The sequence below is a fragment of the Anser cygnoides genome, chromosome 6 (genome assembly GCF_040182565.1).
Source record: "Anser cygnoides isolate HZ-2024a breed goose chromosome 6, Taihu_goose_T2T_genome, whole genome shotgun sequence".
NCBI lineage: Eukaryota > Metazoa > Chordata > Aves > Anseriformes > Anatidae > Anser > Anser cygnoides.
This window is the reverse complement of record NC_089878.1, coordinates 41,824,707-42,046,260: the sequence shown is the minus strand read 5'-3', so window position 1 is coordinate 42,046,260 and position 221,554 is coordinate 41,824,707. Positions and strand designations below refer to the sequence as shown.

General features: G+C 40.2%; 4 protein-coding genes and 1 long non-coding RNA gene across 30 annotated transcripts; 2 read left to right on the top strand and 3 right to left on the bottom strand.

Annotated features, from left to right (window-relative positions):
• Positions 1–11,389: 11,389 nt before the first annotated feature.
• DAPL1 (death associated protein like 1) lies at positions 11,390–20,911 on the bottom strand. Its single transcript, XM_048054049.2, has 4 exons — positions 20,755–20,911; positions 17,275–17,359; positions 13,527–13,590; positions 11,390–11,662 (listed from the first exon to the last, which is right to left on the bottom strand). The coding sequence occupies exons 1-4, from the start codon at positions 20,810–20,812 to the stop codon at positions 11,543–11,545; spliced, it is 327 nt and encodes a 108-aa protein (XP_047910006.1). The 5' UTR covers positions 20,813–20,911; the 3' UTR covers positions 11,390–11,542.
• Positions 20,912–20,923: 12 nt separating this feature from the next.
• Positions 20,924–44,944, top strand: LOC106043889 (uncharacterized). 5 transcript variants are annotated; one of them, XR_007159960.2, is made up of 9 exons: positions 20,924–21,033; positions 23,217–23,410; positions 24,750–24,881; positions 32,424–32,514; positions 34,889–34,994; positions 36,299–36,375; positions 40,996–41,104; positions 41,963–42,203; positions 43,515–44,944. It is a non-coding gene; the product is annotated as an uncharacterized lncRNA (long non-coding RNA). The 5 variants fall into 5 exon arrangements; XR_010832186.1 differs by lacking the exon at positions 24,750–24,881; XR_010832185.1 differs by lacking the exon at positions 32,424–32,514.
• On the bottom strand, positions 44,295–139,004 carry PKP4 (plakophilin 4). 8 transcript variants are annotated; one of them, XM_066999077.1, is made up of 23 exons: positions 138,867–138,996; positions 118,986–119,207; positions 115,435–115,568; positions 102,610–102,722; positions 90,221–90,255; positions 85,746–85,877; positions 85,397–85,587; positions 84,112–84,670; positions 81,845–82,036; positions 80,054–80,274; positions 77,073–77,201; positions 72,700–72,913; positions 58,316–58,499; positions 56,770–56,887; positions 56,093–56,284; positions 55,777–55,950; positions 54,720–54,870; positions 52,371–52,566; positions 50,077–50,161; positions 49,858–49,975; positions 46,802–46,933; positions 45,903–45,976; positions 44,295–45,307 (listed from the first exon to the last, which is right to left on the bottom strand). In XM_066999077.1, the coding sequence occupies exons 2-23, from the start codon at positions 119,065–119,067 to the stop codon at positions 45,059–45,061; spliced, it is 3,675 nt and encodes a 1,224-aa protein (XP_066855178.1). In that variant the 5' UTR covers positions 119,068–119,207; positions 138,867–138,996; the 3' UTR covers positions 44,295–45,058. The 8 variants fall into 8 exon arrangements, with proteins under 8 accessions (XP_066855178.1, XP_066855181.1, XP_066855182.1 ...); XM_066999080.1 differs by lacking the exon at positions 118,986–119,207 and having other exon boundaries at positions 138,867–139,004; XM_066999081.1 differs by lacking the exons at positions 118,986–119,207; positions 138,867–138,996 and adding an exon at positions 116,458–116,553.
• Positions 139,005–139,060: 56 nt separating this feature from the next.
• CCDC148 (coiled-coil domain containing 148) lies at positions 139,061–207,377 on the top strand. 14 transcript variants are annotated; one of them, XM_066999084.1, is made up of 18 exons: positions 139,180–139,272; positions 140,743–140,900; positions 141,960–154,729; positions 155,128–155,205; positions 156,171–156,292; positions 160,495–160,598; positions 161,560–161,681; positions 161,847–162,010; positions 162,254–162,349; positions 162,434–162,615; positions 169,236–169,374; positions 171,460–171,666; positions 189,005–189,145; positions 195,496–195,614; positions 200,105–200,222; positions 202,476–202,616; positions 204,465–204,607; positions 207,241–207,377. In XM_066999084.1, the coding sequence occupies exons 3-18, from the start codon at positions 154,681–154,683 to the stop codon at positions 207,281–207,283; spliced, it is 1,968 nt and encodes a 655-aa protein (XP_066855185.1). In that variant the 5' UTR covers positions 139,180–139,272; positions 140,743–140,900; positions 141,960–154,680; the 3' UTR covers positions 207,284–207,377. The 14 variants fall into 14 exon arrangements, with proteins under 14 accessions (XP_066855195.1, XP_066855185.1, XP_066855186.1 ...); XM_066999085.1 differs by lacking the exon at positions 140,743–140,900; XM_066999086.1 differs by lacking the exon at positions 140,743–140,900 and having other exon boundaries at positions 139,185–139,272; positions 142,505–154,729.
• UPP2 (uridine phosphorylase 2) lies at positions 197,509–214,379 on the bottom strand. Of its 2 annotated transcripts, none has more exons than XM_048054040.2 (7): positions 213,276–214,379; positions 212,651–212,768; positions 211,480–211,638; positions 209,628–209,742; positions 208,905–209,114; positions 207,321–207,467; positions 197,509–197,909 (listed from the first exon to the last, which is right to left on the bottom strand). In XM_048054040.2, the coding sequence occupies exons 1-7, from the start codon at positions 213,299–213,301 to the stop codon at positions 197,845–197,847; spliced, it is 840 nt and encodes a 279-aa protein (XP_047909997.1). In that variant the 5' UTR covers positions 213,302–214,379; the 3' UTR covers positions 197,509–197,844. The 2 variants fall into 2 exon arrangements, with proteins under 2 accessions (XP_047909997.1, XP_013049082.2); XM_013193628.3 differs by lacking the exon at positions 197,509–197,909 and adding an exon at positions 206,627–206,895.
• Between the last annotated feature and the right edge of the window lie 7,175 nt (positions 214,380–221,554).

Genomic DNA, 221,554 nt, shown 5'->3' with positions numbered 1-221,554 from the left:
ATCTCTTAGTTCCCCGTTGCAGAACTCTACTTGAAAATCTTTATGCTCACTTCATGATTTTTAAAATATGAGATTTAAAATCAAACATCAAATGGATGAGCAGAATATAACTGGTGACAAAGATCTCAGCATTACTCAAAGAATTTGTTAAAACATTATCTGAGTAGCACAATAGTCATTCTAACTTGCTTTTAATGTTGACACTTAAGATTTTTGCAGAAGCAGGGAGGATTTGTTATATCACAAGAGGTAAATTGAAACAGTTCTGTTGGCATAAAATTCTATTTGAAATGAAGTACAGATATTTTTACTTTGGTGTAGCTAACTGAGGTTATTGCTACCTGTGGTAACCCTGATGAGCTGTATCAAAGTAACCACTACAGAGCATTATCTCTAGGTGGTTTTTACATCTAGATAACCATCTCATGTCAATGGTTTTAGAGTTAGGTTTGTTTGTTTGTTTGTTTTAGTAGGTAAAGACACATATAGCAGTGGTGGTCTGAATGCCATCATTATGAGCACAGCAGTTGATAATGTTAGTAGAAACATTCATATGATGTATTTTTCTCTCCCAGTCTTGAATGGCTTGCCTTTTCCATCCCAAACGTCCAATACTCCAGCTGTTCCCTGCATTTGGGCCAAGCTGATTGGCTTCCCTACATATAATTTCTACATCACAGTTTCATATAATTAACAAAAAGACCAATCTTCCTCACACCAAAAAAGGAAAATGTAGGGACAGTATGAAATACATCTATAAATAACAGTAAGGATTTGCTGAGCGAACTACGATTTATCTTCATGTTTAATTCATCACGAACAACTAAATATGAATTTAACAGCAAAATAACTACTACAGATTCAGAGTACTGCAGGACATTTTCTATGCTATGCATGCATTTCACGCAGCATCTTTCAGTGGGTCTCTGAGGGGTACAGAAGAGAATCCATATATGCGTTCAAAAACAAGTTGCAGTCTTACACAGAAGAGCATCCTCAAAAGAACACTTGACATGATTGCCTTGTATGGTGTTGGAGGAGCAGAGCAACATGGAGACAAATGCTCTCAGGGGTACAACAGCAGAAAGTCAGTTATCTCACACTTCTTTCATTTTGACTTCAGCAGCTCAGTAGCTGGAGACTAGTCCCAAAACAAGGGCAGAACACTGTGTGCAGCTCAGCCACCAGCTTTTCCCTCCTCCTGCAGAGAATCACATTCTCTTCCCTCCATTCTGCATGTGTGATGAGGCCTCTGTCTGGAAGAGAGGAGTTTTCTCTGTCTCAGAGGAAATGTCTTAGCTCTGGCAGCCTTTTATGATTTTGTCTCTGAAATCTGAGACAAAAAAAAAAAAAAAAACAGAGCTATGATGCTGCTGTTGTGGGATCTATTCCTAGTCACGCTCAGTGCTAGCTCTCTCTTCCTCTGTATATGAACTTAGAAGCTTTGAAAGACAGTTTGCTGTTAGTTGGAGTTAGGACCTGCTATTCCACAGGAAAGCTCAGAATCAGGATATTTTTAACTGGGGCTTGATTTTAACACGTCCCTATTTGCCTCATCAGAGCAATACTGTTGCATAAGGATTTTTGCTCTCCAGTACTTTTGGGAACAATTCAGCCCACAGCTGTTTATCTGCCTCTACTGTTCTGCCCTCTGCACCTTCCACTCATCTGTTCAGATGATTTATTTACTCTCAGCCACTGACATTCTTCGGCTCTTCTTTTCTCCTTCCCACAGAGGTTATGTCTCTGTGGTGGTTTCTATCATTCTGCCTTACTTTCAGAAATAGAACTAACTAATACTGGGGAATCTTTTAAGTGAGCGTAACAGCATTTTAAGAAGTACTCTTCACTACAGGAAACAACAACAGCAAAAAGCAATGCAATTTAGCAAAAAATATAGGGTAAAAATTTCAGTACACTTTACGTAGCCTCCTGCTTGAAATTCAAGAAACCACAAGACAAACCCCTACACGTATGAGAACTCTTGCTCATTCAGAATGTCCCATGTAGCCCTCTTTTAACTTCAGCAGTTCTAAAGGCAGTCTTTGAAAATGAGTGAGTAGTTACTCATTCCCTGAGCACAAAAATATTCAGATGCTAAAAAGTTAGAAATAATGATTTGAAACATTTAAAGGTCAGAACTATAGATTCCTTTACGTGATTGATACACGTGGATTTTTAATTACAGTTCAAGCAGTAAGTCATGATTTGTCTAGACTGCCTATGGGCTTACTGAGTGTGCCAAAATTAGCTTTTATATAGATAGATATAAAACAGATAAGTGAAAACTTTATACACTTATCTGAAAGAAGAATTTGGATCAATGATTAAGGCCTTTTATCTCCTTACAATTTCCCATCTGTCTCTCCGATCCTGCTATGACAATTCGTCTATCGTTACTGGCACCCAAATGTTCCAATTTCTTTATGGAGTCATCTGAATAATAAAAAAAAAAAACAACGAAAAAAAAACACATGAGGACAGCATATAATGGTGGAAGCAAAATTGCTACAAAAGACAGCAGTAGGAAGTAGGAAGAAGGCACTAGTAATATGTCTTGGAGACCAATTTAAGAAAAGCTAGAATTTCTTCTTTGCTCTTTAGGCTCCCTCCCTTTCCTTCCATCCTTTTGTTCCATGTCAAAATAACTAACGTAGACTGGTGCAGAGGGTAGGGTTTATTGGTGTGTTTAGTCTTTGTTGTTGTTGTTGTTTTTACTTTAGTGTATTTAGCACAGCACATCAGTTCAGAAAAAGCACTAAAGAAAATAGAAGAAGGTTTGCATATCATAAAGTTTAGAAGAAGCTTGTTGTATATGAATTATTTGCTCCAAACTATAATAATATCATAGAATGAGGGACACGAGTGTTTTATATTTGAAATAATGCTAGTAGTATTTATCTGGAAATGAATCCCTATGTGGAGACTAGTACTGCATTCCCTATCGTCAAGGGAAAAAATTACTTTGATACGTAAGAAATGATGCCTAATACTTCAGAAATCCCCAGGATGTAACAAAAAATCCATGAATGTCTTGAAAAGCTGGAAGCACTAGAAACATCTATCTCATGAAAACAGTCATGAAAGTAAGGAGATCTGTGCTTATGGCTGGTAATTTGTTCTGTTTCACTAGTATACTTTTTATTCATACTTCTAGGGCAATAGGGCTAGCATACAGTATTAATTTATGTTTCTGAAGATTCTGTTGGGAAAGACTGTCTCAAAAGAGACTTAATGGAATTTCTTCTCTGTAAACAGATGACGATCTGTTCTTAGGTTATAGTTCACTCTGTCAGAAAACTGTCAAGAACACCGGTGCTACTGAGGTCCTTCTCAGGAACAGGGATTGTATTCCTCCCCCTGCCCTTCAGCTGGAACCAAACCACAGTCAAAACTGGTCCTTCACATTTTCGTTACAAATATGACAAACTGTTCTTTAAAATGAGAATTTGTTTTTAATCATGTGGTGAGCCATAACAGCAGAAGAACACTTTGTGTCTCAGTGGAAGTGTTTAAAGGTACAATGCATATGCCAGGCTATCGAAAGGTTTTCTGTAAACTGGGAAAAAGCCAAAGGTTCGTAGTCCGTGTTCCATTTGAAAGGAACAGTATCGTTGGTTAAAGACAAATATTTCTGAGCTCATTATCATTCTACTATACCAACCAGCTTCAAACTTAAATTTTTCCAATTTGTGAAGCATGATCTTATTCGTGTAAAACAATATATGCATTCCAATTTTGCCAGCCAAATTTGTAAATGCCTTATAGCCACAGCCTGCAGAGTTTTGGGACATTCCACTCACTACCCCTCACCTCCTTTTTTTTCTGTGCACGCGCTAATAAATGCATTCTGAACAAAGCTATCCTTCAGTTAAGTTCTTGAAGACAGTCAGAGTTATAAATGTATCATGACAAATACATCTATAACATTTTTAAATGCCTTTGTTTATTTACTTTTTGTGAGTTGAATTCAGTTAGAAAAAAATAAAATTCAAGATAGTAGCAGCCTAAAATCGGCCTTGCTAAAGGGTTAGAGGCTAGAGTTAAACATAATTGGAGGGTTATCCACAATATTTTAAAGTACTGTCTTTAGAAACCTCAAAAAACTTTTGCATAGCAGAGCTCAAATATATGTGCACTGTAGAGAAAATTATATGTCTATCCATCGTTGCCTGGCATTTTTGAACAGCTCCAACAAAATTATCTCAGTCTGAATGTAGCTTTTTGACTTGTTTTCGCTTTTTAAGGCTGAGGTCCACAGAACAAACCAAGTTAAAAGCTTTCAATTTCAGCTATTTTTTTAATAGCTATTCTTGTTTTTCATTGTTTTTGATGTTTTTTGACAGTAACATATAGGGAACAAATATTTCAGGCTTGTGCAGCTTAAATTAAGCTCAGAATTTTTGCTAACTCTTGAGCTTCAAAAAAAAAAAAAAAGATACCAAATATGGAAAAATTAAACTAGAAGGAATTGCAGAAAGTTATGAGCAACAAAAGTAGGATGGAATTAAAGTTTAAAGTCACTATTCATTTTAGTGACTGTTCTATTTCAGTATGCATTTACTGTATATTTTGCAACTAAAATGATGGCTATTATATAAAAACTAACGCTTTACGATAGCTTTATTATTCATTTACATAAAAATAACTTCTGAAATAATTAAATGAAATCAGTTTCAGAAACTTCATACCTTTTTACATAACAGTTGAATATGAAATGCTGTATCCAATTTTCCAATGTTGCCTGGTTCACGGACGAATGAATTGTTTCTAAATTAACAAGTTTAAATACATAGTATGAAAGCACCTATAAAATCAGCAAATACTGATTATCTATGCAAGTGTGGCTAATACAAATATAGTATGCGCTTTCCTGTATTCCCTGTTTGATGTTTCAGTTTAATTGACCACAGCCATGAACATCAAGAATGTAAGAAGGAAAAGGAACTGTTTTGTAACCGTTATGCTCTGTGTATCTCTACAATTGCTAGAGTCCCCTGTGAAATACCAAATGATTTCAGAAATTAATCTATTATTTTTCTTTGAAACTACTTCAGCATTTGTTTTTCAGATTAAGTATACCTCCTTCTAAGAAAATAGCTGCATTTTCAGAGGCTAGCTTAGCTGGCAGAACCTGAGTAAGCTGTAGACGTACAGCTACCTCTTGTGGCAAAAGTAGTATACTCATAATACTGAACTATTGAGGTTTCTTACATTATGCTTGATGTGATTGATAAACCTGTATAGCAACTTAGCAAACTAGGAAAGCTGGAGGGTAAGAAATACTCAGGTTTCATAATTTTAATAAACTCTTCATCTGAAGAGCGAACTAGAAATTGGTAATTTGTTACAACTGAAATGCCAGAAATTCATGTTAATAATAGAATTATCTAAAAGTTTTCCATTAAAATCCAGTAAGAGTGGAATAATGGCCAGGACTGGAGTCTATGGCCAGGTTTGACAAGAAGAATAAAGCTTCTCACTATCAGGTTGAATCGTTGTTCTCTGCATGGTTTCACTGAATAAAGTGAAAACGATAACTAGTGAAAAGGGAAGGCAAAGTGCCTTACAGTTTACAGTAGCTGAGAAAGACTGAAAACAGTTACCAGGTACAAGCCTGGTTCAATAATGTATTCTGCAGAACAGCAGCAGCCATTCGGCTAACAGTGGGGAAGACAAGAAGCAGTCAAAGCTTTAGGTCTGGAAGCTCTAAGGTCTCAAGACAAAAGGAATGCAATCTTGGGTATCTGCAAAGAATCCCATCACATCTACTCTCTTTAAAAAGATTTAATGCACAAATGGCTCAAAAGCATGAAAAAAGTATGCATTCCTCCTAAATCGATCAGCTAAACCGATCAGCTGCAAGCATCTGCCCTGCTCGTGCTAAGGAAGAAAGGATAGCCTATGAGATGCAGAAAGGGAACACAAGGAACAGCAGCATGTTGAAACCATGGTCATCAAGGACAGCGAGGGTTTCAAAACAGGATTGCTTACTGTGAACCTGTTTTGGGAGTTATGCTCAACAGTGTCACAGATGACACTGATTAGGCCAAGGAATTTTTACATTCCAGAAACACATTCCTCCACCACTGCAGCTGAAGAGGAATTCAGTAGATGTACATGTTTGTGTGTATACCAGCTGGATTTTGTGTAGCAGGGAGAGGTTACTGTGCTAGAAATGATTTACAAATCTGTGCATACTGCTTGGAGAGGGACAGACTGAATGAGTACATCTCAGAAGGAAGAAAGGATTTAAACATTTATTTTATTTTTTTAAGCCTTTCATTATGGTTCCCTTTTATTGTAGATTTCCAGATTAGCCACATGTATTTCCTTTGTCATTTAACCTGCTTCATGGCTTCACACAGAAGTCAGAAGTCACGTACTCTCAATTCAGACTTAAGTCTATACACTAAATAACAACACATACCATAATTCATTCCACAACAGCTAAAGTTACACATTGCCAAATTCCCAAACAGCTTTGTCAAGCACCACCCAAAATGTGAGAGTCAGGTGCTAAGAGGTAGACACTCACCCTCACTCAAGAAATTCATCCCTGCAGAGAAGTCCAGAAAAACATGGGCCTTATTTAAGCCTTCAAACAGAAGGTGTGACATTATCAAATTTAAGAATATGTTGAAGGCCTTGTAACCACCAGCATTTACTGAGATCTGTTTTCCTTGCCAGTTGTCTTCAGCCACTCCCACTTCTGTAAGGTGTTTTAAAGTCTACAGACAAGAAACAACTCCATATTAAGCAATGTTATTTCCATCAAGAAGTTCAACAGAAGAAATAGTTTCCTGAAACCATGCCATTCTTGTTAAATGCTTCCATCATTTGCAAAAACAGGCTTCCTGCAAGGCTTTGATCTTTTCCAGCAAACCAACTGTATTTGTTCCTTATGTTCTGAACTTAGCTGTAGTTCATATTTAAATATAGGCAAAGTAACAAATTAAGACTAGAACTAGATAAAACTCCCTAAAACAGAAGGTAAAACTGATTCATCGTAGCATCACCAATGATGCAAACACAAACGAAAAGGATGCCAAAGAGTTGATGGCACATACAGGATGAAAAACTGTCATGTCTATTCTTTAAAAGTTTAAAATACAATTTTTGTTTTCTGTTTAGTTCTTGTTATTAAGAATACTGTCATAAGCAGGACACCTTAATAAATATATATAAATTTGAGAAAATAGAGCACCTGACAATGCATTTGTCAGAATACAACAGTTAAGTAAAAGATTGACTTGGCTGAAAAGGAAGTGTTCTTAATTATAAAACACTTCAGCAGAAGAGTTTATTCTGTATACGCTTTTGTATTGGGTTTACATGGCAAGGTTTTGGTAGCGGGGGCTGCAGGAGTGGCCTCTGTGAGACGTGTCCAGCAGCTGCCCCGTGTCAGATAAGGGCCATTTTCAGCCAGCTCCACAGGGACCCGCTGCTGGCCAGAGCCAGGCCAATAAGTAATGTTCTTTGCGTCTCTGTGAGAGCAGATTTGATAAAAGAGAAAAAAAAAAGAAAAAAAATAAACTGCTGTGGAACAGCATCTAGGGGAGTGAGAAGTGAGAAGCAGCCCTACAACCACCAAGGTCAGTGCAGCAGGAGGGCAGGAGGTGCTCCAGGCTCACAGCAGCAGTTCCCCTGCGGCCTGTGGAGAGGCCCCTGGTGGAGCAGGCTGTCCCCCTGCACCCACGGGTCCCACACGGAGCAGATCTCCACGCTGCAGCCCGTGGAGGAGCCCCCGGTGGAGCAGGTGGATGTGGCCTGGAGGAGGCCGCGGCCTGTGGAGAGCCCCCGCAGGAGCAGGCCCCGGGCCGGAGCTGCAGCCCATGGACAGGAGCCCCCGCAGGAGCAGGGGTCTGGGGGGAGCTGCCGCCCGTGGGGGACCCGTGCTGGAGCAGTTTGCTCCTGGGGGATGGATGGACCCCGTGGTACGGAGCCGTGCGGGAGCAGTTCCTGAAGAGCTGCTGCCTGCGGGCAGCCCCCGCAGGCTCAGTTTGGGAAGGACGGCATCCCGCGGGAGGGACCCCGCACGGAGCAGGGGCACAGAGTGACTGTGAAGGAGCGGCAGAGATGAAGCATTACAGACTGACTGCAGACCCCATTCCCCTGTGCTGCTCAGGGTGAGGGCATAGAAGAGGGTGGAGGAGGGGAAGGTGGTTGTAGTTTTTTGTTTTGTTTGTTTTTGGTTTTTGTTTGTTTCTCACTGTTCTAGCTTGTTAGTAACAGGTAATGAAATTCTCTAATCTCCCTATGCCAAGTCTACTTTGTCCATAATAATAATTAGTGAGTGATCTCCCGGTCCTCATCTCAACCCTTGAGCTCTTTCCATCATATTTTTCCCCCTTTCCCTTTGAGGGGGGGAGTGAAAAAGCAGTTATGGTGGAGCTCAGCTGCCCAGCTGAGTAAAACCAACTTTCAGGTTCTCTCCCAAGCATAGCAAGTGCTATTGACACAGAAAGCAAACATTAAATGCTACATGTAATAATGCCACAGGGGAATGCAGGAAATGAAGTAGATCAGTTGCCAGGATTTCTTCCTCTGCAGGATGCATATTACAGCAAAAGAGGGACTTGCACCTGCTTGACATTTAGTAAAACCAATAAACTGAGCTTATCAAACTTAAGCCTCCTGGCTTCTTGTTAGGTCCCCTTTCTCTACATTAAAATTTTATATAGGTAGAATATGGGAGATATTTTACATTAAAGCAGGCTTTGTGATAGTGCGGTTGAAACTACCATACCATAACTCCAAATATGCACTGTACACTTACAGATCCTAGGCACTGCTGCAACACGTGCAGGTGCATTTTTCCAGGATGACTGATGCTTCTAGAAGCGTAGACTGAGCCTATGCTGCACAGCTCCCAGTGCAGATAGAGTAGTCACTATACTGGAGAAAACTGAGTTACTGAATATTTTTAATTCAACTATATAGTATTGAAGCTGCTAAAGGTGCACTGTATGAGGACCTATTAAAACTGGATTAGGTCCATAAGCAACGATTGTATGACCACTTGATTTATGTCAATAAAAACATTCCCTATAGTTACTTTCTGTATTGAGCATGCCATCCCTAACCTGAACATATTGTTTTAAACTGTTTAGATAATATTCATTAGAGAACAGACTGCAAAAATTCAATATGGAACAAGTAGAAGGGTAGTCAGATTCTTCTGTTTACTCACTGTCACAGCAATGTTAATATTGATCACAACATAGGAGTTTATGCAGCTGCAACAATGAAGTACTGCAATAAGTGACTGGATTCCCACAGTAATTTGCACACAGCTAGAACAGTAGTGTTTTCAGCCACTCTAGGGGTGCAGGATAGAAACAAGGATCCCGTATCTCTCTGCTCCCAAGCTATTTGAATAGCTTCTTGCAGCAGGGTGCAATTTACCAGTCACCCATTTCTGTAGCGTGCCATCCCTTCAAGTTATTAGGAAAAGATGCTTGAATTGATTCTTCACTCAAGTATATATTAAGCACAGGCCAGAATAATCATAGCATCCAGGGGAAGGTTGATGGGTGTAATCCAAAAGAAGATAATCCTTTTTACTAACACAACCTCATCTGGCGTAACATCCTTGGCAAGAATATGCATAGGTTTTCCAAAGCAGATTACTTCAGAGAAAGAAATATTCATACAGGCCATCAGAATCAGGCCCCATTATTTTCACTAGCTATTAGTTTTCTTCAGGAAAAAAAAAAAAGGTAAAAATCAGAATTATAAATTTTTTTCTGGCATTCATTCTGTAGTGAACATGTATTAGCAGAGGTATTTTAATTTTTCTTATTTGTTCAGGGTGTAACCAAGTTATTTATTGCATATACTACTAATCACCACCTCCCGTGATCATAATTTAATCTTTAATCAACATATAAAGTTATTTACATTTCACAGATGAATAAAGTGAAGCAGACATTCATGTTAAGTGGTAACACTAATTCTGAGTAACCCACCTGGGGTTCTCCTCTAAGGAGAGGGCTTCATATGTTTAATGAATTTCCACTGTAGTCATGTGCAGCACACTACGAAAAGAAACCTCACAGATGATATAAATGTATTTCTGAGCATCACTTTTCATATTGAGCAAGTCTGCTTCAAGTGCTTGACTGCAATTTTAGTGGCACATTCATCTGCAATTACTACCTCAAAAAAAAAAAAAAAGTCCCAGCAAAATTAGATTCAGAGCAAGAAAAAAAGCTGAGCTACCCAACCAACCAGCAGCAGGACATAATTATTCTCTGGCAGGACTTTGACTATTTTTATTGTCTTTCCTGACAGTATAAGCATTCAAGGCTCAAGGATACTTCCTGTACTTTTATTTACAATTGCTCCTCCCCATTTTCAAGCTTGATCCCTCAGGCCCTACTACTTCCCATCTGTACTGAGTCTAATCGCTTTTCAGGCTCATCTGCCATTCTAGCATCCCAACCTTAGACTCCATATGCAAATCACTGTGTTCCTTGCAACCTGACTCCGCTTTCATGTCTTCCCTCTCATCCCCGAGGTTCAAGTCCAAGTCATGTATTTCCTTAATTCCTACTCCCCAACCCTAAATGGGTTAACATAGACTGTTCTCACTTGGCTCTTCCTACTGTCTGGATCCCAGCGGAGGAGTCATTAAGGACAAAGGAAAGAGGGGCTTCTTGCTGTTAAATTCTTGAGACATCTTTCTTCAAGGAAAAAGTGTTTGGAAAATTTTGCTTACGTATCACTGGAATCAAACATATTCAGCATTAACAAGTTAAATCAGATAATTTAGCTGTCGTACAAATTTCTACTAAACCTCCATTAGCTGAGGGCCTTAAAAGTTCCTAACCTGCCCAACTTTCCAATGTCAGTTTCAACCATCATTTTCCCTTCCTCCTCACCTTAGGAAATGCTCCAGTGCACAAGAAGCTGGACTTCCTTACAGAAACAAATGCCAGAAAAATCTGTAAGTCTTTCCCAGGACCTTCTGAAGTTGCCATGTCAAGCAATCAGCCTGAGACAGGCATTGGTATGGAACACCTCAGCCTAAATCATAAGAGAAAAAAAAAAAAAAGAGATCCAAAGGAACACTGAGGTCAAAGTGTTAGGCATCTCTGGATTTTAAGAAGCACTTCAATCCATTTACAATTGACATACCAACTCTCTCAGAAAACATGCCTTTCAGTTGTGACCTTTCTTAGGATCACATTCACTTCACCTTTGCTATCACTAAGTTTAAAAAAAACATTATGGAAAAGAAGATGGACAATTCCAGTACTTCAGTCAAAACTCGCACAGGAAGTGAAGCTGTTAGGCTTCTTGGCATTGAGTTATTATTGGACACTAGTAAAAACAGATTAGACAGAAGCTATATATTTTAATAAAACCCAAGTAACTGAGTAACTCTTTTTATAAAGTATTTTATTGTCACTAACAGAAACACAGTAAGATACATGGCAACTATTTCCACAGTTTTTGATCCTTTACCACAGTGTGCTAAGTGCTATTTAGAATAGAAATTTGCTTCTATGTAAACATGAGTTTTTAAATGCATATTTTAACATTTCCGTGGCTGTTGAATAATGTAAATTCTTTTAGGCAGCATGAACTTCTCCAAGGCAGGCTGTGGCTTTTGGTGAGCAACTTGTAATGCTGCTGCAGGAATTTTGTGGCTCATCTGTAACATTAAAATGAGGGAAGAAAGTTGTAATAGAATACAACTTTTCTGTTGTTCTCCTCCTAAATTCCATCACATGAAAGTAGTTAAACCTAACTCTACAAAGAGTTCAAGTGATCACCAGAGAACTCAGTGATTCTGTACATTTAATAATTTCTGGTTTAAAGTTTTGAAATTAGTCTGACTACCTTCTGTGAATTATTGACTTTCTCAGTAGTTCATAGAATGAACTGACAAGATAAGGAAAGCAGAACAAATAAATTGTAACCGAGTTAACAGTAAGTGGTTACAAATTCTTACCTTTCCTGATTCAAACCACCATCATTGTAATATTTAATTATCACTTTCTAAAGAAGGTTTATGTATGAGATTCTGGAAACCAGCTGTAGAAGAAAATGGTAGATCAGAGCAGAGGAGATGGGAAGTAGAGGAAAAACAAGATGATATCTCTGTTTCACCTTAACAAATAAGTCTAAGCCAAATTTCAAGATCTACATAGTAAAGCTTTGATCCCATCTGTTGATGAAAGGCTTATGTTGAAATGTGACTGATGTTTTACAAAGCTCTATGGATGAGGAACTCTTCGTATGCTTCAGAATCTAAAGATTGCATGAGTATGAAAAACAGATGAGAACAGTCAGATCTGATTAGCATGCAAATTAAAAAGCTGCTTGTTAAATCAGCTTTTGCAATATTTAAGTGTAAGACTCTGCATCAACAACCTAGCAAGAGATACTAGACCTGTAAGCATAATGATGAATAAAAGGGTCTATCAGCAGCTTTGTGACATAAAATTTTAAGTAATCTTGTATTTCCAAGAGAGAAATCAGTCAGATGTCTGACTATCTTGTATCAGTCCTCAGGTGAAATAACTGTATATGGAGCAACAATGGAATATGTTGTACCTGTTGTCTCAAGGATCACTTAAAACAGTTTGACATTAGCTTACCACCTGTGCACTTGTCAGCAACACTACCCACTTCCTTTTTAAGTTATCTTTTTTCTTCTCTGAGCGGGATCCTTAGAGAAGTTAAAGCCATTTCCATAGGTGGATAGTACTGAAGACTATGTTTTGTTCTGGGTTGCAAACCCAGCTCTGCCAAAAAATTACTATGTCACTGATAGCTTTTCTCCACATTTCAGTAAAATTTCTAGTACCAAAGGGGCCTAAAGGAAAGCCAGGGAAGGGACTCTTTGTCAGGGGGTGTAGTGACAGGACAAGGAGTAATGGCTTTACATTAAAAGAGGGTAGATTTAGATTAGAGATGAGGAAAAAATTCTTTACTGAGGGCGGTGAGGCACTGGGACAGGTTGCCCAGAGAAGCTGTGGATGCCCCATCCCTGGAAGTGTTCAAGACCAGGTTGGATGGGGCTTTGGGCAACCTGGTCTAGTGGGAGCTGTCCCTGCCCATGGAATGGGTTGGAATTACATGGACTTTAAGGTCCCTTCCAACCCAAACCATTCTATCTTCCGTGAATTTGAAATCAACATACCACTAAAACAAAAAAAAAAATACACTTTAATATCTAATAGTACTTTTCTATAACACATATACACATAACCACTTTGTGGCTACTTATTTAATGCTAAATAGGAGTAGAAATGCACAGAACAATTAAAAAATAAAAAATAGCAGAATAAGAGACTGCTGGTTACATTTTAGCCATCTAGCATTTCACCCACATACGATCTGTTTCTTTAGAGACTATCATCAGGAATGTTTAGTAGTGGATGACAAGCCTACAAATGTCAGATGACAGCAATTTAAGGAAAATTCACTGTTTTTTTTTGTTTGTTTGTTCTTGTTTAGTTTTATGGAGAGGCCTTGACAAATACATATCTTGTTCTTCCACATGTACTTACTTTGTCCAGTGCTTCTGCCAGTATGACACTCATCTTCTGAATTTTTGAAATACTGACGACAGCACTGTAAAGCATGAGAAAGAGAAGTATTTAGCATCTCCATCTTGCAAAAACGCTGCCACTTATTTTTCAAACTTGTTAATAAAAAACATTCTAAAATGGAAATTTAAGTTTTGGAGCTAACTATATGATATAAAAAGGAAAGTATGCTGCCTCAGAATAGAGCAATGGAAAATCTGTGTTGTGGCTTTTCTTTTTTATTTATACATAGTTTTATAGAAAATACTATATTTTATAATTTTTTACACTGTGGAGTAGCTTCACCGAAGTCTAGCATGGAAAGACAGAAGTAAAAAATTTGACTTTGTTATTTTCTTGGTTCTAATCTAGGCCTATGAAAAACATTCATCCTCTGGCAGGGGAATATTTTCTTTGACATCAGCAAATTGTCAAGCAAGAACTTTTTGTACAAGATTATCCCATTAACTTCCTTGTAGTTCAATGCGAATTAGCCACATCACCAACATTCCAAATAAACAAGCTGTGGGTATGAAATACTTCAGATAAGCATTAGAAGATTACACATTCTTCTGATGATATTATTATTTGCAGTGACACCTCTATAGCTTAAAATGCAGTCAAGGAAAGTCAGTATCAGCCATATACATGGTACCAAACACCTTAACCGTGACTCTTGAAAAAGCAGATACTGCTTGAGTGAAGCTAATGATTCGGAAGATGAGACAAGATAAACTTTCTATTGAAATTTCAATTTAGGAATTGATAGTTTGCCAAAATGACAAATGTAAGATATTAAATATATGTTTATGCCATTGGATAACCATATTCTGGAAAAAGACAGCAGCAAGATTGGACCCAGACAACTAACAATTGGTGAAAAAACCTTCTAAACTAAAATCCTCCAGAAAAAAAAAGGGTTATTAAAGAAATAAAAACCCCCAAACAGAAGCCATTTCTCTTACATAACGAGCTATAACCAATTTTTATGTATTATCTATAAACTCATGCAGGCATCTAATTAGTCATTAAGATGATGAATTATGTTCTATCATGCAATATATTACACAGCACCTCTAGAGTAAGTACACTTTTTTAGAACTAAATCTCAAAGTTCAGCTCCTGCCAAGACTGAACTCAGCTCAGACCAGCCACTTAGAGCTGTAACAGTGACTTGTTTGAGACTATCAAATAATCTCATCTGAATCACAAACACAGGGACAGGGAATCTGTATGATTACTACTTAACAATTTTCCTGTGACTTGTATGACTGCAACCTGGCAAAATCCATCATTCCAACAAGGTATGTATACTATATTGAGTAACCATTGATCCCAGAGCAGTGAACAAGTAAACAGGAAAGAAGTCAGTGTTACTGCCTCAGCTTTGTTACAAAAAAAATTATTTTAGATCAGTGTCCTCCAAGCCACTGAGAAAAAGAAAAACAAACATAAACCCACAGTGGTGATTTCTGTAGGCCTGCCAAAACACTGTCACTATGCCAGTGTTAAATAAAATTAAACAAAGCTAATTTTAATATTAAAAGCTATCCAGAAAAAAAAAATAGAGGTAAAAATAAAATCACATTCATCCAAAACCTGAGTTCAGCCGTCATTCCAGTCACAAGCTTCCCTTTTAAATCCTGGTAAAATAATCTATTTCACAAGGATTCTACTAGATTACAGTACTTTGTGTTGGCTGTCAGACACTGATACTATGACTCAATGTAGACACAGATATTCAACTAAAAAGGAAGACTTCTTGATAGCAGCAAAAGATATTCAGAAATGCCAGATGCAAATCTGTTTATCTGTTTAAGTAATACAGGCAACTTAAATCCCAGTGGGGGTAAAAACGCACAAGCAAAAGCAGGAATCAGACCAAAGCCTGCCAGACTGTTTAGCAATCCTACCTATTTCAGGCTTTTTGAATTGTTACCTAGGTACTATAGACACATCACAGTATAGGTGGCACCTGTCTCATAGGTTAAAAGTAACTGAAGTCTCTAAATCCCTAGTGGTGGAAGGGCTAACTCACAGCTTTCAGGATAATTCCAAGGCATGCTGTAAGAAGACAGGATTCTAGAGCTGCTCCAAGTTTGGGCAGGTCTCTTCAGTAAGCCCAGAACAAGCTACCATGAGGGCCATAGAAAGATTGCTCAAAATGCTTTCTTTTCTTCTTGTGAGATGCAACACAATATTTAACCCATTTCAGTCTATTTTTATGCATAAAACCAGCCTCACATCGACACAACGTGGGAGGCGTCTATATCCAGACAGAAATCAGAGCCCACTCCCACAGGTGGAAAATGCTCTTTGAGAACAAGATGATATATTCACTTAAAGCAACAACAGATGTTTTTTGTCTACCCATACCCTAATGATGTTTGAAACAGTTTCCAATGGAAGTACCAGCTCCAGGCTGTCCTCATTCTAAAGGAAACGAAACCCACGTCTCTTCCCAAGAGTCTACAAGATCAACTGTACTCTCCTCAGTGGAGCTGGGCCATTCACTGTGCAGCAATAAATTTAAAGTTTTAGAGGGCTCGAAAAAGAGCAAGCATATGCCAGGACCAGGAGCACTCAATAGAGAGAGGGATTTCCAAGTTCCACTCTCACCTTACACATTACGTATTTTGAAAGCTGACAAAAAGGATAAAAGCATTAAATGCATTCCAGTTACAGGGAGTGGAAGTTTAGATCCATCCCCCCAAACTCAGCACTTTAACCACTACATTTTGTCTTATACTCACAAATTTCTAGTCTTTTTCTATGAATTAGCTCAGCTTCAACAGGAAGCATCTAGCTCACTGGTGAAGGCAAAGGATACGATTAGGTACGTACCCTTTCTAGCTGACAGTGGGCTACAACTCATGTCTTCCACTCCTTCACAAATATCCTAATCATTATATGGAGGAGGGCATGTACACCACTTCCTTGCACAGCAAGGTTCTATCAGGACACAGTAGATGTATTCCAAGAGCAAATCACTGGATACAACACCTTAGCGTCACACCGTCTAGTTTCTGAACATCATAGCAATGAGAAGGGAGCGAGGTACCCTGCAATGACTCTGCAATTCCAGATATGCCCAAGCAGAATCACAGGACCTTCGAGGGAACTTTTGTGCAAAAACAAAGGTATGTGGTAAAGTAAGGAATAGCTAGTCTTCATTTGAAAAAGCCGTAGGAGAAAACACTTGTTTTCACTGACTGCTTCTTATCCAGAAGGAGAAGCATGCCTTCATTTTGGGGCAAAATAGCCTGATCAACCTTAGGAAGTGGAAAATAGAAAAAGACAAATAAGATTTATGATTGAAATAGGAGATAAGGCCTATACAGGAGATATAAAAGATTCTTTATGGAGGGTGGGACACATTCCTTTCATTCCCTTAAGAATATGGACTGCCTAAAATAAATTTTATTTAATTGGAAACTGACTGAACATTACTAATGAAAGGTAGGCAAGACATTGTTTTCATTTCTGTTCCACAGCATAAAAACAGAGAAGATATTCAGCCTTTGTGTTTCATTGCAAGGCATCTTCCTTAGGTTTTGAAGCCTTTTTTAATAGTAGATTACCTCAAAGTTGCATTTTATTTATTAATTGCACAAGTTATTTTAAGAATTAAACTCTTCAGAGTTGAATAGTTGTCTTTATTTACAACCTTTGGCCTGTTGCCTATGAACTTTAACTATGGGGCAGGGAAACCAGCCCTGCAGTGCAATACCTCGTCTTGTCTTTTCCTGGAGGTTTACCATTTTTCTTAAGTCCATTTTCTTGCTTTTTAGACACTCTCATACCTCCAGCTTTGACTGCAAGAAGAAAACACAATTTAAGTACATACAGGATTGCATGCTAGACAAAAAAGAAAAAATACTTGTACCCCAGATTAATTGTTATCACAAAATTATCTTTTGGCATTTAACTCTATTTTTACTTCACTTGTATACATGCACATACACAGAAGTAAGCCAAAGAGTTCCAAGAAAGACTTTAAACTTCTGTGTCATAGTATATTCAAGTCAACTTCCAAATGCTGTAATCAAGAAGTCAATGGGTTTTCAGTCACTTGAATTTATATTAAATCTTAACACCTTAATATGTTAGTATGAATTCTTCCCCCATAAATCTCAGATGCAATAAATCCCACTTTAAATTCAACCAACAAACAAACAAACACACACCACGACTCTAAACACTTAGTTTTCAAACAACATCACTAACAGCAATAAAGGTTTCAGGATTTGTTCAAGGTATTCTAGGATAAAGCTAATAATGCAGATGCATGTTTATCTTTCACTTGTGTTCTAACAAGTTTAATTATATTTTATTAAGATATCTGCCAATCACAAAACCAATTAGCACTAATTAAGCTACAGAAGACCTAACAATAACAATTTAAGTTCTGAGGCATGTCAGAAAATTCAATTCTGAACAAAGAACATGTGAAGTTATCTAAAACATCTTGTTGAAACAAGTACCTTCTTCCCATTCACAAAGGTGTTTTAAAACTGCCAGCATAAGAAGGAACAAACTCAGTACGCATTCTGATTATTTTGAACAAGTTGTTTCCTCTTACAACAAGGTTCCTATTCTTCTTATTAATAATCAGGACCAGAGTTTCCAAACTTAAATACTGGGGGGGCAGGGACGACAGGGAATTGAGGAAAACTTCAAAAATTACTTGGCTAAATAGCATGAGAAATAGGTCTTTTTCCTCCTTTTTTTCTGAGCACATGCATTTGTCTATCTGACAACTGTTTTCTATCAATTCTGGCTTATCCCCTTGTATTTTCTGGTTGCAGGTTTAGTTTTAGAATTAACAATTGTCCTTTAGTCATGTTTGAAGCAGTGTTAGAGTGCTGTAGTTCTGTGGTATCTAGGCTTGTCTTTTCTTTTCAGCATTGCCTACATACAGATAATTATGCTACTGTTTAAGCAGCAAATAAATCGCCTAGCAATCTTACAGCTTCAAATACAGGTGAGACCTAGAATAAAATTCTGTTGGCAATCTAGCTGCAAAATGATAAGTCTCTGAAATAAAAATGCCAACCATTTCCAGTTGTCTTCTAATAAAGAGCATCGGAATTCCAAACACCCTCAAGCTCACAAGGTGTGAAACTCTTCTCTGGAAAGGGAGTTAACATAAGAAGCATCTTTAAACAAGAACAACAAATGATTAAAAAAAAGAAAAAGCCAGGATATTTCAAGATCTTAGCTGGAGGTCTGTTCTTCCACAGCTTGTTAGGTATGCAGATGTATTCACTTTTTAGGAATGTGTCAAACCCCAAAAGGGAATCATTCATTTAGTGGGATCTTCACTTAAGCACACATTTGCAGGATTGGCAATTTGTAAATACAAGTGCTTTTGATGGTTTTAATTTAACAGGGGGAAGAGATCAGACACACATGGCCAAGGAAACATTTTTAACACTATGAAGCGTTACAAAAACCACAAGGGTGGGAGAAGAAGAGGGAGATATCCAAAAATGGGAAAAAATATTTAAACACTAAGTGACCAATCAAGAGTCTTGCCTACTACAACAAGCCCACTGGGAAAAGAGTTGCTTATGATTGGAAGTCACATGAGACTTATTTCAATCTTTTCACTAACTTGAAAATAGTTGCTACTAGCAGCTATTCCGTGGTTGTGGGAGAGTGTAATATAGATGCTTCTGTAATGTGCCAGAAAGCTGGTTCATTATTTTTTTTGAAAGCAATTAAAAGAGATGTCTGAAAGTTTTAATATGGAGCTCAATTTTCATATTTTAAGTACCCTATAATCCATTTAACTTAACAGTTCAGTATTAAGTGCCAAAATCCTTACCAATTTCCATATTAAAACAAACCACAGCTTTCAAAGATGTAAGGTGGGAAAACAACAGTGACAAAAATGAATACAAAACAAAGGCACAGCACCTCTGAGATCCCAAGGTTACTATGGATGCTGTGGCCAGAATAAAGGGTGCCTTTACCCTGGTATCCACTTGCACTGCCTTCGCTCGCTAGGTGCCGAGCTGAAACTCGCTTCCTGGCATTCCTTTGCAGGAGTCACTGCATGGCAGCGACCGCAGGTGAAGCCTCCTGAAAATGGTCTCTGCAACCTCTGCAGCTTACTGTAATCTACGTTAAGAAATACCAGAACAAGCACTAGGGCACTACTGCAGTGGTTTTAAGGCCATTTCAGGTGCAATGCAACTGCCCCTGTCACTGAGAGGGAAAAAAAATAATAATCCAGAAAAGGACTAGCGAAGTCAGCTAGCGAAGCTGAAAAAAAGTTACTTCACAAACATGTAAAAGCATGCTTGAAAATTAAGCTTTTGAGAACACAGAAGACGTTTCGGGGGTAAGATGAGACCGATGAGTCACGCCTCGCTCCCCAGGCACCGAGGGCTCCCAGCACGCCAGGCGGCGATCCCAGCCGCCGCCCTCGCAGGAGCTCCCGCGCAGCACGGCGGCACGCGCAGCTGGCGCTCGCGGGGAGCAGCCCGGCCGGGCCGCGGGCCGAGCTACTCCCCCGCACGGCCGGCGGGCCGCCTGCCGCCGGAGCGCGCTTACGGAGCGGGCTCGCACGGGGAGCCGCAGGTGGCCGCGGCCTGCGCCCCTCCGGCCGCCGGGGGAGGCCGTCCTGCTGCGGCGGCGGGGCCGCGCCCTCGGCGGGCACCCGGCTGCTCCCCGCTGCTCCGTGACGCGCGCCCGGCCAGGAGGGCAGCGCGGCCCCGCGCCAGCCTGCTCCGGCTGATTCGGAGCGAGTTCGAGTGCAACCGAGCGGCGCAGCCGACGCCTCAGGCGCTGAGGCGCGGTGGCCGGCCGAAGGGGGGAAGGCGGAGGAAAACGGGCGAGTCCTGCGCCAAACGCCAGGGCGCGTCCAGCCCGGCGGGAGCGGCCGGGACGGCAGGGCAGGGCTGCCCCGGCCCCGGGCACCCACCGGCTCCGCGCTGCCGGTGCCGCCCCGCAGCCCCTCAGGCCCCGCGCGCCCCAGGGGCCGCAGACCACCGGTTGCGACTGGGCCCGCCCGGGAGGCTGGCGCCCGCGGCCGGACCGACGGAGACCCCGCTGAGACGCTGCTGAGACCCCACCGCGCCGCCCGCGGGGCCGCCGCCACAGGGCAGGCGCGGGGCGGGCTTCCCGCAGCTGCCGGCCCGCGGGGGCGGCGGCGGCAGGGACAGAGGAGGGGGAGTCTCGCGCAGGCGGCCCCGGCCCCTACCTGCAGGAGCCCGTCGGGCCGCCGTCGGGCAGGGCGAGACGCGCCCTGTGCGCACCATCGCCGGGCGAGAGGGCGGCGGGGGGACCGGCTTCGCGCGGGCCCGTGAGGCGGCTCGGGGCTGGGCCGGCAGGGGGCGGGGCGGGGCGGGGCGGGGCGGGGCGGGGGCGGCCGCCCAGTTCTGTCAGCGTAACGCCCCGCAGGGCGCCGCGCGGCCCGTGGCGGGGGAAGCCGCGACGGAAAAAGCAGACAGAGTGCGAGGCTGCAGCCTGGGGACATCCCGTAAGTCGGGCGGAACGGAGGAAGGGAGCGACTAAAGGAAGAAAGTCGGGTATAGAAGGGGCGTTAGGCTGGCTGGTGTCCCGGCTCTCTGCGGTGTCAGCCACACCTGGGTCGCGCCCTGCAGGCTTGTCTTGTTCTGTGGCGGTTGTTCCCCGGTGCTTTTTATCGCTGCTTTTGAAACCCGACAGAGGGCAAGAGGCTAATTCTCTGCTCCGAATTTAGACAGCGAAGCCTGTCAACAGGTTTTCCAAATCCTTTGGAGAAAGAAGGTTGAAATTTGCGAGCTTAAACAAGACATTTGAAAGATTCAACGTATTAATTATAAAATCAGGGCACCCAGTTAACCTGGAAAAAAGTTAATAGCAGAGCAGTCGTTCACTGCTCGCACCTGGCAGCGATCTCCAAAGCGGGGTGTGCAGGGTGGATCCCTTGGGGTGACTGAAGAAACACTTAGAGCGTCTTTACTTTTTATTTACGAAATAAGAAAAGAAGTCACTGATACGAATATTTGACATATGGCTTGGCATCGGTGCTCTTGCTTGTTCCATATGTCAGAGGGTCCCACGTCACACACGGTACCGGTGTCCTGGGGGAAGCGTGGGTGCTCACAACAGAGGGGCTCTCCATGGTTCCCTCGCTTGTTGGCGCACTTTCAGCACACTGCGATGTACTGCAGTTAGTGCGTGCCTAGGTAAGTGGCTCAATGGATTGTATTACCAAGTTTTAACTAAACTAACCCTCGCAAAATGGACAAGTGGCTTAAAAAGATTCCTGCAGAGACCAAAGATTGAAGATATTGCCGCTAATGCAATTGCAAGAGAACAAGGAAATGGCAAAGCTGACTCTTCCCCAGCTTCTATCACAATCTCTTCATCAAACACATTATGAGGGAAAGCAATGACAATCTAATGAGATCTGACAAGAAGTCAGCCAAAAAGAGCTTAAATTATCATTAAATATGGATTTACATCTGCTATCATTAACAATAAACCTCACCCTGAATGTGCGTTGTGCCATGCAATATTAGCTAATGGTAGTATGAAGCCATCATGATAGGCCAGGCTTCTAAAAATGAAGCATCTGGAATGAGAAGACAAGCCTCTCAGTGTTTTTTTTAAAGTCATGTGATACTCAATCCAATACTTTACAAAATTTCACTAAACAATAAATCTTTAGAAGCCTCTTTTAAGATTTCTTACTTAATAACAAAAATAAAATAAAGTAAAATAAAATAAAATATCACATACCACTGGGGAAACACTTCCTGCCATGGTAAAAATGGCTGAAATAATACATGGAAAACAATTCAACAACAAACCAAAATGCATTTCTTTGTCAGCAAATACTGACAGAAATTGAAAGATATATAGGAAACATTGCTGAAGATTTGAAGAAACACATTGTGAATTGTCGTAGGTTTACTATGCAGTTAGCTGAAAGTACAGATATTTCTAACGTGTTTGAGCTGATGGTATTTGCTGGATTCTGTTTCAGTAATGACATGCACGAAGAACTACTTTTTAGTGAACCACTAAGGGCAAGATATCCTGGAGAAGTTATATTGTCAACAGCAAATTACTTCTTTAATAAAAACAATGTTTTATAGGAAAAACAAACAAACAAACAAAAAAAAATAAGTGTAACAACTGATAGAGAAGCTGCTTTGAGTGGATTAATAATAATAAAAAAAGATTCCTGGGGTAAGGTTACCAAGATAGCACCACACATGAATTTCATTTGCTGCATAATTCATAGTAAACTATTGCAGCAACAAAGTTGGAGCCAGAAGTGCACAAAAGGCTAGAGGATGTCATTGATGTAGTTAATTTTATAAAATCAAGACCTTTAAACAGTGGAATCGTTATAATACTTTGTAATGTAGAAATAGCATTGTTCAAAAAGATGTCTTCTGTAGAAATAACATCACCCAAGATAGATGTCCAATTATAATAATCTTTCAATGAAATATAAGAGCTGGAAGTAGACATGCCCAAATCTGCAACTATCTATATGGGATATATTTATTCATGGTTTCATTTTCAGTATTTAAAATTAAAAACTCCATTAAGGAATTATTTTCTGATGTTTGCCATTTATGGTGTAAACTGTTGTGGATGAAGACATCTTCATTGCGTTTTGTCATTTTTTTGAATCCATTAGTGATGGTAATCTTTTGTATTAAGATAATGGGACCTTCAGGCCTCTGGGCATTAGACAAGGTGGCAGGCAGCTGAAGTAGAAGGCGAGTCCTACTCCACTCGGTGTGCCTCTGTGTGCTGGCGAAGGACAATATGAAGCAATGCTAGAGTACTACCAACCCTTCCTGTTTTATCGGGCTGCAATATTCCATGGCTTTAAAAAACAGTTCTTGAACCATGTAAGTATAACCCCTGCCTGAGTCAGAGCAAAATCTGCGTATCTTGTGAGGAGAGTGTGTTAATTTTATCTGCATGCAGTTGCTGAAACCATAATATGTGATGCCAGAGATTTTTCTCATGCTCTGTAAACATGTTCTGCTCTGCTGTGCCAAAATATTTTGTCACAAAAACTAGGTCTTTTAGAGATTCTAAAAACAAACAAGAAAAAAATTTTAATTTTGTGATTTATTGGAGATTGTCTTGTTCTTGGATTTTAAGAATTAAAAACAAGAGGAAGGTGAGAATGTAAAAAAAAGAAAGATGTAAGTGGAATCAGGAGGGAAAAATTAAGTAGAAAAGAAAGTAGAAGAGAACATGGAATAAGAAAACAGTAGGGATTTACAGCATGACAGCAACCCTGATGGATGACTACTGTTGTCTGGGATTCTTAGAGCTGAAAAAGTTAAAGGACATCCTGTCTAAAACAGATCTATTTGATATTTCAGTTCTGTACGTATTCGTTTCTGTATGAGGCAGGAAATAGCTTTGGTATGCAGCCATTTCCTCCCTAGAAAAGCATCCTACCTTGCAAATATTGAAGCCAATAGTACTGCATGTCTCTGCCAATAAATATTTACCTTAAAGTGGATGATGACATTTTTGGTTGGAAAATTGACTTATTTCAGATGATCTGAAGGAGAGATAACAAAAGAAACTTTCCCAGAAGTATTTGTTCAGTAATTAAGGATTTTCATAGTAATGTTACTCTGCCTCAGCAGAACCATATTGATTTTTCAGTGTATTTGTATGTGCTTGGGTATGGTACCCTCCTTGTATCTGAGCTGAATCAGATGTTTTGGGAACTGTTCCTTAAGATAATACGGCATTTCTTTTTTCTGCATTCTGCTAATAGCAATGACAAATGAAGCTAAGTCAGTATCTCTTTACTCTGGTTAATTATCAGAAGTTTCTTTTTTCTATTTGCATGCTCATCACTATTAGATATTGTCAATAAGTTTCAGTCCTAGAAGCTGACACATGCAATAGCAAATGTAATAAATCCTTATGTCATTCCTCCTCCCAACAGCAGCATCGTTCTTAGGCAGGCATTGTAAAAGAGCTGTGAACTTGGGTATTTCACTGTTGGCATATTTTGGAAAGTTGTGTTAGTCATTCCTGTCCATGGTGCTTTCATTTCAAATTTAAGGTCTCATTAGAGCTTATCTACTCAGATCAGACATATCCCCCACTGGTGGATACTTTTTGTAAATAGCTGTTATTTTGATGTGCTGAGGCAGCCTACTTTTACTTTTGGGGGAGTGAGCCCAGAATTCACATAGGAAAATGAATTTCTCCAAGGTGCTGCTGAACCTGCTAGCAATATAAAGAAGAAAATCAACCATGAGAAAATTGAAATAAATAACGTGAGGAGAGCAGAAGAATCTGGAAGACCCATGTGCACCCGCTTACCTTGCTGCAGCTTGCATGCAGGTCAGCGTCAAACTCTTTTCTCCATTATAGTGTTCCCTCAGTCCCTGCAATTCAGACTTGGATTTTGACAGTTGAATCGTTTGGATTCTTTGGATGCCATGACACCTAATAATGATATACTTTGGCTTCATGCTTCTGCTTAAAATGGTAGATAGCGGTGTTACTGAGGTAACCATCTCCATCCCTTGTCTACCAGCACAGTTCAATACAAAAAACAAGTCCTTCTCGGCTTGAGTTAAAGGCAAAACAATATTTCTAATAAGGCATAAGAGCCTCACAGTTCTCATCCATGCTTCCTGAAATATCTTCCTCAAATGCTATAAAACTGATTAAAAGAAGGCAATTCTGAAGAGGTTTAGGTTTGGGGCTGTTGGTTTGGATATTTAAACTTGGCTTTTCAGAGGGCTGTCTCTTAGACAACCCCTTCAGTGCCCTTAACATCCAGACTGTGGGTCGTCTGGCATGAGTCTATGCTTTTAGTGTTAAACCCATAGGGGCAAATTGAACCATTGACCCAGGCTGTATTAGTCACATAATGGGGAATTGTGAATGCAAAAACGAAAGCCATGTTGTACAATCTGCTAATGAGGGTTAATCAGAGGATATATCCAACATAAAAGAAAATGTTTTTTACCATATAGTTTGGAGAGGAGCTGGTGCATAACTTATCAGATAGGGCAATCATGTAATACGGAGTTGGTGTGTTGCCTAAAGCACTAATACTACAAAAGTTTAGTGCCATTGTACATCATTCCAGATTTTTTTTTTTTGTGTGAAAATCTTTGGAACTTGGTTTAAACAAGAAATAATAAGTTGATGTCATAGACTTCTTATGATACTAGGTATGATTCACCATTTTTTTTCTGTTTTTCTTCCACTCACTTTCTTTTTATTTATCTCCAATGTTTACAGTGTCTCCATCTCTTGTTATATGTTTAAACCAGAAGCTGCTGTGAATGGGAATCATACCTGCATAATACTTATCAGAATACTTTGTTCTTGAAAAGTAACACTTGGCACTATTAAAAAACTGCAACATCAGCATGGATACGTAAATTTGGTTTTATTTAACACTTTCCTTTATTTAGATATTTTGTTGGAGATCATTAGACTTGTTTGTCTATGTGGGAGGAATGAATGTGACCACAGGATAGTGCAGCCGAAATCTCTTTCTGCCATTCTCAGTCCTATTTCCACTGAAGTCCTGATCGCAAAGATATGAGGCTTCACAGATATTCAGCTGATGCTGAGGATAGATTATTTTAGTGGTAGTAATTAGGAATGGAATTTATGTTGTAGTGGTTATACACATTTTTGGAAAGTTTTTAGTTGTTGTTGTTACGTTGGTATTTTTTTTTTGGTGTTTGTTTGTTTGTTTTTTAGTTCAGAATGGAGGCATGCCTGAGGGAAGACACAGAATTGAAATTGTGGTAAAGGGTCAAGAGTTATAGGAATTGTCTTTGAGCAGTGCTCTCAGTGCTTTGGAGCTCTTTCATGTTTCATGACAATTCCTCTTTCAGAATCTGCACTCCACAGGCAAGTTACTACTTGATTGCTAAGTCTGACAAAATTACTTGGCAGAATTAAGAATCAACGTCTTTCCAAGCAGGCAGTCTGATTACTTGATCTAATCTAGCTAATAGATACTAGCAAAATTGTACATCGGGCATAGAGCAGGTCTAAAACAGACACTTCAGCATATAGGCATATGGAATATCTTCCTGATATATCATGGTTTTTATTCATACCTCTGTGTTCTTAAATTTATTCCTCATGACTCTGCAGTATTTTTCCTTATCCACCTTTTCTCCAGTATTGCTTCTTTTCAAATGTCAGAATTACTAACTTGTGACTACTGATATAAATTAATCCTGTTTGCACATCTGTTAACTGAGTGATGAAGTATTATTTCAGTTTTCTTAAGCTCAGTCACAGATAGGTAGTACATTTTTCAGTTGAGTCAGTGTAGCTATTTTAGATGCTGCAAGAACATGACAGAAACAAAAATGATTCTGCTGCAGGTGTATGATTCATTTTTTATTAATACATGCTTTAAATAATTTTTTTCTCTGTCCTGTGTTTGTATTGTCTCTTTGTATTAGTTTGGAGTAAAGGTGAATAGCTTTGTAAAGAACATTATTGTTAAGTGTCTGAAGTGTAGAGGAGACCAATTACTGAAGGCAGCCATATATTCAGTGATTTTTATATTGCTGTAATTGTTCACATGTGCATATGTTATGCCTTCTACAAAATCTGTGGGAAGTCTGGCTTCATGTCTGTACAGCTTACCTGTTTCTTCCCAGTGGGTCTAGGAAATCTGAGAAGGTCAGGTCCTGATTCTGATCTGGATACCAAGATTTTCATAGACTACAGGGGAAAAAGAAGCGTCCAGTCATTGAATAATAGTGCTGGAAGGGGGAGGGTAATATCATTAAGGAGAAGGTATGCCTTTCTGGCTAGTTTTTGGTTATAAAATAACTTTGTTGGCAGAATGACTAGAAAGATTAAACTTTGTCGTCATGTGATTTATCCACCTAAATATCCTTGTTTATATATATATATAGACATACATATGTATACATATATATATATCATTGGGTGGTGGAAAAAGTGAATCAATTCTAATAATTCAATTGCAACACACTGAGCTGTATGAGATCCCTTGCACAGACTTCGCTATTTCTGACATATCATATTAGTAACTCTTCTTTCCTTAGATACTGGCATGGTTCTTAAAGGCTAAACATGAGAATTCCCTGTATTTTGTTGCCCTTGATCATGGCTTTGGGCCTTTGCCCTTGAAAACAGAGCTTAATGGTAGGTAATGAAAGCAAAGCAAAATATTTTAATATCGTTATTGGTGTATGCACCAAGTGACACTGAGCTCCTTGGAGCTAGGCAGCTGCAAATGACTTGTCTTCGTATCTACTTTGAGTAAGTGCACAAAAGCAACTCGAGTGTTAGCGTGACCAGCCACTAGAGGGCACGTTATATTCAGCAATTGGATGGTAATCCTTTACCAGATGTGACTTCATACCCAACCCAGCCTAAACAACAAACGTACCTTTTTCACAGGGGGCAAAAACGGATTCAAATTCTCCAGTAATTGCTGCTGGAAGAGCAACTTTCTGAAACAGTAGTGATTATGTGATAATCCTTGGAAGTACATTAATAAGTTGGAAAATGGAGGAAGGGAATTGTGAATTGCCCCTGCTCAGGTTTGGCTGGTTGTAGTTTATAGCAGGGGTAACATTGTAGTAGTATGGCATTGAGATGTGATTGCTGTACATACACAGAGGAATAAAAATAGAAGTTTAACAAAAAGAAAATGTTATGATTGATAGTCTTCACAGAATGTCATAAAAGTTATTCAACAGTGCTAAAGTTGAAGAATCAGAATTAGTTTTGGTATAACCATTGTTAGTATGATAATTATGGGGATGTTCACCTTGTGAGCTAGATTACAGTCTTGCCTCATTTGAGTGAACGGGTCAAGGCTGAGGACAAGTAAATTTCAAGTCTCTCTCTAGTTGCTACCCCATTAGCTTTTTCAAAGGCACTGTTGTACAGAGTGGCTTGTTGTGTATATCTACTGAGGTGCCAGTCACTCGGAAGGCAAGGAGGAGGAAGCAGAGATGCAGGGACCCCTCTCTTTTTCCCATCGGACTGTAGAATTGGATCAGCATGTATGCAGCAGTAATGCGTATAGGCCTAGTCATGTGGAATCCGTAAATAGTTTGGGTTGCAGGCTGTGGAAGTCTTGGGAAAGCACATTTTCCTTGTGATCTTGTTTACATTTTGCTTGGAAAGTGCAGGAAAGGATTTTTTTGTACTATATTGGTGGGGAAACAAAAGTATGTCATAAGCTCGTAGATGTAACTATGTATAGACAAGCTGCCGCTAGGTGGTGGTCAAGAAGTTGAGGATTTTAGCGTTTGTAGGACCAATAGAGCTGGCAAGCTGAAAAGAGCTTTCCCAGCTCTTCGTACCTTGTAACAGACAGGCTTTCCAAAGTACACAGCTTAGAACCCTGTGCATCACTAGGTAAGTTTCATGCTGCTTGCTTACAGAGAAATCTTCATCTTAATATGTTTGTCCCTGTTGCTCCTTGCACAACAGCTTCTGAAACATTGGTCCAAACAGCTTTTGTGGTCATGATCATTAGCTGACACTGTATCCTGAACATTAGTTTAAAACCACTTAGATTAGGAAGGTAATCACTGAAGCAAAGAAAAATGCGTGGCAGCCTAGTCTGCAAAATAATAGATGGAGACACGGCGTTTTCAGAGTGACATACATTTTTGAGCAATTAGTTACGTCAGTAGGCTCTGCTGAACTACCTTCCTAGGTTTAAGGTATGTTCTCAAATGTGTGTCATTTTCAATCTTGTTCAAGCAAATGGTCTCAGAAGTTTACTTGTTATGTGGGAAAAGTTTGAAAAAGAACATCTGAGAGTGGCTTTTCTTAGTCTTTTTTACAAGCTTCATTGTCAAACTTCATAACTGGTGAACAACAGAACAGGATGGATATTGCAGTTGGGTTATAATGGAATTTCCTTTGTAGGCCTTCCTATGTCAGGCATGAGCAGAGGACTCTACAGGTTAGCATACCAATGAAATGTAAAAGATTTTCTTTCTTAGTTACTGTTGTCTGAATGTATAACGATGTCAGCAAGCTAGACAGGTTCACAATAAATGCCTTTTTGACAGTCAGTGAATGGCCTTATCCCTGTTTCACTGTTTGGGATTATAATTGTGTACAATATTTGGAATTAGATAAATCTCTTCCACAACATCTTAGTAACCTCTCTGGATGAGTAGCAGCTTTAAACAGGATCTGGATCAATAGGAGTGCTAGGGAATTTACAGCCAGGCTGGAGCAATATATATTTTGTTCCCATATTATGTACTCATATATTAGGACTGATTTTTATGCAGAGGGAAAATTGTCAACAGTCAGCATTTCAGGTGCTATGATGATCTCAGTTTCCTGTACCTCTCTGGTCAATCTGGGGAAGCACCAGCTGGTTGTGGATATACCTAACTATTTGAATAATTTTAGGACATAGTCAATGAGCTGTGATTCAGTGCTGTGACTTGATTATGAGTCTTTGTAATTAGCGGGAGGTCTTTTGCATTTAGTCCTAATGCAGATCAATGTCTTCTCATAACGTGTAATTGCTTTGTGCTGATGCACTTGGATATAATTCATTTCATACTCCTCCTAGTCAAGAAAAAGGAATCTACGTATACCTTAAAGAATTAGCTAGAAATTATCTCACTAAGTATCCTGCTGCTTGAACTATTATTTTTCATGTAATTCATATAAAGTAGAACAGACCACAAGGAGACATTTAATATGAAAAAGAAATGGTATGTGTAAAGATGTTTACCGGTATTTAGGGTACCCTGAAGTAGTAAGGCGATGGAGTGCCTGTGATTATTGGCCTGCCCTTGGACACTTTCATGGAGTGGTCGCCTTCATGGCTAAGACCAGGGCACTGGCTGACTTGACACACTTGTCCTGCCTTTGGGATGTCTGTGGAAGCATTACTGCCCTACTCTCTCAAGGGCAGTGCCTGCTTTGCTTTTTACAGCACTGTTGATGTCTTCTGCCATGAGAAGTTAAACTTTGTTTCTTCCTGTGGTGGGTAAGTGCTCCTTGTGCAAACTGCCTACAGGCAGCTGTACCAGACAGCTTTGCAACCCTGCTTGTTATTAGCTACTGCCACACCGGCTGCATTCTTTTATAACTACTTTTATTCCCTAGACTAACCACAGCAGCAAGAGCTTTCTTTCTATTTTTGTAATTTAATAGCATACCTTCCCAGTAAATGCTGCCTTAGTGTGCACTTTTCCTGGCCACTGTTCAGAAGAGGAGTGAGTGATCAGCACCTGAAATTCCATCTGTCCGTGTTAGCCCGCCTGCCCCGGCCCCGTGGCAGCACTTCCCAGATCTTCAAATAATGCGTAGGAGACATGTTAACTCTTTATGCAGTTTGAGCAAAAAGAAATGCTTTGAACTTATAAAGAGAACCAAAACCTTAGCATTGTGTATGAATGCCCCTGTTCAGCAATGGCGTGGGCAGTTACATATGATGGTATCCTAAAGAAGCCATTGCATTCTCTTTATCAAACTCCACAAAGCACTGCTGTTCTGATAGTATTTCTTGTCCTCACAGCCCCTTCTAGAGCTTGCTTAGATGTGACAAAATCCTCAACTTTCTCTTTCAACTTTGCTCTAGGTCTTTTTTTTTTTTAAATTATTTATTTTTAACTGGAGAGTTCCACATACAAGGGAAACTGTTGTCTTAATTGTTTGGCTGCATGAGCCAGCGTGTCACTTGAGATATAATGTGCAGCTTCTTGCTATTCTTACTGGCAATGTGTTTTAGAACAGATAATCATCACCGTTCTTAGAATTACTAAATCCCTTTGCTATAGGGAAAGAGCCTATTTTAAAATACTTAGAGCCACAAACTTCACAGTGGATGAGTAAATGTTTGGTTTTCTGCTCTGTGCATATGCTTAACCCTCTTCCTAGTAGTTCCACTGATGGAGCTATGAACTTCGGCCATTTAATTTCCTAGGGTAGCGTTGCTACTGGTTACTGGAAGGCTCTGTTGTGCTTCACTAGGCCTTCTGCTAACACACGGATAGATATCTGAGTCCAAAAAAATCACCATGTTAGTGATCAGATTGGATGAACTGATGAAAGCCCACCCTAGAAATTTCAGATAGCCTGCACATTAGCTATGACACGTAAAACTTTCATATGGCATGCTCTTTTCCCAATCTTCAGTAACTAATGAAAAAAAAAATCACTTGTGTGAAAGTACTCAATTTCAGTAGAAATGGGAATAAAAATGTTGATCTTCTTTTCCACAATAATACTTTTTTATTGTTTCCTAACTTCCCTACAAAGTTTTTGTATAGATGCATGTTACAGTCAGGACATGCATGTGCTGTCTGGGGTATACAGAAGTTGCACTGCTAGCAGTAGCAAGAAGCTCAGTTAACAACTTGGGTATTTACCCAGTTTCTTGGACAGAGCTTGCAGCCTGCACTGAGTTCCATACTATAAAAGCTACATATTTAACAAGAATCAAAGTGGGTTAAAGGTATAGTTCCCAAACTGGGGTCCCTGAATTCATAGTCGGTGTTTTATAAAAGCGTTTTGTCATTACAGCATTTCCAGTTGCACATATGAGGAGACAGATTGATGTGCAATACAAATTACCAACACAACTGTAACCTGTTTTGCCCGTCCTTCCTTTAGTGTAAGACACATACTACAATCCAGTGTAAGCGTGTCAGTCTGTTTTTAAATCTCCTTTGTATTCTGTAATCTCCTCCAGCCAGATAATTACTTTCCTGAGCGAAAGTTGCAACATACTAATATCATGAGATAAATGAAATCAATGTAAATTAAGGACTAGTCTGAACTGAATGCAGTTGTCCAAAATGTTTTTTCCTTCTCTCATGAACTGTAATTATTCTAGCATGATGGTGCTGATCTGATCTGAAATTCCACATTTTGCAGCTCGCCACTGACCTTTGTGACCCTTTTTTGACCAATAAACAAGGCAACTTCTCCACACACACCTACCACTGTGGCGGGTGTTTTTGTACAGGTAGGTGACAAGGTGAGATGACAAGGGCCTGAAGGATGCATCTAAGTAACAGTCTTTTGACTTGCTCACGTGAGAAGAGTGCTTTTTTCAGGCTCAGATCCTCAATCTTGCACGTTATCTTTCTGACTCTTGCTTATTTTCCAGTGTTTATGCTTTGGCTATTTTCATTTTGAAAATGAATGTCCTAGTGATAGGACAAGGGGAACAGTTTTAAACTAAGAGGTGAGATTTAGATTAGATGTTGAAGAAATTCTTCACTCAGAGAGTGGAGGCACTGGCCCAGGCTGCCCAGAGAAGTTGAGGCTGCTCCATCCCTGGCAGTGCCCAAGGCCAGGCTGGGTGGTGCTTTGGGCTGAGTGGGCTGGTGGGAGGGATCCCTGCCCATGGCAGTGGTGGGCTGGGTGGGTTTGAGGTCCCTTCTGACCCCGACCACTTTGTGATTCTATGATTTTACCTTTCTGCCCTTGAAGGATAATTATGGCTAGTACAAATGAGACCCAATTTCGACCAACGTAGTAATAGGAAGACAAATTCTGAAAGGTTGTGTTAGGTTGGATTATGTAACACGTAATGTTTTTTCATAGGTTTGATTTTATGGCTTCCTTCATTTGAATTTAGTTTTATATAAATTTGATTCAGCAGAGCCTGCTGTTCTCTGATCTAGAGGGATACCTGACATGCATTTGTATACAGAGGAGTGATGGTATATTATCATGAATAGGCCTTTACTAACCTTCATTTCAATAGCAAAACAATTACTATCAAAACTTGATTTAAGCAGCACATGAAGCTTATTTACTGCAATAAGCTCTATTGTAGAATTTGCATTTAAGTGGAGGGTATAGTACAGAAATAACATGTCAAATGCCACACTGTTACTTACATATGAGACTGATTGATATCATTCAATGCAATGCATTCTAGTTGAGTTTGCTGATATAGTAGAGTTTTCTGATTTCATACGCCCAGTATCTTTTTAGAAAGTGCTGTATCCATATTGGAACTCTGAATTTGGTCTCAGCCCAGATGTGAGTCATTGCATGGGAAAACGTGAGCCTTGAGAGTGCTTTAAGCCACTGAAGAATGAAAGCATGTCGTTTTTCAGCTTTTTTTTTTTTTCTTCTTACCAGAAAGTTATACAGAGTATGTAACTGTTCAGTAAGAGGGGGTAAAATAATCATATTGAATTATGCTAAAACCTCACAAAGCATTGAGTTACTTTTTGAATAAACTTACTAAACATATGCAGAAGTTAGAAAAATTGAATGAATTCTTTTCCTTCAAGCACCTTCCTTGACAACATACAAGGTTAAGGGAAAAATAAAGTATGACTGTGTTTCAGTTTCTTGTGTTTCAGCACTTAATATGTAGGTGGTTTACAGGTTTTATAAAGACTTAAATGTCTGATTTTCATTGGGAAAATATATGCTATTGCTTTTCACCTACCCTATATGCTCTAGCTGCTGAAATAGCAGATAGAAAGTCTTAGAGATGCAGCACTGCGAGTGCTTTGTTTTGGCACTAACTATTTTAAAATGCTTAAATAAATGAAATCATGCTTACGGCAGATTGAAATTAAAGTAGACAAGTCTCAGAGGTCTCCCTGTTTTATTCTCAAAATTGAGGAGACAGGCTTTTGAAAGTCACATTTACCCTGGGCAATAATTTATTCTGGATATTTTACTGAAACTTGTACCAGGTTTGTGCAGACACACAGTCCCACACAGACTTGAGGAGGGGCTTAATGGATCAAGCTGTCTGTACAGTACCTGACCTATCTCTGTGTATTACTGTATTACGTCTGTCAGTTTTGTTCATTATTTTGCAAATCTGCTTTTTTTTTTTTTTCTTTCAGTATGCTTTCAGAATAGATGTCTGGTGTGGGAAGCTATATAACTGATGATGGACTTGATTGTCCTACATCATATTCACAAAAGCTGATCAGAATTGTTTTTCTGGGTTAATCTGAACGTCCTCTAGAATGTTCCAGTTTTAAACACTTCTGATTAGGTTTTATGAAAATAGCATAGCTAGGATGATTGCATGAGCAAGTCTAATTATGGTATAATTATCAACCCTCCTGTTAATTAAAATGCCATAAAGAAAGCTAAGTAAACATATTTATTTATTTATTTATTTTGATACCCTGGAACACCTAATAAGAGCAAAAAGTAAACTTCATATTTTTGAAACTATGTACATTTAAAACTGATGAATGCTCTGTAGGTTGTATTCATCTAAATATAAGGTATTTCAAATCTCTAATAACATAATGGCATCCTTGGATGAAGGAACAAATTGTAAAAAATACCTCTGTGATGGTAATTGTAAGCAAATGACGAATCTTGCTGCTGATTTCCATTTTTCTTTGCAGACTATGACTCCTCCCACCTCCACGATGTGTTTGAAGAGATGTTTCTCCATATCCCCTGCAGGAATGCTCTGAACATTGTCTTACTCCTAATCTAGTCTTGCCTGAGGTAAAAGCTCAAGGTCTTCTCCCTAACAGGAAGTAGTATCATACTGCAAACAGTGTTTTATGTACTCCAGCCTTATACTACACTTCCATATTTTAGGGGCTTGGCTGGGAAAGAAATTGAACCTCTGGACGTTTTTCTGTCTTGCATTTCCTAGATTCAGTGACTGACAAATCAATTTCAAATCTGCCTTGATGATCAGAAGTGCGGATCTTTTAAAAACTTGAGTTTTGGATCCAGGCTCTGACACTATTCAAATCCTCAGCTAACAGCAGGATGCTCAGAGAATTCAGCCAGCAGCATCCTCCAGTTTAGAATTTCCTGCAAGTTCATGGCTGAGTTTCGTGAAGACTGCTCTGCCACTGACATCTTCTCCTGGCAATGTGACAGAAAATTGAATAATTTTACGGTCAGGTGTTACAGGCTCCATAATGCCATACATAAGGTAGTCACATTGTGTTCTAGCTTTGGAAAATGCTATTACCTGCTTCACAGAAAATGGTTGTGAACGTTGCTCAGTACTCAGAGCAGGGCTGAGGCCTCTGCAACTGATTCCTTTGAAAAAGTTGGCCTACAAGGCATCAGACCTCTTGCTGTAGGTCTAGGCTCACAAAACCCAGCCATTTCAAGTCTCCCTTTCTGCAGTCTGCTTGGCAAAATGGGAGGAGTTTATCCCATGCGAACTGAAGAAATTTTGGCAGTCTCACCTTCTGGTGACCAGTACAGCTGTGAGGGCTGCCCCGTCATTTCCTGCCGGGCTGCCCCAACTTGGTGAAGGTGCATGAGGGTGCACAGCATCAGCAGCTGGGACATGGCTCTGGCTGTGCTCGCTGGGTACTGGGAACTACTGCCACGAGAGCAACAAGCTCAGCTGAACAAACTTTGCATCGTGAGTGGGCTTGGCCAGCCAGCACCTGGGGATGTGGTGCTGTGGCTATCTCATTTGGCTTAGTTTGTTAGAGAAAAATACAGCATAGTGACTTTGCTAGCAAGTCACTTTGAAAACATTCTTTCCTGAAGCAGCATGTCATTGGTTTTGAGCTCACTGAAGCCCTTTCTTCTTAGACAACACCATGGATGTCTGTAAAGAATTGCATATGGACAAGAGCAAGCGTTTGTATGAGTCATACTAATTGAGTTGCTTGAGGTGCTGCTGGTTATACAAATACATGCAAACATCAACCTTACAAAACTCATCATGACTTGCCTGCCAGTTGTAGGGCATGCAAGAATGTTGGAATCCCGCTGAGCATGGTCGCTTTTCTTTGGAGTGGTTGTGCTTTGGATGGTTTGTCTTTTCTCAACAGGAGACCAGGAGTCTACTGATTCACTGTTCCTTTTAGCTAGAGGAAAAGGATGCTGCCTGAGAAGAGCTGGGAAGAATGTAAGTTAATCATAAAAAGTATTTGCACTTTAAAAACAAGAAAGCAGGTATCTCAGCTTTAGTGAAAAAGAAAGCTGGCATGGTTTATCATTTACAAGCTCAGGTATGAATCAGTATCGAGACCAATTTACAACCCGTTGGCTATAAATCCTATTTAATTATCTGATGACTGTTTTGGGGTGTAAATACAAGACAGTTGATGGATCGAGAAGAAATTTTAGACCAGACAAGTCCTTTCATTAACTTGGAATATGGACATTTTTAAAGTGGGAAAATCATAGTTATCCTGAAATTAAATCTATGCTGTGACCTTGCTTCTTTTGTGCCAAAATGGGTAATGGAAAGAGCATACATTTTCTGATATTCTGAGTGTAGAAAAAGGGGCATACATTGAAAGGTTTAGTCTCCAGGTGCTTTGGTTAACGAGTTCTTTTAAGAGGGACTTACTGCATGAGGAAAATAGTTGTTTGTGTTGTTTCTTAACACTTCTTCAATCCTGCATGTAAAATCGTAATCATAGCTGTATGGGTGGAGTGGAGCACACAGAAGCTGGCTATGCTTAGTATTTTATGCGCTATTTATTTGTCATGAGATGTTTTTTGTTTTCTTTTGGTTTTAAGTGTGATATATTAGGAATATATAAGCACAACGGTAGGGAAAATGTGGGGTAGGAAGACAGTCAAAAAATAGGAAATGAAGAACATACGGTTTTGGACTGATGAGGGAATTCCTGGCTTCAAGGACTGATACGTGGATGCTAAAAAGTCATGACTTCTGACTGGTGAGAGCTGATTCTGTCTCAATGAGAAAACAGAAATGGGAAAAGCAGTGAGCTGTCTGTGTTTGTGTATTCTTTGTTTGCTGCCTGTGTTTAGAAAGGTCCTTTTAAAATGAAAATTGGCAGTTTGAATGAATCAGCCTTGATTTGAAGCCTGCAGTTGTTGCTCAAAACCGACACAACTAGGCTGGTTCCAATGGAAAGAGTTTTCTAGAAATATGTGAATGCTATCTATATGCAGTAGTCCCTGAACACTAGCCTCAGTGTTATACTGGAACAAATACTACTTTAAGGCTTATGCACGATCTCTCTTCCTCTTTTTATCTGCTTGAAAATGAGGTATTTGCTGGTCCTTATGCAGAAACAGGAAGCTGTATTCCAATGCTCTTTACAGCTGCTGTGGAGATAAGCTTTTTCTGTCTGAAAAGGTGAAAAACCACTATGTTTTCCATGCAGTTCAAAAGAACCCACATTTTGTTTTGCCATATACTCCTCAAACGGCATCTCCCTTTCCTCCTCCTTAGATTGTAACTGGCACATTGAGTTAGTGAAGATGCATGTTTATCAATCAGGCTGTGCTAACAATATCGTTTTCCATAATATTTCAGCCCCTATGGGGAAAGGCATGGCCAAATTTTAATTTAGCTTAAAACAAATAATCACTGCTGCATGTTTTTGTCGTGTTAAAAACAGGTTATTAATTGTACCTGTAAAAATATTCAGAACACACAGACTACTTTGCTTTTAAAAAACAAACAAACAAACCAACCAAACAAAAAACAACAAAGCCAAAATAAAATTTTTGACAGTCTTTTTATATACACCAATACAGAAACAGTAGATTTAGTTCGGTTTCTTCCCTTAATTTGACCTTGTCCCACAGGAGATAATTTTATGTAACCAAGTCTAGAAGTTCACAGCCCATTTGACACAGCCCTTTGTTTTCAGTCCTTGTGCTATTTATTAATCAGAGGAAAATGAAAATATAGTCTGATGATCAAATTAAAATAAGAAGAGGAGAAAAATGCATTGATAAAATAAATATCCCAACATAAAATGTGTAAAACACACATGGCTCAGAAGCTAGACAGATCTCCTTCTATAGAGGTATTTGGGTTGTGCTTATATTACATTTTTTCATAAAGATGATAAATATGATTGCTGTTCTGATATTTTCTTAAAAAAAACCAAAGAGCTTCGCGAATGGTAATGATGAAAATAAAGCAAGAAAATGAGAAAGTGATTTACATCAAAGTTACAGTTTCTTATCATAATGGCCACTACATACTGGGAATTTCAATAATTATTCTTAATCTGCTTAATGAGTAAACTTAATGTGTCCTACATAAAAAAGATAAATCTCAGTAAGAATCTCAAAAGATTTGTTTTTATTCTCTTGATGTTTTTAAGCTTTCATGATCTGTAGTAACTCTGTATTTCACGTTAGGTCATTAACCTAAGCACTAGCAAACTCAGTTTCTTTATCATCTTCCCTCCTGAAGGTTAATGACAGAATGCACAAAGGTGTTGATGAGACAGGCAGACTTAACTACATAGTCTTCAGACAAAAGAGGCCTATTTTAATGGACTTTTTTAATGTAATGTAGTAGCACATGATAAAAAAAGACGTAAAAATGTTTAACCCGTATGATTAAAGCAGTACATCTCAGGACCTAGAGTAACAATCCGGGAAGAATATATAAAAGAGGAACTCCTGTTAATTTGCACTAAGCTGCTGCTTTGGATGACCACAAATCAAAGCCCAGCTGTGAGCTTCTTTTTTTTTTTTTTTAAACTGCCACTATGAGTCCAGGTAAAACATGAGTGGCTGTCGCATTACAGTAACAACCTGGGAATGTCACTAATGAGCTTGCTAATAGTCATAATCAATAAAGGCTACTATAATCATGCTCACCATGCAAGCATGTGATGTAATTGCAACTGTGCTGGCAACAGTCCCCTCTGCAGACAAGTGCTTTAAGATGTTTGTGTATCCTTGGTGCTGTTTTTAGAACTCTGCTAAACTGTTGTGGGTTTTGTTGTTGTTTAATGGTTGAAGGGACAAGTTGCATGGCTCTCTTCTACATTCCTGTAGCATGGCAGTAAATAATTTCCCAAGCAGAGATGAAGAGAGGTTGTCCTGTGGACCAGTCTGAGGAGTATGTCAAATATGCTCAGGCCCTGCTTGCTGCTGTCTTTTTGGCAGCAGCTGGAAGGAGCCTGGGGAAGGAATGTGCCTTTTGTCTGGAGCAAGGCACTGGGCATTAGTAGTAGCAGTAATGCCTGCAGAAAGGGTGCTCAGCTTCACTCGGTCTCTGTTTAAGTGTGAGTTGAAGAAATATTAGGTCTAGGGAGTCTAAATTCTTTGGTGGGGAAATACCTATGTCTATATTACCTTTGAGGAGCTGTTCAGGAGCTAGAGGAATGGAAATCTCATGGCTGATGTTAAACTTGTGCACCTTACGTGGTAATACAACACAACTGTACTCGTGTTCATACTTCCTATAATTCCAGTTTTCCTGAAGCATAAATGATTAGCTGCTGCTGATTTAAACCTATAAATAACTAAAGCAAAAAAGGAGATTACCGGGGACTGAACTCAGAACCAATGATTTAATTTGTAACAAAAGACAAACTTTTTTTTTTTTTTTTAAGAATTTGAAGAATTAAAAAAATCAGATCACTTCAGGGACAAAAGGGAGATGGATTTAGTTTAGAAAAAAGGATTTCCGTGGCCATCAGCTGAAATCGGCAAGGTTCAAATTGCAAACAGTATCACACAGGAATATAACTTTTTACTTGAACTCTCTAATCTCCAAATTATGCATAATAATAATATAACCTGGTTTGACTCAGTGAAACATCAATTTCTTTTAAATGTACATTGGGCAGTCTAATGTAGAAATATGGTTGATTCTGGATGACTTGTTAAATTCACCCAGCCACCATCAACTCTTTCACAAGGTTATGAACATTTAATCAGGAAGTACACTGAATAAACAGACAAGAAGACTGCTAGAAATGAAAATGTACAATGAACTATCCAAACAGCAGAAGGCTTAGTGAATGAGGCATTGTACACTTAAAACAAACAAAAAATCTTAAAACTTCTTAGAAATTAGCTTTTGTAGCTAACATATTTTTCAAGACATCATGATTGCTGACCATGAATGCCACACTTGCCAAAAGAAAAAAAGAAAAAAAAATAGCTTTATTCTATGCATAAACAGCAGCCAGTTTTTCCATTCTCAAATCCCAGCAACCTTAAGCTACTTGTGTCTGAAAAAAAGGCACAGAAAAAAATATTGCTATTCCTGTCAGCAATCTCCATGAACCTCAAAAGGTGTAATACCTTCTCCTAGCTTACCTCAGATCATCTTTAAAATTACTTGCTTTACCTTTTTTTTTTCCCATGATCTCTGTAATAGGGACCACATTACAATGTAAAAGTTTCTGAGTACCTAATTTTAGTACAGTTAGCCTAACCAAGTTTTAATTCCTAATTTGTTGAATTAATGCTACAGGGTATAACACGGCACACCTGCATATTTTAAGTGTATGAATAATTTTGTTGCTCCTTCCAGTTTATAGGAGGAACATAGCAGTTTCTCCTCTTAGCGTGTTTATAGTCCTGTATACGTTAGACTTTTGGAAGTCTGCCCATGCCTAATGCCACTGTGTTTGTGCTGGCATTCAGCTTGATCACAGCCTGCAGAGGACAAGGTTTGCTCGGAAGGCAGGCAGGCGCAGCATCGGCTCAATGCTAGTTATTCTCAAGCTCTGCTTTGCCAGAAAGGGCCATTTACTTGTTGATGAAGACTAGTGTCTTTTTAAATCTGCAGGATGGAAAGGCGCCTCCCCGGGTGCTGATGAGTTAGAAGTAACATTGCGCACAGCAGCAGTGCAGCCACACTTCAGTAATCATCCAGTTCCAAGGACTGATGGAGTAAAGTAAGTGGTGAAGCCAGAAATGAAGCCTTTCCTCATAGAAGATACAAATTAACAGCTATCATATATCTATATATAAATGATTTTGTGACAAAACTTTATAAGGGTTACATGTTTCTTGTCGTGGTCTTTGTGCGCCGGGAGATGCACGCCTCTCCCAGAAACCACGGGCTGGGTGTTGGTAAAGAGCATTTCCTGCTGGCCCTGGCCAGCCCCTCCCGTCACCAGCCTCGTGTTGCTTTGTGCCGTGGTGTGAAGCTTCCTCCATGTTCTCTGCCTCGTGCTACCTATGAGAGATGTCGGGTCTCCAGTGTTCTCAGAATGACAGCTTTCTTTCTAATCCCTTTATTATTGTTCACAGCTGCCCTAATTTACCCATGGCCACAAACCCAGGTTTTTGCCTTTTTTTTTTTTTTTAATTGATGTTCACATTGTTACCTTTTATTAGTCTTATGAAAACTCAAACACAGAATGTACAAATGACTAGTGTCATTGGATGTCTTCTCTTCAACTAAACAAGTGTCTGTCAGCACTGATAGTCTGAAGACCAATTTTTTTTTTTTCTAGAATGATTATGGTCCTCCTTTTAGGCAAGCTTTTATTTTGCATAGCTCATCTTGCTCCTATCAGGCTCATCCATGTCTCTCTTCTTTGGCTACCCCATAAAGTAATGTGGGTATGGCAAATAAATGTTCCATTTCATTTGGCAATTCACATGTACTCATCAGGTTGTTCTGATGTTGTCAGGCCACAGCTAGGTGTTCTTGCAATAGCTGTACGCATATTACTTGAATTAATGTTTTAGGAGATATCCTAAAGCTGTGTGCTATGGTAAGTGGAGTTGCTCTGTTTTTCTCTCAGGATATGTTGCCAAAACATGCATCTGTCTGAGCATGCAGGAGAAATTTTAGAAGGCACTGCAAGACTGCAGCACTTACATGCAAGCTCATCTGCAGGGGACTCTGTGCAGCAGTGACACCCCGGTCAGGCAGAAGTGGCTCACCAGCCAAGATCCCCAGCTGACCAGAGCAAACGCCTGTGGTCAAAACATCGGATGCAGCCTCCGAGGAAAGGGGACCATATTGATTCACTAAAACTTCAGGTATGGTAGCTGAGCATTCTGAACTCACGTATAACTTAAGTTTCCTACATTGTTCACAGAGGACACTTCTTAATCAGGCAGGAGTAAAGGCCAGGATCTGGATTTTTTTTTTTTGAGGCCACTTAAACGATAATCCTAATTGCATTAGGATTAATCTCCTTTTAATGCATATTTTGTGACACTTCTCCCCTCTTCCCCCATCCAAGATAGGGAATTACAGAGATGTTAATTTAAGCCATTGTTTCCTATTGTTCTCCAGCATTTAGTGAGTATAACTGTCTCACTGAGGTCAGTGCTGCTTTTCATTGTCCCTTTGGGAGTTATTTACATAAAAGGACAAGTATAAGGCTGCTGTTGAGTCTCACTGTACATCTTCTCAATCTGTTCTAATATTAAACTATTTAACTCCCCGATTTTGATACAGTTTAGTTCTTCTTTCAGTCCATTTGCAGATTAAGTATGGAAATAGAGAAGTACATTCTCCAGGGTGCTATGACTATTTAACTTCCAAATCAGCATTACCCTGTCTTAAGACATGGACTTTTAAAAAGTTAAACAATCTTTTATCTTCCTCACTGGCTTATCAATCTGAATGCAAAATTGTGAATACAGTGGATTTTAAAAACATTTGCCTTATATTTATGCTCCTGACATTTTGAAATAGGCCCAAATCCAGACTGCACTGTGAAAATGAACAATGAAATTAAATTGTGCCCTATTTTTCTCCGCTTTCACACATTGTCTGAAACTGCATGTAAAGAGAAATTAACCAACGTAATAATTTTAATGAGTATAGCACCAAGATGCAATGTGTAAAAATATATAAACAAGTAAGACTAGTAAAAACAAAAGAAAATGTAATGAAACAGAAGATGGGGTGATGTCCCAAGTCTTGTTGCTTTTGATCTTAAATTAAACAGCCTCAAAAATCATTCCTTCATACAGCTGTTTGCTATATTGCATTGATTACCTGCTTTTTTGAGAGGTATTAGCAGATTCAAAGACGACAATACAGGCTATGTATTTTCTATGTATAGAACAGACTATGATCCTGTCAGTCTACTGTTGTGTCGTCTACAGCTAATTTAAATCTTCCTGGGACAATGAAATACCAACTAAGTATACTTGGCTCACCTTTAGTAGGTAATAGGCATACCAGATAATCAACAGTGATCTGCATTAATCTGTGTAGCAAAGCTTGTACATGACTCTGAAGCTAGTTAAAAGTTGATGCAAGATCAGTGTTTCTTGTAGGAGTAATTTGGCCAAACTCAAGCTGAAGTAAATAGAAACTATTTTCTCCCTTAACAGGAAAAGAAATGTCTTCTAGGAAAGAAAGGGCACAATCTGCACAGCACCAACCCTCAACAACACATCACACTGCAATCATTGGGCAATGTCATAGCTGTGTAAAAAGTTAAGCTATAACTTGTTACTTTTACTGGGCTGTTTACCCCTTAATTTCTTACCCGTTGTACAATCAGGAGGCAGAGGTAGCCCAACCAAGTACAGAAAAATTGCCTTGTTATCTAAACTTGGAGCAGTTCTGCTTACCTTTTATCATTTCACTGATGCAATCAGGCTATTTGCAAATATTGGAAACTGAAGAAAATTGCAACGATGGGGAACAATAATTATGAACGCTATGAAGTTAAGAGATTCTGCAGAATGAGGAACGTACATGATGTAGTTACTTAAAATAATCAATGATTTGAATTATAAATAAATTCAAGGAGAATTTAGCCAATGTGGAGACTACACTTTCTCTGAAAGCAAGAAGATATTAATTTTTTGGGGGGTAGGAAGGGGAGGAATAGAGAAGTGGTGGAAAGAAAACATGATAAAGTTCTGAAATATCTTGATTACCTGCATCTAAAGTAAAAATACTAGTCTAGGGACTAAAGGGAGGCAAGTACATAGTTTCACACCTTGGTATGCCAGCCTGACAAATTTGGAATATATGCACTGTTGAATGGCCGAAGTGGTTTTGATATATTTAACCTGCTTAAAACATATGATCAGACTTCACATTCATGGTATTTGTTTTTGAATACCACACAGAAAATAATAATAAAAAGAACAGGGAACAACTTTTCCATGGATGAGACTTCCATATTTATTATTCTTCCATGTGCATAGAAAATGGCAGTGAAGTTTTTTTATGAAATAGGCAAGGAATGGGAGAGGTGTAGATATACTGAACTAGACTTTGTGCTTCAAAATTACACTATTAATTTTAAAAAGTTTTTTTTTAATTTATAACATTTTCTTGGATTTTTTTTTGTGCATGATGTTTCAAATTCCTTTTAAAATGACACACTGCATTACAAATGGATGGCACTTTGAACCAACATGGCATTTTTCATATTTACACCAATGAAAGAAATTTACACAACATAATAGCATACAATCTTGACATTTAGTAATAGCAATAAAACAAGGGCATCCGTTTTATTTTTTCTGTACAAACTATCAGAACAAGACTTTTATTCACATAAAAAAATCAGCTTTAATTTGCTCTGACCTACACACTTTCCAAATTCATTTTACTCAATTCTCAAACCTCTCATCACATCGCCCACACCCTCACCAGACTACAGGAACTACAAGTAATTATACCTAACATCTAAACAGAGCAAAAAATCCATCCCTTCCAGTTTTTCTTCCTGACAATTCCTCACTCAAAAAAACAAAAACAAAACAAAAAAACAAAACAAAACCAAACCTCCAAAACCAAAACACTTCCTTGTTCCTTCTTTTATTTCACTTTCACATTTCATAACCAAAGCAACAAATGAGGCAATTCCATTTCTTCTCAAGCAAAATGAGAAATATACTGTTTTCTTCCTTTGATGCTACACCCAGGAGTCAGGTGAACCTGGGTACTGTTCTGCTCTATAAGAAGATCGTCTGGTGGAATAAAAGTCTACATAATTTGTGGTTGATTTCAGTCCATATTGTGTTGTATAATCTGAAGCAGGAGGAAAGTGAACTCGATCATCAAAGTATGGGTCTTCATAGCTATGTGGGGACTGCAAATATAACCTGTATGCATCGTAGTTTTTTCTGTTGGTATCTTCTTGACTGTAATACAATTGCTGATGCTGTTGACAAAGTGGAAGAAAAATAATTTTTAAAAATTTACTTAACAGAGAAAATACTTGTTTTCAAACATTTCATGCATTATACACAACCTTTCCCTAAAAAGTTTAGTGTAGCGCTACCAGCGATGACAATAACAAATGTTTCAAACCTCCGCGGAATGTAGCTAAGGTTTAAACGAATCTAATGCAGGAAAAACTTCTAAGTCCACCTGCATGTCTCCTCCTGCATTCACTAGGAAGCTAGTAGCTCTCCAAAAGTAGTATTTTTAGAGCATCCATAAAAAATACAGAACCTGACCATAGCTACCAAACATATCTGTCAAGTCAGAGGAGTGGTCTCAGACCCAACCATAACAAAACACGGTTAGTCACTAAAATATGTGACTATAAAAAGAAAACAAAATAATAAACTGGCAATAGCTTATGTACTTTTAAGTACAGTAATGCCCAATAACAGATTAAAAATGGTGTAGATACGCTCTACCCAAAACACTCTGATATTACAAAATATACTCAAACTCTTTTAAGTTCCATTAAAACACCATAGGCTGAGTCTTTTTAGCAGTATCATTTCAAAATAAAATTTCAGAGTTACCTGTAGCCGTCTATTTTGTTCTCTTGCTGGTGAGGAGTAGGAACTGATGTAAATTGGTGAAGGTTTGCTGGAACCTGTGAGAAAATAGTTTAATGACATAAACTTCCACCTTTATTCTTTTGTCTATTTACTCTTATATTACCTAGAAAAAAATATGTAGCACCCAAACAATCAAGTCTTCAGATTTTAGAGTCTACTAATAATATAATAATAAAATACAAGTGAATTTTATCTCTCAGCAGTAGCTAAATTAAAACTGAGGAATTTTTTGTGCTGCTGTTTTTACTTATCAGACTAATTTTAATTCAAAAAATTTCTTTCTCCCTATTTACTGTCATCTCTTATTTTGTGACTTGTATCAAATAGTAAGAAGGGGAAGGTAAAATCAGGGAAAATATGAAATCTTGGTATGGTTTTATAATACAATAACATTATACACACACACATATATAATGTATGGTTATAATAATATAATGTGCATAATAAAACAATTTTCTGTAATAGATTTTTAAACTAAAATGAGATTTCCAAACACCTCATCTTCCAGTATATAAACTGGATCTCCTCTTATTCTGGTAATGTGTGCAATTTTAAAGAAAATAGCAGAGAGATGAAAAACCTCTTCTGTTCTTCATGCAGTGAATATAAATGAATAAAAATGGAAAACAACATTAAGTAGTAACAGGCCTGCTAATGCAACTGTCCATATTATGGTTGTATAAACTCCTTATATAAGGAAGAGAATCATAGAATCATTAAGGTTGGAAAAGCCCGTCAAGATCATCTGGTCCAACTATCACACTACTACCGATGTCACCCACTAAACCATGTCCCTAAGCACCACGTCCAACCTTTCCTTGAACACCCCGAGGGAAGAGTTCACCTAACAAGTATCTTACCAGTATATATGTCTTTATGTGCAATGACGTCGCCTTGGTTATTATAATACTGCATAGAAGGTTGTGTTCTATCATATTCAGAGCGGGGTTCTCTAATTCCTAATAAAGCCGGTGATGAAGATGTGCTGCCAACTGATGAAAAAATAAAAATTACCAGTATGTGCAATAAAAGCCTTTCTCAGACCTAACCTTCTCTCTTCTCTCCTCATCCCTTCCTTCCCCAAGGATTAGCAAATGAAGTGTGTAAACTTGTGTGTAAAGGACAAAACTAGTTACACAGCGTTTCCTGTATGGAGAACACCAATTATGAAAGCTATCAACAACATATCATTAAATTATCATTTAAACTTTGTATTACAGTGAGTCATTACTCCATAACGCTTACAACTAAAGCAAGAAACTTTACCCATTTCATTTTGCATATGAAATTGTGAGAATTTTCTTTAGCACAGCTACTCAAATACAAATGTAATTGTTCATTTGTTTGCTAAAGTTTATGATTTTATGTAAGCTGTACTTAAATAAAATCTCCAAGTCTACCATATCACCTGAGACAGGAACAGAAAACTTTACAGTATGCCTGGCTGAAGTGATCCACATGCAGACTTGTATTATTGCTCTTACATTAGCATGCAGAAGTGAATCTTGGCCATTCGGTCAGCTCCAGTTGGCTGACAACCATTGTAAGATAAAAACAACGGATTACTTTGTGGTGTTACAGTGAACAACTGAATCTCTACTTCAGGTGTAAACAGTTTGTTCTGCTAAGTCTTTTCTCTTTCACAGACAACTGTTTTGTTGACTTACGTACTTAAAAACAAATTCTAGAAATTTTGCTTCAAAATATTAATATCTTCTTCCACTAGCCATGTCCATTAGATCATATCTCACAGTTTTGTGCTATTATGGATAGTTTAATTACTGATATTTTTCCTAGTGTATTCATAGCTTTAAAGGTTAATTTTTGAGGCGTTATTAAAATTCTGAAACTGTTCAATATAATGTATGTATTAATAATGGTACACGTACAATCAAGTGACTGTAACAAAGAACAATGGCTACAGACCAAGTGTAACTGTTCTACCACGCATCTACTGTGTACGCTGTAATCTGCAAGGCTGCTGCCACAGTGCTCATTGTGTATATGTTTTATGCACCAAACTTCCACCATAATAATTTAAGCTTGTTCATACTCTGGAACAGAAAAACAGGCACCTCCTATTAGGATTTAAAAAACAAAAAAAACCCTAAGTTCTCTTTGAAGCCTCTGAATATTATGTTAGAACTTCTCCTCTGACTTCCTACTTGTAGTTCACAGAACTGGAGCAACAGAGTCATTCTATTAGCATATCTTAGGGGGATAAAGCTCTGAGATGATGATTTGGAATACCCTTTTACACTTAGGCTGAGGGAACCGTCTAGATTTTACTGAAGCAGTATTTGCTTCATTGTCATTGCTTATTTTGAGAAGATATTTTTGGCTCTGTCTGTAGATACATAGCTTAAACAGTCCTCCAAGTTCAAGATGTTATTTTGATGCCAGTACGTGCAACTTGGTGACTAGGTGTAAAGGTAAACACTGCCTTTGGTATCGCATTGTTCAAGAATGACAAAGGGGTATTTGTTTGGGACAATTTCTTGGAATCCCAAAGGGCTGGGAGAAAACTGAATGAGGAACACAGTAAGATCAGAATTACAAAATCCCCTGGAACTGTTAACTCTAGTCTGCTGTTGTATGATATTAGACAAAGAAATCAGTCCTGCACATTGGTGGTTGAGGGGAACTATGCTCATGAAAGATGTTTTCTTTCCCTTAGTCACTATAGGTGTGCTGCTTATAGCAAAATAAATTCCTGTCTGAGTCTATTTTTCATTCACCCATGTCATGAAGGAGCATGTGAGGACTGTTCCTTTTATAAAAAGTAGTAATTAAACAACTGTATTATAGGAGCTGGTCTGTGGTAGCAGTCATGGTAAATACGTATTTCTCAGTATTAAGAGAGATCTATTCACACAAAAATAGAAAGGAAAATTGGATAAAATAAAATGCTAAATGAAGAGTATACAAAACCTACTTGAAGCCTTGTACATCAGCCCTGTCCAACATCTAAATCCTACTCCTGGAAAAGTTAAAGGAACAAAGGGGAGATTACTACGATAAATGAGAAGAAGTCAGAAAAGAAAGATATTTTTTATTTTGTCTTGCTCATCCTAATGGAACATTACAGGGAACAAAAATAGGTTCCTTGCTGATGTATTTTCTTTACATGCTTTTAAGTACGCCTGTTCTGTGAGGCTACATCTACCCTGCCATGTTATGCAGCACAAAAGGAGTGGCTTTGTAGAAGGCAAAGGTGGCAAAATCCAGATGTCTACACTGTACACTCTGAGGATTTTACTTAGGCCTAAACCTAATCTTGTCCTGCAGACTGGATGTCTGTCATCAGACAGAGTACATCGTTGCTCTGGAAGCACACCATCTGATTTAGTTTCTTCCAAAAGGAACACAATTCACACATCCTGAGACTGTCTGCACTTTGAATGGCATTAAGGAGTAAACGGGGAGATTGGCTGCAAAGTGCTTCTTATCCAAACTAAAATGCTGTTGTAGAGACACCTCACAAACTGTGGGGGATATGGAACCTGACAATAATATCAGCTAAGGTAACATTCAGAGAACACGAAATATTTGTGCGGTGTTGTTTATGTGTTTAAATACAGAGGAGAGACAGCATGGCCTCCATGTTTTAGACAGGATGACAAATAAACCAAAAGAATCATAGAATCACAGAATTGAAGGGGTTGGAAGGGACCTCGAGAGATTGTTGGGTCCAACCCCCCTGCCAAAGCAGGTTCCCTAGAGCAGGCTGCCCAGATGGGCCTTGAATATCTCCAGAGAAGGAGACTCCACAACCTCCCTGGGCAGCCTGTCCCAGTGCTCCGTCACCCTCACCGTGAAGAACTTCTTTCGCATGTTGGTGCGGAAGGGCTATTGGAGTTTGAAAATGAGACACAAGGTACCCCTTTGGCAAATCTCTTTTCGTGTCTTGACTGACCTGACTGTATGACAGGTGACATCTGCTGATTTGTTGTTGATAAAGAAGGATGCGATTTGAATCTCTCTCGCTCTAGTGTTGATACTGGTGTAATAAAATGACTCTGATTCCATCCATCCTGTGGAGTGGTAAAAAGAAGAGAACAAAATAAATTGCTTTGCATTAAATTAACAGTTTTTGTAGAACTGTTTTCCAGTGGAGGCTATTTTTGTAATCTACCTTTTTATAAATGCTACGGAGATCTCGGTATTGCCATAACGTATTCAGTACCTGGGCAGCTGCCTTGACAACTTTCAGTGAAGATCTAAGGAAATAAGGAATATTACATTAGTAGAAAGCATAAACTCCACTTCAACAGAATATTTGTGAGCTAGGGAACAGCCTAAACCTTGCAGCTGTGAAGCAAGTCAGGTCATCTCTCCGGGTCTCAGTAATGCATGCCTGCATTACAGCAGCGTGAGCACAGCTGTGTCAGCAGTCTAAACAAACAGGCTGGTGCAGAGACAGATAAAGCATGACAATTATTTCCCTCTCTAGCCTAGAAATTCTCTCTTCAGGTCACCCACGTGAAAAATACAGATTGTCATCATCTACAAAAATAAAAAACCACGATAAGAAACATTGTTTAGTACATTTCATAAAAACTGAGATTGTATACTTGAAATCTTTACACAAGGTTCGTAACTGTAGGATAACAATGAATTAAAGGGAGCTAGTATTGAAAGTGTCCAGACAACCTCATACTGAGACTTGGTTTCTAGTTCTGTGTTGCACTACTGAAAACATACTGAAAACATACTGAAACACCTTTCCATTCTCAAAAGCAAGGCTAGGAAAATTGCTCTAGCTATTATTAAAAATAAAATCACATCATCTTTTTAAAGAGAAATGGTAGTAGTACCAAAGCAGTGATTTGAAATTAAATGCCACAGCATGACACCTATGTGAAACATACGCCTTTTTCCATCAGTGTAAAGATTCATCCAAATACACTTTCTGAAAGAAAAGCCTGACTGAAAAATGCTGAAAAAACTGCAGTTTATAGTGTCAGTCATTGAGTAGACAGTTCTGCTTGAAAAATTTTCATAGAATCATTTAGCTTGGAAAAGACCCATAAGATCATCAAGTCCAACCGTCACCTAACACTACCAAGTCCACCACTAAACATCCACACCTTTCTTAAATACCTCCAGGAAATGGCAACTCCACCACTTCCCTGGGCAGCCTGTCCCAATGCCTAACCATCCCTTCTGTGAAGGAATTCTTCCTGACATCTAATCTAAACCTCCCCTGGTACAACCTGAGGCTGTTTTCCCCGTGTTTTAAATTTGTTCAGCGTACCCCGTTCCCTTGTAGTTGTAAGTGCTACTTTACACGTCATCTCCACAACAACAGTCATATAAAGGACCACTGTAGTCACAGCTGCAGTTGAATCTGTGCTTTGAAAACATGAAGCATCATAAATTGTGGATACTGAAAATGCAGTCCACACTCTCTTTTTGAGGCAGATTTTGTTAAAAATGCAGTACGTTTAATTCACACAGACCAACTTCTCCATAGCTGGAGATCCTTTCCTCCTCCTTGCCATCTGATGAAACACTGGGAATAGTACACAGGGCTGAACACATAATCAGTTTTCTGCTATCCATAAAAAGGAGATCTGAGATATTCTGGTTTACACAAGAGTCCTGCTAATCTGAGTTCCATCAGGTATGCCAAGGAATTCAAATCAGAGATGCTGACCAGAGCCAGATGGGGTCCCCTGAGGCTGCACTAACTGTGCTGTGCTGATGGTGCACAACTCAGGAGCCATTTATGCTCCTGTTCCTTGATCCTCAGCTATCCAGTTTTGAAAGTTTTTAGTACAATTACATAAACACAATGTCTGATAAAGCCCTATGCTGAGCTCAGCTAACAAAATCCCGAGCACACCAGGCTCCATGACACAGCTATACCTGAATCAGTCTGCAGAGAGACAGATCTGATCAATCAACACTTGCCTTGCAATCCTATTCCAGAAAATCCCACTGGCTAGGGAAACTGCTCGGTAGGGCAAGCTTTCCTCACAACTTAACAACTGGCCATGCTACATATAATTAGGAGTTACTGTGATGCATCCTGACAAAGGTGTCAAAATACTCTGACTATGAAAGGCTCCAAATATTCCATTAATGATGTAGATGTTTAAAAGAAGAAAAGTTTTTTAATACCATTCTACCTGAATAGTCGCCATTAACGTGATTGCTGTCTGCAACTGTAAAAGTCTCCAAAAGCTTTAAAGAATAGACTGTAAAAGAATGGCAGGTACCATACCAACTGCCTCTCCTGTCCCAGTGTGCTTCAGACTCTGATAGCTACTCAGATCAGGACTGCAAAAACAGATCTCTCCCCCTTTTTTTTGTGAGTTAAAAAAAGACAAAACAAACAAACAAACCCAAACCATTTCCTGCATTCTTAAACATTCGAAGTGGAATAGAGAAAGCATTTAGGTATGAAGTGTGTTGCCTACTTGCCTGTCACCTCTTCCTTTTGTTATGTTCACCAGTTTTTCTATTCCTCCAGTATCAGCAAGGGCTTTGGCATTTTCCATGTTTTTACTAGTGACCTCGTGCAAAGCACAGCAGATTGCTGCTACAGTCTCATCAGACAATATGGTTGGACCATTGCCTCCTGGAAGTCGATTCACCAGATCTCGCATAGCATATTTACCTATAAAAACCCATCAACAGAATCAAGTAAGAAAATACATTTTGGTACTTAAGAGTTGAAATTCTAGGACTCATTAATAAATTGCATCTGAAAGGAATAAAATGGAACATAGGATCAAAAACAGAAAAATTCCAAGAACTTGCACTTTACATGGTCAAGTGAGACTAAAGATCAATTTTTGATTTTTTCCCCCCTCTGGCTTAAGAACATGAGAAACAAGCTGCATTTTTATTAAAACTGAAGCGTTTGGAAATGGTGATTATTTGGAGAAAACAGAGTCATTCAAAGAAAACATTACATTATTTTGTATGATTCAAGGAGTGGTGTTTATGCCTAAGCTTCATTTATGGGAGGGTTAACGAAATCCTTACAGCAATTGCTTACAGCAAAGCTTACAGCTTTCCTTTCAGACATTCCGTTCACCTTATTTGTTACCTCCAAGAGATCAGATCTCAGCTCTTTCAATTTCAATTACTGACTGATGCACAGGAATAATCACACTGCAAACAAAGGAAATTAACTAAAGCTAACGTAAATATTTTTCTTATTTAGGCTATGCTGATAATTAAATGATTATTAATTCAATAAATGATTTTATTGAATAAATGTATTTGTACATAATGGTGCTCAATGGATAAGCTTTACTCAAAGCCATTAGCTATCTATTTGCATAACATGCCTGAGGAAAAAAATCCCCAAAGAAATTAACAAATTCTGCAAACAAAAGCAATTCCATTTCAAACATACTGGAATACTAGCACCAACTACGTTGTATACAGTAGTATTCTGTCACAGCCAATCTTTTGGCAAGCTCACAAACACACACTTGCATATACCAATTTATATTTTACTTGCTGCAGTACCCACTTTTTAAAATAACATTATTTTTTTCCCCAGAGTTTAGACCATGTAAAACCATTAGCCCTGCACCTACCAATGGTGATAAAGTTGCAAAAAATAGGGTACCAGCGTGGGGTAACTTATGATTCACTTCATGTCTCAAAATATTTTACATGTGGAAAGCCATTAATTCTTTGATAGGTAAAGCTTTGACAGGGAGAGAAGACAGGTGAAGGAGAAAACAGGTGGCTCCTGAACTGAAAAGTTCTGCCAGAAGGGGAAGAAAGTCCTGAAAAAAGTATATCACCTGAGTATTACCTCTATATGGCCGATGCAACAAAAGACCCGATTTATTTTTCCACCAATTTTTAATGGATATAATACCTACTCTGCAAGAAAACATGTCCTAAACGTCCTAGATGGTGAAGCTCCAGAAATGTATAAATGCAGCTGAAAGAGTTTTACTATCTTTTTGAGAGCAACTCTCTCTTATCTGTATAAATAGCTCTTATGTACTTACTCTGGTAGCCTAAAACATAGAAAATTCTTCTGTAGCAAAAATCAAACATCTTTATACCTTGACATGTGTTAGTAGGGTTAACTTAGGGTATAGGAGTCTGAAGCTGAGTGAGGCATGTTCAACACTTGCCTTAATAGACAGATTCCTGACCAAGTCAGGAAAAATATTTGCCTTTTTTTTTTTTTTTTTAAAATGCTAGATGAGAAAGGCATAGACAAGTGTTTAAAGTATTAAATATTAAAGCTGACAAATAGGAAACTAAGTTTTTCTAGGAAGCACCCTTGTTGATTACTTAATTCAGCATAGGCACATATATACTGCTCTATATCCGTGACTTGGTAGAAATACTTCACCAGGAGAGGAATTTTTCCCCCTCTCTCCCTATCCAATACTGTTAAATCAAGTATTTACTGATGTAACGACAGTGGGGCTGCCCTATTCTCTTAGAACACGTAAGGGACCTTGAAGCCCTCTGAGAAAGTTACTATTTAGCTCCAAGGAAGTAGAGCTGTGTTTCCAGCCATACTTTGTACTGCCAGTTTCCTGTCCAGTTTAGTTTGGCTGAAGTGACTTCAATCTGTTGTAAAGAGATCACCATGCAAGATGGCTAAAGACAAACTGAAATGACAATGCTACTCTGAAAAGCTACTGTTGTCAAAAAGATTTATTTCTGTGAGACAAGTAACACGACGTAGTATGCTATTTCTATTGGTAGAACCTCATCCTAGTATTCTTTCAATAAAGGTCTGACGTATTGGTAACCGTGCTTTATTCAGTACAGTTCTGTACTTACCAATAAGTTCCTTATTGCGAACATCTAATGCCATGTTCCTTAAGGCAGTTGCCACAGATGAAACAACTCTGTCGTTATCCATTCTCAGCAGTTCCACAAGGATTGGCAGACCTTTTTCTTTTCTTACAGCAGCTCGAATGTATGCTGCAAACTGTAATCAAACTCCAGTTACTCTCATATCTAGTAGAACATTCTAACTGAAATGATCTCTTATTAAATTGTAATTCTTAAGTATTTTAGGGAAAGTCTTCGAATGAAAAACAATGTAACGATATGTTAAATGCATATCTTTTTTATTAGTAAAAAGTGTTGATTCTCTGCTATTTTTTCACTCATTCCTGGTACGGAGCAATGTTTAAAGAAAGGGATCTAACAGAAAAAATAACTTAATAGATGACAAATTATTAAAGAGGGAACAGTATTTATTTCTTTTTAGGACCAACTTTAAAACAGGCATAAAATGAAAAAGTTTTATCTGTTTATCTACAGCAAAGAAAGCAATTAACATTTTTTTAATCTCTGTGACAAATACAATATGTTACAACAGCACTACATGAGAACACTATTAATGTTATGTACATGAAGGTCATAAGCAAGAATGTATGGAAAAAAAACAGAAAAAAACTTATTTATGCTCAGAACCAATTAATATAGAGTACCATAGTCCTGATCTTGTGAAGTGTTATTACTGTATAGTATACATATTTATTTGGCACTGGTCTTATTTTGACAGTACCTTCCCACCAGAACTCACAGCAGTAAGGTTTTTTTTGGCTCTAACATGCACCAGAATAAAGATTCTTCTGTTTATTTAAAATAAGTGGTACCAATTTCAAGGCCAGTTTCCAGATTGCTCTTCCTGCCTACCATCTTTGACATTGCTTTTCACTGTGGAAATTACATTTCCATAGTGCATAAGCACTAATGACACGTTAGACAGAAACACTGATATGCATGTACTAGAAAATTACCTGGTTCTCCCTAAACCCATTCAATACCTTATTAAAACAGAACAGTGAAAATTTAACTATAGGAAGAAGAGTAGGAATTCAGATACCTTCCAATTGCCTGCAGAAAGATTCTGGAGAGATCCTGCAGAGCCCTCAAGAGTAGCTGGATTGGAGCTTTCTGCTAGAAGCGTTAGGTATGGTTTTACCACAGATGGGTGCCATAGCATTTCTACCCCTTTAGGAGACTTGGAAAATCCTGGTATAGGGCCAACTCCATCCCACTGAGAAGTGAACACAAATTTGTAAGTACAAGAAACCTCTATATTTTCATTCAACTTATGGTAGTTTTTCTTCAAGCTATGTACTTTCCCCCAGCATTAGCTAAGTAGGTGATATATTTGTAATACAAAGAAAAGGCCATACCTGATCCTCCTGTGTAGTTTTTTTTTTCTTCTTCTTCTTTTTCCCCCAGCAACTTGGCTCTGAATCTTTGCTAGGTGATTCTTTTCCTAACAAGTCATCCAATTCATTGATACCTAGCAGACGTGCCTGAGGCACCTCCAGTTCCAAACGGTAAGAAAGGTTTCTCAAGGTACACACACAGTTTTCCACTGTCTGAAACCAAACCATAAAGATGTTAAGTAACCTGTTGCTTTCTGATATATGATAAAGCAAACTAAATTAAGTACAGGTGAACAGGCATTTGAAACACAAGCACCAAATTCTAATTCTGGGCCTTGGGCATTGCCACATCTGCTTCTTTGGGAAAACTGCAATTTATCTCCTGATATTCTCGAAAATGAAAACTGTAACAGTCATCTCTACAATGGTGGCTTATTTTAAGTATCCTGAAAATACAAAGCACAAGAGCTTATTATTAAAGAATGAATATGTCAACACTGAGAAAAATGAAAAGTGCAGAACAAATTAAACCGCATTATACAACAAAATTTGATAGTGCATCATTAAATTAGGGTTGGGAGAGAAGACTAGCTGTATGAAACACATCACAGTGAGGAATTACAGTACAAAAACCTCAAAAGATCAAATCAGACATACGGTTCAGCACTAAAAATCACTTAGATGAAACGTGCACACACCTTGCTGTCATAGTCTGATGTGTTCACACAAGTGTGGATCACATACAGCAGTGAATCAACCAGCCCTTCACACGACCTCATCTGTTTCCGGGCTTCTTCACCTGCAGAACTTAGATTCCTAAAGGGTTGAAATGACAAATGAACACAGTATATTCACAGATAGACATACATGCAATAATTTTACCAGATACTTTGCAGAAGCTTGCGTTTGTTTTTTTTAAACATAAAATAATAATAAATATATGTTTGCTTTTAACTTCTGTAGTGGGTGCAGCAACCCCCCCCACCTGAATGTTTATAAAAGATGAAAATGATTCAAACCTGTAATTTCGAGACAGAATTGACTCATTGACAAAACAAGCCATGCATAGAAACCCTTTCTCACAGACACTTCCATTCCAAGCCCTCTCTATCATACTAACACAAACTTGTGGCTTTTATGCTGTGGTATAGGTGGTTGAGCTTGTCTTTGTTAAAAATACCCTTTGCTACTACTTCTTAGAATTGCATCCATTCACTGATCTGCTGTTCCATGGCGCAGTGTCATTTAACATTTGTAATACCGATACATAGACAGAAGCATAAAGTAGAGTATAGGGAAGGAAAAGAATGCACTGTGCTTTAGAATAAGTAGCAAAAGGGTGTGTAGACAATTATTTGCCTGCAAAGCAACCACATTGTAAAACCTGAACTTTATGTGCTGATTAGATGCACGCTGAAACTGGTACTACTGCTAAGAAAAAGTCACTGTGCCTGTCTGTAGAGGTGTGTATTCTCCAGACATTGTGCTGGTATTGTATTCTCTAGACATCATACTATCACTGTATGTTCAAAAGCAGTGTGAAACTTGTGGTCTTGAAAAATAACCCAACAAATAAAAAAGTAGCTTATAAAAATATTCAGGAGTATAGAATGGTTACAAGAAAATAAAAACTATTTTAGTGCTTCCATTTAAACATAATGGCCTTAATGTGCTGTTTAATGGAAGACAGTTTGAAATGTAATATATTGAAATGATAAGCAAACCTACAAACGAACAGAAACAGCTCATATACTACCCTTGGTCTTTGAATTCTCTTTTCATATGTTTTAGTTTCATATTTTATTATTCTTATTGCTGTTTAAGAAATCCACAAAGGGATTAGTCAAACATTTCTTTACTCGCACATATACATATACTATTTTTAGATGTATACAGTATTAAAGAATCACCAAATTCACACTGTTTTTCCTGAATAAAATTCATGAGGCGTACACACAATGCAAAAATTGCAGTAACGGGGGAAAAGTGCAATGATTGTTTGCAATGTGTACAGAAAACAGCCAAAAATTTGACTACTAGTCATTATAATTAACATTTTTCAGTGACTAACTTTGTACTTTTCATATTCTTCTAACAGAGAAAAATACAAATATGACAGCTGCCTGAATGGAATTTATAGAATGCAACAGCTATTTTGTCTTAAAATTTAAAATATAAAATGACCTGCTGGATAACACAATTACTCTGTAAAAAGAGCAATACTCTTCTATAACAGCAAATTACCTCAGGCATCCTGTAGTATTGCGTAGAACTAGGGAAGTCTGAAATTTAATTTTATGATCATCATCAAATGAAGAACTGTTCCATCCAGAATGTGGCACTATCACAGCGTTTGTTAGTGTTGACAAAGCATCTCTAATGATTGTCATCTTTACGGCATCACATGAAGACAAGTTCCAGAGAACCCCTTCAGAAAAGATTTCCATTGTTGTCAAGTTAGAAAAGACTTGGTAAACAAATATAAAGCAACATTAACGACTTACAAGACTTTGCTTTTAACAGGTGAAAGATTATTTACCTATGCATTTAGTCTGCAATGCAATTTTAATGTTATTCTACCAGTAACAGTCAATAAGGGGTCAGCAAAGCTGCCATTAAAAGATTCACTTCACAGTCGGAAATAAAATTTCCTCATATTCAGGTTATTATGTATTCAGCAACCTTTATTCCAGCTGTCTGGCAAGCGTGTAAACTCTTCAGTGAAAGAGTTGGAATGTGAGATGCTAATCAGAATAACCCTAATAGACCAACAGCTGGGTCTCCCACTATACTGAGAAGGAAAACATGCATATTAATGAATAAATACTCTCCTTTTTCTTAAGGAAAAATACCCAACAGAAACATACACTGATTGACAGGAGATGTTCCCTTCTTCCTTCCTTTCCTTAGGTACAGTTCATTCTGCTACCTGACAGGAGAGGGTAAGTCCTCAATGCACTACAGAAATCTAGAGGAATATTCCCTACAAGCATACAAACTCATTTCACTTGCAAAACACCTTTCCATCTTCCTGAAACATATGTGCCTTGAGCTTATCTCTTTCTAATGCTAGTATCTTTCTTAGTTATCTAAAGAGGAGTCCTATACTGACTATCTGCAATAGGAAGAGAAATTTGTCTTTATGTAGTTGGCCAGGCAAAATGCCAAATCAGTACAAGTTTGTGTAAAAAAGGCATGAACATCTGATTTCCAAAGGGTGAGTCTTCAATCAGCCTTTAAGAATGAGGTTTGGGAGGGAGAAGAAACAGATCATTGTCCTCATTTATAAGAAACTGGGAGATTGAAGTTAAAAAGGAATATAGGAGAGATTTGGCAATATTCTTAAGAGAGAGTGTTTAAGACTGAAATCTCTTCAGATTCCTATGCAGAAGTAACGACTAAAAGAAAGGTCATAGGAATACAAGAGCAAAAATGAAGTGAGAAGAAACCAAATCTATGGACATCATGGCTGAAAGCTCATTACTGTCTTGCAAACATAAGATCTTGTGAAAAAAATTCTCAGAAAATGATAGAGAAGGTAGATTGGCAGATGGGTGGTTGCCAGTAAAGTTTCAAGACAAGGTCCCAAGTGTGTGACATAACATTATTCTATATTAGGTGGAACCTGGAAAGATAGTATCCAGAAAGGATTGCAAGATGAACAGTGGAAGGGGGAAAATGGTTTTGCTGACCTGCAATGAATTACTGCTTTCTTGCATTGTACGTCTGGGCTATTAGATACTTGACGTGGAGCTGAACTTCCAAAGCCTAATATAAAAATCCTACAGAAAGTTTCTTCTTGGAAACTATAGCAAGAGGTCTCTAGTGTTACACATTCAACTAACCAAATGAATTGAATACTATCAATCTTTTACCCTCAGACAGAATTCTATAGTTTCCTACCTTTTTACACAGTCTTCTTATAAGACATTCAGATACAAAAGTATTAGATCTGACATGCATATACATTTCTGATAATTTAATCTTCATTGTCATCATGAAACACAACTTAAAATTCATCTAAATTCTCACCAGGTACAGGTGGTATCTTTCATGATAAACTCTCAGTATTTTCCTCACATACAATATTTTTCTAATTGTAAAGTAGCATAGCTGTGTACACTCAGCAGAAACATTAAATAGCATTTTCTCAATAGCCCGCTAAAATTGCTACTATAAACCATATGGTTAATTTTCAGTTTGACTAGATCTCGAACATTTAGTTTCCTCTGAAATAAATTATGGGAGGAAAAAACAGTAAAAATTATAAAAGTTTACAAAAACAAAAGTCTGCAAAACAGCAAAAGCTTTTAATACAGCCACACAAAATAAATAAAAGTATTTCTGTAAAACAGCCTGCCTTTTTCTCTTCAGAAAAACATGTAAGGGGGGTGGATATATTCATGAGGAGATTTATGACTGTCTTTTGGTATCTAGTTGTGACATAGGCAGTCAAAATACATAATTCCTAGAGATCCCTATCTTTGTGGTTTAGCCAACATACAAAGATAACTTGAATGTTTGAAAAATATGGAAGCTAACTTTGCTGTTCCTGCATAACGTAACTTTCTTCAACAACTCAACCTACCTAGGAGAAAGACATTTTGGCAGTTAGGCTAGGATTGGTTCTTGTGAGAGTTTATCATACAAAGCATCTTCAAAAACCTCCCAGCTGCCTTTTCTAAAACCAAGACATATTTATTTGACTGCTGTTGCTTCAATGGAAAGCAGAATGTGCGTTTGAAATGGGTCTGTTGTGATCAGCTCCCCTCGGAGCTGGAATTTGTTGTGTGGTATTTTATGAAAGGTTCTTTTTTTGTAGTAATTTTGTTGTCTTTTGAGCGACCCTCATCGACGTTTGTGCTGCATCACATTTGCATACTCAAAATAGGCTTAGGTTATTTAAGTTTACTTCAGTTATTGCTTATCCTTCAGTTTCAACTTTACATAAAGCAAGCTATTTCTATACACATCAAATTTCATTTCATAAAGCTGTGACTGTATATCCTCACTAAAGAACTTAATTGATAACTAACAGTGAGCAACCTAAATGCTTCACTGGCTTATAGCTTTAAGTTTTTGAGGCCATACTTCATGCAGTTCTTGATTCAAACTAGAAATTAAATCTCAGATAAACCCCTCACTAGCCCCAGTTTTGGTTTCCCCAAAAGATTTGCTCTTAAAGAAAATTATGTAAGATAAAAAGTTTATTTTGAGTCTCAGACTACTATTAGTTACCTAACACATATGGGAAAACATCATACTTGATTTTATGTCACCGAGTTTTGAAAATATTAATCGTAGAATGGCCTGGGTTGAAAAGGACCTTAAAGATCATCTAGTTTCAGCCCCCTGCTCTGGGCAGCGTTGCCAACCACTAGAGCGGGCTGCCCAGAGCTGCATCCAGCCTGGCCTTGAATGCCTCCAGGGATGGGGCATCCACAACCTCTCTGGGCAACCCGTTCCAGTGCCTCACCACCCTCTGAGTGAAAAACTTCCTCCTAATTTCCAACCTAAATCTCCCCTGTCTTAGTTTGAAACCATTCCCCCTTGTCCTATCACTACCAACACATGTAAACAGGCATGTTTATATGTTTATATGCCCTCCTGTTTATATGCTCCCTTCGAGTACTGGAAGGCCGCAATGAGGTCTCCCCAGAGCCTTCTCTTCTCCAAGCTAAACAAGCCCAGTTCCCTCAACCTTTCCGCACAGGAGAAGTGCTCCAGCCCTCTGATCATCTTAGTGGCCCTCCTCAAGGGCCACTAAGTGTCCTTACTTACAAATCATTACTTACTTACAAATAAGTACTTTTTAAAAATTATTATTACTTAAGTTATTATTACTATTACTTACTTACAAGTCATTACTTACTTACAAGTCATCCTTACTGTATGGTTATTCAAATAAGATGTAAATCTCTCAGCCTTGCCAAGTGTAAGGCACTTGCCTTACTTACTGGCTAACACACAGATTGTGAAAAAGCTGGAACAGCTGAGTACTGTTTGAAATACCAAGGAAACAGAAGATGATATACTACGTATCCAGTGATCATTGGACCACTGCAGTCAGCTGCAGCAGACTCGTAAGGGACACGGCATATCCACCCTGCTTTGCCTTTGGAGGAACAGTACAACTCAGATGCTTGCTAAGAAATTGGAAGGGAATTGCCAACCTCATCTTTTCTTCATGTGTACACACTGGCACAGACTTTAAAGACCAAGTAAAGGACCCTCCTAAACTCTATCCATCCAAGAAGACTGTTAGACTTTGGCAAATATTAACTTTTCCATGAGAATTATCCTGGGATTGATCAAAGAGCAAATCACTAGAGCACCACTGAGTAACTAAGTTAAAACTTGCCCAGAAGCTAACTCTTAAGGAGGTAGATTGATCAGATGATTAATAATTTATTATCCCTACGTTCATTATCTGAAGGCAAGAGCTCTCATCAGGGCATTCCATTTGATAATTTGGGAGCAGTTTTCAGCTATTTATTTTACAAACTAAAAATGTGTCTTATATAGGCTTTGAGTCTTCATTTTAATAACGGGAACAGTCTGATTATAGAATGTTTGTTTTTAAGAGATTTGGGACCAAATTTAGGTCTTATTAGAAATAAAACCTGAAAGGAAAGGCAGTTATAATTTGGGAAGTTTCCATTCAAACACAAGAAAGATGGTGGTGGGAGCTGGTACAATGCTGTATTAAGGCAAGGTATAAGATACTTCTAGTGTTTCAGTAAAATTCTGTACGTCATTTAAATACAGTGCCTTTTTATTTGTCATTGTTATGAAGGTACATGGAAAAATATTTAACTGTTTTGATTGATTTTTCAACAGCTATTAGCTGCAAGTTTCATTATTCTGGGACACTGGTGAACATCCCATTCACAAATGATCCTGCGTAGCGAAAGGAGTGCTAAGTCTACTTACCTACCTAAACGGATCTCTACTGTCCCTAGCATCTCTGGGGTTGGAAGGAGAGGGACTTGTGCCGCTACTTATGTTACACTTTAGATTGTAATTCAACTGATTGCTTCAGGAGGCCTCGTGTTTCTTGCTTAGTCTGTGAACATACTACAAAACACAGAAGAAAAATCACAAGCCACTATTTGTGCTTGACATTCTCTTGATGTGAGGAAAACCTGAGAAAACTGGGCTTAAGTTCATGAGATCAGCACCACTAAGTATTGGGTAATTCTTAATGGAGGAAGGAAATCAGCAGTAACAGTACCAGGAAAAAAAATCAGAAAGCTTTGCAGGAGAGTTTAAAATGCCGTATGAAAAAGCTTCTGTAGTTCTAATGAAATGGGGGGCTTTTTGTTTTCCCTTTTTGAAAAGGGATTGTCTGCTCTATTTTTGCAGCCTGTAATTCTGATCCTTGCAGCTCTCAGTGATGACTGTGCTAAATTTACATTTCTTGAACATCATCCAAAATAATCCTACTCAGGAAATGAAAATATGTAGTCTGATAAAGTTGAGAACCTTATCTACGTGAAAATCAAATCCTGTTGCATGTACAGATCACAGAAATACTGAAAAAAATCCCGAATTTTCATGAATTTCCACAAGATACTTTCAACTGGGGAGAAATTATTTTTGAAGAACCGTTCTTTCAACACACCAAATATTAACAGTGTGTCTCTATATGCTGCTTGCTGCACATAATGCTCTTGGGTGGAATGCATGTAAGCAAAGTATGTGTAGAAGGATGGACCTGTGATTAGCAGAAGACTACTAAACTGGGCTCAAGAGAATATTACTGACACTCATGACCTAGCAACAGCTGTGAAATGGCTCACTTGGTGCTGTAATGTATGGGAGAGAGTGTACTAATTTAGACCTTCAAGGGTCAAGATTTGGCCTATAACCAGCTGTAGTAACAGAAGGAAAAAGAACAGATCTGTGTTCTTATAGCACATACCTTTGGTAATCTGAGTTTGGAAAGGTTGCATGCCCAAAGCTGTTGTTCTTTGCAAATATTAGCAATCTATTAATTTCTATTTCAGTGCAAATTAGATCAACACTAACATTCACTTTTCCACTATGCTGACATAAAAGAAGCATATCTTACGTTACTGTTAAAAGATATGCCTCTATGTCATACGCCTTTCAATAAAATTATACGGACAATTATTTCTGATACCTTGAGTATTCCTTCAGAAAAAAAATTAAAAAGAATCATTACTTCAGTCAATTTCATGTTCTCAATTGCAATTATGAATCCTGGCACAAGACGTTATGCGACTACCCAGTATAAACTGATGGAAGCTCCCAGAGATTCAATATATGCTTATCAGTAATGAATCTAAGCCATCTCAGATGTGAAATTAATAATGCTACTGTTACATCACACATCAAGTAAGACTGAAACTGAGACTCAAAATATCTATGAAATATTATATATATGAAATATTATAAATATATATGAAAAAAGAAACATTTTTCTATCTGAACTTTACAAATACAACAATGAAAGCACTAGAAGTAGTGTACATATTGGAGCAACACATTCCAGCATTCAAACTGATGGCCATCCATATAATTAAATCATATTTGAAACACCACTCTCAGATTAATACATGCATTAATCCATCTCCTGCACTAGGGTATGGAAAAAGACTGGCACTGCAACAGCACAAGTGTAGGGCTTTTTCATTTACTTTCTCTACAAATGACTGTTAGCTGAAAGCATTCCCTTGGATGACATGGTAGCAATGCTTCTTAGCTAAGAGAACTCTATACATCGGAAATATCTCCCACCATCCCCTTGCCTTTTATATTTCCTTCTAAGGGAAAAATATTAAGACAATTGTATATGGACAGTTCTGATGTACAAAATCATAGAATCACAGAATGGTTTGTGTTAGAGGGGACCTTAAAGATCATTTAATTCAAACCCCAATCTTTTGATATTTATTCACAATCCTTCTGGACTTGGACCTGTGGCAGTATTTTCAGGTGACAAACCTGTCTTTTGCAATAGACAGCAATGAAGTTTTCAGCATAACTAAGCCCAACTTTCTCTCTGATTCAGTATCTACAGGTCACAGGTTCAGCGTTGAATTGGTTATATTACTGATGTCACTTCAGCAACTGTAATAGCATTTTAAAATAATTGCTCTGTCCAGAAAATTCCCTATGCAGTAGCTCTTCAAAGCTTATTTTGTTACCTAATTCAGAGAATATGTGAAAGGCTTGTGTTAAAGCTGCTATTTCAATAGGACTAGAGGACATCAATGCATAATGATGCCTGTGTCTCTAGTCTAGCATTAGCTGTTTAAAGTCAAGCTTGAGTCGTGGTTAAGAAAAAAAAAGCTGCAGATGAAATTTCTGAATTGGAGACAGAAAACTGGTTTGGTCGTTCCTATTTGAACAGCTTTGGCTTTTGAAGTGTTGGGTGGGGGGCAACCTCAACTATTTGTGGGGCCCTGGAAATACCAGAGGCAAAGACTTCTGTTTTGACTCTGCAACCAGCCACATCTTTTTCACGTTTTATTTTGATTTTGAATCTTGGTGTTTTAATCCAGACTTTTAAGACCCCAGAAGAGTTTACTGCTATGAATTCCACTGCAGCTGCTCACACCAGGTAGTGTTAACCAAACAGGTAACAGAGTTCTTCAGCAGCTGCACTGGCTTCAAGGTCCACTGCTGAACATGGATGATCATATTCTTCTACCTCTGCAGTTTTTACACAGTTGATCACCAAGTACTTTTGATGGTATACAGAATAGAACAGAGGTAAATATTACAGTAACATGGAAGTTGTGAAAGTCAACAATATCCATTTCACAGAGTGCTTAGTCTGCAAACTTGTGCGGGACTTCAGCTATTTCTGTACCTCCTGGAAAGTTACCTCAGGCTGCCTGGACTGCAGAACCTGAGGTCCCTTTTCCAAAGATACGCAAGCTACAATGCACAGTTGTCAGCTATTGCAGGAATGCAATCTCTCAGAAGGATGACGCTGAATACCAAAGACCATGTTGCTGGACATAAAACAGCATTTCTAAACTGAACTGGCTGATGCAGCACTAATTTGATGAAATATACACCATGAAGAATTGCCAGGACCATCAACAACAACCTCTTTCCCCTTTACGGACAGGCCATATAGACAGACCTTTACCATACAGCTAAGCTAGTGATCAGCTAATGCTGGAGTTCATGGTCATTCTTCCTTACTTCCAGCTATGAAATCCTACTGCTCCCCCAGGGTCAGTGCTGGTGCTTGCTTGACCTTTCAGGGTGAAAGCCTGACAGAAAACTAGCCACTGCGAAGAGTGGATCAGAAGTCTTTGGGGAGGGAATGGTTTACAGCACATCTCTGCTGGTGAAGATCTGATGAAAATCAAAAAACTACTAGTAAGATAGGCATTTGACTCACTTTCTTTGGAAAACTTGCACTAAAGGAGAGCACCAATGTTTCTCAGATTTTAACAAATTAAAGGTCTGCGTCCTAGGGTCTCCTGATTGTAGACTCAATTATGAGAAATTGCACCTGGGTCCAAAGCATGTATATTTTGATTTTCTATCTCTTACACAGTTTTCTGCTGTTAACTTTTGCAAGACATGAGTTCCTGAGAGTCACAGATTAATTCCAGGCTGCACTGGCCTACTGCAAAGTAAAAACATACCCAGACAGAATAAATCAGTGCACATCCTTCATGTCACTTTCTAGGGAATGGAGCTCTTGCACACAATCAAGAAGGCCCCAACAATACTTCTGCTGCCTACTGCTGAAGTTGTGCTGGAACAAGAGAAATAGTAGCCTTGAGAAAGAGCTGGTGCTGAATATCTAATGAAATATGAGGCAATTAGCAAAAAGGAGTTGTTTCCCTTCTAAGGGCTCTCTGACAGCAGAGCACAGGAGAGCAAGGCTCCCATGCACCAGCAGCAATGGAAACTGCATGCAAATAGAGCAAGCTCAGTAAAGAGTTAATATGATCCAAAGCATTTCAAAGTCCAACTTAAAAAAAAAAAAGTATTTTTAAAAGTATTACTTCATTTTTGTGACTATGAAAAGTGATTTTGCACATTTTATTTTCAAAATAATCTATAGCCATTAAGAAGATAACTAGCCTTCCTTTTAAAATTCTCGTGTTTTTGCAATTATACTTCCTATATTTTTCATACGTTTTTCTATTCAGCTTCCACTTCTTTCTCTCTATGTATAATTTCAATCTTGTCATTTCAGTTACTGTTAATTAAATACAGGCCCTGGTATTCCTACTGTTTTCTAACCCCTCAAAACATGCTTATACACTTACCACCTCCCCCCTCTCTTACCCCTCTTTCTCAGCTTTTCAAAATTCAGATAGTTAATCTTCAGGATAAGTTCCCAAATAATTTTAGGTTAAAACTTAATTTTGTCAAACAGCTTCTCAGAAATCTTATATAAATGCATTAATGTGAAAAATATCTATATCGATTGTAAGGAATTTGTCATTCTAATTTCACTTATCTACAATAATAAGTTTCATCGATCTAACTTCATATTAAACTAAACTGAATGAAACTAAACTGATGAAGTAGCAACAAGAAGTCCGAAGGCGATCAAAAGAGACTTTAGAGATTTGGGGCGACTACTTAGAGGATCAGGGGCGCAGGTTGTGTTTGCCTCTGTCCTTCCAATAGGGGGGATCGAAGCTGAAAGGCGTGCTGTTCACATAAACTCGTGGCTTCGAGACTGGTGTGACCGGCAGAACTTTGGGTTCTTTGATCACGGGAAGGTCTATGCTACACAGGGCCTGATGGCACCGGATGGGATGGGCCTCTCTCGGAGAGGGGTAAGGATCTTTGGTCAGGAGTTGGCAGGGCTGATAGATAGGGCTTTAAACTAGAGTCGAAGGGGGAAGGGGCTAAAACCAGGCACGCCGGTGAAGACCTAAGGGAAGGTACGCTAGAATCAGAGGGGCTGGGTGCCAGTGAGGTCCTTCGGGCAGATCCACAAGGTGCTGAGTGTAAGGAGACGCACCTGAAGTGCTTCTACACGAACGCATGCAGTATGAGGAATAAAATGGATGAGCTAGAAGTCCTGGCCCAGTCCTGCAACTACGATATCATCGGCATAAGCGAAACCTGGTGGGATGAGTCCTGTGACTGGGGTGTTGCGATAGATGGTTACAGGCTCTTCAGGAGGGACAGGCAGGGTAGGCGAGGTGGTGGGGTGGCGATATATGTGAAGCAGGGGCTGGACTGTGTGGAACTTCAGGTCGGCGATGGCAAAGTTGAGAGCCTCTGGGTAAGGATCAAGGGACGAACGAATAAAGGGGATGTCGTTGTGGGAGTCTATTACAGACTGCCTGGCCAGGACGATAGCGCCGATAAATTATTCTTTACAGAACTAAGAGAGGCCTCGAGATTAACTCCCCTTGTCCTTATGGGGGACTTCAATTTGGCAGACGTTAACTGGGAGTGCCACACAGCTGACACGAGCAAGTCCAGGAGGTTCATGAAGCACCTAGATGATAACTTCTTGGTGCAGGTGCTAACGGAGCCAACTAGGAAAGGTGCCCTCCTAGACCTGTTGCTAGAAAACAGAGAGGGTCTGGTGGGAGATGTGGTGATTGGTGGCCGCCTTGGTCAAAGCGACCATGAAGTGGTTGAGTTCAAAATTTACGGTGACAGAAGGAAAAGTGCCACCAAAACCTCATCCCTAGATATGGGGAAAGCGGACTTCAGGCTGCTCAGGGAACTAGTCAGCAAGGTCCCCTGGGAAACTGCTCTTGAAGGCCTCGATGTCCACCAGTGCTGGTCATTCTTTAAACGATGCCTCCTAGAAGCACAAGATCAGGCAATTCCTAAATATCGCAAGTCAGGCAGGCGGGGCAGGAGGCCGGCGTGGCTGACCAGGAACATTCTAATGGAGATTAGGCGGAAACAGAGAGTGTTTCGCTACTGGAAGGAGGGCCAGGTGTCATGGAAAGAATACAGGGATGCTGTTCGTGTTTGTAGGCAGAAAATTCGTGTGGCCAAAGCACACCTAGAGTTGAAGCTGGCTGTGTCTGTGAGAGAAAATAAAAAGGGCTTTTTCAGATATGTGAATGGAAAAAGGAGAACTAAAGAATACATAGGGCCGCTCCTTGATAGGGAAGGTCTCCTCACAGACAATGACATAGGCAAAGCAGAGACGCTTAACGCCTTCTTTGCCTCTGTCTTCAATGCCGATGATGGGCTTCGGGACCCAGGGTGCCCTGAGCTGGAGGACTGGGACGGTGGGGATGACAAACTCCCAACCGACCCTGAACGTGTGCGGGATTTGCTACTCCACCTGGATCCCTACAAGTCCATGGGTCCGGATGGGATTCATCCCCGGGTGCTGAAAGAGCTGGCGGACGTCATCGCGGAACCTCTCTCAATTATTTTTCAACGATCCTGGGAATTTGGAGAGGTCCCGGTAGACTGGAAGCTGGCAAATGTTGTGCCGATTTACAAGAAGGGTCAGAAAGAAGACCCTAGCAATTACAGGCCTGTCGGTCTCACGTCAGTGCCTGGTAAAATCATGGAGAAGATGGTTCTCGAACTTATTGAGGCTCACCTGGGGGACAAAGCAGTCATTGGTCCCAGCCAGCATGGGTTTGTGAAGGGCAGGTCCTGCCTAACTAACCTGATTTCCTTTTATGATAAGATCACCCGTATGATGGACCAAGGGAAACCAGCTGATGTGATTTTTTTGGACTTCAGCAAGGCTTTTGACACGGTTTCCCATAGGATCCTACTGGACAAAATGTCCACCATACAGCTAAATAAAAACATCATACGATGGGTGAGCAATTGGCTAACGGGCAGGGCCCAAAGGGTTATGGTAAATGGGGCTGCGTCAGGCTGGCGGGCGGTCACCAGTGGGGTCCCTCAAGGCTCCATTTTAGGGCCGGTACTTTTCAATATTTTTATAAACGATCTGGATGTAGGAATAGAAGGTATTTTGAGCAAGTTTGCTGATGACACCAAACTTGGAGGAGTTGTGGACTCGAATGAGGGTGGAAAGGCCTTGCAGAGGGATCTGGATAGGTTGGAGAGCTGGGCGATCACCAACCGCATGAAGTTCAATAAGAGCAAGTGCCGGGTCCTGCACCTGGGACGGGGAAACCCTGGCTGCACGTACAGACTGGGCGATGAGACGCTAGAGAGCAGCCTAGAAGAGAGGGATCTGGGGGTCGTGGTAGACAGCAAGTTGAATATGAGCCAGCAGTGTGCCCTGGCGGCCAGGAGGGCCAACCGTGTCCTGGGGTGCATCAAGCACAGCATCGCTAGTAGGTCAAGGGAGGTGATTGTCCCGCTCTACTCTGCGCTGGTGCGGCCTCACCTCGAGTACTGTGTGCAGTTCTGGGCACCACAGTATAAAAAGGACATGAAACTGTTGGAGAGTGTACAGGGGAGGGCTACGAAGATGGTGAAAGGCCTGGAGGGGAAGACGTACGAGGAACGGCTGAGGTCACTGGGCCTGTTCAGCCTGGAGAAGAGGAGGCTGAGGGGAGACCTCATCACAGTCTACAACTTCCTCGTAAGGGGGTGTCGAGAGGCAGGAGACCTTTTCTCCATTAACACCAGTGACAGGACCCGCGGGAACGGGGTTAAGCTGAGGCAGGGGAAATTTAGGCTCGACATCAGGAGGGGGTTCTTCACAGAGAGGGTGGTTGCACACTGGAACAGGCTCCCCAGGGAAGTGGTCACTGCACCGAGCCTGTCTGAATTTAAGAAGAGATTGGACTGTGCACTTAGTCACATGGTCTGAACTTTTGGGTAGACCTGTGCGGTATCAAGAGTTGGACTTGATGATCCTTAAGGGTCCCTTCCAACTCAGGATATTCTATGATTCTATGATTCTATAAACTGGATGGATTTCACATGCAACGAGACCAGATTCTTCTGTTATGTTTAAAAGACAATGGTTGTCTACTAATTGGTTCTTGTAATAATGAAGATACAATTAATTTGCTAAGAAAGAAAGACCACCCTCAGTAGAAAGAAAAGCATTTTCCTTCAGAAAGAAATACTACAATGGAAAATCCATTTTTGATGAAAGTGTTGGAAAAGCTACAGCTGTAATGAATAATGCTAAATTTAAACTAGAAATCAGACGTACAATGTTTCTAGTGCTGTAGACTGATATTCATTTATCTGTATTTACATTATCTTAAACTGGGAACACAGTAACTGGGGTGTGGTTTGCTAGTTTGGTTCTGCCACAGGTGGAGGTGCGTGTATTTTTTTTTCTAATTATTATTAAGCAAATAGTCATTGAATCTGTTATAATTCTTTATATTGCTATTTACAAAAAAGTCTGTTGTAGCTTTTTATAAAGCAATCAGCATTGGTATACCTCTAACAGAAGTCAATGCCACCAACGTAAGCAGAAAACAATTTGGTCAAAACTTAAAATTTTACTGTAGTGGGATAAAAAAATAAAAATCTGTGCATCAAAAATTAAGTCAATTTCTAAAAAAGTCACCTTTAAATATCATTCACATTTGAAATTTCTTTTTACTAAGAGATGATGTGCTTTTCTTTTTGAAAGGTAACAGTAGTGTTTGTTTTTTGTTTTGAGATATTAACTAAATACCCTCTATAATTAAGAATTTTACAATTTTACTTTGTCTTTATCTGCAGAACCATCCCTAACAACTTACAAGCACATGTAATTTAGATGCATAAAGCATAAATTCTGTAGAGCAGACAAAGCAGCTAATGTATACTTTTACTTTTAAATATTGCATTTACATAATTTTTCTTAAAGAAGAGACTTTACCCTGCTACAGAGAATAGAAAAGCTGCAGGTTATCTTAATATTTGTTTTTATTTTTTCATTTAAGGAAAAAAGGCTGCATATGAATGATTTGGATACAGAGACCTTTTGCTACTTGATAGCTTTCCTAAGCAAGAAAACAACTTGGACAAGTTCCCAGAATAAGATCTCTCTTACTTTTAACTTGAAAACTCTCGTGCAGCTTTGCTTAGTATTTAAGTAAGTAGTTAAGCACAGTAGCTTTGCAAAATCAAATGAGGGATCATTCAAGTCATTTATTATTTCTGTACTTTTTGCCTGCACTAAGTGCCAAGCAGGTTCATTGCATATAATCTAAATTTGCTACCTCACAATCAAGAGATGAGGGTGTACACACAGTCACTTGCATGACTCTACTAACAACCTGGGCACTGAAAGGCTTACAAAATTTATGTATTTCCACTTGTCTGTTTGCACTTTAAACACACACAAACAGTTTGGGTCCATCTTTTGAGTTCTACAAGATCTTATTTAAAATTGTTCTCAGCATCTGATAAAAAAAAAGGCCTGTAATAAAATTAAGGTTAGGAGTAAATAAAGAAATATCGATTCAAAACATAGCTATGTATTTGGGAGAATCATACTGAGGAAAAATTTACCCTACGTGGAACTTTGGTGCAATAACCTCTGGATTCACTTCTCCCAGTAAACTTACATTTCTGTGCTACGATTTTAACTGTCAGTAACCAAATAAGTGATTTCGCATTGACAAAATACTAATGCACAAAGAAAAATCCAGACAATAGGCACAATTCCAATCACTTACCAATTATTTCAAAGTCTCGCGCACTTCAGAAACATAGTCTGTATTACAGTTCTGCACTGGCCTATATTAAAAACTTACCTGTTACAAGCTCTTTTATTTCTGCATCAACAGATTTTCTTAGCAGTCGTAAAAGTGCAGGTATCCCACCAACATTCTTCATTGCTATTTTGTTTTCATCAGTAGACTTTCCATAAACAAGATTTCTCAGTGCACCACAAGCATTCTTCTGAACTTCCAGGACTCTGTGATCCAGGAGATCAACCAGGTGCTTGATTCCTCCTAGCCTACATACCTAAAAAATGGAACGATGGAAACATCAGCACCTGTTGATTTCATGCATTTCACTCTGCAGATTTAGAAGACTTTTATTTTTATAAGAACAGTATATTCTATTCTACATCAAAATGAAATATTACTGGTAAATCTTAACAACTTATCTGTGATGCTGTAATGAAAATCTGTGAATCACTCACATCCTTGTAGAAAAAGTTGACAGACATTTTCAATCATTTGTTGTGTTCAGAGGATTGTTGCTGTTAAATTTCTGTTTCCCAGTAATCGAGTTTTTAAAGTAATTTCCTATAACTCAAAATATCTTTTTAGGGGATAGCATATATGAAGAGTTGCAAAGATTTAAATGCCAATTCTTACACTTAGTCACACAATAAATAAATTCAGTTTAAAATTAGCATATGTGAAGTCCTATGGGCATACCTGAAGTTCTTTGTAAAAGTCTACACTACAGTAGAAAAAACACTCTTAAAACAAACAAAAATATTTATATTGTTTGCTTTAAACAGCTTAGTTGTATTTATTCTTTATTTTAAAAATAAATTCTAACAGTCTTTTGAGATCTTATTTCTATGTAGTGTTTTTCTTTGTTCAAAATCAATTCCAGAAGTGATAAAAGATTGAAATATTCCAGAATTCTGTAACATTTACTAAATTAAAAACCTTTTTAAAAGAGATAGCTAAGTAGCACTACTTTTAAGATTAACATTATTTTAAAAATCAACATCAAAGGGCTACTAAAATATTTTAACTGTTCTAAAAATACGAGTTATTTTGCAATTATCTGAGCTATTGGATTGATCTATCATAACCTGGTATTATTTTTGCACAGCACAGTAACTTCTATGCCATACTATCCACAGAATACACCTAATGAAGTTGGCACACAATCTCTTAATAAAACACATACCTGCAGCAGGTAAACTGCTGCTGCCTTAGAAGGAAGTCACAGGCAGAAAAGAAATAGGCCATCATGCCTAATGCTTTGCTAATCCAGGATGTGGTTCTGGGCTGAACAATTACAAGAGGTGTAAAACAACAGTCCAGGGAATTCTCTAGATCAGCATAAAAGTACTTTTAAAATGCTCATTTTCTGTTCTAACCTATATACTAATTAGTTTGGCAAGCCACAAGGCCATTTGAAATATATTAATGTGTACCAGCTTTCAAGGATTTTTGGCTTTAAAAGTTCAATCTTACTGGCCATAACACAAGGCAAATAAAGTAACTCTCAGTGAAAAGAGATTTAGCCAAATCTCGCTAATTTGATGCTATCAAAAATAGCACCATCTCTCTGTTACATTCTTAGAAAATGGCATTGGATATCAAAATGCTTAATATCTTTATCTACACTCCTAAAAGCAAACATATTGAAGAGGCTTAAAACAAAACAACAACAACAAACAAACCAACAACTGAAATGCAAGTTGAATTGAAATACAACAGTGTATGTGGTTTTTACCTGTCAAATCACATAATAGAATAAAAGAACAAAAATGAAAGACTAGTAACTTGTAAATTTTTTAGATCTCTGTTCAAAAAACGACTATTTTTCAAAAGCAAACATGTATTTACACACCTGTGTATCTACTGCACACATTAAAAAACCCAGACATACAAATCTTGGCATTCATCAATCATGCCAAGCCGCTATTGTAACCTGTACTGAAGGGCATACGGTGGGCTTAACACTTGAAGTTATTCATCTGGCAAGACTTCTGTAGGTAGGAAGTCTGCAGTACCATGAACATTATCTTACAGTTTATTTATCTGATACAGACTACATGCGATATACTATAAAGTATTTTTACAGTGTCATTCCCTTTTAAGGCAAATAATTCCTATTTCTATGTTACTAAGTAATTTAAGTAAGAATTAACTATAATTTTCCGTTCAATTTTTCTCATTTGCCAACACAGCAGCACATCAAACACTACCTTTACACTACACGTCCATAATACAGACACAGGTTATGAATGACACAATAGGTGTATTATTTTTCCAATCTGTACTCAAAATTTGATGAGATACAGTTTTTATGTGCATAATCCAAAAATAAAGCTGTAGCTGGAAAACCATTCTTAAGATTTTTATTTTACTGAGTCATTAACTATCTTGAAATGTAGCAGCTGTTGCTTGTTTAAACAGTGATTTCCATTTATAAATTAAAAACCTAGACAAACAACAAAAACAGAACTCACAAAAAAGTTACATTCATGAACTAACAAACCAGTACTGAATATATTTATGGAAAAACAAATTCAGACAGATATGCATTACATAGAAGTGTAATTTATTCGTTCTATGTAGTTTCATAGTTAATTTAAATGGTAAATTTTTTTTTTTCCCTGATAAACAGTATTTTATGCTTACCTTCAGGTTTTAGCAATGCAAGCGTTTTAATTCATTTTGCCAGGCTTTTAATACTCTTAGTTGTCTAGCAAATTAGTCTGGTCTTTACCACAGCAATGAAGTAATAAATTTAAATAATTAACAAAAACACAAGGTTAATGCAGTCTTCAAATAAGGCTTTACTGAACTTTGCATTAAAGAAATTATAATTCTTTCCTACTGCAAATACTCTCCTGCTGGCCTCTGCTTTGAAAGGGAACATTCTCCTCGGCAACTGCAGCTTCCCTATTGCCGCAGATACCATCGTGCTTTTAAAACATGCCATCCACCATCCGAACCCAGGATACAGCTTCTTAAGAGACTGAGAGCCAACTCATCAGGAAACGCTAACAAAAGCCTCATTTTCCCAAAAGCACACAAATATTCTTCCGTCCTATCATAGCCAGACAATTGTCCTATCATAGAATCATTCTGTCACAGAATTGTAAGAATTTCTAACAGCTGATTACTTCAAAGGAAATAACAGTGACAATAAAGAAACCCTCTCTATTTGAAAAAGGGAAATTTTCTTTTTCAAAATTCTACATGCTAAATGGAAGGCAGGCAACACTTACAGCTGTCTCTCTGACTAATGTAATACCTTGTCTTTTCTAAATCAGAAGAATAATGTTTTCTTTGGATAAGGTTTTATGAGCTTGAATGTATGGTACCACACATCTATAATACCTGATATCTCAAATATTTCCAGTGCTGAGGAGGACAAACAATTGAGACACTATTTCATACATAATATACAAGTTAACATCACACTATGTTTAAAATTTGGCATATTGCTTTTGTTTTGTTCACTTTTGGAAAGAAATATTAAGCCAGACATTTCATATTTTTTCATAATTCAATTTCATAACAAAATCGATTTTTCATAATGCAAAATGAAAAGAAAAAGTGAAGAAACACAAGATCTCATATAGATGAACATACACAGATAAATAATAACCCAAGAATTCTGAAATGAGCAGTCCTATCTCCTAAAAATAGCAAGACTACCTATAAATCTGCCTGCATCTGCTGATCATTGTGATCTTCACCAGAAGATCAAAACCACCATCTTTTAATCTACCCTTTAGTAACTGAGTAACGCTAAGTTAGCTTCTTGTAAAAGTTGCACCAACATTTTATGAACATAAATAGTATTTATAATTAAAATAGCAGATAACACCCACATATGATATGAATGAAAAAGCAAACTCCTTCAGATAAATAGCTCATAGCTGCTCTGCAAAAAAAGCAGCTCGTGAAATGCAAACGGTTTCTGGAAATTTCAACAATAAGCTGCATTTTCACTCAGGTGTGTCCTTCCTTCACACCACATCGACATAAATACTATCCTCTGCATATTTCTAGGGTCGGATTTCTTTTCTTTGCTTGACAGTTCACTCATTCTCTGTGATGCCTTAAGTTGTCTTGATCAAAAACAGTGGAAAGCCTTCAAGACTTCTTTTTCTTCAATCTCCAGTCATCAACAGGTTACATGTACGCAGGCTTCAAGAAACATACTATGCACTTCTGCGAGACTATACAACTTGAATGTTAAATAATTTCACATAACCTCCATCACACACAGGGAAGGTGTGTGTGTAATTATACACATCTATGCACTTCGATATAAACATACATCTAGTATAAACAGAAACACAAAAAATCCAGAATACCATGGTATGACGAAAAGACAAAAACAGAGATGAGAGGTTTCGTTGCTCTTCTAGCTTATAGTTTCCCCAGAAACAGAAACACACTCAGTACAGTACCTCTGTTTTTACTTTGTTATCTCCGAAGCACAGGTGCTGAAGGTAGGCGGCTGCATTTGCCTGAACCGATGGGAACTGGTGTTGAAGCATGTGAATGACTTCAGGCAGTTCTGGGTCTCGCCAAGCAAACTCCCTTCATTAGGTGAACACATTCAAGGGAAGACATTTGTTGTAAATGTATGCTTATTTACTAAGCGGAATTACTAGAGCATCATAAGTGTTTTACAATTTGTTTTTGTTCTGGAGTATTGGGGACAGGAAGAAAAACAGGTATATTGGAATAGCTATGTCAGATCAACTTTTAATCTTCTTATTGGAAAAGGACACTTTATATTCTATGTTCTTCAATTAGTTTGTTTGTTGACAAAACAAATACACACACCAAAATTATACTAACTCAAACACTGCAACCTATATGAATCTCCCAAAACTTAAATATGTAGTGCAACAGATACACATTTAACAATGCTGCTCAAGGGCATTTCTTCCACGCAGCATTTTTTCCCTGAATGTTCAGTGTTCTTCCTAGTCTCAAGCCAATTATACTTGAACGAAAGCTATGCAGTGTCAAAAATTCATCGGGTACAAAAAACTTGAAAAATTCTCAAACAATTTTCATCAAACCTCCTTCCTTAAACACCGTGATTTTGTGTACTCATATTCTGGAAAAGCCATTAAACATATCCATGCCCAATTCTCAGATTTAGAAAAACAGCCATTAATATTTGTTGTGCCGTTTTCTTTCTGTAAAGGAAGGTTAAAAAAAAAAAAAAGTAGTATTTAGCTTTTCCTGTTCTCAAAAACCTAAGCACATGAAATAACTGATGTTCCAGAAAGGGTATTCAGATAGCTATTCAAAGGCTAAAGTTAGCCTGGCATGTTAGGTCTCCCCAGAATTCAATCACCAGTAAAGAAAAGTTCAATTAGGGGTTTCCTTCAAACTGCTCAACAACTTACAGGTTTATTTCTCCCTACTAATGATAGAATAGAATAATTCAGTTGAAAGGGACCTATAAAGACCATCCAGTCTATCTGCCTGACCACTTCAGGGTTAGCAAAAATAAAAGCACGTTACTGAAGGCATCATCTAAATGTCTCTTGAACACTGGCAGGCATGGGGCATCAGCCATCGAACACTAGGAAGCCTGTTCCCTCTCAGTAATGACTGGAAGACCTTGGGGAAAACTGCCTTTCTCAAAAAAACAGTAGCTTTCTGAATGCTCTCTGACTCCTATTCTAGAGCAATGCTTTCCAAAGCCTGGTCTCAGGATATAACACAGTAACTTAACTTCTGCAATGGTATGACATGCAAATTAGAGACTGAAACAGATTAAAATGTAAGGTACATCTATTCCACTGTGAAATCAAAAGATAAAGTGTATTAACAGTAAAAACTGAGTCAGAATTTCTTAAAAGTTCCTTCTTATGAATAGGAACCATCTCTATTGTAAAGTCACTTTTAGAGTAGCTTTTTGTAAGCCATGCCAGAAGAAGTCTGGCATGCAGCAGCATGCAGCTAGCAGATGTAACTTAGAGGTAAGATCATAGAATCATAGAATGGCTCGGGTTGGAAGGGACCTTAAAGATCATCCAGTTCCAACCACTCTATCATGGGCAGGGATGCCACCCACTAGATCAGGTTGCCCAGGGCCTCATCTGGTCTTGAACACCTCCAGGGATGGGGCATCCACAACCTCTCCAGGCGACCTGTGCCAGTGCCTCACCACCCTCCGAGTGAAGAATGTCCTCCTAAACTCCAATCTAAATCTCCCCTCTTTTAGTTTAAAACCATTCCCCCTTCTCCTGTCGTTATCTGATTGAGTAAGAGTCGCTCTCCATCTTTTTTTTTTTTTAAAAGTCCCCTTTAAGTACTGAAAGGTTGCAATGAAGTCACCCCAGAGCCTTCTCTTCTCCAGGCTGAACAACCCCAGCTCTCTCAGCTTTTCCTCAAACTGAACTAGAAAAAAACTGAACTATGTTATAAGCTTTCTGTAACCCAGCAGGACAAAAGATTTCAGTGCAAGATTCTAGTCTGACTATAGGTATTAGCTATCTCTTCAATATCTACTCTGCAAAGTAGATCCGTTGTCCTACTGTTTCTGTCTGAAAGACTCCTGAGAGATCACTGTAGTCCGTACCCATGTAGTCAATGTATGAGGTGTTCTGTGTTCAGTTGTTTCTAAACCACCAGAATGCATAACGCACTTTCACGACTAGGGAGGGTATAGTAACTGCCTCAGTGAACTGGCAATCTGAGGACAGACTGGAATTTCTAGCAATCACTTACCCATACTGAAGACAAACATAGTACCATAAATCCCTCCAGGTTTGCATGGACTAGGTTTTGATATTCCCATGTTAAAACACAAGATTTCAATGAATGGAGTATCTAATGAATTGTAATGATAATATTACATTTGTCACATGCCCATGCTGTGTATATACATTTACAATTTCAAACCAGTAACTACATTAAAAAATATGAATGTGTATTCGCTTTGCAAAGCGGTACATTTATATAACGTTTTTAAACTTACATTAGTTTGAAATGTAAGCAGGCTGCTCTCGAAAAGTCATTTAAATAAATTAGGTACTTACTTTCTAATTTTCACAACCTGGCATTTTCCCATTCCCACAAAAAGAAAGCTTATTACAATATTACAAGTGGCTCTGTAAAGTTACTGAAAATATTTGGAATAATGCAGTCAATTTTCATCAAATTTGTAAGTACTTTTTATAAGAACTCTTAAATGAAAATAAACATGGAAGAAAACTGCACAAAAGTCACTCTTCTTGCTGTAACAAAGTAGAATGATTTATTACTTTGGCTATTCAACAAAATCTTTATATCTAAATAAGTCATGACCATTTAAACAATGTAAAACTGAAATATGGACAATAAAGGTCCCGTATTTACTTAAGGAATGTATTAAACATCTTATTATGGCAAATACATATGATTCTTGAAAGCACAAATGGACTTGCCTGGGGTCTTTCTGAATGCTGTCTATGGATGGAGATCGTGTGGTCCCATCATCAGCGGGCGTTGCATGCTGCAGCCTGTTATAACTGGACTCTGACAGTCGATACTGCATTGACCTGTAGGGTTCCGCATAGGTAGCTGTTGTGTTCAGAGCATAATTATTTCTTTGGTATGTGAGTGTGCTACGCTGACTGGATGATCTTTGCAGATTTCCAACTCCTAGTATAAAATCAGTATTAAAACAAACTAGGTAACAAATGTCTGTTGAAGAGAAGAGACAATATGTGTTTAAAAGTGTAAGCAAAAAAAATCAGTCTAAAAAAGGTGTACAGTGCTCAGTGTTAAAAGCTGCCACCAGATGTAAGGGAATAATTACTCAACGTCCCAGGGAAGACAGAGAGGCTGGTTGCAGAAATAAAGGTTTGGTGAAATCAGGCTTATGCCCCAGCTTGCCTGAGTACTCAAAGAAAGAAACACATCTTGTGTCATTAAGGAGAAATTAGGATGCAAAATGCTTTCAAGGTGCATAATAAAATTTAATTACCAACAGTAACTTCAACTTGCCAACAGTACTAAAAATAAAAAGGAAAAACAATTAAACAAAAAATTATGTAGTTTGTATTATATCTTACTTTTCCCAACTACGCGTACACTTTCCCTGAAAAAAGCTAGTAAGTGATGATTTCAAAGTATTAAGATGATGGTTTCAAAAACAGGAACATGTAGCTTCCTGACTTAACAGAGCTGTTGTGGTAGCTTCTGTTCTTCCAAAGTAACCGGTATTAGGTAGACAAGTAAACAGAGGATTCAAGTTTCTAGTTATATTTCCTTATTGGCACAGACTGACAAACTTAATTTTTCCACTGTAGGTTGTAGAAGAGAAAGTAGGATAATTGCAAAAGCTGTTCATTTTCTTCGTAGCCCTCTGTTGGATGCTCTCTGATAGTTTTATGTCTTTCTTACATTGTGGTACCCAAAACAGCACACAGCACTCAAGGTGAGGCCACAAAAATGCAGAGCTGAGTGAAACAATCGCTTCCCTCAACCGGCTATGAATGCTGTACTTGATGCACCCCACTTCTCTAAATATTTCCAGAGAGCTGCTTAGTTTAATCACTCTATTATTTCCAGAATTTTTAGAAATTACTCCAGTACACAAATCGTTAATCAACGATTTCTCTTTACAGAAAATCAGTTCTAATACTAATCTAATGCCTATACACTCCATAATATATCAGTAGGAATTCTACCAAACGTTATAGAAATACTTCAGTTTCACTTATATTTTCAAATGCAGTATTTTAACATTATCCTCTGCTAGGAAGTAGGGCAAGAACGGTATTTTTACTGTGAAAGATGCAGTAGGTAGTTCAGGTGTGCAAGCTATCATGCTGTACTGATGAATTAAATAACAAAGCATAAGCTCAACTGGTAAGAGAACTGATGCATAGAGAATGCAAGAGGAATCAAAAACAATTTGTCATGAAATACTCTTTGCTTGGATGTACCTGCGTGCATGATATCAAACAAAATATTTTGAACCTGACCTTACATTGACATGTACCCCAAGTATTTCTTGAAAACATCACAAAAGCTTTTTAATTCCTACTGGTTATTTTAAGTCCTTCAAACTTAATTTCTATCTCTATTGATTTATAGTATAGTTTTTCATTTTCAATTGGAACTACATATCTCCTATATGCCACAGGTCCCAGAGAAGCTCCACTAAGAAATCAAGCACGACTTTGGTACACAGCCCATGGAAGAGCTTTCTAAGCCCTTTACCTACCTGACCCTGTCCGATATAATGCTGACTGGGATCCCTGGTGGAGCTCAATTGTTCCATGATTTGGACTACGGTACACAGGACTGTAGTAAGTTCTGCCTTCATATATAGGGGTGATGTGCAAATCAGGAGATATAGCTGATCGTAATTCTTGTCCTAGTTGACTGTGTTGACTAGCATATGAACTCCTCAGGCCTGAAACCAAGAAGAGGTAAATATGTACATGGCCCATACCATTAAAAATAATAAACCGGCAATGGTTGTATCTTTCTTATTTTAGCCAAGAAAAAGCGTATAATAGTTACAGTTACAAAGATTTCTTCCTCAAACTTCTTTCCATTGTTAAATGATCCATACTGAAAGGTTCACTAACAAAGCTGCATTCCCTCGATAAATAGTTTTCGCCATAATATGACAACTTTAAGTTTTCCAACTCGTTCTTTTTGGTAGCATTTACGGTTAAAAGTCCAAAACATACTGAGTAAAAGCTAAGTCAGCACATGCAGTTCACAGAATTAGCACTGACCAGGTAAATTGTGAATCTGACAGAAATCTAGTTGTGAAAGTGGGTACAAGTGGGGTCATAATCTTGAAAATGAAATAATATATAGCAGTAAGAACAAAAGCGTTCTTGGTAGTGGCAGCAGAGATTTAAGCAGGTGGAGAATTTTTTTTTATAAAAGTTTAAATAGATCATGATATATATCATCTATGTATATGTGTACATATACACACAGACAGTTCTGCGGCAACTATATGAAACTCTCTTTTTTTTCCACCTTGTTTTTTAGTTGTCCATCTTGAGTTCTGTTTGTCTTACCTCTGCTGCATTTAACTTAATTTCCTCAGCAGTGGACTTCCTGCTACAGCTTTTGCAGTGCTAGATCCATCCTCTCCTCCAGCTTATGCAGCAGGGAAGAGTTTTGGATAAACTAAAGGCTGCAACAGTAATAACCTTTCCCCTGGATCCCAATTTCCTCTCAGAAAAGAGTTCAAATATAAATTTAAGATTTCAGATGTTGTCTTAAACTGTTCCCCTAAAGAAACATGAGAAGTAATTTATACCAGGAAAAAAAAGTTTTTTTATAACAATAAGGGATGCTTACTTGGTTTGTAACATACAGCACACTAAAGTCATACCACTGCAACTTTCCTGTAGCAAATAGCTACAAAATAAGATGCTCTCTAAGCTTGACTACCACAGTTACTAATTACTTTCCTAATACTAAAGATACATTAAACTTAAAACATCTGTTTCTGAATCACTGATTTGCCCCAGTAACTTTTTTTTTCCTAAACTATATCAGTTCACTTGTTTAGACAAAATGATATTCTCAAACCCTGACATTTGTAAAGTACCTTAAAAATATTTTAAGAGTACAGGTTTGCTGTTACATCACAAATTATGCAGTCCACTGGACTGAATCAATATTAACTACTAAATTGCCTTTCATGGCAAACTGATTTTTTTCCCCTTTAGTAAACTGGTAGATTATTAAGCCTTGCAAATGAAAGTTGGGGAGAATACACTTTATTTCCTTTGCTGGGAAATAATATTTTGGGTTTGCGTGAAGTGTAATAGTTTAGAAGAAAAAACAGACATTGCAGTCTCTGCTCAAGAGAACATGCAGTCCTAACCGCAAGATCACCTTTGTGCTTCTTTAGGTGAAGGTCAGAACAAAAACAGCAACACACACAGAGCTTAAAACATGTAGTAACTGCATCTGATTAAGAACTGCCTCTCAGATGAATATATTCTACCTTTTAGGACTTCATTTTAAGAGAATATTACAATGGTTACCCTATATTGTTACCCTCAAAGTTAATGTACTTTGAGATAACTTAGAATTATTAGGTAAAAAGACTAAAATTCAATGGTACTAAATTACCTATTTTAACAAACTCATAGACATAAAACTAGTCCCAGCCTAGTATCTTTTACTGTGTGTACAATCTGCACATACATGTAAATATACTTTATCTTCAAAAATACTGTTTGGAAGACTCAGAATTTCACTTAGCCACATAAATCTTAAAACATACAATTTAGTTTAATGCATGGCTAGCAATCTAGTAATTAGAGAGAAAGGTGATATTCACTGTGAACTTATGGTATTGATACATAGCGTTTGACATTAGTATTTACAAAATCCACCACAATTATGTTCTACTGCTACAACATTTCATCCTTAGAACTACTACCACATTACTGGCTTTCTACAGTTTTAGGTTTGTAACAAGTTTTAAACTGTCTTTACCTTTTTACTAACCTGTAAGGCTATCTGGACGTGGAGGGACCATTCTCTCATATATATCATACTGCTGTCCAAACTGTTCAACGTCATGAATCGTTCTTTGCAGTGTTGTTCCCAAATGCTGTGGAACTGCAGTCATGCCAGAACGCTTTGGGGAAGAAGATCCCAGCTGGGTTTGTGATGGAGAAGCGACTCTGGTTTGTACATCAGCGAGTGCAAGAGGAGAACCAACTCTCGCTGATGTTTGGTATTGAGAAGTCCCGCCATTGGGATTTGCCGTCTGTCTAGATGTCATAGAACCAATCCGTCGCACTGCTACTGGGGAAGCAGGTCTCTGTGCAGCATATGGGGATGCCGCCCGCTGTACTGGCAGAGTAGTGGATGAATATGCATGAGAAGTAAGGGATCTTTGCTCAACAACTGATGGAGAACCATACCCACTACCCAGAGATGTTCGCAGTGACCCCCTTGAAGGGGAAACACCTGTGCTGACCACATAAGAGGGAGACTGTGCTCTGGATGGGACTGAACTGACACGTCTCATGGCTCGGTTGGTAGCAATATTTACTGAAGGCTGTTGAAAAACAAAACCAAAACATTCTTCAGTTTTATCACATAGTAGATAATTTTCTCCTGTAAGACAGGGAATTCAATAAGAAATATACACAATTTAACAATATATACAAGCAGCTGAAGAATCGCTTTTATCCTTAAAGTCATTCCTTCAAGTTCCCCTGCACATAACTTTTTTTTCTAGACAGAATTTCTTCATATACGAAAGAAATTCCTCATTTCTATTTGTCTTTCTATGTTAATATGTACTAATGCTTCCTTTCCTCACCATTCTAATAAAGGAGTTACTACTTTGAAAATTCAGAAACAGTATTAAATTCTAGCATAAGCTAACAAAGCTTATTCAATAACTGTCTTAATATCATTCTGATTAATGAAAAAGGAGGGGGAAAAAGGCTAGAAACAGTACAAGGTACAGGAACACAAACACCATCTTTCTTTAAACACCATGTTTGCATATTGGCAAAATTTATAAGATTTTCACAAGCACCACAACTGAAACAATTATGAGTGATGCTTTGCTGATACTATACATCAGCAGTATACTCTGCACTCCGAAGTCTTCAGAAGTTTTTTTTTTTTAACCTCAGCTGTAAGCCATTTCCACTTTCTAATCAGTGAAGGTGTTAAGGCAAAAAAGGCTAGGTCCATATATTTATTGTCTTTAAAACTGTGTTATATACACAGGCAAAACAGACAAAAATAAGGCGTAGTATTTTGAGTGTACCTGAACTGAAGTCTGCCCTTCAGCTCGTGAGCTTCTCACCAAATGGTTATTAGTGGTTCCGATAAGGGAATGCTGTTGTCTGTTTTCTGATTTGTTCAAGTTTTGGCTGTTATGGAAACTGCTTACTTCCTGGTAACCACTGTCAGAATAAGAATTCATTTGTGTTGAACTTCTCGAGTTACCTACAGACCCTGTAGATATGAAGCCAACATAAGAATAAAAGTACTGCATAAAAGTATGAAAATAAAACAGTACAGAACATTACTATTTGTTGCATTCATAACTATATTACATTTTAATACAGTCAATATAGAAATATATTCTAATATTTAAAACGCATACAACAGACCCTCACTTTCATGGAGAGATGTCTGTTCTGGTGAGTAAAGGTTCCCTTGTACTGGCTCTGTCGTAACGTGATAGGCATTGGTATGAACGCTCTCTGACACTGGGGGTTTGTTTACACTGGTGGTCGGAGGATCTGAAAGAACAAATTAGGATGATAAACGCACTACTTCATATGCAATTCTCCTGCAAACTCAATAATTCTCACACATACTACCAAAGAGGTTACTTCCAATGCAAATACAGTCTACTGGTAGACTGTAGGTCCCATCTACCAAACTAAAAGAACTTTCATATTCATGTCTGAGAATCTTGTTTCATGACGTTTTGATATAGCTCTACAATTCTCAGTGTTTAGATATGCTTTCCAACTTATTTTAATTAAAATGTAATTGGCTACCTAGTAAATATACTTTGCAGAGTAGAAACATTATGGAACAGAGAATATTTGTCACTTGTCACCTACTATCTTGAGAACTTTGTTAAGTAAAAGTTCGAGTTAAATTCCATCCTCACTTTTGTATCAGCAAAAGAAGTTGCTGCAAATGTTATGAATTCTTTATTTCATGTGTTACTATCCGAATGCTTACTTTTTTAACCACTCTTATGCTAACATCAGTTCTAAGAATATTAGCTGAAATTTACAGATAGCAAAGAAAAGCCTCGTAAGAGAAAGCAAAGGAGACATCACAACAGTATTATGAAGAAAGGAAAAAGTTGTACAGTCTGGAATACTGTGGTGGTACAAATACAGATCCAGTACAAATATAAGGGCAAAGCTGAGGACACCAAAGAGCAAACTGAATCAAAGTTATATTGACAGAAATATTCAATTGTTATTCAACTGTCATGATACACTTACACTGATGAAGAAGAGATGCAGTAGGAAATATGGATTACATCTGGAACACCAAATACGTAAATTCTTACTGAAGAAATACATGAATGCAACTAGATGAGAAACCAAAAATAATATGCAAAGAAGCAATGGTCTAGTAAAAACTTCTGCAAATGTTTCATGTCAAAAGTTGTGAGCTGCAGACAGTGAATCCTGCTAAGTGCTCTTTGAAAATGAATATAACAGCATGTTACAAAACCAGGAGTGTGCAGACTTGATGCTAGTGATAGAGGAGGAAAATGGGAAAGTGGGCTGAAAAATTCTATAAAATCGCTAATGAAAACTCTCTACCTGATATAAAATCTAGTTGCACTCATGAAAGAAAAAAAAAAACAAACAAACAAAAAAAAAAACACAGATAAGCTATTAGAAATTCTTTATTACTACTGTTATACAGTATGCTTCAAAATGGAATTCCAAAATATAGACAGAGTATTCCTACCTAAGAAGCCAAAAAAGAAATACTCTGATTTTTACCAATAGCTGGTAACAATAGCCGTACACAAAATGCTGGTGTCTCAATATTTGTGCAGTAATTGAACTTCCATACTAAAAATGTTACTTGTTGGTATTATGAAGAATGCTTGAACACTGTTCAAATATCAAATTTAAAAAATAAAATGAAATCAATGCATCTTACAATTACAGGCAGCCAGCATACTTAATTGGGACTAGCACATTCTTAGGTCAAAACCATCTAGTTTAATTTGACACTAAATCAATTAACTGCAATAGGAGTATTATGACCAAATTTAATTACGATTTAATAAGAAGTGTTATTACAGTTCATTAATTTCATCAAAAGTGTCCCTAGAAATGATATGGAGAACCAACACTGACATAACTCTTCACAGCTCTTGTTACAGTAACTCGGTAACAGATCGTGACGGACATCAGTGGGTATTACATGTTCTTTAGACTTATAGGGACTGGAAGTAATTTAAATTACTTTATAATTATCTTCAACTTCAATATTTTAATCTTCAGTCTTTGTCATTTAAGTAACACAAGGCTCTGTTATTTTGCTTACTGGCTATTACATAATATAAAATCAATTTCAAACTGACAAATAACCCATGTGGGGAGAAACACAAAGGAAGAATAAAGTTCAATTGTTCAATGCCACACAGATGTTTCTAAGACAGAGATCTAAACTGAAATCTCACTTCCATCATACATTTGCCACCAAGCAAATGCTCATAGTGCTAAAAAAATAAAGATTGTTTAGGCTCTCTAACAAAAGCAAGAAAGCACAATAAAATGACTTGTTTTTCTCTCTCTCTGCTACTATAAATCATGAGGAGAATGCCCCGAATAAAATAATAGCCTTTTTATAAATGGCTGCTGATCTAATATTCTATTTTTAAGCATCTGCGAAACAACATCATGTTACATTTCTGTTAAAAATTCTGTATACTTCTATTGATGCACTTTCAAGCTAAAGTCACATCACAACACGCGCTGACGTCTTTTGACAACTGATGTCTCCAAGTCAGGAAAATACCCTGGTGATTTTAAAAAAGTGTTTTCGTTCATCTTTAACTTCAGTATTTTTGAGATCACAGTTGGTAAAGCATCACCTAGGCACAGATTCACTTTTGAGCTTTGTTAAAGAAATGTAAGTAAAACCATCATCCTACAATCACAACATAAATGTGAACATTAAATGAAATGTGTATCACTTTAAATTAAAATCAAAAAAAATACTTCTAACATGTCCACTTCTGAGCAATTACTCTAGAAAAGCCTTACTTTAAATACACACAGATGTAATATACATCTCAATTAGTATTAATGCACACACTATTTAAACTGAAATTTGATATAAGTATATTCGTAACTTATGATACTTTGACTATGAATCCTGTTCTAAAATAAGTGCATTCCCAGACTTCTTGGACCTTTTCTCTCTCAAGTACTGCCATTGTGCCAAATGTTAAGTGACTTCATAGCAGGGATGTGTGCAGGAGATTTTTAAGGAAAAGAAACATAGAAATGGGAGGAGATAAAGGATAAGATAAAAATGAGAACTGGATAGATGAAAGAAAGAAAAAGACAAATTAATAGAAAGTCAAGGAGAAAAAACAATAGATTAAGAATAAGCTACAGGAAAAACTGTGGAGGAAATAAAAAAATGGAATGTAATTGGCTTAGAAAAATCAGTAATGTAGACTGAGATCTGTTAGAAGATCTCTTTACCAGTTGTGAACTGGAACATTAGAGAACCAAGGGAAATAATATAAGAAAAAGGACACAAAAATAATTTTCAGAATGAAAGAAAAATTAATAAAGAAATAGTAATTTCTCAATTACATGAAAAAACAAGCTTAAAAGAAAGGAAAAAAAGCTAATACAACTGCCTCACATCAACAGAGATGATAACGTAACAGCAATTGAAACCATGCAAATACAATTACATGGGGTTTAAGAGTTTAATCTCTAAATAAAACCAAAAAACATACAGGGTAAAGGAAAGGAGATAATGTGAGAGATGGATTTATCTAAAGTAGTCATAATTATCATAATTATAAATACATTTTAGAGAACAAGCATATCATTATGATGTGTTATTCTTTGTAAGGCAAAATATTGGATAGTTCTTAAAACTGCATACATACTTACAGAAAGATATATTAACACTGTGCAGAGCTTAGCTGATAAACTTTTAATAAGCTACCTAAAATTCTAACTGCGTTTTTATTACATTCAACTCGTTTTGATTAACATGGCATTCTTTCAAAAGTATACGACTGAATTAAAAAACCACAATCTAGTGCAAAGTAGTTGAAAGAGTTGAGGTCCTATTTCTAGCTCTGCTGTGTGGTGTGGACTTCTGCATATACACTTCATCACTCTGAAAAGAATACCAACTGTTCAGTGATTGACTCTTCAATCATTAAATATTTTAACTGATGCAAGAAACCTCACTGGTTAAATGCTCTGATCTGTCAAGATCACATCGGATTGTTCTAACTGATCCTTCTGGCTTATAGAGTTGAATGCCACGTGAAAGATACAGTCCTATCCCCTTTCATCTAATATACTCAAGAGTAGATGTAGAAGTACTACAAGACTAATTTTTCTTATTTTGGAAAGAAAGTTCAGGATATCCTGAGATACAAAAAGAGAAGCAAAGTTTTTTTTGAGAGTATTTTTTATTGGAGCATCTCTCAGTTACATAATATCTGTAAAAAGGAAAAAAGTCTTCAAGCTTAAAATGAACAGTATTTTTTCCATGATCCTCACCTGCCAAGAGGAAGACTCAAAATTAATTTTTAATTAATTGTAAATATACAAGGCTTTTGTTGTTCACAAAATCACACAAAAATTCAAAAGGCACAAAAAGATGTAAGGAAAATACCTGCAACTATCGGTATTTAAGCCAAAATAACCTTTTACAGTAACAGAGGAACACATAAGTCTGCATGTAAGGAAGTACATTAATATTACTTTAGAAAAGATATTTGAAAAAGATACATAGTGCTGCTGCTAATGTTCAGTTCACATCAAAACAAGCAATAAATGCCAAGAAAATACAGGTTTGCGGGTTTAAAGCAAAATGTACACATAAAAGATAATACCTGGTGATCTCCAAGGAAATGACTTCTCAGTAGAGCTGCAGAAAGAAAAAAAGTTATCACAAAAAAGAACCACGTATCTAGTTTGAATTTCTTCTTTATTTTTACATATTTTTTAAACCAAAGCATATAAAATTGTACAAAAAAAAAAAAACAAAAAACAAAAAACAGCAGACAAAGTTTCAATAGCCCCTGTAAATAATACTCTGTAGCTCTTTATACCTGACAATTTAACCTTTGGCTATTGATTTTTACTTTGTATTTATCATGGGAAATTCCCTGTAACTTACTGTATTGTAAATTATCAGTGAGCGTGACCTCTCTGCAACAGGACAGGTAAGAGCATGTCTTATGATATGCACTTCTTATTTAAGGTGTGATGATATAAATAAAATAGTATAAAGTAGAATTTCACAGTCATGTGCATATGATTAGCAGTAAGCGAACAACTTCAAAAACAGGAGCATTCACGGCTCATGGTAGGGTCTAGCAAAAAAGTTTGGGAACTACAACTCTAGAGCATTTTGAATTTCCGTGTAATGCAATTTGAATAACTGAACAGAAATGGAACCTGCAGATATTACTATTGTTTCACTTCCCAGTTTTCCAGAGGGAATTTTGATCCTTTGTATATGATAAGAAGTGAACACATTTGACATACCAGAACATGTCGACCTCTAAGCGCAAACAGGTATTTCCATTATCAAGGTTAAACAGATGCCTTAAGAAACAACTATTTTACAAGATTGTCTTTTTCAAATTGTTATTTTACATTTATTAACATTATTTAACTATCTTAACCATTTTGTTTCTGCTACAAGACATTCTTTCACATGTTGATACACTACTAATGCATGACTATCTTTGCAGACAGAAAATTCATCCATATATTACATTTTTTCAAAGTTAAAAACACTCTTTCCTTGCTCTACATATCAATTATCAAACTTGGAGTATTAAATCATTTTGCAATGATTATAAGCTAGTATTTTCCAAACAAAAATCTATTCAGAAGAAAATATGGGCAACTCCATCAGATTTTGTCTATATATCAGCATGCAACTGTGATGTTGGATAAGATGCATCTATTACTGAATTAGTATTATTTATTTTGCCTTTCTACCACAGCTACCAATTACAAAAAATATTTTAGCACAGCAACATCAACAATACTAGATATTTATTTTGTAAAATAGTAAACATAAAATAATCATCAAGGAACTTTTCTGAGAGACAACATAGTTGCGTAGAGAAGTGTTAAGCATGCATACGAGCACAAACTAAACTGAAATTTAAAGAAATGAAGAATTCAAATTCAAGCTTCAAGCACCTGATAGCCAGCTTCAGAGCTAGGTAGTATCAAAATTTTTACTATATATCATAGATGGTGGAAGAGAATGGCCAATATTAGAGTTTTTTGGGATGCTACGCTTGTTCTCTCTTTACAAAGCACATAAAGCAGGATAGTTTACTAGGCTGAAACTTGGTGTGTAAAGTTACAGCTGAAGAACTCCAGATTGAGGTTCTCCTGGCTCATCTCACATCATCTCTTTACTCAGCACTGGTGAGGCTGCACCTGGAGTGCTGTGGCCAGATCTGGGACCCCAGTACAAGAGAGACCTGGAAAGACTTGAAGAGTATCCAACGTAGAGTCAGGACCTCTCTGCAAGGCTTCTCTACCCTCAAGGAAGAGTAGAGAAGCACAGATATCTTAAGTTTAGATAAAGATGACACGTATATTACTGAAGATGGAAGATGCATACACATCTTCCTGAAATCAATAGATTCCAACCCCTGGTGTTCCTTAGGGGTCGGCACTGATACCAGTATTACTTAACATCTTTATTGGTGACAGGGACAGAGAGATTGAGTGCACCCTCAGCAAGTCTGTGGATGACATGAAGCTGTGCGGTACAGTTGAAACACTGGAGGGAAGGGATGCCATCCAGAGGGGCCTGGACAGGCTTGAGAGATTGGCCTGTGCAAACTTCACGACATTCAACAAGGCCAAGCGCAAGGTCCTGCACTGGGCTGGGGCAGTCCCAAGCACAAAACCAGGCTGGGTGGAGAATGGATTGAGAGCAGCCCTGAGAAGGACTTGGGGGTGTTGGTTGACAGGAAGCTCGACACGAGGCAGCAATGTGCGCTTGCAGCCCAGAAAGCCAGCCATATCCTGGGCTGCATCAAAAACAGCACGGGCAGCAGATCGAGGGAGGTGATTGTCCCCTTCTGCTCTGCCCTCGTGTGACCCTGCTTGCAGGGCTGCGTTCAGCTCCGGAGCCCCCAGCACAAGAAGGACATGTTAGAGCAGGTCCAGAGGAGGGCCACAGAGCTAAGAGGGGTGGAGCACCCCTCCTGGGAGGAGAAAGGTGGGGTTGTTCAGCCTGGAGAAGAAAGGGTTCCAGGGAGACCTTATAGCAGCAAGCCTTATAGACCTTCCAGTACCTAAACGGCGCCTAGAGGAAAGCTGGGGACAAACTCTTTATCAAGGCATGTAACAATAGGACAAGGGATAATGGTTTTAAACTAAAGGAGGATAGATTTAGGTTAGACATTAGGAAGAAATTCTTTACTCTGAGGGTAAGTGAGGTTGCCCAGAGAAGTTGCGGATGCCCAATCCCCCTAGAAGTGTTCAAGGCCATGCTGGATGCAGCTTTGGGCAACCTGGTCTAGTGGAAGATGTCCCCACCCATGATAGTTAAGATCACTTCCAACCCAAACCAGTCTATGATTCCATGATTCATTTTTAGGATCCTTTGCTTTCTTGGTGTTGTTCTTACTGCTATTTCCTATGTATGTGCATTTCTTTTTAACCCCTTTCTTAATTTCAGATCATTTCTTTGACACCTTACAGTTTTATTTCAAAGCTTATTATGTCGTAGACACAAAACTGAACTAGCTGCTAGTCTGGAAAAAAAATCCGATAAAGGGAAAAGGTTTCATATGAAGCCATTGTGAAACAAAACATACAAAGTATCACTACCACCATTTTACATTCTTCAAGCAATAACTCTCAGAGAAACACTTTCCAGCTTTGGATTTCAAAGTTAGATAAGGTGATGAACATTCATCTCAAACAGCTGTGGCAGTTTAACAACTTGGCCACACTTTAAAGGCAGAACTGGCTGGTCCAGCCACATCTCTTACAGTACTCATCCATGGGATGAAAATGGTACAAATGAAATACAAAACTTTAAGAAAGTTGTAGATTTCTAATTTTTGTTAAGCATTATACTATGGGGGGGGGGGGGGGGGCGGGGGGGAAGGGAGATGGTTTATTCACAGGGATGTGTGCTTGTTGCTTAGCCAGAGCTACCAGTCCAAATTTAAGCATCTGTTAAGACAGAACGTGTTGTTTTACCTGTTTTTTATCTTCCATTTTAAGTATCTACATCAAGAATACATTCACAGTTATAAGCAGTATGAAGGCTTAAAGATGTAGATAACTGTAAATTCTTGGCAGAGGCAGATTTGAAGAATAAAAAGGGGGGCATATATTAAAATCCATAGACTGTAACACACATTACTAGTAACTAGCAACCACCAAAATCAGTATAATGTGATTCTATATTTTTGATGACACAGGTTAGCATAAGTTTTCACAAATATTATAACTAAAGATAAATTTTCAAACTAATTTCCAGTCCTCAGCTTTTCTGATAGGCATCTTCTTGCTTTCCACAGTACGCCTAACTCCTGCACCCGCTCTGCCAGTCACCGTACAGAGTACTATAGGCATCGTACATCCCACACACAAGAACCGAACAGCTCTGCTACCAAAGTGCAAGAAGAGCAAGCGGTCCTATGACTCACAGGGAGAGGTCTTCAGCTGATTAAGGCAAGCACTAGGGCTCTGAGTAGGAATTTGGGAAGCTGCCCCTTGGGCGCTACACCCAGATTTGGCCACCTATCCCAGGACGCTGTTCCAGGCTGAATCCCGCTGCAGAGGGGCGACACGGCCCGGCCAGCCCTGCAGCTGCTGGGGCGGGCAGGGGAACGGCCCCGCAGCGGGGCACTGCCTGTGCTGGGCACCACTCGTTCAAGACGCAGAGATCTCACATGTTTGACTGTCCTTCAAGCACTGCTTTAGGTGAACAACACACTGTAGTAACTACCACAGCACACAGCGCCCTTCCAGTGCTTCAGCTGTAAAAAGTTTTCAGTGGCTGACTGGATAATACGTCCTACTGACTCATCACCACTGCCCACCAGAGCTCAGGTCAGTGTGCACGAGCACTTGCACGAGCAGTTCCCACGACTCAGCTGGCAGACAGTCACTTACTGTGTCTCAGTCTGTGGTAGATGAGCGTTCGCAAGAAAACTAACAATCCTACTTCAAAGCCCAGTCAATCACTGGATAAAAATGTAAATATTCGCATATGCAGCTCACTCTTCAATTTATCAGCAGAGCACCTCACCAGTAAACTGCATTTCTTTTTTAATATTTGAAAACCAGCAATCAAAATGCATAAAAAGCAAAATTACTCAGTTCTACTGGCATTCAAAAGCTTTGACAGAACTTCAGAAATGCTGACAGTCTGCATACACAGAAAACAAACCGAAATATGAACACCAGAGGTGTAACAAGAAACTTCACAATTTTCATTTATTTTCAGTGTAGACATGCAAAAATCAACCTTCTTAAATTTCTGTGGATTCAAGACAAGTGATAGCATACTCTGCACTTTTAAATGAGCAGCTGATGCTGCCTGAGTGCCACTGCTGAAGTGCCAAAGGAAAGACATAGTATTCAGCATTCCAGGCCTGAAGTGATGCCTTCTGTATCTCAAGTTACTTGCTTTGTGCTCACCCACTCGCTAAGCTAAGCATCTTAAAAAGACTTATTAAATGATGGATTGACTGGTAATATAGTGACTCTTCAGGTCCTAGACATTAGAGTAGGGAACTCTATAATGCTTCCTGAAGTCATTTGGTAAACTACAACTTATAAAATATCTAATATATTGCATTGTCCAAAATTTTAATAGCTTTTGATGACCTAGAAATGCTGCGGAAGACTCTACACTTCAGAAAGAACAGCTAGAGAATGTGATGACTTCCAAAATTCCTGGGCATGGAATACTTGGATATTGTGTGCCAATACTTGGCACAAAAAAACTTGTACGAGAGTGAAAGTAGGGAGATGTAGGCTGCTGTTACCTCTGCTCCTAAGTATAATGCAACATTATTTACAAGTTGAGTAAAAAGTAAAAGAATGTAAAATAAATTTTAAAAACTTTTAATACATAAATCTCAGTTATCTCTTTCTACTTTTTTTGTTGTTTGCTTGGGTAAACAGAGTATCTAAGCAAAGCGCCATGAGAAAGAAGAGAAAGAGTTCCTTATTTGCTCTGGTTATCAGATAAAAAAACATAGAAAATCCATATTCGTTCACAATGAACTAAAAGCATACATATAAGCGAAACAGAGAACACCACAGAAGATCCAAGTGAATACTTAAAAACAATCATCCTCAGAGGTTGATGGAAAAATCTCCAAACCACTCCAAGTGGTTCCTCACTAGGGACCAACTGTTAAAAATGTAGTGCTAAAACTAAATATAGACTCCTAGAGGAAAGAATTCTCAAAGAACTTAAGGAGGTGTTTCAGTTGCTACCAGTAAAACACATCAGTCCCTCATTGTAAACAATTATTTTTCTGGTGCTACCTTTAGAAGGTGCAGAAGGTGATACTGAACATATTAAATATTTGAGTTTTCAATTAGTTACTTGAAATCAATTAAAAACATGCCAGCTTCCATGACAGCAGCAAGCCAAGACAACTTTTGGAAAAGACAAGCCTACATCTTTAATCTACTTCAACTGTTTGGCTAAAAACAGAACAGAAAAGAAAGAAAAGCAACAAGCCTATCTATTTACTTACATCTTTAAAAATTTCTTGCAAAGCCTATGACAAACTCATTTAGATAACTGACTAGCCATGATAAATTCAAAAAACAACAAAACTAAAAAAAAAACAAAACACCCGTAGGATTAGAAAATTGCTCATACCAAAAAAAAACCCCGAACACTTATTTTTAATGTCAAAAAATATTTGTAGAGTAGTCCCAGAATTTCTTCTAGCAGCAGTGTTTAAGAACCTTTGCATACACTACTGAAATCTGGAAGTGAGATTAGTTTATTAAAAACCTGAGAATAATTCACCTGGATGACTGAATGGGAAGCATTATGAGAAGAAATGTAATGGTTACAGGCAAAGATGGGAATATTTGGACCAGCTCATATACAACAGAGGTTTTATGTCCAACTTAACCACTAATGAAAGTGCCTATGAACATGATTTTTGCTATATTTACATTCTCAGGACAGCCTGAAGACCTGAAAACCTAAAATCTTGTGTAGCAAGTAAGAAAACGTACAAGCAGGAGATATCAGTGGATGTGGGTACAGTAAAAAAGTAACTAGAATGTAGGTTTTGAAGAAAACATGAAAAATATAGAAAAAATTGTTAATGTTGTTACACAAACTAATGGTTCTGGTCTTGTTATTCTTTCTACAAGGGAAATAGCTGAAATGGAAGATAAGAAAAATGAGTTCATTTCCTGAGACAATTCTAAAGTAAGGACATTTCAGAGTATAATTAAATAATACCGACAGAGGAAGAGACATACAATATTTTTTTTTAACCGACAAGAGAACAAAGAAGACTAACACAATCCATTCTTACGTTCTGAAATCAGAATCACAAGATATCATTATAGTCTGAAGAGTATTAAAATAAAAACCATACCTTTATATGAAATTATTGTAATAAAGAGAATAGAAACCTTACAAGTAGATAAAAGGATTGATAATACACTGAATAAGAATGTGAAGTCTAAAACAATCATGACACGGACCAACTTCTAATAAAAGGACATTCCTTCATTCTGCAGAGACAGTTACTCCCTCCGAAATGTTTAACATCAGCAACCATGAGGGGACCTGATAACTGGTTGTTTTACCTAACACAAGTAGTTCCTCGCTAAATACTACTGATGTAATTTATCATCATCTTTTCTGAAGTGTTATGATAAATGCAATATTACTATATGTGCCTCAAATTTTCTTTCAACAGCTCTACAATGATCAACTAGGACATCATGATTTGAAATTATTCACTACCTAGCTAAATACTATTGGATATGTTTAATCCTGACCAAGGGGCTGGACTGACCTCTCCTATGAAAAAAGGCTGAGAGCTGGGATTGTTCAGCCTGGAGAAGAGAAGGCTCTGGGGTGACCTCACTGCAGCCTTTCAGTACTTAAAGGGGACTTATAAAAAAGATGGAGAGCGACTCTTAATCAGATAACGACAGGAGAAGGGGGAATGGTTTTAAACTAAAAGAGGGGAGATTTAAAGGCCCTGGGCAACCTGACCTAGTGGGTGGCATCCCTGCCTATGGCAGGAGGTTGGAACTGGATGATCTGTAAGGTCCCTTCCAACCCGAGCCCTTCTGTGATTCCTATGATTCTATGATTATTGTGCACTGATGCTCTGCAACAAAGAAAATTAAAGTATATCTTTTATTTCTTTTAAACTTAATGTAGGCCTTCAATTGATTTATTTTCGAATTCCAGTAAGTGTAAAATTAGTGTATATAAATAAATAACTGAAATTCCTACCTAACACCCCCGTCCCCATACCCCCTTGAAGCACATACTGATTATAAAAGTAAACTTTATGGTGCTTAAAACGTGCCATGAAAGTTTGGTGACATCATGTACGCAAGCAATTTCAAATACACCTTTTGCAAAGTCTGAAATACTTGATGTGTCATATGAACAAATGAACATGAATATGAACAAACTGGTTTTTTTAAGAATAATGAGTGAGCAGAGGTCAGTGCTGTTGGGACAAACTTGCTGCTGCATGCCCTGGAACGCCCCGAGCACGGGGGTGGTGCACCATTTGGAAGTGTCTCACCCATTACTGCTCCTCAAGTGGAGTAAAAGTTACCCAGTGTAACACAATGATGCGCTGACTTTCAAGCAAAACCACTTGCCCTATTTACAATCTTTATAAGCATTCTCCCACTTGTAGAAAAAAAAAAAAGAACATATGAGCATGAAATGCAATACATGTTCATCTCAAAGAAAACGATCAGTGCTCAATTAGAAAGTGCGCTATTTTACAGAATCACTGTGGAATATTTTACAGTACCGCAGAAAGTGCACATAGTATTTTAACCCCTTTTTTCCAATACCAATTATCTGCTACATAAAGCAGAGAAAATAAACCACCCTAGTAGCTACAACATTAATTTCATTTTACAAAACGCAAAAGAGTTCAGGTAGGCGCATTACAACTCAAATTTGATCAATTCAGTATATTCAGTACTTGAAGTGTTAATTTTTGACTGTTTACCACACTGTCAAAAGGACCTGTATTCTTTAAATGATCATGTCTAGTGTGCCTTTTATGCCACTTTTTTTTGGTGCTATTATGAGTGTAGTATTTTGCAATTAAAATAATAAATATGAACCTTTTGGTTCCCAAAAACATTCAGTTTTCAAGAGCTGCACACAGTGACTCATGAAAAGAGTAAGATGAACCGACTCTGTGCGAGTCATTTGGCCAACTCCCACCTGAGAGGTTAGGCAATGCGTTTTTGTAAAGCAAGTCTGACTGCTGACCCCTGACACATACTGTTATCTACCTGCATCAGCATGCACTCCAACACACCTGGCAGCTCAGAACTGAATCCGACTGAGTAACACTGCAGATGGCAAGTTAGCTGCAATGCTGTCTGTATCTGTGCTTGTATGGGAGGCTGAACAGCCTGGTGGCTTCCTCATAGAAACTTGTGCATGTTATAACACAACACAAGAAGTAAAAAGATAAAACTGAAACTTTGCGTTGTTTTTCCCAGCCTCCCATCTCCAATCTTGGAGTGTGTAACGCATAAAAATATTTAATACTCACATGCAATGGGATGGCATGAAAGATCTTAGAAAAGCTTGAGGACAATACCCATTTATAAATATTATGAGAAGAAAGCATTTTAACAGGCAATAACCTACACGTACACAAAAATAAAAACATTTTGGAATCCAGGGCAGTTGAACTAATGCTTCCTTCTCCACCCACATTACAGTTCCTTCGTACCTGCAGATCTGCCGCTGTTGTCAACTTTCATACTCCTTTAGAGAGTAAAACAGCCAACTACTACTCCTATGTGTTGCTTGCATTTAGAATATAGGTGTAATACAGGCTTGCAACAGCCTAACAAATATAAACTGCAAGTACCATCAGTTTGTTTTGCTTTGTTCATGTGTACAAAGCAACAAACACATTTCTTAAGGACTAGCAGTAGCAGAATGAACCGTTCCTCAGCAACACGAGTCCTTCTCAGGCGAGCTCACGGTCAGCTGCAGTCTCATCATCGGTGCGGTGCCTACCTCCAGATGGATTTATCCAGGTGCACAGTTGCAGACCATTCCTACATCAGCATGGAGTGTGCTCCATCTTGTGTGAGCGTCTAGGCTCACAGCCACAAAGACCACATGAGAGGCCACAGGTACTAGCTGTGTACTAGCTGCAGAGATTTAACTTGGTTTAAGCCACTGATGTTGCATTTCCCCATTCTCTCACCAGCTATTAGGAGACTTCTCTTGAGCTGGCACTTGTGCAACTGGGTGATGAGCTGGCTCAAGGGATGATTTGACTGAAGCGCAGACCAGCTTAAAGCCCAAGCGGCAACAACCTAGATGGACGCATACTGCCACAGATGTACCTGTGACTTGGGGTCAGCGTCTGTTTTGCAAGCAGCACTACCTCTGGGCCAGTGCTGCCTTGCCAGAAACCAGTTTAGAAGTGGTAAGTTAGAGGCATTGCCACATCACTGAAGTCAAAAAAGCCTTCAGCTGGACTTCCAACATCAAATGCTCCCAAACGTTTTAACCGCATTAAAAGGAGATTAAAGCATTATCTTTGAAACAAAGCATTGTTGATTTGCTCAGGGGCAGAAAACCTGAAAAAAGGGTAAAAATAAAGAAGTGTGTGCAGTATAAGACGCATTTTTGTCCCGCCCCCCCTCCCAAATAAGGCCGTATTAGAAAACTCCTGTATCTGTCTGGGAGAAACATTATCTTGCTGCCTAGATGCTTAACTTTTCTGTGTGTCTTTGAGCAGGCTGTTCACCATCCCCAAAGCATTCAGTTTCCAAGCTTTTCTATGCCTCAGATGCCCTCTTCACGTTTATTTAATCCCTTGTCAGCCTTAGCAAGACATTCACATCACCCAGTTTGGGGAACCACACATTTGTATTTATTTATTTATTTTTATGCAGGTTTAAGTGTTGCAGTTGCATTTGTGTCTGCCATGGCACTCCTCTAAGCTACTGTTTTACTTTGATTCTTTCAACACCCCTAACTACACTGGAAGCCATGCTTTGTGCAGAAATGGAAGCATCTGATTCTAATATGGAATTTTTCTTTCAGCTTCTCACACATCTCTTAAAAAGCACAGCCACATTAAAGAATAAGCCAAAATATTAACTAAAGACACACGCATCTCAAAGTTTTGAGCAAATCAAGTTGTAATTCAGTGTCCCTCAGTAAAAAAAAAAAAAAAAAAGCGTAGCATTGCATTCTTATCTTTATGAGACTAGATTCAGCTGGGATAAGAAAAAATTAGAGAAAGTAGAACAGCGGTGAGAAGGTAAGGGTGTCTGTAAAAATTAAGATTATAATTAATTTTTATTTTAAAATGTTTCATTTTTCCATAGTTATTAATAAAATTTTTATGGCCCTGAAAACAAGTGCTTGAAGAGTTTACCTAGAGTCACAGATGTTCTCATACCAAAATATATAACAAACCAACTTATGTGCTAATGTTTTCTCCCCCTACACTTTCATCAGCTTTTTCATACAAACGTTGCTTAGCCATAAAGAGCAAATAAAAGACCAAATGACTCTGAGAAGCTATAAATTACGTTTTTCATCTTGGTAAATGATAAAAGTATAGTATGTAACTCATTGTGTAGATGCTGGTAATTGTACATTATTTCAAAAACTACACAATTTTATTTGTGGGATAAGCTAATTCTAGTGCTCTTTGCTCTCTACATCCCTATACAGCAAATTTAGAAAACATTTTTCCTTCTATACTGCTCAGGCAAATTCTCTGAAATTGGATATTAGGAGATTCAAGACTGAATGAGAGGTATCTGTAGGCATAAATTATAATAATAGGGGCTTTCTACTTATTCTTCCATAAGAACTTATTTTTTTTTAAGCTTTCAAAGCCAAAATCTGAACTGTAACTGCAGAAATATTTGGATCTGGAGGAAGGATGGGCAAACAGGAAAGGTATAAAATAGTCATCTTGTCCAAGGAATATTTCTGAATATTTCAAAGTTTCTCAAACAGACGTTCTCATGCTAGGAACAACATTGTCAAATGACACCTTAAGCCAAGGTAATAAGATGTATTAAAACAACTGTGTTAGCTGCTACACAGGATTTTTTAAAATTATTTATTTATTGCAAATAATCATGTCCCATTTCTTAAGGTTTTGTAGGATCAACTTTCTATTTAATTTGCAGAAATGTGCATCATGACCTCAGAAGGAAATACTTCAAAATGACACCTAAGTTTACTGCTGAAAGTATACAAAAACAACAGTAATCAAGGAAAAAAAGATATATAATGCTCAGAGCACGTTCTCTCTATACACGTCAACATGAAGTATGCTGCAACCTGAAATGCAGGTGTAAGTGTTTCATAAGAGAATGCACTGTTATCAGCCCTTTCAGAATCAAGAGCTACCGATCACTTAACGTATTTCAAATGAATAAACACCCAAATACATTTAAGAGTTTAAAAGTTTTCTAAGGAATTGAAAAAAAACATACTTATTATAAAAATGTTAATGAAACTTAAATGAAATGCTTTGCTACAGTTATTATCATTATACATTAAATATATCAGGTATGTTTCACAGTGCTTAAAATATGCTAACAGTAAAATTACAGCAAGATATTCCCTGAAAACAAATGTAATGGGGAAGTATTTCAGAAGAGGTAGATGAAACTAGGCAGCTAATTCAGGAAAAACGAAATTATAAGGATTACTGCATTTAACTAGCACTGTTAGTTTGATACAAATATTTATAAGTCTACTGCATTTCTCTTTGGCTGAATCTTAAAAGCAAACTTCAACATACTTAAAGTGCAATTAAAGCTTTACACACCCTATACTGAGAATGTAATCGATGATTAAAGAGGTCTTTTAAAACTGTCTCACAACTCTTCATAGCAAATCTACATTTTTTTATACTTAAGATATTAATGGAAGGTGAACAACTATCAGTGGAAACATATGTATATAGGACATAAGAAGCCCTTTAACTCATGGGACACATGAAAGTAAAGTCATCAGGACTTGTACCTTGTGCTGGCGATACTTGGTGATTCTGCTCCAAGCCTACATCTTTCTAGCTGATTAGCCACAATTTGCCTTTCCACTTCCAGTTCTCTGGTAAGTCTTTGAAATTGGAGCTCCTGAAATTTCAAAATAAAAAAGAAAAGCATTCTTGATGTTAAAAAATTGGTGTGGATTAATTCTGAAAAAAGTCAGTTTCATCACAATCATGTTTCTTGTTTTGACTTTTCCTTAGTGGAATAAATTATTAGATGAATTAGATGAAAGGGGGAATTTAATGGTTCTTTAAATCAGTGGTTCACACAAATTTAATCACCTGTTACAAAAAGAAAAGCGTATTTAAGCATTTGTGGATTTTATTCCTCCCACAATTAAGATTTTTGGTATCTTCTTATGTTGTCACAATCTAACAAAATTGGTGCCTATAAAGTTGGTCCTCAATTTCACTTATAACAGAGGTATACTATAAAATATTGTAGTCTACCCTTTCCAATTGCAAAACTTCAAATCCTAAGCTATGCTACGTTCTGACTTCTATATTCAAAAACTCAGAAATTGTTATTTGAAACTGGCTGCGGACGGAGATATGTTATTTCACCATTTCATATTTCAGCTTCTGTTATATTTCTCAGTCATAAGTACCAAACCTCAGCCTGCATAAAATCTGGAACAGCTTTTGGAACATAATACTTCCAGAAAGACATGGGAAATACATGGAGCTACACAGAATCTTTGTGTATTATGAAGATCTAGAAATCTATTTTTTTATGAATATAATACTCTGAAACCCGTACTGTCATCAGGGGATATTTGTGAAGTTTTACTCCACGGTTAGGTTTTGTTAATGACAGAAAAGTATTCTATCAGAGCAACCGTATTATTTTTCAATTTGATATTCTCCATTCCCATCATGTTAAATAAACTATTCAATATTATTTAAAATAGATGCACATCACTATTTAATAATTCGATCGATTTTGAGGGAAGTCAAATACAACACAAGCATTCCTTTAATTTCAAAAAGTAAATGACTAATAAGCTTTCCCCCACCCCAAATGTATCTGATGTAATTGTATTACACATCAGTTGCAAGCCTTGCCATATCACAAAAGTCACTTTCACTCACAGACTGTAGTTAATGCAAACAATTTTTTCATACCTTAGGTTACATGGAACAAGGCTTAAATACTTTATTTTCCTTAACGGCTCCTGAAAGAGATCTCTACTTCTTGCAGCTTGTGCAGCTGTTCAGCAAGAGCAAGCGCAGCTCAGCAATGCACCTGTGGCTCCCAGCAGTCTGCAAGGACCTCTCTGCACCTCTCAGCTCCAGCCAGGGGGAGAAGTCCGAGTAACTGTGCCTAAACACTACTCTAAAACCAAGATTCACCTTACAGAAGCAGGGATAAAGTTTCTTCTCTTGACTCCTGCAATGAGATTGCCTCCAAATAGGAGGCTAATTAGCACTGATTTCGTCAGGAAACCAACTAAAGACTATTGCAAACAGCAGCTGCCATGCTGCTGAAACTGCTCCATAATTAAATAATAATAATAGAACAAAAATAAAAAGCTACTTCTGAAGGTGTGATTTGAGCTCCATACAACAAACTGGCCAGTTAAAGATGTGTCGCAGAAGTTACTGTCCCTCCCACAAGGCTCAAGTGATCGTAGACACTTTCAAATACTTCTCACTGCTCAATAACCAAACTGAATACTTCTATATACCCTAAATGTTGTCCAGCAAGGCTTTTTCCCTCCAGCATGATGAACTTACCCACTACTGCCATGGGACAGAGGCACAGAATGGGATCAGGTTGGATGGGAGATTAAAGATCGCCTAGTTCCAATGCCTGCCATGGGCAGGGATGCCACCCTGCATCGTCCAGCCTGGCCTTGAACACCTCCAGGGATGGGGCATCCACAGCCTCTCCAGGCAACCTGTGCCAGTGCCTCACCGCCCTCCGAGTGAGGAACTTCCTCCTGACCTCCAATCTAAATCTCCCCTCTCTTAGTTTAAAACCATTCCCTCTCATCCCGTCATTATCTGATTGAGCAGGGTCATTCTCCATCTTTTTTGTAAGTTCCCTTTAAGTACTGAAAAGCCTTTCTTCATAGGAGAGGTGCTCCAGCCCTCTGAGCAACTTCATGGCCCATCCATATTACAAGACTGCATTTTTCTTCTATTGCTCTACTAAGAAAATTTCACTAGAACAATATATTCTGTAGTTCTGTACATCTTCATGCACTTGATGCTGCCCCCCCACAATCAAGTATCAGCAAAGTAATACTTGGAAGTCTGAACATGCATAATATATATATATAAATTTATTTTTTTTAAGAATGTTACACTTGAAAACACTAAGATGGATTTCAGGGTGCCCAAGAAACAGCAGTCCTGAAATGTAACATACCACCATGCTGAAAGCAGAGAAGGTGTAACTGGACAGCAATGATCAAGCTCGATTTCAGGCTTCTCTATCAAGCAAAATTTTAAGATTGATCATCTATTAGGGTAAAATTTTATAACCTTAAAATGGTTTCTGATTGTTTTGGGCTCAGATAAGCAAAAGAAACCTAAAAACAGACAGACATCTAGCTTTCCCTAAATGCCAGCATACGATCTTTCCTCTTGGCACAAAGCTTTTTCATTTTGAAATAGTTGCATATTTACAGTAAAGCCCCTCTCAGAAAATAACTATGCAGACCATGGAGGCCAGGGGAAGTAAATGTGGTTTTCAGCTCTTTCCAGGCCACCCAGATCTTCAGTTGATGGAGGCAATTCAGTGCTCATTTATAGCGTAAGAGAAAGCAACTCTTTCCACTAGGCTGGCACTTACTGTCAAGCTTCAACGTTAGAAACACTTAGCACAGTCAATGCTCAGACATGAAAAAGCATTTTAGGACATATGTGCTAAACTTGGATGTTATTCAAATCCTCCTCTGAACAGAATTTGAAAATTAACACTCCTTTTAATCCTGTGACCTGATACAAAAAGCATCATGAATGTGATAACCTTTGGACCACAGCACATCTTATGGGCCTGTATTTGGACTAGAAAATATGGATAATATAGAAAGGTTTGTACAAAACGGAACCGCATCGAATAGCACAGACCCAGCCTGAGAAACCAGGTCTTAGCATGAGGTAACTTCATGTTATACAAAAGAGGTACACGTGCATTCTGTTCTTTTGGACAGTTTGTGTTTTGGAGAGGAAAAAAAAATATATAAAGTTTATTAAGCAAAAAAGCAAATAAATTTACAAATGAGAATTTATTTTCCAGTTAATATAGATGAGCCACGTAGCCAAAAAACGATTCACCAGCCAGCCATTAACATGATTAGTGGGGAATGCAGAGATTTTCAAAAAAACGTTCAGATGCTGAAGTTCTGTAACTTTTGAAGAAAGTGTAGGCAAGGCAAGCTTTTTCCCAAGTAAAATATGATGTGTTATATAGCATGTCACAAGCTTAAAATAAACAGTATTGCATTCCTCACTTGCTGAGATAATATAAAAAGTGTACCCTACGGCTAAGACTCTTTCCCATTCCTTGCTGTTTAAATAGTTTTAAAAGTAACGTCATTGATTTAAACTATGAAATTGAACACAAGACTCAGGTTGCAGTTTTATTATTTACTGATCTTTTAATTAGATGAATAAAAATAAAACATACGCTAGCTATTATTTGCTTCCACTCAACCAATCTCTACTGCTTTGCCTTTTCATTACAGGCAGAAGCATTAATAATAACATTAGTCTAGAAAGCTTAATACATGCTACATATACACATTTACTTGAGTACTCACCCGCTTTGCTGCCTCCTACAGGCCGGAGCGCAGCGGGCCAGAAGTGGGTGGCATCCCTGCTCCTGGCACTGGGGTTGGAACTAGACGGACATTAAGGTCCCTTCCAGCCCAAGACAATCTACGATTCTATGATCTACACCAGTTCATATGTATTTCTGCAGCAAAATACTTTATAAAGAAAATGTTATCACCGGGCAACTTTTTACTTTGACATTTTGCATTCCAGAAGGAAAAAAAATACAGTGACTTAGCAAATCAAACAGGCTGACATATTCTAAAAGCCTACATAAAGTAAATCAATTAAAAAGGAATATGCACAAAGGAAAGTAGGACAAAGCTACAGGTGCAACAGTTACAATGGTAGGAATCAGACTCATGGGAGGGAAAATAAGTTCTGGGGTTGTCAACTGACCTTGCATCTACAGGATGGCATTTTGTAAACTAATTCGTCACACGATTCTGTCCTAAAGGTGTTTAAGAGAGGAACCAGATAACTAAGATCAGATAAATCGGTGATCTCTTATTTCACAGTGTGCTTGCTTTTTTACAGTTTTAATAGGCATCCTTCCCCTACCCTTCCTGATAACTTCTCAAAGCATACTCAAATTCTTCATCTGGAGAACAGAGCTCCACCCAATACCAATAATCACCTGAGGCTTTTGAGGATTTCGGGTGATTAAAAAGATCAGGATTGGTGAGGTTTAACTGAAAGCACTGAGGTAACTCTTTTCTTTTTCTGCTGAAAATCAGCTGTCTAACTTCACATCACATCTCAGTGAGAGTGTAACCCCTGTCTAGAAAATCATATGATTTGGTTTTGACTGGCAGAACACAGAAAACTTTTCTCTTGAAAGAACACTGTGATATAGAATCAGTACAGGAAGCTGCACAATACCCAAATTAACAAACTGTCTATTTAAATAAAAGATAATAATTTAAATAAACAACAACAAAAAAGCAAAGCTATTTTTTCCCCATGCTGCAAAAAAAAATCAAAAGCTAGTTAAAACATAAAGAACCATATTTCTATTTTTCTTGGGTGTGGAAAACATGAATGTAACAAACTGACAATGTAGGAAGAAATTTTACTTCATTAATTTATGCTATGTTTAAAAAGCAAAACTCGCTAGCATTCTAAATCAGAAAAACTGTGCAAAGTAGACATGACAGAAAAAGACAAGAAATCATGTTTGGCCATTTCACCTGAGGTATTCAGCACTGTTGATTTTGTACCAACACCCTCAGTTGTCCATTTACAATATTATTCACGACCTGTGTATCTGCTGCTAAGAAAAAACATCACAGTGTACTAAACTGCAAAGGCTTATAGAATCAAAGAACACCCTTATTTGGGAGGGACTCACAGGATCATCAAGGCCAACCCCTGGCTCCATACAGTACCACCCAAACATCAGACCATGCATCTGAGAGCGCTCCTTGAACTCCGGCGGGCTCAGTGCCGTGACCACGTTCCTGGGGAGCCTGTTCCAGTGTCCGCCTACCTTCTCGGTGAAGAACCTTTTCCTGATATCCAGCCTGAATCTCCCTTTATGATTAATTTGCCATTTTAAAATCATTCTGACACTTATGAGGACCTAATTTATTTTTGCAAGTGAAAGCAACATTAATTTACTCTGTGAAAGCAGAAAAAAAAAATCAGCTTCAGTTTTTAATTTGAATAACGTTCTTAGCATTCAGACTGTGATTCCAGTGAAGTAACAAAGCTAACATACTTTTTGAAGCAATGGATGCTGACTTACATATGTCTCTTCTTAAATTTGGTATCTGTAACAGTAATTGCAGGTCTTAAATACCTGCATAAATACCTAAGAGATGGATGATTTTAGAGGTGCTACCTTCTTTATAGCTGGAATACCTGATGTTTTAAGCCTTTTTTGTTTTAGTTTAAATCAGACAGTTATAGGAAACTAAGTCCTAATCAGTTTTCAGTAACTGCATTGCATTGATCATTTTCATAGTTTATAGTCCCTTAAAGAAATTCGGTACTTCCTTCATACTATTTGCATTGCTCAATAAACCAGCATTTATCCTTTGTTTCAGACCCCACAGTCAGTTCCATAAAAATGAACAAACAAAATGAGCACCCAAAACCAAAAAGCTTTTTTTTAAAAAAAAATATTTAAAAAAACACATCAAATGCTAAGAGTAAACTTGGGAGAAGGGGGAGGGATACCACTCTGAATGGACACCTACCACCAATATGTTTATCTATCATATAACATACTATTTGTTGCAGGAAGCTATTTGAATTTGTTTCTCTGAAAGGAGCGGGAGCCGTCCCCCTCACACAGGATGCTCCCACACAATGCTGGCAACACAGGAAGCTGCTAGCCTAAGCAAAAAAACACAATTAACTATTTTTTTTATAGCACTGGCTTGTGACAATATGACAGGAGTCAAACAAAATAATTAGTACGTTTGTTTTCACTTGCAGAACATCATCTATGTGGGCAGGGCATAGTAAAGTTATACACGTAGATTACCGAATACACTGCCATACTAACCAAAGATTTGGTACTAACCAAATCTTCTGAAACACATACACTACAATGCTTCGGCCAGAGCTATTTTTTTTCCAAGATTACTCAATACGTAGAGGAAAAAAAATGTAATTCTACTCACCTGTTTAGCAGTAACTACTTAATCACCTCACAAAACGACAATTTTGTACTCATAAGCTAAATTTCATTGCAAAACCACAGGCCATATTTCTTAACACGAAGCTATAAAAAATACTAGCTTTTCATTATTTTCAGGGAGAAGCAGCGTATACACGGTTCAAGAAAGAAGAAAACTTGCTTTGGAAAGGCAAACATACAGACTGCGGGCAGACAAGCTTCCGTGATTAAAAGCCAAAACTCAAATTTCAGAGCTCTGTAACCGTGGAGGCTCTTGGAGGCTGAAGGTTCTGGAGCAGAGAAAAGCCCTGCACGGGGTGTCAATGTTGTAGTGTATACCACAACTGACCAAACAGAGCTAGAAGCTCTGAATGCCCGGCAGTAATTTTTCTGCAATGATGTTGAGACCTCACTCACGAAGATACTTCAAGGTCTTCACTACCAGGAGACACAGATGAGGCAAGTTATACCAATCACGAAATCACGCTGCTCTCTTCTTTCGAGAGCTGAGCACCTCTTATAGGCTTGTGGCTCTCTAACAAGTGGGAAAAAAAAGTTGCGAACGTACTACGCTTGGCAGTTAAAACAAATACTTGAAAACAGTTAAGTAATTGGAACATAATTTGTATGACAGACCATAATGACTATTATTCCCTTATTGAAGTCTTTGGATAGCATAAGAAAATTTAGAAGCAATTGCGTGCTGTCTGTGCATCCCATTATAGCACTATGTCACAGAGATCCAACATTTTCATTTTTGTTAACCAAGAACTTTTCTACCTCAGTAATATGGAGGAGAATAAGCACTCAAGATTTACAATGTTGAAAAATAAAAATTTTGTTCTTCTTGCTCTATTGTAATTTGAAACCTGGCAAAATACAGGTAATTTAAAACTCTAAATACAGGGTAGAAGGTCCAATTGATTAACTGAAGGCTTTCTAGTGACAATTGTCCAAGAATCAGCAGTGATGTCACAAGTAGCAAAAACAACTCTTGAACTCTTTTTGAATGGCATGTGCCTGTCTTGCCACACCAGGATCAGGCAGCTGGGACACCTGGGAGAGATGATGCCATTGATGCCACAGAAAGGGAAGCATCTTGCAGCAGCGTCAGCTTCTACCAGTTCTGAATGGCTGCTGAAGCAGGCTGGGGCAGAATACAGGGCTGTGATGCTATGTAGTAGCACTGGGATACGCTAAGTTGCTTAAATCACCAAACGTCACTCTTTGCGAAAAATCAAGTAGTAATTGTAAGTTAACTTTGAAATGTTTTCCTAATCATAAAAATTTTGAGCATTGAACAATTCAGCTAAGCCTCTTCCAGTAGTCCGAGTTGATAAAAATGTCTGGCAAGCATTTGAGAGGAATACTTTTACCTGTCAGCTACTGCTTCTCATTCAACTGCAACATACAGTGCAGAGACGCACAGCTCTCATTGCCTATGAAAGGGTTCATTGTGCTAAAGAAAGGCAGTTATATTTTGGACATTTCTATGATACAAAGGTGCAAAACAAGAGGAAAAAATTAAGTTAATTTATACCTTCTTCACATTACAAATGCCAGCCCCCACACTAATCCATGCACAGTCCTACATGCTTCCACTTGCTTTAATTCTGAAACAAATTAAGGAACTGACTAAAACACATCAAATATATTTTCTCAACCTGAATACTGTACTTTAGTGACCCAATATTTGAATTCTCTACTGTAGTCTATTGAAAGAAAACGAAATTTTTAACTAACCATATTAGATCAACCTCAAAGTTTTCTGTAAAAATAAAGTTTACTCACACAACTGCATTTTCATGCTTTCAGTATCTCAGTATCTTCCAAAACAGAAGACAAAAGATAAAAAATTGGACAGGGTAAAGAGAATCACAGATTACAGATTGTGAAACCACACAGCTACAATTATTGGCTGATCACACTTACTCTGCATTCAACAGCAGTAGACCATTAAAGCCCTTAATACTTTTATGCCTGCATTGTTCACTGGTCTGGTAAAACAGTTTAGTGCTGCTCTAGCAGATGAGGGATCAAAATTTCAGCAATTAATAGAAAAGTACTCTCATACAATGACAGAAAGGAGGAATGCAACTTGAGGTATTCACTGACTTCAGCTGAGTAGCATCCTCTTTAAAAACTGTTTGTTACAATGATGGGTTATTTTAAATTGCTAAGTGTACTGTTTTGCCAGCTGCTGATTAGAGTTGAGTTGTTGCAGAGTAGAGCCTGGTAAGCTACCAGTGTTACAAGAGGTATAAATACTCCAATATATTTTGTAGATGCCCACAGTTTTAGGCAGGCTCTTCTTCAAAGGGATTTTCCCCTTAGAAGCTTAACAATACAATGCTAGAAGGAAAAACTAATTTCTAATTCTAATTTCTAATCTAATTTTCAAATGAAAAACAGAGTATAAAGAATTTTGATTCTGGAAATGAGTTAGCAGTTTCATCTGAGAGAGGAATTCCAAAAATTTTGTCTTAAAATTAAAGCCTTGGGAAGCAGACTTCTCAGACTTGATTCACCAAATCTGGAAATATTTGTGAACAAGAGAGGTAGCAAACTTCAAAGTTCTGTACTTAAAGGGGTAAGAATGATCTATACAGTTGAAATCAACATTAAGAGAGTTGAAAAAAGATCTCCCAATCATTTAGCAAAGATTTTGTTTCACTTACACAAAGCTTGGAAAGCCATTTACTAAAAAGTACCAACCATTTAATAAAGTTCATCTCAGAATAGATATACATATATCCATCTAACCCATCACTAATCCAAATCAGAATTTCAAACTAAGACTGTTCAATTGTTGTGCCCAATTACCAGAATTGCATTTATTACATCTTTTTTCAGGTATTTTGTTGAAGCCACATGCCTATGCGGTTGGATTATGTAGTGCTTTATATCAAAGTTATATCTGAATTGGTAGAAAAATCTCTCAAACTTAATATCAAAATACAGTAATTTGAGCAAAAATGTTTTAAAGGCGCAATAAAAAACTCTTTGCTGTATGAAGAACACATTCTTTCCGTCAATTCCATATGAAAGCTGTTTTTTTGTAGTTTTCATTTTTCCCCCCCCACGAGCCCCATAAAGAAAAATTCCTCAACTTCCATCAAAATAATTTTGTACTTAAACAACAAAGAAGGAAAAAAAGCAAAGTGCACATTTTCTAAGTACATGGTTCAATACTGTTATGGAAAATTTAGAAGTTTTGCTGAAGTGTTGAAATAAAGGGAACACTTCTAGAAAAGCACATAGGAAACCACAAGAGATTTATGATTATTAACCCAAAAGCATATCCAATCATTCTCAGTCTATTATCACCTGTTTACAAAGGAAAAAGTGAAAAGTTGGCCATCTTTGAACTAGTTGACACTTAAAGAACAAAGAAATTGAAATAAATAAAACTACCACTGCTGCAACTGCTTCTCTCTTGGCAAACGAATCAGAAGCAGTATATTCACGTTACTTTTCAAAGCTGGAGCAATGGAAGTTTCTTCCTGTGAGACCTTTTTCTCCCTCAGCCCAATCACTGAAAAGGAAAGGCAACACCAAGCAGGAAATTCAATTTTCAATGATCTGGTCACCCACTTCAATCTTGCCAATTCAGCAACAATTAATTCTAAATTCAGTAGTGTAAGGCCTGTGCTTGTGAAACAGCAGTGATTCACAATAACCTAGAATTTCACCTAGAGTAGTTGACAACTCGCTGCCTTTATATTTCTCCAAAAAGTAACTGCTATGATGTTGCCCTTCCAAAACAAAACACCATCGTATACATGCAACTATTAGAAGAAAAAAGGCTAAAATACATTTCAGCTTTAGTACAGTTAGTCTTCGGATTTCCCTGCATTCAAAAAGGAAATCCAATACTAGAAATGTAACTTAAGTTGTGTTAAGAGTCAGTCCTTCCCTTGATTTTCATCCAAAAGTACGTCCACTAGTGAGGCAAACCGAATAGCTTATCCTGGTAAAAGAACTATCCTCCCTACCCTCATTTAAGACAGCAGAGGTGGCAGTGGCGTAGATTATCCTAATTAGGGATTTGTTTTCATGTTTAAAAACTAAGCTTTGTCAGAAGAGCACAGGTGAAGCAGTAGTAATCAAATTTTCTTTGCACTTCTCAATCACTTTTGGTGAAAATGATACATTTCCCTAGAATGTAATCAAGAGATTTACACAGCTGTCTGACAGTTTTGTCTCAATGAGGGGAGTGTTCAGAGTTCAAGGGACATGCTCTATTTTGATAACAAGGTTGCCTTATACTGATTTGTGATCTCAAGAAAAAGAAACAAATGGAGAGGTTACTTAAATATCTTGTAAAGTTAATAGGCTTATTAATTACTGAAACTTTATATATCACAGAATCACAGAATTGTAGGGGTTGGAAGGGACCTCAAGAGATCATCGGGTCCAACCCCCCTGCCAAAGCAGGTTCAAAATATCTATGCCATATGATACGTCATAGATATGCCTCTATCTATGCCACTATGGTAGACATTGCTTAACAAAGTCATTCAATAAATTTATGTACTTATGTCAGAACTACTGCAGTAACTTTAATAGTTTTTATTAGGTTAAAATCTTGTATAGTTGCACAAGTAATGATCATTTTTTTTCTCAACTTTGGTTCCACTCTAAGCGTGTCTAAAGTAATGAATTTAAGGTGTGGCAGCTCTATTGTACAAATACAGATCCACTGCAAATAAAGAGAGATTTCTGAATAAAACAAAGTTAAGCCATAGTAAACAGCATATTAGTTTCCATTCAAACTTAATAAAGTAAATAACTGCACTGGAAAATATTCTGTTCTGGGATTTGTGCCATACAGGAAGGGCGTTGAATATGTCAGTGTCTGTCCATAATTAATATCAACAGAAAGAATACCAGAAAGCTACAGTTTGGTTCTTTCAAGTTATTATTCTCAAGAGCGAAGCATGATTTTTATCTTCCTCCCCATTCCACTCATTCTAACTTGTGTACACATTTTACAGAGCTAATCTACAGTTTAAGTTTGTGTTTCAGCAACTATTAAAACACAATTTTAGTTGTATTTTTTCCTTTGATCGGAATGGAGTTGCTTAATATCCATAAATTTGAGAGTCTTTTTTTGAATGAAGAGTGGAAGAGGTTTTAACCTCCTTTTTAAAATGAGGAAATATTCCATTATCCATTTTTTCCTGTAAGAACAAGATAAAATGTTTCCTGGGTAGGAAAGGGTATGTTAACGAATGCCTTTTTTATATAATTTTTTTTAATCAATCCAATGTAGATAATGCTGTCATAATTGTATGTTCGGTTTAAGCAATCACTATTGCATTAAATTTCACAAAAGCATTTCTGGACAGCAATCGCAATGGTAAGATTATTGGCTGGTGAAAATATTCCTTATTTCACTAGGAATTATAGCAGTGTCATTTATTACAGTGCTGCTCATCATTTGAGCTACCATTACAAGCATGTTCTTTGTCAACTGCAAAATAATATGGACTAACGTAAAATCACCACAAATGTACTTTAAACAAATGAGTTCTAATTGACATTTGTGATAAGCTAAGGCAGTGCAAGACCAAGTGCTGCTTTCAGATGATGAGGTAGCTCAAGCTCTTTATAACCAAGTTGACTGTGCTTACTCATATCTTGATAGCCTCCAGCCTTAATAACCTTAACATTGGAAGCTCAGTTTTAAAATCACTGAGAAATCATTAGTCTATTACCAGCTCAAAAACTTTTCAAACTAGTATTTAGTCATGAAATTAAGATCCAAATTTAATTGCCTTGCAGTAATTTTTCATTTAAGACTAAGGGTTCCGTGGGTATGAAACTTGTTTATATTCAGACCATATGATGCAATCATGTTCCCCCTTCCCCCCTCCGTATAGAGATAATCGCTAAGATACATTTCAGAAATGTTTTGCAGATTTAAAATATATTGTTACCTGGACATTAATACCTAACCCCAAACCCAAATATTAAGACCTATTCTTAAACAAAACATTAACTTACCATACAAACTCTTTATGAGCATATTTCTGTAACACTGCATACAAGTTTGCAGAATGGACAAAAAGGTCTGATTCTCAAAGTTGCATTAGTTCTACACTACTGATTTTTATATTTTGTTTGAACAACAAACCCACATCTCAAATCTGATTTACATGGTGGCATACATTACATTTGATACAGAATACCATAATGATGCTTCTGTTTGTTGCAGTCAAGTGAACCCTTTCCGATACCCACATTTTGACATACAAAATACACTATACTAACAGTAGAAAACAAATTTCAGAAACAATGTTTCTTTCCAGCAATGCAATCAAAGACAATGATTAATTCTGAAATGCATGCTGGATTTCTGAATTGCTAAAAGCACGGCATATACCTGTTCCTTTACAGAAGCTAAAATGGTAGTGGCAGTAGTCTCTGGTTCCATGCCTGGGACTGTGGAAGTTTCCTGTGCTGTCTGTGGCAGCCCATCTTCCACCACTGGGGTCTGCTCAGGGGCTGGCATTTTGCCTGCAATAAACAATATTTTTAAATAGTTTACATTTTCAGTCAGGGACATTTAAGTAAATACAAATCTTCAGGATTATAAATTTTCATCTTCCTTCTAACACCTTTCCAAACTTAACCAAAATAGCAGAGAGCTTCATACTACACATATCAGCATATGTTCCTATTATTGTGCTTCACCTTCACAAACTGAAATCGGAATGTAAAGAGCAGGCAGACGTTACCAAGCAGCATGATGTTTAAAGATTATTTTTAAATACTATCTTGTGGAAATTACTAAAAGTAGCAAAGTCCAAGATGCATAAAGAATACTAGTATTAAACATCAAGAAGACATAGAATCAATAGAGGTTTACATCATGCATAGAGGAATGACATCTAACAGCAGAGTGTTTTGCTGTTGGGAGCAAACCAAAGAGATTAATTATGGTTAATGGTAATAATGCTTCTAGTGCTCTTTTTCTGAAAAAAAAAAGAAAAAGAAATTAAAGCAGTAAAGTTACAGCCATTGTCCTAGGCTATGGATAGCACAGAATGGATAGACAGGATGAACGTTTGAGAATCCCAACCTTCATTATTGTGGAGGCAGCACACACTAACAACCCCAGTACATGTAAAAAATAAAAATACAATAAATAAATAAGAAGTTGCTATTAATTAATATTACAGATTGTTATGATGTGTTTAATACTTTGAAAATAGCACAGAGGCGGTATTGATGCATCTCCTGCACACATACCAAACTCTAACTTCCTTCAGCAAAGAAAAAATTCACAAGATTTAACATTACAGTAATAAAAATTTAGATTTTCAAAAGAAGCTCAATATTCTTAGAGAAGGCATACAATATGAACAGTAGCTTCCTTCTCTTCATTTGACGAAGAGTAGCTTACTCTGCAAACAGTCCACAGGCTATCTTCTGGGACAGAGAAGGAAAAATCGCTGCAGATACCACACGGCTGTATATCAAAGCATGCGAGCTTAGCTCCTTTTCTTTCTTCCCTCACATTACCACCTTCCAAAAGGATCAAACCACGAACAAGGCAATATAAAGATGATTATGCCAGGCACTGTCCTCCTCCCAGACCAAAACAGGCAAGCCCAGGCTAAGTATTTCTTCTTCCCCCAGCACGACCCCAGCACCCTCAACGCCCCAGCCAAGCCTTGCCGACCGAGCCCAGCCCCACCGCCTCCCACTCCAGTCTGTGAGGGAGAGGAGGCCCCAGGCCAGCGCCATGCTGCCGGCCTGCCCGGGGCCTCACAGCGGCGTGCAGCCCAGCTCCCGGCCTTCCCGCCAGGCCCCGAGGCCTGGGAGGCGGCAGCCCACGGCTGCGGGCAGCTCCTGGCAGCGGGCCCCGCCGGGCTGCTCTCCGCCACAGCGAGGATAACAGCCACTGCTTCCACCTCATCACGCTCAGCTGAACTCAGCCGGTGCCGAAATGCCTGTGGCCACGTCTGGGGAGATCGAGCCGGCTTTCTCTCAAACAGCGCAAAACTTACGCTTGGAGAATACTTGTAGAATACATACAGAGTGATAGCACATGGTTTGCATGCCGTATGTTTTGTGTGATATTGCGTACTGCTTGACTTGCAAAGTATCACCAAATGAGTGTCCAGTGATACCTATTTTTGAAACAACATTTTCATTCATCTTAAGCTTACAATACGATGGCAGCCAAACTAAGATTTCCTAAGCTAATCTTAAATCTGGCATACATCTAGAGCTTCAGAGACCCCTGCTTCTAGAAGAAAAAGTTAAACAGCATTAAAGAAAGCAGAATAAAAAACTTCTCCAATAGTTATGTAAGTTTGAAGAATTGAAGCGGCAGACTCAACTTGAAGGCTTTGGAAAAGAAAATAGTAATCTTTAAAGGCTTTTCTTGTAAAAAATCAACTCTTTCATCAAGCCGTAATGAGCAAAAGAATCATAGAATATGTTTCAATTCCCTGGGTCATACCTGGATTTTTAAATCACTTTCCACCACTCTTTTATGACAACAACTCAGTGTTTCAGGTTTCTAAACAGACTGTTAAATTTGGTAGCATATCATTAAGTAATAAAACTACACATTCAAGCTTTCCCTTCACTTGGTAAAATTTGTTAAGAGATCAAAATGTCAAATCTCAAACGCCCTCACAAGTTACAACTGAGGGATGAATCCCATTGTGTCCTGACCTGCAAAGGAACCAGCGGAGTGTCCATTATGTTCAGAACTTCCAGGTGCGAAACAAAACAATTAAATCATAGAATCATGGAACAGTTTGGTCTTGAAAATTACTCTTTATTCCAAAACAAAACAAAACAAAAAAAAGGAAATTCATGATTCGCTAGAAGAGCTGCAGTGGGGCAGATTTCATAGAATCATAGAATGGTTTGGGTTGGAAGTGACCTTAAAGGCCATCTAATTCCAAGCCCCTGTCATGGGCAGGGACGCCTCCCACCACCTACACCAGGTTGCTGGTGTACAACTACGCCCCCTCCAGCCCCTACAACTTATCTGTAGTAAATTTCTGTAGAACCCAGTCAAGGAAATGCATAACTGGACTAGTCGAAAAGTATCGTCATTTCTCTGAACAGAAAATATACCCAATATTGAGTCTCTAATAACAACACTCAAAGGAAAACCAATCAAATTAGTTACTAATGAAGACGTCAATGTTAAATGTACATCTGTCTCAGTGTTAAGAGGCGTACTTAGAGAGCTACACCTTCCCAGACAGGCAGTTGTTTTAACTGCTGTTCTTTCAATTAACACATTTCTTGGCAAAGTTACTGATTTTCTAATCTTGGTATCAAGATTAGACAGCTGTTGGCTTTGATCCTACAGACACTTGGGTAAGCACTGAACCTAACTCCGAGGCGTATGCTCATTCACTCTGGCTGCCTGCTGAGCTCGGGTGATGCAGTGCACAAACGGGATGATGCTCCCCGCAGCCCAGCCCACAGTGCCTGCCACCACGCCTCCCTCAGGCATACTACTTGAAGAAAGCAATCACCTAAATTCCCAACTCCTATTCCAAATTTTGAAATTCTCCACTTAACAGTAAAAGACAGAAGAACAAAAGTGGTGACACTAGCTCTAGGCTGGATTGGCTGCATTTACGTTTTCCTTCTAGAAGCAAGCATGCAAGAAGAATAAACCTGTTCAGTTTGAAGTCTGTAGTCTGAAATAACCTACACCAATTCTGAGAAGAGCAGCACTTCCCTCCTCTTTACTGTGAAAGCTCACTCAAATGGTTTAAGGAAACCACAAAGTGAGTTGGATCAATGTAAACCAAGCCACCAAAAACATTCCAATCAGTTTGTGACAGAGACCATCTCTTCAGGCAACTGCAAGGATTTGCTAGAGTAAATCTTTAACTACCTCTTCACAGAACACCTATTGCCTTCACCATGCACGCTTAGCTTATCAACCCCTACCATGCAGAAGCACTAACTCCTGAACACCTCCGAGATGTTGTTCTTTTGTACAAATGCAGCAGACTTGTTGGCACTCCAGCATAGACGATGGCGCAGATTCACCAGTTTTCTTTAGTAATTTGCCAGTCTTGGTATTCCCACTTGTCCTCCAATCATGCACTGAAGTCGTAGTTGCCAAAATGGGTAATCCTTTCTCTTGTGTCTGATTGAATGGTCAAACAGCTGCAAAGCAAATAGGTCCAGTGAGTTGAACTGACACAAAGCTATGCTTGTTTCCTCCCGTGTGTGTGTGTGTGTGTGGAGGGAGTTGGATGGTATTTTTCTGAACCAGCTGATCTTGTAGCCATGTGTAATCACTGATTAAATGAAGGAACCAGAATACACAGTTGAAGAGAAAGAAGAAATATAAGAAATCACTAAATTGAGGGGAGGAAACCACATTTTAATTCTTCATTCTCGCTAGTCTCTACTCCCCACCTTTCATTGCTCCTCCTGTCACTTTCACAGTGATAGCCAATGCATTTGCCAGCATTGAGTAACCCCTGTCCAGGCAGGAGACAGGGGCAGGAAACCACAGACCTTTCCAGTTTCCCTGCAAGACATCAAGTGTGGTACTTTTTCACAGTTTCCTTCTCACTTCATTTCATATTCCTCTTGCCTTCCTTATGCAGATGATTTTCCCAATTTTTCCCCTTGCTTATGTTCTGAGCCTCCCAATACTGACCTGAAGCCAGTAATAAAAGCCACTGAAGTAATTTCTGCTGAAGAGGTAATATAATTCTCATGAACACTGTTGACTAGGGTAGGATAGTCTGACAGTATACATCATGTGACAGAAACATGAGGAAAAAAAACCAAGCAACGTCTTATTAAAAATCCTTATGTGTCTAGCTAAAAGTTTAAATCAAGCAACAGGAGTAGAGGAGGACATCAGAGCTACTTCATTGGTACAGAAGAAAAAAGCTCCAATAAACCAAAGTCAGCTTGCTGGGACATGGACATGTTATTTATTATACAATTAAGTTATTCATATAAATCTGCACTTAAGTGACAAGGCACATTTCAGCCTCAAAGACTCTTCTCTTTTGATCCTTTGCAGTATATGTAAAAATTGAAAACAAAACTAGGCTTACTACATTTCCACAGTTTTTAGATGAAGACCCAATTAAATTTTATCTGATTTTATGAGTTACTTCACAGACATGTCAGTACATTTCTAGTTACGAGTGGTTCACGTTAGCTCCATCCTGCTACAAGGATGGAGCGCTGCTCGCCTGTAAAGTAGGCGGTGATTTACATTCTCAAGCTTGGTGCAACCAAGTGACTGAACTAAAATAAACTGTGTTATGTCTACCAGCCAGTAGTTATTTGTTTGGATGAAAAGGCAGCAGATGACAACTTATCCACTTGCAAAGATGACACAAGCAATGAAAAAATGGATTATATGGATCTAACACAAAAAAAAATAGTTTTAAAATTTCCAAACACAGGAAGAGTCAAGATACTTCAAATATCACACTATAGGCTAAACATTCTGTTAAGACGTGACCTTTCTATATGGACATGGGTAGTGCAGAAGCTTTGTACACATGGACTTAATTATTTGATGAAAACAGGGAAGTAAATATACTATCTGATGAAAATGTGGAAGACATTGACTTCTAAAATGACAGCACAAAAAAATACCTGCACAAATTGCACAAACTGAGTTCCTTGGTAATAAAAGAAATCTACGTGCAACTGACACACTGCCTGAGAAATGTGGGAGATGGGTTTAACTATCTTATTGTGAAAGTTGGTCTCTTCATCATCCACTTTTCTTTTCAAAGTATGTTTTTCCCTCCTTCCTTCCCTCTCCAAGTGCAAAAGGCAGCTGGAGCTATATCCTTTTAAAAATGTTTAAAAGGATTACCCTCGTTTTTGGCTAAATGTATTTTTGTTACAGCTCCTAGTAAAAGACAGCCCTTTTTTTGGCCGATGGCAACATACTTTCACTTCGTTCTAGTGAACAGGCAGGATTCTACATCCACAAATATCCAGTTGTAACATGCTCGCAAGATTAGTATTTTTATAGTTTTCAAACTAACCATTCAAAAGAAGAGATCAAACAGGTATAGCAAGACAACCATTTTGAATAAGTGTATATTTACGACCACAGCCTTCAAGGCCTGAGGCACCATTTGTAGCTCACCTTAAAAAAAAGGAAGAATCTTTGTCATCTAAAGGATGTCTGGAGAGCATTCATATTTCACACATGTAACACAGAAGAAGCCATTTGGCAATAAGACGACCTTTCAATAGTTAAGTCTACAAGGCTCCAGTGCCTTAAAGAACACACAAATGACAGACCCCAAATCTGAATTTTTCTTTTGGACCATCCCAAATCTGTATTGCCCTGATCTACCAATGTATTTGAATCCACTGCCATTTAGAACATCAAGCGGTAAGAAATAATGTGAATTCGTCAAGAGAAAATTATATCAAATCTATCAAATTTTGTTTTTTGACAAGAGCACTAGAAGAAATACATCTGGGATATAAAGCTTTTGACGCTGTCACGTGGCCTTCTCACAAGCAGTCTAGATAGCTTAGATGAACATACCATGGGGGAAAACAGGCAAACAGAGTAACTTGTTAAAAGCTGTAGTCAGAGCAGCAGTTAGTAGTTCAACTGCATTGAAAGGCATGAAATGTCATTCCGTCACAGGTCTGGTACCGCCTACACGTGGTTACCTAGGGTAATAAACGAGAGCCAGCACCATTATTAACACTTTATAGATGATGGCTGCAGTCCAGGGAAAGGAGGATATCTGTCATTAAATGGTAGGGTCAGCATTCAGAGATCATGAACAACAGAATCATAGAATGGTTTGGGTTGGAAGTGACCTTAAAGGCCATCTAATTCCAACCCCCTGCCGTGGGCAGGGACACCTCCCACCACTAGACCAGGTTGGCCAAAGCCACACCCAGCCTGGCCTTCAACACCTCCAGGGATGGGGCATCCACAACTTCTCTGGGCAACCTGTCCCAGTGCCTCACCGCCCTCTGAGTAGAGAATTTCCTCCTGATATCTAACCTAAACCTACCCTCTTTTAAATGGGACCGTTACTCCTTGTCCTATCCCTACACCCCCTGACAAAGAGTCCCTTCCCCGGCTTTCCTGTAGGCCACGTTTAGGTATTGAAAGGCCACTGTAAGGATGCCTGTAACCAAAGCATATTTTTCTGTGACAAAGTAAAAAAGGAAAAAAAGATTCATTTAACACTCCTGCTTATTTTTACATTTCCTGATGCATTGAAATGCTTTGCAGTCTGCTTAGCTAAAGAAGCATATCCAGTTTTGTGCACCAAATTTCCAGTTAAATCGATTGAAAAGTCAGAAGAGCCCAACTGAAGCCATGCAAAAATTTGTGGGAGCTGCCTGTGTTTAGATATAAAGCAGAGACTAAGGGAAAAAAAGTGATAAAAGCTGAAATGTTGAAGTTACTGCAGGAAAAGCAAAACAACCATCAAGGATAATAATTAAAAGCTACCACTATTTTCTGACCAGGTATCATACCATATCCAATGATATTAATAATTGTGTTACTCTCTCTTCTAAATAGGATGCTGGGATGCCTCTTTCTCCTTTCCAGAATGAGACAAACTTTATTTTTACACTTCTTCATAACTACAGGTAACACAACAATTAAATGCTCATGCTTATGATTTAGATAAGCCTGATAATTAATACTGATATATTTCAATTAGCAAATCTATTTACCTCCAGAAAAGCTAGACTTAATCAGTTAGTTACACTGTGCTTTAACATGAAGCTCAAAATGAGAGTTTTAAAACACAGCTATCAAAAACAAATCCTCTCAATAACAAACTAGTTGGAAAATTACACAATTTTAAGTCTTGAAATTCAACAACTAATTCCTGGTGAAGGGGATTTCCATTTTCAAAACAGAAAAAGCCTGCTCTTGCTTGCACTCCGCAAGTCCAGGAAAACATCAATATAATAGCTCAGGAAATGCACTCAGGGATGACAACAGCAGAAAAGAATGTACTTCCAGACTTGCAAGATTGCTATTTCATATAATGCTAAAGCAGTAATTGTAGTTAGAGGCATATCTTTCCATTTTTAGAATGACTTACTTTTGCTTTATAAAAAATATATACAACTTCTGATAGCTGAAACTTGAACTGAGCTTTCTGAACACTGCAAAGAAGGGAACAGCAAGCGGCTGACAGGAAAGCACCCCAACCCAAACCAACTCTGAATACTCTTCAGCAGAGAAAAGTGCTAAACCCACTCCTACTTGAAAGGGAAATAAACAAGAAACACCCATGTTACTATACCGCAGGAGCTGAAAGTGTTACACTTATCATTTATGCTAGGCAAAAAAGGAAACATTTCATCCAGGTGTCAGTTACCAGTTATCTTTTCAATATCACAGGCAGCAGGGGAAATTACAGATGTTAACAGCATCTACCTAATTGCATTTTGTGCTTTGCTGTTTGTGAGAGAGATCATTTCAAATCCAAAGTTTTTAAAATGAAGCACCCAGCAAAGGCATAGAAGAGGTTCGACAAAGGGTTTAACCTCTTTCCTTTTTCTTTTAATGCTCACCTAATTCACTCTCTCTCAGTTAAGTTCGCATAGGACCAGACAGGTAAAGCTGCAAACGACAGAGCAAATGTTGTCTCAACATGCCCAGCAAAGCAGGGGCACAAGCAGGGGCTCAGAAACCTGCTTTACACTTCTCTTGTTTTACAGGAGTATACATAGTTCCACTGTTTTTTTGTGTGTGTGGTTTTTTTTTTGTCAAACAGAAACACAATAAAAACGAAATTGTTTGCACTATATACTCTGCATGTGTCTGCATATAAAAGACATTATTTGAAGAAATAATTAAGAAGTTTCTCACTCACAATGGCAAATACACTTTATAACATTTTTCTCTACAGTAACACTGCTAGTTAACTCCAAGTAGCTCTCAACACACCTTCTGATGAATGCTGTTATAATCTTTTTTTATACATTTTAAAAATAGATTTCAGCAAGGCTATAAATGCAAACTTCAGAAGAACATAACCAAATACGGAGAGGTAAACATAGGCACGCTCACACCGCCTCGTCCCACTCTTACCCGGTTTTAATACTGATGCTGCTGCTGCTTGCCAACATCCTCCTGCTAAGGCACAGGAAGGATTTGCGCCAACAGGTTTGTCAGATACATGGAAAAAGCCAGACGTCCCTTAACTTGCAATTTACAGTCAGCTCGGGATAGCGTTTGCTCGCAGCTGAACTGATGGGATAATGCGCCTGTACTTTACTGCGTCGCTTGTTCAGTTTTGGGCCCCTCGCTACAAGGACATGGAGGTGCTCGAGAGAGTCCAGAGAAGGGCGACCAAGCTGGTGAGGGGTCTGGAGAACAAGGCTTACGAGGAGCGGCTGAGGGAGCTGGGCTTGTTCAGCCTGGAGAAGAGGAGGCTCAGGGGCGACCTTATCGCTCTCTACAGGTACCTTAAAGGAGGCTGTAGCGAGGTGGGGGTTGGTCTGTTCTCCCACGTGCCCGCTGACAGGACGAGGGGCAATGGGCTAAAGTTGCGCCAGGGGAGGTTTAGGTTGGATGTTAGGAAGAACTTCTTTACCGAAAGGGTTGTTAGGCATTGGGACGGGCTGCTCAGGGAAATGGTTGAGTGACCATCCCTGGAGGTCTTTAAGAGACCTTTAGATGTAGAGCTCAGTGATACGGTTTAGTGGAGGACTTGTTAGCGTTAGGTCAGAGGTTGGACTAGATGATCTTGGAAGTCTCTTCCAACCTAGACGATTCTGTGACTCGGTCCTTGGCCCAGCGGAGCGACGCCGGGTCTGAGCTACGCCAGCACTCAGCACCCGAAGGAAGGGCACGTGCCCGCCCTGCCCTGGGCACGGCTGGCTGGGGAGCCCCGGGGTGGGAGACCCCTCACAGGCAGGCCGGTGCCGCCAGAGGCCTGGCCCAGCCCAGGGGCAGGATCAGGGCGAGGGGGAAGACGGCACGAGGTTTTCAAATGCGAGGTCATCGCCATCGCTACCCCTATCCTCAACAGGCATGGGGAGCATAAAGCATTAATATTAAAGAAAACCTAGTGGTACTGCTACACGCCAAAACTGCCAGACCAGGTCAGTCACTCGCTGCATACTCACTGTCACCAGTTAACACCTCATTAGACCTTGCTATCCCCCAGTAAATAGGAAGGCTCAGCATCCACATCTAATACGCTTCACAGATACACCACGGGGATTTGCGCAGGGCATATTAAATCTCACAGCCAGGAACGGACGTGTCTGGCCTCAAGGTGCAGCACAGGGAACAGGGTGTCCTCACGCCCTGGCCAGCTCTGGCTCCCCGAGTCCCACCTCAGGCCGCCGGGAAAGCTGCTCCAGGCGGAACGGCCCGGCCGCCCCGCCATGCTCTCGCCGATGCCGCTTCCCAGTGCCACGAGGGCACTGACGGAGGACTTCCCGAGTCCTGGCCAAGGCATCCCACAGGCAAGCCACCTCCTACAAATAAACAGCTCTATACTAAAGATAAATTCAAACGGCCAGATTAAACAAGGTACTATGTGGTAGGCAACAAAATCAAATGCAGAGGTCCCTTCCAACCTCAGGCATTCTATGAAAACTTAAAAAACAACAACAACCAACCCCCCCAAACACTGAAATGCTATTTCAACTTCTAATGAAAGTAACTTTGTATGCTGCTGAGACACTCAAATACTTCAAGTGAAATGGGTAAGTACAATTTACATTCACCACATGCTGCTGCTTTGATTCACCAAAGCTGAAGCTTAGAACTACAAATTCTTAATCCAGATTTTGTTTACAAATGAAACAAAAACAAATCAGAAAAATTAAGACCAACAGATGTGTACTAGTCACCGTGCTACAGACCTCAAGCTTTCTCTTACCACAGCCTTAAAGCACCAACACTTAGTGCTTAGTCATTAAAAGATACATACCAGTAAACAGGGAGATACTTCAGAAGCAATGTAATTTCCTTATTTCTTAACTTATTGGCCAGAAACCTAAGAGGAAATCTGCTGTAGAACATCATACTTTATTTACAAGAAATGCCATACATTTCGCAGATTTGTACAATAGTAAGTCTTCAAGAAAGTGAAAATTTTTATTTACTTGGGCAGCAGTATGACCTTCAGGTTTCCCTCTGAATTCTGACGAACTGATGACCTAACTTCACCGATGGCCTATTTGCAAAGTATGGAAAGACTTGGGTCCATGCCAAGTATAACACGCTCAAAATGAAAAGAAAAAAAAACGGAAAAGTTTTGTTTAATAAGCTACTGACTCAGTGTCTCCACAAAAGACATTTTCGTGATATTTCCAATTTACTAGGTATAAATTTAATCCAGCAGTGAATTTTAAGACACACTAGCCAAAGAAAAATTCCAAAGATAGGAATAGCCTTGTTATCAGCTTTCAACTTCACAGAGAAGTCATCTCTCTGGAGACTTATTATCTGTAACTGGTCATACAAATGCATTCCTTTAATTGTGAAAGGGCAAACCTCACAGCGTAACCATTAATGCATTTTAGTGAATCTCCAACAGCAGAGAAGAAAAAGCTGCTTGCGGCTTGCAGCCACTCTAAAACTTTGGGGTGGAAGCTATAGCAGAAACAAACACCACTGGAAACTTTGGTAAGATCCAGCTTTTCTAGACTGATTTATGCATGAATAATCATCATAATGGTGGAGCGCAGGTATTTATTTCATAGATATGGTAACTAAAGAGCAGCTAAACCTACAGAAAGGTTACTTACTCAACAAAGTTGAGACTAAAAGATGTAAGAAAAAACTCAGTTGCAGAAATAGCCATGGACCAGATTGTTAACGACTGATTTAACATGAAAGGATAATAGAAGCAGGCAAACCTGTAACTGAAATTACTTGACTTGAGAAGAACAAAACTTATTAAATAAGAAACAACACGGTTTCCAGCTGAGCTGAGGGGAACGGTCTGATGCTAGTGAAACAGACTTTTTCAACAGCTGTCCACACTAGTGGAAGGGATGACATTCACACAAGCATCTGATGCACACATAAGGCAACAAAGAATTAGCTATCTGGGGTGTATAACTATTTTAAAACAGATAAAGGTGAAAAAAGTAGAGCACTCTAAGGGGAGAGAAGAAACCTGCAAGTCCATGAAGCTTGAGACTTGTTGTTTTACAAGTCAAATAATAACATAATGATGTGAAAGTTATAGACAAATAAGTGAAAGACTTGCTAAAGCAACACAAATTCCGTCAGTAACAAAAACATTTGTCTGTCCAGAAAACATGCCCAGGTGATACCCTAGCAGGTACTGTTATGATCTTGAGAGCGGACTCTTAAAATAGAATGATAGAAACCCTGAGTTGGACGTGACCCACGAGGATCATCGAGTCCAACTCCTGGCTCCACACAGGGCCACACAAAAGTCAAACCCTGTGTCTGACAGCGTTGTCCAAATGCTTCTTGAACTCCGACAGGCTCAGGGCCACGGGGAGCCTGTCCCAGTGCCCGACCACCCTCTGGGTGCAGAACCTTTCCCTAACCCCCAGCCTGACCCTCCCCTGTCCCAGCTCCATGCCGTTCCCTCGGGTCCTGTCGCTGTCCCCAGAGAGCAGAGCTCAGCGCCTGCCCCTCCGCTCCCCTCGTGAGGGAGCTGCAGGCTGCCATGAGGCCTCCCCCAGTCTCCTCCAGGCTATCCCATTGGTATACCCAATTTACTTTTTCTTATGGCAAAAGGATACCTTGGTATACAAATAAAATAACTACCACCATAAAGGAAATCAAACTACTTGAATCACACCAGCTAAAATAGCAGAAAGTATCCAGCTCCTCTGGGATGTGTTTACAGTCAGTATCACTTAGATTCATTTCCTGCTGGAAAATGTTAAGGTCAAAACATGGTGATTTGCTAGCTTTCATTCCGTGGCAAGTGGTAGGGCCATTTCAGTTAGGGAGCTTGAATAAAATACAAGCAAACAGCTTCACACAGTAGCTGAACTTATTAACGACCAGAGTTATGCCTGCACTTAGCATCCATCCATAGCATTAAAACAACGCCACATACATCCAGACACCCACAGGACTTTTTAGACCCACACACTGAGGTTCCACACACAGGCTGAGCATTTTCGCTGACTCTTCTGGAGACAGTGATGCACCCATGTCATTCATGCACCATCCAGATAGATGGACCAAGGCACAGATCAGCTGCTGGTAGCTTACAGGGTCCTGCTGGCAAGCTACATCAGCCAGAAACAAACACCAAACCTTCATATTCGGCAGGATCCAGGCCTGTCACAATATTAGCTAAATAGTTTGAAGCTAACCTGCCTAACTTGGCACCTGGCCCCAGACCTCGCAAGAGATTTAAAAAAATCTGCAAAGTTAGCAGTAAAACAGACAATCCGGGTTTCTTTCACTTATGACTTTCAGTTGACTTACAAACAGTGCACTAATACTCCGGGTTTAAAGGTACAAGTTGACATCTGACAACAATTAAGTAGTTCAAGCCACTGTGTCTCTCTCCACTAGTCTTACGGTAAGACTTCACGTTTTAATTTCACCTGGGATAAAATGGGGATCTCATTCTGTCTGCTCTGTGCCCAGTCAAGGTGGCTGAGGCCATAACAGTTCTAAGCAACCCAAAATAAGTAGCACACAAGAAAACCACACAGCTGTAGTTTTGTCGTGATAAAGGATTACTTACTTGGGGAGACACTGAATGCCCCCTACCAAGTAAATTTGCACATGTAAATCACCTTTCTATTTGAAGATAAAATCTACACATAAATCCTACACTGTGAAATGTCTGACACCCATGTGTTCCTTGATCTAGATGAAGAAGTGATCTCGACGTTAGCCAGGTGAAAGGCACAGTCGCTGAATCTCCTAGTACACACTGCTAGATAAAACAGGCAACACAGAAATAAAGTCAGCTGTTAGTGCTACATCATTCAGTGCTACGAGGTCCACTTCCAGTATACTAGACAAGACTAATTATATTGAGAACTAGCTCTGCTTGCAAGGAAAAGAAGAGCGGAAAGTTAATGTACACTTAAAACCAAAAAAAAACAGTTTGTGTTTCTACATGAAGTTGTAACTCTTACAAATTTAACACATTACATCATGAGATACCACCACACCGAACTGTTTAACATCACAGAAAAACAAGAAAACCCACAGCACTAGGCAGGGAGTCTGAAATTTGAAGCATGCTAGCCTGTCCATCAGCAAGGTCCTTTGAAAGGCAAACTTAGCCACCCGTGCTACTGCAAATGCACCTGCTTATAAGAGATTGTTCAATTCATTAAAAATAAGAAAGCATTATATTTCAAACAGTGCTTATATCTGAGGGTATGCCATTGCTCCAGCTTGCATTATCTTGTTTCAAACAGAGCCTGAAAAAGTCCAAAAATCAAAGGCATGCGGAAAACCCAGCTACCTACAATAACATAAGGAAAGCGACATTGCGTCAGGCTAGAGGTTCATCTAGCACAATAATCCTGACTGAAAATGGCCTGCAGCAGAAAAAGGAACCAGAGAAGTAGCAGTTCCGTATCCCCAGGTTTCTCTCCCAGCCACCAACAATTATAAGATTCAGCTTAATTATGTGAACTTAATGGTAAAGCAGATAAAAAGTTCTGACTTGCAGTGCCTTTTTAAAAGCTGAGTTAAATGAAGGAAAATATTCCAAACGCACACAGACTATTAGCTGTTTCCGAGCTTTTTGTTTTCCATATTCTGAAGAATCTTCTTTTAAAACCTTTAAACAAACAAGTGCCAGATTCTTGCAATAAAAGATGCTGAAGAACAGCAGTTATTCATCTGTTGTCTGTGACCAAAACTTGACTCCGAAATACAGGCCAAGCAAGCTCAAGTGTTTTGAGCTTCAATAGACTATACTATTCCATACAGATCTTCACCTGCTGCCTTATTTTCAGGAATTGAGAAGCCTGTTGACAAGTGGCAATATAAAAAGAGTGCATTAATAGAAGTGTTAATGAAATAAAAGTTGTAAAAAATAGAAAATTCAAGAAGATTATTTACTACATCTTTGCTCTCATTCTGTTCTAGGCTGTATAAATTGCCAGTGCAGAGGCTTCAGAGTTGGTAATTGATTGTTAATGATCGTTAGTAGAATGACATCGCACAGGTATCACAGCATTTATTCTTACTGGGGGAAAAAGCACATGCTACACTTTAATTTAGAATCACAGAATCATTAAGGCTGGAAAAGCCCTCCAAGATCGTCTGGTCCAACCATCCCCTTACCACCAATGTCACCCACTAAACCACGTCCCCAAGCACCACATCCAACCTTTCCTTAAACACCCTCAGGGATGGTGACGCCACCACCTCCCTGGGCAAGTTCTAGTATTAACAGACATTTTGCTGCCAAGATAAAAATCTCTAGCCTGGATACAATTCTGTGCAACAAGCAAATCATTTTGGTCAGCTACAGCCCATTTTTAAGTTAGGAGGAAGAACCTACGACAGCCTAGATGAGCTCCTGGGCAAGGAGCACAGAGCAGACAGAAGGTTCACGAAGTAGCGTATCACTCCTGCCTCCCTCCAGCACGTTTAAGGTTGCCCATCTAAAGACTTGGAAGGGAGACTGACACGTCAAGAATTCTGAAAGAAAATCCTGAACAGGCAGGAGGCTGTTTGCTACACAGACAACAATAATATGCTTTCAGCAAAATGCCTGCTTATTTCAGCGAACCTGGGGGGAAAAGCTTGTTTAGGATCATACAGAACCAATTATTAGCTCTAAGAAATGCAAGAAATACTGAAGAAATTACCCACCTAGCGTTAGTAGTTCTTGATTTGATAAGAAAATTCTGTACAAGTAAAAGAAAGTGTTCAGCTGCTGGATCCTAAGATGAAGTATTTCTGAACTGCTATTGTGATGACAAAATGCAGCTGAAAGAGCTGCTGTCATAAGTTTTCATATAGTGACATTTTTCCTAGAACGCGATCAATCTCAGCACATGCAAACTGCCATTCACAAGGAACAGATAACTTTTATTCCTCTAAAGGCACAGCGTCTGCATGGCAAGATACTTTGTTATCACAACACAACCATAACATAAGCTGGAGAACAATCAATACAGAAAGACGTTATTCAGTAAATACTGGGGAGGGACGGGACGGGATACACAACGCTGAGATGCTGAGGACTTGCAGGCATTCGTAAAAGCAACCAAAACAGCAATCTAAAAACAACCTTCTACCCGACTACTGCAGAAATGCTTCCGGTGGTGACAGTATTTATTTGTATTGATGTATTCTGACATTAAAGCTGCACGTAAGTTAACTTGTCTACCAACCCGATCTTTTTCCATCAACCATTTTAATTTGTGAAGTACTAAGTAACCAACAAATGAGCTTTTATACAGATGATCTTATTTATTGGAACTGTTAAAATTTTAACACGTTAAAATAACATTATACCGATGCTATACATAAAACCTTACTGTCATTTTTTTTGTAACAAAAATTAGCTGGAGTATTAGCAGAGTGAAGTATTGTTTGCTGCTGTAATTTGATGTTTGTGCTGCTTTGAGATAAAGGGAAGACACGGGAAAAGTCTGGAAAAATGGCACTTTGGTCATCTTTGCTACCTAAAAACAGTTTTTAAAAATACTACATCTTCCTTCTCTATTTCAAATTTCACTCCTTCTGATATATATTAATAAATATTTACATTATAGGATATATCAGTGTACTTGTAATACAAGATAATAATATAGCGTAATTAACTATATTACTAAAACAGCTCAAATTTAAGTCAAGGATTTCTAAACCTAGTGAATTCTGCCTTTCCTAAAAGCAAGCAAGTTGCACTTTAAGACATCTTGTTTTACACCTATTACAATAAAGCAGAAATCAAAAATCTAGTCATGAATAGCAACAAATAAGTTTAATAAAAAGTGTTAACCTCCTACGTTGCACGAATACGTTTCCAGACATCATCAGTGCAGGAAAAACTGACTGACGGACAGCATTTTTCCTGTTCCATTCTAAGCACACTGGATGGGCCAAAAATAAAACTCAGGAGCTCATGAGACAAATTGAAGTCCTCTATTCAGTCTGCCTTGCTAATTCGACACGTTAAGGTACTGGATACCTACTGGATTACTTTGACATGGTGAATTTTGTGTGTTCCTTAAAAATAACCTGTATGTTCCAGAACTACGTGAAAAAACTCTCTTAATACCAGAAGACTGATTATACCCGCCTGATCCAAAGAGCATCCCACAACAGGCAGTGTTCTCTACCAGAACTTTGGAACCTGTTTTAAAATTTCAAGTTTTTGAACCACAGTTAGTCCCCGTGGCACCGCTTACTGTTCCGGGGAGAATTCTAAACAATGACTTTTTTTTTTTTTTTAGTACCTTCTGGAAAAGAAGGTATTTAATTACAGTGAAATCTCACAAGTCTCAAGGTATGCTGTCGCCTTGATTTATACTAAGAAACAACAGCAAAACCCATGGAAACTTAATTTTGTTTCTTTGCTGGGTAGTCAAAACAGCATGGGGAAAATGGACACATCTCAGGTCTGAGCGCCAGCCTGAAATTTCTGGGTGCGAGGTTTCTCATCTTGTTTGAAGTATGAACATGCTCCCAAAGACAAGTGAATGTATTACACCAACCACCTCATGCGTCATTATTTTCTATTTCAGCTAAAATGTAGCAATGATTATTTTCATTACATTAGTTATCAGGGCAAAGCTTGATATGAAGGATATACAGCAGAAACAGACGGAAGCGTCTGCAAATTCTGCTAGTGTACCTTAGACTAAGGTTGTATCAAATAATACAGACCAACATCTGAGCATTATTACTGGAACACAAGCACCCTGGATGAAGGCATTTATTACAAAAAGACATGTTCTTGATATCTTCTCCTCCACTTATGACATTTATCTAACTTTGTGTTTTGGTTTGTAAACTCCGAGGAGCACGGAGTTCCTTCCAGCCCCTATAAGGGGGCATCCGTTTGGAGTTTATGCACTATGACAGTACAAGCGCAGTTTCCTTTTACAATACGCTATCATATTGAAACTGTTACCTTATTTCTTAATTAAAAACAAAATTGTCAGACTTTAAGAAAAACAAAGCAAAACTATTAAATCGTTAAGATCTGCCTCCATATTTATCTTTAGACTCGAATACAAGACTTGAGTAGGTATCTGCAAAAGATGATCAGTGAACAGCATCACGTGTATGTAATAAGTTTGCACACAGAGCTTGTTCAAAAGCGCTCAAAAATCACCTGGCATTACATACAGCATCTTGCTCTTATTCTTATGAATGATATGAAATACTTTCATTTTTAAGCATGCCACAATGACACTAAAGTCATTTACTTTAAATTATTTCAGAGACTGGTGATTTTTATTTTTTTTTTTAAACTGGAGCTACTAAAAACCTGCCATTACAAAGAGATTTAATTCTAGGGGAATATATTGTGCCGAATTTCAGCATACTAGGTAGCATATACCAGCATTACCCTTGGAGGCACAGGAATAGATCCAGGAAGAATTATCTGGGAATTTATACCCTGCACTCACGCTGTAAGAGCAGCTGAAAGTTTCCGAAGGATAGATGGAAGAAAGCGTGGTGCCCGCCTGCTGACCCAGCTGTGCACACGCTGCGTCTCCACACTCAGCGCCATACACGAGCAGGCGTTGGTATGCTCTGCTCCACAGGAACAGGCTAACGGAAAGGATTACAAGCTTATTAGTTTTCACCAATCAGGTCTACCTTCATGACACACAAATACACGACTATTCGATTCGTGTTATACAATAACAAAACATACTGCCAATACAAGATGACGTAGACCATGTTTTCGGAATTGAAAAGATTTCCTTTAGGAATGCTAAGGAAGCACTCTCTGCTGCAACCTATTTTTTTTGGCAGGAAGAGGACAAATCAACAACAAACTGGAAAGTCTCCTGCTCCCATTATATTTCTAGCAGAGATGGCACAAGCAAACCACGTAAACAAATTCAGATGTGGATTAGATAATTTCTATTTGAATGCACGTAACGCAAATGCTTTTGAGTACATTTATATATACACTTTAAAAAGCAAATAAACTTTATATATACTTTAAGAAGTATAGCATAGGTGGTAGCCTAAGGCTTTCCAGACCACTCATGTCCCATAATGAAGCTTGGTTAAGACTGTACAGAGAGAAAAAGTTTTTTGCACTCAGAAGCAAACAGAAATGCAGAATTTTTCCAACAGCTCCTTCCCCGTTTCTTTACAGCTGATCATCACCCGAGAGAACAGCAATGTCTGGCACCACGCAATGCAGCTCCTCCCTTTCCTTGCTTGTTTCTCCAGATCTCTGCTACTTCTTACCTGCCGTACCTGGCACTGAAGGAGTTGTTCCTACCTTCCTGCCTTCAACCCCTTCATTGCCCTCCGGGACACTCTCCCCCTTGCTCCTACTGCCTCTGGAGACGGCTCCAGCTAAGCTCCGGACTCTTTTGGACCTGACGGATGCTCTGCTGAGCCACCCAAGGTGAATTCTGTCCTGCTGCCAGCTGACACGAGTGCTCTCGGGACAAGTGAATCCCACCAGAGCTTTCCCACTCAGAGCTGTGATGCATCTCACTCTTAAGGGAAGAGGGACCTGGTGCTCTGAACTCCTATTTACAAATTCAACAAGCATTAAAGGCTGGCCAATTATACAACCTACACAGTATCTATGAAGCTTTTGCTTTGCAGATCCAATAGCTACAGGGCAAATTTTGTTCACTGCCCATAATTACTACCCCATGGTTGCATAAACAGTAAATACATTAAAAATCCCCCCATTGAGCTGTGATGCAGAGAACAAGTTTCAGCTTGTACTTCTTCAAAGGATTTACAACAGATTTCTTTCTTCCTTTAATAATGAATTAATCACAACCCTGATCAGAACGTTAGATTAGCTGTAATTTTGATGTAGGGTTCACGCAAAAAGAACAACCACACTAGCTCTCAGTTACGACACTTAGAGAACATGTCTTTTACAAGCACAGGAACCTGCTAAATGGGGGAAGGAGAAAGGAAGATTTAATTTCAGTTATTCCATGAAGAACAGATCAATCATTCTCAAAAAGTAATAACTCACGGTTTTATTCTTTGCGCTAAAATAACGTTACACCAATTTAAAAAGCCAATATACAGAAAGTTGGCTGGTCTTCACTTTCTAGTGCTATGCGAGTTTAAAAAAAATGGGGAGGAGGGAGGAAGATCCATGAGAGATGACCACGGAGACATTCTGGAGAAAAACGGCGATTTCTTTTCCTTTTGTAACTATAGTACTTTGAAATTTGAGTTGATAGGAAAGAGTATTTAGCTCTTCTGTTTGGAGGAAAGAAAGCAATAACAGGGAGAAAACACACGTATATCAAAAGTGTGCCCAATTTAAAAAAAAAAAAATGTTAAAAAGCCTCCTTGTTCAAAAGTACTGAAGCGGTAAGAACAGATCTTCCCTCACATTTTAACTTTTCCCAAAGCAGTATTGTCTTCATTTGCCTGTAAGAATGGGATGCAATGAAAAGGACTGGAAAGTTAAAGACAGCCGACAAATTCCCCACAGCCCGCTTCACCCAAAGCGCCTGTATTTACCGTTCCCTGCTAACTGCGGCAGGAGGGAAAGGCAAAGGCAGGCGGCGAACTGGCTGAACTGGTTCGGAGGTACAATCCTGCCTCCGCGAGAGGAGGCGCAGACAGGGCTCTCCAGGAAGCCGGGGCTGACTCAGGAGGCTGATCCCGCAGGGACGACAAGCCCGAGCCGCACGTCACCTGCCTGAACCCATGGCACACGCCCGAGGAGCGTCCTCCTGCGCTTCGGCGGCTTGGGAAGCTACCGAAACGCCGCGAGATGCCACGGAAAGAACTTTCACCTTAAGCCTCCCCTTGTAATGATCGTTCTGGGGCCTTCACTATTAAAGAAAAAACATCAATGGGCCGTGAAACCAAAGCGGTCCTTCCTTCTTCCTGCAACGCGCCTCTTGTCTTCCTTGGAGGGAAGGCGAGCGAGGTGCTAAGGCCAAGGACAGAAAGGGGCAGTGAGCAGGAAAGGAGCAAAGGTCTGGAAACTGAAGCCAGCTACAGAGATTTTAACTGACGAGAAGCTGCTATTTTCTTCTGTGCAGGCAGAAGCCCTGGGAAGGTCACCAGAGGCAGTTCTTGGCTGTCCTCACCCACCTCCTCCCTCCCTCTGCAAACTCGGTGTGAACAAGAATAAGCGGGTATTCTGCTGGAATAAAGGGGACACCGCAAGTTACCCAGTGAGCTACGCTGCACGTCGGGCCTCAGGACAGGCAGCTGGGAGCCAGGAGAGCTACCCGAGCCCAGAGAGCCGCCGACGGCCAGCGGCCACACTATGCTCAGCTGCGGTCACAGAGCTGCTCCGTCTCTGCCGGTACCTGGACTGCTTGCTGTCAGCAATATTTGGGATCAGGTCAGGAACTGCAGCAAGCAATATCTGCAAGCCATGCCTGCAAAACCTCCAATTCCAAGTCTGACTTCTTATTCCCATATAAGTAAAGCTGTGCTACCGCAATCCCCCTCCAGTTAGTAAACCTTAAATTGGGTCAGATAACTTTTGGAGGGACAGCGCATGTCAAATTCATAATGAGTTGCTACCTTACTTTCACCAGAGGAAAAATACCAGCCCAGAAACCAGACCAAAAATTCATGAAACTTCCAGAAGCTTGAGCCGTACCAGCACGAGTTACTTGCGGAGATGTGCGTGCGCTTTTTATACAAGGCACCAGAACAACTTTTCTGCAGTAACTCTTACAAGCTGCTTCCCATCAAGCGCCAGCAAATGAAGCTACTGTTCCCAGCTCACCAGTTAGCAGCCTGTCACCCCACGTTTCTGCACGTTCGTAGCACGTGGACACAACAACAGGCAGCCCTCGAGGAATGGGAGCGAACACACAGCCAGGCAAAGCAGGGTCCCGCCTCACGACAGCTACCTTGGCGCACTGCTCGCGGGGACTGCTCCGGCCAGCTGCTTCGCAAGGAACTACAGCAGCGCAGCTTCGCATACAGAGAAATTTCAACATAGTCACTGACTGGATTAAAAGCACTTAGAAAGTAAACGAGAGATGAAAGAAAGGCAAAATATGGCCAACAGCAGGTTCACAAGTATTTTTTTCCAAACCAGAATCAATAGCTGCGCTTGATTTTTAGGGGACTCTTCTACATCACATTACAATAACTGCATTCTGGTAATAAACCCAATCTTCGCCGTTTATGCTTACAACAACTCTGTTCTGCTCATTGAGATCTTTGAGCCAGTCAGTGCTTTCCTGCAGACAATAAAGAAAGAAAAAAATAACCAGAGAAACGCTTGCGGACATCGCTCATTTTCAGCACAGTTTCAACAGCCAAACTCAAACCAACCCAAGATTTGGACAGTACTCCCAGAGTACCATCTTTTGAAATTGCTTTAGCCTCCCACCTGTTATACATGTTAATAATCTACATGAAGCGAAGCAGAATTACATAAAGTTCTTCTTTATGCTTCCTGTTCTGTTAGTATGCAGAGTGTTTCTTCCACTGAGGTTTCCTCCACAATACATGCAGACCTCCTCTACCAAATACCTCACACAGCTTACTAATTACGGTTACTATTATTTTTGCAAAGCGCATGCTAGCATTCATTATCAAAGATAGCTTAAAGGGTGTTCTACATGATATTTTGCTAGCAAATGAAGCTGCTCGGAACAAAGTAATTTATCACTACACTTTCCTTGTTTATATCGTGTGACTGAATTCACCCATTCATTGTACAAGGACCCCGCACTGGTATTGTTAAAGGAAACACCGAGAAGTATGTTGTATCGTACATAACACAACCAGATTCTAACAGGAATTAGAATCATAGAGCATCGTGAGTTGGAACGGACCCACGAGGATCCCAGGTAGCATCGAGGTAGAATTACAGCGAATTTTACCAACGTGTGGCAGAACGCCCTCTGACAGAACTTGCTCCAGGCGCGTTTCATTGCGGATCCGCTGCTGCCGTTACCGGCATTTATCCTTAGCATCTAACCAGGTGGGAGTTACAACAAACGCGTCGCTTTTACACGAAAGGACCGTCGGCCGCTCTACCTACGCCGAAGCGCTGCCAGCAGCCTGCCTCAGCAGCGAGACGGCGCTCTGCAGGCCGCTCGAGCAGCAGGCGAAGCTCCCGCGCTGCCCCCGCCGCGCCGAGCGGCGCGGGCCCGGCCGCGCACCGGGCAGGGCGCCCCGCCCCCCCCCCCGCTCTGACTGACGGGGCAGAGCCGCGCAGCGGGTCCCCGCCGTGCCGCCGCCTCGGCGGGCCCGTGCTGGACCACGGCGCTCCGGCCCGCGGGGAAAACGCCACCGCGCCGCCTCTCCCGAGGGCGATTTACCGAAAGCGCCCCCGGCTAACAACGCGTTACTTTTACGGGCCCGGCCACACCTCGCCCTCCCGACGGCCGCCTCCCGGGGCGGTGACTCACGCCGATCGCCGCGCGCGAGGAGACCGAACCCGGCGGGTACAAAGGTCCGCGGGCCGCCGCGAGGAGCCGCTTCCCGAACCCAGAGCCGGCGCTCGAGGCCCGCCCGCTGCGGCCCTCCGGGGCGGACGAGGGCTGCGCATCCAAACCGGGCCGGGGGGCGCCCGGAGGCGGGGGGGGGAGGCGGAACCCGGGACCGCGGCGGCCGCCGCGGTCCCGGGTTCCGCCTCCCCCCCCCGCCTCCGGGCGCCCCCCGGCCCGGTGCGCGCTCACCTGCCCCGCGCTACCCCCCCCCTCCCCGCCGCCCCCGCGGCCTCCCGCCGGTTCCCCGCTCACCGCGCCGAGGGAGGTGGGGGCGGCGGGCGCGGGCGGCCCCGCGCGGCGCTGGCGGGCCCTACCCCGGGGTGCCCATGGCGGCGGCGGAGCGGCGGGGCCGTGCTGCTGCTGGTGGCGCCGGCGTCGCCGCCGCCGCCCGCTCCGCCTGGCCGCGCCCCGCCCCTCGGGCAGCGTCACGCCGCGCCCATTGGCCCCGCGCGGCGCACGGCGGCGTCCCATTGGCTGCCGCCGCGCGCTGAGCCCGCCAGTGGCGGCGGGAGCGGAGGTTGCCGTGGTTACCGATGCCGTGAGGCGGGCGCGGGAGCGAGGGGCGGGCCGGGCCGGGCCGGGAGCTGCCGGCGGGGGCTCGCTGAGGCCCGGGCCGCTGCCGGGCGGGGCGGGCGCGCACCCCCGCGGCCCCGTGCCGGTAAGTGCCCGCGCCCCGAGCGGCCGCAGCCCCCCGCTGCAAAATGGCCTCCGCCGTGCCCGCGGGGAGGAGGCGGCCGGCGGGGCCGGCTGCGGGTGGGCGGGGGGCGCCGCTGAGGGCCGGGAGCGGGGCGGCGGGCGGCGGCTGAGGGGCACGGCCGGGCACCGAGCGCCGGGGGCGGTCCCGGGGCGTTGCGGGGGCCGGAGGCCCCGGGCCGCCTCGCGTAGCGCGGCCCCAACGCCGGCGGGCGGCACGGCGGTGCCGCGGTAACGGCCGGCCCCGAGCGCTGCCGCCCGCTCCCAGCAGCCTGCCCCGCGCGGCGCTCCGTGCCGCCTTGCCTTAACCCCGCCCGGTGCTTGCCCAGCGCCCCGGGGGCTCCGCGTGCTCCCCGGTGGGCGGACGTGGGTTTGGGGCGCGATTCTCGGGCGGCTGCGCTGGTGTCCGGGGCCGGCCTGCTCAGCGCCCGCCCTGCAGAGGTGACAGGGGCCGCGCAGGGCTCCCGCACGAAACCAGCCCTGCCAGCCGGGGCAGCGCGCGTTCGCTGCGGGCTCTTCTGAACCCAGCTCCGTTCTCGGCTGCGGAGGGGGCGGGGTGCGCGCCATTTCGTGCTGCCACGGGGTGTAAGTCCGTGCAGGTGCTGCGTGTGGGGCAGTGCCCGCGGCCCCTCTTCGGGAGGGAGCCGCAGGTAAAAGGCAGGGGGACGGCCGCACGTGGGAAGTCAGGCCGAACTTAGAATTTCCCCTGGTTTCCCGTTTGCAATGTAACCTGCTGTCCCTGGAAACTATGTAGGTGTTTGGTGTAACTCTTAATCCCTGTAATATTGGTTGTCGTTTGTGTGGGCTCGTGCTGCAGGTACTGCTACAGTATGGGCATGTGCCAAAGGGAAAACGCTTGGCATGTGTAAACAGAAGTCTTGATTCCCTGCTGCCCTGAAAAGCGTCGTTATTTGCATTGCGTTAAATGGATATAAAAAGTTACCAAGCCAGAATAGTCGCCTCCTTCTAGGAATGGGGAGCAGGAGTCCCAAGGAATAATAGGCAAAATGTAGTAGAACAAAGAATAACGAGGGTGAAATAAGGCAAGCGCTGAGAGGAAGGGTCAAAGCAGAGGGGTGAGCACGAGAACAGGAAATACAAAATGTGAGGTCAGAAGAAATGGACCTAGAATAAAGGGAGGAGAAAGCACAGAACCTGTGGGAGCAATGACTTACATTAGTTGTAAGGCTGCCTGTACCAGAGGTGTACTGGATTCATTAAATCATCTTCCAATCAGTCTAAACTGGTTTTAACCCATAATTTGGATGTTGCTACGTTGGCCTAGCTTCTGCACATAACAGCTTGTAGAAAACAAAGAAGCTTACTGGCCTCCCCTGGCAAACTGAGCCATTTCTGAGCATTATTGTGAATACGGAAGGCACAGTCCACTGGCAGGCTATGAAAGGTGGCGTAATGCCATCTCTTGGCCTTTCAGCTTCTGGGTGGCTCCAGGTGGACAGCTGCAACCATCAGCGTTATTCGGAACAGGCCGTTCCACGCGCCCTGCATCCCCGCAGAGCCAGTGCACTGCAAGCTCTCTCCGTGTTTGGGAGTCAGCGGCTAGGGCAAGATGGGAGGGAGCAAGAAATAATGGTAAGAATGAGAAAGTGATCTTGAGCCAGTTTGTTTTGGCATGATAGAAGTATGGAGAATTAAAAAATAATATCTTGAGGTCCTGTCAGATTTGCAAATACATTAAATGACTACCGGTGAAGAACAGCAATTTCATTCTAACTGGTATTAGTCATACAGTCATAGCTTTTCTTATTTGTTTTGGCACCCAGAGCAGCCAGTACATTATCTAACTTGGCTGCTGTGTACCACAGGTCATCAATTCCCACCCATTTATTACTGTCCCAAGCCCAGTAGGGACAAAATGTGTTGTGGAAAGGCAACCTGTTTCATCTTGCCAACACAAAGAGCTGCATAGTGTACTGATTCTTCTGATTTCCTATTCCATTAGCTAATAGTAGGCTTTGTCAAATACTTGTTTAAACTCTTATATCAATTTTGGGATCAACAACAAACAAGTACTGTTTCTCTTTATTCATCTTCTTCAGGATGTGACTTGAAAGTAAGATATCTTTTTCTTTTCATTCTTAGTGTCATCTGGAAGGCACTGATTCCATTATGTTTGCAAATCTTATAAAGAGTCTAATGGCATCTTTTCCTTCTGAATCTTCCTTTTTTTTTTTCTGAGCCTTAAATCTGATCTCTTAAAAGGATTGTACTTGTTTTCCAGCTTTTTAGACATGCCGCTTAGTTAACGGGTATTTGCTGGTTATTTTGCTGCTTATGTGCTTCTTCAGTCTTCCAAGTCGTGAATATGTTTTTCTGCTTCATTTAATCTATCCCGAACTTAATCCAGCTTGGAGGTTTTTTTATTCTGCAGATGTTCAGTCCTTGCAGAAGCACTGTTGTGACAATCTTTAATTTTAGTGATTGTTTCACTGTTTGCAAGATTGCCTAGGTTTTCTCATTTGATGTAACCACACAGGAACTGTGTCTGTGGTTAAAGAGTGGGAACTGTTGACACAGAAGGCTTGCTCCTTACAAATGTGGGATTATAAACATAATATCGCTCACAAAAACAGTGTTGTCTTTGTCCTTTTTTTTTTTTTCTGGAACCTGTTTATCTGTAATCTCTTACAGATGCCGAAATTACAAAGGTTTGGAAGAAAATAACTGGAGGAGAGAGTAATGCTCATGGCAGGCTAACTGAACAAATGAGCAGCTGTTTAGCATTCACAAGGGAAATCATTTAGATGTGTGGGTTTTTCCCCCCATCATTAAAACCTACAATTTGATTTCAAAAGTTACTGCAAGCCATTGTGTTGATGTCACAGCAACTCAGTCAATCATGATACAATTGACTTTGGGTAATTTGTAAACTGTAATTTCATTTGGTTTAAAAAGCAGTAAATGTTCCCATGCTTTTTTGTTATTGAATTGTGGCAGCTAATAGAAGATGTATTTCTGAAGAAGTAGTGGAGTGACATTTTGCTGTTTCAGTGAGAGTTTTTACAAAAATACTGTTTCAGATGGTGGCATATAAAATTATTGCTCTACTGTCAGTAAAGATTTCACCCTTCCTGTTTAAAAATAATTTTTTAAAAACAGGGAAAACTGTTTGGAAGCTACCTGTTTATTTGCATTTCTACCTTTTTTATTTTCTTTCCTCTTTCATGGCTTTGCAGAATCTAGAATCAAATGTTCATACCTGATGCTTCAAAGTGCTCAGCACAATCACCAAGCTGCTGAGTGCACAGCCCCAGACTGCAGTCAGTCTGGCTGCAGTGGAAAGGGACAGTGCTACCCTGTCACGATACCTCTCCAGCTTTCCTTGTGCCAGCAGAGAAGATTGTGCAACTATGCAGTGAGCTAGCATACAAAATTGATCCAGTTTTCCCAGAAACGTCCCCACAACATAGATTTTTTTCTTCAATTTCCTGATCCAGCTCACTGTTCTTGCCTTTAATGCCCGCACTGCGCTATCTGCACGCGGCCATATGCAGAGGGAACGGGGACCTGCCCTTTGGCAGTGATGCGGGATCTTCTGCCCTGGGCACCTCTTTCAGCAAAAGTGAGGTTTGCGGAACGCCAGCTTGCTGGACCACAGTATAAACACAGTTGCCAAGTTGATTCAGGTTTAGGAAAAGTAACCTTTCCTCGGCAAGACGGAAGGCTCCTGTATGAACATAACCGACCCAGCTCGCAGCCCGGCGCTGTGGGTGGTTCTGATGGCACTGCGGGGGAGCAGCGCGCGGCAGTGGGCAGCGGGGAAGAAGTGCCCAGTGAAGGGGAGTCCTCACGTAAGCTTTGCTGCTGAAGCTAGCAACCTGGGGGATCGGGCTTCATCGCACGCGCACCTGGAAGTCGGGGCTGCTCGTGACGGAGCAGCAGCTCAGCCGCAGCCAACAGAAGATGTGGCCAGGGGGTGCAAAGAGAAGCTGGGGGGGGGCCTTGTAAAGGAAATGATTAGCAGCCACTCTGTTCTCTGCGTTTTCATGTCCTGAGCTTGTAAGTAATTTCTGTGGAAACTAGCAACCTATTTAAAAAAACAAACAACAACAACAAAAGGAAAAACAAAAAACCAACAGCTCTGGAGAGCTGAGTTACCAGTGTCTGCCCAAGGACAGGTGAAGGCCTGCGAAGATACTTTGCAGTTCCTGCTGACTGCAACGATTCTCAAGCTGCCCAGGATAGAACTAGGCTGTATTTGTGGCCTGGAAAAAATGTTGAGAAATTTACCAAACTGTAATCTACTTTGTCAATCTAGGGATGCAGAACTTCAGGCAAACAATGTAGAGATCCTTATGAATAAAGGGGTAGCAAAAGATACATATGCAAAAAGATTTATTTTTATTTATGGACTCTACTTTTCCAAGGGTTGTAGATAAGAACCTTTCTGAAAAACATGTTTGTTTGTTTTTTTGTGTGATATCTGACAACATTATACATTAATATAAAGTGAGGGTGTGCCAAATGCTTCCCTGCACAAAACTCTGCAAAGTTGGCATAGCAGAAATGGCAGAAGCTGCGCAATGTGTTTCCGATCTTTCTGACAAAATAAGCTGCAGTGGCTTCTAAATCACATGGATTATCTGTCCCTCTGTCTTGCTGTCTCTTAGGCTGCAGACAAATCTACTTCTCTGACTTGAGCTATCCTAGTGTCAGGCAAAAATCTGCTAGGCTAGGTAAAGGTAAGGTGATGCCGTCTGTGGTGCCAGCGCTAACTTGCAAGGTCCTGCTTCCTCGCCCTCCTCCCCGCAGTGGCTCTTAGCCCTGTTTGTGTGTCTTCACCTTCAGCTTGGCTTGTGAAGCAGACTGTTAAACATGGAGAGGGCTGCTGCTGAACTGCTTGTGAGTATGACCATAAATGTGTGAATCATCACAGCTGAGAGAACTGTGGTTTCTGTTGGTGTACAAGAAAAAGTATCTCTGCCTAAGGAGGAGTGGGACTTAATCAAACACCATATGTTCTTGCTGTACCCTTATACTCGCTGTGTGAACGAAGCCAGTTGGCTTCTACCTGAAGTCATTTAAGAAATGTTTACACAGATTGGTCTGTCAGCAGAGCTGTGGGGAGGAAGACACCAGCAGTGGGTCCGTGAACTTTTCCGTATTTCTTTTTTTTGAATTAAAAATAGCAGTAACAAAGCTAGCATGAAAAGGGAGTAGGTGGAAATTCTTAAACTTAAAATACTCCACAAAAGGCAAGAGCAAAGACAGGAGCATGTGGCAAAAGGTGAGGACAACTTAAAATCACCTGTTTCATTCCGTAAAACAAAGAATTGGACTCCTGTTTCCTTCCCGATAATTTGGGCTTTAGGTAGTTAATGAAAATAAAACTGTTGTGACTCTGAAAATGGTATCTTTCTAACTGTTCATTTTGCAGCACTGGAGCCAAAATTGCATCGGTGGTTTACCTGGTGATCAATGGGGCTGTGATTTAATCACAGTACTCCAGATACTTTGGACAGAATTTTTAAATCCAGTCGTCAGTAATTTTTTTCCTGAGTGAACTGATGATTTCTGCATACTTGGTGCTACTTCAGCTGTCTCCTGCTGAACTTCTGCTATTAGTTGGTGTTGATTTATTTTAATATCTGATGGCTTAGTAAATGTGACGGTACTTACAGGACACGCTGTTCTGCTACATTTGGTGTATGCTAGCTCTCTTAGAAATATGGTTTACTGCCTCTCGTGTAACTGTGTGGTATCAAGAGCATATAATGCTGATCCACATTTTACAAAACTCTTATTTTGGTGTGTTTAAGTTACGCATGCAGCTATGTGATCTTCCGGATCCAAACTAGAATGATTGTTCTCTTGCAGAGCAGTCTTTAAGAGAAGATCTAAGTGCATGGGAAGAAGAATGGCACCAAGACTCTTATATGCAAATAAACAGATTTTTTTTTCTTGCGTAATTTGGAATGACCTGTATGGATAATGTGACTCTGTTTTGAAATATCTTTCAAATGGTGGAAATTGAAAACTTCAGTGTTTTCATACAGGTTCAGTTTGAAGTGCTGTGCCTTGCCTGGCTCTAGGAGCCAACTGTTGGAATGCGTTTTGCTAAGTTACCAAGGTGATTGTGATTAAAAAAAAGTATAAGAAATAAAGTTAAGTGTTCTAGTTGCATAAAAGCACAAAGGGTTTATTTTCTTTGTTTTAGCACTTAGAAGGCAGGTTAAACTTTGGACAAGGAACATCATTCCATTAGTGCTCTTAAGCGAAGAAATCCGAAGCAGGAAGGTTACTTTTTCTTTGAAGTTCTCTGTACTGTTTCACATCTTTGTTCATATGACTCAAATGTTTTCTGGCTTAAGACAAAAATAAGACTGTATCAGTTTCATGTGGGTGGCTGAAATGCTTGTTTCCAAAACTGATGGGTCTTAAGAGATAATGAAATCGCAATATTTTGTTTCACTGATTTGTCTCTTTATAGTGCCTCAAATGCTGCTTTGACTTTATTTTTCATTAATAGAAAAAAGGCGTCAGGCAGCGCCAAGACACTGTGTTGTAGTGCTGGGAGCGATGATGACAGTTTTCTATTGCAGTGTCTCTACTTCTGTTGTGCTAAATGAGTAATGCGGATTTACATGTTTCATGTGAAGAATGCCAGAGCTGCAGAGCGGTGAGCTGTTCGCCGCGCCACTGCAAATACCCTGCTTTCCAGCGCAGGTAGTGAATGAGCAGACATGCCTTGTGAGTCAGGTCAATCCTGCGGTACCTTTACTGTGCTGTTGTTTCCTGAATAATGGAGAACCGTGTAGGCTACTGTTAGGGATAAACTCGCATCTTCCAATAAATCTTTAAATATGTTAAATCACATGGTTTAATTTTTAACACCTTTGACGTTATGCGTGGAGGTAATCCACTTTCAATTAAGCTTTGAAACGGACAGGTGTGCTGTCTGCAGCTGGCTGACTTGGTGCACTTGGCCTGTATGTGTTAAACAACAAAACAACATTGCAAAATGCCACCTGGCATGCTTGATTGCGAGCTGCCTGGCAGGCATACATGACTTCATTTCCTACCCTTCCTATGTCCCTTGTCAACTTTTAAAAATTTGACTTCCTCTTACATGATTGTTGTTGTCTCCTTCCCTCCCCCGGATCCCATGAAGCGTTCTTTAAGTTTATTTTATCTTGGATCTATTAAAATAGTCCAAGAAATAAAATGGAAATAGTGTCGATATTCAAAAAACTGACAAACCAAGTGTTGTTTGTTTTTTTTTTTGTCTTACAGTGTCACAGAGCTGCTTGCTTTAAATTTTAGTCAAACTGATCTTTCTTTTCTGCACTTTTTGACTTAATGGGGAAGCGATGAGATTATACCATAGGCAAGTATTAGAAGCGTACACTCCCAGAAGAGACACGGTCCTCTGCGTCAGTTTCATACAGATCCATAATGCTTTCCTTGGGGAAGGATGATTTGAATGATAGTCAAACTCCGTGACTTCTCTAGCGACTGTTTTGACACTGAATGATAAAAGTATTGTCCGGTGTGCTTTTTTTCTGGGGAAGGGATCGACAGCTGCAAGATCTTTAAGATTAAGACGTTGTGAATGGGTGCCGTTTTCAGGTAGTTAGTTCAACTAGCAGAAGAGAATGGGTCTGATTAAAGGATAAAGCTGGTTATTTTTGGTTTTTACTCCATCCTGTACAGTAAGAGTGATTCTCTGCCTCTTTTCCGTAACAGTAATTGGGATCAGAGAGTTCAAATACCTGCATGTTACCGTTCCTCACCTTTGAATGGAAACATGCAGAAGCCGAGCAATGTGGAGGTGTTTTTCTAGAATTTAAGAGATCACCAGACATTTGAAAGAGAGAGCACTGAAATTAAGGGACTTGTGTTTGGTTTTTTTTTCCTGAATTTGTAAGGAAACATCTGTCCTAGTCCATAACCGCAGTTCCCATCGACTCCCGAGGTTTTAAATGAAGTCAGCGGTTTGTTTCTGGGTCTTATTTTTAACTGTGTATGCTAACTGGTAATTGACTTGAAATACTAACACCTGTTGTTGCAAAGTGAAGCAGCCTTCATTCACACAAAATGTGTACCTATTAAAATGTTATTGATTATGCTGTTAAATTGTGTTTTGCGTCAAGTTGATATGGCTTCCTTTTATTGACTGGTACATTTAATAACATGACTGATTTAAAACCCGCTTGAAATGTTTTGTTTTAAGTAGCATGTGCAGATCAGGAAATGCCAGCCCCACAATAATTTTGCTTTTCTGTTGATTAGCAGCACTTTAGCCGATAAGAAACATCGACATTCATGGTCTGAATCTGCAAAGACTTCTGTGTGTAAATGGCATGTTGAATCGAGGTGGTGAAGTCTCGGCTTCTTTAAAGTCAATGGTTAAATTCTCTGGGAGTATTCATGCTTGTGGAATTGGGACCTTAGCTGAGTATGAATCATCACGAATAGCAGCATGTGCAGGCTTTGCTTGCTCCAGAAGTGCTGACTAACATTTGTGGAGTTTAATTTCTATTTAAATGAAAGAGAGCAGGATCTTGTCTTAATGCTTGCTATTCCCATATTTTAAAAAATGCTTAAGTCATGTACTTTAGGTACAAGCGAGTATTTGCATTACGATAAGAATGTGCTTAAGTTGTTCAGTTGAATTGGAGGCATAATCTCTCTCTTAGAGGACATATTCATATTCTCTTAGAGAGTTCTGAATTGTAGTGAAATACTAAATTATCAACCAGAACAGAAACGGAGCATTGGTAAACCCTGTGCTTTATGCTGTTACTAAAAGCTTTAGTCATGGCTGGGTGTAGACATGGCTGATTTGGCAGGCTTGGGGAACAGTTTTCTGTGTACTGATGGCTTCTTTTCAATGTCTCTTTCATCTTTTGTACTTTTTGTTTCTAAGATGCATCAAGGCTTCCAGCCTAGAGGCTGTATTGAAGTTAGAACAAAGCCTGGAAGCAGGGCATCTGAATTCAAGCTTAGATGAACTTTTATAGCATTGAAGAGGTTTTTAGATGTATCTGCATTAAAGCAGAAATAAATGTAACTTGCACTGCTTTTATCATTTTCCTTGGTATATTTTCTAGTTACTGAAGATTAAATACAGGTTTAAACAGATCCTGCCCTTTCTGAAATAATTTTAATATATTCACTTCCAGTGTTTTAGTGGTCATAACATTGTATTTGTGATATCAGAAAATAATTTCTGTTGAAAGTCTGAGATCAAATACAACTGTATGACATCATTACAGAAGAGAGGAATAGATAGGTTGCAAGGGAATAAGCTCTTATTTAATCAAACAGTAAAATTACAGAAAAATCGCCAGCATTATGATTTTTTTTGTTTACTTTTTTTTTTTGCATAACTTCTGTTCCCTCAGACATACATTCCTTGTTTCTTCCCAAAGGAATGGAAGCCAATGCGAGTATGTGAAGTTTTGTTAAACAGAAACATCTCAGTAGAGAGAAGAGATGTTGGCAATTGGTCTAAGGGATACATAAAACCGGAGGGGTAGCTATGCTGCTGCTAGGGTTACTAGTGTCCGTTGTTAGTTTTCAAAAAGGGCATAGTTCCTTTTCTTAGGAGAAGCTTGTCATCCGTGAGACACGTTGAGAACATAATCTGACCCGGCTGATGCTCGTGACTCCTGGCCAGTCCTTTCGCTTGCACCTCGACAGGGCGTAGCTCCACGTGCGCTTAGGGCACCTCTCTGCTGTGCAGGAGGCAGAGCCCTGGCACAGCTGCCCCGGGGGGACGTGTAATCTCCCTTCCTGGAGATCTCTAAAAGCCACCTGGATGTGGTCCCAAGCACCCTGCTCTGGGTGCCCCTGCTTGTGCCTGGCCAGGTGGGCCCAGAGGTCCCTGCCGACGTCAGCCGTGGGTGATCCAGGCGGTGCTCGGGCACCTCAGCTGCTCTGCTTTCAGCCTGTCCTTGCGTGATCTTGAAAACAAATCTGCACTTGAACTTCATTGCATCTAAGGTATTTGGAGGCAAGCTTGCCCTTGACTGGAGGCTTTGGAGCACGTTGCAGATTACAGGCCGAGCAGAGGAAGGTGTTGGCTTGTGCCGACTGCTAGCTTGGGGTCGAGCTCGCGCCCGTCTGTGGTGCGGGAGCGCGGCGCCCTGGGCTGGCCAGCTCCGCGGGCGCCAGTGATGCGGTCGCCGGACAGTGCCGCACAGCCACCCGGCCGTGTTCCCGGCAGGACACCGTTACGTGACACCTGCTTTCTGTGAAAGCATTCACAGTTTTGTAGGTACCCCTCAGGATCGGTTTGCTAGCACAGCATGCCTTACCTGTTTGGGTCAAAGCCTTATGGGCACTGCAGACCAAGTCAGTGCCTCCTAGTGCTGCTGCCCCCGGGGTACTTCTGGAGTTCTTCTTGTTCTGTTTCATCACCAACCCAGGGCAGAGCTGAGAAAGGCGACCCAGATGGACTTTTTTTTTTCTCTTTCGAATTTGAGTTATTGGATGAAGTGTTTTGCATTAAATACTCACAATATATTTCATTTTACTTTAGGGTATTTGGTGTGAGCAGTAGGCAGTACTCCAAAACATTCAGAGAAAACATTATCCCTTAATGTGTGTGGATATGTGGGAATCCTTATGGCTCGGCGCTTAGGAGGCGCTTCAGAAAAGGCATTAGAAATCTAAGTTTCCTTCCTCCTTTCTGCCTTTTTATCCCTCACCACTGGGATGCAATGTTTAAAGGAAGGGAAACTTCTTTTCTCGTTTGTGAGTGGTACCCAAATTTCCTTGTAGCTCTGTTCTGAACAACAGCTAAGTGGTAAGGTGTCAACCTTATTGAATCTTTTCTTAATTTTTCTGGTCACAGATAGTAAATAGATTAACCAAGTTCCTGGATAGCGTTCTTGATCCAAGCTGCATTTTATGTATGTTAATAATCCGGTTGATGAAAAAGCCCACAGAGACAAACCTATTCCCAAAATGAAAATGCATTCTGAGTATTCAAGCAAGAAAGCTTGCAGGAAAGTGAAGTTACTCTTGTTTAAAGAAGTACTAATTATTGAGTAACTCTACTTTAGAAAACAAGCATGTGAATTAGTTATTTTGTCATAATCTGTGAAGGTGAAGATTTTTAAGTCACTGAATTCTTACTGAAATTGAGACTTTTACTCTTTAAATTCTTTAGATTGCCTCTTTTTTCATATACCTGTTTTTCAGACAAAATATAAGGAATACTTTTACTCATTAGCTCTAACTCATTATTTCTGTTCAAGCAGCTGCAAACCTCTAAAATTAATCACTTTCACCATGAAATGTAAAGTATGGGTAATCTGTGATGTTTATCAGTGCAAAAGTTGAACTGAAACTTATAGGAGGCTTGCAGGGTAGAGGTGGATGGAGCAAGCACCCTGAGAATTAACCCACAGATATGAAATACATTTGTTATCTTTAAACCTACAAATAATTCAGTGTTGGTAAAGCTGTTATTATGATGAAAATATACCAAGCCTTACTCTGAATTGATTTCCGTTCCCTTTTAAACACAGAGTCTAACTAGACAAAATACTAACAGATCTCAGAATTTCATGAAGACGTTCTGGTAGAGGAAACTACTCTTTTAAGGTTAAAAAATTAAAAAAAAAAAAAAAAACTGATTGTCACCTCAAGTGCAAAGGGAGAAGCGTGCTTAACAGCAATGTCAGATGTGCTGAAACACAAAATCCAGTAGCACTTGTTAAAAAGCAAAATGTCCCCTCGAATACTTGCATTGCTTTTGTGAACTAGAGTGGGAATGCAGGGGAAGTAGGAAACGTTTCTGCTACATGTGATTGTCCATGGCTTATGCTTGTAAGAATGAAAAATGGAAGTAGATTTTGTTCTCTGGAATTGCTGAATCACAGTTCTTTTCACTTGGCTGTGGCGATGGAGATCAGCAGGGATTTCCTCGGACTACTGATGCGACACGACACCGACACCGCATGCTGTAAGAATGCTGCCTGATAGCAGCTTGCCCATATCAATAGAAAGTAGCATCAGTAATACTGATGATTGCAGACAGTAAAACTGCTGACAGAGGCTTAAATGCTCTTTATAAGGACTAACCTTGTGAAAAGAGCCAAGTAAGGGAATCCCTTGGGGTCGGTTGTTTGTTTGGTACCGCTGTACTTGTATATAGCACTGAGTTCCCTCTCTAACTTAAGCATTGGATGCCGAGGACTGCAAGAGCTAGCAGGCAAAGAAAAGCTGTCTTGCTTTGTTACAAATCTTTGTTACAAATCTTTCATTTTGATGTTGTAAGGAACTTCGATGTCTTAGTCTATAGTTAAAACTATCCCCTGCTGTGTTTCCCTTTGTAGATACATTTTGCTGCTTTCAATTTGAGGGATTCTGGCAACTTGGCCAAAGCTGCTGCTGTGACTGGGCTGTTACAAATCTAAAAAGTCAGAACGGTTCCACAAAGCACCTGCAGACAATCTGTTTCAGGTCTAATGCAGATTTATTTCTGTTTGCAGAATCTCTGAATATGGTATCCTTGCTGATACCTCTGCTTAAGGAAATCGACACTGCCATGTCAATATTAGCCACAGCATGCCAAATCTCTGAAGAGAACTTGCTGTTCTTTTAAACGTTGCCGTTGTTTTGAACAGCTTGCCATTGTTTCAAAATCATGCTGCTGATCTGTGGAGGTCAAGTGGCTCTGCCCGACCATGGTCATACTCCTACAGAATCCTTGCGTTGGTACTCACTACTCACCCTTGTTTTCTTGGTTTTATGCAAATGTAGTGTCCATCTGATGGTATTAGAAGAGACATGGGACAGTTATTCCTCGCTGTTATGCCAGTATCAATATACGTAGGGTTATAGTAATATCAAGGCACTGTTGAGTATTAGTATCCTCATGAATGAGGCTAGGAACTGTGATGACCTATGATCTTGCTGAGAGAGAAGCATATGAAAGTCTGTCTTAGACTGGTCAATCAAAGCAGGAGTACCAGGTTTAAAATAAAGAATTTCAGTATATCTTGATGCTTTTCCTTTTTTTCTGAAGTCAGGTATGTGGTTAATTTCTTCTTCAAAGGAACAGTAAAATTAAGCAAAGAAAAACTGTTTTTGTTTCGTGATTGACACTGAAAGCCTTAAAAAGATGAGTAAAAAAACTTCAGGTTTTCTTATACATCTTGTAACTATTGAGCTCTTATTATTGTTTTAAGTTTTCCTGTTCAGCTTTAGCAGCCATAAATTCAGTGGAAGATTGTGTGTCACATAACTGCTGGAGTTTACAGAAAATGCTGAGTATTACAGAATTTCACAATAAATTATGCCAGGGTTTCACTTTTTTTTTTTTTTTTTAAATTAGGTCCCCCTGTTCCATCTTAAAAATTACAAAACTTCATGAAGATGATGATGATGTCTACTTGCTCCTCCTCTCAGGAAGAAAATATTGGAGGCTGGAAATCTAAGGAATTATGTTTAATTTAGTACTTCCATTGTCATAATATACAGATTTGTAAACAACCGCAATGGAAATGATTTTCTTGAAAAGCCTTTTTGAATTGATCTGCCTATAGCTTAAAGATCTGTGTGTTAGTGGTTGAGCATTTCTTGTTCCAGTTATATTTCTTCCAAGAATTAAAGATGAACCTGTGCATAGTTGGCCTTTGTAAGGAGCAGCAGAACAATATATTTGTTTAGAGAGTAAGGAAGCAACATTTAAACTGTCTTTGGCATCTTGAAACCAGAAGGTGCAACTCCCATGTTACTGTGTTCTTTATATCTTTACCTTGAGGATTTACAGACAGCGCAAATGTGATTTTTTTAAAAATCAATTCCAACGTATGTACATATGCAGAAGCATATACGCAGATAGAGAATTATATGTAGATAAGTTGGTGTAGAGATAAAAAATTATCATGACAAATAGGCCAACAAAGTTGCTTCTGCTATGGAGAACTACCTCGTTTGTCTGGATGAATTTGGCAGTGTTACATTGTTACAAGTTAAAACCAAATAATTGCTTTAAGGAGGGAAAATCAGATCAAAAAAACGCATGTGCCAACTCATTTTATTTGCTTTCTTTTTTCATTGAGGAGTGTGTAGACTTTGGGGTAGGACTGTAAATTTATTTGCAGTTGACTACGGATTGTAAAGGACACATTAATCTTTCAAAAGGGGAGCAAACTCCCAAATGTATTTTCATATTTACTTACTTTTAACTGTCTTTAATTCCAGCCTCTGTGATCAGATGACTTTGCGTGTAGCTTCTGACCAGCTGATACCATCGCTTTCTTTCAGAACAAATTTAAAAAGGTTCCGTTGTTGTTGATGAATGGTCACTCTTGGGTGAAGACAGGTGGCATTAGACTGATGATTTTGGTTTAGTGCAAGGGATAGTGTTCAATAACATTGAAGAATTTGAATCAAGAAGCATTGAGAAATGTCACACTTCATCAGTGAGTTCATTATTTTCTACTTGGAGTGGTCAGTGAATATTCAATGTACAGAACCTGGCGGTCATGATTTTTCTTTGCTTTTTAACTTGCATTGTTAACTAAACATGTACAGATCAAACATCAAACACTGGCTTTGAGCCACTGGAATGACAGACTGTTTCAGCTACACTTTACCATTTTCTTGCAGTAATAATGGAACTTCCTTCAAAGAAACTTGTCCATCTAGATCAGATTTCTACACTTTAGCTGTTTTTGATGATCCTGCAATGCAGAATGCTGTCAGGAGGAAATACAGCTCGCAGGAACATACGATACTATCTTTGGTTGCAGTCTTGCAGTTTGGCTTGACTGAAACCAATTGCTTTTTGTCAGTCGTTCTCTTTCAGTTGCTTCTGCTGCTGTTCTTCCCCTTTTTCGTGATGCATTGGGCCATCCTTGGGATTTGTATGGATAAGCAGGTTCAACTCATTAGAACAGCAGAAAAATAACTCCACAAAACACAAATGAACAGAGTTTGCACGTCAGCTATTTGCCATGTTGCTACTTGCTGTGGGACTAGACAAATGCCAAAGCTGTGCCTAAGTGGATGGAGCTCTGTGCCTAGGAAACGTGGGTAAGGTCGGGCTGGGAATGAGAGAGGGCCTGCGGGGGGACCGGTCAAACGCGACTCCCCTTCTGGCGTTCCTCCGCTGTTGGCGCAGTTCTGTGGAAACACCTTGTGGCCACCTATTGTGTGCATGTATTCTTTGTAAGACCTGTGATGGTGCTCTTGTGTGTCTAAGTGAAAGTATGTTTTTCAGACATTAAGGTTGTTTTGTTTTTTAACTTCGTTGTAGATCTTATTACACCTTAAATGTCAGGTTTATCCCAAGATGCTGTGGATACGTGATACACGCTGCCTGTCATGGCTGCTCGTGAGGAATTAAGCCCTTGTTGAAGAAACAGCTGGCTTGGGTTGCCAAGTGCTAATGGAGAGACTTTTAAAGGGAGTATACAGGGATCCACATATAAACCAAAGTATGTAACTATAACAAGAGAGATCTCTTCAGGCTTAACTTCTAAAAATCAAAGAACAGCTAAAAAAACTTACCTTACATTTGGGCGAATATGATAGTTACATTGTGAATAGCACAAGGGAAATTGACCTCCTATGTGACAGCATTGCAGATTCATCAAAGAAATAATAATTCGTTTTCCTTTTATCAGCTGCTAAACAATGTAAGAGATTTTTTTTTAGTACAAAAAAGTGAAATCTTCCTTAAAATGAAAGGTGAACTTATAGAATTTCCGTCCAGTCACATTTTCAGCAAGATATCTTCTCTCCTCAGCAAAACTATGCATATTCATTGTATATGTATGTTTAGATTGCATTCACAGTGTTGGTATTCTCAAAATATCTGTTTGCTTCTCAACAGATATAAAAAAAATAAAAACTAAAATGTGTGAACCGGACCATGGAACATTGTTTACACCTCAAAGGATTAGTGATGTAGGTATGTATGTGATCGTGTTCAAATGTAATTATTTTGGATTGCTAGAATAAAACTATTTCTGAAATATTTTGTGCAATTAATTGTTGCATATGGAAGCTGCAGTAGTATTTTGATGTTTAACACAAAAAATCTTTCCATAATTAAACATCAACTTTAGGATCATTTTGTCAAGCTTTCTGCAGGTATGTGGCAAATGAGAATCCTTAGGAGAGACTTGAAGGAGGATCATGAGATAGCTTTGCAGGACTTACCTTAGCATTTTATATGGGATCCTTCTGCAAAACCATTTATTAGACATACTGCTTCCAGACACTACATGCTTACTAGTGAATGGAGAAAGAACAAAAAACAAAAACAAACAAACAAAAAAAACCTAATATCTAATGGCAAGTTTCACTGTTAAAGGTACCTAAAAAGAGATGGAAAGAAAAGTCTCATTCTTTGTCCCCATAAGCATCCTAGCTTACATGATATATTACTGGGGATATGTATGCTTACAGTGCTTGGGCAAATGTTCAAGTATTTTTGTTGACCAATATAATTGTATCTTAGGCTTTAGCCAATTTTTGTTACAGAATATAGTGAAAAGATATTTTGAAATCATATCTACCTAAGCTTATTTTTTATTAATATGGATTTATGTGTATGTGTACACCCAAAAATATATACATACAAGATATATAATATTTATTTATATCTTTAAAATAAAAGACACATCAAACACATTACCTGTAATATAAATGTAAAGTTTGCATTGAATTAATCTTGCATGAAGAGACCTTGATGACTTCTACTAGCTTAAGTTTGTTTCAAATTCTTATTCAGCAACTCAAATCCTTGTTATGGAAACAGTTAATGTTTTTATTATACTGTTTCTAAATTCTATGCATAATGCTTTCATTTTATGGCTCATACTTAAAGTATTTCTTGAATTTGACATGACTGTAAATGTTTGTGATAACTAGAAAATCTGGTGACTTCTATGAAAAATGGCCTATGCATCCAGAAGTATAAACCCACTGACTACAAACATCTGTATGAACTTGCTGCAACAGAAAAAATGGCATCAGCAAAAATTCAATTAAAGGTACTTTTTTTTTTATTTCTAATAGCAATTTTTTTTTTAAGTACAATGATCACATTTTTTCACTGCCCTCAAAGAATCTGACAATGAATAGGAATAACAAATTGTTTTAACAGTGTTCCCGATGGGCAAAAGATGCAAGTTTATAACACCATTACTATGACTTGGAAACTTCAATGTTGAATTATGAAATTTCTTGGAATCAGGGATGCAAAATACATGGAATCTGCTTCCCAAAAAGACAGGAGACATTTATATTTGAGTGCTTAGAGGAAATTCATCCAGACTCATTAGATAACCAGCTCAAAATAGTGGGGATAATGAAGAACTTATGGGAATGAAGGGGGATTGCTCTGGAAAGAAATTAAACCAAAAATATAGACATGAAGTGAAGATTTCCAAAAGTCAAACTGAAGTAGAGCTTGAGAAGGAAATAAAGAATTTTATAGCCACATAACGTAAATTTAGAGCTGGACAGAAAGGTGTAAATAGCTGCAGTATGTTCCAAATAGTAAATAAGAGGTAGTTTTAATTTAATTAACTTAATTTAATACTAATAAAGTTCAATGAAAGCTTTACCGCTGCTTTTGTTAGGAATGATGTTTTATAATGTGTTGACAAAGCAGGGTGACAAGCAGAACTGAAGACAAAATTCTGTGTTGTCAAACTGGAGAGAAGACTAAGTACCAAATCCAGTATCCAGAGTAAGCGCCAAAGACTAAGCACTCATCCAGTGATGTAATTTCACATGCTAATTTTTTTTGTAAGTCTGATCTCAGAGACATTTAATAAATCCATCAGTGATGGATAATAAAACCACAGTGGGTGATACCATACAAGTTGAAAATAGCAAGGTGGTTTGGTGTATTAAGAATGGGGTTACAGGGAAGGAAACATTTTTGACAATGATAGACCCAAAGTCTTCAGTTATGTACAAGTTAATTAGAATAAAATGTGAAGAAAAGAATTTGTAAAACCGAGTAAGTAAATTAAAAATGCAGCCAGTTTTTAAATATGGGGGAGGACAGGATGAACACTGGTAATTCTCCAGACAGCCTCATTACAATCTTTACATTAGGCATATACCAAACAGGTTATGACGGAGTTCTACCTTTGTAGAAGAAGGACCAAATAATAGAGAAAATGTGAAGACTAAATTAGAAAGGTTAAGATATAGCTAACTCTTGAATACTGCATATGACCTTCATCATTATAGTACCTAAAAAAACAAAACAAAACAAAAAAAAAAAGTTGAATAATACAGGAAATAATACCCTCATAAGGAAACCTAAAGGAGTCTATCTTCAAGTATTTTAAGAGAAAGCATTGATCAAACTTGCTTACGTTAATATATGTCTATGTAACAGGTAGATGGAATGTGACAACTTGATACCAGAACTGTCAGCAGATAAACCTCTCACACGTGAATCAGTTGCAATTTCTTGAGCTTTAAACTACCTTTGGGAAAGTGAATGCAAAAATGCAGACTGCTGTTTTATGTCTGCATATTTCTTGTTTGTTGTATTCCCTGCTAAAAAAAAATAATAATAAAAATTATAGGGAGAATATATTCATATATTCTTACCCTTTTTTCTTCAAAATTTTCCCCATTCTTATTTTAACATCATACTAAAATCAGTAATGTACGCCACAGCTTTGAAAAGAGACTTTATAAAAGTGACATTCTATTCTTCCAAAGCTTTATAGGTTTTATACTGACACAATGATACTGTGACAAAGTACGTTTTCAAGGAAGATTTTTACTTTAATCAGATGGGATGTTAGTCTGCTGATCAAGGCGTCACTTCTTTGGGTCACATTTCAAAGCAGAATTACTGTATGAGACCCCCTCACTCTGTCATGTCGGCTCCCAGTTGCCTGGGAATGCTTTTATCGGGGTGGTAGTTTAGCCGGGCCGTTGATGCAGCCAGCGAAGCTGGATTTGGGCTGGTTTATTAGCTTGGGTTCAGCGTACAAACACAGCTCGTTTACCTCAGAAGTGCATGTTTGACAAACGGTTTAGCTTTCATGTGCCATGACAACGAAACTGTTGGGTCCTGGTGGGCCTCGGTGAACTGTGGAGCCATTCCGAGGTCTTTGTGGTGCACGCCTGGAGCGGAGCCGATCTCAGCAGCTGTGGCCTGCGGCTGGCCCCCGCTGCGTGGCTGCGCTGCGCTTCCAGTAAGCTTGCCCAGCTGCCGCGTGCCGGCACGCAACCGGCAGTCTGGGTGTTGTGAGCTCTGAGATCTCGTGGTGGTGGGGAGCTCGTACAGCGTCTTTGACAAATATCAGACCTCCACGCATAGAACCGGTCCTAAACAGAAGCTAGAAAGTCCTGTTAACTTGAGGGAGCTGTTCAGAGATTTGTGCTTGAGTGTCCTTCTGTCTTGCTTGCCAGTGTCTCCTCTATGAATATGTATTACCTGGCTTGTCAGTGTCACTTATGTAAAAGATTGGAGAGTTGATGGATTCCTTTTTTATTTTTGTTTTTTAATTTTGTGCCATTCTGAGGGAGGGCTTCTGATTGCTTCCATTACCTACAATTCAACAGGGGAAACATGGGATATTTTTGTGAACAAGCTCATTAAATAGCAAACCCAAAGGTATGGGAAGACTGTAGCTCATCCAAGCGCTCCTCCAGCTGTTCACTAAATGGTTTGTTCCTTTGAAACTAATTTTTCATCATTTGTCTTTTGGTATTTCACCTTTTTTCAAGTGTTTTCCAACTGAGTAAGTAATAAAATACGTGTGCTGAAAGCTCCACAGAGAATAAAATGTGTTCCCACCTGTTTGTTTTTGTTGGTGGTGCTGATTCAGGTAATCCAAGTTCTGAAGTGCTGGGTTACCTCTCCGTGGATGTGGAACCACATAAGCAAATGACAAATCAATTGTTGTCCGCTTAAGGAAGAAAAGTACTTGTGGAAGAGAGCTGTACGGGAATGCTTCACAGCTCCCTTCTTTGGGAAGCCTGCTGGTGTCTCCCACCCAGCAGGCAGAGGGAGCGGAGATGTGGCCTTGCAGGGGTTTTGCAGTCCTTGTCCTTGTGCGTGTGAAGGCAGAGGGGGCAGTGTGTGGCTTTGTCCAGCTTTCACTATGCAGGAACATTGACTAAGCATTTTTAAGAGTGAATTAGTTCCACCTGAGACAAATGAAAAATTAGCAGTTATGTCTCATAATGGTGTTTCTTTCCTGGGCTAGATGTGGAGTGAGATCTTTATTCCTTACTCCTTGTTATGAACTGGGACAAGAGTTTCCAATTTTTTTTCCTTGCTCACTACCGTTCTGCAGTAGAAAGTTATAGCATAAAGGAAGGTTTGGGGAGGAGGAATTAAAAAATAATAAAAATAACAATAGGTGGTAAATTATGGGGGCCTCTGGAAACAGAGGGGGGTTTTGCAACTAGAAGTAGTTGGCTGGGGAGGGATGGGGTCAGGTGGTAAAGAGGAAGGCTGTGGCTGGGCAGCAAGAAAAGTAGCAGGAGAGGAGCAAATGTTTGCTGAGCTGAAATCATGCTTTGTCCTGATTAGTCACTGAGAGGCAGGAAACAGTCATGATGGCAGGAGGATAAAATAAAACTGGCCTAGCTCAGGGGCTTCTGGCAGCCACAGCAGCCACAGACTTCTTTTCCTTCTTCCTTCATTGTTGATTGGCCAGAATCATCTGGCTGCTATTCCATCAGCCTTTATGGCTTTTCTTCTAGTTTAAGAGGTAACTCCATCTATCTTTGTCTTCCTATTATTAACTGAAGTTGGAAACAATGTCTTTGTGAAGCCATCAGACAATTTCAGAGTATCTTTAAATGGATAGATTTTGGGAAAGCACCCTGTTTTCAGTAATCAATTTTTGAAATTCTTTTTCTTGAAAGAAACATTTTTACTCTTTCATCTTCCCACCTGTAAGAGTTTATTTTTATTTCTCTTACTAATCTCCCCTCTATCACCTCAGAAACAGGGATGGAAAAGAAAAGGAGAAAAAGGAAGAAAAAAATACAGTCCATTTCCTAGTTTTCATTTTAATTGTGATTTGAAGTAGAATATTTTTTTTTCATGGAAATTCATTACATTTCAACCCATTGTTCTTCAGAAAAAACAGTTGTGCAAAGAGCCTTTAGGTTCACCATTCTGTAGTTAAATTTTGATATGAAGGCATTTGATAAAGGTATTGAAAATACTTGAAAATACTTATAAGCATTTATTTTCCTGCAGATTAAAAAAACAGAACAAATTTCAAAAATTAACAAAGAGCAAATGCTGCTGAAACAGCATCGCCAAGTGTGGTGGCAAGAGCATAAAAGACTGAGTGAGAACAGGTAAGACCTGAGGAATCTTAATTAGTTATTATTAAAGGAATACATCAGCAGACAGAGATTCTGGTGTGGCATACTTGATTAAAGGGACATTAGGAGTATAAACATTAAAATATCTTAACCGAAGATAAATCTTTGTGCAGGGCAGGAGAGTTTGTGGCTTGCATTGAAAGGGGTCAGTAGATGCAAAGAGAACAGAAGAAAGGAGGGCAGAACAGGGTGGATGTTCTGCATGTACTTAGTGGCACATACCGTGATCTCCAGCTGTTTAGCTGACCTATCAGAATCTGAAGAGCCTGTATTTGTAGGAGTATCAGAAGTTTTCAGATGTTTTTTAATCCTTTTAAGTGTCAGTGTGTCTCTAGATATGTTGTTTACAGTTATAACAGGGAACGTTAATATTGTTCATGAGAACAGAATTACCCTCTCATTGCTAAAGGTGAACAGAGTATTCAAGAGACATTTGAATAACATCATTGATAATATACTTTAACTTTTGGTTGGCCCTGAAGTGGTCAGGCAGTTGGACTTGACCCTTCTAGGGCTCTTATGACAGAACTATTCTATTCTATTGTGTTCATGCTGCAGAAGCTGTTTTCTCTTCTTTTGAATGATGTAAGCATGTACCTTATCTCAGAATTTTCAGGAAAGAATACTTTTGGTGGCCTGCTGCAGGTGTTTTTATGTTTTGTTTTGTTTTTTCCAGAAATACTTGTAACTTCCTGACCAAACTGCAGACAGCTTTGTTGTCCTAGGCCTACTAGCTTACGTGTTGCATGTACAGCAGATCAATAACAGCATGTTTTACTCAAAAGAGGGTGGCTTCCCTACTACTTTTCTGTAAAACGCCTGACCTTAATAGATTCCCAGGCAGAGAATCTCTTTTTACTCAATTATCAGAGTATTTGAAGCTTATCGTTCTTGTCAATTTAATAAATAAGAAATTAAATCTTCTGTATTACAGCAAACAAACAAACAAAAAAAACTCATTAATACCTTGCAGGGAAAAAGCAGAAGCAGAAGCAAAGATTGTTCTTGATGAAGGAAGTCATAAGTATGACTCTTTTTTGGATATACGGGACTTGGGTAAGACTTTTCAATTCATGTCTTGGTTCTTTATTATAGTCAAAATTATCTTGATTACTTGTTTGTGTTTTTAAATGCCTGTCACGACAGCTTTAGATTTAGGAAGTATAGTGCTACATAATACTCTGTGTGTTTGAGAAAGCTTTATGTTTCATTTGGATATAGAGCATAAATTATCAAAGGAATGGGATGCATACCAAACAAATACTGTAGCTCCTATCTGGCAACTAAGAGAGAAATTGAAATTCTGGATGTCTGAAATGCAGCATTACCTCTCAGAAGACTCTTGTCTGAAATATAAGTTCAATCCAGTTGACATGTTACAGCAGGTTGGTATTTTAGCTTAACAGTTTCTAATCATTGTCTTTTTAGCATTTTTATTTATTTAAAAGCAATATTTTAAGAATATAACTCAGAGTATTCAGTAAGCTTTGCATTTGTGGTACTGCAAATTTTTCACTAAAATCTGTAAAAGCATAGCAGTGTGAAACTGGAAATCAAGCTTTTTGTTCCAAATAAGAAATTTCATATTCTAGCAATACGAAGTAACAGTAATGTATTTCATGAAATAGATTGAACTTGTGAAGAAGCAACAGGAAGCAATTCTGGAATTTCTTAACCTTGAAAGTCTGACTGTGGAAAGAGAGCTTGAAGCCTATAAAAGAAAAGTAAGCTTTTCCTTGTAAGTTTAGTTAACAGTTTCTGAGAAAAAATATAATGCAGAGTAGTCTGAGTAGCATTTTTCATCACAGGCTTTAGTGCGTTCTTCTGAAGAAAAAACCAAACTTTTCCATGAAGTTCCTTCAGCTCTACTATCTTTGGAGTTCCCCTATCCAGATTTGAAGAACTTAATTATCAAGGAGTACTGTAAGCTTGCAAATGAATACTGGTCTAAGCTTCAAGAGGTTGATCAACAGCTAAAAGTCATATATAGGTAATGATACCTGTTTCTAGATTTCTTTTACTGGGGAAAAAATAAACTATAAAGTATTTTACAATCTACTGATCCTGCAGTTGCCCTTACCATGATAGCTGGTTCTATTTTATTCAGTACAGAAAATAGTTGGCTCACTGCCCAATTCTGTGGGGTTAAAGCCAGTAACTGTTTGCACAGCTGTGAGGATTGAGGCAGTCCTTTCTAAAGAACTCATCTGAAATAATAAGTGAAATGTTTTGTGAATTAAAAACCAACAATCTGATGTGTGTCAAATGTCCTCTTCACACACTTTTATAGGGGTAGAAGTGATTCCTTCTGTGTGATACACTATCAAATTTAAGTCAGAAAAGTACAGCCTTTCTGAGGGAGATCTTAAATGTATTTATTTATAAAGTTGATAAACAGGTCCAATCTCTTCAAGAATGTTGGTTCATTGCAGTAACTGTCATCACAAATAAATATGAAACCGTATGTAGATTCAGAATAGTTTATTATTATGTAGATGGGGGTAGAGGGGAGGAATGTGGCTCAAGAAAAGCTGGTGGAAATGGCAGTGGCATCAACCTGCTAGAGGGGTGTGCAGGTAGGCTGCCTGGGACAAATTACCTGATTTGGGTCTGTGTATGCTAGTATTATTAGATGGGAAGGTATAAAATCATAAATGAATCATCAGCAATTGTCTTGGGTATGGAATTTAAAGCTAAATCTTGATCTTTTTGTTTGCCTTCTGTTCTTGAAATCTTTATTTCTCATATTGCTCATTTTGATTTCTATGATTTTATCCACAACATTAAAATGTTTTCAATACAAAAGGCAAAATTTGCTTTGTTCTTGTAGAATCGCTTACTTTTGAGATACGGGGTTTATAAAACACAATTTTTTTACTTTTTACATTTGTTTTGGAAAATTTGCATGGAAATATTTTGAGTTTGCAAAGATACAGGATTTAATGATTCTATAATTCATCAAGGTAACCTTGATCCAACAGATAATACTGTGAAAAATTGAGTGATGTAGATTTTTGACCTTATGTATCCACTGTACCCTACTGACTAATGCAGCACTTGTGATATCTTTGCAGTTATCTCATTGCTGTCTACCTGAAAATAACAATACAATTGCAATAGATTTTCACTCGTTCTTGTAATTTGAAGTTGCTCAGTAGAACAATATGATTATGTAGTAACATAATCGTAACTTTTTCCCCAAGGATCTGAGGATTATTTCTGTCATTCTTTCTCTGTCATCATATGTGTGAATGTACAGAAAAAAGCACTGGGTTAATACATATATCATTGTTTAACTGTTCAGGCTTTCTGCAACAAAAAAAATGGAAATGTGCATAGAATATCTAAAGAAGAAAAATGAGAATAAGATAATCTGATCTGCTATGTTCTTTGTGTGTTTTTCAGTCCTACTAGAGTACATGCTACAATGTTTATTGCTTTTAGAAACATAAGAAATAGGATTAGAATGTTTGATCGATCCAGATCCACTTATTTTATTGATGCTGAAACACAATTTTTTTTTTCCGGGGGGGCAGGGATGAAATTGTCCCACAAATTGTGGACTTGTAACCAATGTGTTATAGTCAATGATTCTCTAAGCACTGTTACATTTTTGCCACAATTTCCAAGGATGTCTGAATTATTTGAATAACTGAAAGATGAATTGAGTACTACATATTTAGCACTATCTTCACCAACGTCAAATGAAAGGAATATTATGACTAAGTCAAGTAAACCTGGTCCCTCTTTTTGGGTCTATTGACAGGGTGTTCCTGCTGAACAACCAGCAATGACTCAATTGATAGAGAAGTTAACATATTACTTGGTATAGAGAAGTTAACATATCTCTTGGTGGCATTGTTGCAGTCTGTCTGCAGATTCAACCACACAGCAGTGCATCAAGTTCAGGTTGTCCCAACTATTGCAGAGGATATGTGGAGATTATAGGGCAGAGAGGGTAACTTCTCTTCCAAGTTGTTTGTATTTTGCAGGGTGTGTAAAACTGAGGATTAACCCTGGGTAAGTGTTTCAAAGGAAACAGCTGCCTCAGGGCTGTTGAATATAAGATAATCGCCCTGCTTCAGTTCTGAAACAAAATAATGAAGTGTTTTGTAGTAGCAGAATGATATATATATATATACACGTATATAAGAAAAGCAAGTAGTATATTTAAAATTTGGTTGTACATTCAGCCTTGTATAAGTTTGTCAATATCCTGTCACTGAAGCAGCATGACGCTAACTTAAATATTTGTCTAAAATGTGCTGGTGCTTTTCAGATTCTTTTCAGGTGAGGTCTTCCTTTCTGGAATTTTACAAGAGTTTTAAGTAAGGGAATGTCTTGCATTTAATCAGGCAGGATATTTTGTAATTCTGTCCATTTTATGGTTGTGAATATGCTGGAATGGATCATGCTGGGCTGGATTGTGTTGGGCTGGACAATGCTTTTTTTTAGCTGTTTGTCTATGAACAGCTGACAAAGCTTGGCACAGCTGACAAATCAAGACACTGGCAGTCAGTGTTTTCCTACTCACAATAAACTACTTGCAGCTCTAGCTGTAGCTGTTAGCTCCCCAGAGTATCCACCACTCTCAATTTCTCCATCTTGTTCCTAGGTAGTACAGAGATCACAGAATCACAGAACGGCTCGGGTTGGAAGGGACCTTAATGACCACCTGGTTCCAACCCCCTGCCATGGGCAGGGACGCCACCCACTAGATCAGGTTGCCCGGGGCCCCATCCAACCTGGCCTCCAGGTTGAACACCTCCAGGGATGGGGCATCCACAACCTCTCTGGGCAACCTCTTCTAGTGTCTCACCACCCTCTGAGTGAAGAATTTCTTCCTAACATCTAATCTAAATCACTTTGATAGTTGAAAACCATTCCCCCTTGTCCTGTCATTATCTGTCTGAGCGAAGAGGACATCTGTCTCTCCATCTTATTTATAAGTCTACTTGAGGTATTGAAATTGAGATCATTAGCTGGCCATTAGAGCAACATACAAGTCAGAAGGATCCTTGCAGAGATGAGAAAACTGAGGCGGAGACTGGTGCAGGAACTGGTGCGCCTGCCCATGTGCTCTGGAGGCAGAGCAGGTCGCAAGACCAGCCTTCTGAGCACAGAACCTGTGCTGTTCCCTGCTCTCAAGTTTGTGGTGTGATGTTTCCTGATTGAGATGTATCTTACTCTGCCTCACTCTTGTAGATGTAAGACCTATATTTGTTCATGAATTTGAATGTTTGGAAAGAATGATGTGTTATCTTAAGAAAAAGAAATGGTACTCAGTGTCAGTTGCAGTCAGATATTTAAGTCGTGCATGGCAAAGAATAATTAATTTCTTCATTAAAGTTACTCTTCAGAAAACCCATACATCACACAGATCCTAAAATTAATAAATGACCAGATTTCATTAAACTCCTCCCTTTTCTCTACAGGGAGCTTTTCAAAGCACTCATTTCTGAGGATCAGTTGCAAGACATCTTCTGCAGAGGCAGTAAAGGTTGCAAAAATAACACATCTTCCCAGTAGCACTTCTTTATCAAAGCTCAGGAGCCGTTATCTTTGGGGAACTGTGTCCGCTGTTCAAGCCCTACAACCTGAAGGTTACAAGTTATTACTGCAACCATTCCCTGTTTAATGGATTCCTTAATCCCATTTTACTCTCCTGGGCACTATTTCTTCTTAGCGTATGAGAAAACCCTCTGCTCAGACATCTATATTCATTGTCTTTCATGAGAAATTTAAGCAATCACCTACAAAGAAACACTTTCATTACCAGAGAATGTCTGCATTTGCTAATGTGATTCCACATTTTATGTTGTCTCTAGCACTTACTTGGTAGTTGTCAGTCACTGCAAATAAACTTTTTACAGGAGCTAAATATTTTTCTTTCCCCCATTTCAAAGCAGTCTCTATTTCTCCTCATAATGCTGGATTTAATAGCAAACAGCTGTGTCCTACAAATTGTTTGTCAGATATTCCGCATGGTTTATAAGAAGCAAAAAGAAAATGGGTGGAGAGTAAGAATAATATAATTATCTCAGATAAGATTGTTGAGGGAAATATAGCTCCATGCACAATTGTACTAATTCTAACATTAATCAGTCTCAAAGTCCAGTTTATTACTCTAGTATTCTTAGTCCTAAATCTGTAACTGCACAAGTGCTGTGGAGCTTTTCCATCTGAGTGTGCACTACTGGACTGTAAAGCATCCCCACAGAAGAAATATTTGAAGTCCTGGGTAAATGGGGAAGTCAGTGGGCAGCAAGGTGAGGTGTGGCTGGGTGTTACATCGTATGCCACGCTAACCGTGCCAGTTCATTGGGTCTGTGCAGGTGGCATCCTTTTCATTCATTCTAGTCAGGCTGCTGTTGAATTTTTATTTTTATTTTTTTTATTACAAGCCACATTTTGTGAATTACTCTAAAGCTGTCAGCAAATGCAGATTGTGAATGTTTCTCTTTGGAATAGCAAAGATCTAAGTATCAGTGTATTACCTTTGTGCTGTGACGTGGTACTGTTACCTGCAGACACTTTGGTCATCGCGGTTGTTAATTTTCAATGTGTTGCTTTCGTTTTACTCTGATAAACAGATAAGTTACACAAACGCACTACAACAGAGGATCAGCTAAGAGTTAACGCTTCATGTTGTGTCCCCCCCCACCCCCAAAAGAAACAAACAAACCAAAAAGTTAAAGGTGGAATCTCTCTATACACATATTACCATTGCAGAGCTCTGTTTTGTTTTGTTTGTAGCACTAATGGCATTAATAACGTTGCTGGAATTTATTGAAGGAAGTAGGGTGTGATTTTTCGTTATGCAGTTATCTTCGTTGTGTCATCTGTGTAAAGATGAGAGTAACTTTTAACATTTGTTCAAAGAAAAACAATGTAGGGAAAGCACACATGGAGGGCAAGAAACAAGGTGTTCATAGTTATGGAATAAATTTTTTAATGTTCTTCTTAATTTGGTTATATGTTGCCACCATTTTGATCATGGAATAATGATTCTATGCTGAAAATGGTCTAGTAAGCTAAGAAACATTTTGATTTCATGAAATGGGGAATTGAAGGAAGAGAAGGAAGAAGATCTGATCACTAGGTGTCTCCACAAAGGTGGGTGAAGGTCAAATCCTTCTTTTTTCCTACCCGATCATCTCTAAGACCAGAAAGGTAAAAATAAAACTCTTCTGTCTGCTTGAAAAAAGCTACAAAATGAATGCTATTAGGTAGGTGAAAATAAATGGCACTCAGTCCAAATTCATGCCAACTTCATGGCAAAGCAAGCAACAGTGGAAAGTGCTGGGCTGGGATGGGGGAGAATGTGAAAAGTGTCATCAAGAGTTTGAGTTCCCTTGCCTGAGAGTGCATTACGTGGGAAATGGTTTATTGAAATGGGTTATTTTGTCTTCATTCTTGAGGAATGTCTGTAGGTGAAGCATTCCGTATCTTTAAATGAGCAGATCTAGGGATATTCTTCCTCAGTTTCCCAGAGTATTTTACAGTGGTGATTATACGCTGTTTTTATTGCACAGCATTCTTTAAACAAAAATTGTGTTAAACTGTATTAAATAGATTTTTAAAATATTTTTCTCTACTGCTCTCTCTTTAGAGATAATGGTAGATCGTATCATAAAATCTAGTTTAATATTATATACGATTGTTTCACAAAACAGCAACTTGGTCGTCTTTTCTAAATGCCTGGTATTTCTGCCTACATAAGGATAAAGTTGTCCTAACATCTTACTGAATTCAGGGCCGTTACATATCGATATACTGCTGCTGGCTCAGGAAGTCCGAGAGCTGCAAACAGTTGGAGGCTGCAGGAATTTGGTGTGGGGCGTAGATTCATATAATTACCTTCTTTTAATTATACCTGGGCTTGTAGTCACTTTTGAGAAGAGATCACTAGGATAGAGACACCTTTTGGTCTGACTTAGTATTGCTGCTCTGATATTAATGCTGATGACAAAAGCCTGATATTTAATGCCTACATGGCAACGTGTTCAGACTGAGGATAAAATCTAACCTCTAAACTTGTGTTACTGTCCTTGAGTTTTTTTGATGTTTGTTACATCTTGCTACTCTAATTTTCTGAAATGCATGCAGGCATACTAATTATTTCACCTCCTACTTAAAAGAAACAGGAATCTTTTGTCTTGCCATGATTCTGTGGCTGTCATAAGTTTTTTTAACTAATCCCTCATTTAGCTGCATACAGATATTATTTCATTCACTTTAATCTTTTAATTAGCGCTCAGTGGCAGAAACCGATCATCTTCCTTTTTCACACTGTATTTTCCGTGTTGCATGACTATTCGTTAATGTAACTTCATTGAGAAACACAATGTCATTCCCTAATAAAAAATAATAAAAACAAAAAACAAGAAAAGGTCACATTAAAAAGGCAGTCTGCGTTTGCTTGTATCATTAAAGAAAATCTGTATTTCCCAGCTTTGATCCAATATCAGGTTTATAGGGTTGTGTCATAGAGCCCACTGAAGGTTTAGGCTTTTTTTTTTTTTTTTTTCAAACACCTAGAATCAAACTTCTCCTTTTAAAATGTTAAATTACTTTGGAGCTGATTGTGTTGAATTTGAATTTCTGTAGGAACAGTGAATGGAAAGAAGAAGATCAGTGGGTTTTTCAGACTGTTATCAATCAGTATCCAAGTGATCTTCAGAGAAGAAGGACTTTGTACCTTGATCTACTGCAGAGATACCTTCCTCACAAATCTAGGCATGATCTGGTCAGTGTTGTTAGTTCAACTATATACTTTCTTGTATAAAGCATGTAGTGAGCATTTATATTAAAGAATGTTTATCAAAGGTTTTTATTTTGTAACTTCTTAACTATAGATTTTATTCTGTACAGAGAAGATGAGAGATGTTGCTGTCTTAAAAACAAACAAACAAACAACATTCACTTCTTCAAAATAAGCACCGTGGAGATTTTACAGTTCCACAACCCCTTACTGCCAAATTCACAAAACTAGTTTGCGAACATTGCTTTATGCTATACAATTTTATAGTTATGTCTTACTATTCTGCTTCTCTTGTTGTTTTTATCTTTTATAAGGATGTATAGCATTGTCACACTGTGTAGGAATAGTAATTTTAATAGCTCTATGGCACATATATAGCAGGAAGAGTGGAAACTTATCTCCTGCTCTCAGAGAGAGGCTATTTTTACATTCATAATGCATTTCAAATTGATTACTGATTCGTTTTACACTCCACAGTGAATAAGCACATAGCAGCTAATAGAGAAACCCAGTTCAAGGCCAGAACATTTCAGGATGTCATAGGGAAAGTAGGAGTCTTTTCTTATCTCTGCATGTATTTTTAGACCATCTACTTCCTTATGTTTGAGGAGTGCCTAGTGCAAAGGAGTGGCAGTGTAGTGACACTGATGAATAGCATAATTTCACCAAAAGTAAAGTTCTTGTGGATTTCAGAACTTTTGAATGTGAGAACTGGTTTAAAGAATTATATGCTTTGTATAATGTATGCATACTTTTAAACATAGCCATTATTAATGGGCCTCCCTAATTCTTCAGAGGGTCACTTAAAATTTAAAAATCATCATTCTGCATTGAATGTGGTATGTATATCAGCATGACAAATACAGAAATGTTAAAACAGTACTGAGAATCTGTTCTTAAAATGTTTGTTACATTAGCATAACTAAATTTAGAGCCTCCTATTCTTCCTTCTTTCTGAAGAATGGATCAGTGGACTAGGACTGAGTGCTTGATCTGGTAGCAGGTCATCAGAGAGATCTACTTTTTAGAAGAACAAACTCTGCATCCCATTTCTTGCTCAGTAGTTTCTTAGCTTGGTTTAGCTGCTTGCCGGTAAGGCTCACCTGAGTTTCAGAGACCAGTGATGGCAATGTGAACCTCTGATACAGTGGCCTACACACGTGAGCAAAAAAAAAAAATCTCCAGAGGTAGCAGTACCACTTTACCTTCATCGATCTGTGAGCCAAGAGGAAAACCTATGAGCTAGGCACCAGGTGAGTCAGCATGCCCCTGCCAAAGGCCTTGAAGTGAGCACCAAGGATGCTGCCCTTGGGACTCGTGGGCAGAAGGCCATCTTCATCCCTGTAATCTTCATCCTTGTAACTGGTAGTTTTTGGTAGTTTTTTGGGATGTAAGACAGGTCCAAGTTTCTAATGCCTCAGACTATGGAGCCTTACCTGTTACTACTTCTGTCAGTGTTGTGAAGCTTGAGTGTCCTCTGGAATCTCAATGAATAAGGCCAAAGGAGGTGTATTTAAGATTAAAAACTGTATATTGGTAGTGGCAGTATGCTGCTTGTCAAGCCAAAAATCAATTTCCAAATTTCCTGTTAAGAAAGAAAAAGTGAATCTAATTCTCCTCTGTACTACACTTGTACAACTGCTTTAAGTGGTGGTCTGTTTTTCTGTAGGAGATCATAACTTTCTATGAAAAGCATCACGCTAAAAGTGTTCAGCATCTCTGAAGATGTATTGAAAGGATCTAACTTGCATTGTGTGTACTCTATGGCAAGAATGTGTTTCATTTATTCTTATTCCAGAAGTATAGTTCAGGAAAGAACAGTGGTTTGTCAGGATACTGAAATACCATGTGATAGGGGCAGACACCAGGGAAATACTGGAATGCTGTCATGGCCTACTGACACTGGGAGACTGCAGTATACCTAATACCTGGCAGAATACTTTCAGGCCCTAATTGTGGATTCCATAGGGATGTTGGTGATGTAATAATTATACGAATGATATTCAAGGTTTGCAAAATACAGTATTAATACATGGTGTTAAGCCTTTCTGAAATGCTTTACTTTTTTAGGTTGTTCATGAGAGAGCTTGGGATCATTACAATTTCCTTAGAAATCAACACAGAGTTTTGATGTTAAATTGGATTCAAGCTAGGAAAGCCTTTTTATTGAAGGCGGTGATGGCTGTTACTGAAGCCTCTGCTGCTCAGGAAGAAGAAGTAGCGTCTGCTAATAACAAACAGAAGCAACAGGAGATTTGTGCTGATCTGAAAGCCAAGGTAGGTTCAGTTATAAATCTAACACAAGCACATCTGTTTTGTACTGCCAAATTCAAAATGAATGCAAGCAAAAACTGTTTTAAAAGTTACAGTATGGTTTTGAAGATTCTCCATTTCATTACTCATAGGGATCCTTGTTAGTGTCATATTCCTACCAACTCTTGAACTTAGTTTGTATTTTTTTATTAAGAATTTGATTACCTAGTATGTTTTAGGCCTTACTCTTAGTTTCATGCTGTGGCTATAATCTCTGCATGAACTGTGATCACATTTATTGGTGGATTTTGAGCACCATCTAAGAGTTTGAACTGGTATTTCTGTATTGGAAGAACAAAATCTGTTCCGCTGTTTAGAATGAGAGACTGTAAACAAGCCACCACGAGTAGAGGTCTGGTGTCAGACTCTGCTTTCATTTTTAACTCTAGCAAATCACAAAATATTTGTGTGTTTTGGTTTCATCCTTAGCAAAGTGGGCTTAATACCTGTACTGTGTGAGGTTTGTCATAATTGGGTTTAACACTAGAATCTTCATAAGTGGCAGTGAAACACGTTCCATTCAGCATCACTATCACCAGTCTATTAGATAAAGGGTAGTCTGTTTTCAGAGAAATAATGAGTATCTGTCTTCATTTCTGTTTACTTTTCAGGCATGGAAAGTATTCTTAAAAATTGATCCCATATTGTGTTTGCCCTTGTTATAGAAGTTTCACAGTATCCTGAAAGGAGATTTGCTGTGTGAAGAGGTGAACAAGATTTGAAACAAACAAACCCTGTTTTTTTCTAAGGGTATTTTTCTAAATAAGATCGGAGGAGCTTGGACACAAGAGGAGAGCATTATGTTGATGCCTAAGGCATTTATAAGGGGAATCATATTTCTCGGCATGAAAGGCATTTGTTTGAACTGTTCCCTGATTTTCCACTTGCACAGAAATTATCATATGAAAGCATATATGATGTATTATTTTCACTTGATCAATATTATCTTTGAACCCCTACTTTTCCATGAAGTACTAAAGACCTGAAAATCACAGTAAACCTGAACTGTGATTAATCAGGATTTTTGATTTTGAGTTTAGTTTTTCACTGTAATAATAATACGAAGGACTGCCCTCCCCTCTTCCTGGAGTCTTCTGACATAGGAAGGTTTGAATTCAAACAGTTTAGGGTTAGAAGCTCTCTGGGCTTGACTGAGTGGGGGGTACCTGACTTTATAGCCAGCCTGGTGCCAAGTGGTGTGAGGAATGCTTTTCTAGAGTTCTGTCTTGACCCCAGGCCTCCCTTTCTGGAATTGCTGTTTCTCTTACCTGCGCTAGAGGAGGTGGAAGGGACACTTATTCCAGAATTGTGAATTTTATCAGCCAGTCACTGCCCACACGCCCCCCCCCACCCCCCAATGAAAGTACCAAGGAAGTGTTATGTTATCTCCATGTAGCTTAAGATTCTCACTGTTGCATTCATTGCCTCAGTCTTTAGATTGTGACCTCTTGTTTCCAGTAACCTGGAGCTGTTTGAAACTTACACCTATTAGGCCTACACATCTCAAGGGATGCTTTCAAAGGTGACTTTAAAAAAAAAAAAAAAAAAGTTGAAAGCCTGATCAGAATCAATTCATCTGCTTCTCAGAAGAGAGGAGTAAAAAAGTACAGTTTTGCTGTTAAAGAAAGATATCATTGTGACCCTTTTTTGATCAGCTCTGCAGCTGAAGATGGAAGCTGAAACTGGGCATGCTGTTTTTCAAGAAGATTATTCTGAATATATCCATGTTTTTTGTTTTGGCAGCTATATATGCATTTGAAAACTTATACTTTGCCCAGTTATAGTTCCTTTTTCAGACTTTTCTTTCCACACTTCTGAAGTGTGCAACTACAGAAGTCATACTGTTGAAAGTGGTTGTGGGCAACTATCAGCTAAAAAGTAACTCTTGGTCTAGGGAGTTAAATGTGCACCAATTAAAAACCCATCGTGTTGAGGGTCCGTAAGACAAGATTAAAAAAAAGTGAATCTCTCTCTGCAAAGGAAGGAATGTAGAGCTGGAAAGCAGGGGATAGGAGTGTTATCCCACTTTTTTGCCATTAATTGTCTTAGCATTTTGCATTTCTGTAAGTTTAATGTAAGGAAATCTTACTGAAACCACTTTCTCGGAGGAACAATGTAGTTGTTATAATGATTTAGCTGTAGAGTTAACTTGGTATGCTTGTGAAGAGTTTGTATCCTGAACGTGAGAGATGTAGATCTTGTTCATTACACCAGCAGGTTTCAGAGAAAGCCCTAGTATGCATAAGCCTTTTTTCAGCAGCTGTAAAACAAAGCTATGGCACGTACACTGTAAGATCTACATGTCTAAACAATTCTAGAAATACAAAGGATTGCTAAATCCATTTTGCATACACTGTACAAAAATACACGAAAATCAAAATGGCTTGTTTAAGCAGCTGTTGATGATAGAATGTGAGAAGACTAGGCTCTGAATAGACACCTTTCCCTTTGCTTCCAGTCAGTACTCCATGGAGAACTGTGGGAGAACTACACCTTAAACGAGTGATGGTGAATGGCCCATGTTATGTTTGGTGCACTTTGTAGTGCGTGGATTTATCCAGGTTCAGCATTCTGTACCCTATGCTGTGTTTTAGTGAAATTCCTCTTCCTAAACAAGGTAAAGAGAAGTGCATTGTTCTTTGTCAAAAGGCAGTTAAGTAATAAAGTGGGAGTGATCTTCTAAGAGGGTTAGTAGTGTGCTGCCTCACAGTTGGTTTTTAATGGCTTGAAGTACTTGCTGTTCCGCATTTATAAATTCAGTTGATGTTTGCATGCATTCAGAATATTATTTTTGAGTTGAATTTATGAAAATATTTGTAATCCAGTTATTTTCACCTTCATATAAAACAGTTTAAAAAGGACAGTCAAAGGAAGACCTACAAAAGTAGATGAAACGGGAGTTGAATCTCCCGAGTATGATGCATAGGGTGCTTTTTCTTCCTTCGTATAAAACAATGTATCCCTTTTCCTTTAAATCTTTTGTGTTCCAGGATTAATCCCCACTCCAGTGCTAAAATCTCTTGCAACAGATTGTTAATTTTTGGAGAGCAATTTTTGCTCTCCTTATCCTGACAGAAACTAAGATAAATTAATTTCAAAAGAAGGATAGTTCGATGGAATTAATGGAAATGTTACAAGTTATGCAAAGCATGTTGCAGATTGACTTTCTTCTTCTCCCTTCCTGTATAATGAGAACAGTGATTTTTTTTTTAATAGTCAAATATAGTCAAATCACTGATTTGAATGAGTTGACTATTACAGGAGATCAACATTAAGGTACTGCAACTGGCTGCTCATGGCTTGGACTGGCGTACACTTCGATGGGTTAAAAACTGGCTGGACAGCCAGGCCCAAAGTCTTGGTTAATAGAGTTAAATCCAGTTGGAGGCCAGTCACTAGTGGAGTCCCCCAGGGCTCAGTACTGCAACACAGTTGCACGTGTTTCTGTCTGTTCTTCTGAGAATACCATCACAATTCCGTTTAAACAACCCATTGTGCCCCAAAACTTCAATCAGAGGAGCATATGGTGCCTCAGCTGAGACATATCTGTCTCAGTCACCTGGCTGCTCGGTTTATCAAAGCTTGTAAGATCATAAATATGTTTGAGACTTACACTTATCTGTCAGGTTTAGTTGAAATTGTCCAATGATCCCCAAATTATTTGGGAATGGATAGTAAGACAAGCAGACAGCTCACCCTAACCTTATATTCTTTGGAGAATAATCTTCCTTCTTCAGCTAGGAAAGTACCACCTCAGGCAAGTAAAATAATATGCAGTAGTACTTTCCAGAAGTAGTAAAATATCAAAGACACTGTTCATAGCACTGCATAAAGAAATAGAAGTGAGCTTAATTTGCTATCCTTACATATGCAGTACAAAGTAATTGTAAATAGAAGTGCGGTTTAAGGTTATGTATGAGTGAATATTTAAGCCTACAAAATATTTAAACTTGCTAATAATATGTTGACACTCCTGTTGTCAAGAACTGTAAGATTTCTAAATAATACTGACTGACAGGAGAGAGGAAATACCAGGACAAGCTGTGAAGAGTAAACCGTTGACGTATTGTCACGGTATCTTTGCTCAAGACATACTTTCAGCTTCAGGGAATCGTAGAATCATAGGACGGCTCAGGCTGAAAGGGACCTCATAGATCACCCAGTTCCAACCCCCTGCCATAGGCAAGGATGCCACCCACTAGGTCAGGTTGCTCAGGGCCTTTTCCAACCTGGCCTTGAACACCTCCAGGGATGGGGCATCCCCAGCTTCTCTGGGCAACCTGTTCCAGTGCCTCACCACCCTCTGAGTGAAGAATTTCCTCCTAACCTCTAATCTAAATCTCCCCTTTTTTTGTTTAAAACCATTCCCCCTCATCCTGTCATCTGACTGAGGAACTGAAACTGGTTCTCTGCAGCATCACAAGGTTTATAGGTACCAATCCCAGCCTTAGTGACTAAATTTCCTAACTGAAAATAGTGTCTTTTTACTAGTCTTTCTTTGACAGAGGATTATTTTCAAATGATTTTCTTCTGTTTCCCTTTTTCTGATGTAAGCATTTTGTAGCTGAAAAAAATGTCTATGGTTCTATTAATGATGAAAAGTTACTTTTATCCACTTTCTGATTTTCAAATTACATTTTTTTCTAGTGATGGATGTGGACTTTTGTGGGACAAAATTTAATCCTAATGACAGCAGTTTTGCTTTTCTCCATTACTTCTTGCAGACCTCTTGCAGAGGGTAGCCTGTGGAGCACAAGCTTCTCAAGAGTACCAGTCAAAATTTACTAGAGGTGTTAACTTTCATTGTTGATGTCAGAAGAAAAACTCACTCTGTGATTAGAAAAACAATCAAACTTGCAAATGTATTATTTCTTAATTATCTTATTACCAAATGCTCTAATCAAGGATTTTTCATAGTTTTTTTGTAAGCCAGATAGAAGCAGAGAATACTGTTAGCTTGTACCGTTTGCCTGGTTTGTCATTCAAGGGACCCTATGGAGTCTAGAGGTAATTTCAGTTCTTCTTCAGAAGATTTGAAAGAATTCCCACTCTAGAAGAGGAGGGGGAACAGGTTTTTTTGTTTGTTTTGTTTAGAGCTGAAAGTTACTGGAGATTTCAGACCACTGTCTGTTAATATCATGATAGCTTGTTGTTCACAACTACTGTTGTCATTGACCATTGATGTTGTAAACTACTTCATGTATTAACTATGTGGTCTCAGGAGATGATGCCCTCTTTCTGAAAGTAATACAGATGAGTCCTTCACCATGATGGTAGCGCGAAGTCTCCTCCCTGAGGAAAAGGAGCAGCGCTCTCACTGCTGAACCACTGCGACAGTGACCTGCTGCTTCAGAGTCTTTGTTGCCCTATAAGCTCTGTGTTAGAGTGGCCGGTGTTTTGTTTTTGCTAAGTGTCAAAAGTACAGTCTGTATTTCATTTTACTCTTTTGCAGTTTTGTACATCAGCATGTGTCAAAATTGTGTGGGCCAACTTGCACATTGATGAGCAGGTTTCATAACTCAGCGCTTTGCAGTTTTAATATGTTTAGCTTCACAGAAGCCATCTTATACCCAGTGGCGAACTACAGGACAACCTGTCACTGTCTTGCATACTGATTTGTCCTTCTAACTTCTGTAAACTAGCTGTGAATCAAGGTCATTTAATCATGTTATGAATGGGATAGCGACAGAATCCAGGTCCATCCTTGTGTTGACTCTGTGATGTGAAGAGTGAGAAGCAGTTTAAAAAGAAACAAACAAAAAACAAAACTAACCCACCGAACCTATCTTAAGAGAAAGCTCTCTGGTATGAGGCAGAAAGAAGCAGAACAGAAGCATGCAGAGGAGTAAAGTGAGGAAGGGACCGAGGAGATGAATGAGGCAAAATTAGTGAATAAGGGAAGGCTAAGAGATCATGAGCATGGGACAAGATATTCAACAGGCCAGGAGAAGGATAACCTGGATATTCCCTTACTTCTATTACCACCTGGCTTCCTAAAGTGAGCTCTTCTGCTGGCACAGCAGGCTGGGTGATCTGTATTTCACTGTCTGGAAAAACAACAGTACAGGAGCCAACCCTCTGGGTGTCCAGGAGTAGATGTTAGCAAGGATTTTGAATGCTTGGTGTTAGTTGAGAAGCTAGAGGCCAGAAATATTTTAATCACTGTATCACAGAGCACAGACAGCAGGATGCCTGATCAGCATGTTGCTTAACCTGTTGGCGTGAGACAGTAACTCATCAGCGCGGGCTTCTGCACTGCTACCACCACTTGAACTAAAATATGTCAACAGCAATGATTCTTTCTAAATATTTCTACTTCATAATGCTATTTAGTGTGGAACCCTCCCTGCTAAAATTGAATTTCTTACCATAGCTAGTACCATAATCTACTAGCTTACTAGCAAGCTAGTAACTGACAGATTTTTGCTTTTTTTAAACATTCATGTCAGTTCATAAGGTTACTGATAATATAAGAAAAGGAAAATGGTGTGTATGATGCTTATAAAAAAGGACTTTCTAAATTTAAAAAATGATGGCTATTTCACATTGTTTTGATAAGCTTCCCCCTCCTCAGCCCTTGAGTAATATTTTAGACTCCAAGGAATTGTTCTTAATATACACTTCAATTTTTTTCCCTTTTATGAGTTCTAGTGTTCACACCCTAAGGCACCTGTCTCATTATCTTTCCATTTAGGAATATATGCATACACTTTAATCTTATTTTATTTCCAAGAATAACAGTTAGTTTTATTTCGATGTGTGTGTGTGGAGCGGAGCTGATTAGTGCAGGTTTGTTTTCTTTTCTGATACAATTATACATCACAAGCAGGTCTATAATTCATCCCAGTGTCCTTGGAGGCTTCAGCTTTGAAGCAGAATTTGCCTGTGACTTCCAGAGTCCTGGCAAACAAGTCGTTAACTGGAACCATGAAATGCCCACTGCATAAGTGTAAATTTACTCTTCAGTTCCCATGCTGTGAGTACTGTATGGCTGAGAGCTGTTGAAACTACTGCACATGGGCATAACGTTACCAGTAGGTTCAGTGATTCCTAGATGTCAGACTTTTTCTGCAAGTCCAAACAATCAATAAAGAGTGTGTCCAACCATCCGTTCCTATGAGTGTCAGGGTTGCTGTGCAAGTGCTGTGAACTTGGTGTTTCTGTCTCTGTAATCATTCTGTCCTGGAGATGCAAGTGTTCTGCAACATGTATTAATTTTGTTTTCCCTAGCACCCAGCAGAAAGTCTTAAAAGTGTGAGTGGTAAAGGTAGGTTTTGTAATGGGAAATTGTGGGTGAATGCAAGCAAGTCTGAAAATACTTTTTTTAATGAAATTCACTGCTTTTCAATACTCATTGAATATACGTTTCCTTATAATCAGTTACCTCTGAAAAATATACATATATATATATGTATATATAAATACATAAAGTTCTGTAGCACACAGTGCTGCTGTCTTGTTCCCTTTGGAAAATATTTGAGTCCAAGGGATTTATTATGTCATTAACCCAAGTGGAGTTTGTGCTAAACTTCTATCAAACTTAATAGAAATTATCTGGGTAAATCCTTGGTAGACTAGATCTTTATTTTATTTTATTTTATTTTTTTCCCCACCTGAGAATGGAGTTGCTCAGGCAGGAGACATAGATCAGCATGTGCTACTTTCATCTGAAGTATTAATGACTAAGCTGTATTGCAAGTAAAAAGACTGTGCTGCTGGTAGTGAAAGTCACCTTCTTATGAATTTTCTATGTTAATCTTCTAGTGGTCTCAGTTTGACTTCATTTTCTGGCCAGTGCTATAATAGATTTAAAAAAAAAAAAAAAGTAATGACCTCCTCTTGTTTGGAGAAATGAAGTTTGCCAAATTTTAATATATCATCTTCATTGATAGGGTGATATATCCAGTAAAAACAGAACTGAGAATATCGTTACTGAAGACTTGATGTTGCAATCCTACAATTAGTTTAGCCTATAGCCTTTTGTCACTTTTCCTAATCACCTTTTACATGTGTTTTGCTTGCTTCTCTTTCTCAGAACACAATGGATAGCTCTAAAATGGCCTTTTCTTTGTAAATGGAAATCCTTGGGTCACCAGCTTGTTCTGAGGCTGCAGTCCTTATCTTAAAAATATGAAAAAAAAAAAAAAAAAAAAGTCAAGGTCGACATGATTTGAATCCAAACTGGCAATTAAGAGGGATTTCAGAGGATTTTATTTTTTTTCCCTTTTAGTTATGACTTCCAGTATCGACTATCATGCATGTTAATCTTATCGGGAATCCTTGTGTAGAATTTGAATCCTATCTGCTTGTTTTATCTGTGTAGCATTGCAGCCTGCCAGAATACTGTGCTGGAGCTCTGCGTAGCCATTCTGAGTCACCTTGCCTCCCAGTCATTCTGCGGCCTTTTGGTTTGTAGTGTATTTTTGCTTCAGTTTTCAAAGGATGGTTTTATTTCTTGCATGACCTTCACTGTACAGGCTGTCTTTACACCCGTCAGTTGTCCTCTGTTCCTAGTTGTCCAGCTCTAGGTAGTTTAGCTGCTGGAAGGAGCTTGGTGCCAAGTGCCTTGGTATCATCCAAGGCAACTTAACCTGCTTCTAATGTAAGCCAATGTTTCTTGAAAGAGAAGACCTTACATGGTGTAACATTAGCTTGTGTTAACATAGTGGGAATTCTTAAGGAAAATCTTCCCAAAGTTTTGTCATTAAAAGATATATCTGTAGTATTAAGTACATGCTAAATATGTTATTACTATTCATACTTTAGAGTGAAAGAACTAATAAATTATTTTTAGTGGTTTGTAGTGTACTTTACATTATTGTAATATGCAATATTGAAATAATGAACTGAAAATAGATTCATATGTATTTTCTTCAGTGCAGCAATTTAATAATTCACTTGGCAAGAGCTCCGCTAATAATATATGAACTGTGAAATGTACTTGAAATGCCGGTTGTAATTAAAAACCTTCAAAACTTAATGTTGGCAGTACTTTTACTGCTAAAATGCAAGTTTCTTTTTGAAACAGGCAATAGGGGATGCCATTTTTAGTGTATTTTTAGTATTAGTTTAACCACTAGGATTTTTTAGTATTTAAACAGAACATTTACTGTTGATACAGTAAACTCTACCATTCTGATTTTGTACTAGTAGGAATGAAAGAATGCAATCAAGAACACATGAATTTTTTTGTGCATTCTGTGGTCCAAAATTACTACCTTAGGGAATCAGAATTATTGTTCAGGATTGTTTTTGTTCTTATGTTCTACATGATGTTACCTCTGGAGGAAAAAACAGATTAATACAGTAGGTTTTCTTGACAAGCCTATGTTGTAGGAACCCTGGAAATTGAACGTCAGGTAGTCACTTTTAAACAGCAAAAATATTAAATTTGTGGAAATGCATGCCACTGAGATTCCTCAACTACTATGCTATGCTTCAGTGCCTGCCCTTTGATGCTGTTTGGCAGCAGCGCCCAGAGGCTCTCAGATAGGATTGGGTTCCCACAGTGCCGTGTTCTACAAACACGCAGTGAAGTGTAGTTTGCAAGGTAAATACAGATGCAGATTTGGTTTCTGTAAGAGGCAGTCCACCATATCCTTTGTCCGTCATAAGTGAAAGTAGTCTAGCTCCTTGTTTTTCAAGCTGTGACAATATGAACAGGGGAATCTTTTCATTCTGGCCTGTGCCATCTTCCACGGGTGATTGTCCCAAGAAGTTCCCTTCACAGTCAGTCTGGCCCACAAAATAAGGTGAGGCTGTGGGACTAGAACTAATCTCTAGCAGAAGGATGATGTTCAAACGTGGTTTAAAAATTGAAATACTTTGACATTGGACTCAGTTGTTCGATACCTAATTTTTGGAATTTCTTTCATAACAAAACATATTAATTTGTCTCCGCTCTGTTAAGAACGCTTTATCCTAAATTACTTTAACGCTTCATGTGGGGAATACATGGCATAGTGCCAACCTACTGAATAACATTTTACAAATATTTTGCAGACAGCCTTTTTCTGCTGTTACCAGCTCTTCCTTTTTTGTTGAAATAGCTAATCACTTTTTAAAGGAGGTGACTCCTCTTTCACCTTACTGAAAAGGCATGGATTGGATGAATGTGGGATGGGGCCGTGATGATGTAAAATAACATCACATGCTGCCTCCAGAAAAGAGTAAATGCGTATCGTGGGGAAGTATAATATAACAAAACTTTCCTTCCTTCCTTCTGTCATTCTTATTACCTACTTCCTTGATCTGCAATGGGCTTATGCATTGAAAAATATTAACTAGATTAGATAAAAATGGAAAGCAGATTATACCCACTAAGTAAATGGGTGTATTTAGTAGTGATTTAAGGCAGTGTAGATAGATAGCACTGTAGAAAGCAGTGGAGATATGAACTGAATTATTGGTATAGGGTGGTATATTAGTTCCGTCTGAGAAACCTTTTTACGTGCTCAATGTTCTGTTAGCTAAGGGAAGTTGTATATTTGATGCTTGGTTATACTCACTTGTTTGTATGAAACCAGTTGAAAATCTAGATTATGCCCTAATATTGATTTCTATCTTGAATCAAAAGTCGTTAACAGACGAGCTATTTGCATAGAGGTAGGGAGAGAATATGGCTTGTCGTAAGATAGGTGTAACATATGTGACGTGGAAATAACTGCTAACCAAAATGAATGAATAAGGAAGTCTGAGCTGTGTCTAGACTAGTTTTAGTATCTCTACTGTTAGAGGCTTTCCTTTAATCAGTTGTCTTTGTGACAGACTCTGTTGGTACAACTCCAGTCTCGGCATCTATTTACAAATCAGAAGTTCCCCTGAAGTTTCAGTTAACTTAAAGCAAGATCAATTTAATGGGCTCACCATGCTAACTAATGGCTGAAATCAAATAACTAAAAAAGATCTCTGGTTAGTAGATAACTAATATCTGGAGAAGATCAGTAAAGCACCAAGAGGATTCTTAGATCTGGAGGAAACTGAAACTGCAGTGTGTCTTGAGCCTGCTTACATTGGCACTTACTGCATTATTGTAGAGAGCTTAAAAGGAATGTGAAGCACGATGTCGGAGAACGTAAGCTTAAAGCATTTTTTGTTAGATGACTTGACTTTGTTAGTTCATTTAAGTTCAGGATATCTCAAATAGTGATATTATTACAGAAGTTTAAATTTCCTTTCAATTCCTCAGCAGTTTATTTTAGCTCCAGTCTAAGTAGCATTCTGGCAGATTTCATTTGTTTTGTTGTTAGCTTTTAAAGCTTTGTGAATATATTTTTGTATCTGTTTTGAAAGTGATGTGGAAATTACTGTATGTTCTTTCACATTCATTTTCAAAACATTTCTGCTTAAGTTTATTAGTGTAGTAACAAAAACACTTTAGCATTTTATTTTAGATTCTTATGCTGCTAAAACGCATGAGCAGACTGCTGTCAAAATTGCTAAACAAAAATTTCCATTTAGGCAAAGACCTTGCTTGGAGCACAGGTTTCACAGTGTGTGGGAGGTTTCATTCAGATATTGCAGCTAAGCTCCAGAAAATGGGGTCTTATGAAAATTGACAGCTTCCCTCTAAAAGTCTCTTAGATGGTTGTCTCGTGTAACTCATGCTATTTCTATCACTGTTCCGTACTTCTGTTTAGATGGATGGTTTGAAATTTTAATTAGCTCTTTTCGTCTTTAAAAGACGTTTAGATGTAGAGCTCAGTGATATGGTTTAGTGGAGGCTTGTTAGTGTTAGGTCAGAGGTTGGACTCGGTGATCTTGGAGGTCTCTTCCAGCCTAGATGATTCTGTGATTCTGTGAAGTTCTTCTGGACCATTCTCTTGAAAGCACTTCCCTTAGTACTTTCTTGCTTCAGAATATTGTACTGCTATGGATTTCTTTGCCTACCTAATGGTTTTCATATTCGTGTGTAGCTTAGAAATTCTGTAATCAGTTTGCCATTCCCTCTGCATGATTTAGACCCAAAACCCACTGGCTTCCTCTGTGGGATCCATCTGGTAAACAAAAAATGCTATATAAGAGAGGTTTAGGTCATTTATCCATTTTTCATTTTTGCCATGCTGAGCAATTTGTTTAGACCTCATCTAGGGCTGAATTTGTTATTAGTCAGAACTGTAGAAAACCCTGCAATAAATGTCTGAATAAGTCTTATCCCTAGTACGTGGCTGTTCCTTCCCTTCCACGGTTCTCTTCAGTGCTTAGACATCACTCTCCCAAGAAAGTGTGTTGGATTGTCTTACCTGCTTCCTTTCCTGCTTTTTTGGTAGTGCCCCTACTCTGAACTACACCACAGTAATCTTTGTTTTGCATATTCCTCAACAAAATACACTTCCGTTATGCTAAACATAGCTAAACACACAATCCTTTCTCACGCCACTTAGTTCAGAGGGACTAGCATAAATCTTAGAGCATCCACTTGTCTGTTTCATGTTTCAACTTTTGAACAAACTTAGGAAATAATGGCCTCGTGACAGGAGAGAAAGACTTGAGTCTTTCAGAACTGAGTGTGGGAACTGGTGCTGGAAAGCAATGTAAAGACTGAACTACAGAGAAACTGTGTTCCTCTTACACCAGGGCAATTCTCTAATATTAAAGAAAAGACAGTGGGCAACAGAGAAGACATTCCCAAGTGAATGTTTTTAACGCTGAAAGAGTGGTTTCAAGCGGAACAGCTATGGTGTCAAGGGATGAGAAGACGGTGGTTCAAACAAGTCTAAAAATGAGGATGCTCATTTAATTTTTGTGATGGCTGGATACGGGTCCTTGAATCAAAAAGTGTTTTGTTCTTTCTTTCCTACTGGAGCAGCTGCAGTGGGGTGATTGGAGTATTTCTCATATGAGGAGAGGCTGAGAGAGCTGAGACTGTTCGGCCTGAAGAAGAGGATATTCAGAGCGGATCTTATCCACGTACCTCATCCACCTGAAGGGAGGGTGCGAAGAGTGTGGAGCCAGGCTCTTCTCAGTGGTGCCTGTTTCCAGGACGAGAGGCAAAAGGCACAAACCAGAACACCTGAAACTACATCCATCTGAGCAGAAGAAAACACTTTTGTGCTGAGAGAGGGTGGTTGAACACTGGTGCAGGTTTCCAGAGAGACTGGGTAGTCCAGTCTCAGTTCTTGGAGATGCTCAAACTCTGATTCAGCATGATTGTGGGCAGCCTGCCGTAGCTGACCCTGCTTGAGCAAGGAGGTGGGCTAGATGGTTTTGAGAGGTTCCTTCCTATATCAGCTAATCTGGTTTTTATTTTTTTCTGCAACCTGGAATAATTTTAACTTTAGGCATGGTTTCATATTTCTTTGTGCAGAATAAAGAATTAGGATGTGGGAGATCCACGTTCAGCTGAGGGCTCACAGTATTTGTGATACGACAGTCTTTATTAATAAAGTAATTTTAAATAATTTAGAAACTATTTGGAACATACTACTTGAATTCATTAATGTATTTTGGATGACCAAAAGTGCGATATTACTGGGGGGTGGAGTAGGGTGTTGAAGCTATATACAACTAAGGAAAAATTTTTGCCCAGTACTTTTTTCAATAACCTGTTTTGAGGAAATTTAGGTAGACGATTCATATGCAGTATATATTCAAGTAGGATCAGTCATATTTAGTTCTGGTTTATGGAAAAAAATATTTAATGCAGATGCTTAGAGCTATTTATATTACAGTACTTAAGTCTAAGGGCCAATTTATACAGTATTTCTCAGTAACGGAGACTTACTTTGGGGGGGGGAGCACTCTGTGCATCCCACAAGTGTCCAGTGTGCTCCCCAGATCTTACAGAAACTTAACATACTTACGTCTCTGACAGGCTAAAGGACTATTTTTTAAGATTTGCCTTTTTTCTTTAATTTTACCACCACCAAAGAAGCTCTACTAAATATGTCTTTCATTAATTTTTTTTTTTACTTATATACCCAAGATATAAGATTCTGCTAAGATAGCATTTTCAAAATTCTGAGGAGAAAGATCACTTATGAAGAATAACATCTGTGCTAAGGAATACAGAAGTAATATTTTAATTTTTTCTTTCCTTAGTGTACGATTTTGAATTTCAGTTCAAAAGAATTTTGTAAGAATAGCTTAAAAAAAAAAATATTTCTATGCTGACTGCCTATGTTACTACACACTCTCAAAATATGCAGTTTTCCCCATTTATGTTTCCTGATTGATCAATTTTGCATATTTTCAGGCATCCCTACCCAGCTGCAGTTTCCATGTGCACACATTTCTGTTCCCTCCTTGCAAACCACCCCACTACATTTTTCATGAAGTACTATTAATGCTTGTTGACACAGCTTATCACTGTTTCTATCCTAGTGCCCCATAAAATAATAAGTAGTGTTGCCCAAATAAAGTAGAGGGGAGGGAAATAGAGAGATTTGGGTTTTCAAGGTCTTGTGCTTTTTTTTCTACTGAGTTGTCTACATTTTCCTAGCCACAGGGAGAGAAGTGAGATTTCAGAAGGTGAAACACAGATATTAACAGGCTAGCACTGAGAGTTACTTTTCTTCCATTTTTGTAACTAGTTTAAAAGTTTAAGACGCTCACCTGAATTATAATCCCTAACTTTGGGAATGGAACTGAAGCTGGAAAATGTTCTATGTACTCTGGGGGAACAACAATGCAAAGGAAAGTTGCTTGGAACACCCCCAAATTCAGTAGTTTTTATTAAAACATGAACACGTGCTAGTTACTATTTATATTTGGGTATGGTAGCAAACTACATTGTACTGCTAAAGATTAAGGAGGACAAAAGTGACTGTTAATCTATGCACGTGCATTAATTACAGGCAGAATATCTCTTTAACAAGTTATCTTTGAATCTTTCAATTGAGAGAGAGTTTAATTTTACAACCACCGAGGCCTTTCATGTTATTACCTTGCCTGCCCTATAAGAAAAGCCATATCAATGTTAAGGCTGTTGGGACACTACGGAGAACGAGAAGTGTTATTTAGGCAAAGTGAGGCAGACATGGCATCGCTCAGAGATGCCACTGGCTGAGAAACTCACTGGAATTTGAAAAATCTTCCACAAGCATGGAAGAATTAATGGTCTGCGCATACAGCTAGTGAAACGCAGTAAAGATGCTTATACTTCATTTGTATGAAATATTTCAGAATGAAAGTGCTTACAATAGTATAGAAAACCAGGCGAAAAATGTCTGAAAGGGCTCATTTGTTTGAGGAATACGGAGGTCTGTTAACACTTGAGAAATCCATTGCAAAAAGAGCTGGCCAGCCAGCAAAAGGAGATGCTGTTAATCCTATTGAAACCGGCGCATAGCAGATAAGCATGTAACTGCTCGTGACAAGGCTGAGGTAAGTCGGGGATCCCTGCTGACTGCGAACAAATGCTTGAGAACTCTGCAAGTAAGTCACTACCTATTAACGGCTACTGAGGACGTGTCTTGTTTAGCCAATATATAGTGTCCGGGTATATCAACAATGGATTTTGGCATGTTGAGCTAAGGGGTCCGCTCCATCCCCTGACAAACGTCGGTAGCGTGCAGCAGCCTGTTAAGATGGGTGCTGTGCAGCACCACAGGCTGCTCCGTGCGCTTCGTGAGGGGTCTGGGAGTGGCTGGGCAGATGTGCAGCAGTGCATGCCTCCACTCCCGTGGAAGAGCAAGTTGTCAGGCATAAGATTATACCCCCACATCATGGGGGGGGTACCAGGGATACTAGATTCGCCTTGCGCAGTTTGAAAGCTGACAAAAGGTGAAGGCTCTTTCCTTAGAATCCGTTGCTTTCGGCAGCGTTCTGGTTGGAAGCTAAGTGCTGCCACGGAAATGCCAGAGTTGAAGGATGTGAATGGCCTCTGGTCTGTTAGGGTTGGTCTTCATTCATACAAGTTGTCTGAAAACATATCTGTGCATGCTTGGAAAAGCTAACGTGTAATTGTGTGTCCTGCTTTATTGTCTTCATGTTTTTCATTTGGCTTGTTGCTTCTGTGACAGGCAGTTCTAGGGAAGCGTGGGGCAGGATGGGCTCTTCCAAACTAAACAGCTCATTGTCTGTCACCAGACTGCAAGGACATCACCCCCAGAATTTTATTCCCACAACACGTTACCAACTAGGTGACAAAAAGTGTGCAAATGAGGTTTTACTTTTTAGAGAATGCCAGGTTGTAGACACAAGGGATTTTGAAACAGATGCTTGGATGTACCAAAACAGAGTTGCAATCTAGGGGTATACTTTCTAGTCAGACATTAAGACCAGTCATAAGCATACAGGGCAAAGTGTAAAAAGGAAACAGTGATCAGCAAGAGACAGCTCTGTGAACTCTTACTATTGTGCTGGCCAGAGAAAGCAAGCTTTATTTGCTTCTAACAGTGATGGTCACATGGAGCTCCCTTTCTGAGGGGTCTGTCAGCCTGTAGCTATTCAACTGAGCAAATGGATGGAAAAGTTGTGGGGCTGGAGATGGAAATGATGGGTAGTCTTTGTGCATTTTGCTCTTTTTTAGTCCTGAAGCTGATTTGTTAGCTTGCTCCTCAGTTCTCTTCCTCTTTAAACAGCTACTTTACACCCACAGTGTTAATACTTGTCCCGAATCCACATTTCAATCTTTTTTTTCTGGTTTGCTGTTTTTATGATTGATTTCACTTTTCCCTACTTGATGCATGATAAAGTACCTGAACTGCAGTGAGCAAGTAATGCGCTTACCGTAGCCACCCCAACTCCAAGGATAATTACAGAGGCTCAGGTGATAATTCGTCAGTTCTCAAACTGCAGCAGCTTAATCATGATTGCGTGTCCATAATTTAAGTTAGAGATGGCGATGACCTGATTAGCTGCATTTTGCTTTGAACAATAGTAACTCTGTTCCCATTCAGTTTGTACTGGCAGTACCTGTCAGTAACTGGTAGTAACATCTACATTGGGAAATAGAAGTACAGGATACCCTACCGCCCTTAGCAGCCACAGTGACATAGATTCTAGATCTCTTCTTTTAAAGAAAATGACAGGTTCATCAAGAAATTAACATATTATTGAAAGTCCAAGTGCTAAAAGGGAATTTAAGATCTGATGTTACTGAGATTCTTTTAGCAATTTTACTTAATCTCTTTGCACGTGGTTTTATTGCATAATACACCAGTCAATTGTGAATTAGATTTTAATATATGAAAAGATAGTGCTAACTAAATGGTTCTATATTGCTCATAAAATTGCAAATTTTGTTTTAGAAAATGATCACATGGGTTTCCGTAGCAGTCTCAGTTTTGCAGGATCACAATATTGCACAAATTCTACTGCACAACTGTCTAAACATAGTCTTGTCAACCTTTTCTTTCAGGTTCTACAATGGAGAGCGCAACAGGAGGAGGTAGCTAAAGTAGAAGCTGCTATAGCTGCTAGAAGAAAAGAAAAGGAAGATGAGAAAGAAAGGCTACGGAAAGAACAGGAAATGATTCACAGAGCTCTGGAGAAAGAAAAAGTATGATAAACTTTTAAGCATTTTTGCATTTGCTAATATGTACACCTGCTTTTAAAATCTTTGACTGATCTAACTACCTTGTATTCTTGTAATGTATTTAGTATTAGTGTAGAGATTAGCAAATGGTTTGAGCCTTGCTTCTGTCCATTTCAGCTTAAAGCCTGCCTGTACTTGCACATCTGTTACTTTATGTTCCTAAAAAAAAAAAAAAAGCACACACAGGGACAGTGTTTGTGACTATCTTGATGTTGCAAAAAATTTGCACAGAGGCTAATTCTTACAGATCTGTGCTTTTTAGTAGTGTGGCAAGGACTATGAAAGCTTCCAATGCTGCAGTTAAGTATGCTGCAATGCAGCAAATGAGCCTTACAGTATGTTGTCTGCAAGATACCGCACTGCACTTTGCAGCAGAAGGACCTTAAAAGTGAGCCTGAAGTACAATGATAGTATTAACCACTTCACGATATCAGAAGTCAATATAACGTTATTCTAAGTACTTACATGGTGACTGCTTGGGAAATGGCGTTGATGCAAAAGTCTAAACTTTGTCTTAACAGAAATTCAGAAATCCACTATAGTGAATATAAGGCTTTTAGAAAATCAAATTGTCACTTATGTATCTCTGACTTTTTTATTTTAAGGATATGGCACAAATTCAGGAGTTTTTAGTATTAAAATTGTACCCTTTTTTCTAATTATTTTTACACTTAAATCTGTCTTGCTTAGAGTCCACTTATGGAATATATGCTAGGACTGCAAAATTATTTCTGGAAAAAATAAGTAGGAGAATATTATGGATTCTTTTTTCTGTAGTTTTTTTTTTTTTTTCAAATGCTGATGAGTGAATAGTTTAATGGGATTACTCAATGCTGGCATGGTTGCAAGAAGGGTTGCTAAAAACTGTGTCCTCATAGTATACCAGTTAAAAGCAGAAAAAAAAGAAAAGGCTAAACTGTTCTAAGTAGGGTACTTTCATGATGCATGTTGAAGGCTTTAGTGACATTAGTTTATGTCACACTGCAGAAAGCCTGGGCAAAGAGAGAGAAAAATGAAATCTTCATATATATTACCATGTTTTCTCTTTAGACTGCCTTCTCGTCTTTATTTACTTGCCATGTTTCTGTGTAACATGTCTTAATGTGAGCAAATGTTTACTGATGGGACTAACATGGGCAATTAGACTCCCCAGAAACTGATGGATTCTCATTTCAGTAGATTTATCTATTGCTGTGATAGGTTTGTTGTTGTTTGTCTTCCCTGCAAGGACTATCTATTCTTACGGCAATTTGCTTGAGTTGTTACTAAAACAATTTACTTTACAATGCTTACTAAAAGCAGAAAAGAAATTATAGCAGACCAAAATAGATGACTTGCAGGCTGCTGAAAATGACTGCCTTAGCAGAAAAAAAAAAAAAAATCTACTCTTCTAGGCATTTCCCTATCTATTTTTATAGCACTTCAATATCTTTCCCATGCTTTGTGCAAATAAGCATGTCTTCATGCCCTGTCAAACAGGTCAAGAGCAGAAGCTCTTGTTGCTTATTGCGTTCCTGGTAGTAGTTTTGCATAACTGTTGAATTCGGTTGTATCAATAGTTCTGCAAAGAAGCACCTGAATTAAACTGATACTTGGAGAAAAGAAGCTGAAGCTGCTGAAGCCTTCTTGTTTCCAGGTAGACTGTCAGCTCATTAATTCTCACTGTTGCAAGTGTCCAGGGCTGAAATTTGAGAAGCTGCTTAACGTCTAATCGATTTTATTTGATTTGTAAGTCCATCGTTCTTGGTCATCGCTACATTCCCATTTTATATTTATCCAGTTTCTCCTCTAACTGAAGAAGTTTCTGCTTGTGTTGGTTACCTATCTTATTCCTTTTCCACAATTCATCTTAAAGACTAAATATACATTCTTGGCAGAGTGCAGTCCTCCCGTCAAACTATCCTAAATCACATAGAAAAATGACAACTAATTGCCCAAAAGTCAGTTTCAAAGGATGTTTCTCTTTTCCTTCAAAATACACAGAATGCTCACTTTTTGTAGGAATAAAAGACTAAGATTAGAAGGGACCTTAAGAGGTCTCTAGTCCAACCTCCTGCACAAAGCGGGGTCAGCTATGAGTTTTGACCGGGTAGCTCATGTCTTTATCCTTATTTTAATTTCTTTTATTTATCCTTAAGCTTATTCTATTTTTCCTTATTATTTAAGAATGTATGTTGTTACAAAATTGTAGTGCATATATGACCTTTCCACACTGACATATGTTTCCTTGTAATTGTTCTTGATTAAGGTGTTGTCACTGTTCTTAGATTCTGGATTTAAAGTTATAAGGTAAGCAAAAACCAGAAGTTATGAGAACTTCCGCATTTGTTGTCTGCATTCATGTTCCATATAAGAGTTTTTAGGTTGAGATGTCTTTGACATCTCAAATACCTAATTTTGACTGGTATTTGATGGATAATGTGCAAGTTGCCTCAGATGGAGGGTATGATTGTGAGCTTTTGTGGTTTCACCACCAGCGCTGGACATGAAGTTACAGAGAGAAAGGCAGCCCATATTTAATGATAGTTTACTTCTTAGGTTGTGAGAAACTTTGCTGCTACTTTTTGTTGCAGCTTGTTCTGCTTATTTGTCTTTACTCAGGCAATGTTTATAGTGGAAGGTAGCTCTAAAACAACAAGGCAGGGAAGAGGATTTGTGAGGCCGTGTTGACCTGACCACCAGCAATGTTAATTTTATGTGTAAATATTTTAGTTGGGCAAATTTTCCAATTTTCTCTTGCCTGCGTACAATGTCTATATGGAACAGTCCTTTGCACAGATGGAACAGCAGCTGTTTGGGGTCAGTAGTCATATGTTTCATTTGAGTATATTACATCTTAGATCCTTAAAAAGGGCTGCTAACATAATACTGTGACTGCTTCTCTAATGAGCGTTCTGTGACAGCAAAAGGAATATGTAAAATATCCATGATCTGTGTAAAAAGTGCTCACGCTCTGCCTACTTCATAATGTAGACAGGGTATGTTGGTGTGTGAAATACTTCCAGACCTGAGAATGAGTAAAATGACAATGAATCGTAGATACAGATGCTATGTTTGCCCAATTAGATTGCAGATCAGATTATTTTTTTCCTATGTGTTTAAGTACGGAATTCAGAAATATCCATTGGTCTCTATTTAGAGATTATGAGAAATTCTTCAGATAATGTGGAATACAAAACAGGAATAATTGCAATAGAGAGTGTTTTATTTAATAAATATAAGTATTCCAAATAGTATTTAATAGCCCTGTTCCAATTTCCAACTGACATCTTCAGGAGAGGTTTAAATTCAGTATAGATCAGTAGATGATACATAAGTTATTTTTGTTGCCATTTTATGCAATTCTTTTCCTATGTGAGATGATCCCTTGAGGAAATTTTATTTTAAGTAGGTATCTGTATTATAGATGCAGAGGATATGGAGGTGAGATAAGGTCTCAGGCCTTTGCAACCTTTCTAAAGGAATTTTATGTATCTAATTTTAAAATCAACAGATTATTAAGGTATAATTTTAACTAAGCCTATAATTAACATTTTCATGTTTATTAAAATTTCTGATTTTCTTAAATATTTGCATGTTTTACAGAATTTCTATTCTCTATCTTTCCAGCTACACTTCAAATTTTAGAAACATGATGTTGTTTTTGTCAGTGAATTACAGATGATAGTATTTTGAAATAATTCCACTGTTCTTACGAAAATCATACTTCTTTCATCATACAAAATTCTTTCCAAAAATGGTCTTAATGGTCTAAGGAGCCAAGGGATTTCTCAGTCAGCACTGGGGTAGTGTGCCGCACCACGCCATTTGCACCGAGCCATGATAGCTAGCTGTGCCCCCAGCACTGGGGTTTGCAGTAAGCAGCTGAGGTCTCGCGCTGGTGCCTGCAGCCTGTTCTGCGTGCTGGAAGTGGAGAGGGGTGGCACGGGCACCAGCCTCAAGACCACACAATCCCTCTGTTCTGTCTCCAGCAGCGCACATAACAATAGAGGAAACACACGTGACAATTTCCTTCCTGCCCAGTTATTTGCCCTGTCTGTGGCTATGCCTCCTGATGGTGATGTGCTTTGTTGATTTAGGAGCCCTTCTGCAGGGGCTCGCTCTCCAGGTATTTGCCTGGTCTCTCCTGAAACACCTGTGAGCTTTCTGCATCCGTCAGCAAGGAGCTCCGCCAGTCTTCCATGCACTGCCTGTAGAACTGTCTTTTATTTCCTCCGAATCTGGCTCTTGCTCATTTCATTTGAAGCCTCTGACTTTTCATGCTGGAAGAGACAGAATTGATCCCCATCCAGCATCTTCATGATACTTGTGAATTTGTAGGCTTCTTACCATATTCCCTGTAAGCTGTCTCTTTTCCATCTGAAAAGCCACATCCCATTCCACCAGTGCCTGTATGAAAATAAGTCCAAGCACAACGAACCTTTAATCATTACTGTTTCTCTTCTCTTTACGTATGAAAATGTTCCTTTTTGAGACAATGGGGTCAGAACAACATAAATATATTTTTTTTTCTGTTCCTTTTTTTTTTTTTTTTTTAATAATTCTGGGCATTAGGCAGGCCTGGTTTGCTTTTCAGTGACTACTGATGTGTGGCAGGAGGGGGTGGAGGTGCCCCCACCATGGCACCCGAGCGCTGGGGCAGCCAGGGCTCTTTGTGCTCTCCCCCGTGCAGGGGCCTTGCCTGGCCTTCACAGAGGTGGCTACGTGCAGTCATCAGCTTTAGTAAATGCAACTACTTGTAACTGAGAGCGTTGCTTGATACCAACCACGGGCACTCGTCTGCATGTAGCATGCTCAGGAAGTTTTGCTGTGCTGCCGGGGTTTCTGCGAAGACAAGGGCTGCGTTCGGCTCGGTGAGCAGCGTAGAAGGGTGCTCATACAGGAGGGGAATTTGGAGGTCTGTGCTTCTGCCAGGGTCTGAGGTGAGAGGGGCTCACCTCTGTGATGGGGACAGACAACCTCTTCTTGTAAATATAGCTGAAAAATAAAGGGGATAGAGTATGTCTTTACTACAGTTGCTGCTAATGTTGTATCATGTTATAGATACTGTACCTCACATCTAACTTAATGCTTACTTTGAGCAGTATCCTGCTAGCAGTCCAGCTACGGCAGTTGAGAGACTTGGTGAAGATTAATAGTAATAATTATGGTAGAAGCAAAATAAGTACACTTGTATTCCAGGGATGTTACCCAGAGGGGAGCGGTGTGATCGATGCCGATCGTGCTGCGTGGGTTAGATGACCTCCCAAGGTCCCTACAAACCCTGAACTGCACAGCTCCAGCATTGTTGCCAGTACCTGAGCAGGTTCATCTAACACGAGCTTAGGAACACAGTGTTGGAGTCATGCTGCTGAATTTCAGTGGAATTCAAATGTTCTTGAAAATTGTAAAAACAAACAAACAAAAAAACTCTGAAGCCAGCACTTCAAAGATGAGAAGGTGATTCTTGTTCCTGTGTCTAAAAACTGTTTTAGGAGCTTTCCAAGCTGGTCAGTGGCTTGTGATGTTAGCTCAAGTCATCATTCAGAACTTTGGGAAGTGTGCTACTGCAGCCGTTCGTGTTTTTAAGGTAGCATTTGTAACATATGTCACAGCAAGTCAGTAATCGTAAGTTTGCTGCAGATTCCACCAGCTGTCTTTGAAGAATTGCACTGGTTTTAGGAATCCTGAGGAATTTATTCAAGTGAAGAATTCATATTTTCACTTGAGTGATATTTACTTCAAATCTCGATTCCTCTTTTTACATCCAAAAACCCTTCTCTTTACAGATAAGCTTCCCTACTCTGATTTTTTTTTTTTTTTCCTCTTGCTGAGGCCTTTCCTTCTCACCCAGCTTTGGAAAAGCTGCATACTTACATTCATAGGCTTCCTTCTGTTCCTCAGGAAGCTCTCCACCTCAGCCAAAATGAACGGGACTAGCATGGGTACAGCTGTTTGAGCTAACCTGGGGCATTTTATTTTAACTCAGGCAACATTCGCTTCTTCAAGCAATGTAGCTAAAGGTTTTGATGGCATAGTAGGAGGGAAAGGAACAAATGAAAGCGGTAGCCCCTTCCATTTGCAGAACTGAAAGCAGTGGTCAAACAAAAGTGTCTGTGGTCCAATTTTACTATATTTGTTGGGGGGAATCCGTACCCTCTTTTTATTCTATTATATCTTTTGTTAGCACAGCCTGTTTTGAAGTACAAATTTCATTCAAAAAAAAAATCAAATTGGGTTTTCTTTAACTTAGTACTTTTCTAACTTTATTTGATATCACTACCTTGGCTTAGGAATGATTCTTATTTTGTTTACTGTATGTGTTCAATCTCCAGGTCAAAAAGTACTGGGCTGAGAAACAGCTCAAGTGGCAAGAACAGGAAGAGAAAGATCTACAACGTATGAAGGGATTAAGAAAATTAATGGCTAAACAAGCAATTAAAGACAGAGAACGGTAAAAGAAATTAAATATGAATATAGTATCAATAGGAGCTTTTTACCATATAATTTGTCTTAATCTCCCAACCTTCTAAATTAAAACACATTCAAATAAGTGATTTTTTTTCTTCCTGTTTGGCAGTTACCCCAGTCTATATATGGGGATTGTATCATGGTTCTATCCTGGAAGTAATTTATTTGTTAGTTTGAATTAATTCAAATCAACCAAAGTTTTAGAATCATGTAAGCAATAAACTGTTGTAAACGAAGTAGGGCTCGCATTAAAAGCAGCTCCCTTCATGCTGTTTCTATTGTAGCTGTGTAGTAAGACCTTCTACCTTACTATTTTTTTGCAAAATTATTTGTAGTCAGGTTTGATTTTGTTTGAGAGGGAAGTGAGAGGAGTACATTGAGCACTTGTAGCCTCAAATATATTTTTTATTCTTTTAGAGAGTCTTAAACTATGCCCCCAAATTTTGAGACAATCAAATTATTACTCTCTTTTGAGTATTTAGACCCTAGACTTAGTAAATGTTATTGCCTCTTATTCACATTAGCACTCCTCAGTTATTTATATGATATTTAATACTGTACTGTACCATAGAACTGTTTGGTCTCTTCCTCTCAAGCAACCTTCATTTAGGATTTTAATGAATGCCAATGAGAAAGTTTTCATGATGGCTTCTGTATACTTTAGAACCAGTATGTTTCAAAGGGTGAAATTAAAATGCAGACGTGCATTAGTTGTAGCTACTGTTCACTCATTTGATGAACAGGCTGAACCTGTTCACATTTGAATCCTTGCCAAGCAGTCGTTGCAGAATATGGCCTTTAATGACTTGCTGAAGAAGTACCATAAAAAGACTTTTGTATGTAGTCTGGTTATAATTGCTCTCAAATCGTAAGTTTGTCTTTTTTACAGAAAGAGCCCCACCAGACTGCATGGAGAAATGTAATTAAAATAGGGATAAAGTTCCATTGGTATGAGAAGACTAAACTTGGTCTTAATTATTTGTTGGGAAACACTACTTTGATCTTTTGTTGTGATGTCTTGCTGACAGCTGAGTTTAAATATACATGTCCTTATGCTACAAATATACCTATACCTTTCCTGAAACATACCTGCATGATCATAGCTAGTAGCAAAGGAAACACAAGTACTTGAATTACTGAGTTTACAGCAGAACTGATTAGGAGAAAATGACTTTTCTTTAAACTCATGTACTGCACTATGTTATACAGTTGAGGAATATTCTTTTCTTACTCTAATAAACACATCAGAATAAAATACAAGGAATTGGCGTAGTTCATTGAGGAGAGCAGGAAGGAAGTAATCATATCTTCAGGCTATTACAAATCAAAAATCAGTAAGTGCTTAGTTTTATGTTTTCATAAATTGGCATACCGTACAAAATAAAACAGTTAAAGAAAAATGCTCTCTTTTAATAATTTAGTGCTTTTCATCTTCAAAGCCTTCACAAACATTAATCAAAGAAGAACAGAGATGTTTCTGTTACTAGGTTCTGTAGGGCCACTAGTATGGTATGAGGCATGTATTGTACTGAACTAAGGTAGACACGTTGGCATAATGATTTCACAGTGCAGAATTGCAGTTCTGTAGAAACTAATTGTAATTTTTACATGTTTAACCTGTTCCAGACCACAAATTATTTTCAGGTCTTTGCAGAGCTCATTGTAAAAGATGGGACAGGCTAATACAGCAATTCTGATCTGATACGTTTTGTGGCTTTTCAGGGAACGGAAAAGATTTTTAGATGCATGAGCTAACCAACTATTCCAAATACAAGATGTAGCCTGGATAAACGTGTAGAATTTCTAATATGTGCAATCAGATATTAAAAAATGTTCTGCCCTCATCCTGAATTGTTTCTACATTTAATTTTAAATTAAGTAATCAGGTTTATAAAATATAAAATTAAAAAAAAAAAACAAAACAGTCACTGTGCTGAGTCCTAGCCCTGAATTCATGGGGCAGAGTTGGGAGAGTCAGGAGGAAAGGATTGCTGTTTGCAGGAATTTTCTCACTAACCATGAGAAATGGAGCACTGGCAGCTCCTTGCTGTGCTGCTCTGTTAATCACATGCAGGGGGTGAAGGTGCTCATCTCTTATTGCATCTCTCCTTTACTTTGTGCTGTTTGCTGCGGTTCCCTCCTGAGAATGCTGGCAGACAGACAGCCTTTCTTCTGTTGCCTCTCGAGGTTTTCCCATTTCAGAAGCACGGATCTCATGAAACCCCCGACGTCCTCCCTCTCTCTCTGTTCAGTGCTCCGTGTTGAAGGGCCATAGAACCTAAAGAATCCAGAAAATCGTTGGAGAACTGGATGTTTAAGACCATTCAGAAGATCAGACAAATGAGATGCTGTTGGTGGAGCCGATGCTTACAGCAGCTTTGCCGCAAGCTTGTGCTGGAAACCCTTCCGTACATTTAAGAATTTCTTTAGAGCTCAGGGCTGAGTTAGGCTGCGTACCTTGACACAACCACAGCTCTCTGACTTGGGTTGCAGCATAAACTAGCAAAGGATCTATCCCATCAGTTTTTGTCATGGGAACTTGAGACTACTTCTGAAAACTTCACATGGGTATGTAAAGCACTGCATATCCCAGATGCTGGGAGCCTTGGCAGCATCATGCATCAATCCAGCCTACTGCAGGTAGAAACACGACAAATAGATCTTCCTAGCCTTCGTGCTGTAACCTAACCACTGGATAATGCTTTCTACTTTTTATCAGATATTTATTCAATCGACGACAGGGAACAGGGTAAGTTGTGATACAGACCAAAAATGCTATCTATATTATGACCCATTTTTTTAAAGTTCCAGCTAAAGCTTTCATAATAAAAACTTTTCCTATTGAATATTTTTCCTATTGAATATTTATGAGACAGTGTCTTAAAGCATAATTTTAATGAAATTCTGCTTATAAAAAATTACATGTGTATGCCCACAATACTTTAAAAGGTAGTTTTACCAAACCTAATCAGCTAAGCCCATTTTTCAGCTGATGATTTATTAAAATTGTTACTTACAGTGGTACTTAAAGTCAAAATTGTGTATTAAGATTTTTTTTAGCTTTTCTATAAAATTAGTTGTACTTAATTTTACAGAGCAACAAGGTGGTAGGTCCTTTCTCTGCCTTCGTCTGCCTGTTGTTTAATTTGTTAATCATTTGCTATCACTTATACATATTTATAGTGCGTATGGAAGCACTATAAATTATTTCCATTTGGCTTTAGTAAGGTTTTATGCTCCTGCATGTATGAAAATTCCTACAGAAGAGAAGCAGTATTTGAAATTAGACCTCAGTGAGTCCCCCTCAGTTTTCTTTCTTAGTAATTTACAGAAGTTCTCAAGTTGTTGAATTTCATATTTGATAATACTGGAGTATTTTAAAACTCATATCATAGTAGTCAGCTCAAGCACAGTGAAAGATTTTCAATATAATACAATTTTTGTGGTTTTTTTTTTTTTCAGAAAAAAAAAAAGTATTTCTTCTTTTTATTAAATTTTCTTTGTATGAAAACCAGCTTAAGCCTTCTCCCTGGAATGAAATTACCAGTGAAGATTACTGTTGTAAATGTTCATCTGACTAAACTACAACGGCTACACTGATAAACAGAAAGCCTCTCTTGGGCATCGTCAGGCAGCTTTTTACCATTCTCTTCGGACAAATTGTTCATAGCAAAAATTACGTACTCCTTTGAACTTATGAAAGTTTTGAGAATTATAAAAATATACTAGTTTTACTGTAGTTGAATCAGCGTTTTCTTCTCCAGTTCTCTAAAGGCAAATTGAAATTTGAAGGGGGAAAGAAGGATAACTCTGTATGCAGAGTGTGGCAATGGCAATTCCTGTCAAAGGACTAACAGTGATATGACAAAGAATATCCTTACAGCTTCATAAGAAACAGAGTTTGGCAGTGGACTGAGAACTAATAGGAAATATGGTCACAGTAATATTATTGAGGCAATAAAAACCTATTGCAAAAAGTTCATCAGCAAAAATAATGTAATAGGTAAAGTTTTAAATTAATTTATGCTAACCTCCATTTTTTTCTTTCTAAGGAAGTTTATAATTCTTAAGTTTTCTTGCTTCTTCCAGTAACGAGATTGGGAGCAATTTGTTTCTTTTAATGGAAAGGGTTATAGGAAAGAGTTCTGCTACCATACACAGATGTCAGAACATTTCTACTTGGCAAAGAAAATGGAAAAAAATGAGTAATAGTGCTATAAGCTTGCTAGAGAAAAGCTAGGCTTTAGAAATGAAGTCTGAATGGTTAGCCAACTTCTAAAATAAATAAATAAAATTGTATGTCTCTATATATAAAAGAAAAAGCATTCTTTGCATTTTGCAGGTGTTTTGATGAACCATCTTGTTTTTTAAGTGGACACAAAGAACATCAGGATAGTTTTCAAATTGAAAGTAACAATTTTGAAATGAAAAGTGGCCAAGTGTTTTTCTACTTGTATATGTGCTGTTTTACAGGGTAAAGTTTAGACAAGCATTGCTAGACAAGCGGTTCCTGGAGAAAAAGGAACAAGCCCTTCAAGAAGCACGTGAAGAAGAAGAAAAAGAGAAATGCCTTGAAGCACTCCGACAAAAGGTGTTTATATTATATATAGTATTTTCATACACAGTAAAGATACAAACACATACCGTCATATTGAAGATTTTAAAAAAATAGTCACAAGCAAATAAATGAAGTTAAAATGTACTTTAAGTTTGCCATTAGTTCTGTCATGTGTGCTTTGTAACTCTGACAACAGGAACATTAAGATGTTAAATTACACTGTAGAAGCTGTTGATATGTTGTGGATATGTCTTCTATCTTTTTTTAAAAATCTTAAGTCTGCCTTGAGTCTCAGGCAAGGTTTATGAGTAATTTAATTTAAAATTAAATGAAATTTAAATGAAAAGCTGTGAAACTTTTACACCTTATCTTGAAAAGAACAAAAGGACATCCCAGAAAGTGCTTGCTAACATTTGCTATAGTAAAAGTACAAAGTTACTTTTTTTCTCTTGCTGACTTTTGAAGATGTAATGTTTCCTTCATATATATTTTTGTATCTTATCTCCTTGGTTTTTACTTCAAAAATTAAAAAGAAAAATCCGGAGTTCAAATTCTTTGCACTTCAGGATGTGCAGCCAAAGGAAAATAGGGGAAGGAGAAAAGGTGCTCTTTAAACCCTTCTGATTTTGGATAATTTAATCAGAATTAATACAGCAGCTCTCTACCCTGGACTACCTGTACTTAAAAATACAGTGGTGCAGCCATGACCTTCAGCATGTCCTTTGGCTTTAGGTTTAACCATCTCAGTGCAGCATGCATGCCAGTGAAATTTTTCCTCAGTCCCCCGTGGACTGTTTGTGGCCTTTTAAGTGCTTTCACTTCAGCGTTATGGAGTACAAAGTCAAGAAGAAAGAAAAACATAAGAGTTCAAATACTGCAGGCTATCTTCTGTGGGAGCATAACAGGAATAAATAAGCCAGAGGGACCATTGGTCTATTAGTTCAGTCATTTTTTAAACTGTTAAATTCAAATTAATTTCCAGTCAGTAATACATTAAGAATCTGGCCAATTAAATATTTTGTCGTATTAACTATGATTTTAGATTGTCAGTGCATTTTCTTAAAAAAGAACTCTTTTATGTCTTTTCTAAGTTACTGGTTGAATTGCATTGCCTTTTACAGCATATTTTATCAGAGGCTGATTGAGAGTCATGATCTGAACTGACTGACCCAATTCTCGTATCAAATGAGAAAATGCTACTAGAATTGCCTTTGACCAGGATGGAAGAGCTTCTGCTTCATTATTTTTCCAATCAATATTTATTCTTTGTGTTTCACACTGATGAAATACTTCTTCATAAAATATGCCCCTTTGTCATATGTGGGAAAAAAAATAAGATCTCCAGTGAAGTCATAAAGTTTGTATATTTACAGGGTAAATATGAAGATGACGTTTTATTAAAAAGAGATGTGGAAAAAATAATTATAGATTATTTTAAATATTTTTTCTTGTTTTAGCCATTCATTTGCTGTCCTGACTGATTAGTTTGCTCATGCATCTTTCTATATTTTCCCAAGTAGTTTTAGCCTGTATCTGAGTATATTAACACAAAGCCGCCATTCAGCTTTCAAGTTTATTTTCAGTTTTTAAGGACTGACAATCGGCATTCACAAGCATGCAGGTTACTGTGTGTTCAGCCTGCCCACATAACAGGCAATTCTCCACATTATAACATTTCGGTACTTGCCAGGCATGCCCACTGCTATATTAAGTGCAGCCAATTAAATTGTCTCCACTGGGAAGCTGGAAAAAATCTCCCTGAGTACCAGCCTCTGTCAGAGTGGGTTTCCTACCATTTTCAGCGTGCAGTCTTAGAAAGTTTTACTGTGTTCACGAGCTGCATCTTCCCCTCTTGTTCTGTATTGCTACAGTACTTTCTTAGAGATCGCTGACAGCATGTGGCTTCGGGGGTGCTCTGCTGCTAGCAGGCATCCAGAGAGCCTCTGAGCTGCTGGTGGACATTGGCCCTCAGCAGACGTTGAGGAAAAGCAATGTGCTTATTCAGGATTTGAGTGCTCTCTGAGCATATGCAGTGTGAGGCAGAATGCTATTTGCTGGTCTTGAGACCTAGCTCAGCATCCCTGGAGGGGATACTCATGCTCTGGACTCAACTTGTCAGCTTTACGATATTTATACATGGAGACAAGTTGGCTTAAGTCTACTCTCGGAATTTCTAAACCAGGTAAATGATAGCGTTCTGAAAGGATGTGTGTTATTAATAAGACCTTTTCTCACTGTATGTCTAAACAGATAAAGTAACTGTTATTTTCATATTGTGTACTTCAGGTTTCTGTTGTTGCAAAATTAGATCCAGCTAGAGTAGTGGCTGATACAGTGGCATCTAAAGCTCGGATGGGCATTGGAACCAAGGAAGAGTTTGTTCTTCAAAAGCCACTGTTTAAGTTGCATACGTTCAGTGAAGAGCAGGTAATTGTAATGGTACTGTACAGTTTGTTGTATGCAAGTATGTCATGAGAGCAATATATGATAGTGATCTTGTAGCTGAAATAGTGATGTTAACAGTAGAACATAGAGTATAATATGTCTAAAAGTAAAAACATGAGGAGTAATAGGTGGAGTAAGCTCTCTGACCAGATCTTTGTAGATGCAGGAGGAGCACAGCAAGAGCGTACACAATAGACATTTGTGTCCATTGAGGCTACTGGGCTAGATGGATGGACTGAGCTGAGCCAACTGGGCACTTCCTGGGTGCACTGGGTGTTTTGAGTGATCTGTTTGCTGTTTCTTCGTTTCAAAACTCACCCGTTTTACACTTTTAGGAATTTACTTTAAAAAGTGCCTCCTTTTAACTGGTTCCAGTTAGTGTTGTACTAAGTACTTGAAATGAAGTGCCTCAGCATGAAAGTCCTCCTGACTGTAAGAAAGAGCTATGTCACAGGTAACTTAATTGTGGGGTACTTTTTTTCCTTGGAACCATATTATGTATCTCTTCATAAGCTGAAAATTAGTACCTCGACTGTCTTCTCACTGTTGGTGAACTGAAAACCAATTGGGATGTAATACGCAATGGCTAAAGGAGAAGAAACCAGCCAGGTGTAGATGAACCAGGAAACTGAGGTAACTGCACTCCTGTTTTCAGGTCACTCAGACTGCTGAGAATAGTGCGAGCTCTATTTCATATGTAATGAAGCAACATAGGGAAGGTTTTTTTTGTTTCCTTTATCGTTTCCCATCTGCTCAATCTATGCATTTGAAACTGAGAAGCTTTAAAATGTCTTAAAAGAGGGAGTGCTGGACAAATTTTATGCCATAGAACTACATCATAGCATTTCTCTTTCTGTCTGCATAATTTCCAAATTCCAGGGAATCATTTCAAATACAAGAGATGTAGTTTTTGTTTGGCTATGAAAATTTACCCCAGTCTGACTGATGCTGTGAGGTTTTGAAAAGCCTAGCTTGAAAATGCTATCCAAACGTATATTTGAGGTCGATACTTGAATTCTCAGAGTATTCTGCCTGTTTCAATCTCAGCCAGTCGTATATACTGTCCAGACTGCAGTCCCTATTCCTGCTAAGCATGTTCGCGTGCTCCATCCCAGAGCAACAGCAGCTGTGAGTGACGTTCCCCAGTGTCGGTCTTCCCAGCAGCTCTGGGCACTGTCGCTGGTGGAGCTGGAACTGAAAGCTGCGCGACTCTTGTACGTTTTGTGCTTCCTGCCGCAACCCACGTAAGGAAGAATTGAAAGGGGCTTACAAATGTTGTCAGCTAAACTTTTGACAGATCTTAGCATTAATTTCCCTGGGCCTTAGTTGTTGTTATGTAAATGAAAGTGGTACTGACATGTAGTCACAAGGCAGTGCTGTGGAAAAATCATAAATGCATTTGAAGCACTCAGATCCCATAGAAGCAAACAGGAAGAGATGAGAAGTTGTGTGCTGAAAGCAGGGTTGTGCCGATGGGGAACATCAGAAAAGTCAAAATCTATTCAGTGAGTAGGCTGAATTAAAAGTCACTCAGTTTTCTCATCTGCCCTTACAGTTTTGCTGAGGAATGGAAAACCAGGACTCTATTAAAATAGGTTGTTGTCATTGATATTAAAAAGGATTATATCAAAATATGTGCAGTGAGATAACGCTTATTCATTATAGAGTTTCTCTGCTTTTAAAGGCTTTATTTTATGACCATAACAGTTGTAATTGCCTTTTAGAACTTTTTGAATATATACATTGACAGATAACCTGTAAGATACACTGTGCAAATGAGGAAAGTACTGTTTTGTTTCTATTCGTCATTGCTGTGGTTTGTTTTAACAGATCATTTCTGACCCTAGAGTTCGAGTTGAGTTAGCTCTTCGAGAAGCTGGACTTCATAAAACACTTTACGCAAAAGAAATTTTACCAAAAATTCCTCCACTGAAACTTCCAAGAAGAGATATGGAATCTACGGCTTTTAAAAGGTAGAGCACATCATGTATCAGAACAGAGAAGCTTCAGGGGTGTAGTGTGGGCCATTATGCAAAAACTTTAAATAAATTTCCTATAGACTGTGTAGTGGAACTACTCTGTTGTCACTGTGTACAATCATTTAAAAAAACAATGTGCCTTTCCTATACAGTGCTCAGTACACCATTTTACACCTGCCTTGGTGAAGGTTTTATGGAAATCTGGTGGGTGTTGGCTGCTACAGAATAATCCTGCAGAATTTTCCATGTCTCCCTCCACTGGAAAATTGGTCACCTGTACATGAAAAACTCCCACAGACGTTACTGGCCAATTTGATATATATCATCTTAGGTAGGAATTCTGTTTTGTAATGACAGCATAAAGCCAAAATAGCTTCACAGTCACTTTAGATTGCACTATGATACGTAGTAATTATGATACATAATTCATTCCAGGTTGCTTGAGAACTTGGTTCTTTTAATTATAAAATCTTCGTTATCATGAATGTACCTATTATTCCTTGGTTACTATAAGAAGAAACTTAACCTTTGTCTATATTTAGAAACCAATTTGCTGCATCATATTTACTGCAAACCAATCATGCAAGCAATTTCATATTGGTGATTACTCTTTCAGAATAAATTATGAATTAGAAATACCATTTCAGATCTGGGATCTTTATTTTGCAGCTGAAACTATGGAATATGATTCTATTAAATGAAAGGGAAACTGATGTCATTTCATTTTGTAACTGATTACATTTTCAAGCCTTACATAAGATGACTGTGAAATTTATTCTGTATGTAAACAAGTTACAGTTAGCAGCTTAACTAAAAAGGACAATAAATATCAGAGCATCCATATCTGAGTATCTAGATGTTAAAAAGAACTTCATTAGCATAATGTTGTAATGCCTTATAAACGTTAATGGATCACATACCTACCACTGCCTTGCAAAGCAGACAGTAATTCCTCGCTACCCAAATGAGAAATTGAGGATGAGGATCAAGGAGGGCCTGTCAGCATTATCAGCAGAGTCCATGGTGCAAAGAAGGCAAACACCAAGAGAGAGATTTTACTGCTGGCTACCACATACCTCCTCACCTGGCACGGAAATCAGATTGTCTTCCTTTTTGACACATCAAGTAACTCTACACTAAGTGTAGAGTTACTAAGTGCGCCAAGGGGCGAGTTGGGCAGAACCGAGCTTTCGGAAGAATCTCCTGAACTGGAAGTTTTTCAATATGTAAAAAATGTATTTATCAGAACACTTAAATCTTATAGTTCTAAAGCTGTCAAAATTAATTTGCAAGCGACCTTGTAAGTGAGCCTTCAAAACTGGAAGCAATTTCAGTAGGAAGTTGGCCAGGCTGTACACACACCCCTGTGAAAGCCCCTCCACCCACTGCCTAGGAGCATTTTGGTCTTTTACAGCTCATGGTGATACTTAGAGATCATTGTCTGTATCCTGGGTGTGTGCTGGTTTGCAGAGGGTGTGGAGGACCAGTGGCTGCAGCTGGTGACACCAGGTTGGTGCAGATGTTGGCGTGTGCTCCCTGCCCTGCCGGGCTCTGGGGCCACACGAGGTTCAAGCACCGTTCCATATTGCATGAATGTGAGTCTGAACGCCTGTCGTAACAGCAGTGTGTAACAGCAACGTTCACAAGTGCAAATTAATTTTGCTATGCCATTTATGTAGCTTTCGGCAATGTGCCTGAAGCAAAGCCATCCTCTGCCCAGGGGCAGGGTGGGCAGGAGCCACCCCCGCAGGACCTGCATGTTCCTTGAGCAGGAGCCAGCTCGGTGACACACTCATCTCCTGAGTGAATTTTGGCTGCTGCTCTCCTTGGGTGCTCGATGATGTTGGTGCAGTTCAAATTATTTGAGGCCCACAGCTCTGGCACTGCGATGTTGGTGAAACCCAGCCGCCCTGCTCGCGGGCAGCAGCGCCTGCTCAGCCCTGGGGGAGCGCGTTGTGACCGAGTCCCTCCTTTTGGCTTCCCAGAAAAGGTGTGCTCGCCTGCGGTGTGTGCCGGGGCTTGGTCCTGTGTGCCCCCGGTGTGTGCTTCGGGCGCTGGCGGCACCAGGGCCCGGCCATCGCTCACGGGCCGTGCCGGTCGGTGGTGCCCTCAGTTGCTGGAGGGGAGTGCGGGTCCCGCGGGTGGGTGCAGCCCCAGGCGTCTCCGGATGAAGGCGGCGATCAGGCGCTGAGGCCGCTGCTGGTACTCCCGCAGCACCTCACGGGGTGCCCGGATCTGGTCCCCCTCCAGGCGGTCCAGGAGCGCCACGCAGACGACAGCAGCTGCAAGGCGGCCCAAGTGCTGCTTTACCGCGCAGACAGGAGCCCCTGTGCTATGGCGGGCGCCAGGCCTCGGGGAGAGCCCCTCGCGCTGCCCTCCCTGCGCTCGCCTGCAGCAGAAGGCCCGGGACGCTGTGGGGGCCGTGGGCAGACAAGATGGGGGGCAGAGCTGCACCTCTGCTGCCAAGAAGCGTGTCCAGCAGGGAGGGGTGAGGGGATTTACCTGTTTTTTTTGTCTGACACACGCTCAGGCCTTTTAAAACAAACCTGTTTTTTACTGAGCCATGGGATTTGTTTTAGAGTACTTTTTCTAGTGGAAATCGTTAGGAATGTGTTTTTGGCCTTCAGGTCATCTGGATCTCATCACAAACGCAAGCCCCGCGTTGGGTGAAGGTACGGCCGGGAAGCAGCCCGCGGCAGGGACTCACCTTTCAAACCGCACAGCCCGCACATGGCAGCGAACGCCGTGGACTCCATTTCGATGTTTCTCACGCCAGCCTCGTGAGCTCTTTTTAAGTATTCCAACTTTTTTTCACTGGAGAAAGAGCACAACGCTCCGTCTAATCTCCCCTGACCTTGAAAGGAAATGAAGGGCTGTCATTGCTTGTCCTCGCAGGGCTGCTGTCACAGTGACCTGGGGGTAGCTTCAGCTGGAAAGCCCTGCAGTGCCCACGTTTTGTCTGAAGCCGACCAAGTTTCCCTTTGCATAGCTACTTAATTCATGTTCCAATTAACCTGAACTTTGAAAGCTAGTGTGCTATGTCTCTGTATAGAGGAGAAAACTACACAGGTTTTAACACTTGTAAAAAGGAAGACTAACCACAGAGATTCAGTACAGGGGGTGTCTCGCACTCTGCTGGGGCAAATCCTCACAGCTCCTCTGAGGTCTGCAGTGCACGTCAGCTGCAGGTCTGCCAGCTTAAATCCTAGCAGTGCCAGATCGTTGTGGAAGGAGCATAGCAAGCTGTGAAAATGGGAAAATCAGGGATTGGAAAGTCCCTTTAATTTAGGTTTATTTATTTATTTATTTTTGTAGGGAGTGCTGTGGGTGCAGGCAGCCCGAGCTGTTTGCGAGTGGCATTCCCCCCTTGGGCACCGGCTGCGGAGCCGGGCCCTGGGGCGCTGGCGCTCCCACCGCGGGCCTTCCCGTGCGGTGGGCCTGTGCAGCTACACCTCTTGCACAGCACACAACATCCTTTGTGCAAGCAAAACATACACCTGCGGCAGTGCCAACCTGGGCAGAGTGCTGCATTTTATTGCTCTTCCTACTGTTAATCCTCTTAACGGCTTTTTATTTAAATAAAACATGGCCTCGAGCAATATGCAGATGGTTGCATTTGCAAGCAGATCCAAAGGTTTATAAATAGTTCTCAGATTATTAATTCTTCATTTATTACATTTCATCTACTCTGTAATCAGCATTTCATTTTGCAAAGGAAACAGTTCCAGAGTAAGCGAAGTTTGTTTACATAAACATCGCACGCTTCCTGACATTTTTCTTGTGTTTGGTGATTCTGAAGTTACAGGCTTATAGGAAACAGCTGAGCGCAACCCATCTGCTGGGATAAGGGGAGGGGTGCTGGCAAGGGGATGTTTCTCTGCCAGGGCGAGGCTCTCGGCCTGCTTTTGGAGGGCTCCTGACCACACGCAGCTCCCCATGTCATGGCAGAGGTCCCAGCACCTGCACTGTCCCCGGGGAGCCACCGCTGCCCAGATGGGTCCTCGTGACCCCCCCGACCGCAGCAGCACCGGCCCTGCAGTTGATGTTACAGATCGAACTGCCAAGTGCGGGGCGACCGGTTGGCAGGGAAGGCCGTGCCCTGGCAAAGTGCTGACGTGGGCACTGCAGGTTCTGAAGGTGCAGCCCGCCTTGGCCTCCGAACTAACGAACAAAGCAGCGGGGCAGTTCCTGCCGCCCGTAGGATCGTTAGCATGGGCGGTTCTGCCTGCGTAACGGCAGGAACACTCGGCGCCGTGTCCGCGGGGAAGGGGAACAGCCGGAGCGCGCTTACCTTCATAGAAATCGTAGGTGCACATGGTGTGCCCAATGAGCGTGGGGAAGTCGGGGACCTCCTTGCTGCAGGCGAGGAGCTCCTCCGCGAGGTCCCTGTCCAGGTCCGTGCTCCGCACCACCACGTCGCCCAGCACCACCTGCTCGAACCGCGGCTGGAAGGAGGCGTCCACGGCCGTGTCTGTGATCACAACGGAGCCGGCCTCGATCCCTGTGAAAATAAAGGCTGAGGCTAAGCCAGCGCTCGTGGCACTTGTGACCTGTTGTAAGACTTCAGCTTGACAGAAAAATATCACTGGGTACCTATGTGAGTTTTTTTTTTTAATTTTTATTTTTAGCAAAACAGATGTGAGAGAATAATTGAAATTTATGCAGTGGCACAGATGTATAAGTAAAATGCAGAAAATCAGCACATGGTAAGTGACTGTGGGAATGTGCTGAGTGACAGCATTTTAATTGCTTCTGGCTTGCAGAGACCACACCCCAGCACCAGCTTGCGCAGGCATGAGCAGCACTGCTGCCCTGGCAGCCATAACGAAAACGTGCCATCTGCTAAAGCAGTCGCTAGAAGTGTCCTGGGTTTTAACCTGAAAATAAAATATTATCTTCGTGTTTGATATCTGAGGACTTGGCAAAATGCAAAAGCTCATAACTACATCACCCATTGCTGAGAATTTTTTTTATTAATGGCCTTTTGCTTGGAAAAAGGCCGTAGGCAGCTTACCTAAGCCTCCAGAAGTACCGATGCGTATAATGGTAACGTCTCGGCATTTTGCGTGGTGCAGCAGTTTGATTAGTTCATGAAGCATAATGGAAATGGAAGGGATGCCCATCCCGTGCTGTTGAGAGGAAAAAAAAGAAAAGGGTTGTTCCTTGTGACAGCACAGTAGGTGGCAGGTACCTGACCACTGCGAGCTCAGGATTACACTGTGGCCTCTTCCTGATGATGAGGCCAGCAGCAGGCGTCTTCTGGGGCAGGAGACCTCTCACGTCTTTGTAGCCTGCCCAGGTAAAGCATCTAGCCCTCTCCTCCCCTTGGTGATTTTAAGGTTCCTGTCCATAGAGCTGGTGTTTGTGCCCAGGGACCACTACGTGGGGCACAGGTGGTGTCTCTCCTTCAGGAAAGTGCTCTCCACAAATGCACCCCGGCAGCTGAATGCTCCAAGCGCTTCCTCACACCACTCATCCTTATGCCACGTGCTGACTTTCGTTGTTCGTCATGTCCTGATCATGCTCTTAATGGTGAGATCTGGCAAAAGCTACCTGAGCCGCCGCTCCTCTGGGTGCCTCCCAGCTGTCCCTGCCCACACCACAGCACCTCTCCCACGTCGCTGGGCACAAGGACAACGGATGGGTTCGGCCCCCTGGGCAGGGGCTGGTGCCGCCCCCTCAGTCCTTGGCTGCCGGGGCTGCCCCTTCTCTCTGCTCCCTCGTGTCTCATCTCAGGTCTCTGCTCTGTTGCTCAGTCACCATCCTTTTCTCGGTTTCACCTTTAAAAATAAAAGGTATTTGGCAGTACAGCCTTTTTTTTCATGAGAAAGGCCTCTGTTTTTTTCTTTTTGCCATCTCCATCGTGCTCAAAATCCTGAAGGAAGTGTATCTGAAGAAGCACATTGGCAGTCAGCTCTCATATTGCAACGTCTCTTTTTGGCTGTGAGGCTGATGGTCTACAGTCTTCTATCACGTTTTAAATATGAAAACATTTTGCATGTTATTATTCTGGAACGTCAGCCTGAGCTATTTGCCAATGTCTAAAAAATTTATTCTCTCTGTAAATATTCAAAGCAGGAAGCCGTCTTCCTACCTCCGGTACGTTCGAGTTCGTCCGTGTTTCCAAGCAACTCGCAAACTCGCGGTGTTGGCAGCCGCTGGGCGCCGCGCTCGGGAGGCTCGTGCCGACAGGGCGGTGGCTGCCGCACGGCTGCTGCCCGGCACAGCTGCTGCCAGGTGGGGCAGAGAAAAGCCTGCAGGGCTTTTTCCCTGGGATCCTGCCAGATCGAGTCCCTCAGGCTTCTCCGTCAGTCAGGTTTGGTTCGGTTCTGTCAGAGGAACCAGACGTGATCCCTCCCGCCTGAGCGGTGCCACCTCCTGTGAACCGGGTGCGAGACTGATCCCATGCCCGAAAAAGCGGCAGCAGCAGCGGGCCCTGGGGCGCCAGCACCCGCCGTTGCAGCCCGTGCTCCTTCCCCTGCGCAGTGCCAAAAACACCACTGTTCCTAGAGGAACCAACAATGGGGCAAGGTTTTCACTTGGGAACCCATGCCAGTGCAGTACTGTCGGCAATATTTCATAGCTCATTTGTGATGGGAACTGCTCTTTGCCTGGTGAACTGCCACACCGCTGAGATGGGCAAAATGCGTGCCTGCTCATCCTGAGCTCTGCGCCTCTTAAGCGGGAAGTGTCAGGCAAGCAGAGGACAGCCGTGGCTGAGGGACTGTGGTGGTGGCAATGGCTGAACACCAGGCAAGGGGAGAGGCCGGCGGCGGCTGGGCCGAGGCTGTGCCGGAGGCCGGGGCCATGGTGCCGGGGCTGGAAGGCGCGCGGAGCCTCGCGGAGCATCGCCTCGCGGTACTTACGCTGATGGAGAGCACCGGCCCCGTGCGGTACATGGCGTAGCGGTCCGTCCCTGCGCAGATGTCAGCCAGGTCCTCCCCACTGCCCTCGAGCCCCAGCTCCTTGTGCATGAACTGGGCAAACGCCTTCATCCTGTTCGGACTGCCGCCAACGCAGACAAACTAGGTGTAAAATGTGAGTTTGTGGGTATTTTTCACTAAAATGGGTATCGAGTCAGTCCTAACGTGGCAGTGTCCAGCTGCACCAGACGCGAGCAGCGAGCGCTGCCTCCTCACGGGCAGCCAAGGGGCAGCAGAGCAACGGGGGTCTCAACACCCGGAGCTGCCGTGAAAGCCAAGCCGTGCTCCTCTGGGGCTGTGACTGCGCTGGGCCGAGACAGCCGTACAGCTGCACAGAGCTGGGTGTCAGCTCCAAGTCAAGAAGATCTAAAGTAATTTCACTGTAATATATTTGGCCAATTTAAGCTGTTAGTATTCCTACTGACAGCAAAGGAAAGCAAAGCCAGATGTTAGAGTAGCTTGTCATTTTATTTATTCTATCAGCAGTGTCTACTGCAATTAGAGAGCACTGCTGATGACACGAAGGCCACAGAGTCAGGGAGGAAAGGGACAAATTTTCTCAGTTTCCATACTAAAACAAAAACCGCTCCCTAAACATAGGAGGGGGCTGGCGTGTGGCTGCGTGGGCAGCGCTGCCGACCTGCAGGGAAGGGGGAGCCCACGCATGGTGACGGCTGTGCCGGGTTCCTCGAGCCCTGTGGCTCCGTGACGCTTCCCCTGCTCTGATTTAATGTGGGATGGGAGCACCGACAGCCTGTGCTTGACAGCTTTGTGCTTTGGCCTCAGCTAAAAATAGGACATCCTCTTTCCCCTGTCTCCAGCACACAAAGCTCAGCTCAGATGCTTTGGACAAGTGCTTCCTGCCTGTCCTCTAACAGGGAGGCCAAAATAACCTCAGGTTTTACTGAATGTTAGGTATTTTAAAGGAGAGTTTTCTACTGGGCCTTCTGTCCAAAACAAGCCACCGAGACCCTTTGCAGGTGGCCAGATCCTGCCTCCAGCTGGCGCACCCACAGCAGCGGGGCCCCGGCACAGGACGGCAGCGCCGCGGGACAAGGGGATGGAGAGCCCTGCGCCTGGGAGCTGCTGCCTCGCTTTTGCCCCTGCTACTTACCTTTATGTCCCCAAACATAGCAGGCAGGTTGTGCGTCCTTGTTCCCAAGTCCAAGTGATACAGAATGTCCTCCTCCATCGTGTCCAGGTGCGGGTTTTTGATGAGGACGAGCCCACCGCTGCGGGGAGAGGGGCAGAGCCGGGTGAGCGGGCGGCGGGCAGCTGCCTTCCTGCCGGAGCCTCACGAGTGCTCGTCCTCCTCACAGCTGCTGCTTTTGGGAGCCCCTTCAGCACTGTTTTTACTGTCCCTACATACTTGGCAGAAAGGGGTTCTCAGTATTTGTCATCAGTTTTGTCAAACTTAGCTCTTTGATATAATGCTGCTACAGGTATCTAACAGGTAATGTACTGTGCTGCATCACATGTGACAGCTTATTAAGCTCTTAGCAAATCAGGAGTTTATATTTGTATTGTCCCAAATAATTGCCTAACAGTATAAGTGCAAATTAAATTCAGATTCTGCAGATGGCAGGAGGTTGGTTTACCTTGCTTTTCCAAGTGCTTTGATAGATGTAAAGCAACTAAATAGCGATACAGGCCAATTTTACAAATAAGGCTTAAAGAAAACCCAGAGAACATTTTTCTTGTCTTATTAAAACAAATTCAAAGCCTCTCCCATGACTCACCCAGAGTAACCTGTTGTTTCAGTCATGACGGCTCTGCCAGAGTCAGCTGAAAGCGATACCCTGCAGAAAAGGCAAGGAAAACACCCTGCTATTTCTTCAGCTGCTAGCTTTTGGAGCTAGGAAGAGATCTGAGGCGGCTCTGCAGGGGGTTAAATACTCTCTCCCCGCTTTGTGCAACACCCCAGAGGGCAGCAGGACCACCTCCCTCCTCCTGCTCCCATTTGTCAGGTAGGTGCGAGACGTTCCTCCTCCGGGCCAGCGCTGCTGTTTGCCCCGGTTGTGGTCCCAGAGCCGCGCATTGGCTGTTCCTGCAGGTGTGTCGCTCCTACCCCCGGCTCCCCTTCGCCCGCAGCTCCGGCCGCACGCCCACTTGCCCTTTGGCCGGCGCGGGGCTGCGGGGCCGGCACACGTGTGTGGTGGCTTCGTGCAAACGGTGTGTTGGCTCCGAGACTGGCGTGGCATGGCGTGGCGTGTTCCCGTGCCAGGGCATGAGGGGCCCCGGAATGGATCCCGGGCCTGAGCACGGTGCGATCGGCTCCCCAGAGCGGCCCAGCGTATCTGCAGGTGGGGCTTCTGGCAGCGGGGATGCCTCTGACATTTGAAAGCATGTACGTGTCCAAGCCCTTAACATTGCAAAACACCATGGAAAGTCAAATAAGCATTACAAACCAGTTGTACAGAAAAGTGTAACTTGGATGTCTTGCCCAAGATGGGATCAGGAAGGATCTGAGGAGGGCTGGAGCAGAGCCCGTATGAACATTTCAGACTTGCTGGAGTTGTACCAAAGTCAGGCTGCAATGGTTTCTCTGCTCAGATGAAGTTCTCTCCTCTCTGGATGCTGTTAACATATTCCTGCCAAAGATGACTTATTGCTGACACTCCACAGTGCTCCCGAAGAATATGGATTTGCTTTTTCTTTTTCCTTTCAGAGTGCATCAGATTGCGATGAGAGGTACGCAGAAAAAGTGTCCTTGGGGATGCACATGCAGTGCTCCCTGCAGTCTTGAACTGTGTCACTCACACAGACGCTCGTCGCTCTCAGCGTAGCATTAAATGTTTCGGCACGTTGCAGTTAATATAGGGACTGTCATGCGGCTCTTTACAGTATTGTCCACTTAGCATTACTCCATTTGGAGACTACAACAGGAAGGTTTGCTACTTGCAAATGCTGGCTGCAAGCACCGTGGTGGAGCTGAGGCCAGTTTTGGCTTGCCGTGGGTTTGCCGCTTTCTTTGGCGCGTGCTCGTTTGGCGAAGTGGCGCGAGGTCGCCCCACTCGGGATCTGGGCCCCAGGTGCACAGTCAGCATCCCCGCTGCCGGCAGGTCCCACCCTGCTGGAGGAGCGGGGCTGGGGGGGACCCGCGGCTTCCGCACAGATGTGCTGCAGTCGGAGCTGTCACCCAGCCACTGCTGAGGCTAATTTGGCTTGCAGAGCTCCCATTGCTGTTGATGATGCACAAAGCAGAAAGAACAGCTTGCGCCTCAGAGCCCAGATGAGTCTGTGGATGAGTGGGCACAAAAATCATCTACTTGTGTCAGGAGCCTAGCTGATGCAGAAGGAATTGCACAAGTCTCTCACCCCGCTCCATCACTTCCCAGCTGCTCGAGCACTGCCTTGCAGCCTGCAGAGGTTCAGAGGAGGAGGGTGCTGGCCGCGCTGTGGCACGGCGGTGTGGGCACGGTGCAACACCAGCTCTGCAGCGAGCCGAGCCCTGCCGCTGGCACTCTGCGACCGGGCAGAGCCCACGCTGGGAGCAAGTTCAGCGGGGCTGGAGGGAAAGGCAGGATCTGGCAGAATGGTGGGTGGACAGACAGCTGTCATCATGCCAGTGACCCTGCGGTGAAGCAGGGTGGGTATTGCCCCGAGCCAGCGTGATCCTGTGGGCAGAGGTTGCTGGCATGGTCTGTTAAATGCAGGAGTTCCTTGCCTCCCCTTCTTCACACTTGCAGCCAAGTATTTTTGGACATGTCTGGCAAGTTCTGCACTTGCGCTCTTGTAAACTGTCTCATGACAAAATAATTTTCCTGAGTGCACAGGTGACTTTTTAGCTAAATATTTACTTAAGAACTAAAAATAATATTCCAGTGGACCCAGCTGCAATGCGTGATATCCTTGCCTGCTGCCAGTGGAGTGCGCAGGGCGGATGGCCAGTGCGGACCCAGCTGCAGCCACACCTTTCGCAGAGCCATGGCACATCTCTCCCTTGCCAAAAATGTAAGACCTCTCTCAGAGGAGATCAGCTGAAGAGCAGACCTCAGGAAATACAGGGTTTTCACTGGTTCTGCACTTGCCCAGGAAGAAATTGCCCTGAATTCGCTATCCAAAGGGCACTTTGTGATCTGCCTGCAGAGATGCTGGTCTGCTGCTGGTACCGCCTCCTGCAGCAGGTGAGGTGGATGGGGTTGTGCACAGTGTGCTGTGATGGGCACGGCATGGTGTGACGGGCACATTGTGGTGTGATGGGCACGGCATGGTGTGATGGGCACATTGTGCTGTGATGGGCACATTGTGCTGTGATGGGCACGGCATGGTGTGATGGGCACGGCATGGTGTGATGGGCACGGCATGGTGTGATGGGCACATTGTGCTGTGATGGGCACGGCATGGTGTGATGGGCACATTGTGCTGTGATGGGCACGGCATGGTGTGACGGGCACATTGTGCTGTGATGGGCACGGCATGGTGTGACCACCAGCCCTTGGCTTCCCGGCACCACGCTGGGTGCTGCCATGGGGCAGGAGCAGCCCTGTGCCACAGGCTGGGCCGGGGGCTGAGGCCACCAGCACATCTCAGGTACTGGAGAAGTGCCAGAGCACAGCATCGCATATTCCCTGCCGGGAGCCCAGTGCCGCTGGGCTGAGCGCAACCCCGCTGGGTCTGGGCAGGGTCACCCAGCACCCTCACAGGGCTACAGGTGTCCAAGAGGCAAAAGGCAAGGTTTTGGAGAGCAGCCCTGTGGAGTGAGCAGAGGCAGAAATCCCCTTGGGACAAAGCTCTGCCTGGGAAGGCAGGCTGAGAAGCTGTGAGTAAGCAATGTTCCTGGTGTTGTTTGTCCCTGCCGCGTTCAAGGTAAAAGGAACGAGCGTGTTCTTTGTAAGTAAACAAGCCCGAGGGAAACGGTTGACTTGTGCTTTTGGATTCCCAGAACTGATCCTGAAGTGAAGGGACAGCAGTTGCCGCTGCCATGTACGTTTTGGGGCAGTTTCAGAGCTTGTCTTTGTGCGGGTTGGCTCGCTGCCTGGTCAGGTTCTGGTCAGTAATGAAGACCTCTCACTCTTGGGTTCCTCTGTTGTGACTGTTGTCCTTGCTGTTGTCCTTGCTGTTGGAGATGCCTTAGATATGCCCTCGGTTGTTCGGTGGGGCCGTTCTCCCCCGCCGCGTGGTGTCTCTGTGCCCCCGGCAGTCCTGCCCGCGGTGGCAGACGCTGCAGGACTGTGTTCTCTTTGCAAGGCAGGTGGGGAAGTGAGGACGGTGAGAAACAGAGACCGGAGCCCTGAGCGCGTGTGTGTTTGTGGCTGGTTTAGAGCTAAATTCAGACTTACCGAGTGCCAGGCAGCAGAGCTGCGAGCATATGTGTTAAGGGATGACAAATAAAGCGGGCTGAGGTACACGGCAGGATAGCATATGGTAATCTAGACAGCCTCTGAGCGAGTGAGGAGCTCGGGAGAGCCAGCGCTCCTGCACACGTCCAACACCTCTACTCTGCTAAATGCTGGTTTAAAATAGACACTGCACGTCAGCCCTTGCACATCAGAGCTGCTCTGCCCGCCACGTCCTGCCCAGGCTGCTGTGATGTCTGCTCCAAACAAGCCTGAGCAGTTTCTCTTCAAGTCGGCTCCTTTCTGATTTCTCTCCCGTGATACCTCCTCTGTGACGCGGTGCCCAGGCTCTGCCGACACGCGCGGTGCTGCAGCACTGGCCGATGAGCACGATGCCCGTCCATGGCAGCTTTTAAGTCATCAGTTGCGGTTCGTTAGCAGAAAGCTTATGAAAATGCCCAGTCTAGGAGATGTCTGGTGCATTCCTCCAGTGCTGATTTCTAGCGATCATCACGGAAGAGCAGGAAAAGCACTTGGGGTCGTTTTCACCTGATAAAACAAGGCAATGTGCCACCAGTACACAGCTTTCCCTGCCCTTGCCCCTTCCCTTCCCTGTGTTGAAGGTACAGGTCCAGAATAGCAATCAAGGCAGGCAAAATGTAGAATTTATCAACAGCTTGCCTGGTTCTTCTCTTTGCCTGGTTTAGTATTGCTGTAAATCTGTTCATGGCTTTGGGAGAAGTCAGTGAAACACCCTGAGAAGAAACGAGACACCACAAATCCTGGGGACATGCAAGTGACCAGAGCTTGTCAGGACGCGTCTCCCCCCGGGGTGACGCACTGTCACAAACCCGCTTGTTTCAGGCAGAAGGCAGCTGCCTGACGCGCACGGCCACGCAGGGCCGCCCTGTGGACGCTCACCCGGACACTACGCGTCCGGCCGCTGTTCCTGCCCCGTGTGACCGGAGATGGACGTGAGGTCTGTCACCAAGCTGCCTGCACCCCGAGCTCTCTTTTGCAGAGTTAGGTGCTCTGCTCCTTCGCAACCCACGGGGACGTCACCGCCGCTGACTTCTCGGCTTGCCCCATGCCCTCTGCCCTCACCTCCCCGGCCGCCCGCTGCGGGCCCGCAGCGGCTGGAGCGCGGTGCGAGCGGTCACGGCGCTGCCCGGCGTGCTGCGACCCGGCCGCCCGCGGCGCTGCCCCACTCAGGACCGGCTGTGGCACCCTGCGGCGCCCGGTGCCGGCACGTGCGCTCCTCCGAGCGCTGCGCCTGCTCCCTTCCAGCCTGGTATTTTCCTGCTCTCCAGGCTTTGGAATCCAGATGGTGCCTAGGGTTTTTGCCTTTTTTTTTTTTTCAGGGATATTTTTATCCCTTCGTCCTTCCCTCGCTGGGCCTGCGGGTGCGTGTGACAGGCACTGTGCCTGTGGGTGCAGGCAGAGGCAGGAGGGCTGGGAGGAGATTTGGACAGCAACAAGGCGCAGGGCATGGGGCCTCTGTGGAGCTCACCAAGCCACTGTGCCTGTCGAGGCCAATCACAGCTCAAAAACTGGATGAGAAATAACTTTTCTTCAGGCTGCTTACGGGAGCTTGGCCGAGCGCGTCCCAGCCCTGTCCTCTCCAGTGCCACCGGCTCCTGCCCACGTGCCCTGTGCTGGCGGGGTGCCCGCGGGGACAGGGGACGAGCAGGTCCCCAGGCAGGGTGGCTGGGCTTGGCCGCCCCTGCTGCACTGCTCCGCGTGCCGGCTTTGTTAGGATTTGAGTTTTCTCTCCATGGGGCTGCTTGAGCAGCTTCCTGCACCCTGCCAAGGATTAGGGGCTTCCAGGCAGTGGTGAACTTACACTGGTTCCATTTTTTCAAAATGAGTTGTCCAAACCTCACATTATCCAAATATTTTGAGATGGAAACACAAAAAAAGACCAAATGCTGCCTACAGAGGTGTCCTGACCTGGTATCTCCAGCGGCCGCTGATGCCAGACACAGTTCGTGCCTCATTTGCAGACCAAGGTGAGGGATCTCTGGGCATACGGCACCTCCGGTGCTGTGCGAGATGTGGGGCTCAGGGGCACAGGGCTTTTGCCATTCAGGAAGTGCAGTAGCCTTCTGAAAGCACCCTTTTGGCATGTCCCTTGTCATTTTTAAGTGTTATTGCCAGCCACTTACTGGATGCAGATGAGGCGCGTACAATAAAGGATGAAACTATCCCAGAAAACCCCACTTTGTCTGAAACCTATTTCAGATTGGCTAAGCCTGATTCCATGACTGCGGTCCCTGCAGCGTGATGTTCAGCCAACGTTCAGTTCAGGTAGGCATAAGCCGATCAGTTCAACACCCTGAAAGTCATCCACAACATTGACCTTCCAATTCTTGTCCTTTTCTAGCTTGAGACACGAAAACCTCTACTTTCCTCTGTTCCTGTACCAAACAGAGTGGAATAGAAGCGCTCTAAATAGTCTATTTTTAGAAAATTGAGCATTTTAAACAGATGAGGTTCTTAGCCATTCAAAACTATAAATTCATTAGAAAACTGAATGAACTGCATGTGAAGTTAGCACAGAGAGAGCTGGGTTAATAATTTGCCCTGTACAAGTCAGGAAAAGAGAAGGTCATATATTTTTCATAATCACAGAGCTGAGCTTTGTGACTTTGACTCTTTCTCAGCCTGTATGTGATGTGCCAGGATGGGTAAAACAGAGGCTTTACATGAAAAAAAAAAAGGCAGAAAAAGGGAAGCTTGTGAATGAATCAATGTGACTGTTTTTTTTTTTTTTCCCCCTTTTCTTTTCTTTTCTGAACCCTCAGAGGTGCCAGTGCTTGGCAGCTGTTTAGACTCCTCTGTTTGCTGCCGAGGGCACTTGCGTCAGTACCGCCAGCCGCGGCCAGCAGCCCGGGACTGCGGTGGCGGTGCCCGTCCGGCGGCTGCTCGCGGGGCCGGCGGCACCGGGCCGTGGCACGGCCAGGCCGGCGGGACCCCAGCAGGGCAGTGGGGACAGCCCCCGGCACGCAGGGCCAACGCGAGGCCTCGCACCAGCCCACCCCTGTCTGCATGTCCGTGTATTCAAACGTTTCAGCAATTCAATTCAACGCCATCATTCCAGCTGTTCTGAAAAGAGTGCGTGTAGGTTAAATATGTGAGCCAGCACAGGAACCCAATGGCTCTGTAAGCTGCAATGTGCTGGGGAAAAAAAGCAAAAAAAAAAGCTCATAAAAGCCAACCTGTTTTAGCAGCTGCAGGAGCACTGTGACTGTGAGTTTCTTCGTTCTGTACTCTCATCCACTTGCAGCACAATTCTGTTTCCTGCAACTCAGGAGCACGAAAGTTCTCGTTATGGCGGCAGCAGCAGAACTGCACTTGGTAAGCACTGCTGTGATTTTTCTGATGATTTTGAAATGGGACTTTTAGTGGCTGCTACATTCAATGGGACAGAAACTTAGATAAATTACTCCTCAGACGCAGACCCAGCCCTCACTTACACGGGTTGAGATCCCAGCTGGCTCAGCCGAAGCAAGCGCAGTCCCCCTGCAGCGGCACTCGGCCAGCGGGCGAGGGTGGAAGCGGGCCCCTCGCAGCCTCGGTGCTGCGGAGGCGTGGGGGGAGCGCTGCCAGCCCCAGCCCTCGGGGCGGCCCCGAGCGAGGGAGCTGGCCGTGGGGCCGCGGGCGCTGGCCGTGGGGCCGCGGGCAGGTTGTGAAACCAGCAGGCCGAAGCGCGTCAGGCCGAAGCGCGCCCCGCGAGCGGCGCGACACGACCCGGGCTGTCGGCAGCGCAGGCGGCGGCATGTAGCAGGCGTCGCTGCGAGAGTTAATGGCTAACTGCTGGAACAACTGGCACCCGAGCGGGCGCCTCTAAAACCCAGGTGTTTGGGGCGGACCCATGGGAACCAGAGGCCGTGCAATCGCACTGGCGAGGCCGCGTGCCGGGCTGCAGCCAGCAGCGTTTGCATTTCAAAGGGGAACGGGCCTGGATAGGGCCCTGCTGGCTGGGCTGGCTGGCAACTTTGGCGCAGACCATTCTCCCGCTGTAAAAGACCAATTCACCGAAAGCAAATACATTTCTTCACCCACTGTGATGAACTGCCACGTCGGCAAAACAGCCGAATGCTGACTGGTTCGTCAGTGCCATCCGCAGCCGACACTTCCAGAACACGACGGCTAGATTTCCGCGCAGGAACTTTATTACTTTGAAAAATATTTCCCTTCTTATTAGAAAAGGGCGTTTTAAAAAAGCTGAGCTTGGATCGTAGCACTCTCCTCCTGCCCCAGCGAGCTCTGACTTTCGCAGGTGTCCCGACACCGCCGCCCCGGCCCCCGGTCGCTGCCCGGGCAGGAGGCTGCCCCAGCCGCCGCGTGCTCCTCACAGGCAGCAATGCTTTGTGTTTCCTCTGGGTGGAAAGGTCAGGATCAAAAGGAAAGGCCAGTAGTGCCAGGCAGGCCCCTCCGGTGTCCTGCGCCAGCAGAGCTACATAACTGGTCTGCACCGTGTGTGAACATGTGTTCCGAGACGCCCTAATGGCGACTCAGCCCCAGGGGCGCCGAGCCCCACGCTCCGTGCCGCAGCGCGGGCAGGCCGGCCGGGGGCGGGGGCTCCGGGCAGAGCTCGGCGCGCCCCGAGCCGGGGCCACTCGGGGGCTCCCCGCGTCCGCCCGGAGCGCGGGGCCGTTCCGGAGCGTTTTGTCTCCGTTCCCCGCCTTTTGCGCGTCCCTTCTCCCGCCCGGAAAGCTGCCGCTCGCTGGCGGCCG

What these genes read in the sequence shown, in the direction of transcription:
- DAPL1 (XM_048054049.2), bottom strand. Translation starts at nt 20,812, where the DNA reads ATGGTGCGCACAGGGCGCGTCTCGCCCTGCCCGACGGCGGCCCGACGG. An exon ending in GGCCCGACGGGCTCCTGCAG is followed by an intron (nt 17,360 to 20,754) that starts GTAGGGGCCGGG and finishes TTCTTCTTGCAG; the next exon opens with TCAAAGCTGGAGGTATGAGA. An exon ending in CCAGGAAAAGACAAGACGAG is followed by an intron (nt 13,591 to 17,274) that starts GTATTGCACTGC and finishes CATGCTTTACAG; the next exon opens with TGCTGTCGTCAGTATTTCAA.
- PKP4 (XM_066999077.1), bottom strand. Translation starts at nt 119,067, where the DNA reads ATGCTGGAGTGCCAACAAGTCTGCTGCATTTGTACAAAAGAACAACAT. An exon ending in ATTATATCGGACAGGGTCAG is followed by an intron (nt 80,275 to 81,844) that starts GTAGGTAAAGGG and finishes ATTTTATACTAG; the next exon opens with GAGTTGGAAATCTGCAAAGA. An exon ending in AAACTACACAGGAGGATCAG is followed by an intron (nt 55,951 to 56,092) that starts GTATGGCCTTTT and finishes TTCACTTCTCAG; the next exon opens with TGGGATGGAGTTGGCCCTAT.
- CCDC148 (XM_066999085.1), top strand. Translation starts at nt 154,681, where the DNA reads ATGGAGAGACTTTTAAAGGGAGTATACAGGGATCCACATATAAACCAA. An exon ending in TTTGGATATACGGGACTTGG is followed by an intron (nt 161,682 to 161,846) that starts GTAAGACTTTTC and finishes ATTTGGATATAG; the next exon opens with AGCATAAATTATCAAAGGAA. An exon ending in ATACGTTCAGTGAAGAGCAG is followed by an intron (nt 202,617 to 204,464) that starts GTAATTGTAATG and finishes TTGTTTTAACAG; the next exon opens with ATCATTTCTGACCCTAGAGT.
- UPP2 (XM_013193628.3), bottom strand. Translation starts at nt 213,301, where the DNA reads ATGACTGAAACAACAGGTTACTCTGG. An exon ending in CTATGTTTGGGGACATAAAG is followed by an intron (nt 211,639 to 212,650) that starts GTAAGTAGCAGG and finishes TTTTACACCTAG; the next exon opens with TTTGTCTGCGTTGGCGGCAG. An exon ending in CGGGCTGTGCGGTTTGAAAG is followed by an intron (nt 206,896 to 207,320) that starts GTGAGTCCCTGC and finishes GCCGCCTTGCAG; the next exon opens with CTGCTGTCGTCTGCGTGGCG.